Genomic DNA, 288,358 nt, shown 5'->3' with positions numbered 1-288,358 from the left:
GGGATAAGTTTCGATGGGGCCTTCACGTTTGCCCCCCCATCCTGCACTGCAGTTGCCCTCGGAAATGTATACCATCAACTCGGGATCTTTCACTTTTCCAAAGAGTACCGTGTTACTCATTTGCGCCCTCAGCACCTCTTGCTGACACCAGTTGAGCGCCGTCCCATCCAACACACTTATCAGGCTCAAGTGTGTCACGGAGTTGCGGTAAGCCGTCACTAGAGGATCTGGAAACGCGTATGTTACAGCTGGTCCGTAAGTGCAGTTTACGACCTCCTCCAGCCCCCGGATTATCCCCATTGGGTCCGATCTGATCGCCAGGCACAGGTCTGTCAACAGAGGCATGCCACTATTCACTTGCCTCCATTCATCTTTCGTTTTCGGATTCTTTTCCTCGACAGTCATATGTCGATTCTGCATCAGGAGATACTCCACCAGCAGCGTCTTTAGTCCCGCATCACATTTATATGAGTAGGTGTCTATGCTCGAGTGGGTTTTCCCCATCGACAGGGGTTCCCCATATTTCGTCAGTCGATGAAATGACAGCAGCTCACCATGGGTCAGGAGCACCAGTGCCAGATATCCGTCAATCCGTAGTGTTTCCACACGTCGACTGAGCATATACGCTGGACCCATGTTGAATAGGTACTAGGTACAACAGGCTGATGGGCATGCTCAGTATTTCTTGTACAAAGGCTCCAAAAATGGTTTCCTTTGCACCAAACACTCCAGCCATGAATTCTTTCTCCCAACAAGGACTCAAGAACTTGAGAATCTCGTGATCTTTTCTTGTCCTCAGCTCGCCCTTTGCGTGCTCCCTCCAGAATCCCCCGATTGTGACCTCGTTTGCAGCCGTGACGAAACTGGTCACCGTCATCTCCCTACTCTCGGCCACTTCCAACTGCTCCTCAAGAAAACTCCAGATTTGCTTCACAAGAGGTGGGGCGTTCTCCTTTGTCTTCTCTGTGGCGTTTTCTAGCCTTGGTGTTAGAAACGGCCACCTGCCTCTTTCTTGCGTCAGTCGGTACACCATCGACTCCAGTTGCTTCTCTGTTGCAGCCACATTTTTTCTCTGATTACTTGGTACCTTGACTTACTGGCGGAGCTCGTGATGGTCAAATCCATACTTCGAAACCACAAGCTGGCCGTCAAGTAATTTATTATTGGGTGATGATCCCCTATAGCCGGACTGAACTTGAGTTGTCTGGCGAAGTTCGATATCTCTAGCAAGAGGACTTCATCCAATACAATGAGGATATCTGCTAACTCATAGAAGCCCCTCAACGCGTGGGACACATCCGCCCACGCCGCCGCCAGTTCTGACTTCCGAAGCCTCAAGATCGTTGGTTCCAACTCTCGATTGGGAGCTGCCATCAGGATCCGCCATGTATTCCCCTCGGCTATTAAGATCAGAACCGCATACACAAACTGCAGAGCGCGAGGCATGCTCGCGTACCCGGGGGACGTCGTGAACACCACTCTTGTCTTAGATCCAAATCGTGAGGCGACGTTCTTCTGCACCTCATTCACTGCTGCAAACAACTTCTGGATAGCTTCCCAGATTTTCGTTGGCGCCGGCTCATCGCCCTTGAGCTGCTCAAGAAACCCAGTCGCGTGCAGGTGGTCATTCATTCCTGCGAACAGTAGTAGCTCGGGCTCGCAAGGCATCTCCGATTGTATCGCGACCACCAGGGTTAACATTTGGTTCAACTCAGCCCCTGGCAGCGAGTATATCAAAGTCTCCGGCTAGAACAACTTGGGAGACGTTCCCTCGAAGTCCGATCCCGCCACGATGATCACCCTCGCGGCAGCTGGATCTGCTCTGTCGTAAACTGCCAAGGTCTTGGCCAATTGCGCGTTCCCGCAGGGTTTCCCATATCTAGGGTCGTCCGCCAATCTCGCACCCTCATAAGCGGCATCTGGCAGTTCCATTTCTCTTGGGTCCAATAGTTTGTCCACCACCCTCAACTGCGCTAGAGTTGCCAACCTGATTCTGGCAATGCTCGTTCGGTGCTTAGGGGGCTCCACTATGAGTCCTGGACTCCCCAGCAACTTGAGAGGTCTGTAGTTGATAGGTCCCATGACTGATCTTGTGGGAATCCCAGTCAGATCCGCTGTCTCCATCATTCTCGCTCTTGAGAAATGCGTTTCGTGAGCCTTCAACCAGTCCACGCACTGGTGTCTACTTAAGTCCTCGTGTGACACGCGCTCGAGGCCCAGAGCTTCCGCCAACTCTTGTCTACAATCCAGGTCCTCCAAGTCCAGCTCCTTTACCTTCTCGAGATATCTCGACCGGCTTGTCTCCGCCGGTCTCTCCACCCTCTTGCTCTCTACCACTACCACCGAGGACAATACCGATCTCTGGGGTGTTGATGACGTTGCTTCTTCGGCCTCCATCGGTGCGGCACCCGGTAATCTGGTCCGGCTACTTCTCGAGCTGTCTCTAGAATCGACCCTCGCCCCCAGGCGACTGGATAGAGTTCTTGAGGCGAGGAAAGGGGGATTTGGAGGTGGTCCGAATGTGAATTGGGCCGTCTCCAGCAAGTCTGCCTCCAACGCGCTTATATGCCTTTGGAAAACGTCATTCAACCACTCCACTCCCCTAGGCCTGTCAAAATGGATTCCGTCTGTCTGAGGATGCATCGTCGGGGAAGGCAGCTCGCTCCATTTGCTCGGCTACATCCAGCAATCCAATGGGAAGGACACTCCTCTGATATATTTGCCTGACTACTTCGTTCAGGTTTCGTACCTTCGTATTCATTTCCATCGCGTGTTGGTCAGCCTTCAAATTGTAAGGGACGGTACACACTGTGAGTATGGCCGGATCCATTTGAATCCGTAACTCCTCAAGGATGCAGCTCATCTTGTCATGTAGCCTCATAACCTTCCTTGACTCCCCCCTGGACACGCCATTAGTCCCGATCTTTAGAGTTACCGTGTATACTCTTGCCATCCCTAGCATCTCAAGTGATGCTAATATCTGTGGCGTTGCAGTTCCAGCAAAACTCAAGATCCCAGTCTGCCAATGCGACTGAATCCGAAATCCGAGTCAGCACCCGCAGCAGGCTTCCCCTATGATTACGTGGACCGTACCCTCCGGCACACGTGGCTGCGTATGGTATTCCACCCAAGCCGCGTTATGGAAGCAATCCCTCCTGACTCTTTTTGCTGTGCTCCAATCCATGCGATTGTGCCTGTGGTACCTGCCCTCCGTGTTCTTCTTGTAACTTGAGATTACCACACTCCTGATCGGTTGCTCCCTCCAAGTCGGGGGTAACTCCACTCTTGCTGGACTCTCACGATTTCTTAGCTGTAGTCTCTCATTCAATTCTTTCAGACGTGACGAGCTCCCGCTCACCTGACTGCCGCTCGGCGTTGAACTCGGAGTACACCCCGGTAGTGCGACGTCCATCAATGGGCGTATCGGTTGTGTCTCTAAACCATGCAGGGAGGACGTTGACTCAGTCGGTATCCATACCTCCAACCCCTCGTTCATGTGTTCCTGAGCCGCGCGGTCTTGGTTAAACCGTCCCTTCGATCTGGGAGCCTCATCCACTTCCATACGTGACTCTGGTATTGAACCGGCGGCCGTTCGCTCCTTGGGCCTGGCTCTCTTTTGCATGTCGAGCTCGCGCTGTCGCCGCTGGATTCTCTCAAGTTCCGACTTCAGCTGTTCACAATTCGCCGCATTCTCTCGCACCCTTTGTTCTTGCTGGTGCCCGGACTTCAGCATATCGAGTTCCCGCCGCGCTTGGTCCTTTTCAATGACTGCCTGATCTCTCTCCAGAATCGCTTGTTTTCTCTTGAGCTTCGCTTGATCCCGGTCGAGATTTGCCTTGTTCCTTTCCCTCTGTGTCCTCTCAAGCTCTCTTTTCAGACTACTGAGGTCAGGATAGGCCTCTTCCGTTGCTACTGAGGTCAGGATACGCCTCTTCCGTTGTCTTACTCGTGTTTTGGCCCGCTGACTTTGCTGATGGTCTGGTTGGTAGTGGGAACTCCCCTGCGCCATACTCGGTGTTATTGCTCAAGCCAGGATTCCTCGCCAAGTCGAATCCCCTCACCCCTCCATCCACATTCCAGGACAGCCATAAGGTTTGTTCTTGGTTGGATATGCCATCAGTGGTGTAGCCGACCATTAAAACCGCTTCTGTTGCAGACTCCCTGCATTCACCCTGCTCTTCCAATTGGAGGATGGCGTTCAGCATCACCGCCATTCTCTCATCCACTTGGGTGTAATCCAGATCCCTCAAGCGTCTGTATAATTCATCAAGCATGGGCCTTTTCAGAGCCACGGGCATGGACTTCCAAAATCGATCTGTCATTTTTTAAATATCTGGATGATCTTGCGCACGTACCAACTTGAGAATTACCGTACCAACTTGAGAATTACCGTACCAACTTGAGTACTTGAGAAATAACTTCTTCAAATGTTGCTTGACTGTGGGTTCGTTCAAGACCTTCTTTTTTCTTTCACTTGAGTATAGTTGGGTAGTCGATTTGACTTTACCAAATCAATCTGAAAATAAAACTTGATCTTTAGACTAAAAAGCTATGTTCCTAACCTAACCCCCTGCCATTATAGTTAAAACCTCATCCTTTTCGTTCTACTAAAACAATTCAATTGGAAGTTTTCTAAGAGCATGCAGATTCATTTTATGTTTTAGCACCATCAATCATTTAAAAATTAATTGTCATGCCAATCACTTCTAAGATCCTTTTACCTGTTCCGTACCCCAACACCTAACTTGAGATCCCTTCATGCCCAACTCAAGACCCCCATGTACCCGACTTAGGCGATACTCAGGTAGTATTTTTTGTGCAGATGTACCAGTATCTCCGTTTCTGCGAAGACCACGTGTAGGATAGCATATAGTTCCCTTGGGCTCAGCTTGCCCCTGTTCGGGTCATAGACCGGCATTGAGACCTCCGTTATTCTTCTTTCGATCATGAAGTCCCGCAGTCTCGTTAGTGCCAACATCACGTGGCTCAGGATCGATCGTGTTCCTCTCACTGACCCTCGTCACTAAGAAGCACAGGTATTTGCCTGGGACTTGTGCTACTGATGGTGGAAGCGCAGCCATTACCCCCAGCCTCGGTCTCTGTCTCCACGTTCTGGTACTCTCTCTTGAAGTCGGCCTCCAGTCATGTCCGCCGTGATACAGTTGCGCTAGTCCTGTCCGACAGAATGAAGTCGCTATCCGTTATCAGGATGTTCTGCTAGTATTCATTGGGTATTTCAAACTTCGTTTTGAAATTCCGTCCTATGGTAGGCTCAGCCTCCTCCCCATCCAGTTCCAGTCCGCTCGTTTCTCTCACTTTCCTGAGTTTCTTTATCATCAAATCGGTGTGGGTAAGTCCTACCCCCGCTCCCCGGACAAAAATATTTATCGACGTCCCCGTCGATGGTGCTGGGTCTGAATTATTTGGTGGAATCTCGAGCGGCCTGTCTGTTGCTATCCAGCCGAAGAGTGGGTCCTCCGGTTTCATGTGCTTTCCCGCTGATACGTCAACATGTTGGATGCTTTGTCCTTCGCCTCTTCCGTTCTTAACATCGCGCATCCATTCTAATAACCTCAAGTTCGTATTCTCCCTCTTCTCTATCTCGCTCTGTTCCAAATCTGTCTCTCGTTCTGGTGTCGAGTAGTCTTCCTGCGGGTAGTGTTCTTTATCATTGATAATTTGCCATTCATCATCTGCTGCCAGTTCGCCCACACCTAGTAGTTCTTTGCCTAGGTCGTCGGGCTGTATCTTATCAATCAAGAAATCATCTCCGTACCTGTTCTACCTCATGCCTGTCCGTTTGAGATTACCGCTCCTAGTCCTCGCTGGTATTGGTAAGTCTGGTTCTGTCCACTTCGGCACCTCACCCTGCTCCGGATCGTTGCAGTCTTCTTCCACAAAGGATTCCGCCTCAGAGTCCGCTTCTATCTTTTCATTGTCATCAAAACTCAAGTTCTCGTTGCCATCATTTTTCTCTCTGGTGCCTTTTTTGTTCACTTCACACGCTGGCTCCATCAGTAGGTACTCAAGTCCCTCCATGTCCTGTGGTATACACCAGTCCTCTGGGGATGGGACGTGAGGCTTCAGATTTTCATAATGTGCTGCTGGCCCCGTACTCAAGCGGTAGAACCGTCCTTGTTGGGGTACTTCCGTTATCATGAATGGTCCTCTCCATTTCTTAAGTAATTTTTTTGTCCCTTTGGGCGGTACGACATTCTGGAAGACCCACACGTACTGGCTCACTTCATATGGCTTCGCCTGTAATATCTTTTCATCATATTTCTTGCGCTGTCTCATTTGTGCTTGCGCAGTGTTCCTCCTGCAGAGCTCATTTAGTTCCTGCTGTCTCCTGATCGCTTCTTTCACGTAAGCTTGATGCGACGTCCTCTTCCCTTCGTATTCCGGGTAAACGAATGTCAGGGGCATTGCCTTCTCCCTGCGCTTCAACATCATGAAAGTACTGATGCCCGTTGTTGAGTGTTGCGTACTGTTGTATGCCCCTACGCCTTGCGGCAGATATTTATCCCAGTCCGTCATGTATCTTGAGCTGTATACCCTCAGCATGTTCACCAATGTTCTATTCTATCTATCTACCAGCCCGTTGGTCTGAGGATGGTAGATTGTCGAGTGTGCTTGAGCAATGTGTGACATCTTCATCAATTCTTTTGTCAAGTCCCCCACACAGGTTTTGCTGTTGTCTGACTGAAAAGTCATTGGACAACCATCATATCGTGATATCCAATGCGTTATCAGGTGGTCACAAGTCTCCTCTGCTGAGGCTGTCTGACACGGGACCGCTTCTGCCAACTTTGTGAAGTGTTCTATTATAACCAGTATGTGGTTATATCCCGACTCTGTCATGCAGATTTTTTGATGGTGTATCTGCACCACCTCGTTAAATTCGGAGCTTTCAACGGACTTGAGTGGGAACTTCATCTTCCTTGGGTATTTTACTTGCAGGCATGCCAGGAATGCATTCACCTATCTCTCGCAAGCTTTCCTTAATCCTGGCCAATCAAACCTGTGAAGTAATCTCTGTTGCACTTTGTCTATCCCCTGGTGCCCCATCTGATCGTGCGATCTGAATAACATCTCCGCCTGATACAATTGTGGTAATATGATGAGGTTGTGCTTGTGTAGTATCTTCTCCTCATCTTTTCTCTTGCACGCTACCACCCCATCAGCTGGGTGATAGAGTTAATCTTTTCTTTCTTTGTAGAACTGGCTCAAGATCTTGTAGCTGTCTTCCTCGAGTTCCCCTTTCTCCTTGGACCCCGTCTGGATCCATTTGGAGAGGTTACTTGTCATCTTGTCATTCTTTTGGGCCCTTATCAGGTCCGACAGCCTATATCTCGCTTTGACATGTTCCTTTAGTGCCATGATCTGTCCATTCATTTCCCCAGGGTTGTCGATGTCATCCTTCAGCTTTACGCATATTATCCTCTTCATGATCCTCATATCATCTTCTGGCACCAGATTTGTTCTGACATTTGAGTTGCATGATAGTTCCCTGAATAGTTTCCTCGATACCGCAATTTTCTCAAGTTCTTCACCTCCTTGTACTTTTTGTTCATCCCAGTTGTACGTTCCTGAGGAGGGATCTGTTTGTAGCTCCCTGTCGCGGTGTCTCATCTTCTCCTCTGCCAGTATCATGCATAGACTATCCTGATTATCGCTGCTCTTTTCCGAATCTTCATCCCATGCTTCACGCTCCCCGGACAATTTCTCTTCTCCGGTTTCTTCTTCCTCCGTGGACACTCTTGACCTAGTCCCAGGTGTTCAGCTTCTTCCTTAAGCGCCACTTTCTTCTTCCTAACCTGAGTCTGCTCAAGTATGTTATCAGGGATTTTGTCAACCAGTGACCGCACGACTTCTGTGGAATCAGTAACGCTTCCTCTTAGAGAGTCTGCATTGCCAACTGTTTCACTCCTTCGCAGTATCGTGACTTCATGTTCCTCCCTACCCTTTCCTACGTTCACGGGTTTATCATCTGCAAGTAATCTCCACAAGTCTTCATCTACCTGAGTATCTCCCGTTTCCACCTGGTTGAGATCATAGCCTTTTGCTTTGAGCGTCTCTCTCACAATTTTCGATTTGAGCATAATCTCTATCGGCATCCCTCGGCTCTTCTTCAAGATTGTTTTCTTTGGAGGCTCTTCTGGTAATTCGGGATGATCTTCTATCAGTTTACCTGACTTGTCTAGCCGTCTCGTGAGTGGAAGACTGTCATACGTTTCTTTGTCCATGAAGGAGAAGCCATCTTTAATTTCGGGCCTGTCCGCCTCCCTCTGTTCCTGTCTTTCGTAGAATTCCGTCTTTTTACTCAAGCTATCGGCATTCTGATGTTTGTCCCTTGTTCTATGCTCAATCATCATGTTGTACCCATCCAAGCGAACTATCCATCTCCCAATGTAGCTCTGGTCCATCGAGTACGTCTTTAGCCAGCTGAGTGCCCTGTTGTCGACCCGCAGCTTAAATGGCTCACTGCCTAAGTATGCTCTGTTTTTCTCCACAAAAGTAACCACCACGAACATCTCTGCTTTCGGCGCCCCGTACTTCATTTCTGTATCACTCAAGACTTTGCTCCCGTATGCTATCGGTCTTAAGACTGTCTTCCCGTTCCATTCTTGTTCTTGATGGAGAATTCCAGAAATCGCGACTACCGGCGCGTCCGTATCCAACACGTACATCACTTTTTCCGTTGGCATCCCTAACACCGGTGCCTCGCACAACTCTTTCTTTATTCTCTGGAATGATTCTTCTGCTGCGTTGATCCATGTGAACTTTTTGCCTTTGTGTCTCATTAAATGTTGCATCGGGTATACCTTGTCCGCATAGCCCTTGATGAATTCCCTGTAGTAGTTCGCAAAACCCAGGAAGCTCATCAACTGGTGTTCCGTTTTTGGCGATTTCCAAGTTAGAACTGCTTCCATTGCATCTGGATCCGGTCTGATGCCGTGCCTGTCCACCATTCTGCCCAAGTATTTTATCGAATCCTTGAGTATCTCGCACTTTGACGGTTTACACTTTAGCCCCGACCTCTTCATACATGCAAACACCTCGTCCAGTCGCTCGATGTGGTATTCTAGTGTGGGCGTCGCTATTACGACGTCATCCACATAGCACATCACCAGATTGCCGTACTTCTTTGTCACACCTATAAGCGCATGTGCCATCAACCGTTGAAACGTGGCTGTGGCATTGCAAAGACCAAACGGCATCCGTTTCCATTGAAACAGCCCCAACTCGCAAGCGAACCCTGTTTTGTCCCTGTCTTGCTTCCTCAGCGGGACCTGCCAGAATGCCGAACCTAAATCAAGAGTTGTAAAAAATTTTGCGTCACCTAACTTCGAGAGGCGCTCGTCAATCCTAGGTATGGGATAGGCATCCTTCACCGTGACGGAGTTCAGATACCGAAAGTCACAGCAAAACCTCAATTAGTCGCCTTTCTTTTTGGCCATCACTACTCCACATGCCCACGGTGACTTGGATGGTTCTATCATGTCTTACTCTAGTAATGTCTCTATTTCTTTCTACATGCCTCTGATTTGTGAGGGGTCATGCGCCTCGCCCCCTCCCTGTGTGGTACCGCACTCTCTTCAAATTCTATTTCATGCTCAACAGAATGACAACACCCGATATCTGCCTCATGTCTCGAAAAAACTTCCTCGTTCCGCTCTAGTACGTCCTTGATGGCTTCGAGCTGTTAGTCCGTCAACTTGCCCCTCAAATGTTCGATCTCCGGCAGGACCGGTTTATCACTCTGATTTCATCTAGTGTGGGCCGTTCCGGAAATTTCGAACAGCTCGATAGCCCATCGTCTGTCTCTGACTTAAGTGATTTCACAAGACCTGATGAAATTTTTATTTTCTTCAATCGTCTAGAGATACAAATTTTGTCCCTATGAATGGGACAACCAACAACTTCATTGTGTTTTGAATTTTCAGTCATTTCATATCGAGTTTTAACGGGTAAAGCATATCCCAGCTTCCTCCCCCTCTGTATCGTGATGGGTATAACAAGAGTATTCAACAAGGCACTGACGCAGAGACCGCTCGTGGTTATCGAGAAGGATCTTCCTAAAACACAGCACTTTGACTATTAGGATTCGGGACGATGCATACTTGCTTGTTGTCACTTAGTTCATTGTAATTTTTCATTTGCAAGCCTACGATTGTCGCTTCGTTCGCCTTTAGCCTCACCCTCCTACTCAAGAATACCGGTGCTTTGTTTTCATTCGCTATTAATAAATTTACCGGTTTAATTACGTACCTTCTATCCGGGTTCCTTATCCTGAACATCGCATTGTTTAAATCCATTGTTACGTCGAAGTTCTTGATGAAGTCCCTGCCTAAAATGAACTGGTCAGACTCATCTAGGTTTTCTACCACAAGAAAGCTCATCCACAGATTGCGTTCCCCCAGATTTAGGGCTATTATTGGTGTTCTGCCTAGCACCCGCAGCGCCCCTTTCTTACCTGCTGACAACCGTATTCTCGAGTCTATCAAGTCATCTTTGTTGGAGCCCATCCGCTCCCAAATTTCGATTGGTATCACTCTCAAGACCGCTCCAGTATCGAGTAACCCACGCAACTGAGTCTTCTTGCCACTTATGTCGAGCACATGTGCTGATACGTCTGCCTCTGTTCTGATGTGCATTGCATCTTCTTCCAGCATGGCACAGTGTCCAATCGATCTCACCTTTAGTTCTTCTTTGCCCACGTAGATCTGCCCCACTAGATCTTCATCACAGGTTATCATTGTTTTCGTGTAGATGTTTATCCCAGCTATATTCAACATCACCTCATGCGGACCATAAGCTTCTGTATATCTGTTGTCCACGCGGACCGACTTGCTGACACCTCTCGTGAGTAGCACCCTCAAGGCTCTAGAAGTCGTCTGTGGGCTTATCGCACTCAAGTAATCTGCGTATACGTCGATGTGCATTATTGTCTGGCCGCTGGGTTCGCTTAAGTTCCTTGTCACTTCATGGCCACCTACAGTGATTATCGACATTATCCTGGCTCCGATTTTCGTTATGCCAAATGGCTTTCCCATCACCATTTTCAGAGTGTTGCAATTTCCACTCTCTGTCGACCCTGCTACAGCTTCCGGCACTGGCACCGAGCAACTTAACATCTCATTCAATTTCTGTCTGTCGATCTCTTGCTTCAACCGTTGCTCAATTTCCTTCGTCGCTAGGTCTTGTGTCACCTTGTTGATCGCTTCTGACGCCGCTTTCTCATAATTTATCTCTAGGGCGTTCCTGGCCGTGGCCTCTATCGCACTATTAACTTGCGTTACCGCCTTCACTGTCTTCGTTGGCAGTTCCGTACTCGGTGCTTCCAAGTTTTTTGTTTCAAACTCGGTTTGTCTATTTCTCTGATTCTGCACCGCCGCTAGCGCCAATTTATGTTTGGGGTGACTCTGGTTCTTGACTGCATCCCAAAACAAAGGACAGTCCATCCTGAAGTGCCCCTCCTGATTGCAGAAGAAGCATCTTGCACCTAGTTTGATGATTAAGCCACTATAGTACTCGTTTTCTTCCATCTGGCTCATATCTTCCTCATCTGGTGCGTATCCCAGACTCTTCATACCCTGCTTGTATGTTGTGCAATCCGCCACGTGATGATCAGCTGACCCGCAGTTCGCGCATGATCTACGTTTGTCCATGTCATCTCTAGGCTTGTACCATGACGACCTTTGTGGTTGGCTCCCCCCTTGCATGTTCCTGTTATCCGAATATGGGTAATTCTTGGGCTTCATTAGCATGTACTCCCTTGACTTCTGTCTCATCTCTTCTGGAGTCGGTGCATTGTCTTTCGACAATGTATAGTACGTTGCTAACAATGTTCTCAAGTCATCACTTTTTACCCCATCAATGAACTTTGAGGCGATGCTAAAGTTTCTTCTGTTTGTTGACTCTTCAGGATCACTTCTTCGTCTCAAGCTCTCAAGATCATCTAGGAACCGATCAATCGATTCATCGTCCCTTTGCCTTCTCGTTTCAAATCGCATCATCGCTTGATGACCCTTCATGCCTGACCCGAATCGATTCAACAATATCTCGAAGATTTTATCCGCAGTGCCGCGTTCCTCTTCCTTCTTCGCAATCACGCATTTCAACGCCGTGCCTTCTAAGTTTCCTAGTATCGCAATGCATGCTTGTCTCTCATCGTTCAAGTTGTCTTGTTCCAAGTGTAATCTCATGACTTCTACCCAAGTATCAATGCATCCATCTGAATCATCCTTGAATGAATTCTTTCGGTTTTTTGAAAGTTTTCCTGGATTTGTTACCTCCTCTGTCACTCGAGTCGGTGTTCCTTGAGGCGAAGGCTTCCAGTGTCTTGTTCATCATTTCCCAGGTGCTTGCCCACGTCATGGCATCCGGTCTCACGTTATTGTGAGTCGTGGAATCCCCTGGACCACTCGTCGTATTTGCTGTTCCACTTTTCATAATTGCTTTGGCCCCCCCCTGGTGCTGTGCTCGCGGCATCCCGGGGTAATGGTAACGGTGTTGATTGCCGTTTGCTCCGTTGTGGTTCCACGAAGTCAACTCTGTTGCCTTGCGTTCGGTCCGCTGCCCTTGTCGATGTCATCCTTCAGCTTTACGCATATTATCCTCTTCATGATCCTCATATCATCTTCTGGCACCAGATTTGTTCTGACATTTGAGTTGCATGATAGTTCCCTGAATAGTTTCCTCGATACCGCAATTTTCTCAAGTTCTTCACCTCCTTGTACTTTTTGTTCATCCCAGTTGTACGTTCCTGAGGAGGGATCTGTTTGTAGCTCCCTGTCGCGGTGTCTCATCTTCTCCTCTGCCAGTATCATGCATAGACTATCCTGATTATCGCTGCTCTTTTCCGAATCTTCATCCCATGCTTCACGCTCCCCGGACAATTTCTCTTCTCCGGTTTCTTCTTCCTCCGTGGACACTCTTGACCTAGTCCCAGGTGTTCAGCTTCTTCCTTAAGCGCCACTTTCTTCTTCCTAACCTGAGTCTGCTCAAGTATGTTATCAGGGATTTTGTCAACCAGTGACCGCACGACTTCTGTGGAATCAGTAACGCTTCCTCTTAGAGAGTCTGCATTGCCAACTGTTTCACTCCTTCGCAGTATCGTGACTTCATGTTCCTCCCTACCCTTTCCTACGTTCACGGGTTTATCATCTGCAAGTAATCTCCACAAGTCTTCATCTACCTGAGTATCTCCCGTTTCCACCCGGTTGAGATCATAGCCTTTTGCTTTGAGCGTCTCTCTCACAATTTTCGATTTGAGCATAATCTCTATCGGCATCCCTCGGCTCTTCTTCAAGATTGTTTTCTTTGGAGGCTCTTCTGGTAATTCGGGATGATCTTCTATCAGTTTACCTGACTTGTCTAGCCGTCTCGTGAGTGGAAGACTGTCATACGTTTCTTTGTCCATGAAGGAGAAGCCATCTTTAATTTCGGGCCTGTCCGCCTCCCTCTGTTCCTGTCTTTCGTAGAATTCCGTCTTTTTACTCAAGCTATCGGCATTCTGATGTTTGTCCCTTGTTCTATGCTCAATCATCATGTTGTACCCATCCAAGCGAACTATCCATCTCCCAATGTAGCTCTGGTCCATCGAGTACGTCTTTAGCCAGCTGAGTGCCCTGTTGTCGACCCGCAGCTTAAATGGCTCACTGCCTAAGTATGCTCTGTTTTTCTCCACAAAAGTAACCACCACGAACATCTCTGCTTTCGGCGCCCCGTACTTCATTTCTGTATCACTCAAGACTTTGCTCCCGTATGCTATCGGTCTTAAGACTGTCTTCCCGTTCCATTCTTGTTCTTGATGGAGAATTCCAGAAATCGCGACTACCGGCGCGTCCGTATCCAACACGTACATCACTTTTTCCGTTGGCATCCCTAACACCGGTGCCTCGCACAACTCTTTCTTTATTCTCTGGAATGATTCTTCTGCTGCGTTGATCCATGTGAACTTTTTGCCTTTGTGTCTCATTAAATGTTGCATCGGGTATACCTTGTCCGCATAGCCCTTGATGAATTCCCTGTAGTAGTTCGCAAAACCCAGGAAGCTCATCAACTGGTGTTCCGTTTTTGGCGATTTCCAAGTTAGAACTGCTTCCATTGCATCTGGATCCGGTCTGATGCCGTGCCTGTCCACCATTCTGCCCAAGTATTTTATCGAATCCTTGAGTATCTCGCACTTTGACGGTTTACACTTTAGCCCCGACCTCTTCATACATGCAAACACCTCTTCCAGTCGCTCGATGTGGTATTCTAGTGTGGGCGTCGCTATTACGACGTCATCCACATAGCACATCACCAGATTGCCGTACTTCTTTGTCACACCTATAAGCGCATGTGCCATCAACCGTTGAAACGTGGCTGTGGCATTGCAAAGACCAAACGGCATCCGTTTCCATTGAAACAGCCCCAACTCGCAAGCGAACCCTGTTTTGTCCCTGTCTTGCTTCCTCAGCGGGACCTGCCAGAATGCCGAACCTAAATCAAGAGTTGTAAAAAATTTTGCGTCACCTAACTTCGAGAGGCTCTCGTCAATCCTAGGTATGGGATAGGCATCCTTCACCGTGACGGAGTTCAGATACCGAAAGTCACAGCAAAACCTCAATTAGTCGCCTTTCTTTTTGGCCATCACTACTCCACATGCCCACGGTGACTTGGATGGTTCTATCATGTCTTACTCTAGTAATGTCTCTATTTCTTTCTACATGCCTCTGATTTGTGAGGGGTCATGCGCCTCGCCCCCTCCCTGTGTGGTACCGCACTCTCTTCAAATTCTATTTCATGCTCAACAGAATGACAACACCCGATATCTGCCTCATGTCTCGAAAAAACTTCCTCGTTCCGCTCTAGTACGTCCTTGATGGCTTCGAGCTGTTAGTCCGTCAACTTGCCCCTCAAATGTTCGATCTCCGGCAGGACCGGTTTATCACTCTGATTTCATCTAGTGTGGGCCGTTCCGGAAATTTCGAACAGCTCGATAGCCCATCGTCTGTCTCTGACTTAAGTGATTTCACAAGACCTGATGAAATTTTTATTTTCTTCAATCGTCTAGAGATACAAATTTTGTCCCTATGAATGGGACAACCAACAACTTCATTGTGTTTTGAATTTTCAGTCATTTCATATCGAGTTTTAACGGGTAAAGCATATCCCAGCTTCCTCCCCCTCTGTATCGTGATGGGTATAACAAGAGTATTCAACAAGGCACTGACGCAGAGACCGCTCGTGGTTATCGAGAAGGATCTTCCTAAAACACAGCACTTTGACTATTAGGATTCGGGACGATGCATACTTGCTTGTTGTCACTTAGTTCATTGTAATTTTTCATTTGCAAGCCTACGATTGTCGCTTCGTTCGCCTTTAGCCTCACCCTCCTACTCAAGAATACCGGTGCTTTGTTTTCATTCGCTATTAATAAATTTACCGGTTTAATTACGTACCTTCTATCCGGGTTCCTTATCCTGAACATCGCATTGTTTAAATCCATTGTTACGTCGAATTTCTTGATGAAGTCCCTGCCTAAAATGAACTGGTCAGACTCATCTAGGTTTTCTACCACAAGAAAGCTCATCCACAGATTGCGTTCCCCCAGATTTAGGGCTATTATTGGTGTTCTGCCTAGCACCCGCAGCGCCCCTTTCTTACCTGCTGACAACCGTATTCTCGAGTCTATCAAGTCATCTTTGTTGGAGCCCATCCGCTCCCAAATTTCGATTGGTATCACTCTCAAGACCGCTCCAGTATCGAGTAACCCACGCAACTGAGTCTTCTTGCCACTTATGTCGAGCACATGTGCTGATACGTCTGCCTCTGTTCTGATGTGCATTGCATCTTCTTCCAGCATGGCACAGTGTCCAATCGATCTCACCTTTAGTTCTTCTTTGCCCACGTAGATCTGCCCCACTAGATCTTCATCACAGGTTATCATTGTTTTCGTGTAGATGTTTATCCCAGCTATATTCAACATCACCTCATGCGGACCATAAGCTTCTGTATATCTGTTGTCCACGCGGACCGACTTGCTGACACCTCTCGTGAGTAGCACCCTCAAGGCTCTAGAAGTCGTCTGTGGGCTTATCGCACTCAAGTAATCTGCGTATACGTCGATGTGCATTATTGTCTGGCCGCTGGGTTCGCTTAAGTTCCTTGTCACTTCATGGCCACCTACAGTGATTATCGACATTATCCTGGCTCCGATTTTCGTTATGCCAAATGGCTTTCCCATCACCATTTTCAGAGTGTTGCAATTTCCACTCTCTGTCGACCCTGCTACAGCTTCCGGCACTGGCACCGAGCAACTTAACATCTCATTCAATTTCTGTCTGTCGATCTCTTGCTTCAACCGTTGCTCAATTTCCTTCGTCGCTAGGTCTTGTGTCACCTTGTTGATCGCTTCTGACGCCGCTTTCTCATAATTTATCTCTAGGGCGTTCCTGGCCGTGGCCTCTATCGCACTATTAACTTGCGTTACCGCCTTCACTGTCTTCGTTGGCAGTTCCGTACTCGGTGCTTCCAAGTTTTTTGTTTCAAACTCGGTTTGTCTATTTCTCTGATTCTGCACCGCCGCTAGCGCCAATTTATGTTTGGGGTGACTCTGGTTCTTGACTGCATCCCAAAACAAAGGACAGTCCATCCTGAAGTGCCCCTCCTGATTGCAGAAGAAGCATCTTGCACCTAGTTTGATGATTAAGCCACTATAGTACTCGTTTTCTTCCATCTGGCTCATATCTTCCTCATCTGGTGCGTATCCCAGACTCTTCATACCCTGCTTGTATGTTGTGCAATCCGCCACGTGATGATCAGCTGACCCGCAGTTCGCGCATGATCTACGTTTGTCCATGTCATCTCTAGGCTTGTACCATGGCGACCTTTGTGGTTGGCTCCCCCCTTGCATGTTCCTGTTATCCGAATATGTGTAATTCTTGGGCTTCATTAGCATGTACTCCCTTGACTTCTGTCTCATCTCTTCTGGAGTCGGTGCATTGTCTTTCGACAATGTATAGTACGTTGCTAACAATGTTCTCAAGTCATCACTTTTTACCCCATCAATGAACTTTGAGGCGATGCTAAAGTTTCTTCTGTTTGTTGACTCTTCAGGATCACTTCTTCGTCTCAAGCTCTCAAGATCATCTAGGAACCGATCAATCGATTCATCGTCCCTTTGCCTTCTCGTTTCAAATCGCATCATCGCTTGATGACCCTTCATGCCTGACCCGAATCGATTCAACAATATCTCGAAGATTTTATCCGCAGTGCCGCGTTCCTCTTCCTTCTTCGCAATCACGCATTTCAACGCCGTGCCTTCTAAGTTTCCTAGTATCGCAATGCATGCTTGTCTCTCATCGTTCAAGTTGTCTTGTTCCAAGTGTAATCTCATGACTTCTACCCAAGTATCAATGCATCCATCTGAATCATCCTTGAATGAATTCTTTCGGTTTTTTGAAAGTTTTCCTGGATTTGTTACCTCCTCTGTCACTCGAGTCGGTGTTCCTTGAGGCGAAGGCTTCCAGTGTCTTGTTCATCATTTCCCAGGTGCTTGCCCACGTCATGGCATCCGGTCTCACGTTATTGTGAGTCGTGGAATCCCCTGGACCACTCGTCGTATTTGCTGTTCCACTTTTCATAATTGCTTTGGCCCCCCCTGGTGCTGTGCTCGCGGCATCCCGGGGTAATGGTAACGGTGTTGATTGCCGTTTGCTCCGTTGTGGTTCCACGAAGTCAACTCTGTTGCCTTGCGTTCGGTCCGCTGCCGGCCTGTCCTGTGACGTAGAGTTTCTGAAGATGGCGTCTAGTTTTGCCTGTATTGCGCATGAGCTCTCAGCCTGGTCCCTTTTCATTGTGTCCATTCTCGTTTCCAGACTCCCCAACTGGCTGTTCACTGCGTCATACCGTTGCTTCATCTCTTGCATGTCTTTTTTGATGTTCTTGCCTCGCTCTCCATCAGTAGCATCTACCTTGTCTGACATCTGCTGAAGCTTTTCCTCTGTCGCTTTCTCCAGATTGAAATAGTTGTTCAAATGTTTGTTGTATCTTAATTCTTTCTTTATCGCCTCTCTATCCTCCTCGCTGTGCTTTAGTCTCTTGTCGATCTGATCTAGCTTCGCCATCAGATCGCCCAGATCGAGAGAAGTTGTTGTTTCATGGTCAGCTGTTGCCCTGTTGTTGGCTGCTGCTCCCGGTCGGACCTGGTCTTCGTCTTGGTTGGTGTCTGTCGTTTTCGTGGAAACTGTTCCGAATGTTTTGCCTTTCTCGGCTTTCGGTTCCTCCGTCACTATGTCTCTTGATTTCATCCCGACCATCATTGCCAGCCTTTCAGTAAATGACGTTCTTTTTGCTTGAGACTCGTCCTTTACCGTCTGGCGTGTTGCCCGTTGTGTCATCCACAGTGTCTTGGATTTGGTTCCTCTGCATTCGGCATCGGTGTCGACTCCGTCGTCTTCTCCTCCACCTCTTCCACACTCTGGTCTGGTGTTTCTAGGTCAATCTCGTTGGCGGGTTCCGCTTGTTTCCCTTCCGCGCCATCTTTTGTCTTGTTCTCTCTATTACTCCTCTTGTTGACCATGCTAACTGAAAAGTTCTTCTTTGTTACTCTTGGGCCAACCGATGTCATTTTACGTAATGACGAGTTATATTTTGCCTTTGATTCTGTTGATCTTTTTTCAGCTACCGGTACCCTGCTCCGTTTCATGATTTTTATTTACAATTAATTCTATTTACAATTTTGCTATTTACAAAATCCTATTCCAAGAATATTAAAAAAATTTGATAATAAAAAGAAAAATTACTTTCTTATTCCTTATAAGATTTATTAAAATTTTACTAGTTCGTGATTCCAACAGTATCCGACCTATCGCGATTTAACCTTCCGACTAGTCCTATTGCTTTTGATTCAGTTATTTTGACCTGTCTTAAGACCCTTTAGTACCGTCACACCACTTCTTCGTGCTGTCTCAAGCTTTCTCTCTACTGTCCCAAGACTACTCGGTGCTGTCCCAGTGTTTCTTGTTAGTGTCCCAAGACCACTGTCCCAAGACCCTTGCCCCAAGACTACTGTCCCAAGACTACTGTCCCAAGACTACTGTCCCAAGACTAGTGTTCCAAGACTACTGTCCCAAGACTACTGTCCCAAGACTACTGTCCCAAGACTACTGTCCCAAGACTACTGTCCCAAGACTACTGTCCCAAGACTACTGTCCCAAGACTAGTGTCCCAAGATTATTGTCCCAAGACTACTGTCCCAAGACTACTGTCCCAAGACTACTGTCCCAAGACTACTGTCCCAAGACTACTGTCCCAAGACTACTGTCCCAAGACCACTGTCCCAAGACCAATGTCCCAAGACCACTGTCCCAAGACCAATGTCCCAAGACTACTGTCCCAAGACCACTGTCCCAAGACCACTGTCCCAGGACCAGTGTCCCAGGACCGTACCATCCCAAGACTGTACTGTCCCAAGACCGTAACAAGACAAGACTGCTCTGGCCCAAGACTGTCCCAAGACTGCACCGTCCCAAGACTGTCCCAAGACTGCACTGTCCCAAGACTGTCCCAGAACTGCACTGCTCCAAGACTTCTTCGGTACTATCCCAAGACTTGTCACCAAGTGTCTGGATCGTAGGATCTCTTCCTCTTCGTTGTGGGGACTCTTGAACCACTGTACCGTGTACCACCACTTGAACTCTAGAAAAGTTTTCCCAAAAACCCTATCTTAATGGCCAAAAGCTTCAAATACTGACCCCCCTGTATTTATCTCCCTTTCGTTGTTCCAGGCAATTTGAAACCCCAACTTTTTCGTAGGTATCTTGTGATCACCTGTTCGTTCAAATACCAATAACAAATTCTCACCAAAACGTAAAAACTTAAACAGGAAAAATTATAAAAAAAAACAGAGAGATGAACCCACTTGGTTGGTGTTCGTCTTGGTTGGTGTCTGTCGTTTTCGTGGAAACTGTTCCGAATGTTTTGCCTTTCTCGGCTTTCGGTTCCTCCGTCACTATGTCTCTTGATTTCATCCCGACCATCATTGCCAGCCTTTCAGTAAATGACGTTCTTTTTGCTTGAGACTCGTCCTTTACCGTTTCTGGCGTGTTGCCCGTTGTGTCCTCCACAGTGTCTTGGATTTGGTTCCTCTGCATTCGGCATCGGTGTCGACTCCGTCGTCTTCTCCTCCACCTCTTCCACACTCTGGTCTGGTGTTTCTAGGTCAATCTCGTTGGCGGGTTCCGCTTGTTTCCCTTCCGCGCCATCTTTTGTCTTGTTCTCTCTATTACTCCTCTTGTTGACCATGCTAACTGAAAAGTTCTTCTTTGTTACTCTTGGGCCAACCGATGTCATTTTACGTAATGACGAGTTATATTTTGCCTTTGATTCTGTTGATCTTTTTTCAGCTACCGGTACCCTGCTCCGTTTCATGATTTTTATTTACAATTAATTCTATTTACAATTTTGCTATTTACAAAATCCTATTCCAAGAATATAAAAAAAATTTGATAATAAAAAGAAAAATTACTTTCTTATTCCTTATAAGATTTATTAAAATTTTACTAGTTCGTGATTCCAACAGTATCCGACCTATCGCGATTTAACCTTCCGACTAGTCCTATTGCTTTTGATTCAGTTATTTTGACCTGTCTTAAGACCCTTTAGTACCGTCACACCACTTCTTCGTGCTGTCTCAAGCTTTCTCTCTACTGTCCCAAGACTACTCGGTGCTGTCCCAGTGTTTCTTGTTAGTGTCCCAAGACCACTGTCCCAAGACCCTTGCCCCAAGAATACTGTCCCAAGACTACTGTCCCAAGACTACAGTCCCAAGACTAGTGTTCCAAGACTACTGTCCCAAGACTACTGTCCCAAGACTACTGTCCCAAGACTACTGTCCCAAGACTACTGTCCCAAGACTACTGTCCCAAGACTACTGTCCCAAGACTAGTGTCCCAAGATTATTGTCCCAAGACTACTGTCCCAAGACTACTGTCCCAAGACTACTGTCCCAAGACTACTGTCCCAAGACTACTGTCCCAAGACTACTGTCCCAAGACCACTGTCCCAAGACCAATGTCCCAAGACCACTGTCCCAAGACCAATGTCCCAAGACTACTGTCCCAAGACCACTGTCCCAAGACCACTGTCCCAGGACCAGTGTCCCAGGACCGTACCATCCCAAGACTGTACTGTTCCAAGACCGTAACAAGACAAGACTGCTCTGGCCCAACACTGTCCCAAGACTGCACCGTCCCAAGACTGTCCCAAGACTGCACTGTCACAAGACTGTCCCAGAACTGCACTGCTCCAAGACTTCTTCGGTACTATCCCAAGACTTGTCACCAAGTGTCTGGATCGTAGGATCTCTTCCTCTTCGTTGTGGGGACTCTTGAACCACTGTACCGTGTACCACCACTTGAATTCTAGAAAAATTTTCCCAAAAACCCTATCTTAATGGCCAAAAGCTTCAAATACTGACCCCCTGTATTTATCTCCCTTTGGTTGTTCCAGGCAATTTGAAACCCCAACTTTTTCGCAGGTATCTTGTGATCACCTGTTCGTTCAAATACCAATAACAAATTCTCACCAAAACGTAAAAACTTAAACAGGAAAAATTATTTAAAAAAAACAGAGAGATGAACCCACCTAAAATTCAAAGCTGAAAGATGTCAACCTTTGAAACCCCAAGACTAGTGTCCCAAGACTACTGTCCCAAGACTACTGTCCCAAGACTACTGTCCCAAGACTACTGTCCCAAGACTACTGTCCCAAGACCACTGTCCCAAGACCACTGTCCCAAGACCACTGTCCCAAGACCACTGTCCCAAGACCACTGTCCCAAGACTACTGTCCCTAGACCACTGTCTCAAGACCACTTTCCCAAGACCACTGTCCCAAGACCAGTGTCCCAATACCGTACAGTCCCAAGACTGTACTGTCCCAAGACCGTACCAAGACTGCTCTGGCCCAAAACTGTCCCAAGACTGCACCGTCCCAAGACTGTCCCAAGACTGCACTGTCCCAAGACTGCACTGCTCCAAGAGTTCTGTCCCAAGACTACTGTCCCAAGACTACTGTCTCAATACTAGTGTCCCAAGACTACTGTCCCAAGACTACTGTCCTGTTTTTTTAGTGAAAAAAATTTTTTTTGTAAAAATTTGTAATTTTTACTAAAAAAAACGTCTGGTACCCGATTGCCACGCGTTCTCCTCCCCCCTGCTAGCGATCTTATGGGGTATCACAAAAACTGTCTATGTCCGTTCCCCCCTACCGATCCGACCAGGGTACCTACCTTAATTCGATGTTAAGTTTTTGGATATCCGCTTCTTATAACCGACGCGTGTAAGAGTCTAATGTAACTAAATTGACGATGCCGATCAATTAGTTACTCTAATGTGTCCCCCCTTTTTACACTTTACAACCACCAACCTTTAACCTAAACAGCCCCCCGTCTAACCTCCCCTCTCTTTAGCCCCCCTCTTAAGCCGAAAATTCCCTTAAGCGCCGAGTGCTAAACCTCTCGAGAGAAAACCGGAGACCTGTTTCCAGGCCTGCTTGAGTAAAAACTTCCTCAAAACAATGGAGCTCCGCTTATCCAATTTTACACTTATTTCCTATAATGTAAGGTGGATTTTAACGATAACCGTTTGTCCAACTTGAGAACACCCCTGTGCGTCCTCCTCTTGTTGTACCGATCCCGTGCTGGTTGTCCCCTTGACGTGCACTGCACTTGACACCATCACCACCTTCCCATTTGGCTGGTCACCTCTTCCAGTCAAGTCTCCTAGCGGTTCAGCTCAATCCTTGTGAACCACTTACCCACGCGACTGGTCACCTCTTCCAGTCAAGTCACCTAGTGGTTCGGCTCAATCCTTGTGAACCACTCTCCCACTTGGCTGGTCACCTCTTCCAGTCAAGTCTCCTAGTTGTCCAGCTAAGTTGCAAGCTATCTGAAAACCCTTAACAACGCCCCCCACTTGGGCACCTTTTTGAGGTTGCTGGATTAGATTGCTAGGTTGATCGAAACCCTCGGTCTTATAAAACAGTATGGGTATACTATTTAATTAAAATAAAGGTTTGATCCAACTAATCTGGTGTCAAAGTCACTGTCTTTTTTGTTTTATGGTTTTTTGTTCCTTTTTCTATGATTTTTTCTTGTTTTTGTTTCGCTTTTTGTCTTTTTGCTCGTGTTTCTGTCCCCCTAGTTACCCCCCCCCCCCCCTTACTCGGTTAGCTAAGCCTCGTTCGGAGAGCGTACCAGGAAATTTTCTCGAGTTTTCTTAAAAACCTATCACGGTACAACCGGAAGGTTTACACGTTCCCGCTGAACCGTACCACCGGTACTCTAGAATGGGCATGTAGCCCGGAGCTGTGTCAAGTGGGTTCGACTCCGTAGTCATGATGTCGTAAAACACCCAGGAGCGCCATAAAAACACTATGTAACAGTCGCCTACTTCGGTCACATATGAGGCTTAAGAAAAATAGGCCCTATAACCATTGGCTCAAGAGTCAGGGACACTATCTCTTGTGTTTTTCTACCTCAAAAACGGTCGGAGCCAACTCGGTTCACTTGCGACATGAGACTAGAACACGTTACAGCTTAAAGGCCACTACCAAAATACCCCCCCCCCCCACTCTAGAAAATAAGAACGTCCCCATACTTAGGTCTCAAAATACCCAAAATACACGATCGCAAAAAACACGAATTAAGGACTCACATAGCAGCACACTTGAGAATCAGAGTAATTAAGCTAATTAGTAACTCTAGCATAAATATAATTGAATATAACTCGAGAAGTTTTCTATCAATGAATTCCAATCAAAGGAAATGAGTTTTAACTTGAGAATCTAGTTTTGGGTCCGAACCATTGGGAGACTTCAGTTATCTACCTTTCCATTGAAGGTTCACTCTGGTTCAGCTGAATTTCGATCTTCTTCCAAGACTACTGTCCCAAGACTACTGTCCCAAGACTACTGTCCCAAGACTACTGTCCCAAGACTACTGTCCCAAGACTACTGTCCCAAGACTACTGTCCCAAGACCACTGTCCCAAGACCAATGTCCCAAGACCACTGTCCCAAGACCAATGTCCCAAGACTACTGTCCCAAGACCACTGTCCCAAGACCACTGTCCCAGGACCAGTGTCCCAGGACCGTACCATCCCAAGACTGTACTGTCCCAAGACCGTAACAAGACAAGACTGCTCTGGCCCAAGACTGTCCCAAGACTGCACCGTCCCAAGACTGTCCCAAGACTGCACTGTCCCAAGACTGTCCCAGAACTGCACTGCTCCAAGACTTCTTCGGTACTATCCCAAGACTTGTCACCAAGTGTCTGGATCGTAGGATCTCTTCCTCTTCGTTGTGGGGACTCTTGAACCACTGTACCGTGTACCACCACTTGAACTCTAGAAAAATTTTCCCAAAAACCCTATCTTAATGGCCAAAAGCTTCAAATACTGACCCCCCTGTATTTATCTCCCTTTCGTTGTTCCAGGCAATTTGAAACCCCAACTTTTTCGCAGGTATCTTGTGATCACCTGTTCGTTCAAATACCAATAACAAATTCTCACCAAAACGTAAAAACTTAAACAGGAAAAATTATTAAAAAAAAACAGAGAGATGAACCCACTTGGTTGGTGTTCGTCTTGGTTCGTGTCTGTCGTTTTCGTGGAAACTGTTCCGAATGTTTTGCCTTTCTCGGCTTTCGGTTCCTCCGTCACTATGTCTCTTGATTTCATCCCGACCATCATTGCCAGCCTTTCAGTAAATGACGTTCTTTTTGCTTGAGATTCGTCCTTTACCGTTTCTGGCGTGTTGCCCGTTGTGTCCTCCACAGTGTCTTGGATTTGGTTCCTCTGCATTCGGCATCGGTGTCGACTCCGTCGTCTTCTCCTCCACCTCTTCCACACTCTGGTCTGGTGTTTCTAGGTCAATCTCGTTGGCGGGTTCCGCTTGTTTCCCTTCCGCGCCATCTTTTGTCTTGTTCTCTCTATTACTCCTCTTGTTGACCATGCTAACTGAAAAGTTCTTCTTTGTTACTCTTGGGCCAACCGATGTCATTTTACGTAATGACGAGTTATATTTTGCCTTTGATTCTGTTGATCTTTTTTCGATTACCGGTACCCTGCTCCGTTTCATGATTTTTATTTACAATTAATTCTATTTACAATTTTGCTATTTACAAAATCCTATTCCAAGAATATAAAAAAATTTTGATAATAAAAAGAAAAATTATTTTCTTATTCCTTATAAGATTTATTAAAATTTTACTAGTTCGTGATTCCAACAGTATCCGACCTATCGCGATTTAACCTTCCGACTAGTCCTATTGCTTTTGATTCAGTTATTTTGACCTGTCTTAAGACCCTTTAGTACCGTCACACCACTTCTTCGTGCTGTCTCAAGCTTTCTCTCTACTGTCCCAAGACTACTCGGTGCTGTCCCAGTGTTTCTTGTTAGTGTCCCAAGACCACTGTCCCAAGACCCTTGCCCCAAGACTACTGTCCCAAGACTACTGTCCCAAGACTACTGTCCCAAGACTAGTGTTCCAAGACTACTGTCCCAAGACTACTGTCCCAAGACTACTGTCCCAAGACTACTGTCCCAAGACTACTGTCCCAAGACTACTGTCCCAAGACTACTGTCCCAAGACTACTGTCCCAAGACTAGTGTCCCAAGATTATTGTCCCAAGACTACTGTCCCAAGACTACTGTCCCAAGACTACTGTCCCAAGACTACTGTCCCAAGACCACTGTCCCAAGACCAATGTCCCAAGACCACTGTCCCAAGACCAATGTCCCAAGACTACTGTCCCAAGACCACTGTCCCAAGACCACTGTCCCAGGACCAGTGTCCCAGGACCGTACCATCCCAAGACTGTACTGTCCCAAGACCGTAACAAGACAAGACTGCTCTGGCCCAAGACTGTCCCAAGACTGCACCGTCCCAAGACTGTCCCAAGACTGCACTGTCCCAAGACTGTCCCAGAACTGCACTGCTCCAAGACTTCTTCGGTACTATCCCAAGACTTGTCACCAAGTGTCTGGATCGTAGGATCTCTTCCTCTTCGTTGTGGGGACTCTTGAACCACTGTACCGTGTACCACCACTTGAACTCTAGAAAAATTTTCCCAAAAACCCTATCTTAATGGCCAAAAGCTTCAAATACTGACCCCCCTGTATTTATCTCCCTTTCGTTGTTCCAGGCAATTTGAAACCCCAACTTTTTCGCAGGTATCTTGTGATCACCTGTTCGTTCAAATACCAATAACAAATTCTCACCAAAACGTAAAAACTTAAACAGGAAAAATTATTTAAAAAAAAACAGAGAGATGAACCCACCTAAAATTCAAAGCTGAAAGATGTCAACCTTTGAAACCCCAAGACTAGTGTCCCAAGACTACTGTCCCAAGACTACTGTCCCAAGACTACTGTCCCAAGACTACTGTCCCAAGACTACTGTCCCAAGACCACTGTCCCAAGACCACTGTCCCAAGACCACTGTCCCAAGACCACTGTCCCAAGACCAATGTCCCAAGACTACTGTCCCTAGACCACTGTCCCTAGACCACTGTCCCAAGACCACTTTCCCAAGACCACTGTCCCAAGACCAGTGTCCCAATACCGTACAGTCCCAAGACTGTACTGTCCCAAGACCGTACCAAGACTGCTCTGGCCCAAAACTGTCCCAAGACTGCACCGTCCCAAGACTGTCCCAAGACTGCACTGTCCCAAGACTGCACTGCTCCAAGAGTTCTGTCCCAAGACTACTGTCCCAAGACTACTGTCTCAAGACTAGTGTCCCAAGACTACTGTCCCAAGACTACTCTCCTGTTTTTTTAGTGAAAAAATTTTTTTTTGTAAAAATTTGTAATTTTTACCAAAAAAAAACGTCTGGTACCCGATTGCCACGCGTTCTCCTCCCCCTGCTAGCGATCTTATGGGGTATCACAAAAACTGTCTATGTCCGTTCCCCCCTACCGATCCGACCAGGGTACCTACCTTAATTCGATGTTAAATTTTTGGATATCCGCTTCTTATAACCGACGCGTGTAAGAATCTAATGTAACTAAATTGACGATGCCGATCAATTAGTTACTCTAATGTGTCCCCCCTTTTTACACTTTACAACCACCAACCTTTAACCTAACCAGCCCCCCGTCTAACCTCCCCTCTCTTTAGCCCCCCTCTTAAGCCAAAAATTCCCTTAAGCGCCGAGTGCTAAACCTCTCGAGAGAAAACCGGAGACCTGTTTCCAGGCCTGCTTGAGTAAAAACTTCCTCAAAACAATGGAGCTCCGCTTATCCAATTTTAACTTATTTCCTATAATGTAAGGTGGATTTTAACGATAACCGTTTGTCCAACTTGAGAACACCCCTGTGCGTCCTCCTCTTGTTGTACCGATCCCGTGCTGGTTGTCCCCTTGACGTGCACTGCACTTGACACCATCACCACCTTCCCACTTGGCTGGTCACCTCTTCCAGTCAAGTCTCCTAGCGGTTCAGCTCAATCCTTGTGAACCACTTTCCCACGCGACTGGTCACCTCTTCCAGTCAAGTCACCTAGTGGTTCGGCTCAATCCTTGTGAACCACTCTCCCACTTGGCTGGTCACCTCTTCCAGTCAAGTCTCCTAGTTGTCCAGCTAAGTTGCAAGCTATCTGAAAACCCTTAACAACGCCCCCCACTTGGGCACCTTTTTGAGGTTGCTGGATTAGATTGCTAGGTTGATCGAAACCCTCGGTCTTATAAAACAGTATGGGTATACTATTTAATTAAAATAAAGGTTTGATCCAACTAATCTGGTGTCAAAGTCACTGTCTTTTTTGTTTTATGGTTTTTTGCTCCTTTTTCTATTATTTTTTCTTGTTTTTGTTTCGCTTTTTGTCTTTTTGCTCGTGTTTCTGTCCCCCTAGTTACCCCCCCCCCCCCCCCCCTACTCGGTTAGCTAAGCCTCGTTCGGAGAGCGTACCAGGAAATTTTCTCGAGTTTTCTTAAAAACCTATCACGGTACAACCGGAAGGTTTACACGTTCCCGCTGAACCGTACCACCGGTACTCTAGAATGGGCATGTAGCCCGGAGCTGTGTCAAGTGGGTTCGACTCCGTAGTCATGATGTCGTAAAACACCCAGGAGCGCCATAAAAACACTATGTAACAGTCGCCTACTTCGGTCACATATGAGGCTTAAGAAAAATAGGCCCTATAACCATTGGCTCAAGAGTCAGGGACACTATCTCTTGTGTTTTTCTACCTCAAAAACGGTCGGAGCCAACTCGGTTCACTTGCGACATGAGACTAGAACACGTTACAGCTTAAAGGCCACTACCAAAATACCCCCCCCACTCTAGAAAATAAGAACGTCCCCATACTTAGGTCTCAAAATACCCAAAATACACGATCGCAAAAAACACGAATTAAGGACTCACATAGCAGCACACTTGAGAATCAGAGTAATTAAGCTAATTAGTAACTCTAGCATAAATATAATTGAATATAATTCGAGAAGTTTTCTATCAATGAATTCCAATCAAAGGAAATGAGTTTTAACTTGAGAATATAGTTTTGGGTCCGAACCATTGGGAGACTTCAGTTATCTACCTTTCCATTGAAGGTTCACTCTGGTTCAGCTGAATTTCGATCTTCTTCCATTATCACTCTGTCTTCTATATCAAGATAGGACAGCTCTACTCTCGTGTTTTTATTATAATCTCGGAAATTGCGAATAGCAATTTCCCGCTGTTTTTTCTGTCACTTTCCCGCAATTGCGATTCGGTCGTTCTGATTTTACTTTTGATGTTTTTAGTTGTCGCGAGAAAACCGAGCATGACAGGCTCAATTCAAATTTTTGAAAAATTAAACTTCATCCCAAAACCACGTATTTCGTATTCCTTAAGGTCAAACTTCCAGATATGACCGACTAGCACAAAATTACGTTGTCTGTATTTCTCAAGGTCAAATTTCCAAATATGGCCGACTGGCACATACATCCCGGACTCAAGATCTATGTCCTCATCGCGTGATTGCCCGGAAAATTGAGTGCGTGTCAAGATACAGTGCCCGTGGACATTTACAGAATTTTGCAGCAGATTTAACTTTATCTACACCCCAAAATTCACAACCATGCAGAATTGTCACGATATCGCTAAACAGCAATCAAAATCTGCATACAACTGCACCCTGAATCTCCGCTTTAAAAACTGTTGATTAAAATTTCTTTCGTTTTACCCATTCAGAAAATTTTCATGCAGCATTTTAATTTCTATAGTAGATACAGTATACTAATAACAATATATTTTTTTAAATTTCTTTTCCGTGCCTTCACGCTCAGTTCACACTCAATTACCTTTTTCTTTCCCCCGCTTACGCCTCAAGAAACAATCCATGAACACCCTCTTCAGTTCGTGCTCCTTGTCTTCGAGGTACTGGGTCCTGGCACCTTCGACATCGTAATCTGCATTGCCAGTTCTTCTTCGTCATCGGAACTGATTACGATCTCTTCCCATGCCTTCAACTGTTTGTAGACCCGCATCCACTCTTGTTGCTTTTTCGCCTGATTCGCAGACCCTTCACCTTAGATTCCCTATTCAAGCAAAAGGAATTGTGCAAACTCAAGCTCACGTTTGTCGCCAATTCCTCCTCCAATATCGATTCCCTCGCTTTGCTGTTATCTCGAGATACTCTATCAACTCTTTTCCAACCAGTGGTTATCGCCTTGCGATGGGTTAGCAAGGGTCTCTTGAAAACTTCCGGCTCTATCTCGGCCAGGAACTGTCGATACTCTTTCTGATGCTTCTTCGTGTGATCCTTCGTCACCGTGTACAACCAAGACATCAACGTCGCTCGAAACCATGGGAAGAATCTTATGCGACTCCACACGTGCGTCACCTCCATGGGTATAGAGAATACTTTGCACGCAGTCTCAAACAACTCAAGCCTCCGGTTGTAATCAATGGCATGTATTGATTCCGCTGTTGGTGCCGTTGACTTTCGATATTTCGTCACGTTTTCCTCGATCCACCGCAACGCCAGCATTGAGCTCACCACGAAAAAAGTGACCTTCGGCTGATGGTCGGGTAACCCGACTGACCGAGTTTTTTCCACGTCCCACATCAAACAGATGTTCGAATGCTCCGGATAGCACAATGTCTAAGCCAGGCAGTGGCATGGGCATTCACCATGTTTCAGGTTGATTTTCCGGAGGTTGCGTTTTCCCGAAGCTTCCAACAGAGGTTCAAACTCCATCATATTCTCATGTGTCACGTCATTTTCTTCCATGGCTGGGGCACTATTCATCGCTTTCCCGATCGTGTTCTGTCTCTCTCTCGGAATCACTCGTGATCGCTTGTAGCATAAACTTCAAAAAAATTTAATTATTTTGGAAGACAATTAGCAAAAAGAATTATAATGGGAATCAGTCATTCTTAAAATTCCTACATATACAGTAAACATACAGCAAATAAGATAACTAAAAACAAATGATTCGATTTCAAGTTACTTTTAGGTCCATAGAAATAGCTGGTAAATAGACTTTCTCCTCCCCCCAGATCTCACTCAAGTTCTCTCTTTGATCCCCTGGCACAGCTCCCAGGATCTTCTTCAACAGTCTATGTGAGTGATGCGACATTTGAGCCAGGTTCACACATTTGGGTATCGAGAAGGCTTTGTCAATTAATACCCTCTGACTAGACGCCTCCACCATCACCATGTGTAATGGGTAGTGGCTTCCACACAGATTGGCCATTACCGATCCCACCAGAGATTTCGCATTCGTTGGCAAACTGTAGGCTTCACTCACGGGAAACCCCATCTCCGCCTCAAGACCAATCTTCCATCCTCTGATGTGTTTCTGAACCATTTGTAACACTCCAGGCCATCACTCCACGCTCAACGCCGTCAACAAGTGCTGTTCGGATTCTAGCATCTACAGTGATTGCAAGCTGCACATCCTCGAGAAGAAACCCAATGCCGTCGCTATGTGCACAGTGGTGCTCGCATAGCATTCAGCCACTATCTGCACCTCGTTTTTTTCTTTCTCTGTGATGTCACCAAACCACGTGGCTAATTCCTCCTTCTGAAAAGATTGTATTCTGACGCAGGATCGTCCGTCACAAGAATGCTCTCCATCTCCACACACTAGGTCCAGATAACTACCCGGTTCCATTTTCTTCACTGACTTGTCCAGCTTGCTGGTTGTTTACTCCGATTCCTTTCGATGAGGTAGGTGCACCACATCCAAATTTCCCATGTCTTCATCCTTCTCTGGTGACAGTCTCACTCGCTCCGTGACTTCCTCAATCGAACTCGCGAAAAATTACTTTCTTATTCCTTATAAGATTTATTAAAATTTTACTAGTTCGTGATTCCAACAGTATCCGACCTATCGCGATTTAACCTTCCGACTAGTCCTATTGCTTTTGATTCAGTTATTTTGACCTGTCTTAAGACCCTTTAGTACCGTCACACCACTTCTTCGTGCTGTCTCAAGCTTTCTCTCTACTGTCCCAAGACTACTCGGTGCTGTCCCAGTGTTTCTAGTTAGTGTCCCAAGACCACTGTCCCAAGACCCTTGCCCCAAGACTACTGCCCCAAGACTACTGTCCCAAGACTACTGTCCCAAGACTAGTGTTCCAAGACTACTGTCCCAAGACTACTGTCCCAAGACTACTGTCCCAAGAGTACTGTCCCAAGACTACTGTCCCAAGACTACTGTCCCAAGACTACTGTCCCAAGACTAGTGTCCCAAGATTATTGTCCCAAGACTACTGTCCCAAGACTACTGTCCCAAGACTACTGTCCCAAGACTACTGTCCCAAGACTACTGTCCCAAGACCACTGTCCCAAGACCAATGTCCCAAGACCACTGTCCCAAGACCAATGTCCCAAGACTACTGTCCCAAGACCACTGTCCCAAGACCACTGTCCCAGGACCAGTGTCCCAGGACCGCACCATCCCAAGACTGTACTGTCCCAAGACCGTAACAAGACAAGACTGCTCTGGCCCAAGACTGTCCCAAGACTGCACCGTCCCAAGACTGTCCCAAGACTGCACTGTCCCAAGACTGTCCCAGAACTGCACTGCTCCAAGACTTCTTCGGTACTATCCCAAGACTTGTCACCAAGTGTCTGGATCGTAGGATCTCTTCCTCTTCGTTGTGGGGACTCTTGAACCACTGTACCGTGTACCACCACTTGAACTCTAGAAAAATTTTCCCAAAAACCCTATCTTAATGGCCAAAAGCTTCAAATACTGACCCCCCTGTATTTATCTCCCTTTCGTTGTTCCAGGCAATTTGAAACCCCAACTTTTTCGTAGGTATCTTGTGATCACCTGTTCGTTCAAATACCAATAACAAATTCTCACCAAAACGTAAAAACTTAAACAGGAAAAATTATAAAAAAAAAACAGAGAGATGAACCCACTTGGTTGGTGTTCGTCTTGGTTGGTGTCTGTCGTTTTCGTGGAAACTGTTCCGAATGTTTTGCTTTTCTCGGCTTTCGGTTCCTCCGTCACTATGTCTCTTGATTTCATCCCGACCATCATTGCCAGCCTTTCAGTAAATGACGTTCTTTTTGCTTGAGACTCGTCCTTTACCGTTTCTGGCGTGTTGCCCGTTGTGTCCTCCACAGTGTCTTGGATTTGGTTCCTCTGCATTCGGCATCGGTGTCGACTCCGTCGTCTTCTCCTCCACCTCTTCCACACTCTGGTCTGGTGTTTCTAGGTCAATCTGGTTGGCGGGTTCCGCTTGTTTCCCTTCCGCGCCATCTTTTGTCTTGTTCTCTCTATTACTCCTCTTGTTGACCATGCTAACTGAAAAGTTCTTCTTTGTTACTCTTGGGCCAACCGATGTCATTTTACGTAATGACGAGTTATATTTTGCCTTTGATTCTGTTGATCTTTTTTCAGCTACCGGTACCCTGCTCCGTTTCATGATTTTTATTTACAATTAATTCTATTTACAATTTTGCTATTTACAAAATCCTATTCCAAGAATATAAAAAAATTTTGATAATAAAAAGAAAAATTACTTTCTTATTCCTTATAAGATTTATTAAAATTTTACTAGTTCGTGATTCCAACAGTATCCGACCTATCGCGATTTAACCTTCCGACTAGTCCTATTGCTTTTGATTCAGTTATTTTGACCTGTCTTAAGACCCTTTAGTACCGTCACACAACTTCTTCGTGCTGTCTCAAGCTTTCTCTCTACTGTCCCAAGACTACTCGGTGCTGTCCCAGTGTTTCTTGTTAGTGTCCCAAGACCACTGTCCCAAGACCCTTGCCCCAAGACTACTGTCCCAAGACTACTGTCCCAAGACTACTGTCCCAAGACTAGTGTTCCAAGACTACTGTCCCAAGACTACTGTCCCAAGACTACTGTCCCAAGACTACTGTCCCAAGACTACTGTCCCAAGACTACTGTCCCAAGACTAGTGTCCCAAGATTATTGTCCCAAGACTACTGTCCCAAGACTACTGTCCCAAGACTACTGTCCCAAGACTACTGTCCCAAGACTACTGTCCCAAGACTACTGTCCCAAGACCACTGTCCCAAGACCAATGTCCCAAGACCACTGTCCCAAGACCAATGTCCCAAGACTACTGTCCCAAGACCACTGTCCCAAGACCACTGTCCCAGGACCAGTGTCCCAGGACCGTACCATCCCAAGACTGTACTGTCCCAAGACTGTCCCAAGACTGCACTGTCCCAAGACTGTCCCAGAACTGCACTGCTCCAAGACTTCTTCGGTACTATCCCAAGACTTGTCACCAAGTGTCTGGATCGTAGGATCTCTTCCTCTTCGTTGTGGGGACTCTTGAACCACTGTACCGTGTACCACCACTTGAACTCTAGAAAACTTTTCCCAAAAACCCTATCTTAATGGCCAAAAGCTTCAAATACTGACCCCCCTGTATTTATCTCCCTTTCGTTGTTTCAGGCATTTTGAAACCCCAACTTTTTCGCAGGTATCTTGTGATCACCTGTTCGTTCAAATACCAATAACAAATTCTCACCAAAACGTAAAAACTTAAACAGGAAAAATTATAAAAAAAAACAGAGAGATGAACCCACTTGGTTGGTGTTCGTCTTGGTTGGTGTCTGTCGTTTTCGTGGAAACTGTTCCGAATGTTTTGCCTTTCTCGGCTTTCGGTTCCTCCGTCACTATGTCTCTTGATTTCATCCCGACCATCATTGCCAGCCTTTCAGTAAATGACGTTGTTTTTGCTTGAGATTCGTCCTTTACCGTTTCTGGCGTGTTGCCCGTTGTGTCCTCCACAGTGTCTTGGATTTGGTTCCTCTGCATTCGGCATCGGTGTCGACTCCGTCGTCTTCTCCTCCACCTCTTCCACACTCTGGTCTGGTGTTTCTAGGTCAATCTCGTTGGCGGGTTCCGCTTGTTTCCCTTCCGCGCCATCTTTTGTCTTGTTCTCTCTATTACTCCTCTTGTTGACCATGCTAACTGAAAAGTTCTTCTTTGTTACTCTTGGGACAACCGATGTCATTTTACGTAATGACGAGTTATATTTTGCCTTTGATTCTGTTGATCTTTTTTCAATTACCGGTACCCTGCTCCGTTTCATGATTTTTATTTACAATTAATTCTATTTATAATTTTGCTATTTACAAAATCCTATTCCAAGAATATAAAAAAATTTTGATAATAAAAAGAAAAATTACTTTCTTATTCCTTATAAGATTTATTAAAATTTTACTAGTTCGTGATTCCAACAGTATCCGACCTATCGCGATTTAACCTTCCGACTAGTCCTATTGCTTTTGATTCAGTTATTTTGACCTGTCTTAAGACCCTTTAGTACCGTCACACCACTTCTTCGTGCTGTCTCAAGCTTTCTCTCTACTGTCCCAAGACTACTCGGTGCTGTCCCAGTGTTTCTTGTTAGTGTCCCAAGACCACTGTCCCAAGACCCTTGCCCCAAGACTACTGTCCCAAGACTACTGTCCCAAGACTACTGTCCCAAGACTAGTGTTCCAAGACTACTGTCCCAAGACTACTGTCCCAAGACTACTGTCCCAAGACTACTGTCCCAAGACTACTGTCCCAAGACTACTGTCCCAAGACTACTGTCCCAAGACTAGTGTCCCAAGATTATTGTCCCGAGACTACTGTCCCAAGACTACTGTCCCAAGACTACTGTCCCAAGACTACTGTCCCAAGACTACTGTCCCAAGACCACTGTCCCAAGACCAATGTCCCAAGACCACTGTCCCAAGACCAATGTCCCAAGACTACTGTCCCAAGACCACTGTCCCAAGACCACTGTCCCAGGACCAGTGTCCCAGGACCGTACCATCCCAAGACTGTACTGTCCCAAGACCGTAACAAGACAAGACTGCTCTGGCCCAAGACTGTCCCAAGACTGCACCGTCCCAAGACTGTCCCAAGACTGCACTGTCCCAAGACTGTCCCAGAACTGCACTGCTCCAAGACTTCTTCGGTACTATCCCAAGACTTGTCACCAAGTGTCTGGATCGTAGGATCTCTTCCTCTTCGTTGTGGGGACTCTTGAACCACTGTACCGTGTACCACCACTTGAACTCTAGAAAAATTTTCCCAAAAACCCTATCTTAATGGCCAAAAGCTTCAAATACTGACCCCCCTGTATTTATCTCCCTTTCGTTGTTCCAGGCAATTTGAAACCCCAACTTTTTCGCAGGTATCTTGTGATCACCTGTTCGTTCAAATACCAATAACAAATTCTCACCAAAACGTAAAAACTTAAACAGGAAAAATTATTTAAAAAAAAACAGAGAGATGAACCCACCTAAAATTCAAAGCTGAAAGATGTCAACCTTTGAAACCCCAAGACTAGTGTCCCAAGACTACTGTCCCAAGACTACTGTCCCAAGACTACTGTCCCAAGACTACTGTCCCAAGACTACTGTCCCAAGACTACTGTCCCAAGACCACTGTCCCAAGACCACTGTCCCAAGACCACTGTCCCAAGACCACTGTCCCAAGACCAATGTCCCAAGACTACTGTCCCTAGACCACTGTCCCAAGACCACTTTCCCAAGACCACTGTCCCAAGACCAGTGTCCCAATACCGTACAGTCCCAAGACTGTACTGTCCCAAGACCGTACCAAGACTGCTCTGGCCCAAAACTGTCCCAAGACTGCACCGTCCCAAGACTGTCCCAAGACTGCACTGTCCCAAGACTGCACTGCTCCAAGAGTTCTGTCCCAAGACTACTGTCCCAAGACTACTGTCTCAAGACTAGTGTCCCAAGACTACTGTCCCAAGACTACTGTCCTGTTTTTTTAGTGAAAAAAATTTTTTTTGTAAAAATTTGTAATTTTTACCAAAAAAAAACGTCTGGTACCCGATTGCCACGCGTTCTCCTCCCCCCTGCTAGCGATCTTATGGGGTATCATAAAAACTGTCTATGTCCGTCCCCCCTACCGATCCGACCAGGGTACCTACCTTAATTCGATGTTAAATTTTTGGATATCCGCTTCTTATAACCGACGCGTGTAAGAATCTAATGTAACTAAATTGACGATGCCGATCAATTAGTTACTCTAATGTGTCCCCCCTTTTTACACTTTACAACCACCAACCTTTAACCTAACCAGCCCCCCGTCTAACCTCCCCTCTCTTTAGCCCCCCTCTTATGCCGAAAATTCCCTTAAGCGCCGAGTGCTAAACCTCTCGAGAGAAAACCGGAGACCTGTTTCCAGGCCTGCTTGAGTAAAAACTTCCTCAAAACAATGGAGCTCCGCTTATCCAATTTTACACTTATTTCCTATAATGTAAGGTGGATTTTAACGATAACCGTTTGTCCAACTTGAGAACACCCCTGTGCGTCCTCCTCTTGTTGTACCGATCCCGTGCTGGTTGTCCCCTTGACGTGCACTGCACTTGACACCATCACCACCTTCCCACTTGGCTGGTCACCTCTTCCAGTCAAGTCTCCTAGCGGTTCAGCTCAATCCTTGTGAACCACTTTCCCACGCGACTGGTCACCTCTTCCAGTCAAGTCACCTAGTGGTTCGGCTCAATCCTTGTGAACCACTCTCCCACTTGGCTGGTCACCTCTTCCAGTCAAGTCTCCTAGTTGTCCAGCTAAGTTGCAAGCTATCTGAAAACCCTTAACAACGCCCCCCACTTGGGCACCTTTTTGAGGTTGCTGGATTAGATTGCTAGGTTGATCGAAACCCTCGGTCTTATAAAACAGTATGGGTATACTATTTAATTAAAATAAAGGTTTGATCCAACTAATCTGGTGTCAAAGTCACTGTCTTTTTTGTTTTATGGTTTTTTGTTCCTTTTTCTATTATTTTTTCTTGTTTTTGTTTCGCTTTTTGTCTTTTTGCTCGTGTTTCTGTCCTCCTAGTTACCCCCCCCCCCCTTAATCGGTTAGCTAAGCCTCGTTCGGAGAGCGTACCAGGAAATTTTCTCGAGTTTTCTTAAAAACCTATCACGGTACAACCGGAAGGTTTACACGTTCCCGCTGAACCGTACCACCGGTAGTCTAGAATGGGCATGTAGCCCGGAGCTGTGTCAAGTGGGTTCGACTCCGTAGTCATGATGTCGTAAAACACCCAGGAGCGCCATAAAAACACTATGTAACAGTCGCCTACTTCGGTCACATATGAGGCTTAAGAAAAATAGGCCCTATAACCATTGGCTCAAGAGTCAGGGACACTATCTCTTGTGTTTTTCTACCTCAAAAACGGTCGGAGCCAACTCGGTTCACTTGCGACATGAGACTAGAACACGTTACAGCTTAAAGGCCACTACCAAAATACCCCCCCCCACTCTAGAAAATAAGAACGTCCCCATACTTAGGTCTCAAAATACCCAAAATACACGATCGCAAAAAACACGAATTAAGGACTCACATAGCAGCACACTTGAGAATCAGAGTAATTAAGCTAATTAGTAACTCTAGCATAAATATAATTGAATATAATTCGAGAAGTTTTCTATCAATGAATTCCAATCAAAGGAAATGAGTTTTAACTTGAGAATATAGTTTTGGGTCCGAACCATTGGGAGACTTCAGTTATCTACCTTTCCATTGAAGGTTCACTCTGGTTCAGCTGAATTTCGATCTTCTTCCATTATCACTCTGTCTTCTATATCAAGATAGGACAGCTCTACTCTCGTGTTTTTATTATAATCTCGGAAATTGCGAATAGCAATTTCCCGCTGTTTTTTCTGTCACTTTCCCGCAATTGCGATTCGGTCGTTCTGATTTTACTTTTGATGTTTTTAGTTGTCGCGAGAAAACCGAGCATGACAGGCTCAATTCAAATTTTTGAAAAATTAAACTTCATCCCAAAACCACGTATTTCGTATTCCTTAAGGTCAAACTTCCAGATATGACCGACTAGCACAAAATTACGTTGTCTGTATTTCTCAAGGTCAAATTTCCAAATATGGCCGACTGGCACATACATCCCGGACTCAAGATCTATGTCCTCATCGCGTGATTGCCCGGAAAATTGAGTGCGTGTCAAGATACAGTGCCCGTGGTCATTTACAGAATTTTGCAGCAGATTTAACTTTATCTACACCCCAAAATTCACAACCATGCAGAATTGTCACGATATCGCTAAACAGCAATCAAAATCTGCATACAACTGCACCCTGAATCTCCGCTTTAAAAACTGTTGATTAAAATTTCTTTCGTTTTACCCATTCAGAAAATTTTCATGCAGCATTTTAATTTCTATAGTAGATACAGTATACTAATAACAATATATTTTTTTAAATTTCTTTTCCGTGCCTTCACGCTCAGTTCACACTCAATTACCTTTTTCTTTCCCCCGCTTACGCCTCAAGAAACAATCCATGAACACCCTCTTCAGTTCGTGCTCCTTGTCTTCGAGGTACTGGGTCCTGGCACCTTCGACATCGTAATCTGCATTGCCAGTTCTTCTTCGTCATCGGAACTGATTACGATCTCTTCCCATGCCTTCAACTGTTTGTAGACCCGCATCCACTCTTGTTGCTTTTTCGCCTGATTCGCAGACCCTTCACCTTAGATTCCCTATTCAAGCAAAAGGAATTGTGCAAACTCAAGCTCACGTTTGTCGCCAATTCCTCCTCCAATATCGATTCCCTCGCTTTGCTGTTATCTCGAGATACTCTATCAACTCTTTTCCAACCAGTGGTTATCGCCTTGCGATGGGTTAGCAAGGGTCTCTTGAAAACTTCCGGCTCTATCTCGGCCAGGAACTGTCGATACTCTTTCTGATGCTTCTTCGTGTGATCCTTCGTCACCGTGTACAACCAAGACATCAACGTCGCTCGAAACCATGGGAAGAATCTTATGCGACTCCACACGTGCGTCACCTCCATGGGTATAGAGAATACTTTGCACGCAGTCTCAAACAACTCAAGCCTCCGGTTGTAATCAATGGCATGTATTGATTCCGCTGTTGGTGCCGTTGACTTTCGATATTTCGTCACGTTTTCCTCGATCCACCGCAACGCCAGCATTGAGCTCACCACGAAAAAAGTGACCTTCGGCTGATGGTCGGGTAACCCGACTGACCGAGTTTTTTCCACGTCCCACATCAAACAGATGTTCGAATGCTCCGGATAGCACAATGTCTGAGCCAGGCAGTGGCATGGGCATTCACCATGTTTCAGGTTGATTTTCCGGAGGTTGCGTTTTCCCGAAGCTTCCAACAGAGGTTCAAACTCCATCATATTATCATGTGTCACGTCATTTTCTTCCATGGCTGGGGTACTATTCATCGCTTTCCCGATCGTGTTCTGTCTCTCTCTCGGAATCACTCGTGATCGCTTGTAGCATAAACTTCAAAAAAATTTAATTATTTTGGAAGACAATTAGCAAAAAGAATTATAATGGGAATCAGTCATTCTTAAAATTCTTACATATACAGTAAACATACAGCAAATAAGATAACTAAAAACAAATGATTCGATTTCAAGTTACTTTTAGGTCCATAGAAATAGCTGGTAAATAGACTTTCTCCTCCCTCCAGATCTCACTCAAGTTCTCTCTTTGATCCCCTGGCACAGCTCCCAGGATCTTCTTCAACAGTCTATGTGAGTGATGCGACATTTGAGCCAGGTTCACACATTTGGGTATCGAGAAGGCTTTGTCAATTAATACCCTCTGACTAGACGCCTCCACCATCACCATGTAAAATGGGTAGTGGCTTCCACACAGATTGGCCATTACCGATCCCACCAGAGATTTCGCATTCGTTGGCAAACTGTAGGCTTCACTCACGGGAAACCCCATCTCCGCCTCAAGACCAATCTTCCATCCTCTGATGTGTTTCTGAACCATTTGTAACACTCCAGGCCATCACTCCACGCTCAACGCCGTCAACAAGTGCTGTTCGGATTCTAGCATCTACAGTGATTGCAAGCTGCACATCCTCGAGAAGAAACCCAATGCCGTCGCTATGTGCACAGTGGTGCTCGCATAGCATTCAGCCACTATCTGCACCTCGTTTTTTTCTTTCTCTGTGATGTCACCAAACCACGTGGCTAATTCCTCCTTCTGAAAAGATTGTATTCTGACGCAGGATCGTCCGTCACAAGAATGCTCTCCATCTCCACACACTAGGTCCAGACAACTACCCGGTTCCATTTTCTTCACTGACTTGTCCAGCTTGCTGGTTGTTTACTCCGATTCCTTTCGATGAGGTAGGTGCACCACATCCAAATTTCCCATGTCTTCATCCTTCTCTGGTGACAGTCTCACTCGCTCCGTGACTTCCTCAATCGAACTCGCGTGGGGATGTGGGCACCAGGAGGGTCTCATCAACTTCCATACAGTCCCCAAACTCAATATCAACATGTCGTTTCCATTCCCCATCGTTAGCTCCATCCTCTTGTTCGAGCGCGGCATGCTGATCACTTCTGGCATCTTCTCAAATAACAGACCTAGGCTTGGCCTTTCCCTTTCCGTCGGGTCAAACTCAATGATCTTCTCCGTCCAGAACTTTAACAATTCCGCCACCCCAAAGTTCATGTAGGCGTTTCCGGCCTCCGAATCCAAGAAAGGGTTATAAGCTATTCCCATCACTCCAAACCCATATTGATATTCTCCCCGTTTTGTGGGCTTCGAATAGTCTTCTGCTCGGGCCAAGTTACGATGCACGTCATGCCCCTCCTCGAATTTCTTGTTGTAGAACCTTCGTATTTCATCAAGCTTCCCCTGGCTCTCTAGAGACTGCCTTGAGCTCTCTTCTTTTTCGATTCCAGTACACTGGTATACGTTCAGGATAACAGTGGAGACTCTACTTTCCATAATTTTACTTCCCATCGCTTTTTGATGGCACATTTGAACAGTAGTGTCGGTTATCACTGACATGATCCATCTCAAGAAACAAGTGGCATCTTTCCTCCTCGCTAGGCTCAATCCCGAGCTGTCTCGAGCAATATGCTGCACCAGCATTTGGTACACACGCAGACTCTTGTCGCCCAGCTTAAGTCTGTCGTGCGAGGTCAACACCTCTAACAACACACCCGCAAAACTCCATGTGAACATCAACTTCCTGCCGTTCTGACAAAAGGATTCGCCATCAATGGTAACGCCGACGAGATTGCTCTCATCGCATCTTCAAAGAACTCTAGCATCAGGTTCTCCCAAGACCGCCCCAGCTGGTTTACCAACTCTAGCTTATTAACTTCGTCCTTCTGCTGGGTAGCCCAATGCCGCCGCTTGCGAAACACCCCGCGATCAAGCTTCCTCAGGCAACTCTCCAGTTTTTTAGTGGTCTCCAGAGCTATCCACCAAGGTCGAGCGTGATTCTTGTCGCATTTCTCTCAAGAGGATCGCACATCACTTGCTTCCCAATGGCCTGGTGTGCGTCGAAAGCCATTCCTTGCCTATGTCCACTTCCCACGTTTGTCCACTACTCGAACCCCTTCTCGCGTTTGCCTTTTGGGGTTTGAAGTCTTCCTCCGTTCCCGGAGTCGTCGAGGCCACCATTTCCCGCAGCTCCTCGGCCAACTTCCTGGGTGCTGAGCTGCTCTTGTAGGCCGCTGTTTTCCATCGCGCTAAAATCATGGGACCCGTCTCTTTTAGATTTTTCTCTGAAACCGCATCCGCCGAAGGACTCGCCTCTTCTGTCTCCCGTTTCCTTTTCCTAGACCTTATTCCTTTACTCGGAGGCGTTGCCACTACCATCACTGACTCAAACTCTTTATCCAGATCGTGTTTCTCCGACTCTTGCATCCCCCTTCTCGAGCTTTCAGGATAATAATATTTTTTGTCATATTACAAGTCTTATTTTTATCATCCATCCCAATCTTAATTCCATTATCATCAGTGTTTTCATTCAGAGAAGAGTTGTCTTTACAAGGTTGGCCTCAGTCTTCTGCTTCGGTTTCCTTAGAGTAATCATCCTCTCATGCACACTCCATTGCTGCCCCAGGACTTTTCTGAACCCTCCTAGGACCCTTCGCACAAGGTTTTGGTGCACTCTTTGTTGCTGTCCCAGGACTTTTCTGAACCCTCCTAGGATCCTTTGCTCAAGTTTTGGCACATTTCATTGCTGTCCCAGGGCTCTTCTGAACTCTCCTAGGACCCTTAGCTAAAGTGTTGGGATACTTAGATCACTTTCCCAAGTCCCAAGTGTTGGGACACCTAAATCACTATCCCAAGACTGAGTGATGGGACACTTAGGTCACTATCCCAAGACTGCCGGCAAGACTCTTGTAGCTCAAGTGTTTCTTCGCTTGATTGAAAAATTTCCCCGAACCTTATGTCTAGTATTGGGATACTTGATCCACGATCCTAGTACCACCTCTGGAGCTCTAGTATAAAAAAGACACCAAAACCCAATTCTGTTCAACAAAATTTTCTTTACTAGGTCCCCTAAAAATTGCCTTTCCTGTTTCAATCCGATGCAAGTCGAAACAAGACTTGTTTGTTGGTCTATAATTTTAGCCGATTAAAATTCCAATAAAAATGAAACTTATAAAAGCCAGAAAGATAAGTATACATAAAATTCATAGGCGACCTTTGCCGTTTTTTGTAAAAAATATCTGGTAGCTGACTGTCACGCGTTTTTACTCCCCCCTACAAGCGGTCTTATGGGGTATTCTCATTTTGGGTTCCAAAAACTGTCTATTTCCGATCCCCTCACCCAATCTGACCAGGTTACCTACCATAGTTCGATCTTAAAGTTGGATCTCTTCGCAATGCAACTCTTGTTCTGAGTCTATAGATAGATCGTTTTAGACTCTGGGTCTACTAATCTAACTAAATTGACGATATCGATTGTATAGTTACTATAGTTACTATAATGTGTCCCCTTTTTAAAATTTTGTACCGCCAACCTCTCTCTTAACCAGCCCCTCCTTCTAACCTCCCCGCTGTCTAGCCCCTCACTTAAGCCGAAATTTACCCCTAAGCGCAATGGGTGCTAAACTTCTCGAGAAAAAAACCGTAGAATCTGTTTCCAAGCTCTGCTCAAGTAAAAACGTTTCGTCAAAACGGTGGGTATCCGCTCATCTAATTTTATAATTATTTCCTATAATGTAAAATGGATTTTAACGATACCCAGTTGACCAAACAGAACACCTCTGAGTATCTTCCTCCTTTTGCTCTGTTCTGCTTTGATCCCCCTGAGCTGGTCACCTGTTCCAGTCAAGTCTCCCAGTTGTCCAGTTTCCCACTTCGCTGGTCACCTCTCCCAATTGTCCGCTGATGTCTCAAGCTATCTGAAAACCTTACAAAGCCCCACAGTTGGGCACCTGTACAACGTTGCTGATTTGATCGAGGATGATCGGTTTTATTGGAAAACAGTATGGGTATACTATTTTAAATAATATAACGGTTTGATCCACCTAATTTGGAAGTCAAAGCCACTGTCCTTTTTGAGGTTTATCGTTTTTTGTTCCTTTTTCCAATCTTTTTTGGTGTTTGTTTTGCTTTTCGTCTTTTACTCGTTTTTTTTTGTCCCCCTAGTTGCCCCTTTACTCGGTTAGCTAGGCCTCCTTTCGGAAAGCGCAACGGGAAGTTTTCTCAAGTTTTCTTAAAAAGCTAACTTGGTACAACCAGAAGGTGGACACGTTCCCGTTGAACCGTACCACCGGTACTCTAGAATGGGCATGTAGCCCAGAGCTGTGTCAAGTGGGTTTGATCCCGTAAACTTGATGTCGTAAAGACACCCAGGACCGCCATAAAAACACTATGTAACAGTCGCCTACTTAAGTCACATATGAGGTTAAAGAAAAATAGGCCCTATAACCATTGGCTCAAGAGTCAGGGACACTATATCTTGTGTTTTTCTACCTCAAACACTGTCGGAGCCAATTTGGTTCACTTGCGACATGAGACTAGAACCCGTTACAACTTAACGGCCACTACCAAGATACGTCCCCACTCGAGAATAAGAATGCCCCCATACTAAGGTCTCAACATACTCAAAAAACGCACATGCTGTTAAAAACAGGGTCGGAACCTTATGTATAGTACTTTTTTATTAGACAGTGGACCTTTCATCCATTTCAAGTGGATCAACCTAAAAACTCTCCCTAACTCAATATAACAACATAAAACACACAACAAACACATAACAACATTAAATTAGGTACTCACATACCGACACAACCACTAGAAATGAGTAACTAAACTATAAAGCAACTTTAGAATTGTTTGGGTAATTAAGTTTAACTCGTTTAACTTCTTCAGGTAAATCACTGCTGCTGGGATCGTTTTGAGCTACGGGATAACGTTTGGGTACCAAGACTAGCTTGGGAAGATAAACTCCTCGTTTGCTGGCTAACCTTTTGAATCAACTTGAACCGTTGAAAGTAGATGTATTGGTCAATCACCGGGAAAAACCTGCTCAAAGTAGTTAATACTTCTTCAGATAAAAAAAATTTGATTTTTTAGCTGCACCACTTAACTTCGGTAAGCGGTTCGTTCTAATCTTGTTAATGATATTTTGATGTCACTCTCTGAATTTATCCAAGCACATAACACTGATTTTGGAGATATGTACGTCTCCAACTTCGCTAGTCTCTCGCTGTTGCTCATTCTTCAACCAATCAAAAAAAACCTTGCTTTTTTTCAGGTCCCAGTGATTCCTGGAGTAGTTATTAAGTAAATGTCTATTGCAAGCTGGATAGTTGTTGAAATGTAAATTTTCAATTCTCGGTCGGGCAACCCAATTCATCAAGGTTCACAACTTTTTGATCCAGATACTTTGCCAGAAGATCAGTCTTTTCTTTTCTTTTAGCATAAAATACGGCGTTAGGATTTCTCAAAGCAAAAATTTTGAATAATCTGATTGAGGTTCAAATATAAATAACCACCGCTTTCCCAGTGAATTCCGGGCAAGTAATTTGTCAACCAGTTGTAAGTTTTTTGTTGAGATTTAGGAAGTAAATTGAAACTGGCTGGAGGTAGAAAATTAAGAGATTCACTGTAATCAGAACTTGTAATGGCTAGTTCTTGAACTAAAAAACTATTTTTACTACAATGGAACCCTTCTAAGTCTAGCACGACTGATTTTTCCTTCAACAATCTTACAATTGATAGAAAATTGGTTTTGTCAGTTTAACATAGCAACAGAAAGTATTACCACTCAAGTGACCAATCAGGCTGTTGTTACACTTCCAGGGTAGCATATAACAGTAGGTGGGACCAGTGTTATAAACTTCTTGAACAAATCCCGCGGCATCGTAAAACTGCATGCAATCGTAAAACTTTTGAATCATTCAAGTATTTGTCCAATGAAGATCAATAAGACCTCCATATGGTCTAAGTTTAATGACAACAACATAATGGATATCATTTTCGCTAGAAAAGAAAAACAGAGAACACGTAGCTAGAAAATGATGTTTTTTCCGGGATTTTTCCGGGTATGTTTTTTTCCCAGTCAAATAAATCCCGTGAATGATTTCCAAATCCATTGAAGTAACTTAACGTTTTTCCAATTTCATTTAGTTTTTTTTTCCAACACCTCGCCGACCTGCTGAATTTCAAGGCAGTGGAAATTAAAGTGACCTTGCAGATACCACTTACTCAGTCCTTTATCTTGGTGGTAGATGTTTAGATAGATCACTGGAAATGTTTGATATTTTGAAAATGTGTCAAAACAAAGTCGAGTCATTCGCTCCACCCCTTTCTCAATCATCATAGAGTAATCAAATCGGTTTTTATAAGTAGCAATGGTTAGATGAGTACCCTTACCAGTTTTCCTTTTTGCATAAACGCACCATGTTATTTGTAAAAGCTCATTCAAATACAACAGCTGCTTACAACTTTGAGAATATTCTTTTTTTGCTATTTCAACAAACCTCGAAACGAGAAATTTATGGAGGTGAATATTACTATTTTTTGATCTGACAAGAGTTAAAAAACCGAGAAAGTTAAACTTTCTTGATCAATATCCTCAATAAGTCAATTTCCTATTAAACTCATTTTATCTAGTTTATTTTTCAACATTTCAAAAAAAGGTTGTCAATGACGACGGTGATTGAAAATGAACATGCATTTCAATTCCATTACGTACGTTTACAGTGACGGGAGAATATTTTTCGAGACAAACGAAAAACTCTCAGGATCCAAAAAATTAATTTCCGCCAGGGAACAAGCATTTTGCGACTATGTTTGGTAAAATCTTAGTTGGGAGGCCAAAAAAAATTTTAGATTCTAATATTAGGATTCCAGCGCTTTTTCAGGGACAGTGGGCAAAGCGCTGGGAAAATGCAAAATCTTTACCTGTGGATCCGAGGAGCCAAAAGTAAGGATCTTAGGCGCCCACGAGAAGCCTCCCCCCTCAAAAAGCCGCCCCCCTAAGGATCCCTGGCGGACCCCTATACTACTAATGTCACAATTTGACGGTGAAATTTCGCGAGGTTTTCCCATTATAATATCATCTTTTGGCTCTTGAGATTTTCGGTTGGTCAGATAGTTATTGATTGGTAATTGAAAACAATAAGCAGGTTCACTTCTTTTATCTTCAATTTCATTAGCCGCGTTAATTTCTGTCCGCAGACCAAAACTCCCAATAAGAGTTTCTGGAGACCAGCAACTGTCTGATCTTATCAAAACAATGACGAATGTAATAGAGAGAATAAATGTATCAAATAAAATCTCCCACGCTTTTTTCCTGCAATTTTATAGTTACTTAGTAAAGTTGATGTTATGAACTTTTCAAGCGACATTCTATCAACCATCAAATTTCTGGTCAAGCAAAAATACCTTCATAGCTGGGCGACATTCAAGAAACCGTCTTATTATGAGACAAGTAGAGTTCCACCCAGTGTCCTTCTCTAGGAATAATCGATACTCTGTACCTTTGAGGTTTTCTTGATGGATTACGAGTTTTTTCAACTGCCGACTTAACTTGGTTTATATTTCACTTAGTGATGAATAATTACTATCAGCTTCTTCCTTCTGCCCAAGTATCGCTGTCGTCGTCATTTATGAGCAAAACAGAACCTAGAAAAAATTTCACAACTAAAATCAGACGCAAGACAAAAAATTTTGCGCGAGACAAAAAACTGGTTTATCCATCAAACGAGCAAATTTGACAATATCTGATTCCCGATTGCTCATCATACATAAAATACAAACAGGTTCAATGGTCAATTTCTCTAATATTTCTTTTACATTGATTTTCATGTCGTAGACAGTACATGATTCCGTGTAGTGCTTAAGTCTAAAAAGACCTTTTCAAGGCAAAGAGCTAACTTGCCTGCAGTGGTAGTCAAAAATGACACATCTTTGACTCTTTTGGTGTACAATGCAGTGAGATTTAAACCTAACAATCTTTTCGCAAACTGGAATTTTTGGTGAATTGCAGACCTGATTAATAGAATTACTATCCACATAGATTAACTGGCTAGCCAATTGGTCTTTGCTGGTCTTTATCGACATTTATTCAAAGTATTCGGTTTGGTTATTATCTACCTGATCAAATAGAACAGTCTTACATGTTTTCAAATAAATTTAAAGTGCTTTAATGGTAGAGTTTCTGAAATCTAATGTCGCCGAACACTTCATGCACTTTCTTAAGTTCGTTTTCTTTTTATCAATAAAATCGCATGAAAAATTTTTTCTCCTTTCTTTGTTTTTCTTTTCAAAATTAACCCACTGTTTCTTCATCAGACGTAGAAAAACAGTTGTTTCAACAGCGGTTTCGATCAACGAATTGGAGAAAAAAAGCAGCACTCCAAGTTGTTACGATTTTGCAGCAACAGTCAATACCAGCCCTTTTTCATAGATCGGAAAGGCCGACAACAGGACTAGCAACAGTTCCTGGTAGTGAAGAAAGCGCTTCTTCAGTGAAATTGAAGAAAATGAGAGGGGCTGGTGTTGAACGCCAAAAATGTTTTATCAACAATTTCTCGCTTCCTGGAATGGTCTGAATTTAACTTAACAACATCCAATCTATTTTCTATAAGCAAGGGTTTAGGGATTGGTTCGATGCATTTCCGATGGATGGGGTGATTTTTTTTGACCAAAACAATAGCATTATAGTAACTTAATATAGATGCCAGCCCTGTTTTTGGAAAAGACCTCGTGGTCTCGGAATGCTGAGAGCCAGCCATGAGTTCACTAATTTCAGATCTAGTTAAAATAGTTTGCTCGAAGTTATGAGAATGACGTTTAACCGGCTATGGTAGAGACGGTCAAATCAAAAGAATGTAGAGCCTATTTAGACGTTAACCAATGTTTTTAGGGTTTAGCTTTACTTTCCCTCGGTATGTATTTCCGGGAAAATATTAAGACAGTGCATCTACTGTGGATTCTCTATTTCTCTAGAAGCCATTGTAGAGACAAAATGTCACGTTTTTCTCCCAGTCTTCCTTCAACCCATCTTCCTCCTCTCTCGCATCACTGTAAATCGTCTGCGTTTTTCTTTTCACTGCTACCGTTACTGCATTCCGATGGGGTTAGGAAACTCACTGGAAACTTTCCGAGCATAAACGCAGCTGTGCTTCGACCTGTGCTTCTTAGCATATTTGTACAACCAAACAGTCAAATTTGCTCTGAACCATGGCATTAGATTTTTTCTGTCATAAATCTTCTTCAATTTCATCGGAATGTTTAATATCATAGACAATTTTTCCAAAAAATCTAAACTTTTCAGACAGTTTAACTTTTCCGGCTGTTTTTTCGTTGGCGCTTCTTGTCTTTTGTTCTCTCTTACATCACTTTCCAGTCATTTAATCGCCAGCATCACTCCTACCACTATGATCGTTAATGGTTGCGATGAGCCTGGTAAACCCATGGAGAGCAATTTTGTATCGTGCCAGATTCGCACCAGATTATATCGCGCCGGGTACCGCCATGTCTGCATTAAACAGTGGCAAGGAAACTCATTGCGTGTTAGTATGATGCTTCTCCCATTACGATACTGATCCTTTTACAATATTTTGACTTCTGTTCTTTTGTGCTTCTGCAATTTAATGTCACTGAAGTGTCCACGATCATATCGCACTAAATATTTCCCAAATATTGACTCTAGTTCATTCTTGGTCATTTCAGGAACTGCGGCTAATATCTTACAGAGCAACTCGCAAACTTTTTTAACACAGTTTCTAGTTCTCACACTTCTCACATTTCTTGAAAATGAGAAGGGTTGAACGATCAAAGGTCGTCGGCTTCTCGCATCCACTGCTTATAAGTGTTTTGGGTTTCGCGTCTGGCATAGGTTAGTCACTCTCGAACCACCAAGTATCGTACTACGGCTGGCCTGTGAGCTGCCTCACTTTGCCTGAATTTTATTTCCTCCTCAACCGCTTCCTTTCATCTTCCAATATGTTTCTGCTCAATTTGCATCACTCCCGGAAATAATTCTACACTGACGGCTGTCACCATCTCATATCTTTGTTCTAGTTTCAATAAGGACTCTAGAAAATCAAACATGCTGTAGAGTTCAAGTGTTTGGTGATGTTAACTCAATATGAGAAAACTAGATCAAAAGATAAAATTTTTAATCCGCAGAAAAGCCTGAAAACTTTTGAGACCTTCACATTTTTGCTGCTCACAAAAAAAATTGGATTCAAAAAGAAATTCAAAGGCAAACCTCCAATAAACAAATTTGAGTGGGGTTAAACTTAGACATTTCCTGGAACAAAAGTTCTGTTAAAGTTTTTACCACATACACTAACTCCTTGGAACTCGAAAAAAAATCAACAAAGAGGTGAAGCAGAGCTTCGTCTAACTTGCGAGAAACTGAAAATGCAGCATTGCAACCAAGCTAATAGACAAGGAATTTCAATGCATTTAAAAACAATTTTTTGGAAAAAAAACTGAAAGTTTCAGTTTCCGAAAACAAACAGTCGCGAAATACAACCATTAGCATTTAAAAAGCTGTTTTCTACCAAGCGGTTGCTGAGCTGAGTGGTTACACGCCCACTGAGACCAAAACAAAAAAACTGTCGGGAGAATTTTTTGTTAAAAAAAAACATTTTGAAGTCTTACACAGCAACCGCCCTGAATTACTTTGAGAAATAGTATAGTAATCAAATTTTATCTTTGAAGTACCACAAAATAAGTTGACTTAGACAAGGAAACATAAAACTGGGATTCAAACACAGATCGTAGTGTGCAAAAACAACCGTGTTACTTCTAGACCGTGTAGGAAGGACCCTAGAGTTAATAAGGTTTCAATTACAAAACAAGTTTTTCACAGGTCTGTATTCAAAAATATTTCTGGAAAAAAATCTAGCTCCCGATTACATGACATTTTTAGGCCTTTTAAAGTTGTCTATATGTATTGATTTCGCATAATCCAGACTGAGATTTTTGTTCGACGAAAGTGTTTTTGCGACTCTAGTCGCTTTTGGAATGCATTTAAAATTTTCACTTGGTATGATTTTGTAGCCAAAACCGGTCACGCTGTGGTAGCCCTGAAGCCAGAACTCAAAAAGAGTTCGTCCTCACACGCCATCATTACCGTGAAAGTTAGAGTTATTACATATTTAGAAATTTTAGATAGAAATTGTCTAATTTGAGACATAGGAATGTATAGCAACATATCAAGAACTTTCACTGATTGACGAGAGTTTTTGAAAAAAAAAAAAAAATTTTTTCTTGGGGAAAACCGAATTCAAGAAAAGACTTTGTCATGATATAGTTTCTGCGAAGCAATTTATTTTGTGTATTTTAAAAAAAAAAAGGATTTTGATTTTCTTCAATAAGAAAAGGATCATCAAATGCGTAGATATAATAATTTCAAAATTTGCGTCAAGTGTCAATGGATCGCTAATTTTTGAAAAAATCAACAGTGGCATCTTCTCTAGCTACATTAATTATATTTGAGCCAATGATCGTTTCAGTTTTTTCTCCAACTATTAAAACAATTGAAACTTTTTTAAGTTTCTTTTAAAATTTATATTTGTTTTTGAAATTACTCAGAACATTACACTTGGTAAAATCTAATGTGAATTCATGATAAAAAAGTTGCCTTTTTCAGTTATTTTTGAAATTCAAAGCTTAGCTATGACCCATTGACAATTTGTTGCAAACACTTCTGGGGATCAGTTAGAGCAAAATCTGAAAATCAGAGCAGAGTTTAAAACAATTGAACTAAGAAATTAGAATTATGATGATGAACCTACACAAGAAATGGCTCTTTCCCCCGTCTGTCACACGCATCAGTTTTTTCATGTAACGAGTGGTTTTACGAAGTTTGGTTATGAAGAACAAATATGCTTGTCAAGGTCTAAATAGTATGCATGTCAATTTTCACATAGAAGCAAAGCTAAGCTTCGCATCACTTGTGATACCACAAAAAAAGCGTTGCAAGGTAGCAGACAGGAAAAGAAACAAGAGCCACTAAGTCCAAAAAAAAACAGAAAACATTTCGAAAAAAGCACAACAAAATATTGTCTGCAATGACTTTCTATTTGATTACAAAATGTCCAAAAAGATTATTAAGCGAAAATAAAACTTTTGCCAGCAAAAAATTGTTAACAACAAAAATTTTGCAGACCAAATCCATTCTGAGATTTTTGACATCTTTTGCGATTCGGAGGAGAGCATACAAGCTATGATTCTCTCGAAAGACCCAAAATTAGGTTAGTAAGATTATAAAATATTAGCCAAAATCAGTTGGCCAAAAATTTTTTAGAGCGAAAAAAAAGTGGAAATTATACGAAAACAAGGCTAGTAGAATTACAAATTGCAGCAGTAAAAGAAAACATAAAAAGCAACTACAATGAAAGCTGCATACAGCAAAAAAAAATCTAAGATGTCTTACTCAATAAGCAGACAAATCTTAAGCCGACATTATTTTAAAACAGATTTTTTCCCGTTAAAAAAACAGGCCCTGGTCAGATTCAAAATCATGTTTTTTTTGCCGTTCCACGCATGTTCGTTACCTCTAGACTAAGTATGCCAGAGACGCTTAGAAATTTGAAAAGAATCTGTTTAACAGTTGTTAACGAGAGCAAAAATAGTCTTTAATCCGATGTCATAATGCTTGCTAATTGCAAGCGTAATAACAATTGGATAATGTGAACAATAAATTTACTCTTAAAATATTTCAGGCGCGGAGGGAAAATGAAAAAGAGCCGACTATATTGAGCCCATGCGACAAACAAATCACCCTTTTTATACTTTGAACTGAATAACCGATCAACGCTGATAAATAACCGTCATTCAGTTTTTCCCTAGCTCCCTAAACTTGCATTTTTGAATAGCAAAATGGGAGGACCGGTTCCAACTGGGCAAAATTGTCTGAAAAAATCCGTTTCACGTCACAATTTCTCAAACTAAAATTATTGGTGGGAAAAAAATGATTATTTTTAAGACATAGAAACAGCTCCATTTTGAAAAAAAAAAACAAGCGAGAAAGCGGCAACAAGTAGCTCTATAAAGTAAAGTGCGAGAAAAAACGTGAAAGTAAGCCTTTGAAAATCATTTAAAACTTGGCTGTGGCTGATTCGAGCCTTTGTTCAGGAGATTTTCATTCCCCTGTCCTCGCATCTGCTACACGGGTTCATGATAACAATGTCTTTGACTACAATAGCCACAAATAAAGCAGCTACATAGGCTATGAAATATGCAGCAAAAGTGGCACCAGACACAAACAGACGCAATTTTGCTAGTAATAATTTAGAATATAATAAATTGAAGGCACCCACACTAAATTTGCATGTAATCATTTGAAAAGCATAGAGCCAAATTAGGTGTATGTTGTCAATTTTAAGAAATTTCAAGATATATTGAAATGCTCTGAAATCGATTGTACTGTTGTTTGAAACAAATCGCTTTTTTCGGTTCATTTCATGAATTAAAAATGCACTATCTTGATAGCTTATTCTAAATCGAAAGTCAAAGCAAATGCTATCAAAAAATCGTAAATGTACCTTCAAAAATGGCACTAAAAATTGCGACTGATGTTAGGAAAAAAACGTTCGTACTATAACACTACGCTAGTTAAAGCATTACGCGTAAAAAACGGCGAAATTTTCCAAAATTTGATTTTCCGAAATTAATATTTTTGCCTGCAAAATTAGAGCGTGGCTACTTATTTACAGTAAAAATTCCCAAACACAAGTTTCTCGATTGAACTTTTAACCTAAGAATTATAGAATAGCAAAAAAAAAATCCAAAAGAAAGGTCAACCAATCAAATAATTGACTTTCAGAAATTAAAAAAATCTATAAAAATTGGCTCAACCATTTGTGCAGAAGAGATTTACACAAACTGTTATTTCGATTGAAACCAAAAACTCAGATTTGAGAAGTTAGTTTTGGAGAAAGATCAAATAGTTTCATAAATCAAAAAAACGAAAATTTTTGAGGGCCAACATTGTTGTGCCGAAAACATTGCGCGTAGCGAACCGTGCAGGGCAACTTCACACAAGGCGTTAGTTCGGTCGAACTCAAAATCTTAGAGTTGTGAGAATAGTTTTTGATAAAAGCTTCAAAAAAGAGTCAAACAATCAAAAAAATTGACTTCTCCAAAGGCCATAAATCTTCGTAAAAAAATAGTACCTAGTCGTTCACGCAGTAGAGCCTCCTAAATTACGTTTTATCCAATGTACCCAAAATCGTAGACTTCAGAGTGCGTTTTGTTAAAAAGAAAAAACATTGGTCAAATACTACCCCACGGACATTTTCGAAGGCTGTAGACAGTGGTAAAATGAAAGGGATTAGGGAATTATGGAATTATGCAGGCACACAGGAGAAAAGCCAAATTTCCAAGAATAACCGTTTTTATGAAAATCGGTAAATTATTTTTGAAGAAATTTCAAAGCGTCTCAAAAAGATAAATTGAAATAAAACACCCAAATCTATAATGTTTTATAGTACCTGTTTTTATCAATAAAAAATTCTCAAAAAACATGCACGAAAAGTGATATTTATTTTAAAAATAGAGCTAAACTTACGAAATGGAGACGAAGCCTTTAATCTTTGAGCAGAAACCAGCTGAGCAGATTTTAAAAAAATTATACTGAAACCATTCTAAAAAAAACAAAGTCTTATCGGGACTTGAACCCCAAAGCGCAGCGTGCAAAAGCGACCGCGTTACCTGTAGGCTAAGTGAGACGGAACCAGGGAAATTTTTGAAGTTCAGTATTAGAGCAATGGCAATATTTTGTAAGAAAAGTTGTTTACGGGGAAAAAGTGTAGTTCTTGATTACAAAACACTTGCTATCGCCAATGCAAAAAGACTTGAATCAAAAATTCTGCTTTCTGTCTGGAGATTTTTATTATCTTGTACTCGCATATATTCCACAGTCGCTCGTAAATTAACTAACACTACCCACCAACAAAACAGCAGCAGATGCTATTAAAATTCCCTATGATTAGAACAAACAAAAAAGACACCAAATGTGCATTTATATGTGCGACTTATACTGAAAAAAGCTGTGTATGATTAAAATACGCAACGCTTCTGTAAAGGAGAAAAAAGAAGAATTTTTCTAAATAGAGGCTACTCGAAAACTAGCAACTAAAAACCTAAGCAAAACGGTATAACCTAAGGTGATAAATCTAAGGATTCGACATAAAATGATTCTTGAACGTCTGTGTAATAGTGTCATTTTTGGAAAGATGACGCACTTGATAATGACAGAAAATTTGGTTTTTGGTACTAACTTCAGCACCATTTGTTTTTGAATGAGTTCCCATAATATCCATGGATTTTTCGCTCTGAATTCTTACCTCCTACTCAAGCTAGCACGCAAAGCATCTTTTTCACACACAGGCGAAGCTGCGCTTCGCAAACACTTGCGAGAACACGACCAAATGCAGCTCTATCAAGAGACATAAGAAAAAGAAGAAATAAGCCTCGAATTTGCAAAAACTCGAAGCTTAGCAAAAACTAGAATTAGCAATAATCTGCGACCTAGCAAATTTGAGTCTCACGCACTAACCACTCAGCCACGGATGCTTAAAATCCCCAAAAACTAGCCACCAATAATGCAGCTACATATGCTAATAAATTGCTTATTCGATGCAGCAAAAGTAGCACCAAACACAAATAGATACAATTTTGCATGTCATAAATTGGAAATCAGAAAGCCACATTCTGTATAAATTATGCATTCGAAAAAAATTGCGAGATATATTGAGTTGGAAAGTTTCTGAAACCGAGATTTTAATACTGTAAAGTTGTTTGAAACAAATAGCTTTTTTTGCGGTTCACTTGATGATTTAAAAATGCATCAACTGTGTAAACTTATAACTATTCGAATTTCCAAGCAAATGTTGTCAATAAGCTGTAAAGGTGCAACAAATAAGCTGTCTGCCAAATCGATGCAGCAAATATTGTTGCTTTAAGTCGCAACAATATTTGCAACTTAAGCTGAAAAAAAAGTTTGCGCTATAAAACTTTGCTTCGCAAGTGTACAAAATGCAAATAATTTTTGTGAGATTTTGAGTATTCCAAAATTCCACAATATGATAATTTTCAATCCGTTTGTAAAGGAAAAACTCTTCGCAACAACGTAGAAAAAAAGTCAATTTCAAATTAGAAACATTTATCATTTAACTCTGTCTACTTTACAATTTACGTTGCTATATAAATTGGTACAGTGAGTGTTTGTAACTGCAAACTTGAGTCTAGTGTTAAAATTGAAAAATTAAGTCTCCCTGGTGGACTTGCACAGAAACGACATCATTCTGTTCTGATTTGATAGTCAGTTCTCTCGCAGGTGTGTCGTCGCTGGTTGTTCAGCTGTTGTGCTCCTGGTCATGTGACAGCTGGGATGTGAGAGACTGAATCTGAGTGGACAGCATGGAGATATCTTGCACTGACTCTGCTGTGAATGCCGCATCCTCGTCCTCCCCCACGAACATGCCCCCCATTCCTACTCCCATCGCCCCTCCTGTCCCAGCCCCTGCCCCAACTAAGTCCTCCAGACTGCCTGCCGCCGACTGTCTGCCCAGAGTGGACATGGAGTCCAGAGTGGATCGAGAGGGAGATCTGAAACAGGAGAGAGACACACATAATCGGAAGATGAGGAGGACACACCACACGTGACATTTGTCTAACTTTTCAATGCGCACTTTCATTTCTTTTTAGACAGTTCTCGAAGCGAAGACATTTTACATGTGGCCGCCATATGTTATTTATCAGAATCAGTTGGAGTTTTTTCAGACGATTTTTTGTTAATTCTAAATGCTGAACACATTTTACGCCAGATAGTCCTGTAAGATTTTAAAATAAAGCCGATGTTCAAGGAAAACGACGCGGTAATTGATTCATTCATTTTAAAAGCGTTTTGATGATTAGTCGGTTAGAGAAGTAGGAAGTGATGAAGAGAGTGTAAGAATGAAAGAATGATGGTCACCTGTGGGGTTGGAGGAGTAGAAGTGAGGAGGGCGAGAGGGGGATGTTGGTGAAGTGTTCACTCCTGATCAGGTAGCCCTGGGGCAATATATTGGGAGAGATGAAGTTGGGCACCTCGAACTCCAGTGGACAGACCAGGTCGTCCAGGGTCCCCCCTTTGTCACGTGACCGTCTACCCCTTGCCCTGCGAGGGGGACACTTCACCTTCATGCTGGGGGAAAGGAGTTGGAAGTGGCCTAGTAAGTAACCAGAGTATGAACATCATTTTTATTCAATAAAAAATAGGCCACAGATGCGGGGCTGAGCTTTGCACCACTTGCGATACAGAAACCCACAAATCGCCAAACAACAGCACCGAAATTTTAAAATATTTGTCTCAAAATGAAACTCATTTTGATGAAAACCTGTGGCGGAACACAACAGCCAGTATTGAGCTAGTTTGAAAAACTTTGAATTGCGATATACATTGCGCTACAAGATGACAGTGAATGGAAAAAAAACAGAATTCTGGAAAATTAAATTGAAAGTTACAAAAAAAATCATTCACCGAGCGGCAACAGAGGTGACAAACTTTAGGTCGAAACCTGCTGAGCCGAAAACAAAACTGTTGTCATAAAACATTTCATGAAGTTTTAAAAGTTTTTACGGCCCATTCATACCGAAACATATAATTCTATCCGAAAATATTTTGCCTTCAAAATTACGCAAAGCCGAGAAAACATTTAAATATTAAAAAAATGAAAAAACATACAAAATCAGACTTGAAAAAATTTATAAAATACTGAACATTCAATTAAAGTAAAAAACTGTTTAAAATGGAAAAATGTTTTAGAAAATAAGACAATAAAAAAACCCCAGTACATGAAAAAGGGGGCGTTACAAAAAAAACGGAAAATGAACCGACCGAAACTAGGACGAAACCACGAACTCGAAAAAAATATGAGAAGTTTTTTGAAATAATAACATACTGAAACAATCTTTACCTAATTACTACTTAAATGATGGTAGAATTTGAAAGTAACTCAAAAATGAATCGAAAATCAAAATTGAGCGTTTACAACTTCGGAAACTTTTTCCTGAAAAAAAACATGAAATTACACGATCTAAACTAGAGCATCTTCACTGCGTTTATGGATACTTAATAAATTTCAACTGTCGATTTAGTAAACTCATATGCCTAGAAGCAAGATTGTTTTGGATAATGGGAGAAAAAAGTGATTAAAATGAGCTGAAATGATTGATTAAGATGGCAGTTGATGTGACCTGACATTTCGACCATTCGCTTCAGTTCCTCGCAGGGGGCGCCCACTAGTCTGTTGAACTGGGTGATGAGGTGTCTCCTGAGGAGAGTCTTGCTGTTGGGGATGCACAACACATCTGCCAGTGTCTCCCCCACAAACCTCGGCTCCAGACTCATCAGACCCCCGTGCACTCCACTGCCTCTCAGGTTGGGGGCATACTCGGACAGGTCTATGCTCCTACACAAGGATACCCTTCTTTAATTCAGGCGAACAGATAAACCCGATCAGAGTTAAATTTTGGCAAGGGCTTCAAAAGCTGCCGAATAAAGTATACACGCTAGCTTTCAGCCATTCATTTTTTGAAGTAATTAATATTTTCAATCTCATTGAATTAAAGCATAACTACCATGCATATGAATGAAATGCACCTGAGCCAGTCCATAATTCGATGATTGGTCCATAACATCAGGTCTTCCTGGAACCCACTCCCATGGCCACTCGGCTGCCCACTCTGGTCCATGGGCAAGGGGTGCATCTGGAGGCCGTGGTCCATACCACCATCCTCTCCTACCCCACTTCCCATTATCCCGGGCGAGGGAGAGGGCGGAGGGTGTGGGGGTTGGGATTGCTGTGGGTGTGGCCGCCTGACTAGACAGTGTGGGTTCCACTGTTGGGTTCTGAGACACTGGACTGCCCTGCCGATGCTGATCTGATGGAGGGCGCTGAACACCTTCAGACTGACCAGGTCATCGAAGGTCAAGTAGTACAACACTCGCCCGTCTATTTTGGCCTCTGAAACCACGCAACACTACACTACTCACACAAATAGCCTTTCTTTGGTCTGCAATAAACTTGTGATATATTTTCAATTTACACAAAAAAACTGAAAGAACTCGGAACCACTGGCCGACTGTTTGAACACCTAAGTCAATCAGTAATAAATGACGATACCCAGTTAAGAGGTAGATTTATCTCGAGCAGTACCGTGCGCAGAAATCTTCTTAGGGGGCGGTTTTTTAATTTTGCCGACCTTTTCTTTAGGTCGAACAATTTACTTTTCCGAGCATTCTATATGGACCCTATATTGTCAAAATTTTTCTGGGACGCAAACAAATTTTTAAACAAAACAGGTTTAAAAAGGCGTTTTTAGGCACTATTTGGAAAATTTTGACCTAAGAAATGCGTTTTCTCGGCGCGCGCTCCCCCTCAAAATTATTAATATTGGTGGCGCCTAAGGCGCCCTGAAAAAATTTTGAGATTCGTCAGCAAAAAACGGATGTCGTAAGACTATATCAAAGGGGGACCCTTTGGAAGAGTATGGTAACCAGAATTGAGCCACCCCCCCCCCCCCCCCCGGTACGCTACTGATCTCGAGTCTAGTTTGGCGCCTCGCTGTTTCCCACATTGGTTGTTTTCATTTGCTCTCACCAGCGAATGCCTCCTTGTGCTGGGGAAGTCCGATGTCATCTAGCCATCTGATCACCCACTGGTGGTCTATGTGGTCGACTGGGTTGGGTCTGGGACTCAGTTGGGACCTCATGGCCAACATCAACTTCTTCCTGTGCAGGTGGTTCTTCATGCCCAGTAGCTTCTCGAAGTGGTGGGGTCCAGCGGAGACCAGGGAGGCTCCGGTGGCACTGGACGACAAGGATCCCACGTACTGGCCCAGACCCAGTCGCTCTAGCCACGATGCGACCATCAGACGATCCCATTGCTGGAAGGGAACTGAAACAGACACCGAATTTGACAAGCGAACTCAGAGTCAGATTCAGTTACAACATGTATGACCGTTTTGTATGACTTTTTTGTTTTGATGGAACTTGTTGAAAATTTGAGGTTCTTTTAATGAAGTGCAACTTAAACGTATGCAAATGCTGTTTGAGATCTTATAAAAAATTGTTATGAAGAATTTCGCATTTTCACCTTGATGGCTGTCAGCTAAGGATGTGTGCGAGGATATTGAATTGTGCCTGCTGGAGTTTAGATTGGGGGTGCTCGTTTCACTGCCTCCCCCTCCCCCTCCCCCGTACATGCCCCCACCCAAGCTGTTCTGTCTAGGCTGGCCTCTCTTCATGGGGGACCCTGGATCCTTATTCTTGTTGGAGAACTGTTGGCCTGTGCTGCTCTTGCGACTAAACAACCTGATGAGGCTGTTGTTTCTCTTCAGAGGCCCTGGCTTCGTCTGGCTCTCCAGACTGTCTTTATTGCGACTGTGGTTGTAGCCCTGATTCTGTGACTGTAGCTGAGTCTGTTGTCTCTGATCTGAGGAATTTACATACACATTCAAATTTGGCACACTGCAGCACTTGTCGTTTCTGTTGTCCAGTTTGCTCAGTGCACTTGTGCGTGGGGGAGGTCCCGGCGCCACTTTCCGCTCATTGCATGAGCTGGCTCTGCTGTTCAGAGTGGCAGAGGAACTGATCGGATGTTGTGGTGTCATGGGTGTACCTGTGGCCACATGTCCGCCCCCCAATGAGTTCATTCTCGCGTTGCCAGCATTCGACAAGGATCGGAATGGCGCATCGGATGGTGGTCGTGCTCCCCCTACACTGAACTGCACATCATCTGCTTCGTCGTTATTATGGGACCCTCCTCTCGGATATCCCCCCACTAAAGGACTGGATGGACGGCCAGACTGTTTGATGGTGTTGTTTTGGCTGCCTCCCACAATGGGCGAGTTTGAGTGACAGTATTGTAGGGATCTCTGCCGCGTGTGGTGTGAGAGGGGACTCGGTCTCTCCGAGGGAAGCGGTCGGTGGTCGGTGGGGGCGAAAGAGAACTCGGGGGGTCTATAGTCCCACTCTCCTACTCCTCCCACTACTGGGGATCTCTTTGGATCAACTGCACCTGAAACAGAAACAATGCCTTTTCAGACTTTATCGTATACCTCTATGGTATATCTCCATCCAATTGGTTGCTTTAAAGTGCCACAGAGAGTTCCAAGCACAGCTGTCGCTCCTAAATTAGTCAGGCGGAATTAGACGGGAGGCGTCAAGCTAAACTTGAGGAAGTAGTCCTTAAACTTTCAATTAATGAAGACAACAACTTTGTAGTTTCTCTTTGTAAATGCCGGCGTGCGGCCGTGAAGCATTCCATTCACCGCGAAGAGTTACGTTTTTTTTAAATGTTCAGACCAAATTATTCTGACCGCTTTTGACACTTTTTGAAACTTTTTAATATCAAATTAAGCAGGAAGGTCTTTGATATAACTTAACCCTCAACAAATCTAAGAAAATGGAACACACCTGACACATTCGTTCCTTCCCACTTGTTGATCGGAATGAAAAAAGGAGCCTCATTTGCTCATTTAGTGGCATGTATTTACCTGTGGTCTGCCGGTTGCAGTTGTTTGACGTGAGAGTGGAGGATGGAATCTGTAGGTTGGGGTGTTGCTGTTGTTGTTGATGTGTGGGGTGGGGGTGGGATGAGTGGTGGGGCTGTATGGACTTCGCACTGTCTGACTCTGTGCCGGTGGATGAGGTCGGAGTCAGCGCCTTCTCACTCATGTTGTCATCGTCACTCGTCAGACTAACAGACAAACAATACAATACAAAACAATATCAACCCCCTCACAGTCTATTGTACTTCCGTAAACATCGAACTATTTGACAAAAAACCTGCACAATGTTCCCCACTTTCTTAACTATTGAGTGGCACTTAAAACTTACAGAAAAGTTTTGACCTGCGCAATTTTGCTTTCAATTGCACAAGTGTCATCAGCGTTGTTTCTTTTGCGTACCAATTTCGCATCAATTTTGCGTACCAAATCCTCAGTGAAACCAGACAAATAAATTGGGCGATTGATGGGTGTAATGATACAATAAGTACCTCTGGCTTTGGTTCTGGAACATGACATTGGCGTTGGTCTTGCTTTTGTCGAGGTTGTTGAAGCCAGCCGCCGTGATCTGCTCATAAGACGTCAGAATGTTCTAAAAGCACAAAGAACAGACATCAGTAGCTTTAATTTGAATCTGGTCATAAAGCAAATCCAGCTACCAGAAGAAATGCCAGATGAGCTCGAGTAAAATACACAGAGGTGAAGTAGAGCTTCACTTGCAATACATCACAAGCTAAGCATGGCAAGCTAGCTGATAAAAAAAAAGTAGATAAAGACACTAAACAAAATGTTTGAAAAAAATTCGAAAACTAGATGTACTAAAGCGTCTCTCCACTTGTCTCGAGAGATGTTTACATGGAAGATAAAATGTTTAGAACAACAATTGCCAGTGTTAAGTTAGCATAAAATCATTTTTACGAAGCAGTGACAAAGTCGAAAATACTTGGGCAGAAACGCGTTGAGCCGAAAAAAAATGATGAGCAGTTAAACTTTTTACCCCTCTTCCGCCCATCCCGAAGCATACACACGCTACACACCTTTTTCTGCTCTTCAAACGATGAAATATTAACATAATGGCCAAGCTTTCGCTTCGCAAAAACTAGCGCGAGCACGTCAAAAAGCAGCTCTATAAAGTGCAATAGAAAAAGTAGAAATAAGCCTCGAATTAGTAAAAACTTGGCTAAGTTTCGGATTCGATGTGCGACCAAGAGATTATGCGTCTCACGCCCCAACCAATCAGCCATGAACGCTTAATAAATCACAAACACTAGCCACAAATAAAGCAGAGAACAGATGCTATGAAATTTCTAATGCTATAGATCGTGATTATAGCAAAAAGGCCACCAAGTAAACGAACACTTTTAATGAACACTTTTCGTTGAGAGTTAGATTAGAAAAAAGAAGGTTTGTACAAATACACTACGCTGCTTGCTAGTGCAAACAGGTGATTATTGCATCGAGGACTGTAACATAAGCGAAAAACTAACATAAGCGAAAAACTTAAGAGGAAAATTTCCAGTTAATGTGAAAAAAAATCTGAAATCCGAGTTATCAAATTTGCAAAAAACGTTAAAAAAAGAATAGAACAGGTATTTTAAATACAAACATGATCAAAGTATGTCTGCTGGTTGACAAAAACAGCGACGCTGAAAAAATTTAAGCAAGGATTCAGTGGTTCGGTGAGAAAAGTTGTTCTCCTGAAAAATCTCTGTTACGATTGATAACAATCGCTAATCGCAAACGTGATCCGATTGAAGCCCTTTTAGTTGTGATTCGAGCTGCAAAAAATTTTGGAAACATTTTCCTTGTCGAAAAAAAAATGATTTTGAGTTTTGTTTGGTTTTCGAAATGGATAAATTGGCAATTTGTAACTCTTTACGATCGCCAGTCAAGCTATCTTTTACTTAAACGTTACTTGAGGTCTCGTAACCCGTTTTTTACATTGAAGTTTGATCATATATTTTTTAAAATGAAAGCTGAAGAATATCTGCGCAATGACCTGCTATTCTTGTTCTTTTTTAAAAACAGTTCATAGGGAGTAGACAAAAAAAATTTCAGCGATCTTACTAGAAGTTCTGACAGGCTTCTGAAAACCCTGGATTTTTCTCCTAAGAAAATCTCTTGATTGTTATTTTTCACTGCACGAACCCTGTTCAGAAAACCCAAGTTATCCAGGAACTCCCTCGTAAAATTTCACGTTGCTGTGAACAAACATAGCCAACAAACAGAAGCAAAAGAGTCAATGAACTCTCGGAAACCGAACTGAATGATTAAAAATTTTTGTAAGAAAACTTCAGCTTTCGACTCTCAAAAAGTATATATCACCTTAAACCCCTTTGAATTTGCAGAATCTTTTATGAAGTCAATTCTAAATAAAATTGCCCCAATTTGAGAAAACTTGATCATATCTTTTTCCGCCATTTGACTTTAAGTAATCGCAGAGCGTAATTTTCCTTCTTTTTAGCATAATAATTCAATTTAAAATCAAAAGCAGTCAAAAGTCAAACTGCAAAAAGTCAAATTCGGATTGTGATCAAATTTTGAGACTTCTTCCTTAAAAAAAAGATCAAGATGGCCTATATAGGTGTCTTCAATACGTTCATAGAGACTTGCAAATCTAAAATTGTTTAGGATATATGGAGTATTGAGCGTTGCTGTCGGTTTATTTAGAGAGAGAGAGAAAGAGAGAGAGAGAGAGAGAGAGAGAGAAAGAAAGAGAGAGAGAGAGAGAGAGAGAGAGAGACTGACTGAGCGACTGACCTGGTATCTGATGTTTCTCTTCCTCAAGTCAGCCACTGTAGTGTGCAGTTCAGCTATCTGCTTCTTGTGGCTCTCCAATTCCTCCTAAACACAAAATCACACCACAAATACACACACACTCTCACAAGCGAACACATACAAAAAAGTCCAGTAGTACATGGTCACAGTAGCATACAGTCTGTGCTCCAGGTATTTCGGCTGAAGAACTCAAAATAGCCTCTCATTCCACTGTGACCCAATCAATCTACATACCATAGATAGTTCATTCCTCTATGTCACATGCATCTACTTCATATACTGAATAGCTGGAGATATCAATTACCAGAACTGATTTTAAGCACAATTGTATACAGATAAGATAGCACATCTCGCTGTTTGTTCTGACAGAAAATATACAAAGCAGCTTCATCAACTTTGTTATAGTGTAAACTTAAATGTTAAGACCAATTTTTTTTAAAAAAATTTGAACTTTTGCAGCACAAACTACCTGAATTTTTTAATCAATCATTTTTTTTCGAGAAGCGACACAAATCAGGGCAGCTAAGTTAATAAAACAAGCTGAATACATTTCAAGCTTTCTAACGAAAAAAAATGTATATACACAGCCAGGCTATTAATTTTAAAAAGTACAGAAACACAACAAAAACACTTGCTACTACGACGGCAATTGCTGAACGCGCAAGAAAGTTCCACACGGTGGCAGCTAAGTCAACAAAACATAAGCAGACAAACAAAAGACTGACATTTCTAATTTCCCGGATCATTTTTTATAACTTTATAAATACTGAAAAAAAACAAGTTCCGGCCGGGACTCAAATCCCAGACCTTAAGGTACAGAGATATCGGTGTTACCTCTAGGCCAAGTGGGAAGCAATCTGCAAGTTATAATGTTCACTAATAAAATAGCTTCAATATCAACTTCAGATGTAAGAAAAGTTGTTTACGGGAAAAACTCGACCTGATTAGAAGACACTTACTTTCGCAAGTGTAATCACTTTGTATTTAAAATAGCATATGGGGTAAAAATTCAGCTTAAAAAATTAAAATATTTTCAATTTTTTCAAGCATTTTGAAGCATTCTTTCAAATTACGACGGGCGGCGTGTATATCCAAATAAACAATGCGATCCGTCTCAAATTCAAACTCAAGGTGCTATGTATTTTAGCAGACCGCTTATAGCAGACTCAAAACAAATAGCAGGTCAGAACAGTAACTTGAAACGCGGCACTGGCGAGTAGCAACTGCTCGCTCCACTGCGCTAGCATTTAGCGCGAGTTTTATTGTGCGCTCACAACTTTTTTTTAACGTTTATTTAGACTACTATGCTTTTGGAGTTGATCGTTTTGTTGACAAATTGTTAGATAATTGTCTTGAGTTTTTTTGATATGCGGTCCAAAACTTATCTTTTTGATGATCTCACGAAGATGCTCAAAACCGATAGGTTGAAAAGAGTTCCAGCAAATTGAAAGTTCATACTGTAATTTGGTAATGTTGGGCCAAGAACGGAAACGACACATTGCCTTAATTAAGGAAGCTTGATCGAAGAGTTAGCGTCTTTTTACGTCTGTCAACCAATTATGTGTCATTTCTATTACGTTGATCAGCTAAAAAATTAATATTTCACTTTTAGCTAAAAGATTGGTCGGCTGAAAGATCCATCCCCCAAACTCAATACTGCTTTCAATACTAAAAAACGAACTTTCAATCGACGTTAGAGGTAAGTCAGAACCTTCTGGGCTTCGTCCTGACAAGAGCAGTCTTGGTGTAGTTTTCGCTATGCAATTACTAAATTAATGTTCCATTTGCCTCGAGGACATCACTAAAACGGACTCTAAGACTATTTTTATATCTCATTTGATAACCCAGCCTGACAAATGACAGTTAATTCGTTGCAGAACGAACAAACGAGCAGAACGGGAAGTAATGAGAATGCCAGTAAAAAGATAACAGAAGATTGATAACAGCGTCCCATCAGATGAAGAAACGACTTCAGCAACGTCTCATCCACCTTCAATCTTACTTTCGTTCAAAAGACACTAATGAGATTACACTATCAGACCAATAATCCACACTTGGGAAAAAAACAGGTTTTATCAGTTTATGATAGTAGGAATTAAAACCTTGAGGAATTGGTTGTGATATTGAAGCACTTTCTTCTCCCGCTCTAACAAGTCTATCCTCTCCTGCATGTCATCCGCCCCATAGCCCCCCTCTCCGCCTCCCCCACCCCCACTCCCATTGCTCTGAGGATTGCCCTCCGTCTGGAACCCGTTCAGGTGCTGTGCTCCCATTGTGTCGGCCTGTGATTGGCTGTAGCAGCGCACCAATGGAGATGTAGAGTGACTGTTACTGCTGCTGTTGTTGTTGTTCATGTTGCGCTGGGAGGAATGGAGAGAGGAGGGGGGTTCAGGGGTTGCACTGGTTGGGGGGAATGAGAAGCCCCCCAGTCTATTGTTGGTGTTGTTGCCCAGCAAATCAGCAGAGCCGCCACATGAGCTAGACTGCAGTTCATCACAAGACTGGCCTGTTAAACACAACACAGATTAGCAGGAAATGAGACTAATCAGTCAAAGAGAGATGATGATTCTACCTGAGGATAAGTTGCCTTTTCATGTTCAGGAACTATTAAAGCCACAGTTGGATAAACAACAAAGTGGATGGAATGCTAACAGGGCTAAATGCAAATTCAAGGCTCTTAACTCTTCCATCATTTTTGTGCATTTATTCAATTTGACTACCAGTTTTTCCAAAATCTCTCTAGTCTGAGTGGCTGCAGTAGGCCTACAGTAGAAAAGAGTGGCTGCTGCTGCAAAGGGGAAGAAAAGAGGGATCAAAATGCAATATATTCAAGGGAGACAGAAGCAAACCAATATATCCAATATGCGGCCTACGAGTGAACAGACCTGTTTTGAAGAGTGCGCAAATGCATACAAAGCAAATACACTTTGCAGCATTCACCGATATGAACAAACATGTTTTGTCAGAAGATTCAACTATCTGATTCACTTTCAAGTGTCACCAGACCGTCCCCCCCCTTACACACCCCCCTCACCTAAAGAGCACTTCGTATTTGTAAACCAGGTAATGGGGGATCGTTTTTGGACAGTATGTGTGTGTTAATTGTGGGCTGAGCTGACTGACCTCTGGAGGCAGAAGAGAGCAGGAGGTTGTTTGGTCTCTCTTGCAAGTCCAGAGGGCGGGTGATGTTGTTGCTGTTGGAAACACTACTGCTACTGTTGTAACTGTTACTATTGTTGTTGATTGAACTGTAGGTGTGGTGGTCTCCGTTTGAGCTGTTGTTGTTGTTGTTGTTGTTTGTGGTCTCTTCAGTGGGACTGTTCTGGATGTTCTGAGGTTGGGGAAGGTGGTGCTGGATAAATGAGACACCCCCCAAAGGACCCCCTATCTGTTCCACCATTCTCACTCGCCCACTTCAGAGTCAGTGTCTCTAATGTATGAATGTGGCACCACCAGTCCGAACACTCTTCACCCACTTCGCTTATCTGCTAAACAGCAAATGACAAAATAACATTGGGCCACAGGACGGCACAGACAAAAAGTAGAACAAAAGAGAACCTATTCCAAATCAAATCGAAACAGAAAGAAGTGTGTGGGGATGGAATGGAAGGGAATGGAAGGGAATAGAGGTATATAATTATGAACAATAACTATTATATGATTGTTATTATGCCTGACTATGTGTTTGTCAGGATATGGCAGCCCTGCAATTTGTTCCGCATTCGGACCCCTGACTCTAATCACTACCAAAGAGAGACACCAACAGTCAATTCCCAACTGAACACAAGCAGCACAATATACTCACAACTATACAAACAACTGTAGCCAACACACAGTTGGTAAGTCCAACCCCCACAATTAGTTAAAAGCAGTCCAGGAAATGAAAAGAAAACTGGGAGAGGAGGATGAAAGGGAGAAAGCCAAAATGAGGCGGCCTGTTTCTGATCGGTAATAGAACTCGAGCAGCACTTCTTTGTTCGTTCAATCCTGCTCCTTTATTCGTTCACGCTCTGTGAACAAAACTGGATTTTATGCTGCATTGGATTTGCTGATCTGCAAATTGATGTCGCATAATGTGTGTATGCATGTATAATAATGGTTGAGTGGTGTTGAATTGTTGTTTGGTGATTTGATTTGTGCGCAAGAAGAAGAAGAAGAAGAAGAAGAAGAAAAGAGATGCGCCATTGTTTAAACAGTTGCATAAAAATAGGTGACAAAAATGGAAATGAAAATAAATTAAATTAAATTAAATGGCGAGAAAAAGAGAAGGAAAAATGGAAGCAAAGTAGAGAATGGTAAGAGTTGTTCATGGCCCTAGTGTGGCTAGTGGTCTATTCTATAGAGCATGGCCACTTCCCACAAAGGTAAAGAGCGATCATTGAAAATTGAATGTTTTATTGAATAAGTGTCATAAATGGATATTGGTGTGTTCGTGTGGCCGAATGCTTAGTACATAAACAGCACAACACAACTAACAGGTACAGGGCAATAGCAGCACAATAGCAGGAGAATAACAACTGCTGCAAGGGCTATTGCTGAACAGTTTTGTTCTGCCCATATGTGCTCGGGGCCACTAACAAACTGTGTTTTGAGAGTTGGACCAAATGAAACGTGAATTGAAAGTGACAATAGTGGAATGGAGAAATATTTGAGACAGACGACAGGCTAACAATTATGGACTAAAGTGTTCAGCATAAAGTGAATAAAAGTGGGAAATCATAAACTAAAGGGTAGTAATTGGTTGTAGGGGGAAGCAGAATAGGAATGGAATTGAAGGCTAGTTTGGGACTCGCTGGACTGCAGTAGTAGTGTTTAATGAGTGTGTTTTGTTGTTGAATGTGGCCCTGCGGAGGTACATTGGACACGTCTGTGGCCTCAAGCACACACACACACACACACAACACACACACACACATGCACATGCACAATCAGAGATAGACACGTAATAAATAACACAAACAGAGTACTGAAGGGAAAGCTAACTGCACTCCACTCAGCTGAACTGAACTGGACTGGACCGGTAAGAGAGTTGAGTTGATTGGTAAGAGAGTGGTAAGAGAGAGAGAGAGAGAGCGCACAGGTGAAGTGCAGTAGTTGCAATATAGAGGGGACCAGGAATAAGCTACTGTTAAATACTATGCAAGTTAGTTTGGGGCTGTTTACACTTGAGCTTAGCCGTCACACCAACCCAATCTAGACCATGTTCCCACCCCACCCCACTCCTCATACGAACATGAACAGTTCTAGCCACGAGCACAGCACAACTCAACTACCCCCACCCTCCCGTCTTCCGCCTCTGCAAAAAAACTGTTTTGAACCCTGGCACACACTCTGTGATGTTGTTGTTGTTGTTTTCAGGGTACTACTGTCAGTTCCAATCAAGCCAAACAACACGTGAGCACAATTCAGACTTGAAACACAAATGTTTTGTTTTCGACCGAAGTTGTTAAATGGCCAGATAGGCCGACCGGCACTTAAAAAATATCTTGGTCGAAAGGAAAAGAGGAGTTCAAGCAGAACAGTTGGTTGCTATTCGCAAATACAAATCAGAAACCGAATAAATTTTAACTCATATGTCTTCAAATCTATGATGAAAGTGAAAAGTTCAGAAAGAACTTGTTTTGATGTATGATTCAATTGACAGTATGAGTAGATAAAAAAATATTCTGCTACTTGTAAAATGTCTCTGCAATTTGGGTGGATCATCATTCTCTGTTGTATCATTCTCACTATGACGGCATTTCTATGTCTTAGTTGTGCTAATCTGTCACTGTGGACATGCGGGGTGGGGAGGGGAGGGGCAGGGTAGGGGTGGAGTGCACACATGGTTTGCTCGTAGTGAGGCAACTTCAATTCAGTCAGTTGCAGTGTAGTTCAGTTCAGATCAGGTGTGAGATTTGAGTGGTGGCGGTGGTGGTGTGGGTTTGCAGTTGGGATTAAGTGGACCTGCAGTTGATTATTTCTGGACCGCATAATTAACATGATCAACCAACAAGACCATGCGCTCTTTATTAGCAATAACCACACAACACAACTCCAAACACTCTCGTATCAGTTGTCAATCCACATAAATTCTGATAGATGTTTAATCCCTCACAACACAACACAACACAAGACAACACGTTCTAGTGCACCCAAAACAGTCCCGTTTAGCCCATTAAACACACTGTACTTGCACTGTTAACCAGTCCACGGATCTCCCGCAAGCCCTCCCGGTTGTACAATAATAAACTAGAGTTCACTTCAATCATGAATATTTTCTACATATCTATGAAGCCGACAATCTGTGCCAATCTCATAGCGATTATTTCTCTTTGATCGCCGTGATTTGACGGGGGATAATAGTGACCAATTGCATAAAATAGAATCTATTTTTATAAGACCGGCTCTTTCCCTGACCAATTTACCCTAAAATGAGCCAGCCTTCAAGTTCTTTGTTTCAGTAGGCAACTGCAGTGAGACGCAATGCAAATATGGTCAAATTTTTCTAGAGCACGCGAAATTTTGAATCATGAAGTAATTCCGGTATTAGCTCAGAAATGCAAATTAGAGTACTCGCTAATTAAGGTTTAAGGTAGGCAAAAAGGATCAACACAGGAATCCTCCTCAAATAAGACAGATTACGATGGCTAAGCCCTAAGAAACAACTTTGAGATCACTAGTATACATTCATCTCTTTCTAAATATTAAAGTAGATCCACAAAAACTCGCTTCAAATAAAACTGACAGAAGAGAATTCAATTTGCGCTTCCTGCATTCACGAAAGAATAAATTGAGTAACAAGACTGCTCGCATCAGGGCGAAGCCCTGAATGTTCCGACTACCTTTTAAGGTTTATGGAGCAGTAATAACTTTAAAAAATTAATTGAAATAAAAAAAATGAAATTTTTTTTTTAATTTAAAATTTTTTATGAAAATCATCCCCCCACACGCCATATACAGTACAAAAGGATAGATTTCGTTCCTTGAAACAAACCAATTATGGCAAATAAGCTTCTTTCAACCAATTTGGAACAATTTCTAAGACGGATTAAATCTCCGCTTACGCGTTAATAGCTCGAGTATATCGCGCGTTAATTGTCCCAAATTGGTCAAAATGGCAACCTTTAAACCCTCATAACTTTCTGAAAAATGATCACAGGTGAAATATCTTTTCAAATTTAAGCTCAGGACAACAATACATTTTGAATGATATAAAAAAATTCCGTCAAAAATGGCTAGTTAAAAAGTCGAAATTTGTCTGAAGAAAAAAAAACCCACCCCGAGCACAAATATTCCGTTACTTTCGTATCGAAAGTCGGAACAATAAGAGCAGTCGGTTGTTGCACAAGCAGTTAGGCTAGTTCCATCAGCCGTTATAGTTGCAAATAAAACGAATTAAAAACTATACGCAATTTAGAACACCTCCTACTCCTAATTAACATCAAAAATTTCTTTTAGTTATTACTGTCAGAAAAAAACTTATATAAACAAAAAAATAAAAACTTTTTTTTGAATTTCGAAATTGTTATTTTTGTTGTTCCAACAATTTCACGAAGGAAAGGTAAGACACTATGGATTCGCTAGTACTTTTTGGCCCAAATTTAGGTCCAAAATCACAGAAAGCTCATACGTAGTGAAGTTTGTTATCATAATACAGCCCGATCGGCCGTGATTTTGTTTCGACGCAAAATCTTAAAAATGGTTCAATTTTCGAGAAAAATTGATCTGGAGATTTTCGGCTTTCAAAAACATAAAATGAAACTAGATAGGCTATCATCCCCAAAAATATCAACATTACTTCACAACAACAATTCTAACCTTAATTTAGCTATTATTACCGGGGGTTGAGAAATTAGACGATAAGCAAATTAGACGGAGGTACTTAAAAGGAATATAGACGATTTTGCAAAACTGCAATTGTGAGAAAATAGACGAAAGTGAGAGAGATTAAAATTGTTTGCAGACAAATTGCGCAAGAAAAATATAATTGTTTGTAGACAGACAACAGATAAAATTTCGGTAGCCAAAAGTTTTACAAGTCAATCATGCATAATTTATTCAATTCAAAACTCTTTTGTAATATTCGGATTTGACATTTTTTGTTCATTTAGACTAATTGTTTTGATAGGTATTGACATTTTATGATCTTTTTGTATTTGTGAAACTTGACTTTTAATAAAAAAATTTTGTTGGCCCTTTCCTTTTCATAGCTTTTTCGTCTAAAATGCCAGATCTGTAAAAAATAAATTCCGTCTAATTTCGTTTTTGTAGCATCCGTCTAATTTGCTTATCGTCTAATTTCCTATGCCCCATTATTACCTCTCATTCTTTTAATTTTCATCTGATTGAATTAAGCTAATTGCTGTGATCAACATATTATTTATAACCATATTTGACATGATTCGACCAGTTGAGTAAACTATTGGATAGCCGCTGTCTACAGAAAAATATTAATGAGCCAGCTCATGATAGTAGATTACAGGAAAATTTCGGATCAACAAATCGTGAAGCGCGCTAAAATGTAAACTGGACAGGCGGATTTTGTTTAAAGTAAGCATCACTGACAACATGAACGTGTACGAGTTGCACCGAACGGTGGGAACTTATAAAAATGGGCTAGTGTGGCAACAAGGACACAAAGATTGGCTCGATCCGCAACAAGAAATCACAAATCGGCTTGTTAGAAGAAGAACTGAGCAATCTCAAGAAGGTCCAAAAAGCCCCAACAACCGTTATAACGAGTTCGAAAAAGATTCCATAGGAAGCATTAAAATTTAAAGAGATGAATCTGCTGACTAAACAGCTTTGCAACCAATGCTTAACAGACACCAAAATGAATGAAGCGGGGGAGAAAGGAGAAATTCAGTACGAGGCCTCCTATTTCCTATTAAAGTAGATGGCTGTTGAGCTCGAAAATGTAGCTGCTTAAGACAAAATTAATAGTGCTCTAGTATGTCGATTTCGTAAATGTCACAATAAAAAGATCTCTGATCTGAACTCTTGCCCAGATCATACCATTATTACTAGATTTAATCTACATACGGCAACATATGATTGGCTGAAGACACTTCAAATGCCAGAAGAATATGGAAAATTTTGAGGATTTCATAGAATTTCTTCTAGCATCAAGGTTACCATTAGTTATAGAACTTGAAATTATAATACTTTTAGCTTTAAAGTACATTTTAAAAATTGACGACATTATTATGAATCAAGCATGGGACACAAACATAAAAAACAAAAAAGTCGAAAAAAAGAAAAAAGTGAAAAAAATAGGTCTATCAAAATTAAAATTTAAAGAAGTCGAAAAAAAAGCAAAAAAAGTAGAAAAAACTAGGTCTATCAAAATTAAAATTTCTCGATCTCCCGAGAGAACTTAGTTTTAGAAAAAACAAGCCAGACATTTCAATATCAAGCTAGCAACGGAACAAAAATTACGAAGAGAAAACAAAGCCGACAACCTTTGAGCAGGCACATTTTTCTTCGGCTTAGCTGGTGACTGCTCAAAGAATTCCGGCTTGTTTGCTACATCACTGACTTTTCTTGAACTTGAAGCAATTTTTATTGCAGTTGCTATTGTATGTGTTGTTCATTGTAGTTTCTTGCTTCAAGTTCAAGAAAATTGCTTCAAGTTCAAGAAAAGTCAGTGATGTAGCAAACAAGCCGGTATTCTTTGAGTAGTCACCAGCTAAGCCGAAGAAAAATGTGATTTTATAAGAAAAAATATGTAACTTTAAAATCTTTCAAGTCCCCCTGAAACTAGAATGAACAACACTGTCACTTGAAACTACAATGAAAGTTGCTTACAGCGCAAGAAAAATCCCCGTGATGTTTTGGCAACGTGGCAGACAAAACTTGAGCAGACAAACGAAAGTCCGACAATTCAATTTTAAACAAATTTTTCTTTTGCCCAGAAAAAACGTGCCAAATAAAATAAACAGCCAGCTTGCAAGCAAGTAAAAAGATGAAAAATGAGCCGACAAAAACTAGTGCGAAAATCAAGAATATAAAAAAAACGTTCTTTTTTCAAGAATTTTATTTAAAAAAAGGTATTACTTGAAACGAACGTCCACTAACTACTGCCTAAAACCTAAAAGATGGCAGTTTATTTACGTTTTCAAGAAATTGAGCATGCCAGCAGTCTGCGTGTCAGCAGTCGTGGAATTTACATTTCCTAGTAAATTGACCATTCTGTACCGGAAAAAAGTCTAGTACCCGCTCCCAATGAACTTGCTTACCGCAAGGTTAAAAAATCGGCTCAGAGCATCTTAAAGATCCTTGGCACAAAAGACAAATCCTACTTTGGATTAGGTTATCACCAGATGTGAGGTGAAAACTTGCAACTCTAAATTAAAAATCTGACGCTCTGATCACCATCTGATTTCATTCTCATTTTCAGAAAAAAATAAGATATGAATATCTGTTTTTTTTTCTCTCATTTTCAGAAAAAAAAGAGCAAAACGAACACGATAAGGATATAGTTAATTTTATATGGCCGCTCTCAGGCCTCTACAAAAAACATTTAGAACATAAAATGGCCGCATCAACTCTTTCTAATCAAGAGCTACATAACATAACAATTCGTAATATGATTTTTTTTAGGTGAAGATTTCCGTGGCGGCGAGCAAATGGATGCTATCAGGCCTTTGCACGAAGATTATAAACATAGCCAACAGACAGTTGGAAAACAGTCAATGAATGCAATTAAACAGAAAACAACTGACATGTTATTTTTTTTTTTTGAAAAAATCTCAACTTTTGAATTTGAAAAAATAATGCCCTTGAAGCTCGAATTTCTAGAACAGTTTTTGATTGGCACTTTTTTGAAATAAAAAAATCTTATTTGAGAAAACTGGGTCTATATGAATTAAATTCCATTTTCGAAACAAAGGTCGATCACGTTTTCGTGACCTTTTAACTTTCGCTGATCGATCGTAGAGTTTGCCTTCCTTTCCTTGCCCCGAAAAATAAATTTGAGCCTGAACAAACTTTAGGACTTTTCCTAAAAACAAAAAAACCACCACGACCTATATAAGATTCTGACAAATCGTTCATCGTCTCTCAAACACTTCCCTATAATCAAAATCAGAAGATGAGTTTTACAAACGAGCCATGACAAAAACAGAATACTCTACCGTCGAACTCAAGAAAAACTACGTGATAATGATGAGAATGCCCTTGAAAAGTCGAAAACTTTCATTTTGAATTTTGTTAACTCAATGTCGCCGAGAAAAACTGTCCTAGAGAGAGAACACGTTCAGCTTCCAAAATATAAACATTGGCTTAATATGGAATGAAAGTTGATTTGAAAGTCAGAGAAACCTATTTCAAAAAGCTGACTAAATATGCCAAATTCAACCTAGCAGTTACAACACTGATTCAACATAAAAAATTTTGAACTCAGCTTTTGAAAAGTTAAAACTATGATGCTGAACTTGATTACATGCGAACTTTCTTCGAGATGTTCGAAATGGCGGATGTAAAAACATCCGTATGCCAGTTATTACTCAACAGGAATATGAAGTCATTTGTAGGATCCTTCCAGCGGGAAAATTTTTGCAAAACACTCTAGATTCAGGGCTTCAGATACGAAACAATGAATTTATCTTTTATTGAGTATGATTTTCATTTTTGCAAACGGTCTTTGAATCACCAACAGGTTTTCAAAAAATCTCATACTTTAAGCGTTCAAGTTTTTGCTGTTGTTCCTGCTGTTTTTACACCCGCCATAGGCCACAGTTAGGTCTCAACATGAACAACTGCAAGAACTTGAAAGCTTAAAGTATGCGTTTTTTAGAAACACGGGTTGAAATTACAAGTGATCCACAGACCGTTTTCCGAACAATGAACATCAGACAAAATCAGGGGCGGACGCCCCCCTCTCCTCAGGGATTTGATCCCCTGCCGACCCAAAGGGTCCCCCCTTTGGTACTTTTAAGAAATCCAGTTTTGGGCGACCAACCTTAAAATTTTTCTAAAGGCGCCAATATATACTAATTTTGAGGGGGGAGCGCGCGCCGAAAAAACGCAACTTTCGGTCAAAATTTTCCAAAAAGTGCCTAAAAACGCCTTTTTTGGCCTATTTTTTTATTAAAATTTTGCGTGCGGCGCAGAAACTTTGGCCAAAATAGGGACAAAACAGTGCTTTGGGAGAGCTCGAAAAATCAATTTTGTCGACTTAAAAAAAATCGACAAAATTTTCGAAAACTTTTTGAAAATCCGCCCACCCTCGAGAAAATCCTAGATCCGCCCCTGGACAAAATAAAAGATAAATTCATTGTTTGTTATGTGAAGCCCTGGATCTGGAGTGTTTTGAAAAAAAAACTGTCAACTGAATATTATCAAGAATTCTAGAAAAACACAGTTTTTGATTCATTGATCTACAGAAGCTTGGAAATACAACACTGCCGTAAGTTTCGAAGTGAAGTCACTGCCAACTTTTTTCAGATGCTTTACTGTACGTAAAGCCGGGACGGACGCTTCCCCCTCAGGGATTCGACCCCCTGCCTACCCAAAGGGTCCCCCTTTGTAGTATTTTGGAAATACCCATTTTTGGTTAACCGACCCAAAAATTTTTCTAAAGGCGCCGTTTACTAATTTTTAGGGCGGAGCATGCGCCAACGAAAGGTGACTTTCTGGTCAAAATTTTTCAAAAAAACGCCTAAAAATACTTTTTTTTGGCCTGTTTTTTCAGAATTTTGCCTGTGGCGCAAAAAGTTTGACCAAAACAGGGTCAAAACAGAAAATCAATTTGGTCGAAATTTTTTTGAAAATCCGCCCCCTCGAGAAAATCCTAGATCCGCCCCTGACGTAAAGTATACAAGTTCTCCAACAAAAAGTTGCCTAAAGCATCGTAAACATATCAACAGAGTTGGAAAATAGTCAATGTATATAATTTTTTTGTTTACTATCAGAACTTACCGCTAGGGAATGGAGCGGTTAAACTTTTTAAAAAGTAATCTATGCAGTCCAATTACGAAAGTAGAAATAAGCTGTAGTTTCAAAAGTAGAATCTATGTTCAGATACCCATGGAATGAAAAAAATATTTATTGATCTTGTTTTCTAAAATTTGGTCAGCTTTATTAAAAATACCATTCAAAATATGCTAAATATCAATAAAATTTGGTCAGCTGTAGTAAAATTGTCATTAAGAATATGCTAAAAATTTTCAAAAAAAAAACAAGTTGCAACATTTTGAGTTTCCAAAATATTATTTGTCCGACCAAACTTTGCAACACTGGATCATATCATTTTATCATTCTGCCGAAACCTGAAAATTGAAGTCCACTTTCAAACTGCGACAGAACAAATTTGAGTGTGATCAAATTTACTGAATGTTTCCTTCAAAAAATACACATGACCTAAATAAGTGATAAATCACTTCATTTATTAACACTTACACGTGCAGAAAATAAATAACAGAAAATTGGCCGCTGACTACTGGCATTTATTTAAACAAATGAATGGACTTTTTAGATACCTAATTTGAGAAAACTAGATCAAAAGGTATTTTTACTGGTGATTGTTAACCTTAAAATCCATTTTGAAACTTGAAATCAGAAACATTTTTTGCGCCATTTCGCTTTCATTTAGTGAACATCTAGTAGAAAATAATGTAGAAAATTAGAAAAAAAGATCTCTATAACTTACACACGTTCTTGCTAGATTTGTTTATTTTTGAGCTCAGATACGACGCTTCAAATGAGGCTAATATGTCCTAGACGGAAGCAAACAGGAAGACAGGAGGCACTCTTACCTGCAACTCTGCCATGAATTTATTCAATTTTGCTCAGACTTACCGTTTTGAGGAAGTATTATCGCTTTTGATGTCGGATAATAAAATGTGAAACTGTCTATTGCTGCTCGGTAGAATATACAATCATCGCGTGGGTGGCTAACGAGAAGAAGAACAAGAAGAGTCCTTCAGCAGCAGCAGCAGCAGCAGCAGCAGCAGCAGACGACAACCATGTGTGCTGTTTTGTTTATTGCCTATCATAGAGCAGTTTTGTTTTTGTTCTGCTCCTTTGAAATAAACAATGGCTTCCGCATGGTAATGCAATCGAAGAGATTAGTGGGAATTATTCACAAGGAGATAAGGCATCGGAAAGAGGCAATGAGAGAGAGAGAGCAGCATTAACATTGTGAGATTGATTCGGCAGATTTCTATTTAAGTGTGTATTTCGACAACAACATTTGAATGGTCGGCAGGGATCTGATCAGCAACTTGTTTGGCGTGGCGTGTGGGGTGTTGTGCTCTGTTGTTGTTGTGAGTGTAAGTTGGGGGCCAGTGGAGACGACAGGGGGGCGATAGGAAGGAGAAAGATAGTGGAAATAGCAGCAGCAGCAGCAGATACAATTCTACTCTGCCCTATTTTATCTTTCTCTTTTGCACCTCATCGTACAACGCACGCAACACACAACAATGTATTCTGTATGATATATATTCATAGCTACAGTATTCCTTCCACGTATATCCATCTATCTTTTTCTCCCTCACTTCTCTTCTCTCGCTGCTGTGCCAAGGGGAGCAGTGTGAGGCATGGATGGTAAAATAGTGGAACAGGGGAAATTACGTGAGCTTACCTTGCACGCATTAAACATACATACGTATTCATGCTACGTGCCTGCAGCTAAATTGCACGTAAGCCATGAATGAATACAGAATAAAGTATGGATTGATGGAAGCGAGGAGAAAAAGTAAGCTGCTTTGTACAACTAATTAAAACGCAGAAGTAGTCCCACACATACAGTGCGCAAAGCAGACTGAACATTTGACATCTTTGTTCCAGTTTGCACCTCTTAGTAACCCAGACAATTTAAAATCTTGGATACTCGATTAATGAATTTGCACGTTTCATTGGTTTCAATTCCATTTTATACAGACAGAAGACAAGTTTGTACTTTTGGCTAACAAGAGGCAAATTGTCCAGTCTGTTGAATGGGAGGCTGTTCTGGTAGAGAAGCTTCAGCCGAGGAGGCAGAGAGTCCTTTTCTTCCCTTCCCTTCCCTTTCCTACTGTTTGTAATGATGCGTCAGCGGCAGAGCGCCTGTTTGCTTTGCTGTGAAATGCTGCCTTTTGAATCTCTTTTGCGGCGCTCATTCCTCCTCGATACCGCATCATAAAGCACCATACAAAAAAGATATGCTAATATTTGAAGCATTGCGAGAGGGAGAGCAGGGATAAAAGTTAAAGAGAGGTGGAGATATGCGACGATAAGGTGCTCGCCCCAGGAACCCATATCCCCGAAATGATCGTCGATAGAACTGATAACAGCCTTAATATTTCCCAGGGGCCACCATAAAAATCACGCAGCCATGTTTTATTACCATCTCTTAATTAGCGAAAAAAGCAGAAATTTATGAATATTTTATTTTATTTAACGATTGAGTTCTAATGATATTTTGATGCTAATTCATACATACACAGCAACAGAACGCTAAACTAGAGGCTCAGTTGAACAAGAATCTGAAAGAGTAATCAGTTATTCTATAGATACTTTTTCGATTCATTCATTGCTTTGCTTCGCTATCTCCAAGTCAATGCGCGACTCGAAAATCGATATTGGCCATCAGTCTTGACTGATTAATATCAAGTACTCGTCCTCTGTGTACTATGGCTGCTGCAACATATTAGCCCGCTTCAACTTCACTGCATGTTCATAGGGCGGGTTTATGGGCGGCTGCACTGGCTCTCTGTACTGGTAGGGGGCGTGTCCTTGCATGTTGAGAGGGTAGCTACAATCAGAGTCGAAGCCACTCAAGTCCCCACAGGACACGTAGGGCAGCACCACCCGCTCCTCCTCCGTCAGACTGTCCCACTGCAGACAACTGTCTGGGTTGAGTAGGGGGTTGAACAGAGAGGGTCTGCAGTTGGGGGGCATGTGGAACCCATTGCACACCACAAACGCCTCCAGAGAACTGGTGCGACTGCTGCGTGGCTTCGCCAGACACAGCTTGTCAAAGTAGAGCTCCAACTGCTTGCATAAAATGTCGATGTCTTTGCCACGGAACACTTTAGCCACGAAAGTGCCCCCCTCCTTCAAGATGTGGGTAGTTATATTGAGAGCAGCAAGAACTAAACAAAACAGTCGCCGGCTGCTTTCATTTATCATCAACTAATTTTAGTTGAATTTTTCTCAAGGACAAAAAACTCAAAACTACATAAAGCAAGGAAAACTAATGTGAGCTCAGCGCCCTGGCAAAAATTTTCAGGACTTCTCGAAATTCGTTCAACAGGCCGCGAGAGTAAGAATAAGCTTTTTAAAAATTATTCAAGAGAAGTGAAGCAGAGCTTCGAACCCCTTACGATGCAACTCAAACGTAAAAAGTGAGTAGAATGACTGCCACTAGGTCGGAAAAAACTACTAAATCTTTCTTTTAAAAACTTTTAGTCTTGAATTTCAAACTTCGAACGTAAAAGAAAAACGTTTATGGCCTTATAGCTCGAAACTTTAGAACTATTTTAATTGACACTTTATATTTTTAAATTTGAAAATGAAACAGCCAACTGACAGTTGGTAAAGAGTAATGAAAGCAAGGAAACTGAAAAAAAACTGACTTGTTTTTTCACAAACCTTCAACAAAAGTCGAAGAAAAAAATAGATGGCATTGAAGCTCTCTGAATTTGTAAGAACAATTTATGATGAACATTTAAAAAAAAATTAACCCAATTTGAGAAAACTGGATCAATAAGCAAAACTTTTATTGCGCTGGGAAATCTGATTATTAATTTTCAATTTCGAAATTAGAAGTCGATCACTTTACAATTTTGCAGTTCGATAGTGGAGTTTGCCTTCCTTTTAACAATGGAAAAGCACTGAACTCAAAAAAAAATCACAAGTCAAACCGCGAAAAATCAAAATTGAGCATGAACAAATTTTAAGCTTTTTCCTGAAAAAAAACCTAAAAATACTCACCAAGACGTATATAAGAGTGTGAACTACGTTCATTTCAAAGTAGATTGAATTTGACTAGGGATAATTTGGCTGCCATTTCAGTTGAATTTTGGTTTTGAATTGAAGAGGAAGTGGTTACATGAAAATATTGAAAAAGATGAGCAACAAGTGAGTCACTGTGTCGAAAGCCGCAATCAGATCTTAAGCAACTGGGAGTGTCTTTTGCGGAGGATTTGATTGATTATATGATCAGTCAGAAAAAAACTATGAGTTAGTTTTGCTAAAATAATTCAACCAGGCTGTCATCTTTAATCGGCAGCTTTTAACTACGACTCGTAAAAACACTTCAACGACAGACCTATATCAGTGAGACAAAAAATACAGATTTGACTTAGCGCAAGGAATTCCTCTAAGTTTTCGTCAAAACGGACGGAAGGTACTTGACAAAAAATTGAAAATGAATTCGATATCCACATTCCAGGGTAAACTCATTAGAAGAGTGTAGCAACAGTAACCACTAGTTAGCCCACTAGAGTTAGTTCCGTGTGGCACTTTATGTGCGGGCAGATTCGAGTGGATAGTTGGTTTCGCGCAATTTATTAAACAAAGCCACTATCAGAGCAGCAAAAAGCGCACGGTCCAATGGTGCCGCCTTCGTGGACCCCACGCGCGACCAGTCGCCGCAAATGGTACCGAAAGCCCCTCCCGTGTTTGGGCGCACAGAATTATAAAACTTTCATTACGCAGTTGCTCGTGCAAGACAATGCAATTGTTATGGGAAATGCAAATGCCCACTCTCCTGATACTCAAACATAGCGGAGGAAAACAGAGGCACCTCTTTAGGTGCAGAAATTACTGACTCAGACTTCACCCCTCTAAACAACCAAACTCAAACTATTCTACCGTTCGGAAACTCAAGCTCCTCAACTCCAGACTTAACCTTAGCATCATCCTCCCTCTTACTCTTTATAAATTGAAAAACACTTTTAACTTTAGGGTCAGACCATCTATCTATTTTATTTAATAAGTCTCCCTCTAACAGAGGATATCTCTTTCAAGGCTAAGACTTTCAGAAACTTCAACAAAGCCAACTGGGACGAGCTCACTGAAGAAAGACGTTAACATCGCGGAAAAAATTTTAAGAAACAATTTTGACGGCGGCCCGGCGCCATATTCCGGCAGGACGCCATTGTTTTTAAACACCTGCCTTAACAGCCGAAACTTAAATACTCGCACAAGAGCACGATAAAATCAGAGTAGAGAACCACTCAAACCCCATTTTAAAAAACTAAACCAAGATTTGATAAAAAAAAAACGGAAAAACCGAAATGGCAAGAATTCCTCCGGACGTTTAATTACCACACGTCGTCCAGTAACTTCTGGAAAGTGGTTCGCTCCTTTAATGGAACCGAATCCGGAACTCCATCTCTTTTAATGGCAAAAAAAACTCTGAGAGGCTAAATAAATACAATACACGAAACTAAGAACCCACAAATCTAACAAACAGCAGAGGAAAACCAAAAGAAAAACTCTGAAACTAATGCTTAGCGTTCCATTTATTTTTTTCTCATGTTAAAGAGAAGAGGCAATCAAAGCAGCTAAGCCGTCAAAAGCGTTGGGCCCAGACGGGTTTTGCACCGTACGCCTGAAACATCTGGTAACAACTGCCATTAATTTTGAACACCTACTTTCAACTTGTCCTTATTGTATAACCAGATACCTCAAATATGGATGAACTCAAAAGTAGTCCCACTACCAAAATCAACCGAAGACGTTAAACTATCGGACTCTTACCGCTCTGTCTCGATTTTGAGACCAGCAGTAAAAATTTTAGAAATTTTTATCTATGTTACTCTTACAAAGAATCTCCCTAACGCTGACAATCAGCACGGCTGTCATTCATTCCACAAACTTTTTATTAGCAATGGTTTTAATCAAAAACGACCACCTGAAAGAACCATACTAGCCACCTTAGATCTATCCAATGCCTTTGACATGGTCTGCCATCGCACATTAGTGAAAACTATTGAAGTCACCACTGTACCAGATAGTTTAGCTAAATGGATTGCAATTTATATGAGCGGCAGGCAAGCCAAAACGCAATTAAGAGGCGCCTTGTTTTCATCAAGGATCGTACGCACAGGCGTCGCCCAAGGTTCTGTTTTCTCGCCCACACTTTTTATTTTTTTTAAGCAGGATGCAGCTAACTCCCCTCCAGAAGTCAATTTTCAGGCATATGCCGATGATTTTCACCCCTTCGTCCAATCACTCGACATAAAACATGCCTCTGAAATTTTAAGTAATTATCTTAACACACTGAACGACTAATGGCCGGTCTTAAAGCACACGAAAATTCTTGGTGTCTTTTTTGATCCTTCACTAAGTTTTGCCGAACACTGCAAACGCACAGCAAGCAAAGCCATGCGCAGGATATCGGTCTTGAAGACGCTATCTGGTTCAAATTGGGGTCAGTCGAAAGAGACTTCAAATATTACCTACAAAAGTTTTATCGGACCAATCTAGGACTACGACTGTCCAGCTTGTTCTCACGCCGCGAGTGATACATCCATAAGTAAAATGCAACTAGTACAGAATGCAGCTCTGCGGATAGTGACATAGTGACTGGGTGTACTAAGATGAGCCTAATTGACCACCTACATTCAGAGTGCAAATTACTTAGCGTCAAAAATAACCATAAACTCCTTGCCTCACAATTCGTCCTCAGGACCTACTTGCCAATTAGTACCCTCCATTTCTACCATACTCACCTCCAACCACCCCGTCAGCGACGAGGGAACATATTGAACTCTTTTAAAGAGGTTTTTGAACAAATTTTACTTAAAGCAAACGAGTCTGGATTTTTTACTGAACCACCTTAAAGCATTCAAAAATAGCAATTTTAAAACACTTATAAAGAACATACACACAAACCGAGTGCAGAAAGCCATAGACGAAGCCCTCCCGACGAAAGTTCTACCCTTAAGACCCCCAAGAAGTTTCAAAAACTGAAGAGACCCTCCCACGCTCGTTTAGGCGCACCCTCGCCCAAATAAGATCAGGATACAGCTTACTTAAATACTTATTGAATAGTATAGACCCAAATGTCCCTCCAAACTGTCCCTTCTGCGTTGCTCTCCAAACTGCGCTACCTTTCTTGAACTGTCCCCAAAACAGAACAAACTTGACCCCTATAGACTTGTGGCTTCGGCCGACGGAGGTCGCAACGTTCCTCGAATTTGGCGAGAGCATGCCAGACGCGTCCCAAACAACGGCTAAAAACAACAACAAAAAACGTTTTGTGCAGCTGATCCAAGCGAACAGCCGTCAAAGGAAATCAGTTATTACACGCGATTGTAATCACTGCAAACCAGATATATGCGACTCATTTGATTAGACGCATAACGCCACAATCAGTTGAGAGGAAGCACTGCAATGTTCGCCTGTCAGGATAGGAAACAACATGATCAGGTTATTCAACTAGATGCACCCACAAAGGAAGACCTCCATTGAAATGGAATTGAGAACCATTTACAGAAACGACCTTAATTCTAATTACTCTCAAACGCGCCCACAGCTGAGCGGCAGTTAATTGTACCACGATAGGTTGTAGAGAAAGTCAAATCAAATGAACAGCAGGGAAGTGCTGTGACTCGGAAGCGGGATAATAGAGTGTCACAACTCAATCAGTAGGATGAAAGCAAACAGGGTTGCGGAAGGAACAGCACAAGTGTGTATTGTATGTTGAGTGACGGACCTAGTTGTGCCTGGATGTACTCGTCCATATCGTGCAGTCCAGTCACATCTGGAGCCCCATCACACACCACCAGCTCCGCCTTCTTCCCATCCATCAACTCGATCACCTGCACACAAAAACACACACAATTAGTGAGAGTGTCTCATCATTTTTAGTCACCTGCCTTTGTTGCCAATAGGTGGAATACTTTTTATAGAACACCAGTTCTTTCATTTTTGAAAAGAAACTGAGCTCATTCAAATATGCCGTCAAAACGCCAACTTCCAGAAACCGATCAATATTTTTTTTAAATTTCGCAGCGGATTCCATAGATTAAATAATTGAAAAAAAATCAAGCATCAACAACAAAAGAAAGAAAGAATTGCCAAAAAAATATGCAAAATACAGTGCTAAAAAATATGCAATTAAATTTAAAAAAAAACTAAAAAAAAAATAGGCAAAAATACTATGACCACGAAGGCCTCTAGAACCTTCAATAATGAGTACCACTTATGTGATGGAACACTATCCGAATGGAAAAAATTTACAACAATAATAATTTTAGAACTAAAAACCATACATTCTATGAAATTGTACGTTTGCAATTTAGTTCGGCTTGGGAGAATACCTTAAAGGCATCAGCCTGTCGAGTGGCATCTCCATGAGCAAAATCTATTCGCCTACTTTTTCTAAACTTAGATCATATAGAAAAATGGACCGCAAAACTTCTTCAAAAATCAAAAGACTAGAAAAAATCTTCTTTATTTAACAATCAAAATAAGATGACCAAAAAATCTTTGTAACAAAGGGATGGAAAATTACCATAACATACTTAATATGTTATATCTTATTCCCTTGTGTTTTCATGATGTTTTTTATTTCAACGAAATCGTCGGAAAATTTTAACCTTGAGATTAAAAAGTTCATATGCATGTAACTCTCGAACGAAAAAGAGTTTGTTTGTCCCGAAGATGCCTCAGACTTTTCCAGTTTTAATTTTGAAATAAATCTTCTACAGGAGTCTTTCCTGTCTTTTTTAAGTCCGTCTTATTAGCTATGCGACAGATCAGTACATTATATTGATAAATTGGTTGAATATACGTTTTGTATATCTTGAGCAGTGTAGATGTGTTAAAATAATATCTGAGTTGATAGATCATCGATAAAGATTAGGCTGCTTTTTTCAAACTATATATGTGAGTTATGAAATTTAATTTTCCAATAATTGCTAAACCTAAGTACTTATGGGATCTATTGTTAGAAAATTTCTTCCGGTTAAATTCTAAGGTGGCTGTTTTATCCTTTTTTATGGGAAGCTTATTCACCAAAACCAACTATCAAAATTGCTTGTAACAGAGTACACCTTCTGCTGATAACCTGTGTTGGTTGCTGTTAACAATGCGCAATCATCAGCAAAAAAGTACAACTTTATTACGCCGACGGAAGTTTGGCAAATCATTTATATACAACAAAAGACCCAGGACTGAACCTTATGGCACATCATTGTAGATTGTTTAGGTTTCCGATAATGAATTGTTAGACCTAACCTATTGTATACGATTTTCGAGGTATGACCTCAAAAAATATACAACTTTACCTCGTAAACCATATAGTTCGCATTTTTCCAGTAAGATTTTGTGATTAACTGCATCGAACGCTTTTGCAAGATCTATTAACGTACACACTGAGCCAACATTATCTTCTAAGTTCTCCACTATTTGTTCAGTGAGCTCGAAGATAGCATCAACTGTCCTTTTTTTATTTCGGAATCCGTACTGAAGTGCTGTTATTACAACAAATTCATTCAGAAATCTTCTTAAGCAATTCTTAATCAATTTTTCAAAAACTTACCCGTAACTGGTAAAATAGATATAGGTATGATGTTACTACAATCTGACACTGTCCCATTTTTAAGAAATGCTTGAACTTGAACCAACAGAAAAATTGAAGGATAATATGATAACTCCAAACATTGATTAAAAAGGCAACTCAGTAGCTCACATATGAGCGTCCTAATTTTTTTTTGATTGGGTTGTTACTTTGGTTGTATGTATCAAGTCCCTTATTTTTCTTCAGGTTCCTGATTGCTTCATAAACTTGTTGGGGTCAAATGCTTCCAAAAAACAATGTTTTTTCATTCTCTACAACATTTTTTAGATTTTGTGGTAATGTACTACTTTCGACTAGCTTCTGAGCAATTTCAGTAGAAAAAAAGTTAAATTCTTCTGCACTCGGAATGCTGTGCTTTGATCTCACTTGTTCTCTCTTTTTTCTTATCTCACCTATGACTTTACAGAAAAAATTTTTGGAACATTTATGGCTATTGCTTTCCAGTCTTCTCTCAAATAAAAACTTTTTTGATTTTCGACAGGCTTTTCAACTTTTTTCATTGTTCCTGAAAATTATCAAGCTACAATAACTTCAAATGTTGCAGTATTTTTTGTAAAAATTCTTTTCATTACTCTCATTTTTTTGTTAGCTGTTGTTCAGTTTGTCCTATTTTTATTGATTGGGAGCTTAGGAATGAACTTTTCACAAGTAGATTGGATAGGTATTAGGAGCTGTGAAAAGCAATCATTCACATCTTCAATGTCCTTTTTCGACTTGATTTTTTTCAGTGGTCTGCGAGCGCGCAAAACTGAACTTGAGCAAATCTCATGGTTATCCGAAACGTTCCAGTTATCCCAAAATTCAAAAATTTGTTTTTTAAGCTAAGTTTTGTCTTCAATTGAAATGATGCTTTAATTTTTACCGCCTTGTGATCCGATATAGAATTGTGTTTGACCATGACTATCGGAAAAAATTGATGAAAAACACATATATTGTTGACTCGCTGCTTTTCGTTATTCGAGTACTTTTCAATAAAATTAACTCAAACAAAAGTAGGCTGTTTTAAAGATTTATAGAGTCACTTGTCGACTTTGACACATCAACATTCATGTATCCATATATAGTGTGCATATCTCCAGGCTGCATTTTCAACTCAAGTAAATAAGCTTGTAATCGATCAAGAAATTTTCAATTGTTCATTTGAGCAACTTTATAGACAACAGTTAGAATACTTTTCTCCGCTTTTTTCGCATAAATGATCAAAATTTGCATTTCGTCTGAAGTCAGTTCTTAAGTTTTATTAAATGAAATACCTTCGCTTACGCAAAAAGGAACACCTCCACCGCGTCTGTTCCTATTAACTGTTTCTACAGATTGGAAACCTGCCATGTTTGAGTAAGAGCTATGATTTGCGGCTTATTAATTTTAAAATCAAGAACGCATTCATGATTTGGCGTTACTGAGCGAATGTTTTGCAAAAGAATGGACATTCAGCTGTAGATATTACTCCTTTTTCCGACCTTTTTACTATTGCTTATACGATCAATATACTTCAACATTGATTTTTCATACTATCGGCTATTTTGTACCTTTTGTAATTAATCTTTAGTAACCTTAAATAGAAAAGAAAGAAAACTAACCTTTTCTAAACTAAACCTTTTGTAAAGATAATTAACCTTTTGTAACCTGAAATAGAACAGGAAGAAAATTAAGCTTTAATATATGATTGTACTACTCCGGTGATTGAAATTGATGCGTCCAATTGTGTGGATCGGGAAATAAAATAAAACGCCACGCTGAGCCAGTAAAAAACACATTTGATTAACGACGCACAGCTACATTGAGCAAACATAATCAACAAGCGTAAAAATCGAGGCGAAGCTGCACACAAGCGAGAAAGCGGCACAAAGTAGCTCCAAACGAAAAAGGCTAACTTAAGCTTTGGAAAATTCAACACATTTCGCGGAACTAAACCTCCGACATGGAGATTACGAGTCTAACGTCCTCCCATCTCAACAATGTGCGCTTGAGATTTGAAAACACTAGCCTCCAATAATTTATCAACGCTACGCAGCAATAGTATTCACTAACAACTATCAATCACCCTGAGGTAGCTCATACACTCTTAGCTAGCAATAAACCCACTTTAAAAATATTGATATAATACCCCCCAAATGTTTCGATTTGATTTTTGAATTTCTGTTGGATAACATCATTTTAGTTCTTTCATCGAAATCTCCCATTAATCTGCTCATTATTCGAGTTTCAAAAAACTGAAAAAGATTTCAATAGAAAAACGGAGCGGAGCTTCGCACCTTATTGCATTACAACACAAACATAAAAAAACAAAGGACGTCGAAAAAATGTTGCAAAGTGATTGATAGTGAAAAATAGTGAAATTAATTAAGTGAACCAAAATTTTCCTATATCTCGATCAACTTTAACTAGCGGCCAGCTAAAGCTAGAGGTACGTACTTGATATTTTTTGAATTTTTCATATCGATGCGGGATGAACTGGTTAATTTCGAAAATTGGACTTTGCCCAAAACCTTAGTTATTTTTTCTACTAAATTGAGAAAACTGAAAATTTTTGTGGAGCTACATAAAATTGAAGAGTCGCCGCTTTTGTAGGAAAAATTGTCGCAACATTTTCTCTCGATTGAACCCTTCAACTCAGATTTCTCAGAGTTTTTAAGAAATGTCAAAAAGTTTTTTAAAAAACAGTCAAAAGTTACAAAACTTCCGAAATCAAAAATTTTTTTCTGCAAAAAGTGCCATGACCTCTTAAGCAGAGAAACTTCTCACAACCAGTTTTCTCGATTGAACCCTAAACCACAAAAATTGCAGGATAGTTGAGATAGGCCAGTTTCCAAGAAAGATCAAAATTTCAAAAAACTGACTTTTTTGAAGGTCATAACTTTATTGCTATAAAAAACTGGTCGATGCCAAATAAGGTTAGGCTTTCAACAACCTGTGGCTTCAATTAAACCACTAATATCGGATTTAGCAGGATAGTTAACAAGAAGAAAAATGAGAAAACAATCATCAAACACAGAGGCCAAGTTGCACTTCGCATATACAAGCAAAAATATGACCGATAATGCCACTGAGAAAAACTGAATCATTAAATCTTTGAGTCTACAAAAATTCTTAAGTGCGGCATGCCAATTATGAGTCTACCCACAAAATTGCTAAGCGACGCAAGCCAATTATGACGCATTAGCAGTACCAGTCAATTTGAAAAAAAAAGAAATTTACCAACTAACATGCCTCAATTTATAGAGCGGATGCATTTTAAGCAGTATACGAAAAAGTTCATTAAAAACATCCGACTCTGTCCAGAGACGAACCCTCTTATTTTGTTGCGGGTCTCCTTCCCTACCTCTACGCTACAGATCCATGATACCTTGAAGCTCAAGTGCTATTTGTAATATAATTAGTCTGTGTTAATATCCTTAGCATTGGCTGTCTTAATAGCTGGTTATTGATCAAAATGAACACTTTCAAAATGAACACATTTTGTCACAGCAATATTTGCGTCCCAACAAAATTTGCGACTAAGGTGGAAAAAATTAGAGGTCATACTATCACACAAGCTTTGCCTTGTGTAATAAGTGAATACGTTCATCACATAGTCCGTTGTTTTGAAAATTGACATGCAGAATAACTAGGTCATGCAAGCATATTTGGTCTTCATAACCAACCTCGTAAAACCACTCGCTACACCACAAAATTGATGCTCGTGAGAGGTGGGGTAAAAGGAAAAAGAGTCAAAGTTTTCAGTAATATTTCTGATTTTCGCACAGTTACTTGTTATGTATGCTATTAAATCACGATGTTATAGACGTGTAATCTTGACAAAAAGTACTCAGCTATTTAAATTTTTCGTTTTCGATGCGACGTTTTTCGAAGCATTTTCAAAATTTTGGTGATAAAAATTTAGACTGTCAACCTTTGTCTTTAACAGAGTTGGCATTGCGAATTTAGACTGAAAAACATTTCGACATTTGGCCGTTATAGCTTTCGACAAATTTATTGGACACCGTTTTACATTTTTGAAATAATTCTGACCTTGAGACTGCAATCGATTTTTCAGAACTGCATATGAACTCACAAAAGAGCAATGCAAAAAGACTGCACTTTTCGAAGAATTTCATTTTTGCCTTGTTTAAAGAGCAAATTGAAAAAACTTTGTCATTCGACAACGATTTGCCATGCAATTTTTCAGAGCAACAAAAATTATAAAACGCCGAAAAAAGGCAAACGCAAAACTTCGAAGAAGCATTACGATTTAGTTCAAACTTGAAGGTCAGATTTATTTCAGAAATTTGAATGGTCGTCCGATAAATTTGTTAAAAGCTATATAGCATTTAACAAATTATCGGGCGTCGTAAATTTTAGAAAAAATTCTGACCTTGAGACAGTGAAATGGCGTTAAAATTGCAATCAAATTTTCAAAACTGTTGAACTGACAAAAAAGCAATGCAAAATGATTGCGCTTTTTCAAAGAATTTCATTTATGCCTTATTTCAAGAGTACAATTGAAAAAACTTTTTGATTCAACAACGAATTGGCAAGTAACTTTTCAGAGCAAAAAAAAACACGTAAAACGCCGACGAAAAGGCAAACGCGAAACTTCAAAGAAGTATTTCCATGTAGTTCAAATTTGAAGGTCAGAAAATTTCAAAAATTTAAAACGCTGTCCGATTTTGTTAAAAGCTTTACTTTATGAAGTTATTCCGTAACATTTGGATTCTCATTTTTTGTATTTTAGAGTGTTGATTCTGATTACAAGACCACTGCATTATTGAGCTGCGGGTAATGAATTAAATATAGAGCAACCAGAGTTTCACGATATGGATAACCGTTTCTCTTATTTGAGGTTTATTGGAGGATCCTAACTTCCTAAGAGTGGCGTAGGTTAAGTCATCGTTCAGAAGCATCATCAGTAGCCGTGAGGCTGGACTGAGAGGAGAAACTGCACCTTGCAAACACAAGCAAACGCTTAAATTTCAAAATATGCAAATAAACTTTTGAAAATGAAAACTGATCGCTTTCTGGATTCGAATGGCCCATCATCAGGATTACCTTGGGGTGCACATGTCACATTAAGCATTATGCCCTCGCTTTGAAGCATTGTTCCCAACACCAGCCAATAAAAGGCGAATAAAACATGCGCAGTACGCAGATATTCAAATTGAGCACCAATTTTGCTGTGAACTAATTTATGCAATTTAGGCTGGAAAAATTAAACTGGTTATATAATAAAAACATTTACTTGCGCAGATATTAGGGCATAAAAAGTAAGATATATCTGACAAGATTCCAGTTTGTATCTTGTACACAGAAGCGAAGCTGACCTTCGCACCACTTGCGATACAAAAAATTAAACGATTAAAACAACATGACGCTTCAAAGCTTCAAACAACGTTACAATAACGTTAAATTATCAGAACTTCGACTAAAGTTCCAATTGACGCTGGAAATGGAAAAACTAAAAAAAAATTATATTTTTTGAGCTACAATTTCTTTAAATTTTTCAAAGAAGTCCTAGTGGGGTTGACTATGGGCATTCACAAATTGGTGACAGAGCCTTATCGATATCAAAAGTACTGCCGGACATTTAGAGGAGTAAAATGTGTAGAGTGAACTTCAGAATTTGGAAACTAAACCGACAGAGGTTGAGTCGACAACTATGAAGCCAAAAACTCATTAGCAGAAACTTAGTATCGAAACTGTTTAATTATACACATAATGGTTGGAGTTCTAGCTATAGCAAATACCAGTAGTAACTAGTACCCACTCAGTTCAATTTGAACATTCATGAAGTTGAGCATGTCAGCAGCATAGCAGCATCATAAGTGATTCAACTGATTTTGTTTAACTTGTTGTTAGCCCGAAAAAAGCCTATATTCCGAATTGATAAGGCTTGCTAATCGCAAGCGTAAGCATTTAACCTTGTTCGCAGTTGTCTCTTTTGTTATGTCTCCTTGTAACTGCATTACTCCGGGTATGTGAGCCATCGACTGTAAGTCAACACTGATGATTTTACCATCCTGCTCAAAACATCATTTTAGTTAATTACAATTACTATCTCTGCTGTTGCTATAAGGCATTAAATACATCAAGCTCTTCATTTAAAATCAATCCCTTGGCTCAATTTCTTACGAGCCAGCTTAAGAATAAGCACCCCTTCTCAAAATTCGGTAGATTCACAAAGAGTCATTTGACAAATCGAACAAGGTGCAGAAATCAGTCATGAAGAAATGGAAACATTTTCCTTAAAAACACAACAATCGACTGAAACTATATTTTCAGATAATTTCTTTTAATAACAGCACCTTATAATTATTTATTAACCGAGCCGACAGAGAAATTTAAATGAGATCATAAAGAACAAAAAAATCCGAAAACTTCCAACGGATGAAACAGAACGCTCGATTAACTATTCAACACAGTGGCGGAGCAGAGATTCCCCCCAGTTGCAATACAACACAAACATAGCATGTCAAACATGCAGATATAATTGGCGACGAAAGCCGCTAAGTCGAGTTTTTTTCGACAAAAACCAGATCTACCAAACTTTTCATTTATTTGTCTCAAATTGTCTTGAATAAGAAAATGGATTAAAAAAATTAGCATCAAAACAAAACTTCAAAAAGACTCAAACGCATTGGAAACTTGTTCTCCAATCCAACGGCATAATATGTGGCCTCTAAGTCCGTCAGGTATATACTGAGAAACGAAAAGCCCTGCAAACAAAAAAAAACAAAAAATGGAAATTATTCCAAGCCGGAGTTGGTAAACAGAATAAATATTGCATAGAACGGGAATCTGATATACAGAAATGGTCAAAATATGTCTGTTGGTTGACGAAAGTGCAGATTTGGGAAAATGATTTTATGATTCCGTTGGACAAATTGTTGGCAAAAAATATGTTCCAAATCATTAAGTCGTGCTAATCGTGAGCATAATAATCGCAAGCATTGAAAACTTTTCAACAAAAATTACAAAAAAATCAGTAAATTTCAAAATAAAAATTGAAACTAAAACTCGTCAAAAAATCTTGCAACTCGATTACCTTCACCAACTGTTCTTTAGAAAAGACAATAAGAAAATTAGAAAAAGGTATGAAAATCTGGCTACAGGAATTAGGCCGACAAAAAAACGGACAGACAATAGTCCAAAAAAGAGCAAACGTCTAACTTGCAAAAAACACGTCCCAGTCTGATTCGAACCACAGCCATTTGTCGTCGTATGCAGGTAAGCAACTTCTACGCCAGATGCACAGGGTTAATATTTCCAAGTGCGTAATCAAGAACAAAGTTGTTAACGGGAACATAAACTTTAGTACCCAGTTGCATCACCCTTGCTAATCGCAAGTGTAATAAAATATAGTACACCTGTTTTTACACAGATGATAAGCTGCAATACGCAAACAAAATCGAGAAAACGACAGAAAGTTGCTCTAAATACAACAAAAAGAAATAAGGAAAGTAAAAGGTAAAAATAAGCCTTGAATAAAAAAAACTTGAGCCGGAATCGATGATCAGACTTGGAGATTAGGAGGCATGTCCTCGCCACGATCGCTTGAAATTTTAGAAACACTAGCACCCAAAAAAGCAGCTACAGTTGCCAATAAATTGGTCATTCTATGCAGCAAAAAAAAACACCAAACAAAAAAATGTTTCGAGGTTCTGGGTTTTAATGTTCCACCTAAACATTAGGAGTCTCACGCCCTCTCGAAATTAAGTAATTTTCTTACCCTTCGAGAAATCGTTGTTCACATTTCATAGTTTTCACGCTCTTGTGGTGTTTTAAAGCAACAGATTCGAGTTTCGACAAGATTTGGCGTGGAAAATTGCTACATTCCAATTGAACCAATCGGTTTTCAAACATGACATAAATTTGACATACTTTTCCGAGTAGTTAAAACTCCCCGTCGAGCGCTTGTAGTCTCTTTACATGTATGCAAAATAGGGTTGTCCCCATTATAGCCCTCCAGCAAAATATCAAACATACTAATATCACAGTGAGGAGGCGCTATCAAAGTGTTTCTTTTTCTTACTAGACTTTCATGACGGCTAAGACCCCAAAACTCAGCACTTACGCTTGCTTCCAATTTGCTACTTAGAACTTGACTCCAGCTCCCAGGTGCAGCGCATAAATCAACTGCATTATGAACTCCTTCAAAAAAATGAAACGTTTCGTCGAGCTGCAGCAATTTATATGCCGAGCGAGCTCTCCATCCTTCTTCCTTGGCATTTCGATAGTAAATATCTCTCTTATCCTTTGAGCTCCGGCCCATTGTCGAAACTAAAATGAATGGATATAACAAGAGGCGAAGTAGTGATGCTCAAGCGTCAGAAAATAAGCAGCGTCAGAACAACCAAAAGCTACAGCATTTGCCGGAAAATCTATTTTCAGATACTTGCAAAATGTGTACGGGAATGAAAAAGGCCACACCTTTCAGCTCAAAGCATGTTCTCAGCTGAACACTTGCCTAATAATCAAATGGCGTACAAAACTTCATCTTGGGGATGTAACTATACACTTGTGGGCCAAACAGTTCGACATTTTTCTACTAAGATAGAAAATCTCCGAAATAAGGACTGATCCGCTCGACAGTATTTTAACATAGCCAACTGACAGCTGGAAAACAGTTATGAACGCACGGAAACTGAAAAAAAACTATTTGTTTTTTCAAAAATTTCCAACTTTTGAATTTCGAATAAAAGAATATCTCGAAAACTACAAAGATTTGAGCAGTCATTATTGGGGGCGAGGTTCGGAACCCTAAAAGTACTCGGATAACCCCCAACTACAGGGATAGGAAAGTCAAATTTTAAAGAAAAAACATTCGTTGTATTTCTGAAATTTTTTTTTGAAAATCACAAAAAAACGTCATATCTCGAAAACTACAACGACTTGAGCAGTCATATTTGGAGAAAAGATTCACAACTCATGAGAGTACCCTGACAGTACCCAACTAAAGGGTGAGGCATTTCAAATTTTGAAAACAAAAATTACATCAAGTTTTTTGAAAATTTAAGTTTTAATTTAGAAAATTTAAGTTTTAATTTAGAAAAAGATATTAGAAAAAATTTGAAAAAGATCGAAAAGAAGGATTAAAAAAGAAATCGAAAAAAAATTGAAGAAATTTAAGCAAAAGAATCAAAAAAATATTTAAAAAAAGATCGAAAAGAAGGATAGAAAAAGAAGGATCCAAAAAAAGACAGAAAAAGAAATAGAAAAACAAGATTGAAAAAGAAGGATCGAAAAAGAAGGATCGAAAAGAAGGATCGAAGGATGACAGTAATACTAAATTGAGCTGAATCGTCGAACCGCAATTGAAAGTTAAACAGTTAGGAGACGGGTGGACAGACATAATCAAATAAATGAAAAAGCAGGTATACAGACAGACAGACTCAAATTGGCCTCGAAAAAAAATTACTGAAAAATTATTGACCTTGCGGAAAACTAATTGAAAATATTTCTTAAGCATTGCAAAATATGATATAGCTTAAACGTGAAAAAATTCTTTCGTTAAACTTGCAAAAGTTTTATGCTTAAACATGGGAGATAGCTGTCACTCGCATTTAAATATAGTACAGATAGATAGATTTCGCTGGTAAATCTGATCATTAATTTCCATTTTCAAAATTAGAAGTCGATCACCTTTTTCGTGACTTTTACAATTTTGCTGTTCGATATTGAAGTTTGCCTTTCTTTGACCAGAAGAAATGAAACGAACTTATAAAAAAAATCAAAAACCAAACAGCAAAAAAAAATAATTTCGAGCCTGAAAAAATTTAAGAATTTTCCTTAAAAACAGAGAAAAAAAGTTGCCTGGACCTATATAAGGATCTGAACTGGGTTCATCGACTCCTAATTATACGCCGGCCTCTCTAACACACGCAGTGAAACTAAGTTTTTAATTAAAAAAACTCGAAACTGGGTCCAATGAGAACAAAATGGCCCAGTCAGTCACATATTAAGCCGGTTTTATCTGCTTTGATTGAAAACAATTTGAGTTGAAGCCAGAGTTAGCTTTCTCATAGAGTAATTTCAGATAAGGTACGCCGTCTGTTTTTCACGCTATCTTACTCTCGGCCGGATAGATTCGTGCAACTTCTTAGTCTAATACCAACCTTAATCTTACTCTTAAATCTCCTAGTCTCAATAGATCTAGTATATGCTGGTATTTGCTAGTTAGGTTTCTGGAACTTGTTCCAAAGGAGAACAACTGTCTCCTAAAATTTATTCAAATTGTTCTGGTGCTGAAACTACATGTAGTTTCAGCATTACAAATAAATGTCAGTGTTAGTTATGGATCATGATTGGTTAGTAAGAAATACTTTATAGAGATAGTTTTACCAAGAACATAATAGGTTATAAAAACTAGTTTTAAACTAGTTCCACTTTCCCTGATGTAGCAAACTCGTAATTCAAAATTTTTCAAAAGCACCTCCAAATTTTTCAAAAAGTTCCCGGTCTTTTTTTGTATTTCCTAGCTTGAAGTTTATCTTTCACCGGTCATATTTTAAGATCTACAAAAAACCGTGTTCACGAAGTCTCAGAACGCTTTCCAAGAAATAGCAAAATAAAGAAACTGGTGTTTTTCTGAATCAAGACACCTTTGCCGTTTTCCCTTAGGGCGGGCTATATGAAGTAGCGCAATTTTTTATCCACCTCTCTTCTTCGCATCTGAAGACTTTTTCAAGGTTGATGCGTTTATTCGACTGTGTAGTTAGATCAAAAGGAAGGGTAGGCATTCCCCACGCACGCTCGATTCATTTGACTGCGCTACAACAAAACGTTGTAATGCTAATTCTAGATCTGTAAATGAATGTTAACAGTAGGTAAAAGAATGAAAAGAATAAGTTAAAATAATTGAATTGAATTAAAATGTCAGGGAAATTGTTGGGTCAACTCAGCAACTTTATCCCACTCTGGCATATGGGGAGATAGCTAAACTCATAGCCATGGTTAGAGACGCTAGAACTAGTGTAACATTCGCCCAAATACTACACAGTGACGGAGCGTAGTTCCAAGCTATCTGAAAACCCTTGACGACGCCCCACTTCGGGCACTTTATTCAGTTTACTGGTTTAAATTGCTAGGTTGATCGAAACGATCGAACTTGTAAAACAGTATGGGTATACTATTTAATTAATATAAAGGTTTGATCCAACTAATCTGGTGTCAAAGTCACTGTCTTTTTTCGTTTTATGGTTTTTGTTCCTTTTTCTATTCTTTTTTGGTTTTTGTTTTGCTTTTTGTCTTTTTGCTCGTGTTTTTGTCCCCCTAGTTGCCCCCCTTTACTCGGTTAGCTAAGCCTCGTTCGGAGAACGTACCAGGAAATTTTCTCGAGTTTTCTTAAAAAGCTATCACGGTACAACCGGAAGGTTTGCACGTTCCTCTCGAACCGTACCGCCGGTACTCTAGAATGGGCATTCAGCCCGAAGCTGTCTCAAGTGGGTTCGACTCCGTAGTCTTGATGTCGTAAACACCCAGGAGCGCCATAAAAACACTATGTAACATTCGTCTACTGCAGTCACACATGAGGCTTAAGAAAAATAGGCCCTATAACCACTGGCTCAAGGGTCAGGGACACTATCTCTTGTGTTTTTCTACCTCAAGAACGGTCGGAGCCAGTTCGGTTCGCTTGTGACATGAGACTACGACCCGTTACAGCTTAAAGGCTACTACTAAAATATCCCCCCACTCTAGAATTAGAAACGTCCCCATACTTAGGTCTCTAGATACCCAAAATACATGAACGCCGTTAAAAACCGGGTTGGAACAATCCGTTAAGTTACTTTTTATTAGACAGTGTAACTTTGATCCATTTCAGATGGATCAACCTAAAACTCGCCTTACCTCAACATCACAATTATAAAACACACTCTAGGAATTTAAATTAAGTACTCACATTATAGCACGCTCAAGAACCAGGAAGTAAATAAGTCGGTAAGCAACTCAAGAATTAATAAAGTAACTAAAATGAGTTTAATGTTAGTCAGTTTTAATAATAAGAATAAGTTTCTTCTCTAGACTGTAAGTTCTCGTGAACCATTGGGACACTCTAGCTGTCCACCTTTCAACCGAAGGTTCACTCTAGTCCAGTTCCGAATAATACTCCAGTCGTTATGATCCAATTCGAGGGAATGCTCTCGTCTCTGTCACAGATGGGACAGCTCTACTCTCGATTATTATAGTGATGGAAATTGCGAATAGCAATTTCCGACTGCTTTTTCTTGCGACTTTCCCGCGTTTTCGACTCAATTGTTCTGAATGTTCTAACTTCTTTTTCTGATTTTCAGTTCTCGCGAGAAAATCGTGCATGACAGGTTCCATTCGAAATTTTGAAAAATTAAATTTCACTCCAAAATCAAGTGTTTTTTTTGCTTCTCTCAAGGTCAAACTTCCAAATATGACCGACTGGCACAAAAAAGCACCTATTGACGTCTGGCAGGCGTCAGTTACCTTAATCCTACTCGTTTTTCACCGTCTAGACCTAGCCAGTTAGTTTTCCGGTCTGTTTAGGGAAGTAAAAAGATTCAACGCGTTCCAAGATAGATTTGGCTACCAATGGTTGAACGTCATCCCGTGCAAAAATTTAAGGTTAAAACTGTAGTAGTAGTAGTAAACGCCAATTTCACAAGTAACTCGGTAACAAGTTTCCTGTTTTGGCAGCCGCAGCAACATGATTAGAAAGGAGTTTCCAATTTTCTCTGACGATAGCAACGTTTCGGAGTTTCTGGAGGTCACTGAGGTTCTCGAGTTTCTTGATGTCGTTGACTCGCCAGAAAGTCGTTTTCTTGTCCAGATTCTTGAGGTCTTCGCTGATAGTGGCAACGATTGTGGTTCTAGGTCGGCCAGGAAAACTACCGGTTGTCTTTGGAGACATGTAGAAGTTCATCGCTTGGCAAGGGGGCGTGTTGACTTGGCGAAGCACATGCCCCAAGTATCTCCAGTGACATTCAACGATGACTTCACTTATCGGACGTTCACCTGTGAGTATATAGAGGGGTCCATTGCTGATTCGGTGCGGATAACGTATGTTGGCAACATGTCTAAGGTTTTGTGACTTTCGACCAGAATGGACCAAAATGCAGATTCAGCAGATTCGAGTTATTAGCAGCGCACCTACCGAATTGGCGATTTTGAAGGAATAAGAGCGTTATTTGAACGATTGGACTAATCGTGAAGGCTGCAGGATGCGGAAATTCCTAAATTTTAAAAATTCGATTTGATGACGTAACAATTCTAGGAAACGTCAGAAACGGCCATTTTGGCAGAAAACCGGAAGAAAAACACAACATTGGTTGCGATAGCGTTAACAACGAAAATTGTGATTGAGAAACAACAACAAATTGCAGAAGTAGCAGAGACCTCTCCGAGTTGCAACTATTGTGTCGCTACAATAGTTGCAAGGCCGTTGCGAACAACGGTGAAGGGTGGGAGACAGCCTTCCGGGAGGAAGATAAAGGTCTTATTTCCCCGGATTCGAGAATCCGGAGGTGTCTCGTGACTGGAACTGATAGTGTTTTACATAAACTTTTAGCTTCCCTGTCATGTCCTGAGTTGAATTTAATTAACATCTGAATTCGTTTTGCTAGGATGAGAAGCTAGGAGTTGGGGGAAAGGGTTGATCCATCTTCGATGGAGATGATGATTTTTATCTACTGAACGAAAACAATAATAATTCAATAAATAGTTGTAGTGTAACAGTCGCCTACTTCGGTCACATATGAGGCTTAAGAAAAATAGGCCCTATAACCATTGGCTCAAGAGTCAGGGACACTATCTCTTGTGTTTTTCTACCTCAAAAACGGTCAGAGCCAATTCGGTTCGCTTGCGACATGAGACTAGAACCCGTTACAGCTTAAAGGCTACTACCAAAATATCCCCCCACTCTAGAAAATAAGAACGTTCCCATACTTAGGTCTCGAAATACCCAAAATACATGAACGCCGTTAAAAACAGGATCGGAACAATCCGTTTAGTGTGACATTCGACCAGAATGGCCAAAATGCAATTTATGCAGACTTCGAATTTTTAGCAGTAGGCCTTCCGAGTTGATGATTTCGAAGGATTAACGACGTTATTCGGATGATTGGCAGAACGGTGAAGGTCAGGATATTCCCGTATTTTAAAATTTTAAATTTTCGAAGAGATGACGTAACATTTCTGAGAAACGTCAGAAACGGCCATTTTAGAAAAAGAACTAAGAAAAACAGAACAACTTTATCTGTGATTGCGAACAGAACGAAAATCGAGATTAAAGAAAAACGACAACGAACTACAATAGCAGAGAACGTTCCAAGTTGCAACTATTGTGCTGCTACAATAGTTGCAAGGCCGTTGCCAACAACGGTGAAGGGTGAGAACCGGCCTTCCGGATTGGCGTGAAATTGAACTTGAGGAGCTTGATTCACTGGATTCAAGAATCCGGAAGGGTTTCGGGACTGGAACTTTTAGCCTTTTATATAAACTTTTAGCTTCTTGTCATGTCCTGAATTGAATTTAATTAACAACTGGATTCATTTTGATAAGGATGAGAAGCTAGGAGTTGGGGGGAAAGGGTTGATCCATCTTCGATGGAGATGATGGTTTTTATCTACTGAACAAAAACAATAGTAATATAATAAGTAGTAGCCCTGTTTTTAGGAGTGACCTCGTGGTCTGGGGATACTGAGACCCAGCCATGAGCTCACTATTTTTGCATGTAATTCAGTTAATTTGAGCGTTCTGGTCGAAGCCGGAGAACAGTAACGTTTTTGTCGACCTGATGTAAGAAAGACCACCGAAAAGTACTGGCTTGGTAGAGACGGTGAAAAACATGCAAAGCTCTGTTTAGACGCTAGCCAGTCGTCTTAAGACTTAGTTTTGTTATCCGTCGATATGTATCTTCCGGGCGAATGTTACATGTATGTTTTTATGGCGCTCCTGGGTGTTATTCTTTCATAACATCATGACCGGCGGAACCGTTAACGAGCACTCCGCGTCGAGCGGATGCTCACATTAACGCCCTTAATAGGCCTAAACAGCCGGGGCGGAAGGGTAGTTCGGAACGCGGAAGCCTTCCGGATTACCGTGAATAGTTTTTTAACCTAGTTAAGACCGAAAATTCACGAACCAGGAAGGGTGGGGGGAATCATGAACCCCTCATCCCCTGAGTGGTTTGTGACCAAAAACACTTAAAGATATAAGCAAAACCAAACAAAAAGTAGTATAGTACCCAAGAAAAACCAAAAACATAAAAAATAACCGAAAAAACCAAAAACAGTAAAAAAAAGTAAAAAATCAGTAGAAATCATCCCCCCAGACAAGATGTGATTCAACCCCCCCGTTTGTTGTTGATAGATATATTGTTATTACAGGCATTTATATCAGTCAGGATCGTTACGATCAGTTTTGTAGCCCGTTTGTGAGGCTTGTACTGTAGGGTTATTTGAGCATTTAAGCACGTTAATGATAAATTGCGCCCAATCCGGAAGGGTCAGCTGATTTGCGCTCAATTCGGAAGGGTCCTGGGTGAAAACCGATCCGGCAAGCAGTACAAGGAGCAACAAGAAGGGGCTCAACGACAACAACAATCGACTGTTGGGTATCGTTAACAAGTTTTGTATCCCTTTTGGTACAAAAAGTAAGATAGTAATCTGTGGGGGGCTCGACAGTGCTGCACTGTAGTGACCCTTCACCGAACTGCGAATATCCGAGTTAAGCACCTTAATTCGGATAATAAACAAACCCGGAGGGGTATAGTATTACTAATATTATTATTTATATAGCCTATATTAATAGTCTTATATCGTTTTTCAGTGAAAAACAACGAAAACAGACCGGTTTTTAGGGTCAAAATAGCGATATTTTGATCCCCCCACAAGTCGCGATTTTTGAGATATCGATATTTTTTGAAACGGAAAAAAGCGCTACGTTAGTGTGTTACATCGTAACTGCACTACTGTAATAAGTAGAACCGGTTAACTTTAGTTCGGAAGTGGTTGGAACTAGTTTGGTACCAAAAACCAAATTTTCCCAATTTTTGATAGTAAGAAACACTATAAAATCAGAAAATTTTTTGAAATCTTTGAGTTAGGACAGTAAAAATAGTTGTTCGGACAACGTCCACTAGTGAATCTACGAGTTTTAAAACCCGCTACCCGAAAGCCTTCCGGGTTGCAGAGAAATCGAACATAACGTGTTTGATTTGGTGGATTCATCAATCCGGAGGGGTCCAGGTAGCATAGTTTTTCGCAAATTTTTTCTACAAAAGCGTTTTAGATCGGGTCTTTTGCATTGAACTAGAAGAGTATAGGCCTTCTGAGCTCAGATCAATAATTTTTAGGTCGAAAGGACCAGATTTGCGGAAAAAGTTAGGCGGAACCTATAAGAGAGAAAATTTTTGAGTTTGGAAAAAAGACGTTTTGGTCAATAACTTTGGAACTACAGAGCATATCGAGTCAATCTTGGTACCATTAGATCAGAAATTAGCTGAACTTACTAGTAGGAAAGAGAATTACTCGAAAAAGCGAGCGAGAAAAATTTTTGAGATTGTTTTTAGCAAATTACACAAATCCGGAGGGGTACACCCTTCACGTTTTATAAATTTTTCTGAAAAACCCTTATACCTCTACCAAAAGTTGATATCGATTGATCTAAGTAACTTAGGACAGTTCTAGACAAAAAGAGAGGGCTGAAGGCACACGACAACCATAATAGAGTCGAAATTAGGCAAGTGATAAGACCCTTCACCGTTAGTGTGAATTGTCAAATAAGTGCCTTAACTTCAATCCGGAGGGGTCTAGGAAAGGACCCTATACCCTTCCCAGTTAATTCAAACAGCATAAAAGCAACGCAGAACGTATCCGGAGGGGTATAAGCTGAAATTAAGAAAACTACGGAAAGCTACTTTGACAGAGCTAAGGGCTCCAAATCCGGAGGGGTCTACTATTAACTAACTCGGAGGGGTCCAAATCCGGAGGGGTCCATATTCTGACAGTCCGGAAGGGTCCTATTTGTGCCAATCCGGAGGGGTATTATTTTATTAAGGACTTAGGTAAACGAAAGAAAGACTAAAAAGCGAGAGGTATTAGGTTATTAATACACAGGCTAGGTATCAGTGACTGCACTGGTAACTTGCCTTTCAAAAAGAACCAGACTAATACAAAACAGGTCCGAACTCGGATATTCGCGACACTAAGTCTAAATTAAAAAGAGCGTGACTCATTGGTGTGGATTGAAACATAATACGTTTTTGGGAAAAGTGACTGCCCTGAGGATTTTAGAAGGTCTAGCTCGGGCAGTCCGAAGGCAGATAGGTAACACAATACTCGGTGGGTGCAATAGACGCCCACTTGAGCAAATAACTGCCTTCAAAGTTTTGTCTGTTTGGTGCAGCACAAAGCAGGGAAAGCTTTTTCTTTAAAAGACAGGTTCGACTATTGTACTGCGACCGACTAAGAGTACAAGACACATACGTTTTTTTATATATACATTCATATTGTGTCAATATATATTTTTTGTTTTTTGATTTTAAATCAAACTAAACTGTGCTTGATTGGGTAGTGAGTACACTATCTTTTAAAATTGACTGATAACATCATATTGTGCTAGTTTCCAGATCTTTGGACCGATAATCGGTCAGTGTGAATAAATTTTATACAAACTGTACTCTGACAACATACAGGGATTCGTGGTCACTATTTAGTAGAATCTGGTGAAATTTATTGTGTTGTGTCATTATTATTGTTAATAAAACTATAAGGTCTCTAGCAATTGAGTCAAGAGTGGGCATAGGAAAGTGACAAATAAATAATGAGTTTAGACAAGTCAAGGATACCAAAACGAGGTAATAGCTCTAGGAAATTCATACCTGAAAAGCAGAGAAAAACGATGACCGATCCTTTTGTGGATTGGATCAAGCGATCCCGGTCCGATAAAGAGGAGACGGTTTCAGGCAGAATGGTTGAAACGAGAAGTCAGAAGACCTCAGAAGAGCGAAGAGAACTGTTAGAAGTGGAGGTCAATACGGACCATACCATGAACGACAACCAGGGAGTAAATGGACTGGAAGGGAGAAGCAGAAGGCTGGCGAGTGAATCTACTCCGGTAGAACAAGGCCATGATTTTGCCACTTCCACCGGGACATTGGATCGGGAAGAGATGTCGGAACTGTCCGACATCTCAACTGAAGTAGCGACAACTAGAAGATCTCCGACAGACAACACTATGATGGCAAGCGGAAATGGGAAGCAAACAACGTCGTCATCGTTCTCAGAAAGAATGAAGAACACCTTAGGAAACTTCTTTCCATTCAGCATGGGAGGAGGAGCAGGAAACGATGGTGAGTCCCAGGAGGATGAGGAAGATGAAGAAGAGCAAGGGGACTTTGGATCTCAGGTCAGCCTCAACAGTTCGATCCAGGAGAACGAGGCATACGTCGGAAGAGAGACTGGAACCATGGACAAATTTGGTGTAGTGACAACGATAAGCAAAGAGGCAAACACACCAGGCCAGTCAAAAGACTTCGCGATTAGGACAAGTTCAGAGCCACAAACTGGAGAGAGTAGAACCAGAGGGCTAGGCAACGCGTTAGCGGATCCCGAAATAGATGTTGAAAAGACGTCAAGACAGAGAGTCAAGGCCAGGATCTCGACCAGCACGAAGCTACCTGGGACCGACAGAGTTACACCACCACTAGTGACGCCACTCATGGATAACGGGGCAGCACTAGAGGAAGCCTTAAACAACATAGTGGGCAGTTTAGGAGAACAAAATGAACAGATGTCGATAAGGATGAGTGAACTGGAAAGAGCAGTTCACATTGAAAGAGAAGGTCTGCGGGAAGAAATAAACCGCAACAGACAAGAAGTTGGCAGAAGCGAAAAACGCTTGAAAGAAAGAACGGACGAACATATGACGAGGAACTTGTCGCGAATGACAAGAGAGGCGGAACAGAGGGAGTTACGCTTAAGAGCCGACATGGAGAAGTTAAGAATTCAGCAAGAGCAGTCTCTTGGGTCTCTTGACACAAAGATAGACGCGATGATGGAGAGGCGAACGCAGGCTATCATGGATAGGTTGGACGGGCTACTAAGCAGCAAGAGTGGACCAAAAGAAGGAGAGCCGAACTCGGGAGGTCCCAGCAGGGAACCGAGGGTGAACTTCAATGAACATCAAAGGAGGAAGACATATGGATCCACTAGAGGCAGGGGCAGTTCATCAGGCTATGCCACAAGGGGTAATACAGCATGGGGCCCAAACAGTAGAGCAAATTCAACGGGGAACAGACAGACCTCTGACGAACGACCAACGCAAGGCACACATGCGACTGGGAGAAGTGATTCCGGCAACAGGGGGCATGCAAGCCCGAAGAGGAGTCATGCAGGTCAAGCAGGAAACGCTCATGGTGATTCGGATTGCAGGGATGCACCGCACACAGAGCCTTCGACAAGGTGTGAGGACACTCAAGCGGGACACTCAAGGGATGCTACGGCAATGGCAACAGCATTTGAACCCCTGAACAGGTCTTTAGAGACATTCCTGACGAGGTTATCAAGAACCAATGAACGCAGTGAGAAGTCCAGAAGAGTCTTTAAGAAACCAAGATGCTACAAAGACGAATCTGATGGCTGTATTGATACCTGGATAGAGGTAATGAAGCTGCATTTCGAGGAAGAGGACTTGTCGGAGAGACAGGAATGCAGCGCGCTCACCAGCAACTTAGAAGGGACAGCCCTGAACTGTGTCATGGCCAAGAAACAGTATCAACGTGACACTGCAGAGAAAATCTTCGAAATCTTGTTAAACCGTTTCGGATCAGGGGTGCAGGGGCACCAGGCGATGATGCGCTTCGAGAAACGGAGGCAACGAGAAGATGAAACGTTAGACAAGTTTCTTGATGATTTGGAAATGCTGAGAAGACGCAGCCAACCGGATGAGTCAAACCGAAGGATGAACCTGACCGTAGCCTCAAAATTCATCGATGGTGTGAAAAATGAAAAACGCATTACACACCACTATCAACTAATGCGCCAACACCGGAGGAATTGAGGCTCAAATCAAAAGAGTATCTTTTGTTGAAACCTCCTTCGAGATCTGGATATTACAAGAACAATTATGGAAATTTTAACAACGGACCAGCAAACCAAGGGAACAATTGGTACAAACCGAGGGATGATATGGACAAGAGACGTTCTTGTGCTAATTGCAGTTCAACAGACCATCATGTGTCAGCATGCCCAGCTTACAAACAAGGCATGAAAGCAATAGGCTTTAGCCTCGAGGACGAAGATGCGTCAGAGTTGGATCATGAGGATTTCATGAGAGGAGTAATTGCGAAATTCGGCCCGAGGTGTTTCTTTTGTAACTTGGAAGGTCATTTTAAATCAGATTGTCCGCAATTCTGGGATGCAGTGGCAGACATCAAGCATCCAAGACATGAAGAAGCTTTGTCAGGAGTGAAAGCCAGCAGGGCTCGACTTTTGAGTGAAGCGGAGGCACGCAGAAAGGATAAACCTCAAGAGCTGGTGGCAAAGAAGATGCAAGCGGTAACAGAAGAAGCACGTGAACCGGAACCAGCAACTGCGGCCGATGACTTCAAGATCGATTATAGGGCAGCTGCGAGGGATGCTATAAATAGAGTACAACAGGAACTAGTGACGAAAGAGATTGAGCAAAAGGTGAAACTCGAGCTGGAGAATGAAAAATTACAGGAGCAACTGAACGCCTTTGAAGCAACGGAAGTTGAAGAGGCAAAAGCACCAAGCAGCTTGAGCATGAAACTTAATGTTATCTCTGGTCAGAGGTTTGGTATGGCACCGCAAGGAAGTAAAATACAATCGATAATCTCGGTGGCAGGGCATCAGGTAATCAGAAATCTGAGTGAACCATCTGAGTTCACTTTGATGCATTTGGACACATATGCAGACTATCTGAGGCAGATGGAGCCACGCACCGAGTCGAGGGCTGTGAGGGCACTACTAACCACGGGTGGCCCTCGCATGAAGAAACTTCATGGACGCTACCTAGAAGTCTATGGGCCAAATCAAGTGATGCTGAACGTGGATGGGATCAGCATCTACACCAGGACTTATGTAACAACAGATGATGACCAAATAGGGCAGATCTATTTGGGAGAAGAGGAACTCAAGGTCCGCAGGATAGGCCATGACGCCATGATGGAACAAGACGCGGTACACATTGGATATGAAGCAGATGTGACAGCACACCTGCTCGATACCAACGGAACAAAAATCGGAGTCACAGGGCTTCTGGACACAGGAGCGGTGGTGAGTGTGATGCCGATAAAAACTTGGGAAAGAATGGGATTCACACGGGAAGATCTGACTCCTACGAACCTACGACTGGCCGCCGCAAATCGAGGAGCCATCTACGTAGCTGGAAGAACACCGATAACGGTCCTTCACATGGGAGGACGAGACCTTTGGATGAGCTTCCTGGTGGTAGAGAATCTGGACGACGCCGACCAATTCATCTTGGGCAGAGATTTTGTCAGGAATTTTGACGTGATGATTGACTTGAACAACGGTCTGATACGGATTAGAAACCCGGACCGAAAGTATGTTAAGAGACCAATTAATAGGATAATAACAGACGAAAATAAGGTACCAGTTTTTTTGGATAGAAAAGTAAAATTACAACCAGGACAAGCTGTAGTAGCAATTTTTAGAATGAGAAATTTAAATTCGTTAAGTGATAGCAAACAGGTTTGCTTAGTACCGAATCCAAATAGTCAGAGTTCGGTGATTTTAGGCCGGAGCTTCTCGGTAACGCGAAACGGACTGTGTGTCAGTGTGTTGTTGAACACACTGGACACCACAGTTTCAATCCAGCGTGGAAAGAAGCTTGGCTACGCCTTGCCGATGAGGACCGACTATGAGGAGACAGAAAACTCGAAGAAATATAGTGTGAAAGACTGTCCTTATCATGCAAATAAAGATAAAATCTTAAAGAGAATTAATGAATTAAAATCTATTCATAAATATTTTTCAATGAAATCCGAAACGGACGACGGCTTATCAAGCTGCTCGAATTTTCCGGAACGCCCCTCGTCATATGAACTAGATTTTGACAAACCGGTTTTGCCAGAAATAGAACATTTGAAAGGAAAAATAGGTGAGGGAGATTTCGAGAAATTGCGGAACCTCCTAAATCGGAACGCTGATGTATTTTCAAAACACAAGGCGGATATCGGGTGCTGTAATTTCGTCGAACACGAAATCGAACTGGAAGAGGGCGCCGTTCCCCATAGGGAAGGCGCAAGGCGAATGACGCCACATAAATCGGAAGCGTGCCGAGCGGAAATAGAAATGTTGCTTGAATACGACATGATAGAACCCTCGAAATCGCCGTGGGCTTGCGGGGTAGTCATGGCGAAAAAGAAAGGGGGGCAGCTTAGATTTTGTTGCGACTTTCGTTACTTGAACGCGGTAACGATAAAAGATGCGTACCCGATACCGCGAATAGACGAGAGCCTATCTAAACTTGGTGATGCCAAGTTCTTCACCACATTGGACTTAGGTTCTGCCTTCTGGCAGGTTCCTTTGCGGAAAAAGGATAGAGAAAAAACCGGTTTCGCGTGCGAATTGGGGTTGTACCAGTGGAAGAGGATGCCCTTCGGCTTGTGCAATGCAACAGCAACCTTTCAAAGGCTGATGGCTCAGGCTTTGACAGGAGTGACCAAAAAGTACGGGAATCTCTTGATGTGCTACGTGGATGACGTAGTCATAGCGACACCGACCCTGGAGGATCACATTGACCGGCTCGATGAGGTCTTCGGATGTATGAAAAGAGCAGGCTTGAAATGCAAACCATCGAAATGTGAAATCCTTAGGGATTCGATCAAGTACCTGGGAAGAATGCTGGACAGGCATGGTGTGAGGCCAGATCCAGAAGCAGTAGAGGCCAGATCCAGGAGCAGTAGATCCAGAAGCGCCAGTGCTGGGCATGCCTACAGAAAAGGGCATGTATGTTCTCGACACAGACGCATCGGTGGTGGCCATCTCAGGAATATTGCATCAAGAGCAAGAATGGAACGGAAGAACAGTTCTCCGTCCCATTGCATACGGCAGCAAAGTCTTGAGTGACACAGAGATGAAATATGGCGCACCAAAAGCAGAAATGTTTGCAGTAGTCACCTTCGTGGAGAAGTACCGTGCATACTTGGGGAGCGCTCCCTTCAAGTTACGCGTAGACAACAGAGCGTTATCCTGGTTGAAGACCTACTCGATGGATCAGAGTTATATTGGTAGATGGATAGTAAGACTGGATGGCTACCATATGATAATCGAACATAGGATGCGTGATAAACACCAGAATGCTGACAGCCTCAGTAAGAAAACTGAGTTCTATGAAAGATTGGAGCAGAAGCAGGCCAATCAGGCGGAAGTAAAGGAGGGATTCTCGTTTCTGGACAAAGAAACTTATGAAGAGCTTCCCTTAACGAGATGGTTGGATAAATCAGGGCATCCAATTCCAGGGCACCCTGAGCTACCTGTAGAGAAAGCAGCCGAGATAAAGATCCTGTCCAAGGAGGACCCGGTCCCCTTGGATTTGTTGCTGCGCTCGAACCTGGTCCAGCAAGAACTCTCTCGCATGAATATAAACAGCCTCTCATTATTGGATAAAACGGTGCAAGTCACACCACAAGTAATGCGGATGCTGGGTGGATTGTTAGAAAGAGAAGTGACCAGAGATGACCCCGAGTGGACAGCAGCAGTGGCATCGCTGACAGTCAGTGAGAAGGTGAAGATCATGCCGTCCAGACGACAGCACGAAGAGAACAAGAGGGATTGTAGGACAATAGTTCAGCAACTAGTATCCTCAATACCCCAAGAGATTTTAACCAGTACTTCTTACGGACGGAAAGAACAGGGGAGCAGCAAGCGAAAGAAAACCGTCACCTTTGTAGACCGGGAAAAAGAGGGTGAAGAGGTAGAACAAAATCTGCTGCAAGACTATTTGTCCGGGGAGAAGGATGAGGAGAAAAACCAGCGATCACAAGATCAACACCCGGGACAAGGAAATTTGTCCGGGGAGTCTGAGATAAACGAGGAAATTCCTGATGAGAAACAGGACCGAGAGAACAAGGTTTTGTCCGGGGAGTTCAGATGGATGCGAAGAAAGCACAGACATGATCTGGAGGAGCGTGCAGTCTCCAGCACAACCTCTTCGACAGATGATGATTCCCGAAACTCAGGAATGGACACCTATTCAGACAGGAACTCGAGTTCGGGATCCGAGCTGTCAGAACTGGCGATACACACGCTACTAGTGGAAACTCGGGCGAGAGACCTGGACAGAGAGGTGTATCAGGATCCTGACAGCGATCGCTACCTTATACCAAGCGAAAGAGTCTTTGACAACGCAGCGGATGACTTAGAAACAATAGCGGTATCGAAACGTTCGATAAGCCTGTTGCCGCAGAAAGAGGTAGTCAGGACTGACCTTCAGCCATTTGAACAAGAAACACAACCGTTGGCGAAGATTTGGTGCGTTAAGATGGAAGAAGACACACATCAGCCCAATGAGATGAATTGTCAAATGAGGGTCATGAAGACATATTTGAAGGCGAGGTACAGACTCTCGGACCTACTAAGGGCGCAAAGAAATGACCGCATGACAAGTAACCTAAAAAGGTGGATAGAAAACGGTGCACCAGACAAAGGTGACCTAGAAGAAGACAGCTATAGGATCCTGAGACAATACTTCATGCAGAAAGAGGGGAGATTGTATCTGAACAAGGACGGGATCGTGGCTTGCAAGAGAAGAGAAGAAGACAAGGTCTTATACAAATATAACGCGATAGTGTTGCCACAACTCTATCAGACAGAACTACTATTCAGGTCGCATGATCAGATGGGCCATCAAGGAATCGACAAAGTGTATCAGAGGATCCTGAAGCGCTTTGAGTGGCCTGGAATGAAAAAAGCATGTGAGAAATGGGTAACAGCGTGCCTGTCATGCCAACAGGTCAAGGATCCAAGGAAATTACGATTTCCTCTACAATCGATTGAGTCGTCTGAATTCAACGAGGTCGTGCAGATAGATCACCAGAAGATATGCATGACAGGCAGCGGTTATAACCAAGTCTTGGTCATGATAGATCACTTCACGAAGTATGCAGAGGCCGTGCCCTGCATAACTGCCTCGGCGGAAGAGACATGCGACCACCTGATAAATACATGGATAGCAAGACATGGTTGTCCAATGACGTTTCAATCGGACAATGGAACAGCTTTCGTAGGCGAGCTTACGAAAGAGCTTATGAGACGGTCACAGGTCGCTCAGGCTCACTCCACGACATACCACCCTCAGACGAATGGCTTAGTGGAAAGACAGAATAGGACGTTAGTATCGATGCTGAGAGTATACTGTTCCAGGTATATGACCGATTGGGACAGATACCTTCCACAGGTGATGGGAGCTTATAATAGCACGCAACACTCCACCACTGGGGTCAGTCCACACATGATGCTGACGGGACACGAGAAGTCTTTACCCTTGACATTCTTCTACCCAGAATATGAGGGGAAGAAAACATCTCCACAGGTTTACGTGAGGGATGTGATCAGACGTCAACAGGAGTTGAACGATCTGTGTAGACGAAATACTCAGCAAGCACAGGCAAGGCAGAGGAAAAGATTCGACAAGAAAGCAGCTGGTGCAAAAGCCTACTCGGTGGGAGACTACGTATGGGTATTTCAGAACGTTATACCACCGAAAGGAACAAAGAAGCTTCTAAAAAAGTGGAGGGGACCCTTCATGATTACAGAGGTGCACCAAGAGGGACGCTTTTATAGACTGAGTACTGGCCGAGCCGCCCACTACGAGAACATCAAGCCACACAATCCATCGACAGAAGACTGGTGTATACCTGCAGACATGGAAGAAGGGGATTATTTAATGATGGATCCTGCTTGTGAGGTCAATGAAAAGGGCACCAGGGAGAAGAACGATGGAAACGAGGTCGTAGAGGAAGGTACGGATACACCATTGGACCTGGATCCAAACGAACAGATCGAAGCGGAAGATGAAACCTTACCCTACGCAGAAGAGGATTGGCGGGATCCCGAACAGACAGAGGTTCCCAAGAACTTGGAACCAGATCTTCCGTTCACGATGCAGACTCGTCGGAAGGACGGGACGAGATCAAGAAAGAAGTACAATCCTTACGGTGACGACTTTGTAGTGGATAGGATAGATCTGAAGAAAGTAGTGGAAGAAGTAGTGGGTTTAGAAGAAATAACTGTGTCACAAGACATTGACATAGTCGATGATCATAACGATGAGTGGGTTGACGACTGGTCAAAACCCGAGGTAGAATTTGACGATGAGCAACAGCAGTCATATGAACAAGACCAGACGAACCTGCGTGTCTTAGAGTGGCTGAATGAAATGACATCAGACCCTAAAGAGACCAGCGTTACGATTCAAGACGTAGATCGTGAAAGCGCGAAATACATTAAGACCGAACGAGATGATCCTTCCTGGGCTGCCCAGGAAGGACAACTTCTCATTCCAGCTTCTAACCTTGACTTAATACCCGGTATGCGATCGACGGGGACGCCGATGGATATTTTTGTCCGGGGAGTGGGGGTAGGACTAACCCACACTGAAAACCTGATAATAAAAAAAATTGAGAATAGCAAGAGAAACAGGAGAGTTAGAAGCAGAAACAGGTGAAGAACCTAAGAAACCTGACATAGGCAGGGTAGTTGAGTCATATTTTAATTTACCAAATGAATATTCTAGTAACATAATACTAACAGACAGTGATTTCATACTCACAAACAGAACATGTGCGGTAGCTATCACCGCAGACATGACTTTTAGGACGGCGCTAGCGGCAGATTTTAAGAGGGAATATAAAAACGTGGAATTCCTTTGGAAGCAAAGACCAGGGATAGGGGGCGTAGCAGCCTTACCTCCGGCGGTGTCGCAGATACCGGGAAAGTACTTGTGCTTCTTGGTAACGAGGGCGACGGAGAAGCAGCACGTGGACCCAGAAAATCTAGTCTTGTCTTTGACGAGGCTGAGGGACTTCCTTGTGGAAATGGACGTGAAGGAACTCTCGCTTCCAGTGTACGATCCAAATAGAGGAAGACTGCATCCTCGGGAATTGTACGCGCTTGTACACGTGATATTCTCTGATACGAACATACAAGTATATCTACATAAGAAATATTATTTAAGTATAGGCTGAGTGATGTGCGAAAGAGTGTTAGGCCAAAGACCAAGTTGCAGGTAATATGTGATATGTGTGTTATGTTATGTTATGTTATGTGTTAGGTTATTAAGATCATGGGTAAGTAAGCGTTAGTGACCATGAACAACTAAATGACGATCTTGGGAATAGATCCAAAGTTTAGACTGTCCAATCTTAGGTCGAATTCCAAAATTTTAGAAACCAATTGATTTAAATAAATTTTAGGATAAATATCTTTTTATCTGAACTGTTTTAAGCAAATTTTAACGATATATGTTAAGGTGAAACTGACAAGTGTGGCAGTCGTGATTCCTTTTCTAGATCCTGATTGATCATTTAATTGCTCACTTGAGTCAAAACTTGAAATCGAAATCAAATCAAACTTGGAAAGAACAGTATGGACAATTTCAACCTGGATGAATTGATGGACCTGGCAGAGGCATATGTGGGACCGATGGTAGATGCGATCTATCGTCGGCTGATCGAACGAGACTTCGCTCTGGAGGACCCAGAGGTGGTCATGTTGCTGACCGCCCTGATCAACATCTTGGGGCACGACAACCGTGGGGACCGCCCCACGGAAGTCCTGTTGATGGCAGCATAGGGAGAAAGAGGAGTACTAGACCGCCCGAACATGAGAGTGATGAGGTGGAGAAACGGGGCTCTCTCAGGGAGTGACTTGGCGAATGAGCCTGGGTTGGGAAGTTCTAGGACTTACCAACCAGGTGAGATGCCAATGCCCTCCAAGCCCAAACCTGGGCTGACGAGAATGCATCGGGAGATGAACAGCGAAGCGACCTCGTCTGGTTCACCACTGAGAGCAGCTGTGCCACCAAAAAGGGCGAAAGTAACACAGAAGGTTCAGACGAACCAAACCATACAAGATCTGGACGAGATGAACGATCAACTGAGGAGTACGAAGAAGGAGTTAGACGATATGACGAAGACCATGCTGGCGATGGAGGAAGACCGGGACATGTGGAGAAAGTTGTTTGAAGACTGCAACAAAAAACAGGGTCAAGAGATCGAACGCTTAAGGCAAGAATACAAAGAGCGATCGGAACAGGCGGCGTTGACGACGTCCATTGAGAAAGTGATACCTGCAAGGGATATTCCTCGTGGGCAGTCCCCGATGGAGCTCTTGACACCTCGAGAAATGAGTCAAACAACGGAGACACGGCTTCCAGCAGAGACGAACCGAGTAACAATCCCGGATCCTAGTGACACCTTGGGTGATCCCGTCGTAGAACAGACAGTGAGAAAACTGATAGAGACAGCTGGACGATTGGTTGCTAACAAGAATGCACCAGGTTCCGGGGTGACTGCACCCTATGGAACGATTGACGATACGGGCAGAGTACAACTCTCCCAGACAGTAATCAGACAAGGGATGAGTAACGTGACACCACTCATGGGGAACTCGAGAATCCCAGAGAGGAAAGTAAGGAAGATGCCAGCAAAGAAAGTGTCTCGTCTAATAGACGTGCAGAAGAATAATCAATTGAAGTATAATTTCACGGGAGTTCCGGAGACAGATCCGAGGGCCTGCTTCAATCGAGCTACCTGGAGCCCGGCTGTGAACCTGCAGCAACCACCACTCGGGACATCTCACCTGATATTGGGAGACAGCTTAGTCAGAGTGCTGTCGAATTTGAGGACCTCATGGGTCACCACGGTGATGGCCTTTGGAGGCGCGACGATTGCCCAATTATATCGCATGGTGGAGCTGATGAATCCAGGGAAGATACCCAATGTGATGATCTTAGTTGGGACGAATGATATCTCCAGAGGATCAGATGAGCAGGAAGCACTGTGGGAATCAATGATGGTGTGTTTGTTCACTACTCTCTGGCAGAAGTTCAGTTGCGCGGTACTGACCGTTTGCACGGTGCTAATGAACGCAAGAAGCCTGACAGCATCAGGAAGGAGGCACCAACGAGAGAACAATTGCGGAAATTAGATTGTCTGAAAGATTTAGATCTTTTTGAGACAATGTGCAAAGTTCTAAACATTCCGATGGAAGTGAAAAAGATATGGGCAAGAAAACGATTGATGCCATGGTTCAGAGCTAACATGACTGCATGGTTGTACGAGTATGCGAAAAAGCATATGTCGAAGCATGGCAGAGTATACAGTGAATATCAGCTGGACATTGGGGCAGGAGCTTTCAAGCGAGCTTTCGTGACCCATCGGAATGCAGTGACCACCGCTGTGAAAAGAATTTCCAGGACGAGCGAGCGTAGTGGAAATGAGAAGGCAGAGATGCTGAAAGAAGATTTGGAGAGAAACGTGACGTTGTGTCTCCACAACAGCTTCTGTAGAAACAGAGAATCAAACGTGGATCCCCTACCTTGCTGTAAGCAGAGGGTGGAAGAGCAGAAGTGTTGGAGGACGGCTTCCAACAGCGTCAGGATAGTCAATGACGTGCTACAAGACACGGAAACCGAAAGTGCGGAGTCAGTGTCACAGGAGGAGGAAATGGAGCATTGACGAATGGTCGAGGAAACAAGAGGCGGCAAGAAAGAAAATTAGAAGAATTTAGAAGTTTTAGAACTTCTAAACGACGAAAAAAGAGGAGAACAAAGGAATGATGAAGAAAAGTCAAAACTCAGAATTGTTTTATGTGTGTGAAAAACTCAAGTGAGAAACCAAGCAACCAAGTTGTAATTGAGAACTGAAACAATTTTGTTGAGTTTTGAAATTGTTGCATTTATAAATTTGCATTTTGGTTTTAGTTGAAGTGGCTTTAGAGACACTCACTTATTATTTACTTAGAAAGGCTTAAGAGGAGAGTATATTTAAATATTCCAGCCTGCATGATTGTTTTTAATCACTTAGGAAGACTGATCACTTTGTGGTGACATGAAAGACTTGAGTAATCTCTTGAAGAGGGAGGTTGTTACATTGTTCTTTCTAACCACAAAGTTTCTTGGTTTTAATATTCAGGACAATAAACAAGCAAGATTTCCAAAGGGAAGGAGCATAGTAGGATAATTTTAGCTTGTTGGTTGGCAGGACTGTCCTGCAAGCCAACACCTTTTAAATCTAGGAGAAAAAGCTTTAATCGGGACATTGACACTGGAAGTCAGAAAATATGTTTTATCTTAAGTCATATCCTCAATGTGCAGATTAATGAAAGAATTTGAAGGCGATAGTGATGTAGTATGATGCCATTTATATTCTGCAGTGAGTCGATGTGACGTAGATAAAGGTAATTTCGTGCATTTTGTAAATTCTGTTCGATGACACTGTAACCATTTTACGAACATAGTGCGATTCAATGAGGACATTGACCGGACTGTCCGGGGAGTATGTGACATTCGACCAGAATGGCCAAAATGCAATTTATGCAGACTTCGAATTTTTAGCAGTAGGCCTTCCGAGTTGATGATTTCGAAGGATTAACGACGTTATTCGGATGATTGGCAGAACGGTGAAGGTCAGGATATTCCCGTATTTTGAAATTTTAAATTTTCGAAGAGATGACGTAACATTTCTGAGAAACGTCAGAAACGGCCATTTTAGAAAAAGAACTAAGAAAAACAGAACAACTTTATCTGTGATTGCGAACAGAACGAAAATCGAGATTAAAGAAAAACGACAACGAACTACAATAGCAGAGAACGTTCCAAGTTGCAACTATTGTGCTGCTACAATAGTTGCAAGGCCGTTGCCAACAACGGTGAAGGGTGAGAACCGGCCTTCCGGATTGGCGTGAAATTGAACTTGAGGAGCTTGATTCACTGGATTCAAGAATCCGGAAGGGTTTCGGGACTGGAACTTTTAGCCTTTTATATAAACTTTTAGCTTCTTGTCATGTCCTGAATTGAATTTAATTAACAACTGGATTCATTTTGATAAGGATGAGAAGCTAGGAGTTGGGGGGAAAGGGTTGATCCATCTTCGATGGAGATGATGGTTTTTATCTACTGAACAAAAACAATAGTAATATAATAAGTAGTAGCCCTGTTTTTAGGAGTGACCTCGTGGTCTGGGGATACTGAGACCCAGCCATGAGCTCATTATTTTTGCATGTAATTCAGTTAATTTGAGCGTTCTGGTCGAAGCCGGAGAACAGTAACGTTTTTGTCGACCTGATGTAAGAAAGACCACCGAAAAGTACTGGCTTGGTAGAGACGGTGAAAAACATGCAAAGCTCTGCTTAGACGCTAGCCAGTCGTCTTAAGACTTAGTTTTGTTATCCGTCGATATGTATCTTCCGGGCGAATGTTACATGTATGTTTTTATGGCGCTCCTGGGTGTTATTCTTTCATAACATCATGACCAAAATCACGTATATTCGTGTCCCTCAAGGTCAAACTTCTAGATATGACCGACTGGCACAAACTCCCCGTGCTGCCGTCTGTCAGTGAATCCCCCGAAACCCGAGTGTTACTCAAGATACAGTGCCAGTGATCATTTACAGAAGTTTGCAGCAGACTTAAGTTTATCTACATCCCAAAATACACAACCATGTAAAATTTTCACGCTATCGCTAAACAGCAATCAAAATCTGCACACACCTGCACCTGTGAATTTTCTCTTTTTAAGCTAGTAATTTAAAAAATTTTTGTCCTTGTCAATCAGGAAATTGTCATGCAGCATTTTTATTTATATAATAGATATAACATATTAATAACAATATCTCATTTGTTAAAATTTCTTTTTGGTGAACCCAGATTTCATCCGAGTTCACCCTCGAGCCGCCTTCCCTCTCAAGACTCAAGACTCTAGAATTCCCTTTTGAGCCACCGGCTCACCTCGCGTTCTTCGCCTTCGAGGTACCAGACCCAGATGTATTTGACACCGTGATCTGTTTCAATAGTGCCTCTTCATCATCGGAGCTGATCACGATCTCCTCCCAAGCCTTCAGCTGTTCATAGGATCGCATTCACTCCCTTTGCTCCTGCAATCTCTTCGGTTGATTGGGTAAACTCTTCACCCTCGACTCTCGGTTCAAACAGAAGGAATTGTGAAGACTCAGGCTCACATTCTTCGCCAGGTCTTCCTCTAGTATCGACTCCTTCGCTCTGGTGTTGTTTCTGGATACTCTACCAACTCTTTTCCACCCCGTCGTGATCGCATTTCGATGGGTAAGCAGAAGTCTCTTGAAGGCCTCCGGTCCTATCTCGGCCTGGAACTCTCGATATTCCTTTTGATAATTCCTCATATGATCCTTCGTTACCATGTATAACCAGGACGTTAACGTCGCTCGAAACCAAGGAAAGAACCTTAAGCGGCTCCATACGTGTCTGACTTCCATTGGTATGGCGAACACCTTGCATGCGGTCTCAAACAAATCAAGTCTCCTGCTCTAATCTATCGCGTAAATCGACTCTGCCGTTGGCGTCTTCGATTCCCGATACTTTGCTACATTTTCTTCAATCCATCGTAGAGCCAGCATCGTGCTCACCACCAAGATGGTCACCTTTTGCTGATGATCGGGCAGTCCCAACGACCTGATTTCCTCCACATCCCAGATCAAGCAGAGGATCGCGTGATCCGGGTACCACACCGTTTGTGCCAGACAGTGGCATGGACAATCCCCATGTGTGAGGTCGATGCTCCTAAGATTTCGTTCTCCCGAGGCTTCTAGGAGAGGCTCAAGTTCCATCATTTTCTCGTGTATCGCGTCAATCTCTTCCAGGTTTGGAGCACCAACCGTAGGTTTCCCGATCACGTTTTGTCTCTCGTGGTCACTTGTGTTTTCACCGTCCAAACCCAGAAGTTCTTCCCCCTAGATTTCACTCAAGTCGTCCCTCTGTTCTTTCGGCACTGTCCCTCGGATTTTCCTCAACAGCTTGTGTGAGTGATGCGACATCCGAGCCAGTCTTACGCATTTGGGCACTGAGAAGGCTTTGTCTATCAATACCCTTTGGCTGGATACCTCCACCATCGCCATGTGTAATGGATAGTGGCTGCCACATAGGTTGGCCATCACTGACCCCACTAAGGACTTCGCATTTAGAGGCAGACCATAGGCTTCGCTCATGGGAAATCCCATTTCCGCTTCAAGTCCAACCTTCCAGCTCTTGATGTGTTTCTGGGTTACTTGCAACACCCCGGGCCATGACTCCACGCTCAACGCGGTCACCAAGTGGTATTCTGACTCTAGCCTCTCCAGTGACTGGAGACTGCACATTCTCGAGAAGAATCCCAGAGCTGTTGCTAGGTTCACCGTGGTACTCGCGTAACACTCAGCCACTATCTGTGTTTCACTCTTCTCCCTTTCGGTAATGTCTTCAAACCAGGTGACTAGGTCTACTGTATCCTGACGCATGACCGTCCATCGCAGGTGTGCTCGCCATTTCCACACGTCGAATCAAGACAACTGCCCGGCTCCATTTTCTTCACCGACCCTAGTCTACTCGTCACTTCACTTGACTCCTTCACTCGAGGCAGGATCAGTCTATGCCTTATACTCAATGTCGCCAGATCTTCATCGTCTGCTGGTGCTAATCTCACTCGCTCCGTGACTTCCTCGATCAGGCTCGCATGGGGATGTGGACACCAGGAGGGCCTCAGCAATTTCCACACCACTCCCAGATTCGTGACCAACATGGCATTCCCGTTACCCATCTTCAGTTCGACTCTTTTACTTGAGCGCACTTATTACTTCTGGTGCCTTCTCTCTCTACAGTGTCTATCTCCACTATTTTCTCTGTCCAGAACTTTAGAAACTCCACCACCTCGTAGTTCCTGTGAGCGCCTCCGGCTTCCCAGTCCAGGAAAGGGTTGTATGCTATCCCCATCACTCCAGACACATACTGGTACTCTCCCTTTTTATTGGGTTTCAAGTTCTCTCCTGACGAGGCCAAGTTACGGTGCACGTCGTGTTTCTCCTCGAACTTCTTGTTGTAGAATCTCCGTATCTCATATAACTTCCTGTGGCTCTCTAGAGACTGCCTGGAACCATCCTCCTTTTCTATCCCAGTACTTTGGTATACGTTCAAGATGACTGCTGAGACTCTCCTTTCCACCGTCTTGCTTCCTATTGCTCTTTGGTGACATGCTAGGATGGTACTATCAGTCATCATCGACATTATCCACCTCAAGAAACAGGTAGCATCCTTCCTCCTCGCCAGACTCAAGCCTGAGTTATCCCTAGCAACGTGTTGCATCAGCACTTGATACAACTCTAGATTCTTGCCTCCCAATTTCAACTTATCATACGACGTCAGTGTCTCTAACTCTATTCCCACCAGGCTCCACGCGAACATCAGTTGTCCTGCGGTTCTAATGAAGGGATTCGCCATCAACGGCGATGCCGATGAGGATGTTCTCATCGCTTCTTCAAAATGATCCCTCAACAAGTTCTGCCAAGTTCTCTTCAGTTGGCTCCCCAATTCCAATTTGTTGATGTCAGCTTTCTGCTGGGTAGCCCAGTTGCGTCGTTTGCGTGACACTCCACTTTCGAGCTTCTTTAGACAATCTTCCAATTCCTTCAATGTTTCCAGGGCCACCCATCACGGTCGGGAGGTGTTCCTCGTTTTATTCTTCTCAAGAGGATCGCTAGTCACTTGCTTCCCAGTGGCCTGAAGTTCATTTGAGACCCATTCTTTGCCGACGTCCACTTCCCATGTCTGCCTGCTCGTCGAACCTCGTTTCATTTTTGTCCCCTGAGGCTTGAAGTCTTCTTCCGTTGTTGAGCTGGTGGGGATCTCCAACTCTCTTTCTACCTCGAGCAGTTTCCTTGGTTCGTAGCTACTCTTGTAGGCTGCTGTCTTCCATCGTGCCAGAACCATGGTGGCCGTCTCTCTCAAGTTTTTCTCCGAGACCGCATCCGCTGAAGGACTACCCAATCCCTCCACCTCTCTCTTCCACTTGCGAGACCTCACGTCTTTACTTGGGGGCGTTGCCGTTATCATCACTGATTCGACTTCTTTGTCTCCATCCAACCCTTCCAACTCTTGCCTCCCCCTGCTCGAGCCTTAAGGATATTAGTACTTTTAATTGTATTACTAGTTTTGAACTTATCCCCCCTTACACTTTCAATTATTTTATTGACAGTTTTTTGTTTCAGAGTAGAGCTGTCTTTACATTCGTCCTCTTTGGTCTTCCGTGATGCCTTTCTCAGCAGTTCTCCTCTAGCTTTCTCCTCCAGACCTGTCCCCATCAGGACAGGTTCTCCAAACTTCATACCCGTGTCCCAGAGCTCTTCCTTGAAATCATCCAATGTGATCTCGTCATTCACTTCTTGATTGAAATCGCTCAAGAATTCTCGCCAAGCGTCCTCATCCAGGGTGCCTAGGAACGCATCCCTGTTTCCCTCAAAGGTGTTCTTCTCCCTTCCTTCTGCGCTCAGGAATATCATGCCCATATTAGGAGTCTCGCTCGTCAGTGGTAACTCTAGATTCTTGCGGGGAGATGAGGTCAGAGGTGGCGTGGCAGTGTCTGCCCAATTTTCTCCGCTCAGATCCTTCAACAGTTCTTGAGTGGTGAATTCCTCCTCTGATGGTTTTGGCTCTGGTGTGTTTCCCACTTCCATATCCTCTCCTGCCTCGCTGAGAGTCTCGTCCATGCTTTCCTCTCCTGATTCTACTCTTCTTCTCTCAAGAATCCTCCTGAATCGATCTTCTACAGGGCCGCTCCTTTTATCACCAGGGGTGCCCACCGACAGGGGTGATGGTGTTGTCGGACCCGGTTTCTTGTACTCTGTCAGAGCCACATACAATGGGCCTGCTGCATCCAGCTCCTCCCCTCCTGTCTCATCTCCACTTGCTCCAGTCCGTAAGGTGCCCGGTATCTTCTCGTGGCAAACTTCATATCGTCCTTTAGTGCAATGTGTCCTTCCTCCACGATCATCCTGCCATCATCCCACACCGGCATTATGTTCTCCAGACCCGCCCGCTCAAGTGTTCTCAATCTTCTCGCACATCGAATTTCGGGGGCATCGAGCCTCTCATCTTCTTTGCTTGAGTCGTCCATGAGTTTATTTTTATATCGCTAGTGTGAAAATAAACTGCTGCAGTGTAGCCGATGAATAGGGGATCCCAGCCATCGGTGATTTCCCTCTGTTGCTCTTCAGCCGCTGCTCTCGTGAACAGGGACGGGACCACCAGGGAACTGTTCATCCCCAGGGTCATTCTCCTCACTGTTGGGAACTCTGGAATGCTTGTTGGTAGGACTTCCTTCTCCAGTATTGCCTCTAGCTCCCTCTTCACCAACTCGAAGCTCTTCTTCCATGCGGGAATTCTCAAGGACTCTTGCCCACTCGCCGTCAGAGGATTTAGGTTCGAGAACTTGGGGTAAGTTTCGATGGGGCCTTCGCGTTTACCTCCCATCCTACACTGCAGTTGTCCTCGGAAACTGTATACCATCAACTCTGGGTCCTTCACTTTTCCGAAGAGCACCGTGTTGCTCATTTGTGCCCTCAGCACCTCTTGCTGACACCAATTGAGTGTCGTCCTATCCAGTATACTTATGAGGCTCAAGTGGGTCACTGAGTAGCGATAAGCTGTCACCAGAGGATCTGGAAACGCGTATGTCACGGCCGGTCCATAAATGCAGGTTACGACCTCCTCCTGTCCCCGGACTATCCCCATGGGGTCCGATCTCATGGCCAGGCACAGGTCTGTCAACAGAGGCATGCCCCCATTCATTTTCCTCCATTCATCTCGCGTCTTTGGGTTCTTCTCTTCACCAGTCAGGTGTCGGTTCTGCATCAGGAGGTACTGCACTAGCAGCGTCTTCAGTCCGGCAGCACACTTGTATGAATAAGTGTCAATGCTCGAGTGGGTTTTTCCCATCGACAGGGGCTCCCCATATTTCATTAGCCGATGAAATGACACCAGTTCACCATGGGTCAGGAGCACCAGTGCCAGATATCCGTCAATCCGTATTGTTTCCACACGCCGACTGAGCATATACGCTGGACCCATGTTGAATAGGTACTAGGTACAACAGGCTGATGGGCATGCTCAGTATTTCTTGTACAAAGGCTCCAAAAATGGTTTCCTTTGCACCAAACACTCCAGCCATGAATTCTTTCTCCCAACAAGGACTCAAGAACTCAAGAATCTCGTGATCCCTCCTCGTCTTCAGCTCACCCTTCGCGTGCTCCCTCCAAACTCCTCCAATCGTGACCTCGTTGGCCGCTGTGACGAACCTGGACACCGTCATTTCCCTTTTCTCGGCCACTTCCAGCTGCTCCTCAAGAAAATCCCAGATTTGCTTCACAAGAGGATAGTTGTGATAGTTAACTCCATGCTTCGAAACCACAGGCTGAACGTCAGGTGAGTTACTATTGGATGATCATCCCCTATAGCCGGACTGAGCTTGAGTTGCCTGGCGAAGTTTGATATCTCCAGCAAGAGGACCTCCTCCAATACAATGAGGATATCTGCCAACTCGTAGAAGCCCCTCAACGCGTGGGACACATCCTCCCACGCCGCCGCCAGTTCTGACTTGCGAAGTCTTAAGTTCGTCGGTTCCAACTCCCGATTGGGAGCTGCCATCAGGATGCGCCACCCATTCCCTTCAGCTATCAAGATCAAGACCGCATATACAAATTGCAGAGCGGGAGGAATGCTCGCGTACCCGGGGGACGTCGTGAACACCACTCTTGTCTTGGAACCAAATCGTGAGGCAACGTTCTCTTGTACCTCATTCATCGCTGCAAATAACGTCTGGATAGCTTCCCAGATTCTCTTCGGCGCTGGTTCATCACCCTTGAGCTGCTCAAGAAACCCTGTCGCATGCAGGTGGTCATTCATTCCCGCAAACAGTAGTAGCTCGGGCTCGCAAGGCATCTCCGATTTTATTGCTACCACCAAGGTTAACATTTGGTTCAGCTCCGCTCCCGGTAGTGAGTATATCAAAGTTTCCGGCCAAAACAACTTGGGAGACGTTCCCTCGAAGTCCGATCCCGCTATGATGACCACCCTCGCAGCGGCTGGATCTGCTCTGTCATAAACTGCCAAAGTCTTGGCCAATTGGGTGTTCCCGCAGGGTTTTCCGTATCTAGGATCGTCTGCCAACCTCGTACCTTCATAGGCGGCGTCCGGCAGTTCCATCTCCCTTGGGTCCAACAGTTTGTCCACCATCTCAACTATGCTGGAGTTGCCAACCTAATTCTGGCAATGCTTGTTCGATGCTTGGGAGGCTCCACCACGAGTCCCGGACTCCCCAGCAACTTGAGAGGCCTGTAACTGATGGGTCCCATGACCGATTTTGTGGGAATCCCAGTCAGATCCGCCGTCTCCATCATTCTCGCTCTTGAGAAATGCGTTTCGTGAGCCTTCAACCAGTCCACGCACTGGTGTCTACTTAAGTCCTCGTGTGACACTCGCTCAAGACCCAAAGCTTCCGCCAACTCTTGCCTGCACTCCAGATCTTCCAAGTCCAGCTCTTTCACCTTCTCCACATATCTCGACCTACTGGTCTCCGCTAGCCTCTCCACCCTCTTGCTCTCCACCACCACCACCGAGGATATTACCGAACTCTGAGGTGTTGATGACGTTGCCTCCTCGGCCTCCATGGGTGCTGCGCCTGATAATCTGGTCCGGCTGCTCCTCGAGCTGTCTGTAGAATCGACCCTCGCCCCCAGGCGACTGGATAGAGTTCTTGAGGCGAGGAAAGGGGGATTTGGAGGTGGTCCGAATGTGAATTGGGCCGTCTCCAGCAAGTCTGCCTCCAACGCGCTTATATGCCTTTGGAAAACGTCATTCAACCACTCCACTCCCCTAGGCCTGTCAAAGTGGATCCCGTCTGAGGATGCGTCGTCGGGGAAAACAGATCGCTCCATCTGCTCGGCTACGTCCTGTAATCCAACGGGGAGGACACTCCTTTGATGTATTTGCCTGAAAATTTCGTTCAGGTTTCGCACCTTCGTGTTCATCTCCATCGCGTATTGGTCCTCCTTCATGTTGTAAGGAATGGTGCACACCGTGAGAATGGCAGGATCCATTTGGATCCGCAATTCCTCAAGGATGCAGTTCATCTTGTCATGTAGCCTCGTCACCATCCTGGCCTCCCCCCTGGACACGTCATTCGTCCCGATCATTAGAGTTACCGTGTACACTCTTGCCATCCCTAGCATCTCAAGTGTTGCCAACATCTGTGGCGTCGCAGCTCCAGCGAAACTCAAGATCCCCGTTTGCCAATGTGATTGAATCAGGGTCAGCACCCGCAGCAGGCTGTCCCCTACGATCAGGTGGACCGCCCCCTCTGGCACACGTGGCTGCGTGAGGTATTCCACCCAAGCCGCGTCATGGAAGCAATCCCTCCTGACTCTCTGTGCCGTGCTCCAATCCATACGATTGTGCCTGTGTTATCTGCCTTCTGTGTTCTTCTTGTAGCTTGAGATCACCACACTCCTGATAGGTTGCTTCCTCCACGTCGGGGGTAGCTCCACTCTTGCTGGACTCTCACGATTCCTTAGCTGTAGCCTCTCGTTCAATTCTTTCAGTCGTGACGAGCTACCGCTCACCTGACTACCACTCGAGGTTGAACTTGGGGTATACCCACGCAGCGCGACGTCCATCAATGGCGTATTGTTTGTGTCTCTAGGCCACGCAGGGAGGACGTTGATTCAGTTGGTATCTACACCTCCAACCCCTCATTCATATGCTCCCGAGCCGCGCGGTCAAGGTTAAATCGTCCCTTCAATCTGGAAGCTTCGTCCACCTCCATACGCGACTCTGGCCTTGAGCCGGTAACCATTCGCTCCTTAGGCCTAGCCCCTTTCTGCATATCGAGCTCGCGTTGTCGTTGCTGGATTCTCTCAAGTTCCGACTTCAGCTGCTCACAATTCGCGCCATTCTCTCGCACTCTTTGTTCTTGTAGATGCTCGGCTTTCAGCATATCAAGTTCCCTCCGCGCTTGGTCCTTTTCGACGACCGCTTGATCTCTCTCCAGTTATGCCTGATCTCTCTCAAGCTTCGCTTGATCCCGGTCGAGGTTCGCCTTGTTCCTCTCCCGCTGAGTCCTCTCAAGCTCTCTCTCTCTTCATAGTACTGAGGTCCGGATACGCTTCCCTCGTTTGTTGCGCTCGCGTCATTGAAGGCATCTTACTCGTGCTCTGGCCTGTAGATCTTGCTGATGGTCTGATCGGTAGAGGGGAACTCCCATGCGCCATACTCGATGTTGTTGCTCAAGCCAGGGTTCCTTGCCAAGTCGAATCCCCTTATTCCTCCAGGACAGCCATCTGGTTTGCTCTTGGTTGGATATTCCATCAGTGATGTAGCCGACCATTAGAACCGCTTCTGTTGCAGACTGCCGACATTCGCCCTGTTCTTCCAATTGGAGGATGGCGTTCAGCATCACCGCCATTCTCTCATCCACTTGAGTGTAATCCAGATCCCTCAGGCGTCTTATTAACTCATCAAGTGTGGGCCTTTTCAGAGCCGATGGCCTGGTTTTCCAGAATCGATCTGCCATTTCTATAATTTCTAGATGATCATGAGGATTAGCAACTTGTGAATTACCTTAGCAACTTGTGAATTACCTTAGCAACTTGAGTACTTGAGAATTAACTTCTTGAAGCGTTGTTCAACTTGTGTGTTCGTTCAAGAACTTTCTTTCTTTCAATTGAATGTAGTTGGGTAGTCAATTTGACTTTACCAAATCAATCTGAAAATAACACTCAATTTTTAGACTAACATGCTATGTTCCTAACCTAAAACCCCCCTTGCCACTATAGTTAAAACCCTTTCCTTTTCGTTCTACTAAAACAGTTCAATTGGAAATTTTCTAAAAGCATGCAGATTCATTTTATGTTTTAGCACCAACAATCATTTAAAATTTAATTGTCTGCCAATCACCTTTAAGAACCTTTTACCTGTTCTGTACCCCAACACCTAACTCGATATCCCTTCATACCCAACTCGAGACCCCCGTGTACCCGACTCAAGCGATGCTCAAGAAGTATTTCTTATGAAGATGTACCATTATCTCCGTTTCCGCGAAGACCACGTGTAGGATAGCGTACAATTCCCTTGGGCTCAATTTGCCCCTGTTTGGGTCATACACCGGCATTGAGACCTCCGTTATCCTTCTTTCAATCATGAAGTCTCGTAGTCTTGTTAGTGCCAACATCACGTGTTCAGGTTCGATCGTGTTCCTATCCTTGACCCTCGTCACTAGGAAGCACAGGTATTTGCCCGGGAATTGTGCCACTGACGGTGGAAGCGCTGCCATCCCTCCCAGTCCTGGTCTCTGTCTGAACAGAAACTCTACATTCTGGTACTCTCTTTTGAAGTCAGCTTCCAATCTTGATTTGAAACTCATGTCCGCCGTGATACAGATTGCGCTAGTCCTGTCTGACAGAATGAAGTCACTATCCGTTATCAGGATATTTTCCGAGTATTCGTTTGGTATTTCAAACTTCGTCTTGAAATTCCGTCCTATGGTAGGCTCGGCCTCCTCCCCGTCCAGTTCCAGTCCGCTCGTTTCTCTCACTTCTCTGAGTTTCTTTATCATTAAATTTTCGGTGTGGGTAAGTCCTACCCCCACTCCCCGGACAAAATTATTTATCGACGTCCCCGTCGATGATGCTGGGTCTGAATTATCTGGCGGAATGTCGAGTGGCCTGTCTGTTGCCGTCCAGCCAAAGAGAGGATTTTCCGTTTTCATGTGCTTTCCCGCCGATATGTCAACTTGTTGTATGCTTTGTCCTTCGTCACTTCCGTTCTTGACATCGCGCATCCATTCTAATATCCTCAGGTTCATATTCTCCCTCCTCTCGATCTCGCTCTGTTCCAAATCCGTCTCCCGCTCCGGTGTCGAGTAATCTCCCTGTGGGTAGTGTTCAATATCGTTGATGATTTGCCATTCATCATCTGCCGCCAGTTCGCCCACACACTTGTAGTTCTTTGCTTAGGCCATCGGGCTGTATCTTATCAATCAGGAAATCGTCCCCGTACCTGTTGTACCTCATGCCTGTTCGTTTGCGATTACCACTCCTTGTCCCCGCTGGTATTGATAAGTCTGGTTCTGTCCACTTCGGCACCTCACCTTGCTCCGGATCGTTCCAGTCCTCTTCCACAAAAGATTCCGCTTCAGAGTCCGCTTCTATTTTTTCATTGTCATCCAAACTCAAGTTCTCATTGCCATCATTTTTCTCTCTGATGCCTTTTTCGTTCACTTCACGTGCTGGCTCCACCAGTAGGTACTCGAGTCCCTCCATGTCCTTTGGTATACACCAGTCCTCTGGGGATGGGACATGAGGCTTCAGATTTTCATAATGTGCTGCTCGCCCAGTACTCAAGCGGTAGAACCGTCCTTGTTGATGTACTTCCGTTATCATGAATGGTCCTCTCCATTTCTTGAGTAGTTTTTTCGTCCCTTTGGGCGGTATAACATTCTGGAAAACCCACACGTACTGGCCCACTTCATATGGCTTCGCCTGTAATATCCTTTCATCATATTTCTTGCGCTGTCTCATTTGTGCTTGCGCACTGTTCCTCCTGCAGAGCTCGTTTAGTTCCTGCTGTCTCCTGATCGCTTCTTTCACGTAAGCTTGAGGCGACGTCCTTTTCCCTTCGTAATCCGGGTAAACGAATGTCAGGGGCATTGCTCTCTCCCTGCCCGTCAACATCATGAAAGGACTGATGCCCGTTGTTGAGTGTTGCGTACTGTTGTATGCCCCTACGACTTGCGGCAGATATTTATCCCAGTCTGTCATGTATCTTGAGCAGTATACCCTCAGCATGTTCAACAACGTTCTATTCTGTCTCTCTACCAGCCCGTTGGTCTGAGGATGGTAAGTCGTTGAGTGTGCTTGAGCAAGGTGTGACCTCTTTATTAATTCTTTAGTCAAATCACCCACAAAGGCCTTGCCGTTGTCTGACTGAAAAGTCATTGGACAACCATACCTCGATATCCAATGGGTTATCAAGTGGTCACAAGTCTCCTCTGCCGAGGCTGTTTGACACGGCACCGCTTCTGCCAGCTTTATGAAGTGATATATTATAACCAGTATCTGGTTATACCCCGACTCCGTCATGCAGATTTTCTGCGGATAAAGAGTATTCTTTGTTGCACCTTGTCTATCCCCTGGTGCCCCATCTGATCGTGCGATCTGAACAGCACCTCTGTCTGATACAATTGTGGTAATATGATGAGGTTGTGCTTGTGTAATATCTTCTCCTCGTCTTTTCTCTTGCATGCTACCACCCCGTCAGCTGTGTGATAGAGTAAATCTTTCCTTTCTTTGTAGAACTGGCTCAGGATCTTGTAGCTGTCTTCTTCAAGTTCCCCTTTCTCCTCGGACTCCGTTCGGATCCATTTGGAGAGGTTACGTGTCATCTTGTCATTCTTTTGGGCTCTTATCAGGTCCGACAGCCTATATCTCGCCTTGACATGTTCCTTTAGTGCCATGATCTGCCCATTCATTTCCCCAGGGTTGTGGATGTCGTCATTCAGTTTCACGCATATTATCCTCTTTACGATCTTCATATCATCTTCTGGCACCAGATTTGTTCTGACATTTGAGTTGCATGATAGTTCCCTGAATGGTTTCCTCGAAACTGCAACTCTTTCAAGTTCTTCACCTCCTCGTACTTCCTGTACGTCCAAGTTGTACGTTCCTGAGGATGGATCTGTTTGTAATTCCCTGTCGCGACGTCTTCTTTTGCCCTGTTCTCTGTAACACTCCTCGTGTTGACCATGCTAACTGAAAAGTTCTTCTTTGTTATCTTTGAGCCCATTGATGTCGTTTTACGTAGCGACGAGTTATATTTTGTCTTTGCTTCAGTAGAGCTTTTTTCAGCCACCGGTACCCTGCTCCGCCTCATTATTTTTATTTACAATTGTTCCTATTTACAGTATTACTATATACAAAATTCTACTCTAAGGTTAAAACCTATTTTGACAAAATCAATAAAATGAAATTTACAATTTAATAAAAACAACGTTTCCTAAGCTTTTTGAAAATTCTATATGTTCTTGATCCCTGCAGTACCGGATCTTTAGGACTGTAGGAAAAATTAATTTTGCGATTGGTTACTTCAACCTGTCTTAGTACTCTTTAGTACCGTCACCCCCCTTCTTTGTATTGTTCCAAGACTTCCTCTCTACTGTCCCAAGACTATTCAGTGCTGTCCCAGTACTTCTTGTTAGTGTCCCAAGACCACTGTCCCAAGACCCTTGCCCTAAGACGACTGTCCCAAGACTACTGTCCCAAGACTAGTGTCCCAAGACCAGTGTCCCAAGACTACTGTCCCAAACCCTTGCCCTAAGATTACTGTCCCAAGACTACTGTCCCAAAACCACTGTCCCAAGACTACTGTCCCAAGACCAGTGTCCCAAGACCACTGGCCCAAGACCAGTGTCCCAAGACCACTGTCCCAAGACTACTGTCCCAAGACTACTGTCCCAAGACTACTGTCCCAAGACCAGTGTCCCAAGACCACTGTCCCAAGACCACTGTCCCAAGACCACTGTCCCAAGACCACTGTCCCAAGACCACTGTCCCAAGACTACTGTCCCAAGACCAGTGTCCCAAGACCACTGTCCCAAGACCACTGTCCCAAGACCACTGTCCCAAGACCACTGTCCCAAGACCACTGTCCCAAAACCACTGTCCCAAGACCACTGTCTCAAGACCACTGTCCCAAGACCAGTGTCCCAAGACCACTGTCCCAAGACTACTGTCCCAAGACAACTGTCCCAAGACCAGTGTCCCAAGACTGTGTCGTACCAAGACTGCTCTGGTCCAAGACTGTCCCAAGACTGCACCGTCCCAAGACTGTCCCAAGACTGTCCAAAGACCGTACTGCTCCAAGACCGTCCCCAGACTGCAATGTCCCAAGACTTCTTCGGTACTGTCCCAAGACTTGTCACTAAGTGTCTGGATAGTAGGATCTCTTCTTCTTCGTTGTGGGGACTCTTGAACCACTGTACCGTGTACCACCACTTGAGCTCTAGTAAAAAAAAATCCCAAAATCTCTATCTTAATGGCCAAAATCCAAATACTGACCCACCTGTATTTATCTCCCTCTCGTTGTTTCAGGCTATTTGAACACCCAACTTCTTCGCAGGTATTTTGTGATCACCTGTTCGTTCAAATACCAACAACAAATGTTCACCAAAACGTAAAAATTTAAACAGGAAAAATTACAAAAACAGAGAGATGAACCCACCTAAAATTCAAAGCTGACAGATGTCAACCTTTGACCGAAAAAATGTCTGGTAATCGATTGCCACTCGTTTTCTTTCCCCCTGCTAGCGATCTTATGGGGTATCACAAAAACTGTCTATGTCCGTTCCCCCCTACCGATCCGACCAGGGTACCCACCTTAACTCGATGTTAAATTTGGATATCCGCTTCTTATAACCAACGCGTGTAAGTATCTAATGTAACTAAATCGACGATGCCGAACAATTAGTTACTCTAATGTGTCCCCCCTTATTACAATTTACAACCGCCAACCTCTAACCTAACCAGCCCCCCTTCTAACCTCCCCCCTCTTCAGCCCCCCTCTTAAGCCGAAAAATCCCTTAAGCGCCGGGTGCTTAACCTCTCGAGAGAAAACCGTAGACCTGTTTCCAGGCCTGCTTGTGTACAAACTTCCTCAAAACAATGGGGCTCCGCTTATCCAATTTTACAATTATTTCCTATAATGTAATGTAGATTTTAACGATACCCGTTTGCCCAACTTGAGAACACCCCTGTGCGTCCTCTTCTTGTTGTAGCGATCCCCTGCTGGTTGTCCCCTTGACGTGCACTGCACTTGACACCAGCACCACCTTCCCACTTGGCTGGTCACCTCTTCCAGTCAAGTTTCCTAGCGGTTCAGCTCAGTCCTTGTGAACCACTTTCCCACTCGGCTGGTCACCTCTCCCAGTCAAGTCTCCTAGTGGTCCGGTTCTTTCCTTGTGAACCATTTTCCCACTCGGCTGGTCATCTCTTCCAGTCAAGTCTCCTAGAGGTCCGGCTAGGTTGCAAGCTATCTGAAAACCCTTAACAACGCCCCCCACTTGGGCACCTTACTGAAGTCACTGGTTTAGATTGCTAGATTGATCGAAACGATCGGTCTTATAAAACAGTATCGGTATACTATTTAATTAATATAAAGGTTTGATCCAACTAATCTGGTATCAAAGTCACTGTCTTTTTTGTTTTATGGTTTTTTGTTCCTTTTTCTATACTTTTTTCTTGTTTTGTTTCGCTTTTTGTCTTTTTGCTCTTTTTTTTGTCCCCCTAGTTACCCCCCCTTACTCGGTTAGCTAGGCCTCGTTACCAGGAAGATTCCTCAAGTTTTCTTAAAAAGCTATCACGGTAAAACCGGAAGGCTTACACATTCCCGCTGAACCGTACCACCGGTACTCTAGAATGGGCATGCAGCCCGGAGCTGTGTCAAGTGGGTTCGGTTCCGTAGTCATGATGTCGTAAAAACACCCAGGAGCGCCATAAAAACACTATGTAACAGTCGCCTATTTCGGTCACATATGAGGCTTAAGAAAAATAGGCCCTATAACCATAGGCTCAAGAGTCAGGGACACTATCTCTTGTGTTTTTCTACCTCAAAAACGGTCGGAGCCAATTCGGTTTGCTTGCGACATGAGACTAGAACCCGTTACAGCTTAAAGGCTACTACCAAAATATCCCCCCACTCTAGAAAATAAGAATGTTCCCATACGTAGGTCTCGAAATACCCAAAATACATGAACGCCGTTAAAAACAGGGTCGGAACAATCCGTTAAGTTATTTTTTATTAGACAGTGGAACTTTGATCCATTTCAGATTCATCAACCTAAAACTCGCCTTATCTCAACATAACAATCATAAAACACACTCGAGAAAATTAAATTTGGTACTTACATAGCAGCACGCTTAAAAACAGAGTAATTAAACTAATTAACGACTCTGGCATAAATATAATCAAATATAACTCAAGAAGTTTTCTAACGATGAGTTCCAATCAAAGGAAGTAAGTTTTAACTCAAGAATATATTTTTGGATCTGGACCATTGGGAGACTTCACTTGTCCGCTTTTCCATTGAAGGTTCACACTGGTCTTGTTGATTTTAGCTCTGCTCTCGTATTTGTTCGGTCTCCTATATCAGATAGGACAGCTCTACTCTAGTTTTCTACGATGGAAATTGCGAATAGCAATTTCCCACTGTATATATTTGACAACTTTCCCGCAATTGTTAATTCGGTCGTTCTGATTTCTTATTTTATGCTTTCAGTTGTCGCGAGAAAACTTAGCATGACAGGCTCCATTCGAATTTTTGAAAAATAAAACTTCACTCCAAAATCACGTATATTCGTGTCCCTCAAGGTCAAACTTCTAGATATGACCGACTGGCACATAGCCTTGATTTTAGGAGTGACCTCGTGGTCTGGGGATACTGAGACCCAGCCATGAGCTCACTATTTCTGCATGTAATCTAGTTAATTTGAGTGTTTTGCCCGAAGCCGAAAGCAGTAACGTTTTGTCGACCCGATGTTAGAAAGACCACCGAAAGTACTGGCTTGGTAGAGACGGTTAAAAGCATTTAAAGATCTGTTTAGACGTTGGCCAGTCGTCTCAGGACTTAGTTTTATTTTCCGTCGATATGTATCTTCCGGGTGAATGTCACATAGATGTTTTTATGGCGCTCCTGGGTGTTATTCTTTTTTAACATCATGACCGGCAGAACCGTTAACGAGCATTCCGCGCCGAGCGGATGCTCACATTAACGCCCTTAATATGCCAAAACCGCAAGGGCGGAAGGGTAGTTCGGAACGCGGAAGCCTTCCGGATTACCGTGAATAGCTTTTTAACCTAGTTAAGACCGAAAACTCACGAACCAGGAAGGTTGGGGGGATCGGCCATCCCCTCGTTCCCTGAGAGGTTTGTGACCAAAAACACTTAAAGATATATATAAAATCAAACAAAAAAAGTATAGTACCCAAGAAAAACAATAAACATAAAAAATAACCAAAAAAACAAAAAACAGTAAAAAAAAAAAGTAGAAAAATCAGTAGAAATCATCCCCCCAGACAAGATATGATCCGACCCTCCCGTTTGTTGTTGATAGATATATTGTTGTTACAGGCATTTATATCAGTCAGGATCGTTACGATCAATTTTGTAGCCCGTTTGTGAGGCTTGTACTGTAGGGTTATTTGAGCATTTGAGCACGTTAATGATAAATTGAGATCAATCCGGAAGGGTCAGCTGAGTTGCGCTCAATCCGGAAGGGTCAGCTGAGTTGCGCTCAATTCGGAAGGGTCTTGGGAGAAGACTGATCCGGCAAGCAGTACAAGGAGCAACAAGAAGGGGCTCAATGACAACATCAATCGACTGTTGGGTATCGTTAACAAGTTTTGTATCCCTTTTGGTACAAAAAGTAAGATGGTAATCTGTGGGGGCTCGACAGTGCTGCACTGTAGTGACCCTTCACCGAACTGCGAATATCCGAGTTCAGCACCTTAATTCGAATATTAAACAAACCCGTAGGGGTATACTATTACTAATATTATTACTTATATAGCCTACATTAATACTCCTATACCGTTTTTCAGTGAAAAACACAGAAGCAGACCGGTTTTTAGGGTCAAAATAGCGATATTTTGATCTCCCCACAAGTCGCGATTTTTGAGATATCAATTTTTTTGAAACGGAAAAAAGCGCTAAAGTAGTGTGTTACATCGTAACTGCTCTACTAAACTAGATAGAACCGGTTAAATTTAGTTCGGAAGTGGTTGGTACTATTTTGGAACCAAAAACCGAATTTTCGTGATTTTTGAGAAAACGGAACATTATAAATTCGGAAAATTTTTTGAAATTTTTGAGTTAGGACAGTAAAAATAGTTGTTCTGACAACGTCCACTAGTGAATCTACAAGTTTTAAAACCCACTTCCCAAAAACCTTCCGGGTTGCAGAGAAATCGAACTTAACGTGTTTGATTTGGTGGATTCATCAATCCGGAGTGGTACAGATAGCATAGTTTTTCGCAAATTTGTTCAACTAAAGCGTTTTAGATCGGGTCTTTTGCATTGAACTAGAAGAGTATAGGCCCTCTGAGCTCGGAGCAATAATTTTTAGGTCGAAAAGAACAGAATTGCGGAAAAAGTTAGGCGGAACCTATAAGAGAGAAATTTCTTGACTTTAGAAAAAAGACGTTTTGGTTAATAACTTTGGAACTACTGGGCAGATCCAGTTGATCTTGGTACCAATAGATCAGCAATTAGCTGAGCTTACTGATAGAGACAAAAACTTTGCGAAAAAGTAATCGTGAAAATTTTTTGAGATTGTTTTTAGCAAATTCAATAGAAAAGGGAAGTCTAAAGGCACAAGAAAACCTTAATCGAGCCGAAGTTAGGCTAGCGATAAGACCCTTCACCGTTAGCGTGAATTGTCAAATAAGAGGCTTCACTTCAATCCGGAAGGGTCTAGGAAAGGATCACATACCCTTCCTAGTTAATTTAAAAAGCATAATAGCATCGGAGAACGTATCCGGAGGGGTATAGGTTGAAGATAAAGGAAATCTCCGAAAAGCTACTTTCACAAAACCAGAGGGTTCCCAATCCGGAGGGGTCCAAATTTTTTCAAATTTGGAGGGGTCCCCATCCGGAGGGGTCTTCTTTTCACAAAACCGGAGGGTTCCCAATCCGAAGGGGTCTTATATTTACTAGCTCAGAAGGGTCCCAATCCGGAGGGGTCTAAATTTTGCCATTCCGGAGGGGTCCTATTTTTTTGCCAATCCGGAAGGGTCCTATTTTGCCAATCCGGAGGGGTATTGTTTTATTAAAGGACTTAGATAAACAGAAGAAAGACTACAGTGAGAAGTGTTAGGTTATTAGCAGACAGGCTAGGAGTCAGTGACTGCACTGGTAACTTGCCTTTCAATAAAAACCAGACCAAAACAAAACGGGTCCGAACTCGGATATTCGCGACACTAAGTCTAAACTAAAAAGAGCGTAACTCATTGGTGTGGATTGAAACCCAATACGTTTTTGTGAAAAGTGACAGCCCTGAGGATTTTAGTAGGTCTAGCTCGGGCAGTCCGAAGGCAGATAGGTAACACAGTACTCGGTGGGTGCAATAGACGCCCACTTGAGAAAATTACTGCCTTCAAAGTTTTGTCTGTTTGGTGCAGCACCAAGCAGGGAACGCTTTTTCTTTAAAATATAAGTTCGACTGTTGTACTGCGACCGACTAAAAGTACAAAACACATACGTTTTTCATAGAGGTATTCTTAATCTGTAAAAAAAAAATATTTTTTTTGTTTTTGATTTTAAATCAACATAATTTATGCTTGATTAGGTCGTGAGTACACTATCTTTTAAATTGACTGATATCATCACATTGTAATAGTTCTCAAATCTTACGACCGATAATCGGTTAGTGTGATGAAATTATATACAAACTGTACTCTGATAACAAACAGGGATTCGTGGTCACTATTTAATAGAATCTTGTGGAACTTATTGCGTTGTGTCATTATTTTTGATAGTCAAATTATAAAGTCACTAGCAATCGAATTGAGTGTATAGGCATTAAGAAGTGACACATTGAGAATGAGTCTAGACAAGTCAAGGATACCTAAACGAGGTAATAGCTCTTGGAAATTCATACCTAAAAAGCAAAGAAAAACAATGACCGACCCTTTTGTGGATCGGATCAAACGAGCCCGGACCGACAAAGGGGAGACGGTTTCAGGCAGAATGGTTGAAACGAGGAGTCAGAAGACCTAAGAAGAGAGAAAAGAAATGTTAGAAGTGGAGGTCAATACGGACCAGGTCATGAATGACAACCAGGAAGTACATGGACTGGAAGGGAGAGGCAGAAGGCTGGCGAGTGAATCTACTCCGGTAGAACAACGCCATGATTTTGCCACTTCCACCGGGACATTGGATCGAGAGGAGATGTCGGAACTGTCCGACATCTCAACTGAAATAGTGGCAACTAGAAGATCTCCAACAGACAACACCATGATGGCAGGCGGGACTGAGAAACCAACAACGTCCTCATCGTTCTCAGAAAGAATGAGGAACACCTTAGGAAACATCTTTCCATTCACCATGGGAGTGGGCACAGGAAATGAAGGTGAATCCCAGGAGGAAGAAGAGGACGAAGAAGAGCAAGTGCACTTTGGGTCTCAAGTCAGCCTCAGGAGAATGAGGCATACGTCGAAAGAGAGACTGGAACCATGGACAAATTTGGTGTGGTGAGAACGATAAGCAACCGGGCCAGTCGAGAGCCTTCGCGATTATGATAAATTCAGAGCCGCAAACTGGGGAGAGTAGAAACAAAGGGCTTAGGCAACGCATTGGCGGATCCTGAAGTGGATAATGAAAAGACGTCGAGACAGAGAGTAAAAGCCCGAATCTCGACCAGCACGAAGCTACCTGGGACCGACAGGGTGACACCGCCACTAGTGACGCCACTCGTGGATAACGGGGCATCATTAGAAAAAGCCTTGAACAACATAGTGGGCAGTATAGGAGAACAAAACGAACAGATGTCCTTAAGAATGAGTGAACTAGAAAGAGAGAGAAAGTCTACGGGAAGAAATAAACCGCAATAGACAAGAAGTTGGTAGGAGCGAAAAACGCTTGAAAGAAAGAACGGACGAGCACATAGCGAAGACCTCTTCGCGAATGACAAGAGAAGCGGAACAGAGAGAGTTACGCTTAAGAGACGACATGGAGAAGTTAAGAATTCAGCAAGAGCAGTCTTATGGGACTCTTGACACAAAGATAGATGCGATGATGGAGAGGCGAACTCAGGCTATCATGGATAGGTTGGACGGGCTACTAGGCAGCAAGAGTGGACCAAAAGAAGGGGAACCGAACTCGGGAGGTCTCAGCAGGGAGCCGAAGGTGAACTTCAATGACCATCAAAGGAGGAGGACATATGGATTCACTAGAGGTAGGGGCAGTTCATCAGGCTATGCCACAAAGGATAATAGAACATGGGGCCCGAACAGTAGAGCAAGTTCAACGGGTAACAGACAGACCTCGCCAGGCACACATACGGCTGGGAGAAGTGATTCCGGTAACAGGAGATATGCGAGCCCAGGGAGGAGTCATGTGGGCCAAGGGGGAAACACTCACGGCGATTCGGATTGCAGGGATGCACCGAATACAGAGCCTTTGACAAGGTGTGAGGACATTCAGTCGGGACACTCAAGGGATGCTACGGCAATGGCCACAGCCTTTGAACCCCTAAACAGGTCTTTGGAGACATTCTTTACAAGGTTATCCAGAACCAATGAACGCAGTGAGAATTCCAGAAGAGTCTTTAAGAAACCAACATGCTATAAAGACGAATCTGATGGCTGTATTGATACCTGGATAGAGGTAATGAAACTGCATTTCGAGGAAGAGGACTTGTCGGAAAGACAAGAATGCAGTGCGCTCATCAGTAACTTGGAAGGGACAGCCCTGAACTGTGTCATGGCCGAGAAGCAATATCAGCGTGACACAGCCGAGAAAATCTTTGAAATCTTGTTAAACCGTTTTGGATCAGGGGTGCAGTGGCACCAGGCGATGATGCATTTCGAGAAACGGAGGCAACGAGATGATGAAACGATAGACAAGTTTCTAGACGACTTGGAAATGCTGAAAAGACGCAGCCAACCGGATGAGTCAAACCGAAGGATGAACCTGGCAGTAGCCTCAAAATTCATCGATGGTGTGAAGAATGATGAACTTCGGTCAATGCTGGCAACGCATTACACACCACTATCAACCAATGCGCCAACACCAGAGGAGTTGAGGCTCAAGTCAAAAGAATATCTTTTGTTGAAACCTCCTTCGAGATCTGGATACTATAAGAACAATTATGGCAATTTTAACAGCGGAACAGCAAACCAAGGGAACAACTGGTACAGACCGAGGGATGGTATGGACAAGAGACGCTCTTGTGCCAATTGCAGTTCAACGGACCATCATGTGTCAGCATGCCCAACTAACAAACAAGGCATGAAAGCAATAGGCTTTAGCCTCGAGGGAGAAGATGCCTCAGAATTGGACCATGAGAATTTCATAAGAGGAGTAATTGCAAAATTTGGCCCGAGGTGTTTCTTTTGCAGAGGCAAAAGCACCAAGCAGCTTGAGCATGAAACTTAATGTTATCTCTGGTCAGAGGTTCGGTATGGCACCGCAAGGAAGTAAAATACAGTCGATAATCTCGGTGGCAGGGCATCAGGTAATCAGAAATCTGAGTGAACCGTCTGAGTTCACTTTTGAGTTAGGACCGAAGTGTAACTCATAGAGTAATTTCGGATAGGGTACACCGTCTGCTCGTCACGCTATCTTATTTTCGGCCGGATAGATTCGTGCAACTTCTTAGTCTAATACCGATCCTAATCTTACTCTTATACTATCTAGTCTCAGGTTGTTTAACTAGTCTCTGCTAGGCTCAATAGATCTAGGGTATACTGGTTTATTGCGGCTGCTGAAGTGCTCGGGAGAGTCCAACTAATTTCTAAGTTAAATTCAAATCTCTCTGGTGCTGAAATTACAAGTAACTTCAGCACTTACAAATAAGTGGGTTGTTAGTTAGATGGATCATGATTGGTTAATATTAAATACTTTACATTGGTAAAACATTTAATTTATCCAATCATAAAATGTAGTTTAGATCAGGTTCCACCCATCCGGGTTTTACAGAGTTTTTTAGAATAGTTCTTCTGCAATTCGAAGGATGGATGATGGACGTTTGTTTTTGGCGAACATCATAATTTTCTTCCGTTTCCTCTTTTGTTAGGGAAGTTCCAGGAAGCTGGAGTTAGAGACATAAGACGTTGTGTCTTCTAGTGACAACGACTACGTCTTTGCAACAAACTCAAATCTGATTTCAGAATGGTTTGCTATGTCAGGTTTTTCTGTTCTGCGTGGAGAACTTCTTTTGTGTATGATCTAGTTTGGGAATGGCGTGGAGATTGTGCGTGGAGGGGATGCCTGGTTACTCGGATCTGTGCGTATACTGGAACATCGAGGTGGTCATTGGTCTAGTTCAATGAAGTCCTTTTCTGCGAGGTCAAGTCGTACTCTAAATCCTTTGAGTTGTGATTGTGAGCGGCATATCGATTGTAGTTGGTCATTCTCTCTCGAGTGTAGTGGGGTCGTCTTGTCTTTTGATGTTCGTCCTTGGTGTTGTATTCTGATCTATATATTGCATCATGTGATTTTACATTTTTTAAAATTTTTATTAGTTTAATATTTTTTAATAATGATTTTAGTTAGTTGTTTTCACAAAAGCTTTTTGTTTTAGTTCGGTTATTTTGAAGAGTTACTCACACTTGAGTAGCTCTTATTAAAAATAGTGGTGTGGTCACAAAGCGTGGATGTAGCGCGGTGGGTTAGGCCGGCTATAGAGCATGCTCAGGACGTCCTTCCTGGTGGGTTAGGCCAGGAGTGGGAGTATGATTTCATGCGGTTTTTGTGAGGGGTCCTGTTATGTGACAACGTTTTATGTTGAGTTTGTTGTGGTCTTACTTATGTTTTGTTGGTTGTGTCCTTTTTTCAAAAATCAAATTGTTTGTGGTATGGGTTTGTCTTTCGACTTTTTTGTGTTTTATTATTTCTTTCTTAGACTTTATAATAGTCTTTAAAAGAATAAATTATCCAGTTTTAAACTGGTTTAATCCGGTTTGGGTACCGTTGGTTTCTTTTTCTAAGTCATGCTGTTATTCTATGATTTGTGGTATTTAGTAAGCTGCGTTGGTTAGTTTTGTTTAGTATATGATTCCTTTCCAACCGGGTTAAAGGAAAGTTTGAAACATGTTATTATATGTTAGAGTTGTTGAGTGTGAAAACTTGAAACTGAAATTCATTATTTTAAACAATTCTTCGTGGGCGAGCTGTGCGAGTTTGGATAGAATTTCTGTGCGAATGAATGAAAATATCAAAAGGTTAGTACTGCATTTGCATTTATTTAATTTACTACATAGAATTTAGAAATTTACTGCTAGTCATGGGGGAATATTAAGATACAAATTTTCATCATAATTAGATTTACTGCTTGTGGGGGAAAATTTTAGAAATGAATTTACTGCATTGGTATTAAATTTATAAATTTATAAGTGTAAGAGATTAATAGAATTTTTGAAATCTGTTTGATGAAATTTGCGATTTTTATTTGTCTTTTGTGGTTTTTGTAGGTGATCGTCGGATGAAGGCTAAAAATCTAAAGAAAACATGAATAAAGTATGGTGAGTTTTTTAATATTTTAATTAGTTAGTAATATTCATTTAATTCATACTTACCTGTTAGTCGTCGGGGAAAAAACCGTGGGGGAAGATGTCGTGAATTAGTTCTGAAGTTGTTAGTAGTTTAGCTAAGATGCGGATGATATTTTTAGTTTGAAGCAGTGGCCAAAGCAATTGAAGTGCCTTGATAGTGGTTAGTTCTTCAGTGCCAACTGCAAACTCATAAGGTGTGTTTTGGATTAAGTTATATAATTTGTGATTGAATTTAGTGTTGTGGATGAATTCTAAAATTGGGATTTCTATGGGTTGTACAAACTCGTGCGGGATAAGGAAGGGTCGGGATTCTTCGGCGTTGAAGGTCTTGGTAATGGGACAGAAGATGTACATTTGGGTTATGGGGTCATAATTACGAAGAATACCATGGAGGTTAGTGTCTTTAATACAATATGTGAAATTTAGGAAAAATGGTGAAGTGTATTTGGAATTAATGAATTGAAAACGATGGTGTGGTTGTCTAGAGGGTGTGTGTAGGTCAAAGTGATTTTGGATGAAACGATAATAACTATATGTGTGGGTTTGTTTAGTGCGCAACATAATATCGTGTGAGCAGTGTAAATCTCTTTCGTGTGGTGCAAGGAAATGAAAGGTTAGTGAAAATATTTGGAAGCGTTCTTTAAAACTTTCGTATGCTTGTGTGTCTGTTAGTGCTTCTGAAATAATGTGATCAAACTTTCGGTCGAAGATGTTTAGTGTGAATGTATATGGTGTCTTGATGAAAAATTTCTCGGTAATTTGTGGATTAGCGAAGCGATCGTCGTCTAAGAATTGATCTTGGTTAGCTCTGATGATGTTGTGATCATAGTATTCGAGTGTATATTCGTTAGCTCTAGGTGCAGTGTGTGTTTTTAGTGATTTTTTATATCCAACGTAAGTAAATTGTCTAGGTGTTAGTGGTGTAGTGAGTCGATATAGTATGTCCGTATTTCGCTCTATATCGATGTGAGTGTTAGATAAAGGTAAGCAAAGAGGGTTAGTGAAATGATAATATGAGGTCCAAGAGAGAGTAGGCATTAAAACGTATTCATCTACGAAGTTGCGTGTTTCGTTAGTGTCGTGGGGGGTGTTTAAGGTGTATTGTGGGAATGAGGGTAAGGTGATGGCTAAAAATTCTTTTGTGTTAGTATGCTTGGGGTGGTTGATGTATTCACGGGCTGTTCCTGGTTTTGCTGGGAAAGGATGGTTGGGGAACTTTCTTTTAAAAGTGCGGTAAGCTCTATTAGTGTTGAGTGAAGATTCAGTTGATGTGGATGATGGTGCTAGTGATTCAGTATAAGTTGAAGAGGGTGTAGGGGTAGGGGGGTTGGATGAATTTATTGTGGAGGAGATTTGATTTATGGTTGGGGTATTAAGGTGGTAGGGTTGTTGTTGAAGGGTAATAAAATGATCTAGCTCTGGGGAGATTCGGGGGGTGTCTGGAGAATGAGATGATTGGTCAGAATGGTATGAGGAATAGGTTGGGGTAACTTGGGAAGCATAAGAGGGTGTGGGAGTAATTGGGTCAGGGTTATTGGATAATATGGGTTGAAAAGGGGGTTGAGAAAAATTTAAAGAGTTATGAAAATTATTGGATGGGGATGGTTCTGAGTCGGCGAATTCATCGGGGGTTTCAATATTCGGGTTATTTAGCTGTGAGATGGAGTATAAAACTGAGATGTGTGAATTAGTGTCGGAATTCATGCCTGATGTTACATTACTAGATGGAAAATCGGGTGGCGGAAAAGCAAAAAGTGGTATTATTGGGATTGGAGAGGTAAGATTGGTTGGGTGGGAATTTGATCGGTGTAGTGATCCAAGTTGGCGGCTCATCGTGGGCTAAAAAAATGATTGTTTTGAGACTGAAAAGCGGTGGTATGGGGTTGTTCAATAATTTGTTCATAAGTATTATCATCTTGTGACTGGTGTGTCATTATATGTTGAATGGGACTTTGTGATGTGGTGAGTCGAAAATTTGGATTATGTGTGATGGCTAAGTTTCGAAAATTTCGTGGGACTAGGGATAGTGGATGGTTATTTGGTAGGGCTGGTAATTGTGGTGCCGTTGGCGTTATGTCTACATTGTTATGTTCTTCGTCGTATGTATTTTGTCGTGTTGTTATTTTTGTGTTATATTCTTTTATTTGTGCGTCTAAAAGAATTTTGTTTATAGATGTAGAAAAGATTCCAAAAAATCCTGCAAATAGTATGCGTGCTACACTTGCTTGTCTGTTTACTTGTGTGTGTATAGCACATGTGTTGTAGATTCCTTTTAAAAGTGAGAAAAGAAATCCAATAAAGTTAAACATTGCGTATAAAATAGTCAATTTTTCTAAGATGTAGTAGGGCCATCCTAGAAAATCGAGGATCTCATTTTTGAGTGTAACAAAGCTAAAAATGTTAATTGGTGATATATCTTGGGGACGGTATTTTTCACCGTTTAGATATATGTAATCTTTAATGTCCTTAAAATATCCGCTATAGTCTTGCGTGTAGATATCGGCAAATCCTGCGGTTTCTGCAAGTTTGCGTAAATTTTGGTCTATTGATTGTCTTTGTATAGTGTCCATTTGTGTTAATAATTCTTGGAATTGTTGTGTTCTAATGTGATGTTGAATATCTGATTTTGAATAGATTCCTATTGATTGTAAGTCTATATTTGGGTTTCGAGCAATAGCGCGAATGCTTTCTGGTGAAAATTTTTTGAGTGATTGCATTAATGTGGGATATGGTGTGAGAAGATAATATTTATTTTCATCAGGGTTTAGTTGTACTACATTGTGGCTGTTTTCTGATCCACATGGGACTGCGGTATCCCAGAAATAGGTTCTTCGTGAAAGTGTATCCACGAAATGTACTTTATTCTTATAAAAGATAGGGATTCTTTTATAACATCGTTTATCTTCAAAAACGTATAGTGGTGATACTTTTTTAGTACAAGTATAAAACCATAAGATGTTTCCTTCATAGTCTAAAAAATTTGATCTATTTCCAGATAATAAGTATCCTGCATAGGGTATTTTTAATACTGCTAGTGCAAGTGATTGTAATATTTGTGTTCGTTCTAATTCGCATAATTGGTGTAGTGTTTCTAATTCGGAGAGTGACATTTCTTGAAAAATTCGGCTAATTGTATAATCTAGTTTCATATCTAAATGAATATCATAGTGGATATTACCGAAATATGTAGTGTTCATTAGTGATAATTCTTGTAAGCGTGTGCTTCTGGTGTCCTGAGGTTTTAGATGTCCACCAGGTTGTCCGTTGCTTTTTTGAAAATTAACTGGTATATAGGATGTTCCTTCGTTTAAAGGATGACCTGTGGCATATGGGTCGATTTTTATTTTTCCAGTGGTCATGTCGAATCCTTTTTCGTATTCAACTAATATTTCAGAGTATTGTGTTCTGTGAAGTGGATTCCTGTATTTACATGCAAGTTCTGTTTCTTGATATATTTGAAAACGTGTCAATTTGTTTTCTATATTGTCTATGTTTCTAAAATTAGAACTTAGTTTTCGTGATGGATGGACTTGTTCATATGGAATTGATTGTATAAAATATTTTTCGTGAAATTTTATCATACGAGCGTGTATTTTTGCTACTTGAAATGTTGTACATGTATCTTCGGGGAACCAAACAATTGTTGCTTGTGTTCTCGTTGTAGGGTCGCAATAACCTTGATCATTTTTACAAGGTAATCGGATTCCTTGATAGATCATTGTATTATCTGATAAATCTCGTGTTAGTTGTATTTTTTCGAGTTGTATTTTCCAATCGAAAAACATTATTTCTTGGTATCCTTTATTTTTTGTGTCTGCTTTGCAGTTTGATGGGTCATTTATACCAATGTGTGGTATCCAATGTTTATCGTGTAGGTCATAGGTTAATCGTCCGTGTGCGCCGTTATACGGGTATTTTTCGTCTAGTTTTATATGTCCTTGGTGTCTTTCAAGTTGTGATTGATGTACAGAGTCTGAAAAAACTTGAAAATTAACTAATCTTCTTTGGGAGTTTTTATTTTGTGTGATGTTTAGTCTTAGTAATTCATTTTTACAATCGTCGGGATTGAGATGTAAAAGACGTTCTATATTACTTTGATAGAATGATTCATGGTCAAGTCGGTTTTTGTTTCCATTCGAGACTTGTGAACAATGTACTTTCTTTTCGGAAAATGTTGCTGTGAATTTATAACCTGTAACTGTTGTTGCTCGGGCTTTTGAATAGAGTGTTGCTATTACATCTGTGGTTTCTATAGCTTGTGGTTCTGTTTCACATTGTGATACTTGATTTATTGCATATTTATGTAGTGTTTTTTGTTCATTTTCTTCACAATCGTAATGTGTTACTAGTAAATCTTGTGGTCCTGTACGAGGAGAAGGGTTTATGTTTTGATTTGAGATTACTAGAAAAGGGAGTTGGAGAAAAATTAATAATTTTAGAATATACATGTGTATGATAATCCTGAGTATGGATTATAAAATGTAATGTAGCCAATTGTGTTTTTGGTATATCTGTCGTATTTGTATATTACTTCAGTAGTTATAAAAGGTGGTGGTAGTGATTGAGCTGTTATGTTAGGTGGATTTAATGGGTAGGGATGTTGGGTAATATTATTTAACTTAACTGTGATTTCAAACTTTAATTGTAAACTGTTTTGTTGGAGTATTTGAATATTGTGATGACGGATATCGTTGTGAATATCTTGGCGATATTGTAATCTATTAAGTGCCCAGTTATGAAGGCGGTTACTTTCTTGATGTTGTCCAAATAGTGGTGGAGGTGCTGTGAATGTATTCCAATCTAGTCTTAAAGGAATATTTATTGATGATTGTTCTCGATATCTGGCGTCGAGATTATTTGGAAAGTTTAAGTTAAAGGGTGGTGGTGAAAACTGGCTTATTGATGGTGTTGATGGTAGTGATAATGTTTCTGGTAGTGATGAGGATGTTGTTGTATCCGTAGAAATATCTATGGGGTCATTGACTAAATTTGGTTCACCTTGTGTAAATGAATGTGTAGTCCAATATGGTAGTCGCGATGCCTGGTTTGGGGGGTTAAAGGGATTTTCACGTATTTGCTCAGATGTTGGTGTTGAACCTAAGTAATCTGATGGTAGGCTTGAGGTGCTACGTTGTGAAAGAAGCGTAGGGGTTTCTGGTAATATACCAATGGGGTTTTCTGGAGTGTTTTGTGATGGGGATTGAGGTATATCAAAATGAACTCGGGGAGTTTGAAGATTTCTGTTTCGTCGAGGATGTATAATTTGTCTATTTATTTCGACTGTATTTTGGCTTTGACTAGAATTTCTTATTCTACTTAGTTCTTGTGGTAGTGTTGGGTATAGGTTATATGTTGGTTCGCTTAAAGGTGCTTGTCGTTGGACTGGTTCTAGTGGTTCTGATAAACGAGTATGTCGTTCTTCAAAAGTGTATGGATTGTCTTGAAAAGAAATTCGTGTAGACGTTTGAGGATTTTGAGTAGTTGAAGGTGGTGTTTGGTTATCTTGGGATGATGTCGGTGAAGACTGATGCTGTGACTGTTGGGTAGCAATTTTTGATGGTTTTTTGAATTATTACTTTAGTGAGAAATTTTGTGTTTATTATAATATTCTTCCAAAAAAAGAATTAGAAGGACTGTTGCTAGGACAAATGTGAGGATTGCTTTCTTTATACATTTACAGATGGTTAAAATGAGGGATGATAAAAATGTTATGAAAATTACAAACAATAAAAAAATATCGGTTCTACTGAAAATTGTTCGTATCATTTAGACAAGTTGTTAAAATCGTACCTGTGGATATATTCAAGGGTTTTGGAAAGTTGGAGGAATAGTTCGAGAATAGTGTAGAAAATTAAAAAAATGTTACAAAAAATGATTAGGATTATTAGAAAAGATTCAAGTATATCAAAAAGAAATATTATAAAGGCTTCAAGTATTGAAAAAAAATGTTTAAAATTTATAAGTATTTGAGCAACTGTTTGAGAGAAGAGCATTTAAGAAATGATCTCTTGGTCGAATATTTTTTGCTGTTTGAGGCGATTTTCTAGTGTGGTCGAATTATTTATTATTTTTTTTTGACAAGTGGGTTGAGTTTTGTAAAAAATTGTTGGGGGCAATTTTCATGGTGACTGTGAGGTCGTCTTTTTCTTTATTTTTGTTTGTCAAATGATCCGGGGTATGGTGAGATTTTTATACTTTAGGCTAATTAAAATCTTCATTTTGTTACTTTAGGCTAAGTTATCAAATTTGTTTTGGGGGTATTCGTGGTCTGAGTTGGGGAAATATTGTTGATCTTTGGGTTATTAGATAAGGGAGGGGTACGGTATTATGGTGATATTTATTTTAGCTGTCAAGTTGGAGTGATTTGCTTATTTTTGACCTGGAGGTTGTAAAGTTATAGTTAGAGATGTGCCTGGAGTTCTAGATTATTCGTCTAATTGATCTTAGTTTGAGTTAGAGAAAGTGGCGGATTGGATGAATCCTATTGGTCTATTTTGAACTAGAATTATTGCGTACTTGTGAGCATGTTATTTTGAAAAATTGAAATGAAAAATGTTACGGAGGTTTCAAGATTGTGAAGTATGAAATCTTAAAATTACTTTTTAAATTCTACTTTCTTTAATATTTTAGATTGGGGGATGAACATTTTGTAGTTTTTACGTGGTTGATTTCGGAGTCTTGTTGTTTTTCTATGTTCAGATTTGTCTATTTCTTCTTGGGGTATTATTTGTTCTGTCATTTTTCTATTTTTTCTTTGTTTTGGAGATTCTTTATGGTTTTGTGTATTGTTTTTGGTGGCGGTTGGTTTTGTGTTTTGATTTTCGGTGGGGTTATCATTTTGTTCTGTGTTTTTCAGATGTGGTTCATTTTGAATGATTTTTAATCCTGTGAAAGAATATAATTGAGTTAATTCGCGGAGTGCGTATTCTTTTGGGTAATAAGGTAATAGGTTGTTTCGATGTTGAACGATTTCTTTTGTGTTTGAGTCGGTAATTTTATATGTGACATCAGTGGGTTTTGCAATTATTTGGTATGGTCCTTTTCGAAGGGGTTGTAATTTTTTAGAAATTCCTTTTTGAGTATTAAAATTAGGTATTAAAACAAATGTTCCAATTTTTAAATCGGAGGCTGGTGTAAAACGTGAATTGATTTGTTCATTGATGTTTTGTCTTTGTAATAACTTTTTTGTTATTTTTTGATAAATTTCATTGTGTTTTTTATCTCTATTTAGAATCCATTCGGTGTGTGTACCGGAGGCTAGTTTAAGAATTTGTGGGTGATGAAAATGATCTTCATCATGTGTATGTAAAGGTAGGTTATAACAAATTGAGTCTTTATTTGGTTGACAATAACCTTGTGCGTTTTTATGAGAATTTGCTGTAAACATTATTGGTTTGCGTGGCTTTTGGTTAAAAACCATTTCGTATGGTGACATTCCTAAAGTTGTCGTTATTTGTGAATTATATGCTAAGGGAAATAATTTTACATCTGCTGACCATTCGGTATATTTTGTATCATTTCCGTTGATGATACATCTAAGATATTCTTGTAATGAACGGTTCATACCTTCGACTAAGCCGTTTGTCCAAGGTGCATGAGATGTACGTGGTTTGTGTTTAATGTTATATAAATGACATAGTGTGATAATTTCATTATTTATGAATTCTGTACCGTTGTCTGTAACTAAAATTTCTGGTAGTCCGAATTTTGCTATCCAGTGTTCATAGAGTGTTGTGTAAGCGTAATAAGCGTTACAATGTGGTACTGGGTTAAGTGCTACATAATGTGTAAATGCGTCAACAATTACCATAATGTAGGAGTTTCCTTCTGATGAGGGTGAAATTGGTCCCTTAGTATCAAATGAGATACGATGGTTAAAGTACAAACTTTGTCCTTTAAAATCTTGTTTTTGTGCTATTTGTTTTTGATTTGGGTAAGGTTTATTTAGTTGACATACTATACAATCATTGCATAGTACTTTTATCCAAATTGGTGCATTTGGGAAGTAAAAATTTTGTATAAAATTTGAATATGTTTTTTCTGATCCAGAGTGTCCTTTAATATTTTGTGTATGTGAAATATTAAAAGCTATAAGAATCATACTTAAAGGGAGACATGGAACTGTAGATTCATTCAGGTTATACTCTAAAAGGTCTGTATTTTCGTTAATTGTTGTGTTGTTAAATTTGCGAAAGTATCGGAGGAGTGTTTTGTTTCCTAGAATGGTTGAATCTGCTTTGATAGGTTTAGTTTTATATTTGTGCCATGATTTCAGTTGTCGAATTACTGGGTCAAGGTTTTGATATTGTTTCAGTGTTGAAATTGTAATTGTTTCTGTTGGGGGGAGAAAAATGTTTTCGATTTCTAATTTAGATAAGGGTATTGTGTCAAGTGGGTCGTGAAGGTCAAAAACTTGATTTATTGTGTATTTTGAATCATTTGTTTGTGGTCCTGATAAATTTATTTTATCAGTTAAATCTTCTTTTTCAATTAGTGGAAAATGGTCTTTTTTAGGCGGGTGTTGTTTTGTTCGTTTTTGTTGGGTGTTATTTTTGATCCATTGAGAATATGGGATTGGTTTGAAAGTTGATGTTCCAAGTAGATCAACTTCATAATGATTATTTTGACAATCTAAATAAAGTGGGAAATGTTGTAAATTATTTATTTGTGATTGTTCAATATCAGTTTTTACTGCATATTTGCATTCCAATCGGGGTGATGTTTCGTTTTCTGCAAGGTAGAATTTTATGTTTTTGGGTATTTCAACTGTTGTTTTTCGTGTAAGTAATTCAGGTGGTGTATTTCGACTTAAGGTGTCTGGTAATGCAAGATTTTTTCCTGCAGTCCAAACTATATGTAAGTTTGGAAATTTCATTAGAATTAGTTGAAATCTGTAAACTCGGTGGTTTGGATTAGACTTTTGTGTAAAAAGAAAAATGATTGGTTTATGGTCTGTGAATAGAACTGTTGGATGTTTTGATCCAAGTATCAGAAATTCATATTCTGTCAGTGTATATATTATGGCTGTGCATTCTCTCATTAGAGTTGAGAGTCGTAGCTCTGCTTGAGTGAATAGTCGAGAATTTGCTGATATGAGGTTCATTTTATTTGTACCATTATGTGATTGTAATAGTGCTGCACCGATGCCAAAGTTCGAAGCATCGCACATTGCACAAAATGGTTGATTTGAGTCTGGAATTGTGTTTGAAATTTGTTCAGTTAAAAGTTTCTTTATTTCTTCAAATCGTGTTTGATGTTCTGTGTTCCATTCAAAATTATTTTGTTGTCTAAGGATGTTATAAAATGGTCGTAGATATAATTGCATTTTATAAACATATTTACTTAAAAAGTTTAACATTCCAAGAAATTCTTGGATTTTCTTTTTATTTGTTGGTGGTTGAAGTTTTTGAATAGCGTCAATGCGTGATTTCAATGGAGTGATTGTTTTTCTTTCTATATTATGTCCTAAGAATTTAACTCTTGTCAAAAAAAAGTGTGATTTATCGGGGGCGGCCTTCAGATTTTCGTTCTGAAGTATTTGGTGATATTTTTCTAAAACATTGAACATCTCGTCTTTTGTTTGTGATTGCATAAAAACATCGTCTAAATAGGTGATTGCGTTTTTCTTGAGTATTAGTGGTCTAAAAATTTTGCTCATAAAAGCTGAAAATGCTGCTGGTCCTATGGATATTCCATAGAATAAGCGGTTGAATTCATATTGTTGGTTTCCTATAACAAATTGTGTTAAACGTCGTGATTGTTCATCTAGTGGCATTTGATTGTATGCACTATTCATATCGGCGGTTGTAAAGTATTTGCCGTTTATTTTTGTTAAAATAACTTGTATTGGTTCAATGGGCCAATTACATTTTGATTCATCTATGAGTGAATTGAGGTATCTAGCGTCGAGAACGATTTTTAATGATTCTCCTTTAGCTAGAATGATAACAGGGTTGATGAATGTGTTGCCTTTTGGTTGTTCTTCGTTGTTTACTGGTGATATAATGTTGTATTGTTCTAAAATATCGAGTAATCTGTTCACTTTATCATGTAAGTGAATTGGTACTTTACTTGCTCTCTGTTTTTTGAAAACTGCGTCTGGTTTTAACGGGAGATGTAGTGATGAACTGATTTTGCCAACATCGAATTTTGATGTTGCATAGACTGATGAATATTTAATGAGCTGTTTGGCTAATTTTTCGAATTCGTCTTGTGTTATTTGTGAATGTTGGAAATTAAACATTGTTAAAAATTTCTGTTGGTCCTCTGTGTAGTTACTTATGTTGAATGTAGGTTTGAAATATGGAGTTTTTGTGAAATAATCCGTATTTCTGTTTTCGTTACTTATTATATTATTTATAGATAATTCTTCATTAAGAATTGTAGATTGGCAAATATCTAGTAATTGGAGTATATTATTTACGCGATAGGCTTTTTCGTGTATTGGTGATATTGTAGCGTTGGTTTCACAGTATCCTAAAAGTCCTAAAGGTAATGTTACTTGGTAAGGTGTGTTGTTATAGACATGTAAGGAAATAATATCTGAATTCGAATTTTTCAAATATTTTATGGATGAGATTGTGATTTTGAAAAATTTATGAATAGGTTTGAATTCAAATTCTGACATATAAAATTTTTGTTTGTTTTGTTCTTTATCATATTGGTGAACTTGTTTGATTGAAAAATTATAGATATTTCCTGATAGTGGTTTTAGGTGTTTTCTTTGTTTGTTAAATATCGGGTAGAATTTTGAAAAGAATGGTGGTTGTTTATTTAATCTTTGAAAAAATGTTAAGGATGTTTCTTTTGTTTTTGTATATTTATCTTTGATTAATATTTTACTATTTAGTATGTTAATTGTTGGTATATACTTCGAAATAAATGGTATTCCAATGATATTATATTTAATGTCAGTGATATGGAATATTTGTTTAAATGGCTTATTTAAAATTTTGCTTTGTTCCATTGTTCTGGTGGGGAGGAGAAATAATTGGATTTTTCCGTAGTTTATCAATGTTGATCCTTGTGCTGTTGCTAACTTACTGGAGGTTTCAAGAGGTATTAACTTTGGGTGTAAAGTTTTTATTTCATTCCATGTGGGGATGTTTATTATGTTTGATTCTGCTCCTGAATCAATTAAAAAATCTATTTCAAGGTCTGGTGGTTGAAATTCTTTATTTCTTGGGCTTTCTAAGAGAAATGGTATTGTCCAAATTTTTTCTTTGGGTTGCTCTTTTTGTATATTTTGATAAATGTGGTTTGTATTCAAGCATTTTGTTTTGGTATTTTTATTGGTTTGATCTGTAGTGTTAATCTCGTTTGTTTCTTGCGTCGTTGGTGTGGAATTTATGGGTGTAGTGTAATAATTTTGAAGAAATTCTGATTGATTTTCATATATGTGTGATGAAAAGGGTTGTTCATATATGACAGATTCATAGTCATTTTCGACTTTTATCATATTGATAGAAAGAGTGTTTTCAGTATCACTTTCTGAATTTGATGATGTACAGTTTATTTGATTGAGTTGTAACGTATCAGTTACTGTGTCATCAATACCTGGAGGGTCTGATGTTGTTTCTGGGTTAGATTGTACTTGATTGATTTGTCTTTGATGTTTAGGTGTACTACTTCTGTGGCGATTATTAGAATTATTATAGTTATTATTATTCCGGTGTGGTGATTGGGAATAATTTCTATAACGGTTATTATAACTTGGGTGTCGATTTTGTGAATTATTTCGCGATCTGTTTTGGTAATTATTGTTTGGTCTGTTATAGTTCGATCTATTATATGAGTTATTCCTTGATCGATTGTTCGGGTAATTCTGGTTTCGGTTGTTTGAATAACTTCTATTTCGATTATAGGAGTAGTTTCTATTCCTATTGTATGATGAATTTCGTGATTGGTTGTTTGGATAGTAGTTATTTCTTGATTGGGAATTAGATCTAGAAACAAATCGTTGTGTGTTTGAATTTGATCTGGAGTAGTTATTTCGACTATTTGGTCTATTGTAGTGATTTTGTGATGAATTATACGTGTTTCTTCGTTCTGGTGATCTTCCTCTATAACTTGAGTTATATGGTGATTGATTTCTTGTATAATTTGTATTGTTCGGGAGTGGTTTTCCTGAACTGTTGTTGCTGTGGACTGTTTTGTTCGGTAGATTTTGATCTTTTTTCATGTATTGATAGAATGATTTATTTGGTTCTTTATATTTTTGAGGTTTATTTTGATTATCTTGCTGTTTTTGTCTACATTCGGAAATACTATGTCCGTATCGTCGGCAATAATTACACCAATTTTTGAAAGATGGTTTGCCTTTAAAGTTTGGGTTCTTTTCGTAGATATTGAGTATTTCAGTGATTTTTTCAACGAGGTCTGTCTCTGATTCCTGTATATTATTAATATTAGTGGGAGTCGTTTCAATTCTGTTAACGTATTGTAATTTCAGATTTTCCGTTTCTTCTAGTTTCATCGTGATTTCTGCTTGTTCTAATTTGTCTATTAGTTTTCGAAAATCTAAATCGGGTTCTCGAATTGAAGAAGGATGTGATGCTCTCTTTTTTATTGCTATTTTCCTTAATTGTGGTGTTAAGGTCATCATTAAGATTTCTGTCATCTTTGTGTTTTTATAGTCATGTGTATTTAATGAATATGCTTTTCGAACTAGTGTTTCGATTCGTACTGCTATTTGCTTGATGGTTTCGTTTGGTAATCTGCAAATTTCATTACATAAAACTCTTTGTTGTTGTTTGTTTCTTTCGGAGTCAAACATTTTTGAAAATTCTTGTGTAAATCTTTTCCAGTTTGATTTTATTTCTAGAGGTAGTACTGAAAACCATTTTTGGGCTGCGCCATCTAAGGTTGTTTGTATTAACGCTGTGCGTCGATGTATCCAATTTTGATGTAGTGGCGTATTAATTGGTTCAGGTCCAATATTTAAAATCAGGTTTGCTGTTACTGCATTTAAATAATCTTCTACAGAGTATTCAGGGTCTGTTCCTGTGAAAACCATTAAAGGTTTGTTTGATGTTATTGATGATCCACCCATAAGGTATGGATTCATTGTCATTTGTAATGATTCTGCTGCATTTGGCATTTGAGAAAAATTTGAAAGTTGGTTTCTTGTTATCTCATGTTGTTGGAGATAATATGGGAGTGGTATTTCATTTTGCATTTGTGATGGTTGATACGAGTGTGCAGTCATTGGATTTTGTTGTTGAATTGGTTGAAAAGATTGTGTATTAATTGGATTTTGTTGTTGAATTGGTTGTTGATTTTGTGCATCTATTGGTTGTGGAGAAAAATTTCTATGATTTGTACGTGTTCTCTGTATTCCTTGTCTACGATATTCTTGAGTATTTTGTGCAAATATATCTGGTTGTAAGAAATCATCATCTGAGGATAAATAATCCATTTGATAAGATGTCTGTTTTTTATTTTTATTTTGTTGAAAAAATGGGTAATTTTCACTGTGATCCTGTGGAGGATTTGTTTGGAAATTTATTGAATTAGGTTGGGTCATTGGGTTATCCCAATTTCGAGATCTTGTATATTGGTTAAAATTTCTTTGTGGTTGATTATATGTTTTTGATGGATGTGTATAATTATAATTATGGTCTGCAAAGTTGTTTCTAGTGAATGTTTTGCGTGTTTTTGGTGGTATTGTCATGGGTCTGTATGTTTGGTAATCCATATGTGAATATTTAGGGGCAACCGAAGGTTTAACGGTTGATTGTAAGGTTACCTGTGTTTGTGAAGGATTTGTATTTCTTGGTGTTGTTAAATTTGGGCGTATTGGTGAAATACTTTGTTGTGTAGTTGTTGTGTGTACAATTTCTTCATTTATGAAGTGTGATGGTGTCTGGATATCTTGTTGAGTAAGATTCCTAGTTCCATTGAGGTTTTCATTGTGTATAACTGTAGAGTTTAAACTATTATTTTGTGTATCGGGTAAAAATGTATTATAGTTTAATGGTGTTGCATCAATTGTTAATGGTATTACTCTTACATAATCTCTTATGTAAGATATTGTACCTATTGCTTGACTTGAGATTGATTGTGGAAAGCTTATAAATGCGGGATGAGACCATTCGGGGTCCCAAACATAATCTGATTGTTCTGTGATAGCGGTATCATCGTTCGAATTTTGGGGTCTAAAATTTTTTCTTGCTTGTGCAATTAAATCAATATTGTGTGTGAAGTAATCTATTATGAACCATGCCAAAATTTTTTGTAGATCGTGTTTTGTATGTTGTGAAACGTCGTCTTTCGTGAAATTTTCTTTAATGATGTTTAAATAACTAGAGAGTAGTGTGATTTCATGTCGTACTTTCAAATGTTTAGATGTTTCTGTCGGTGAGACATTTGTTATTGGGATTTCGTTTTCTAATATCGAAATATAACTATATATTATTGCGAAAACTTCATTGGTGAATATGGAGTTTGCTCTTTGTGAGTTATGGTATTGGATGCTTTTTATATATTCTGAAAAAACTTTTGAAAATTCTAAATCAAGATCGTCTGTTTGAATTGTATATTTTCTATTATTATGGTTTGGTGAGGTAAATTCTATGGAGTAGATTCCATACTGTTGTGTTATGTTGCATATATCTTTTAGATAGTGATCTATGATTTGTCTTTTGATTTTTACATCGGGGAACTCTGTTTTACATGGACTGATTCCGGGTTCAAATAAATTTACGAGTAAATTTTGACAAAATATGTGTTGTCCTCTATCAGTATCTGCGTCTACTATAAAAGGAAAGATTTCATCATCATCTGGAGTTTCTTCACCTGGGGTGTGCGTTGAACTCATTTTTTCGTTCGATTACTGTTAATATGTATTTATTAATGTGTCGAATTGGTTGATTCCAATTGTATAAATGTACTGGTTTGTGTTTGTACTGCTTTTTTATTCTTCTTTTTCCTCTTTGTGATGAATTTGAAGTTGTTTCTGAGTCAGAGAAATATAATTGATCGTGAATTGGGCAATTTTTATCTATTGATTCTTTTAGTTTGTAAAGTTCGTCTAAACTGTTGGTTTCTGATTCTGAAAATGCGTTTCGATTTTTTGAAAATCTTTTTCGTGTTATTTGTCTTTGTTTCGTTATTATTTTTCTTTTTAGTGTTTGTCGTTTTGTTCGAATGTATCCAACTGTTTGTGTATGAGGTGTGATTACAAGGTCGTATTTTTTGTTATCTATTTCACAATTGTGTAAAACGATTGTTTGTTTATTTCCTAGGTTTTTAAATGACATAAGGTTTAGAATGACGGATGCAAAAGGTTGTTAAATGATTTCTATTTTCCTAAACTGTTAGTTCTTACGATTTTTTGGTTAGCTTAACCTGGGTCTGTTTGTTCAGGGTTGGAGAGAAAAGTATATCGATTCCGAAGAATGATTTTTTACTTTCTCGTGGCTAGTATAAGTTAAGGTGTTAACTTACTTAATCTTACTTAGGGGTAGTGATTGTGTTCAAGGGTTGGAGAATAGTAAATCGATCCACAAGGTTCAGGTATAATTAGAACGCGAGTAGTTCGTTAGATACTATTTTAAACTTACTAAGTCTAAGATTTATCCTGGGTCTGGTAAGAGGGGGGGTCAAGTGAAGGATGAATAACCGAAGTTCTTCACTGTTTATCCTAATTTGAATGATTAGGTTTGTTTAAAAATTTCTATTAGTCTTAGGTCTTTAGAAAGGGTTGGGTAGTGAATCGACGTTTGAGGTCGTTAGACACTAATTAAGTGGGTGGGGGAGAACAAAGTTGTTCTGTTTGATCCAAGGATAAGCCTTGATGATCAAATTTGAAATTTAATTAAGTAGAAAATGATTTAAGATCCAAGGATAAGCCTTGATGATCTGGTTTTAAAATTAAGTGAATTTAAGTTTTAATAAAATTTTAAATGTGTGTAAAGGAAAGATTTAGTGTTTTGATGATATTAGTGTGTTTATGATTGCTGTTATGTTTTAGATGATGAAGCTGGAACAACAGGATGTTTTATGATTACTAACCATTTATTGTCATGCTACTAATTTTTATTTTTATTTTCCAATAAATATTTTTCAAACATGTTTTGTATAATACTGCAGAGTTTTAGGAAAACGATCTTAGATCTTTTTATCAATCGTTATTGTATATTAATAAATTTGTTTAGCGCCTGAAATGATTTTGAAGAGTAACTTCAAGGTTTTATGTTTGCAAATGGAAATCTAAATTCATTGCAAGTAGTATTCGAAATATAAAAGTTTGTTCTGGCTTTTGCCGAACTATCATATAACTATACGGCAAGTTTCTACTTTGTCGTATGTCGTCTTTGGTTCGAGGTCTTCTTCCAATTCCGGGTAGTTCTGTTATGGTTCGGAATATTGGCTCTGATCTATTGAGTCGTAGAGACATTTTGATTAAATTATTGTCGTATAACATTTTTGTAAATGTTTTTGTCTAATTTCTAATCTATTTTGGTTAATTCTAATCTATTAAGGTCTTGTTCGAGACTTATGGTCGCACCAGATGAGTTAGGACCGAAGTGTAACTCATAGAGTAATTTCGGATAGGGTACACCGTCTGCTCGTCACGCTATCTTATTTTCGGCCGGATAGATTCGTGCAACTTCTTAGTCTAATACCGATCCTAATCTTACTCTTATACTATCTAGTCTCAGGTTGTTTAACTAGTCTCTGCTAGGCTCAATAGATCTAGGGTATACTGGTTTATTGCGGCTGCTGAAGTGCTCGGGAGAGTCCAACTAATTTCTAAGTTAAATTCAAATCTCTCTGGTGCTGAAATTACAAGTAACTTCAGCACTTACAAATAAGTGGGTTGTTAGTTAGATGGATCATGATTGGTTAATATTAAATACTTTACATTGGTAAAACATTTAATTTATCCAATCATAAAATGTAGTTTAGATCAGGTTCCACTTTGATGCATTTGGACACATATGCAGACTATCTGAGGCAGATGGAGCCACGCACCGAGTCGAGGGCTGTGAGGGCACTACTAACCACGGGTGGCCCTCGCACGAAGAAACTTCATGGACGCTACCTAGAAGTCTATGGGCCGTATCAAGTGATGCTGAACGTGGATGGGATCAGTATCTACACCAGGACTTATGTAACAACAGATGATGACCAAATAGGGCAGATCTATTTGGGTGAAGAGGAACTCAAAGTCCGCAGGATAGGCCATGACGCCATGATGGAACAAGACGCGGTACACATTGGATATGAAGCAGATGTGACAGCACACCTGCTCGACACCAACGGAACAAAAATCGGAGTCACAGGGCTTCTGGACACAGGAGCGGTGGTGAGTGTGATGCCGATAAAAACTTGGGAAAGAATGGGCTTCACACGGGAAGATCTGATTCCTACGAACCTCCGACTGGCCGCCGCAAATCGAGGAGCCATCTACGTAGCCGGAAGAACGCCGATAACAGTTCTCCACATGGGAGGAAGAGATCTATGGATGACCATCCTGGTAGTAGAGAATTTAGACGACGTCGAGCAATTCATCTTGGGCAGAGATTTTGTCAGGAATTTTGACGTGATGATTGACTTGAACAACGGTCTGATACGGATTAGAATACCGGACCGGAAGTATGTTAAGAAACCAATTAATAGGATAATAACAGACGAAAACAAGGTGCCAATTTGTTTAGATAGAAAAGTAAAACTACAGCCAGGACAAGCTGTGGTGGCAATTTTTTGAATGAGAAATTTGAATTCGTTAAGTGATAGTAAACAGGTTTGGTTAGTACCGAATCCAAATAGTCAGAGTTCGGTGATTTTAGGCCGGCGCTTCTCGGTAACGCGAAACGGACTGTGTGTCAGTGTGTTATTGAACACACTGGACACCACGGTTTCAATCCAGCGTGGAAAGAAGCTTGCTTACGCTTTGCCGATGAGGACCGACTATGAGAAGACACAAAAATTGAAGAAACATAATGTGAAAGACTGTCCTTATCATGCCAACAAAGATAAAATTTTAAAGAGGATCAATGAATTAAAATCTATTCATAAATTGTTTTCAATGAAATCCGAAACGGACGACGGCTTATCGAGCTGCTCGAATTTTCCTGAACGCCCCTCGTCAAACAAACTAGAATCTGACAAACCGGTTTTGCCAGAGATAGAACATTTAAAAGAAAAAATAGGTGAGGGAGATTTCGAAAAATTGCGGGACGTTTTAAATCGGAATGCAGATGTATTTTCAAAACATAAAGCGGATATCGGTTGCTGTAACTTCGTCGGACACGAAATTGAACTGAAAGAAGGTGCCGTTCCGCACAGAGAAGGCGCGAGACGAATGACGCCACACAAATCAGAAGCGTGCCGAGCGGAAATTGAAATGCTGCTCGAATACGACATGATAGAAACCTCGAAATTGCCGTGGGCTTGCAGGGTGGTAATGGCGAAAAAGAGAGGGGGCAGCTAAGATTTTTTTTCGACTTTCGCTATTTGAACGCGGTAACGATAAAAGATGCGTACCCGATACCGCGAATAGACGAGAGCCTCTCTAAGCTTGGTGATGCCAAGTTCTTCACCACATTAAACTTGGGTTCTGCCTTCTGGCAGGTCCCTCTGCGGAAGAAGGATAGAGAGAAAACCGGATTCGCGTGCGAATTGGGATTGTACCAGTGGAAGAGGATGCACTTCGGCTTGTGCAATGCAACGGCCACTTTTCAAAAACTGATGGCTCAGGCTTTGACCAGAGTGACCAAGAAGTACGGGAATCTCGTGATGTGTTACGTGGATGACGTAGTCATAGCGACACCAACCCTGGAAGACCATATTGATCGGCTCGATGAGGTCTTTGGATGCATGAAAAGAGCAGGCTTCAAGTGCAAACCATCGAATTGTGAAATCCTTAGGGATTCAATCAAGTACCTGGGAAGAATGGTGTACAGGCATGGTGTGAGGCCGGACCCGAAGCAGTGTTGACATGGAAGGCTCCCAGAACGGACACACAGCTCCTGAGCTTCCTAGGGTTTGCCAATTACTACCGGGAGTTCATAAAAGGATATGCGGAGAAGGTGTATCCGATGCCGAAGCTGATGCGCAACAAAGGAAAAAAGTTCGAATGGAGCGATGAAGCACAAGTTGCCTTCGAGAACATAAAGCGGGAATTGTGCGAAGCGCCAGTGCTAGGCATGCCTACATAAAAGGGCATGTATGTTCTTGACACAGACGCATCGGTAGTGGCCATCTCAGGAATTTTGCATCAGGAGCAGGAATAGAATGGAAGAACGGTTGTCCGTCCCATTGCATTCGGCAGCAAGGTCTTGAGTAACACTGAGATGAAATATGGCGCACCAAAAGCAGAAATGTTTGCAGTAGTCACTTTTGTGGAAAAGTACCGTGCATACTTGGGGAGCGCTGCCTTCAAGTTACGCGTGGACAACAGAGCGTTATCCTGGTTGAAGATCTACTCGATGGATCAGAGTTATATTGGTAGATGGATAGTGAGATTGGATGGCTACCACATGATAATCGAGCACAGGATGCGTGACAAACACCAGAATACTGACAGCCTCAGTAGGAAAACTGAGTTCTATGAAAGATTGGAGCAGAAGCAAGCCAATCAAGCAGAAATAAAGGAGGGATTCTCGTTTCTGGACAAAGAAACTTAACGAGATGGTTAGATAAATCTGGACATCCAATTCCAGGGCATCCTGAGTTACCTGTCGAAAAAGCAGCTGAGATAAAAAAAAAACCTATCCAAAAGGGACCCGGTGCCCTTGGATCTGTTGCTGCGTTCGAACCTGGTCCAGCAGGAACTCTCTCGCATGAACATAAACAGCCTCTCATTACTGGACAAAACGGTGCAGGTCGCACAGCAAGTGATGCAGATGCTGGGTGGATTGTTAGAGAGAGAAGTGACCAGAGATGACCCCGAGTGGACAGCAGCAGTGGCATCACTAACAATCAGGGAGAAGGTGAAGATCATGCCGTCCAGACGACAACACGAAGAGAACGAGAGGGATTGTAGGACAATAGTTCAGCAACTAGTATCCTCAATACCACACGAGGTTTTAACCAGTACTTCTTACGGGCGGAAAGAACAGGGGAGCAGTACGCGAAGGAAAACCGTCACCTTTGTAGACCAGGATAAAGAAGGTGAAAAGGTAGAGCAAAACCTGCTGCGAGATTGTTTGTCCGGGGAGACGAACGATGAGAAAAACCGGCGAGTTCAAGATCGACACCCGGGACAAGAAAGTTTGTCCGGGGAGTCTGAGATAGATGAAAAAGTTCCTGATGAGAGACAGGACCTGGGGAACAAGGTTATGTCCGGTGAGTTCCGATGGATGTGAAGAAGGCACAGACATGATCTGGAGGAGCGTGCCGACTCCGTCACAACCTCATCAACAAATGAAAATTCCAGAAACTCAGGAATTGACACCTATTCAGACAGGAACTCGAACTCGGGATCAGAACTGTCCGAACTAGCGATCCACACACTACTAGTGGAAACTCGTGCAAGGGATCTGGGCAGAGAGGTGTACCAGGATCCTGACAGTGATCGCAGATTTCCTAATACCAAGCGAAAGAGTCTTTGACAACGCAGCGGATGATTTGGAGACAAAAGCGGTATCGAAACGTTCGATAAGTCTGTTGCCACAAAAAGAGGTAGTCAGGACTGATCTTCAGCAGTTCAAGCAAGAAACACAGCCGCTGGCGAACATTTGGTGCGTTAAGATGGAAGAAGACACACACCAGCCCAATGAGCTAAATAGTCAGATGAGGGTCATGAAGACGTACTTGAAGGCGAGATACAGACTCTCGGATCTTCTCAGGGCGCAGAGAAATGATCGCATGACAAGCAACCCGAAAAGGTGGATCGGGAATGGTTCTCCGGATAAAGGGGACCTCGAGGAAGATAGTTATCGTACCCTGAGACAGTACTTCATGCAGAAGGAAGGGAGGTTATATTTGAACAAGGACGGGATTGTGGCTTGCAAAAGAAGAGAAGAAGACAGAGTCCTATACAAGTATAACGCGATAGTGTTGCCGCAACTCTATCAGACAGAACTATTATTCAGGTCGCATGATCAGATGGGCCATCAGGGGATCGATAAAGAATATCAGAGAATCCTGAAGCGCTTCGAGTGGCCTGGAATGAAAAAGGCATGCGAGAAGTGGGTAACAGCGTGCCTGTCATGCCAACAGGTCAAGGATCCAAGGAAATTGCCATTTCCTTTACAATCAATCGATTCTTCTGAATTCAACGAGGTGGTGCAGATAGATCACCAAAAGATATGCTTGACAGACAGCGGTTATGACCAAGTCCTAGTCATGATATATCACTTCACGAAGTATGCAGAGGCCGTGCCCTGCATAACTGCCTCGGCGGAAGAGACATGCGACCACCTGATCAATACGTGGATAGCGAGACATGGTTGTCCGATGACGTTTCAATCATATAATGGATTAGTTTTCGTAGGAGATCTTACGAAAGAGCTTATGAGACGCTCACAGGTTGCTCAAGCTCACTCCACGACATACCACCCTCAGACGAATGGCTTAGTGGAAAGACAGAATAGAACGTTAGTGTCGATGCTGAGAGTATATTGTTCCAGGTACATGACCGATTGGGACAGATACCTTCCACAGGTGATGGGAGCCTATAACAGCACGCAGCACTCCACCACCGGAGTCAGTCCACACATGATGCTAACTGGACACGAAAAGTCTTTACCCTTAACCTTTTTCTACCCAGAATATATGGGAAAGAAAACGTCTCCACAGGTCTACGTGAGGGATGTGATCAGACGTCAACAGGAGTTGAACGATCTGTGTAGACGAAATACTCAGCAAGCACAGGCAAGGCAGAGGAAAAAATTTGACAAGAAAGCAGCTGGTGCAAAAGCTTACTCGGTGGGAGACTACTTATGGGTATTTCAGAACGTTATACCACCGAAAAGGACGAAAAAGCTGCTAAAAAAGTGGAGGGGACCCTTCATGATTACAGAGGTGCACCAGGAGGGACGCTTTTATAGACTAAGTACTGGCCGAGCCGCCCACTACGAGAACATTAAGCCACACAATTCATCGACAGAAGGCTGGTGTATACCTGCAGACATGGAAGAATGGATCCTGCTTGGATCCTGCTTGTGAGGTCAACGAGAAGGGCACCAGGGAGAAGAACGATGGAAACGAAGTCGTGGAGGAAGGAACGGATACAACGCTGGACATGGATCCAAACGAGGTGATCGAAGTGGACGATGAAACGTTACCCTACGCAGAGGAGGATTGGCAGGATCCCGAACAGATAGAGTTTCCCAAGAATTCGGAACCGGATCTTCCGTTCACGATGCAGACTCGTCAGAAGGACGGGACAAGACCCAGAAAGAAATATAATCCTTACGGTGACGACTTTGTAGTGGATAGGATAGTCTGAAGAAGATAGTGGAAGAAGTAGTGGGACTAGAAGAATTAACTGTGTCACAAGACATTGACATAGTCGATGATCACGACGATGAGTGGGTCGACGACCGGTCGAAACCCGAGGTAGAATTCGACGACGAGCAACAGCATTCACATGAACAAGACTTGACGAACCTGCGTATCTTAGAATGGCTGAACGTCGGACCCAGAGGAGACCAGCGTCACGATTCAAGACGTAGATCGTGAAAGCATGAAATACATCATGACCGAACGAGATGATCCTTCCTGGGCTGCCCAGGAAGGACAACTACTCATTCCAGCTTCTAACCTCGACTTGATACCCGGTATGCGATCGACGGGGACGTCGATGGATATTTTTGTCCGGGGAGTGGGGGTAGGGCTTACCCACACTGAAAACTTGATAATAAAAAAATTGAGAATAGCAAGAGAGACAGGAGATTTAGAAGCAGAGATAGGCGAAGAACCTAAGAAACCTGACATAGGGAGGGTAGTTGAGTCATATTTTAACCTACCAAATGAATATTCAAGTAACATAACATTAACAGACAGTGATTTCATACTCACAAATAGAACATGTGCGATAGCAATCACAGCAGACATGAGTTTTAGGACAGCGTTAGCGACAGATTTTAAGAGAGAATACAAAAACGTGGAATTCCTTCGGAAGCAACGACCAGGAGTAGGGGGCGTAGCAGCCTTACCTCCGGCGGCGTCACAAATTTCGGGAAAATACCTATGCTTCTTGGGCGACGGAGAAGCAGCACGTGGACCCAGAGAACCTAGTCTTGTCCTTGACGAGGTTGAGGGACTTCCTCGTGGAAATGGACGTGAAGGAGCTTTCGCTTCCAGTGTACGACCCGAACAGAGGACGACTGCATCCTCGGGAATTGTACGCGCTTGTACACGTGGTATTCTCTGATACTATTATACAAGTATATTTACATAAGAAATATTACTTAAGTATAGGCTGAGTGACTTGCAAGGGGGTGTTAGGCTAAAGACTAAGTTGTGTGTAGTGTGTGATATGTGTGATATGTGTGTTATGTTATGTTATGTGTTATGTTATTAAGATCGTGGGTAAGAAGGGGTTAGTGACCATGAACAACTGAATGAAGATCTTAAGAATAGATCCAAAGTTTGGACTGTCCAATCTTACGTGGAATTCCAAAATTTTAGAGACCGATTGATACTAATAAATTTTTGGAACAGAATCTTTTTATCTGACTGTTTTTAATTGAATTTTAACGAGAAGTTAAGGCGAAACTGACAAGTCTGATATTTGTGAACCTTTTTCTAGATCCTGATTGATCGTTTAATTACTCTTTTGAGTCAAACCTTTGAATCAAACCGAATCGAGCTTGAAGAACAGAATGGATAATTTCAACTTGGATGAATTGATGGACCTGGCAGAGGCACATGTAGGACCGATGATAGATGCGATCTATCGTCGGCTAATGGATCGAGATTTTGCTCTGGAGGACCCAGAGGTAGTCATGTTGCTGACCGCCCTGATCAACATCTTGGGGCATGACAACCGTGGGGACCGCCCCACGGAAGTCCTGTTGATGGCAGCATATGGGGAGAGGGGTGTACTAGACCGCCCGAACATGAGAGTGATGAGGTGGAGAAAAGGGGCTCTCTCAGGGAGTGACTTGGCGAATGAGCCTGGAATGGGAAGTTCTAGGACTTACCAACCAGGTGAAATGCCTATGCCCTCCAAGCCCAAACCTGGGCTGACGAGAATGCATCAGGAGATGAACAGCGAGGCTGCCTCGTCTAGTTCACCACTGAGAGCAGCTGTGCCACCAAAGAGGGCGAAAGTAGAACAGAAGGTTCAGACGAACCAAACCATGCAAGATCTGGATGGGATAAAGGACGAACTGGAAAGAACGAAAAAGGAGCTGGACGAGGTGACTAAGACCATGCTCATTGCGGAGGACGACAGAGACATGTGGAAAAGATTGTTCGAAGACTGTAACAAAAAGCAGGGTGAAAAAATTGAGCGCTTAAGGCAGTAATACAAGGAGCGATCGGAACGGAGCGCGCTGACCACGGCCATGGAGAAGGTGATACCTGCAAGGAGTATTCCTCGTGGGCAGTCCCCGATGGAGCTCTTGACGCCTCGAGAAATGAGTCAGACAACGGAGACACTGTTCCCGACAGCGACAGATCGAGTGACAATCCCGGACCCTAGTGACACCTTGGGTGACCCCGTCGTGGAACAAACGGTGAGGAAGCTGATAGAGACAGCTGGACGACTGGTCGCCAACAAGAATGCGCCAGGTTCCGGGGTGACTGCATTCTATGGAACGATCGATGACACGGGCAGAGTACGACTCTCCCAGACCGTGATCAGACAGGGAATAAGCGACGTGACGCCACTAATGGGGAGATCTAAGGCCCCAGAAAGAAGAATACAGAAGATGCCAGCGAAGAAAGTGTCACGTGTAATAGACATACAAAAGAAGAAATCAATTGAGATATAACTTTACGGGAGTTCCGGAGACAGATCCGAGAGCTTGCTTCAATCGAGCGACTGGAACCCGGCAGTAAACCTGCAGCAACCGCCACTGGGGACATCACATCTGATACTGGGAGACAGCTTGGTCAGAGTACTGTCGAATTTGAGGACCTCTTGGGTCACCACAGTGATGGCCTTCGGAGGAGCCCAGTTATATCGGATGGTGGAACTAATGAATCCAGGGAGGATCCCCAGTGTGATGATCTAGATTGGAACGAACAACATCTCGAGAAGTTCGGATGAGGAGTAAGCACTATGGGAATCAATGATGGTGTGCTTGCTTACTACCCTCTGGCAGAAATTCAATTGCGCGGTACTGACCGTTTGCACTGTGCCAATGAACACGAGGAGCTTGACAGCAGCAGGAAGAAGGCAAAACAAAGGAGTCGCAGCAGGAGTCTATTTTGAGGAATCTCGCAAGTCGGAATGCCGGAAGAATGATCCTCCTGGACATCGAACATGAAATGAGAGCTATGGATCAGGCTAGACTGACCACAGACGGCATCCACTTCGATGGTATAGAAGGACAGGCTTGGCTGAACAGAGTCTTCCAGGAGCGATTGGATGAGTTAGAAGCAGAACTCTTTGATACAGGAGTGCTGAAGGAAGAAGAAACATCGAATGACGCAGTGATTAACACCTTTGTGCCTCCTAGCCTGGTAACACGCTTGGGGACGGTCCCGGCCGTCACGAATTATAGACAACAGAGCTCCAGCGAACCAGGTCAAAGGACAGACGTTCAGGATCGATTGGGAGAAGCGCCGATGAGGAAGACCATCCATCCTAGGAGAAGAATAGGACCTGTCAATCCACTCAAAGAGACAGCCAGCACGTCTAGATCGGACGCGAGATCGGAGACGACAAGTACCACTCGAGAGGAGAGACCCCCGGGCAGAGGCTCGTTGATGTGGTCAAGACCCATACCATCTCCCTGGCATGTATACAAAGACGAACTAATGAAGCTGGATCTCCAGAGGGTGAGCTTCATCGAAGATGCAAGGAGGATGCTGAAAGGAGCGAGGCTATCCGTCAGCAGACTGTACTCGATAACCGGCGTAGACTGGTTGATAGCCGCTAGCATAAACTTCAGTTCCACGACAGCCTTGAGACTTGCTGACCTAGAGCGACTGCCCTCTAATAACACAATGGGATCAGTGAACGCGAGACCATTGCAGGATGTGAGATTGAATCATGATGAGGGGAATCGGGAAGAGAGACCAGGAAGATTTCTGACGACGAGAGCGCCGATTGGAAACATGTGAAGATGTTCAGGCAGCTGACGACACCCCCTGGTCATGTAAAGGAAAGAATATACCCGAAACTAGTGAATCAAGATGGTGATGTCCAAAGATACGGCGGATTGAAAGCGATAAAGAAAGATGAGACCATCTTCGCTGCCTATAACAAAGCAGAAATGAGGAAGGCCAAGATCATGATAGTAGCGAATTCAGAGTTCGTGTATACTTCCAAGTCTCTGTTTTGGCCGGACGTCATAATGTTGGCAGCGGTCGATCTGGACCTACTGCAATCGGTATCTCTGGCTATAGGGGTACAAAGGCAGACGGACATGAACCCAATTACGATCGTGTTTGCTGGCATCAATGACCATCTACACAGTAAAGGTTTTCTGAGCAGACTCAGAGATCCTGCAACGGCAGAGAATGATGTGTGGCCAGCGATAAAAGATATCCTTAAGTCGATGGGTGAAGTGGTGGATGCGACGAAGGAGGGGTCGTTCACCAAGGTGACACTGAGAGTAGTATTCGCGTTGTCTCCGGGGTATGCATATCTCCCGGATGGACTAAAATTAGTGTATGCGATCGTGACATTGCTTTCGGAAGGGAAATATGATGTGATCATATCAGCCCCATATCGCATGATAGAGATGGAGAACCTGAGGCCACTCAGGGCTGAACAACTCCAAGTGTGGTCAGATATCTCGAACGCGATGAGAGGATTCAAGGACCATGCGCTGCACATGTTAGTGTTGGACGAGGTGCTGGGGTTAGAACTGTCCAATTTCAGTCGACAACTCAAGCTTAAGCCGGGAATAGACGACGACCATCGAGTGGTCACAGCGATGTCAAACGACTTATGGTTCCGAGCAATGGAAGTGACTGGTGAAAGCACGAGAAGGAAAAACTCCAAAGAGACTAGAGCTCATTTGGAGGCGATGGTTTTGAGAACCAAGCCGGAAGCCAACCAGTGGCTACACCTAAGTCCTCGAGTAGCGGAATTGGGTGCAGATGCTTTTGAGCAAGGCCCTGTGATGATCACGAAGATCCATGCCTACTTGTTAAAGGAGGTGAACCTGGCGGAAAATGCTGAAAAAAAAGACAGCTGAATTTGTAAACAGAATGTGTCAGAATACCCTGGAAACCTTCTGGACCCAGGAAGTGAAGGAAAAGGAAGGCTTTGAACGGACGGACAGCATGCTGGAAGGGTTGGGAGCCGGATGGACCGCGTCCTTCTTGGCAAAAGTCTACCCAAAAGTCTCTCATTACTTGATAAAAGAATTCCTCCAAGCAGTAGTGGAAGTGTCAATAGTGGAACTACTAGCCTTGTTCGTGACGTTTGGAGCAGAGAGTTTCGTCAAAGGACCGGCGATGCTGCTCACCGAAGGAATCCAGAACCTGCAGTTAGATGGGCTTCTAACACTGATTGCGATTACCCACGGAAACTTGGGAGGACTAATGAAATTGACACGTTGTCCAGAGCAGATGAGAGAGAGAGTGAAGAATTTAGATATGAAGAAATCCACGGACTCGTGGAATAAGATAAGAGATCTGAGACATACTCTTATCCAATATCTCTTACAACAAAATCGCTTTGGAACGGGAGAAGATGATACTATCGAAAGAGAAGAAGATATTAGACGACATGTTGGGGGCATGCCCCTATTAACTGATCTGACCTTGACTATGAGAACCGATCCCTTAGCATTGATCAGAGGAGCCACGGAGTTTGTGACAGTGATCTATGGACCAGCAGTCACGTTTGCGTTCCCTGACGTTAAGGTGGAGGAGTGTAGGAGGTCGGTGCTGCACCTGAACCTCATATCAGCAGTGGACGGTAGTGTACTGAACTGGTGTGAGCAGCACACATTGCGGGAGCTCATGAGTGAAGACCTGATATTTGCGAAAATATCAGAGCCAGAGATGACAGTCATCAATTTTGACGATCACTTCCGTGATCGCATGGGAGAAGTAGAAAGAGGACACATCGAGGTGTTTCCGAAGCTTTGGAATCTGAGACCCTATGATAAAACGAATGGTGAGATAACCAGAGTGCCTCGTCTCACAGCAGCATATCACAAGGTGAGAGAAGAGACGAAGGATTGGGGTGATTACGAGAAGCTGCCGGAAGAAATCCCCGAATTCCCTCTGATAAGAAGGATGTTGCTCGGAGCAGTCTCCGTGGTACAAACTCCTAGGTTGACAGCATTCGAAACCAATGAAAGGAGAATAGGGAATTTCGTGGCAACGATGGATACATACTTTGTGGGAAGAAATGCCGCCGTGTTACAATACACACGGTTTGCCTATACGGATCAAGCGACGAGAAGGCGAATAAGCAACTCCGCGACTCCCAAGCCTGGAAGATTTGACGAGGAATGGGCGGGATTGGGCTTGGCGCCTATGAAGATGAGAGGCAGGACCGAACTGCCTGAGGCCTCCTTGATCCTGACTAGTGTGAAACCGGAGTTGACGGTAGTAGGAACGCTGCGGACGAGAATCTTCCTGGCACCCTTCGGTTGTGAGGAAATCAAAGTGGTCCATGGAGAAGAGGAAGATAGATTGGCCGGTATATTGATTATACCGAAATTTCCGGAAGGAACCGACAATGATAAGCAAGGACCCTCGAGCTCAAAGAAGGATATGTCAGAAGGAGATGACGGACAGGGAGGAAGCCGTCAAACCGAAGAAACCATGCAACAAGATGCAAATCAAGCTGGTGGGGAAGACGACAGGGCATCGACAGGAGGAGTATCCAGCCTGGATTTCAACATCTTCAGTGATCTTGAGAACAACGCGGATACGTTGGAGACGAATGAGCCAGCGGATGAAGGCATCTCGACACTGGAACCTCCGTCAGCCTTTATGGAAATGAAACGGAATTTGCCGGAGAGCAGCTCTCCTGGCAATTCAAGAAACAACGAACAAAGAGTCCTCAGCCAGAGTACCTTTCTTGGGAACGTTGCCCGAAGAAGAGTGGGAAGTACATCACCGAGACCATGACAATAGGACGGGATGTAGATTGGACAGAGTGGCGTTCATGGAAGAAATCTGGACAGTAGTTCAGAGCTATGGGATTCAGTCCATTTTGAAAACAGGTCTCAACCGACCGTTGATGCGGGAAGTCCTTGATAAGATGGATGAGTGTGAAGGTAGATTGAGTGAGTTGTTGATTGACTCAGCTACTGATGAAAGTGAAGCAAACTCTCCCATCAAGATGACACCGCAGGACGATAAAGGAGAGGTGGTGTATATGTGAAGAACCAGGAAAGGAACGATGCGATCGAAATTGGTGATTGATAAGATCAACGAGATGAAAATGAAGTTAGGCAGCAGAGTGATGCCTAGGAGAGTAAGAAAGACGAAGGTGAATTCGGAGATATCGATAAAAGCTGTCAATTCAGCGAAAAGGAAACGAGTCGAAGAGGTCATGGATTTGGGACAAGGTGATTATCAATTGCCTGGCATGGATAAAATGTTGACTGATATAGCGATGGTGCCACCCATTCTCATGGCGGGAATAAAGTCGACAGGTTACAAATCCAAAAGGAGTGACCGCACTCTGACCGGAGCGACCTTAGAAATGGAAATACTCAGCCAATGTAGAGAGAGCACAATGAAAGACTTTAAGCCAGCTCCCATGAATCACGAAAAGGGAAGTGTCGCAGGACAACTAGTACCAGTGGAGTATAACCGACTAACAGTATCGGAGGCTGTGTCGATAGATGAACCCGCCGGTGGATACATGGAGATGTTGGAGTACCAAAACTCGGCTAGAGGGTATGTGATGGCTCTGGAAGAGAAGAGTGCCATGGAGGGTTATCTGGAGACAATGTTGCAAGGCACCACCCTCAAGCAGAAGGTGTACGGGACTTTAGCGTCGTCTGAGATACCGGCAGAAACGATGGAGCAGTTGGTGAGCCTTCCATGGAAAGCAGTGGTGTTGAAGTACGTCGAAGAGGAAATGAGGACTGCGCCAAGAATACACGCTCTCATGGCAGTACCTTACGTGAGAACCGAGTTACAACTGAGGTTTGCCTGGTGCATGATGGGACTGACTCGCGAAGAATATGATTCAGAAGAAAGGAAGAGGTCAAAAGAAGAGAAGGTTTTCCTTATGACGAACCTGAGGGATCTGATAATCCAAGAGGGAGCAGCAGTAGCGTGTGTGAAGCCGAGAGACGCTCTCTGTTTCATTCGATTCATGATAGAGCAGATTTCAGTACCTGCATTGAACACCTGTGTCAAAATGCTGAGGGAGGGCGATGAGCGAGTGAAAGCCTTACTCTTGCTAGCACTGCTGGATATGAAGCAAAGCAAACCGATGAGGGTGAATATGAAAGAACCCGAGGAGTTAGAGCCCATGAGAAAGATAGACGAAATCAGGAGATTTTCAAACAAAGAGCTGAGACTCATTAAAGAATCTATGGGGGCACTGCCAACATCCTGTGAATACTGTGGACCTATCAAGAAGAAGTCGTACAGCTACGTATCCGGAATCATAGGGATAGCGTACAACCTTTTCCTGAGTGAATACATACGCGATTGCTTCTTCGATTACGAGCAGGCAGTGTTGCTAAGATTCTGGACGTCGAGAATTGTAACGATTAAGAGCGCTACCAATCCTCAGATCAAATTGGGACTGGTCTTGGAAGAAAAGGTGACTGCAAAATCCGACAAAAGAGTGGAGTTTGGGTTGGGATTCTCAGATGAATTACTGAGAACGAGCTTGATGGTAGTGTGGGAATCAATGAGGCCATTATGGTGTCCTAGTCCCAACGCTGACTCAAAATTACGGGCGAAACAAGACGTGCAGAGGGAACTGAACGCAGAGTGTAACCTGCGTGACATTAACATCATATATAATGTGATGATAACGGCCTCTAGGAGCAACGGTGAAGATAAAGTGGAGTTGCCTGGCTGACGACCAGAAGACTGGGTCAAACCTGGTAGCTGTCTGGTGGAAGTCTGTGAACTGGAAGGTCACGTTTGTGGAGGTCTGGACAGTTGTGAAGACCCTAGAGAGACAACACACGCAATTGACGGTATTGTTTGGGAAGGTCGTGATGAAAGCAAGAACGGAAACGGAACTGATCGCAGATTGCCATGGAGGAACCGAGGTGAATCTAGTGACTGCACTAGGATTCTACAGCATGTTTAGTTCTTTAGAGTCACTATTGAATCTAGAACAAAGAAATGAGATGGTCACTGCCATCAGTGTAGAAGTATTCCCAGGAGTTCTGCAAACCGAGCAGAAACACATAGGAAAATGGAGGGAAATGATTGAGGCGGAAATGAACATCAGACACAGTGAGACTTATTGTAGACCATCAGGAGCACGATATTTGGAGGGATCGACGTTGGCTCCAATGTGCAAGAGCAGATACCCGATGCATTTCGTAGCTGTGGATGTAAAGAGTACGAGAACAATCGTGGATCAGCCTCCTCAGTGCCAAAGTGTGTTAGACTAACGAGAATGTCCGAAAAATCTTACGAGTTGCTATGTAAGATGTTCTCAGCAGTTCCAGAGAGAACAAAAGAGGAGTTGGAATCGATACTGGGAAGGAAGTTCATGGGATACGTGAGTGGGAACTTCAGTGAGTTTGAGAGACAGAAACAGAGAGGATCAACTGTTACAGATTACAATACAGTAGACGAGAATGATGAAGTCCACCGAGTGATGATGGAAGTGGAACCATTACTGGAAGCTTCGGGAAAACGTAATTGGAGGAGCATCATGTTGACGCATGACGAGTTTCCCTGCCACTGCTTGCTGCAGACTTGGTGGTATCCCGAGCGTAGTAAACTGGTATTGATCTGGGATTCTGGAGAGCTGCTCTCCATGGGTTTACCAGACTCATCACAGCCCATAACAATAGTGATAGTGGGAGTTATGATGGCGATACGATGGCTGGAAGCTCATGTGAAAAAAAACAATAGACAGGAGGCACCGACGAGAGAACAGTTGCAGAAATTGGATTGTCTGAAAGATTTAGATCTTTTTGAGACAATGTGCAAGATTTTAAACATTCCGATGGAAGTGAAGAAGATATGGGCAAGAAAACGATTGATGCCATGGTTCAGAGCTAACATGACTGCATGGTTGTACGAATATGCTAAGAAGCATATGTCGAATCACGGCAGAGTGTACAGTGAATATCAGCTGGACATTGGAGCAGGAGCTTTCAAGCGAGCTCTTGTGACTCATCGGAATGCAGTGACCAACGCTGTGAAAAGAATTTCCAGGACAAGTGAACGTAGTGGAAAGGAGAAGGCAGAGATGTTGAAGGAAGATTTGGAGAGAAATGTGACGTTGTGTCTCCACAACAGCTTCTGCAGGAACAGAGAATCTAAATTGGATCCCCTACCTTGTTGCAAACAGTGGGTAGAAGAGCAGAAGTGTTGGAGGACTGCTTCCAACAGCGTCAGGATAGCTAACGATGTGTTGCAGGACACAGAAACTTATAAGTGCAGAGTCAGTATCACAGGAGGAAGAGATGGAACATTGACGAAAGGTCGAAAGAACAAGATGCAAAAAGAAGGAAAATTAGAAGAATTTAGAAGTTTTAGAACTTCTAAACGACGAAAAGAGAAAAAAACAAAGAAACGCGGAAAAAGAAGAAGTTAAAACTCAGAATTGTTTTTTGTGTGTGAAAAAACTCAAGTGAGAAACCAAGCAACCAAATTGTAATCGAAAACTGGAACATTTAGTTGAGTTTTGAATTTGTTGCATTTATAAATTTGCATTTTGATTTTAGTTAAGTGGCTTTAGAGACACTAACTTACTATTTATTTAGAAAGGCTTGAGTAAAGAGTATATTTAAATATTCCAGCCTGCATGACTGTTTTTAATCAACTAGGAGAACTGATCACTTTGTGGTGATATGAAAGGCTTGGGTGATCTCTCGAAGAGGGAGATTGTTTCATTGTTCTTCCTAACCACAGAGTTTTTTAGTTGTAATATTCAGGACAATAACAAGCAAGATTTCCGAAGGGAAGAAGCAGAGTAGGATAATTTTAGCTTGTTGGTTGGCAGGACTGTCCTGCAAACCAACACCTTTTAAAAATCTAGGAGAAAAGTTTTAATCAAGACATTGACATTGGAAGTCAGAAAAAATGTTTTTATCTTAGGTCATATCCTCAATGTGCAGATTATTGAAAGAATTTGAAGGCTATAGTGATGTAGTATGATGCCATTTATATTATGCGGTGAGTCGATATGGCGTGGATAAAAGTAATTTCGTGCATTTTGTAAATTCTGTTCGATGACACTGTTTCTATTTTACGAACATTGCGAAATTCAATGAGGAAATTGACCGGACTGTCCGGGGAGTATGTGACATTCGACCAGAATGGACCCAAATGCAGATTCAGCAGATTCGAGTTTTTAGCAGCGAACCAACCGAATTGGCGATTTTGAAGGAATAAGAGCGTTATTTGAACGATTGGACTAATCGTGAAGGCGGAAGGATGCGGAAACTCCTAAACTTTAAACATAAAAATTCGATTTGATGACGTAACAATTCTAGGAAACGTCAGAAACGGCCATTTTGGCAGAAAACCGGAAGAAAAACACAACAACATTGGTTGCGATAGCGTTAACAACGAAAATTGTGATTGAGAAACAACAACAAATTGCAGAAGTAGCAGAGACAGCTCCGAGTTGCAACTATTGTTTCGCTACAATAGTTGCAAGGCCGTTGCGAACAACAGTGAAGGGTGGGAGACAGCCTTCCGGGAGGAAGATAAAGGTCTTATTTCCCCGGATTTTATAATCCGGAGGGGTCTCGGGACTGAAACTGATAGTGTTTTACATAAACTTTTAGCTTCCCTGTCATGTCCTGAGTTGAATTTAACTAACATCTGAATTCATTTTGCTAGGATGAGAAGCTAGGAGTTGGGGGAAAGGGTTGATCCATCTTCGATGGAGATGATGATTTTTATCTACTGAACAAAAGCAATAATAATTCAATAAATAGTAGTAGCCCTAATTTTAGGAGTGACCTCGTGGTCTGGGGATACTGAGACCCAGCCATGAGCTCACTATTTCTGCATGTAATCTAGTTAAATTGAGTGTTTTGACCGAAGCCGAAAGCAGTAACGTTTTTGTCGACCCGATGTTAGAAAGACCACCGAAAGTACTGGCTTGGTAGAGAAGGTTAAAAGCATGTAAAGCTCTGTTCAGACGTTGGCCAGTCGTCTTAGGACTTAGTTTTATTTTCCGTCGATATGTATCTTCCGGGCGAATGTTACATTTTGCCGATGGAAGGTATCCAGTTTTTCACTTTCCGTCTTAGACAGAGCCCATGTCTCACAATTGTAGAGAAGGATCGGCTTCACCACTGAGTTGTAAAGTTGGAGCCTTTTTCGGAGAGAGATTTTGGTCTTCCGAACCCAAACATTGTCTATCTCTCTCAAGGCGTTTCTAGCAAGAGTTTTTCTTCGGAGAATTTCTTCTTCGTCTCCGAGAAGTAATCCCAACTTCTTGTTCTTGCGCCAGAAATCCTCGAGACGTTCGTCACGTTTGATAACGATTTTTTCGGTCTTATCTACATTCACGGTAAGGTTATACACCTTGAGTCTCTTCAATTTTCTGGACTGAATCGTTGTTTTTCTCCAGAGACAAGAAGTCACTATCGTCGGCGTATACGCATTCTTCGGGCTCGTCGTCCACAATTTGAGACTATTATCGGATCCCCACAAGGCGATGGTTTGAGCGGAATGTTAATCAACATATATTTCGGAGATGCCCTGAGACATGTTCGTCGGCTCCTTGAAGAAGGTTAAAACTGTCGAACCAACAAATCAGAATTGCGATAGGACTTCGATTAGGCTCAAAAATATGCGAACGGCATAAATGCGTGTGCGGAAAAGACGTTGCCCAGGATGGTTGGCATGATCTTTCATGCCTCAAAAGTGCAGGGAGATTCTCTAGGCATTCAAACCTGAATGCCCTTATAAAGCAGAGTTTATCTTCTACTCACATTCCGTCTGTTTTACAACCACGACACCTCTACAGGACCGATCAGAAGCGACCAGATGGTTTGACGCTCGTTCCATGGGCTGTTGGTAAGCAGCTCTTGTGGGATGTAACGGTAGTAGACTCCTTAGCTCCTTGTAGGATTATTGTCGGGTCTGTTTGTAACCCTGGTACGGCTGCCGCTGAAGCGGAAGAGCGAAAATAAGACCAGTAAAAAAAATCTTGTGGATGACGGATACCTTTTTCAACCGCTAGCGTTTGAAATTCAGGTCGCGGCCGGCCCCAGCACAGAAATTTTTTTGAGCAAGCTTTGTAAGAACCTAAGCATATGCAACGAGGAACCCAGAGCCGGCAGCTTTTTAAAACAGAGAATCTCCCTGGCAATACAGATTACGAACGCCGCTTGCGTACTCGGAACAAATAATGACAAAATAACTTTCGACTAAATTCTTTATCTCTAACACTTGTATATGATATTTTCTCGTGTCGAGTTGCGTGTTCTTATTAAAGAAACTCAACCCGTATCGACTTTAATTGAAGAGGACTTAAACACTTGTCATCTTCTTTTATCATTATCACTTCCATATCTAGAAAATTTCAGGTATTATGACTGAAATACGTGATGAAGGGACTCCTGACTGTAACCTCGGTTACTATAATACTTTTGACGTTCTGATTACCGTTTAGGGCTAAGTAAAAAAATACCATTTTTAGGCCATCATTCAAAACGACTTTTGATCAGCTTTCGTTTACATGCAAAAAAACCACATAACTTGGTCTCGGATCCCCAAACTACATGATCACTATTAAAAACAAGGCTCGCAAACCATTGTTTTTTTTAGTGACCGTGATATTCTAAATCAATTGTGGTTGGACTAAGTTTTCCTCTTTCTAGCTACTCATGCTCTGAAATACAATATAAGGTTGAAGCAAATTCAGCTATTCAGGGCTTCACAGCAGCTAAAAAGTATACGTTACAGTCTACTGATTCTCTGGGCAACCGGCCTCCATTTCCAATCTCCCCTTGAGATAACACTCTTATCTCCTCAATCCCGTCGCTTGGGAGAGTACGGATCCGCTCCGGCTGTCCCACTGAAGCCTCCTTTCTGCTTCAGTTACGTGTCTTATCGTGCGTGATCTTCACGATAAGTGACTCCGTTCTTTATCTTGTTTTTCGCGACTTGTTTGCTCGAAGTTTTCGTTCGTTGTGTTTCTCTTCTTTTTCAGTCAAAATGGCCGTTTTCCACATTTCTGGGAATTAATCTGTCGACAATCAAAATTTTAAAATTTAAGATTTCCAGAACATTCTGACGCTCTTTTTTATCACGAATTCGTCTTTAACGCCGTTCTGTTCTCATCGGAGGAATAGACAAAACAAGAAGAGCAAATCCTAATTAAAATAAGGTTCTCTAGTAACAAAACGACTAGAGTTAAAATGTGACAACAAGCACCTATTTAAAAACAGTTTTTTGAATTATTCCGTACAAATCTTCGGCAGCACGTATGGAGTTCGTCCACGAGTGGGACGAAAGTTTTTTATACTTTCTCGTGGCGCAGGCAGCAGACCGTTTAGGAGGTCTGACCCATTTTCTCGATCTTCAGGAATAAAATATCGTCTCTTCGTAAAATTATGTTGCGTACTGTTAGTTCTTCTTTTGAATAATTCGATCTGTGAGTATTTTTTTTTACTCTGTCGATTTTGAATACTTCAGTGCTTGATGTATCCCATAGACTGTGGAACAATACGTTAGGCGACTTGTAATCCAGGAGTCAAAAAGCAATTGCAAGCCACTTGTCTGCATACCGTACTTTCTGAGCTGTCGTAGCAGGTACAATTTGCGGGCTATTTCTTTCCAAATCATCTCTAAGTGGGCTTTGGATTTCAAGTCATATTGAAATATATAGCCAAGTATGTGAAACTTGACCAGAATGCACGAAAATGTAGTTTCGCAATCGAATCTTTATCGATTAGAAAAATGAACATCTGACCGATGGTTTTAATGAATTAGCGACGTTATTTGAACGATTGGAAAAATCGGGAAGGGCAAGTTTTAACTGACATGCTAATTTTTAAAATTTCGATTTGGACATGAATGACACGTAACCTTTTATTAATTCGCACACTCTGAAACGGCGAAAACACAACAACAATAGTCGCAGTGGAAACAACAACGAGAAAACGACAACAGATTGAAACTGTATTTGGAGATTGTCAGGAACCATTCCGAATTTGTAACGGCTGTGCTGCTACAATTGTTACAACGTAGAACCCGAGGAAAAGGAAGGGTGTTAGGATGACGTGCCCAGCCCCCCAGAAAGAAGTAGGAGTACTATTTCCCCGGATTCCAGAATCCGGAGGGGTTTCGGGCTCAGAACTCAATCTATTTTATGAAAACTTTTAGCTTCCTTGTCATACCCTGAGTTGAATTTACTTTGCATCCAGATTCATTTTCAGAGAATGAGAAGCTAGGAAAGAGGGAAAGGGTTGATCCATCTTTGATGGAGATGATTATTTTTATCTACTGAACAAAAACAATCAAAATATGATAAGTAGTAGCAGCCCTGTTTTTAGGAGTGACCTCGTGGTCTGTGAATACTGAGACACAGCCATGAGCTCACTATTTTTGCTTATAATCGATTTAATTTGAGCGTTAATTTGAGCGTCGGTGTATGCTTCATTCTCCTGAGTCGAACTTTTGAGGCTGACTCGAGATCCAAAGTCAACTTGCTGGTCAACATCCTCTTCTTCTTCCTGGGTTTCTGCTTCATTGCCTGTACCCGTTCCCATGGTAAATGAAAAGAAGTTTCCGAAAGTGTTCTTCACTCTTTCTGAAAACGATGAGGACGTTGCCGGTTTCTCCGTCACGCCAAGCATCATGGTGTTGTCTGTGGGTGATCTTCTAGTTACCACAACTTCAGTAGAGATGTCGGACAGTTCCCACATCCCTTCTCTATCCAGTGTCCCGGTGCAAGTGGTAAAATCTTGGCCTGGTTCTACCGGAGTAGATTCACTCGCCAGCCTTCTGTTTCGTCTACCCTCCGGTCCATGTCTCCCCTGGTTCTCATCCATGGCCTGGTCCGGATGGACCTCCACTTCTAGCAATGCTTTTCGCTCTTCTGAAGACTTTTGACTCCTGGTCTCAACCATTCTGCCTGAAACCGTCTCCCCTTTGTCGGTCCGGGTTCGTGTGATCCTTTCCACAAATTGATCATCCATTGCTTTTCTCTGTTTCTCCGGTATAAATTTCCTTGAGCTATCACTCAGTTTAGGTATCCTTGACTTGTCTTGAATCCTTCCTTGTCTTGACTCATTTTTAATTTATCACTTCTTACTGTCTATACACTCAATTCGATTGCTAGTGTCCTTTTAGCCTGACTACTGCTACCAATAACACAACACAATAAATTGCAAAAGTTTCACTTAAATAGTGATCACGAATCCTTGTATGTTATCACAGTACGGCGTGTATACAAATTATTTACAATAATCGATTATTACTTGTAAAATGTGAAGCTAGCACAGTACATTGATATCAGTCTAACTAAGAGATAGTCTTCTCACTACCCAATCAAGCACAAATTTTAATAATTTAAAACCAAAAATGACAAAAGTAAGAACATTTCCTATGAAAAACGTATGTGTTTTGTAGTTTTAGTCAGTTGCAATACAATATTCAAGCTTAATTCTAAAGACAGAGCTTTCCCTGCTTATTGCTGCACCAAACAGACAAAACTTGAAGGCAGTAATTTTCTCAAGTGGGCGTCTATTGCACCCACCGAGTCCTGTGTTACCTATCTGCCTTCGGGCTGCCCGAGCTAGACCTACTAAAATCCTCGGGGCAATCACTTTTCTCAAAAACGTTTTGGATTTCAATCCACACCAATGAGTTATACACTCTTGTTCAATTTAGACTTAGTGTCGCGAATATCCGAGTTTAGAGCTGTTTTGTTTTGGTTTGGTTTTTATAAAAGGCAAGTTACCAATGCAGTCACTGGTTCCCAGCCAATCTTTTAATAAACTAATACCTTTAACAACTTTCTTTTCTGTTGTCCCCTTAAGTCTTGACAAAATAATACCCCTCCGGATTGACAAAAATAGGACTCTCCGGATTGGCAAAAACAGGAGCCCCTCCGGATTGGCAAAAATAGGACCCCCCGGATTGGCAAATACAGGACCCCTCCTCCGGATTGGCAAAAACAGGACCCCTCCGGATCGGCAAAATTGGGACCCCTCCGGATTGGCAAAATTAGGACCCCTCCGTTTTGGCAAAATTGGTACCCCTCCGGATTGGCAAAAGTAGGACACCTCCGGATTGGCAAAAACAGCTTCCCAGAGACTTTCTAAATGTTCACCCGATACCCTTCTGGATACGTTCTCCGATGCTATTATGCTGTTTGAACTAACTAGGAATGGTGTATCGTCTTTCCTTAGACCCTTCCGGAATGAAGTTAAGCCTCTTATTTGACAATTCACCCCAACGGTGAAGGGTCTTTTCACTAGGCTAGTTTCGACTTGACTATGGTTTTCTGGTCCCCTTAGCCTTCCCTTTTTGTCTTGAACAGCGTAAAATTGCCTTATTTAACCGTTACTACCCTTTGGTAGGGGTGTATGGGCTTTCCAAAACAATTTTTAAAAAACCTGAAGGTTCTACCTTCCCTAATTAGTGAATTTGCTAAAAACAATCTTAAAAAATTTTCACGCTTACTTTTTTGAATATTTGATGTTTCTATGAGTAAGCGCACCTAATTTTTGATCTAATGGTACCAAGTTCAACTGGATCTGTCCAGTAACTCCAAAGTTAATAACTAAAACGTCTTTTTTCTAAAATCAAAAAAAGTTTTCTCTCTTATAGGTTCCGCCTGACTTTTTCCGCAATTCTAATCTATTCGACCTAAAAAATTTTGATCCGAGCTCAAAAGGCCTATAATAATCTAGTTCGATGCAAAAAAAACCCAATCTAAAACGCTCTAGATGAAAAAAGTTTCCAAAAACTACGCTATTTGGACCCCTCCGGATTGATGAGTCCACTAAATCAAACACGTTAAGTTCGATTTCTCTGTAAACCGGAAAGTTATCGGCAAACGGGTCTTAAAACCTGTTCATTCACTAGTGGACGTTGTTCGAACAACAATTTTTACTGTGCTAACTCAAAAATTTCAAAAATTTTTTTTTTCTTGTGTTTCGTTTTTTCAAAAATCACTAAAATGTGGTTTTTGGTACCCAAATAGTTCCAACCAATTCTGAACTAAACTCAACCGGTTCTACCTATTATACTAGTACAGTTACGATGTAATTCACTAATTTAGCTTTTTTTCCGTTTCGAAAAAAAAATATAGATATCTCAAAAACCTTGATTTGTGGGGGGATCAAAATATCGCTATTTTGACCCTAAAAACCGGTCCGCTTTTTGTGTTTTTCACTGAAAAAAAAACGATATAGCAGTAGTAATACAGGCTGTATAAACAATAGAGCTAGTAATACTATACCCCTCCGGGTTTGTTCAATATTCGAAATAAGGTGCTTAACTCGGAAATTCGCAGTTCGGTGAAGGGTCACTACAGTGCAGCACTGTCGAGCCCCCCACAGATTAATATCTTACTTTTTGTACCAAAAGGGATACAAAATTTGTTAATTATACCCAAGTGTCGATTGGATTGTTGTTGTCCTTGAGCCCCTTCTTGTCGCTCCGTGGACTGCTTGCCGGATGAGTCTTCTTCACTAATCCCAAGACTCCTCCGGATTGAGCACAAATTAAATTTAACGTGCTTAAATACTCAAATAACCCTACAGTACAAACACCACAAATGGGCCACAAAATTGATCGTAACGATCCTGACTGATATAAATGCCTGTAACAACAATATATCTAACAACAACAAATGGGAGGGTCGGGTCACATCTCGTCTGGGGAGATGATTTCTACGGAATTTATACTTTTTTACTGTTTTTCGTTTCTTCGGTTGTTTTTATGTTTTTTGTTTTTCATGGGTACTATACTACTTTTTGTTTGGTTTCTTGTATATCTTTAAGTGTTTTTGGCCACAAACTTCTCAGAGAACGAGGGGACGGTCGGTCCCCCCACCCTTCCTGGAACGTGAATTGTCGGTCTTAACTAGGTTAAAAAGCTATTCACGGGAATCCGGAAGGCTTCCGCGTTCCGATTTACCTTTCGGCCCCGGCGGCTAGGGCTTATTAAGGGCATTATTACGAGCATCCGCTCGGCGCGGAGTGCTCGTTAACGGTGCTGCCGGTCATGATGTTAAAAAAGAATAACACCCAGGAGCGCCAACAAAAACATCTATGTAACATTCGCCCGGAAATTCATATCGACGGAAAATAAAGCTAAGCTATAAGACGACTGGCCAGCGTCTAAACTAGTTTCTACGTGCTTTTTACCGTCTCTACCAAAACCAGTTCTTTTGGTGGTCTTTCTAACATCGGCTCGACAAAACCGTTACTGCTTTCTGCTTCGGTCAAAGCACACAAATTAACTTAACTATATGCAAGAATAGTGAGCTCATGGCTGGGTCTCAGTATCCCCAGATCACGAGGTCACTCCTAAAAACAGGGCTACTACTATTTATTATATTACTATTGTTTTTGCTTAGTAGATAAAAATAATCATCTCCATCGAAGATGGATCAACCCTTTCTCTCCACTCCTAGCTTCTCATTATCTGAAAATGAATCGAGATGTTAATTAAATTCAATTCAGGGCATGACCAGGAAGCTAAACGTGCGTATGAAACAGTTTAAGTTCAAGTCTCGAGATCCCTCCGGATTCTTGAATCCGGGGAAATAACGTCCTTATTTCCTTTCCGGAAGGCTGGACACACTGTCCCAACGCCCCCTTAACCGTTGGCGTGAATGGCTCTATAACGATTGTAGCGACACAATCGTTACAACTCGGAGCGGTCTCTGATAATATTCTGTCGTCGGTCTTTATTTCTTTCGTACTAGTTTTTACTATTACTTTTGTTGTTCTTTCTACGGCAACTATTGCTGTTGCGTTTTTCTTCTGTTTTTTCTCCAGAATGGCTGTTTCAGCATTTCTCAGAAATGTGACGTCATCATTCGAAATTTTAAAAGTTTAGAATACCAGAATATTCAGACCTTTTGTCTGATCATTCAAATAATGTCGCTAATCTGGTAAAAGTGCCAATTTTCCAGGTCAGCGGCTACCAATTTGAAATTGCACTTCTGTCCATTCTGTTCGAATGTCACAGTATTTTAATCGTAATGGTAATTTAGAGGTCAACTGTTGTATTATTCGCCCAAATACTACACAGTGACGGAGCGTAGAAAAAGTACCTATTAACGACTGGCAGGCGTCAGTTACCTTAATTCTACTCGTTTTTCACCGTCTCGACCTTGTCAGTTGATTTTCTGGTCTGTCTCGGGTTAAGTAAAAGTTACCCTTTTCAGGCCATCATTCGAACGACTTTTAATCAGCTTTCGTTTACATGCTAACAAAACCACATAGCTGGGTCTCGGACCCTCAGACTACGTGATTGCTATTGAAAACACGGCTCGAGTACCCTATTTTATTATGTTTTTGGTGACAGTTCTATATTAAATCCATTGGAAATGGATTGACCCTTTACTCTTTCTAGCTACTCATTTTCTAAAACATCAAACAATACCGGTGTTAATTCAAAGTTTTGTGGCATCAGAGTAGCTAAAAAGTAAGTTCTTTATAGTCTTTCACCATATACTGTCTCGTCTAGTGTTTTCACTGTAATAACGTCGTTATTACTCCCAATTCGTGGCACGGGAGGGTACTGCTCTCTACTCCTTCCCCACTGAAGCCTCCCTTCTCGCTAATTCCTTCCGCTAAGTGTCTTATCGTGCATGATTGTCACGATAAGAGGCTTCGTTTTGATATTGTTATCGTCCGACTGTCTTTCACTAATTTCGCTGTTGTTCTGATTTTTGTCACTTTTTGGCTCAAAATGGCCGTTTTTTTTTGTATTTCTCAGAAATATTCGTTCGACAATCGAAACTTCAAAAATTTAAAATTCCTGAATATTCTGACGCTCCTTCGCAATATTTTTCAACCATTAAGGCCTCTATTTCTATTTGTGTGTTGCGTCGGAAGGTTGCGCTGTGCCAGTCTGGCAGAATGGCACAAACTCCCCGGACAGTCCCCATCAATGTCCCTATTGATCGCATAACACCGAGTTATCGTCAAGTAGTGTTCCAGTTCTCTATAATCAACCTTACAAATCGCATTAGAAAATGAAATTTCTCTACTCCACCTCAACTCACTACGTGTCACAAATGGCATCATACCACATCTCACTGCCTTTCAACATTTTCACAAAACTTGCACCATGCGAAGTGTCCTAGATTTAAAAAAATTCTGACTACTTACGTCATCTCGCCATAAAACTTCTTTTCGCTCTTGCTGATTAAAAAGTTGGGGCGTGGCACGGCCACGCACCCGTGAAAATTAACTTAACGTCACTCGCCAAGTATAATCAGATGCTGTCATCCTCAATTTTGAAACTAAGAAACTCTGTGGCCAGGAAAGTTATTGAGGTACTTACCCTCTTCGAGCGAGCTTACCTAAACTTACCAGGTCGCCACACAGTGAACACGTGTCTTACACAGGTTAGAAACTTCAGTCGTGTTTAACTAGGTAAATATACTCACCCATGCTCTCCATATATCGTGTTAGAGCAGGAGAGTTGGGGGACGGCCCGCAACTCCATGGACATGTTGGAGAAGGTTCTAGAAAACAGTGAAACTGAAGAACAAGAACAAGAAGCAATGCAATGACGCACAGGTGACGAGGAAGAAAAGTGAAAAATGAAGAGAGAAGGAGAAAAAACTTGATTGTCTTTGTGTGCTTACACTTATACCAATCAACCAAGTTTGATTATTGAGACTGTTAAAATTTTTGTTTTGAATTGGTTTGGTCAGACGAAGCACTGAAAATTTTTGAAATTGTTGCAATTGTTAAATGGCAATGAAAGCTTTAGTTGTGCTATTTTTATATATATAGCATAACTAAAGTTTTCATTGCCATTTAACAATTGCAACAGTTTCAAAAATTTTCAGTGCTTCGTCTGACCAAACTAATTCAAAACAAAAATTTTAACAGTCTCAATAATCAAACTTGGTTGATTGGTATAAGTGTTAGCACACAAAGACAATCAAGTTTTTTCTCCTTCTCTCTTCATTTTTCACTTTTCTTCCTCGTCACCTGTGCTTCATTGCATTGCTTCATATTCTTGTTCTTCCCTTTCACTGTTTTCTAGAACCTTCTCCAACATGTCCATGGAGTTGCGGGCCGTCCCCCAACTCTCCTGCACTAACAGCCTCGGTCTGCAACAAGGTAGCAAGTCCACATTCACCTTTTGTTCCCGAAATGTGCAAAAGCTGTTGTAAAGACACAAGCTCACATTCCGTTCTAGGTCAGCTCGTTAGACCTCTCTCTTTTCAACTTCAGTAACACAGGGCGCTCTGGCTACTCGCTTCACCGCCGTGGTAAAAGCGTTTCTGTGCGTCAGGAATGCTCTCTTATAGGCTCCCGGTCCTATATCTAGCTGGAAGGATTGATATGCTTCCGTGTTCCTAGACATATGATGCTTCGCGCGTTAATACATCCATGACGTCATCACTGCACGGAACCAAGGCATCAACCTTTGCCTTGACCATATCCTCTCAATGGCTTTGGGTATTCTCAGAACCTTGCAGGTAGTTCTGATGAAAAGATCTAAGTCGTCGTTCATTTTCACGTTGCTTAATTGCTCAGGTGTCGGCACGGCTGTCTCCTGCTCACTTGTGCCCGCGCTAGCTTCCAACAATCTCACTGCCAGCATGGCACTAACCACCACGATTGACACTTGTTGATTTTGGTCGGGCAACCCCGTGGAGTACAACTCCTCCACGTCCCACACTAACAACAGATTCCCGCGTTTGGGGTACCAAAACGTCTGCACCAGGCAGTGGCAAGGATACTCCTCATGGGTCATCAGTATGTTCCTTCGGGTCCGATTCCCTGAGGCTCCCAGCAACGGTTCCACTTCCATAATGATCCTGTGTACATTGTCCTTTTCGTCTATGGTGGGGAATTCGGTGAGTAACGCTCCACTCATTTTCTGCCTCTGGAATTCGCTCACATTACCCTCGTTCAATCTCATGAACTCTTCACCCACTACGTCCCGCAACTCGCCTTCAGATCTCTTCGGGAGGGCAGTAATCTGGTTAGGCGTTTCGACACCGCTATCAGTTCAAGCTCATCTGCGGCGTTTTCCACTACAGTGCCCTCTTCATCAGAGGTACAGCTGTCTCTGTCCGGGTCCTGATGCATTTCCCGATCCAGCTCGCGCTGTTTCCATTCCACCAGCAAGGAATGAATCGCAATCTCCGAAACATCAGAATTGGAAGTAGTCTCCGATGTGTTCTCCCAGGACTGGGGCCTCGAGTCATCACTCGAGCGGATGGGTTCCACTTCATTATGTTCCGGTCTGTCTGTGATGTTTCTCGACTCCCCGGACAAAACTTTGTCCCTTGGTCGCTTTGAACCCGGCTCCCCGGACAACATTCTGTCCTTTGGTTGCCCCAACATTGTCTCCCCGGACAAGTCGTTCTGTAAGGGCTCGAAAGTGCCTGACTCTCCGGACATCCCCGGATGAACGATCCAAGCTCGGTTCGTACTCTTCCCTTGCATCTGTAAATTGTACTTTTCTCGTGAAGCTGGATTTCGACTTGAACCTGACTTCTTTAGTGGCTTGGACCTGGGTCGGTGTCCCACGTTCTGAGAACGAAGTCCTCAACAAGACATCCTTCGGCATTGAATTCACGAGCTGTTTCACTATCGACCGGCAATCCCGTTCAACATCGCGATTGCGAATGGTCACTTGCCTCTTCTCCGTTCTCTCAGTGACGGTCAACCGTTGGATGGTCTCCATCCACTCACGATCATGTCTGTCGACTTCTCTATCCAGCAATTCACGGAGCTTCCCCATGACGTCCGGCGCCACGTTCACTGTCCTATTTAGCAGTGCTATGCTGTTTAATCCCATCCTGGTAAGCTTTTGCTGCACCAGGTTGGATCGGACTAGCAGATCCAATGGGACAGGATCACCCCTGGCCAATACCTTTATTTCAGCGGCCGTCTCCACCGGAAATTCAGGGTGTCCTGGTATGGGGTGCCCTGACTTGTCCAGCCACCTGGTTGTGATAGTTTATCGTAGGTTTCCTTATCTAGAAATGAAAATCCGTCTTTGATTTCTGCCTGATTGGCCTGCTTCCCTTCTAAGCGCTCATAGAATTTTGTCTTTTTACTGAGGCAATCAGCATTTTGGTGCTTGTCACGGGAAAGGTTCTCTATGATCATGTGCTATCCATCCAAGCGCACGATCCAACGACCAATATAACTTTGGTCCATCGAACAGGTTTTCAGCCAGACAAGGGCACAATTATCCACACGCAACTTGAAGGGAGCACTCCCCAAGTAGGCCTTGTGTTTTTCCCAAGTAGGCCTTGTGTTTTTCCGCTTTTGGTGCTTCTCAGTATTGCTCAGGACCTTTCTTCGCTAGGCTATTCTCCCGTTCCACTCTTGCTCCTGGTGAAGTTTGCCTGATATTGCAACTACTGATGCTTCCGTGTCTAACACGAACATCCCCTTCTCTGTTGGCGTGCCGAGGACTGGTGCCTCGCAAAGTTCACGTTTAATGTTTTCAAATGAAACTTGGGCCTCATCAGTCCAAGTGGATATTTTATGGAGTCTCTGAGGATTTCACACTTTGAGGGTTTACACTTCAGGCCCGCCTGCTTCATGCAAGTAAACACCTCATCCAACCTCTCTATGTGATCCTCTAGGGTTGGTGTTGCTATCACGACGTTATCGACATAACACAAGATGAGTGTCTCGTATTTCTTTGTCACACTCGTGAGTGCCTGGGCCATCAGTCGCTGAAATGTGACCGTCGCGTTCCCTATGAGGTACCGAGCCCTCTTCTATCTCAATCTCGTGTTCTGCAAAATTGCAGCAACCTATGTTGGCCTTATGCTTTGAAAAAACGTCTGCATTCCCATTTAGCACCGCCCTAAGCGAATCTAGTTCCTTGTCTGGTATTTTAATCTTCAAATGTTCTATCTCGGGTAGGACCAGTTTATTCGCTGCTAACTCTGTTTCTGTCGGTCTCTCGGGTAAAATCGAACAACTAGACAACCCATCATCTGTTTCCGACTTCATTGAAAACAATTTCCTAGAAGATTTCAATTCATTTACTCTCTTCAGTATACATTCCTGGTTCGCGTGTAAGGGACATTTAGTTACATCAAACTTTTTCAAGTTCTCCACACTCTGAAATTCTGTGTTCACAGGCAGTGCGTAGTCAAGTTTCTTACCCCTCTGTATTGTCACTGAGGTTGCTTCTGTGTTCAACAACACACTCACACACATTCCGCTCTGAGTGAGTGAGAAATTTCTTCCTAAAATAGCCGAGCTCTTACTGTTTAGATTTGGTACCAAACACACCTGTCTGTCATTACTGAGTTCATTTAGATTCCTCATCCTAAACGTCGCTACCACGCCTGGGTTTGGTTTCAATCTACTTTTTCGATCCAGAGAAATCGCCACCTTAGCCTGGTTAATTAAGATCTTATTAAGAGGTTTCTTTTCATACTTCCTCTCTGGATCTTTGATCATGGTTAACCCGTCATTGAGGTCGATCGTGACATCAAAGTTGCGTACGAAGTCCCTTCCCAGGATGAATTGATCGGATTCGTCCAAATTTTCCACCACCAGGAAGCTCATCCAAAGATGTCTTACTCCAAGATGCAGTGATATAATTGGGGTCCGTCCTGACACATAGATTGCTCCCTGATTGGCAGCTGCCAGTCTGATGTTTGTCGGTATCAGATCCGACCTGTCAAAGCCCATATCAGTCCAGGTGCTGACTGGTATGACGCTGACCACTGCACCCGTGTCTAACAGTCCTTTTACTGAAAGTTGTCTGCCCTGCACATCTAGCGCATGTGCTGAAAGATCGGCTTCGCAACCTATGTGGATCGCATCCTGTTCAAGCATGGCATTATGTCCGATTCGTCGCACCTTCAGGTCTTCTTGGCCAATAAATATCCGGGTTACCTGATCACTCGCATCAGTCACGTGAGCCTTCGTGTAGAATCGGATATGGCCCATGGACTTCGATGTAATGTCCATCCACTCTCATTAGCCTTGGACCTCCTGTCTTCAGCAGCGCTCGCACTGCCCTGGAGTCCAACATGGGATCCTTCTCCCTCAGGTAGTCCGCCGTATAAATGTCCAGGTGTACCAGCGTAATCTCGGACGGTTCACTCAAGTTCTTGACCACCTGGTGTCCTGCGACCGAGATAACTGACATTATCTTCGTTCCTTCTTTCGTCATGCCAAAGGTTTTACCCGATATAACATTTAGCTTTAGTCCAGGCTTTCTAGGTCCCTACTTGTCTTCTTCTTTCGTTGTTTTCCCCAGGAAGTCGAATTTTTCCCGAAGAACTGTGCTTTCCAGTTCCGACCTCACCCATTGCTCAACTTCCTTCGTGGCCAGCTCCTGTTGGACATTCTGTACCACCACCAGGAAGCTCATCCAATGATGTCTTCCTCCAAGCTGCAGTGATATAATCGGGGTCCGTCCTGACACATAGATTGCTCCCTGATTGGCAGCTGCCAGTCTGATGTTTGTCGGTATCAGATCCGACCTGTCAAAGCCCATATCAGTCCAGGTGCTGACTGGCATGACGCTGACCACTGCACCCGTGTCTAACAGTCCTTTTACTGAAAGTTGTCTGCCCTGCACATCTAGCACATGTGCTGCCAGATCGGCTTCGCAACTTATGTGGACCGCATCCTGTTCAAGCGTGGCATTATGTCCCATTCGTCGCACCTTCAGCTCTTCTTGGCCAATGTATATCCGGGTTACTTGATCACTCGCATCAGTCACGTGAGCCTTCGTGTAGAATCGGATATGGGCCATGGACTTCGATGTAATGTCTATCCACTCTCATTAGCCTTGGACCTCCTCTCGTCAGCAGCGCTCGCACTGCCCTGGAGTCCAACTTCGGATCCTTCTCCCTCAGATAGTCCGTATAAATGTTCAGGTGTACCAGCGTAATCTCGGACGGTTCACTCAATTTCTTGACCACCTGGTGTCCTGCGACCGAGATAACTGACATTATCTTCGTTGCTTCTTTCGTCATGCCAAAGGTTTTACCCCACATAACATTTAGCTTTAGACCAGGCTTTCTAGGTCCCTACTTGTCTTCTTTTTTCGTTGTTTTCCCCAGGATGTCGAATTTTTCCCAAAGATCTGTGCTTTCCAGTTCCGACCTCACCCATTGCTCAACTTCTTTCGTGACCAGCTCCTGTTGAAAATTCTGTAACGCTGTCCTCGTCGCTAAGCCATAATCCACCTTGAGCGGCCGGTCGACTCTTCCTCCAGACTCGAGGCTACCACCTCATTAGGCAAGGTCTTCACCTTCTTAGACGTAAAGGGGCTTGGCGTCGTTTCTTTTCTCCGAAACTCAGCCTCGTTCATCAGACGTGCTCGACTGGCTTTGACGCCTGAAAGCGCCTCTTCATGATGGGGATGTTTTACGTCCGCCACTGCATCCCAAAATTGAGTGCAATCCGACTTGAAATGTCCGTCCAAATTACAGAAGAAGCACCTCGGTCCATACTTCATTATGAGTCCTCTAACGTACTCCTCGTGGTCCTCGTCGGTCGCATCAACGTCATCGAGAAAGTGGCCTATCGGCTTCATGTTCTGTTTGTAAGCAGAACAGGCGGAAACATGGTGGTCCATCGAGACACAATTCGCACATGACCTCCTCTTATCCATGTCGTCACGAGTTCTGTACCAACTAGAGTGTTTGTTCCGCTGTAGTTGCCATAATTGCTGTAACGGTTTTGTGCCCTCGGTTTCATGAGCAATCACTCACGCGACTTCATACGCAAATCATCGGGCGTGGGTACCTGGTCAAGCGACATGGTGTAGTGTGTGGCTAGCATGGTTTTCAGCTCGTCACTCTTTACTCCATCCATGAACTTTGAGGCAATCGCTAAGTTCCGCTCCGGTATTCTCTCATCGGGATTGCTTCTCCTTCTGAGTAACTCAAGGTCGTCCAAAAACTTGTCTATGGACGCCTCTTTGACGCCTCATTTCGAACTTCACCATAGCGTGATGCCCTTGTACTCCGGAGCCGAAACGGTTCAACAGGATGTCGAATATCTTGCGAGCGCTGTCTCATTCATTGGCCTTTTTCGTCATCACACAATTTAGGGCGATTCCCTCCAGGTTGCTTGTCAATGCGCTGCATTCCTGTTTCTTTGAGAGATTCTCTTCTTCAAAGTGCAACTTCATTACCTCTGTCCAAGTGTCAATGCAGCCATCTGACTCGTCCTTGTATGACTTCGGCTTCTTAAGTGTCCTTTTTGACTTCTCTCCTCTCTCTGTTGACATCGAGAGCTTGGTGATGAACGTTTCAAGCGATCTATTCAGAGGCTCAAACATCGAAGCATACATCGTTGTGTCCTGCGAGACCGTAGTCAGATCTGGCACTGATCTGACTTGTGGAACAGTGGGCAATCTTGTCTCCGGGGTGGCATCCGCCTCCGGCTGGACCGTGTTTGTCCAACCTGGCCTCGATGGGGCTGTCCTGGGCCGCTCCCTGTGCTTAGATTCTTAATTCGTTCTCGAACTTTGCTGGGCCCCGGCATAGCTGCGTGCTCAATCTCCATCATTTGCCTGGCGTGAGCGCTCCCTTGGGGCGGGACGCTCCTCCCGAATGCTCCCGTTTAAGATCTTGTCAAGCTTCCGCATCATCAGGTCAGATTAGGCTTCTAACCTTTTTTCCAGGCTAGTCATCGTATGAGCAAAGGTATTGTCGTGATCGTTCAGTAATTGCAAGATCAGATCTCTCTTGTTATCCTAACTTCTCTTTCCTCTGACCCTTGTTTGCCTGAGCCAAGCTTTCCGCCAAGCATTGATCGATGTTGCGAATCAATTGAGCCTGATCGACTCTCGCCTGCGGCTTCACGTGTGTCAGTTCATCTCGCAATTTCTCTTGACCCTGGTGAGCTCTCTCCTCGATTCGATCTATTCTCTAATTCATTCCCGTCGCAGTTCTTCCAAGCCTGTCATTACGCCAGAAAACATGTCACCTATATCGCCAGCCGCCCTTGATTCCGGGGTTAGACCCAGAGAAGACGAGGTCAACTGCGGTTGCAGCCTGGTACTCGATGACGCACCTGGTCGCTGAGGTGGACAACGCCTTCCTGCTCATGTCGTTCCTTGGGCACGCGTGAAGTCCACATCCGGATGGGTTATCTCCGGATGGTCATAACTGGAAGATAGATCTTCAGTTTGTAGTCCTTCAGGAAGATAGACCTTCAGTTTGTGGTAATGTCCATCCACTCTCATTAGCCTTGGACCTCCTGTCGTGAGCAGCGCTCGCACTGCCCTGGAGTCCAAATTGGGATCCTTCTCCCTCAGGTAGTCCGTATGAAAGTCCAGGTGTACCAGCGTAATCTCGAACAGTTCACTCAAGTTCTTGACCACCTGGTGTCCTGCGACCGAGATAACTGACATTATCTTCGTTCCTTCTTTCGTCATGCTAAAGGTTTTACCCGATATAACATTTAGCTTTAGTCCAGGCTTTCTAGGTCCCTACTTGTCTTCTGCTTTCGTTGTTTTCCCCAGGAAGTCGAATTTTTCCCGAAGATCTGTGCTTTCCAATTCCGACCTCACCCATTGCTCAACTTCCTTCGTGGCCAGCTCCTGTTGGACATTCTGTACCACCACCAGGAAGCTCATCCAATGATGTCTTCCTCCAAGCTGCAGTGATATAATCGGGGTCCGTCCTGACACATAGATTGCTCCCTGATTGGCAGCTGCCAGTCTGATGTTTGTCGGTATCAGATCCGACCTGTCAAAGCCCATATCAGTCCAGGTGCTGACTGGCATGACGCTGACCACTGCACCCGTGTCTAACAGTCCTTTTACTGAAAGTTGTCTGCCCTGCACATCTAGCGCATGTGCTGAAAGATCGGCTTCGCAACCTATGTGGATCGCATCCTGTTCAAGCATGGCATTATGTCCGATTCGTCGCACCTTCAGGTCTTCTTGGCCAATAAATATCCGGGTTACCTGATCACTCGCATCAGTCACGTGAGCCTTCGTGTAGAATCGGATATGGCCCATGGACTTCGATGTAATGTCCATCCACTCTCATTAGCCTTGGACCTCCTGTCGTCAGCAGCGCTCGCACTGCCCTGGAGTCCAACATGGGATCCTTCTCCCTCAGGTAGTCCGCCGTATAAATGTCCAGGTGTACCAGCGTAATCTCGGACGGTTCACTCAAGGTTTTGACCACCTGGTGTCCTGCGACCGAGATAACTGACATTATCTTTGTTCCTTCTTTGTCATGCCAAAGGTTTTACCCGATATAACATTTAGCTTTAGTCCAGGCTTTTTAGGTCCCACCTTGTCTTCTTTTTTCGTTTTTTTCCCCGGGATGTCGAATTTTTCCCGAAGATCTGTGCTTTCCAGTTCCGACCTCACCCATTGTTCAACTTCTTCCGTGACCAGCTCCTGTTGGACATTCTGTAACGCTGTCCTCATTAGGCAAGGTCTTCACCTTCTTAGACGTAAAGGGGTTTGGCGTCGTTTCTTTTCTCCGAGACTCAGCCTCGTTCATCAGACGTGCTCGACTGGCTGTGACGCCTGAAAGCGCTTCTTCATGATTGAGATGTTTTACGTCCGCCACTGCCTCCCAAAATTGAGTGCAATCGGACTTGAAACGTCCGTCCAAATTACAGAAGAAGCACCTCGATCCATACTTTTTATGAGTCCTCAAACGTACTCCTCGTGGTCCTCGTCGGTCGCATCAACGTCATCGAGAAAGTGGCCTTTCGGCTTCATGTTCTGTTTGTAAGCAGAACAGGTGGAAACATTGTGGTCCATCGAGACACATTTCGCACATGACCTCCTGTTATCCATGTCGTCACGAGGTCTGTACCAACTGGAGTTCGCGCCAGTGTTTGTTCCGCTGTAGTTGCCATAATTGCTGTAACGGTTTTGTGCCCTCGGTTTTATGAGCAATCACTCACGCGACCTCATGAGCAAATCATCGGCCTGGGTACCTGGTCAAGCGACAGGGTATAGTGTGTGGCTAGCATGGTTTTCAGCTCGTCACTCTTTACTCCATCCATGAACATTGAGGCAATCGCTAAGTTCCGCTACGATATTCTCTCATCGGGATTGCTTCTCCTTCTGAGTAACTCAAGGTCGTCCAAAAATTTGTCTATGGGCGCCTCTTTGACGCCTCTTTTCGAACTTCGCCATAGCCTGATGCCCTTGTACTCCAGAGCCGAAACGGTTCAGCAGGATGTCGAATATCTTGCGAGCGCTGTCTCATTCATTGGTATTTTTCATCATCACACAATTTAGGGCGGTACCCTCCAGGTTGCTTGTCAATGCGCTGCATTCCTGTTTCTTTGAGAGATTCTCTTCTTCAAAGTGCATCTTCATTACCTCTGTACAAGTGTCAATGCAGTCATCTGACTTGTCCTTGTATGACTTCGGCTTCTTAAGTGTCCTTTTTGACCTCTCTCCTCTCTCGGTTGACATCGAGAGCTTGGTGATGAACGTTTAAAGCGATCTATTCAGAGGCTCAAACATCGAAGCATACATCGTTGTGTCCTGCGAGACCGTAGTCAGATCTGGCACTGATCTGACTTGTGGCACAGTGGGCAATCTTGTCTCCGGGGTTGCATCCGCCTCCGGCGGGACCGGGTTTGTCCAACCTGGCCTCGATGGGGCTGTCCTGGGCCGCTCCCTGTGCTTAGATTCTTAATTCGTTCTCGAACTTTGCTGGGCCCCGGCATAGCTGCGTGCTCAATCTCCATCATTTGCCTGGCGTGAGCGCTCCCTTGGGGCGGGACGCTCCTCTCGAATGCTCCCGTTTAAGATCTCGTCAATCTTCCGCATCATCAGGTCAGATTTGGCTTCTAACTTTTTTTCCAGGCTAGTCATCGTTTGAGCATACGTATTGTCGTGATCGTTCAATATTCGCAAGATCTCTCTTGTCAACCTAACTTCTCTTTCCTCTGACTCCTTGTTTGCCTGAGCCAAGCTTTCCGTCAAGCATTGATCGATGTTGAGAATCAATTGAGCCTGATCGACTCTCGCCTGCGGCTTCACGTGTGTCAGTTCATCTCGCAATTTCTCTTGACCCTGGTGAGCTCTCTCCTCGATTCGATCTTTTCTCTAAGTCATGACCCGTCGCAGTTCTTCCAGGCCTGTCATTACGCCAGCAAACATGTCACTTATATCGCCAGCCGCCCTTGTTTCCGGGGTTAGATCCAGAGAAGACGAGTTCAACTGCGGTTGCAGCCTGGTACTCGATGACGCACCTGGTCGGTGAGGTGGAAACGCCTTCCTGCTCATGTCGTTCCTTGGGCACGGCGTGAAGTCCACATCCGGATGGGTTATCTCCGGATGGTCATAACTGGAAGATAGACCTTCAGTTTGTAGTGACGCCATGCGCTCATCGTACAAAGACTTCCAGCTTTTCTTGGCATTCGAATCCGTTTGTTCTTCACTCGGACTTATACTCGACATCATCGCATTCTTGCTCTGCTTGACATGAGATGATTGTCTTTTTCTCCACTTATGAGTCTTAGTCTCTGATTTGGACCTTCCCCTGAACAACACTTCTTCTCGCGGTTCGACCTCGGAACGCTCCGAGGCCTCTTCCGTCCTTTCGACTTCCTCCCGTTCGAGGTCCTCACCTGGCTCAAAGTCGGGTCGGATGAGCGTTTGTTCCCTTTCGTCGAAGGGGTCCACAAGCGCCTCGCTCGCCGGTCCGACCTCAGCACTTCGCCCTTGATTGCCATCGAGGTTCTTATAGCTTCTTAGTTTCATTCCTCTCACTGAAAGATCAGCTTGACCTTTAGTCGGTTCGTTGTCAGCAAAAACGTCGGAAGCGCTTCTAAACGAAGGTTGGCTACGCCTAGTTTTAAACTTTCGCGTGCTTCCCTTGTTCAGCCTGGAAATCTAAGTAGTCAATCCTAAGGAGTCTCTACACTGCATATTTTGTAATAAATAGTAATATTCCTACAATCTAATGGCAATGCACACGTACGGCAAATAAGTTCAAATTAATTTACTCAACGCTGCCTACTCGACTTCTTCAATATCAAAAATGTTCCCTAGATTTTTTGGTGATGATTTTAGTGACTCAGCTAAGGTTACACACAGGGCTTGCTTAGTATTAAGATAATGCTAACTCCACCCAGTTGTCTAGTATAACAGTATCACAAAATTTTCACAAGAAATAGTCAATACACAAAACACAATTGATAATCAGATAAGAATATCCTACAGGTGACAGCGACCTTTCGTCAGTATCAATTTTACCGCCACACTCGTATCAAATCACTGCTTTGTTAAAATCACACAATTTTTTGTAAAAAAGCAGTGATGATTCAGGAATAGATAAATAAAACTTAGTCTTAAAGAAAAAAACTTCCTGCAATCGGAACACTTCAAAAGAACGAAGCCCAGGACACTGTCTTCGCAAGTGAGTGTGTATTTGCCTAAGACACTCACCGAGGTCTTCTTTTACGTGTTCCCGGATTTCCCGAGCTTTCCTCTTAAGTAACTCAAGGCAACCACACAACCAAAATTATAATCAAAAAACTTTTTGGTTCGGGTACTTCTGACAGACCCGACCTAGAATCCAAAGTTGATCACGAATCTCCGGGTCAAATGCGCTCCCGTGATTTTCATATGCACGCCCGTTGGTAGTTGACCTTTTATTCCGATTCTCAATGGATATTCTAGTTGCTCAAATTGCCCCAGAAGATACCCCTAAATTTTCAATAAGGAGGGTTGCTAAGAGGCTTAAGTCACTCCGGAGGGTTACTCCAGAGGGTTGTTAATACACTTAGCTTACCTCGGAGGGTTACTTCGAAGGGTACCTTAATCACCCAAATTACTTCGGAGGGTCCCCCTAAACTCATTAAGGAGGATAAATAAGAGGCTTAATACGCTCCGGAGGGTTACTTCGGAGGGTTCCTTCAAAGTTTCAAATTCTTTGAATATCACTTGTAAGGATCTCCTACTAGTCTCAGAAGGTGTCAACACAAGCTAAATTCTCTGTGGGGGGTTGTTTTAACTTCTTCGGAGGGTCTCGTGGAAAATTTCTACTAAGGAGGGTTGCTATGGAGCTTAGCTGACTCCGGAGGGTTACTTCGGAGGGTTCCCCAAAAATCAAGAAAACGGGTTCTTCTACCGCGTTAAAGCCTTCGAATGCGGTCTAACTGACATAAAACCAGGTTGGCTGACACGATAAACCTTCCCAGCAGAATAAAAAGGTGATCTTATAAAATTTTCTGCCGCTCGGAGGGTTCCCTAAAATTTGGACCCTCCGAACCAACAAATTCTAAAAAAAACTTTCTTTTCCGAGATTATCAACCCAAAAACAGTTGCGGGCGGGAAAATGGTAGAAAAACGCCGACTTATGTTACCATAATTATCCCGATCGGCTCGCTAGTCTTTGAGAAATCGCCAAGAACGCGTTCGTCAAATGGCCTTTTTTCACCACTTATATAGATTCTGAAAGACTTTTTCCGCATTTCCTAGTGAAAGTGCCTAAAAAATTGAAACGAGCGTAGTAACCCCGTACGGCACTGGAAACATGCAAAAATTGGACCAAAATTGGTTTGGAAACAGAAATTTGGCCAATAACTATCAATTTTGGACCCTCCGATTCCTTCCTTTTCCAATCTTTAAGTCGTTAGCTCTATCTATGGAGCTTATCGGAGTGTTACTCAAAAATTCTCTGGCAACCGAGCACGTTATGCTAGCACGCTCCTAACGCAAATTTTTTTGTTGCTCTAACTCCAAAAAAAAATCAAAAACTCGATCCCCAAAACAGGTTGACAAAATTCGGAAAATTATCAAATTTTTGATCGAAAAATTTTGTTTTCGCTAACTTCTAGTAAGTCTTTTTCCGCGCGGTTTCTTTAGTTAGAGGGATCGAACTACATAGTAACTCCCTGTATAAAAGCCTTTTGCTGTTTGGAAAAGCCCGGATATCCAAAATCTTGGGGGTCAACAGTTAGGTCGAAAATCGGTAATTTTTGACAAAATTGGGGTGTTTCTCGGGTCTAAATTGGAGATAAGTAATATATAGTAAAGACAATATATTTGAAGTCGTTACTGAATTTTACTATGCCCTCTTTTGCACCAAAATACCCGAATTAAGACCCTTAACTCGGAAATTCGCGATGGATGGAGGGTACAATCGAACCGCGCCAATCGTGCCCCCCACCTCTTAAGTTTTAATGAAATAGTACCCGAACGATACTAAAATTGTTTCGACGATACCCAACAGTTGTTTTGGATGTTGTCTCTGATGCCCCTGTTGAGTGTGGAACACGTCGGTCAGCTTGCCACTCTACCCTCCGGTCACCGGCAAAATCACCATTAATGTGCTTAAATACTCAAATTAAACTCAAGGGAGGGTACCTAACCCTCCACCAAAACACACAATCTTTCCATCAGAAATGATATAAATCAATCTGAAACAACAACAAATAGGAAGGTCAGATCGCATCTCGTCCGGAAATAACATATAAACTGTCACTTTATGTTTTTTTTTAAACTGTTTTTGGTCTTTTTTTGGATTTTTTACTGTTCTTTTTGTACTTTTTTGTGTTCAAATAATTTTTTTTGGATTTTTCTTGGTTATACACTATTTCTGTTTGGTTTTACGCTTTCTCTTTTATTGTTCTTGGTCCCGGGACCTTGGGACAAGCGGGCTCATGACTTCCCACCTAACCCTCCGGCCCCCGAAACTTTCGGTTATAACTAGGTTAAAAAGCTAAATAGTACTAGGCGGAGGGTACGAACTTTCCCCCTAGTACAAAAAAGGTCACTAAGGCCACTAACTCGGGCATACGTCCTGAGCGGATTGTTCGTCGCTGAAACGTTTGCTGATCATGATGGTCTCATGCCTTTAACAGGCCCACCCAGGAGCGCCATAAAAACGTCTATGTAATATTCGCGCAAATACTACACAGTGACGGAGCGTAGAAAAAGTACCTATCAACGACTGGCAGGCTTCAATTACCTTAATTCTACTCGTTTTTCACCGCCTCGACCTTGCCAGTTGATTTTCTGGTCTGTCTCGGGCTAAGTAAAAGTTACTATTTTCAGGCCATCAGTCAAACGACTTTTAATCAGCTTTCGTTTACATGCGAACACAACCTTATATCTGGGTCTCGGATCCTCAGATATGCCAGTCGGTCATATCTGGAAGTTTGACCTTGAGGAACACGAATATACGTGATTTTGGAGTGAAGTTTTGTTTTTCAAAAATTCGAATGGAGTCTGTCATGCTCAGTTTTCTCGCGACAACTGAAAACATAAAAAGAGAAATCAGAACGACCGAATTAACAATTGCGGGAAAGTTGTCAAATATATACAGTGGGAAATTGCTATTCGCAATTTCCATCGTAGAAAACTAGAGTAGAGCTGTCCTATCTGATGTAGGAGACCAAACGAACACGAGAGCAGAGCTAAAATCAACTGGACCAGTGTGAACCTTCAACGGAAAGGCGGTCAAGTGAAGTCTCCCAATGGTCCAGGGTCAAAACTATATTCTTGAGTTAAAACTTACTTCCCTTGATTGGGACTCATCGTTAGAAAACTTCTTGAGTTACATTTGATTATATTTATGCCAGAGTCGTTAATTAGTTTAATTACTCTGTGTCTCAAGCGTGCTGCTATGTAAGTACAAAATTTCGTTTTCTCGAGTGTGTTTTATGATTGTTATGTTGAGGTAAAGCAAGTTTTAGGTTGATCCATCTGAAATGGATCAAGGTTCCACTGTCTAATAAAAAATAACTTAACGGATTGTTCCAACCCTGTTTTTAACGGCGTTCGTGTATTTTGGGTATTTCGAGACCTAAGTATGGGAACGTTCTTATTTTCTAGAGTGGGGGGATATTTTGGTAGTAGCCTTTAAGCTGTAACGGGTTCTAGTCTCATGTCGCAAGCGAACCGAATTGGCTCCGACCGTTTTTGAGGTAGAAAAACACAAGAGATAGTGTCCCTGACTCTTGAGCCAATGGTTATAGGGCCTATTTTTCTTAAGCCTCATATGTGACCGAAGTAGGCGACTGTTACAAGACTACGTGATTGCTATTAAAAACCAGGCTCGAATACCCTATTGTGACATTCGACCAGAATGGACGAAAATGCAATTTCGGATTATTAGCAGCTAACCTTCCGAATTAGCAGTTTTAGAGGATTAACGGTGTTATTCAGACGATTGGACGAATCGTGAAGACTAGAATATTCTGGTATTTTAACTTTTTACAATTTCGAATGAAGACGTCATTTTTCTGAGAAACGTCAAAAACGACCATTTTGGAAAAAACCCAAAATAAAAACAGAACAAAGAGATACGTTGCGAAAACAACTACGAGAATTGAAAGAAAAACAACAATACGACAGAGTGTTACCAGAGACCCCTCCGAGCTGCAACGATTTTGTCGCTACAATCGTTGCAAGGCCATTCACAACAACGGTGAAGGGTAGAAATCAGCCTTCCGGAGAGGAAATAAGGGTGCTATTTCCCCAGGTTCAAGATTCAAGGACTTAAATCATTTTATACAAATTTTAGCTTCCCTATTATGTCCTGAATCGAATTTATCTAACATCTGCATTCATTTTCTGACGATAAAAAGCTAGGGGTTAAGGGAAAGTGTTAATTCATCTTCGATAGAGATGATGATTTTTATCTACTGGACAAAAACAATAATAATTCAAAAAATAGTAGTAGTGTAACAGTCGCCTACTTCGGTCACATATGAGGCTTAAGAAAAATAGGCCCTATAACAATTTTACATGCATGTAGCCTGGGCATGTGAAGCACCAAACACCTCCGCCTCGCAGGCTGCTTTTACAAATAAGTCAGTGTGTTTGAGTAGCCATTTTAGGAAGGACGGCGGTGTCAAGTTAGCGAGAGAATTTCTAGATTAAATTTGCAAGAAAATTTTTAAAGAAATCATTACCGTAGAACGAGAAATGGATGCCATCACGGCAGAACATTTGAGGGGTTAGATTTAGGTTGAGGTTAGGCGAAACAATAAGTGTATGGGGGTGTACAAATCTATTTATCAAACTAAACAGCACATGATTATGAATATAAATTTTGCGGTTTACTTCGGAATTATTACAGTTCTGAATTGTTTTGGGGATGATCAGTGTCTTGGGCTGAAACTTGTTAGTGACGAGGTTAATCAAGTTTTTCCACTGCTGTTCTAATTCTTGTGGATGCAGCCTGTAGTCATTGTATCCAGCAACTATTGTTACTGTATTTAGGCGCTTTGGTCTGTATTGTAAAACTGTTTCAAACAGATCATGAAGCGTTGCGCCGCGGTAGGAGTGAATTGTTGATTTTACTAGAGATGGTTTGATATATTTGGTCCTTGAAGTCCCGATAACTAGTTTCTGTGAGAACTCAGGGATGCGTCTTGCCTGGAATCGCGGCATCAACCTGTAACACAGACAACTGGGGCGAGAAAGGAAGCTCCTTGGGTTGATTTATGAATACTTTCACTTAGGGTTTAAAATTGCTGAGGCAAAGGCGATGAAAAAAAAAGAAAAAAAAAGAAAAAAAAAGAAAGGAGTGGTACAACCTGACGTCGAATTGGAGGTCGATTCACCAGCTCACTCCTTCTTGCGTCTAGTTACGCCAGGGAAACTTCACTCGCCTACGGCTGGGACGGCGAGATTTTGTAAGATAACCAGAAGAGGAAAGCCCAGCGCGCATATGATATGAAAACACACAAGCGGTAAATTTGAACAAATAAATCTATTTAATAAGTTTATCACAACAATTAGGATACTGAGACCCAGCCATGAGCTCACTAGTTTTGCATTTAAACAAGTTAATTTGAGTGTTTTGACCGAAGCCGAAAGCAGTAACGTTTTTGTCGACCCGATGTTAGAAAGACCACCAAAAGAACTGGCTTTGGTAGAGACGGTGAAAAGCATGTAGAGCTTAGTTGAGACGCTGTCCAGTCGTTTTGTAGCTTAGCTTTATTTTTCGTCGATATGTACTTCAGGGCGAATGTTACATATTTTTTTATGGTTTTGGTGACAAGTCTATATTAAATCCATTGGAGATGGATTGACCCTTTTCTCTTTCTAGCTACGCATATTCTAAAATATCAAACAATACTAGTGTTAATTCAAAATTTTATGGCATCAGAGTAGCTAAAAAGTAAGTTCTTCATAGTCCTTCACCATGTACTGTCTCTGGGGGGCCGAGTCCCCGCTTCCGTTTTTTCACTGTAATAACGTCGTTATTACTCCCAACTCGTGGCACGAGAGGGTACTGCTCTCTACTCCTTCCCCACTGAAGCCTCCCTTCTCGCTAATTCCTTCCGCTAAGTGTCTTATCGTGCGTGATTGTCACGATAAGAGGCTTCCTTTTTATATCGTTATCGTCTGATTTTCTTTCACTACTTTCGCTGTTGTTCTGATTTTTGTCACTTTTTGGCTCAAAATGGCCGTTTTTTGTATTTCTCAGAAATATTCGTTCGACAATCGAATTTTTGAAAATTTAAAATTCCTGAATATTCTGAACCTCCTTTGCAGTAATTTTCAACCATTAAGGCTTCTACTTCTATTTCTGTGTTGCGTCGGAAGGTTGCGATGTGCCAGTCTGGCAGAATGGCACATGTGATTGGCTAATTTTTTAACATGATGGCTTAGAACCAAATTGTATGTGAACTATTGTAAATAACATTTGTAAATTGATGTTTTATCGTCATTTAGATTAGTTTGTTGTAAAAATCCTGACGATGCACATAGTTGCTAAAACGTTTGAAAATTACTTTTTAGCAAAAATTTCTTCGAAATTCTAGATTATTCTGACCCTCATTTTCATAACGAGTTTGCAACTAACGCCACTAATGTTCTTTTCTTGCTCGTCGGAGCGTTCGGCTGTGTCAATCCGGCGGAAATAAATCAGTGACTAGTTTCTAAAAAATGATAAAAAAAAAGAAGCTATGTAAGAAAATTTTCTTGAGTGTAATCTGTTGTTTTTCAGGAAAAATAATGATCGATATGATAGCTTGGATGACCCCGAGATGCTGAGATGGGTCTTGCCTACTGTTTTTGCGGCCGATCTTTTCTTGCTGCTGTGGAACATCTCGCGCTTCAGACAGTTCAGGCGCTACCTAACCAAAAGGACGTTTGTAGAAGTCCTTATGTTTCCTGATCCAATCGTTTACTGCAAAGCATTTCACTTTTTACCTTCTGGATGTAGACTGGGGAAAAATGCAAAAACAATCATGAACTCGGCTCAATTAAAAAAAAAAGTAAATTACAAAAGGGGTTACGGTAAGTGCACAAGCTGGATAGGGCCATACCAGCGATATAAAAATGCATATATATCAGCAATGAAGTCATAAATCAGCATCAAATGCATCGTCATAAGGTTAATTTATCTTAGCCGTCCTTCCTCTACAATAGCGCTTATGGAGTTGTCGATAAATTGAACTTTGCGTAGCGATCTGCACCCCCTTATACAAAATATAGAGCTCCTCAGGAGCGCGAAGCTTATTTTAGTTCTTATGTAGTTTATAGATTCTGGATAGCTGTCTTGTCTTTTTTCACTTAGTTTTTCGGCCAATCGCTGCATCGTCCGCGTGGCTGTTGGAGCAGCGCCACCGGTGCATCCAAAAATTAGCGGACAGAAGCTACTCTGCTCTACGTTTAAAATTCTTTGCTGATATTTGGAGTTCTTCAGCGTTTCGTGGTATTTGTATGCATCCTTCTGCAGTTTTTGCGATGTTTTGGCATGGGGGTTGAAAATTTTCACATCAAAGAAAGCGCGGCTGAATCGTGAACCCCAGAGTCCGTTTGCCTTAATGTCAAGTCGTGCCTTCAGTTGTATCTTCAGTTGTAGTTGAATTGTTGACAAAGCTTTCGCCTTGCAACGGCTGAAGTTTCGGCTCAATCTCGACGTCATGGCAAACCTCGTTCATGAGGTTGGCGAATGTGTCTCTGATTTAATTATGTCTTATGTGTGTGTAACCACCTTCTGACCCTCATTTTCATAACGAGTTTGCAACTAACGCCACTAATGTTCTTTTCTTGCTCGTCGGAGCGTTCGGCTGTGTCAATCCGGCGGAAATAAATCAGTGACTAGTTTCTAAAAAATGATAAAAAAAAAGAAGCTATGTAAGAAAATTTTCTTGAGTGTAATCTGTTGTTTTTCAGGAAAAATAATGATCGATATGATAGCTTGGATGACCCCGAGATGCTGAGATGGGTCTTGCCTACTGTTTTTGCGGCCGATCTTTTCTTGCTGCTGTGGAACATCTCGCGCTTCAGACAGTTCAGGCGCTACCTAACCAAAAGGACGTTTGTAGAAGTCCTTATGTTTCCTGATCCAATCGTTTACTGCAAAGCATTTCACTTTTTACCTTCTGGATGTAGACTGGGGAAAAATGCAAAAACAATCATGAACTCGGCTCAATTAAAAAAAAAAGTAAATTACAAAAGGGGTTACGGTAAGTGCACAAGCTGGATAGGGCCATACCAGCGATATAAAAATGCATATATATCAGCAATGAAGTCATAAATCAGCATCAAATGCATCGTCATAAGGTTAATTTATCTTAGCCGTCCTTCCTCTACAATAGCGCTTATGGAGTTGTCGATAAATTGAACTTTGCGTAGCGATCTGCACCCCCTTATACAAAATATAGAGCTCCTCAGGAGCGCGAAGCTTATTTTAGTTCTTATGTAGTTTATAGATTCTGGATAGCTGTCTTGTCTTTTTTCACTTAGTTTTTCGGCCAATCGCTGCATCGTCCGCGTGGCTGTTGGAGCAGCGCCACCGGTGCATCCAAAAATTAGCGGACAGAAGCTACTCTGCTCTACGTTTAAAATTCTTTGCTGATATTTGGAGTTCTTCAGCGTTTCGTGGTATTTGTATGCATCCTTCTGCAGTTTTTGCGATGTTTTGGCATGGGGGTTGAAAATTTTCACATCAAAGAAAGCGCGGCTGAATCGTGAACCCCAGAGTCCGTTTGCCTTAATGTCAAGTCGTGCCTTCAGTTGTATCTTCAGTTGTAGTTGAATTGTTGACAAAGCTTTCGCCTTGCAACGGCTGAAGTTTCGGCTCAATCTCGACGTCATGGCAAACCTCGTTCATGAGGTTGGCGAATGTGTCTCTGATTTAATTATGTCTTATGTGTGTGTAACCACCTTTTGCACAGTGAAGCGCATGTGCCAAGTTAAAATCAGCACCACATGCACATGTGAGTGGGGTTTTGGTTGGTTCCCATCCGTATCTTAAGTAAATACCATCTCTGAACTCTGATTTATTCAGGTTGAAGTTGTATCTGCTCAGTGGTAGAGCATTGAGCCAGTTAGAGGCTCCCTTTTCAGAGGCCAGGTCGATTGCGTATTTATCTGTTTCATTTAAGGATTTAATGAGGTTTGTCTTTTTTCGATTTGTTCTATCAGTTTTCAATTTTTTGATTTTCGTACATATTTTTTCTTGCTGTGTTACTGCTGTAATAGGATCTTGAGATTCCAGTACCAGTGATGTTTCCTTAGACCATTCTAGGTAGCTTTCATGATCGGATGGCAGCTTGATGTTAAGTCCGCCCATTTTAAGGGGTAAGGAAGATATCTCACGGAACTGGGGGTTTAAAGTGTCTTTACCGACTAGGTTGGGTAATAATTGTTCTTTGATAATATTTTCACATATTTCTAAGTTTTCCATAGTGTTAGGCGTTGTCCTGGCAAGAAATGAAAGCTTTTCTTGAACTCCTTTATTATAGCAGGCATAAACGTTTTGAGGGGAGGTTTTAGCAATTTTCGTTAGTTTTTTCAAAATTTTGATTTGCTCATTCTGTTGAAATTCGAGGAACTTTTTACATTCAGATTCTGTTCCTATAACTAAACCAAGCACTCGGGCTCGTGCCTTTATAGTGATTCCTGTATTTGCGAAGATTTTCTGAGCTTCACCGAGTTTTTCATCTTTGACAATGAGTTGGCATTTGGATGCTTTCACCTGGTAGCCGAAAAATTTACCCAGTGATACAATTTTATCGAGGACGGTTCGTAGATTGCTTAATTTACCGACTGCGTTTCCGTCGTCTGCGTACCATTTCTGGGTTACATCGTCTACTGATAAAAATTTTATGAGGGGTATTATGGCTAGACCGTACATGGCCATTGCTAGTGAATCCCCCTGGGTTGTCCCTTCTTGAGAGTAGATTGTTTTTTTGTTAACGAATAGTTTAGATGGATTGGAGTAGGAGTTCCTAATCGCTGTTAAAAGGGAAGGGCAGGTATTTTCGATGTTTTTTAATGCCAGCTTTCGGTTCAGCGAGTTGAAAGCGTTTTCGGCATCTATCAGTAAAACAGCATCGGCGGAAGTTTTGCTGTATTGATCTCTTAGCGTGCGGATCGCATATTCAATGCCACATTTTTGTCCTAAGCAGAGTTGGTAGTTTGAACCGAGCGACTTGAGTTCGTTTTTTAGACATTTAGTTATTGTTCGTCCTATTATCCTACGCATAACTTCTCCTATGCCTATGGGTCTTACCCCTGGATTCTTATCTAAGGGTATTAATCTGCATGCGTTATATGGTTCCATTAGTTCTGGATTTAGTTCTCTGTGGCCAATTTTTTGGCAATTTTAGCAATTGTTTTTGAAATTTCAACTGATTGTTGCCCGAAGTGTGTTAGAATACGTCTCCATTCATTCGCATCGAGGCCAAATGGTCCATGCGATCCGTGCGTTCTCATGGCTGCCTTCTTGATATGTTGACTGTTTATCTGATCAAATATCGATGGATGGAAAGGAATTGTTTCGTTTGAGACTGGTGTAATATAGTTCTCATTAATTGGTTCAGATGGTGGGTGTTTCTCTATGAGAGTCTGTTCAACTGTCTTACTTTTGACAATCTCGTCGAGCGAAAGAACGCCTTTAGATGTGTCTGTTAGTTTTGCAATTGCGCTTGATATTTTTCCAGTGTTCATTAGTTTGTTGAACTGTTGTGCTTCAGTTTCAATTTTTCTTCTACTTCCTTTCAACAAAAGCATTTGCAGCGCCTTTCCTTCGTTATATAGTCCATCCAGGTCTCCGTCTTGCCATTGCTTAAGTCGCCTTGCTATTGCTTTGGATAAAGATCCATCAATTTCGGACTTCGTTTTGCACAGTAATAAGTGTGGAAAAATCATTGCTGCGTGCATTGCGAAGGTATTTTTGTTGTTTTACATTAGGCTGTTCAAAGTTCTATTGAGGGTTTCACTAAAGTTATAACCAACTTTATTTTTTGACAAGATCATAAAGACTGGTTTCCAGTGGACCACTTCGGTGTATATTTTCCTGGTGGTTTCTATGAGTTCTGGACAGGGGTTTGACCATGGGTCTTGTATGTTCTGGGTTCTATAGTGGAAGACTCTCCTGAGTTTTGTGAGTGTGGGGCAGTGGAAGGGTGAGGGTGCATTTGGGGGAGCGTGGTTGTAGCTAGGGTTGGGGGATTGCATTCATGCTTGTCGTTAGCTAAGTGAAATTGGGAGGTGCAGCGATGACAACTGAAATCGTCATAGTGATCACTGCTGCGGGCTAGGCCGCTGCATTTTACATTCATGTAGCCTGGGCATGTGAAGCACCAAACACCTCCGCCTCGCAGGCTGCTTTTACAAATAAGGCAGTGTGTTTGAGTAGCCATTTTAGGAAGGACGGCGGTGTCAAGTTAGCGAGAGAATTTATAGATTAAATTTGCAAGAAAATTTGAAAAGAAATCATTACCGCAGAACGAGAAATGGATGCCATCACGGCAGAACATTTGAGGGGTTAGATTTAGGTTGAGGTTAGGCGAAACAATAAGTGTATGGGGGTGTACAAATCTATCAAATTAAACAGTACATGATTATGAATATAAATTTGGCGGTTTACTTCGGAATTATTACAGTTCTGAATTGTTTTAGGGATGATCAGTGTCTTGGGCTGAAACTTGTTAGTGACGAGGTTAATCAAGTTTTTCCACTGCTGTTCTAATTCTTGTGGATGCAGCCTGTAGTCATTGTATCCAGCAACTATTGTTACTGTATTTAGGCGCTTTGGTCTGTATTGTAAAACTGTTTCAAACAGATCATGAAGCGTTGCGCCGCGTTAGGAGTGAATTGTTGATTTTACTAGAGCTGGTTTGATATATTTGGTCCTTGAAGTCCCGATAACTAGTTTCTGTGAGAACTCAGGGATGCGTCTTGCCTGGAATCGCGGCATCAACCTGAAACACAGACAACTGGGGCGAGAAAGGAAGCTCCTTGGAGTGATTTATGAATACTTTCACTTAGGGTTTAAAATTGCTGAGGCAAAGGCGATGAAAAAAAAAGAAAAAAAAGAAGAAAAAAAAGCAAGGAGTGGTACAACCTGACATCGATTTGGAGGTCGATTCACCAGCTCACTCCTTCTTGCGTCTAGTTACGCCAGGGAAACTTCACTCGCCTACAGCTGGGACGGCGAGATTTAGTAAGATAACCAGAAGAGGAAAGCCCAGCGCGCATATGATATGAAAACACACAAGCGGTAAATTTGAACAAAGAAATCTATTTAATAAGTTTATCACAACAATTAGGATACTGAGACCCAGCCATGATCTCACTAGTTTTGCATTTAAACAAGTTAATTTGAGTGTTTTGACCGAAGCCGAAAGCAGTAACTTTTTTGTCGACCCGATGTTAGAAAGACCACCAAAAGAACTGGCTTTGGTAGAGACGGTGAAAAGCATGTAGAGCTTAGTTGAGACGCTGTCCAGTCGTTTTGTAGCTTAGCTTTATTTTCCGTCGATATGTACTTTAGGGCGAATGTTACATATTTTATTATGGTTTTGGCGACAAGTCTATATTAAATCCATTGGAGATGGATTGACCCTTTTCTCTTTCTAGCTACTCATATTTCAAAATATCAAACAATACCGGTGTTAATTCAAAGTTTTATGGCATCAGAGTAGCTAAAAAGTAAGTTCTTCATAGTCCTTCACCATGTACTGTCTCTGGGGGGCCGAGCCTCCGCTTCCGTTTTTTCACTGTAATAACGTCGTTATTACTCCCAACTCGTGGCACGGGAGGGTACTGCTCTCTACTCCTTCCCAACTGAAGCCTCCCTTCTCGCTAATTCCTTCCGCTAAGTGTCTTATCGTGCGTGATTGTCACGATAAGACGCTTCCTTTTTATATCGTTATCGTCCGATTGTCTTTCACTACTTTCGCTGTTGTTCTGATTTTCGTCACTTTTTGGCTCAAAATGGCCGTTTTTTGTATTTCTCAGAAATATTCGTTCGACAATCGAATTTTTGAAAATTTAAAATTCCTGAATATTCTGACCCTCCTTTGCAGTAATTTTCAACCATTAAGGCTTCTACTTCTATTTCTGTGTTGCGTCGGAAGGTTGCGATGTGCCAGTCTGGCACATGTGATTGGCTAATTTTTTAACATGATGGCTTAGAACCAAATTGTATGTGAACTATTGTAAATAACATTTGTAAATTGATGTTTTATCGTCATTTAGATTAGTTTGTTGTAAAAACCCTGACGATGCACATAGTTGCTAAAACGTTTGAAAATTACTTTTTAGCAAAAATTTCTTCGAAATTCTAGATTATTCTGACCCTCATTTTCATAACGAGTTTGCAACTAACGCCACTAATGTTCTTTTCTTGCTCGTCGGAGCGTTCGGCTGTGTCAATCCGGCGGAAATAAATCACTGATTAGTTTCTAAAAAATGATAAAAAAGAAGCTTTAAGAAAATTTTTGTAACATTCGTCTACTGCACACATGAGGCTTAAGAAAAATAGGCCCTATAACTTTTGGCTCAAGAGTCAGGGACACTATCTCTTGTGTTTTTCTACCTCAAATCAGTCGGAGCCAATTCGGTTCGTTGGTGACATGAGACTACGACCCGTTACAGCTTAAAGGCTACTACTAAAATATCCCCCCACTCTAGAATTAAGAACGTCCCCATACTTAGGTCTCTAGATACCCAAAATACATGAACGCCGTTAAAAACCGGGTTGGAACAATCCGTTACGTTACTTTTTATTAGACAGTGGAACTTTGATCCATTTCAGATGGATCAACCTAAAACTCGCCTTACCTCAACATAACAATTATAAAACACACTCTAGAAATTTAAATTATAACTCACATTGTAGCACGCTCAAGAACCAGGAAGTAAATAAGTCGGTGAGCAACTCAAGAATCAATAAAGTAACTAAAATGAGTTTAATGTTTGTCAGTTTTAATAACAAGAACAAGTTTGTACTCTAGAATGTAAGTTCTCGTGAACCATTGGGACACTCTAGCTGTCCACCTTTCCACCGAAGGTTCACTCTAGTCCAGTTTAGAATAATACTCCAATCACAACAATCCAGTTCGTGGGAATGCGCTCGTCTCTGTTCTAGATGGGAAAGCTCTACTCTAGATTATTATTGCTACTGAAATTGCGAATAGCAATTTCCCACTGATTTTTCTAGCAACTTTCCCGCTATTGTTACTCGATTGTTCTGACTTCTCTTTTCTGATTTTCAGTTATCGCGAGAAAATCGTGCATGACAGGTTCCATTCGAAATTTTGAAAAATTAAATTTCACTCCAAAATTAAGTGTTTTTTGCTTCTCTCAAGGTCAAACTTCCAAATATGACCGACTGGCACATACTCCCCGGACTCGAGATCGATGTCCTCATCGCGTGCTGTCTTCTGCCAGTGAGTCCCAGAAACCGAGTGTTACTCAAGATACAGTGCCAGTGGTCATTTACAGAAGTTTGCAGCAGACTTAAGCTTATCTACACCCCAAAATTCACAGCCATGTAAAATTTTCACACTATCGCTAAACAGCAATCAAAATCTGCACACACCTGCACCCTTGAATTCTCGCTTTCCAAGCCAATCATTTAAAATTTCTTTTGTCCTATTCAATCAGGAAATTGTCATGCAGCATTTTGATTTATATAGTAAATATAGTATATTAATAACAATATTTGCTTTGTTAAAACTTCTTTTTCGTGAATCCAAGTTTCACCCGGATCCACGCTCAAGCCCCCTTTCCCTCTCAAGACTCAAGATCCTTTCGAGCCACCCACTCATCTCGCACTCTTCGCCTTGGAGGTACTGCACCCTGAAGTACTAGATACGGCAAACTGTCTCAACAGTTCCTCTTCATCATCGGAGCTAATCACAATCTCCTCCCAAGCCTTCAGCTGTTCATAGGATCGCATCCATTCTCTTTGCTCTTGCAACCTCTTTGCCTGGTTGGGTAGTGCCTTCACCCTAGATTCCCGGTTCAAACAAAAGGAGTTGTGCAGGCTCAAGCTCACGTTCTTCGCCAGGTCCTCCTCTAGTATCGATTCCCTCGCCTTGGTATTGTCTCTAGACATTTTACCCACTCTCTTCCATCCTGTCGTGATTGCATTACGATGGGTTAACAGGGGTCTCTTGAAAGCTTCCGGCCCAATCTCGGCCTGGAACTGTCGATACTCCTTTTGATGTTTTCTCATGTGATCTTTCGTTGTCATGTACAACCAAGACGTCAGCGTCGCCCGAAACCATGGGAAGTACCTCAAACGGCTCCAGACATGTCTGACTTCCGTTGGTATGGCGAATACCTTGCACGCAGTCTCAAACAACTCGAGTCTCCTACTGTAGTCTATCGCGTATATTGACTCAGCCGTTGGCGTCGTCGCTTCCCGATACTTCGTTATATTCTCTTCTATCCATCTCAGAGCCAACATCGTACTCACTACCAAGAGCGTCACCTTCTGTCGGTGATCCGGTAGTCCGATCGACCGGATTTCTTCCATATCCCACACCAGGCAAAGGTTCTTGTGATCTGGATACCACACCGTTTGCGCCAAACAGTGGCATGGGCTTTCTCCATGGGTGATCTCAATGCTCCTGAGGTTACGCTCCCCCGAGGCTTCCAAGAGAGGCTCAAGCTCCATCATTTTCTCATGCATCGTGTCGTTATCTTCCAGGTTTGGAGCACTTCCCACAGGTTTTCCGATCACGTTTTGTCTCTCGTGATCGCTCGTGTTCTCTCTCTCCAACTTCAAAAGTTCTTCTCCCCAGATTTCACTCAAGTCATCTCTCAATTCTTTTGGTACTGTCCCTCTGATTTTTCTCAACAACTTGTGCGAGTGATGCGATATCCTAGCCAACCTCACGCACTTGGGCACTGAGAAGGTCTTGTCCACCAGTACTCTCTGGCTGGATGCTTCCACCATCGCCATGTGCAGTGGGTAGTGACTTCCGCACAAGTTGGCCATCATTGACCCTATCAGGGATTTTGCGTTCAATGGCAGGCCATAAGCTTCGCTCATGGGAAACCCCATTTCTGCCTCAAGACCAACTTTCCAGCTCCGGATGTGTTTTTGAGTCACCTGCAACACCCCAGGCCATGATTCTACGCTCAACGCCGTCACCAAATGGTGTTCAGACTCTAGTCTTTCCAATGACTGCAAACTACACATTCTCGAGAAGAATCCGAGAGCTGTCGCTATATTCACCGTGGTTCTCGCGTAACACTCCGCTACTATTTGCACTTCACTTCTCTCCCTTTCTGTGATGTCTTCGAACCAAGTGACCAGGTCTTCTTTTTGAAAGGACAGTATTCTGACGCATGACCGTCCATCGCAGGTGTGCTCTTCGTTTCCACACGTCGAATCCAGACAGCTACCCGGCTCCAATTTCTTTGCTGATCCGGGATTGTTCGTCTTTTCGCTTGGCTCTTGCATCTGAGGTGAGATTAGCTTATGCAGCACACTCAACTTTGCCAGATCTTCATCTTCCGTTGGTGTTAACCTCACTCGCTCGGTGGTTTCCTCGATCAGACTCGCGTGGGGATGTGGACACCAGGAGGGTCTTAGTAGCTTCCATACCACTCCCAAGTTCGTGGTTAATAAGCCATTTCCATCGCCCATGTTCACTTCAACTCTCTTGTTTGAGCGCGGTATGCTTACCACCTCTGGTGTTTTCTCAAGAATCAGGCCCAAGCTCGGTCCCTCTTTTTCCACCGCGTCTATTTCCATTATTCTTTCTGTCCAAAACTTCAGTAGCTCCGCTACCTCATGGTTTCTGTGGGCGCCTCCAGTTTCCGAGTCTAAGAAGGGATTGTAGGCTATTCCCATTACTCCCGACACTTATTGGTATTCCTCCTTCTCGCTGAGTCTCGAGTACTGCTCTGACGAGGCCAGGTTACGGTGAACATCCTGTTCTTCTTCGAACTTCTTATTATAAAACCTCCGCACCTCGTCTAGCTTTCTGTGGTTCTCTAGGGATAGTCTGGAACCATCTTCCTTTTCTATTCCTGTACTCTGATACACGTTCAAGATGATCGTTGAGACTCTTTTTTCCATGGTTTTACTTCCGCTTGCTCTCTGCTGGCATGCCAGGATGGTGCTATCAGACATCATCGACATTATCCATCTCAAGAAACACGTGGCATCCTTTCTTCTAGCCAGGCTCAAGCCTGAATTGTCCCTGGCTACGTGTTGCATCAGTGCCTGATACACATCTAGCTTCTTGCTTCCCAACTTCAGCCTGTCATACGAGGTCAATGTCTCCAACTCTATTCCCACCAGACTCCAGGTGAACATTAATTGTCCTGCAGTTCTAACGAAGGGATTCGCCATTAATGGTGGTGCTGATGAGGGTGTCCTCATTGCTTCTTCAAAATGATCCTTCAACAAACTCTGCCAGGACCTCTTCAGATGATTTACCATTTCTATTTTATTGACCTCGGCCTTTTGCTGGGTGGCCCAATTGCGTCGCTTGCGAGCTACTCCACTGTCCAACTTCTTCCAGCAGTCCTCCATTTCTTTCAATGTTTCAAGGGCCACCCACCATGTCCGGGAAGTGTTCCTCGTCTTGTTCCTCTCCAATGGATCACTCGTCGCTTGCTTGCCCATGTCCTGATGTGCCTTCGAGATCCATTCTTTGCCGATATCCACTTCCCATGTCTGTCCGTTCGTTGAACCTCTTTTTACGTTTATCTTCTGAGGCTTGAAGTCTTCCTCCGATGTCGAACTGGTGGAAGTCTCTATTTCCCTCTCTACTTCAAGTGGTCTTCTGAGCTCTGAGCTGTTCTTGTATGCCGCCGTCTTGCATCGAGCCAAAACCATGGGTGCCGTCTCTCTCAAGTTTCCTTCCGAAACAGCATCCACTGAAGGACTACCCAATCCTTCTACTTCTCTCTTCCTCTTGCGAGTCTTCACATCTCTGCTTGAGGGTGTTGTAGCTACCATCACTGATTCGACCTCTCTGTCCAATCCTTCCAACTCTTGCCTCCCCCCTGCTCGAGCCTTAAGGATATTAGTACTTTTAATTATATTACTAGTCCCAACCTTATCCCTTTTTATATCATCAACTCTTTTATCTACAGTTTTTTGTTTCAGAGTAGAGCTGTCCTCACATTTTTCTTCTCTAGTCTTCGATCGTGAATTCCTCAGCTCTACCAGCTTGCTCAGCAGCTCTTTTCTCGCCTTCTCATCCAGGCCCGTTCCTATCAGAAGCGGTTCTCCAAATCTTACGACTGTGTCCCACAGTTCCTCCTTGAATTTGTCCAGCGTCGTCTCGCTGCCCACTTCTTGATTGAATTCTTCCAAGAACTCCTGCCAAGCATCGTCCTTCAGAGATCCCAGGAACATGTCCCTGTTCCCTTCGAACGTGTTCCTTTCCCTTTCCTCCGAGCTCAAGAGTAACATCCCCATATTGAAAGTCTCACCTGCCAATGGCAATTCCAGGTTCTTCCGGGGGGACGGATTCAGAGGTGGGGTGGCAGTATCTGCCCAATTCTCCTCGCTCAAGTCTTTCAACAGCTCTTGAGTGGTGAGCTCCTCCCCTGATGGCCCTGGTTCAGGCGTATTCCCCACTTTCATGTCTTCACCGGCTTCACTGAGAGTTTCATCCATACTCTCTTCTTCTGATTCATTTCTCCTTCTCTCGAGAATTCTTTTGAATCGGTCCTCAACGGGTCCACTCCTCTTGTCTCCAGGCGTGTCCACTGACAGTGGTGATGGTGTCGTAGGGTCCAGTTTCTTGTATTCCGTCAGAGCTACATGCAGTTGACCTGCGGCATCTAGTTCTTTTCCCTCCTGTCTCATTTCTACCTGTTCTAAGCCATAGGGTGCCTTATATTTTCTCGTTGCAAATTTCATATCGTCCACCAATGCGACGTGCCCCTCCATCATGATCATTCTGCCATCATCCCATATGGGTAGCATGTTCTCAAGTCCCTCCTGCTCAAGAGCTCTCAAGACCTTTCGCACCTCATATCCGGGGGGTTGCGAACCTCTCCTCTTTTTCGCTTGCGTCGTCCACGAATTTACCTTCGCCTCGCTAGTATGGAAGTAGACCGCCGCTGTGTAGCCGATGATCAGGGGGTCCCAGCCATCAGTGAAATACTTCTGCATTTCCTCCGTCGTCATCCTCGCCATTATGGAGGGAACTACCAAGGGACTGTTCATTCCTAAGGTCATCCTCCTGACTATTGGGAACTCAGGCATGGTGGCTGGGAGGATTTCTTTCTCCATTATGGTCTCCAGCTCCCTCTTCACCAGTGCAAAGCACTCCTTCCAGGCAGGAATTCTCAAGATCCCTCGTCCGTCTGCCGTCAATGGGTTCAAGTTCCAGAACTTGGGATACATTTCGATGGGACCCTCTCGCTTGCCTCCCATTCTACATTGCATTTGCCCCCTGAAGTTGTACACTATTAGCTCGGCATCTTTCACCTTTCCAAAGAGTACCGTGTTGCTCATTCGCGCTCTGAGCACCTCCTGCTGACACCAATTTAACGCCGTCCCATCCAGTATACTGATAAGACTCAAGTGCGTTACAGAGTGACGATACGTTGTCACCAGGGGATCTGGGAACGCGTACGTCACTGCTGGACCATAAATGCAGGTCACCACCTCCTCTAGGCCCCGGATTATCGCCATTGGGTCCGACCTCATTGCCAGGCATAGGTCCGTCAGCAGAGGCATCCCTCTATTCGTCTTCTTCCATTCTTCTCTCGAGGTTGGATTCTCATCTTCACCCGTCATGTGCCGATTCTGCATCATGAGGTATTGCACTAACAACGTCTTCAACCCTGCGGCACACTTGTAGGAGCTGGTTTCAATGCTCGAGTGGACTCTCCCCATAGACAGAGGCTCTCCATATTCCATTAATCGATGAAACGACACCAATTCCCCATGGGTCAAGAGTAATAGTGCCAGGTACCCATCAACTCGAAGTGTCTCCACTCCTCGACTAAACATGTATGCTGGGCCCATGTTGAACAAGTATCTGGGGTAAACCAAATACAAAGCCAAGAGCAGGCTGATGGGCATGCCCAGTATCTCCTGCACGAAGGCTCCAAAGATAGTCGCCGTGGTGCCGAACATTCCTGCCATGAATTCCTTCTCCCAGCAAGGACTCAAGAACTTGAGAATCTCATAATCCCTCCTAGTCCTCAATTCACCCTTGGCGTGCTCTCTCCAGAACCCTCCAATCGTCACTTCATTGGCGGCCGAGACAAATCTAGCCACCGTCATGTCTCTTGTTTCGGCCAGCTCCAGTTGTTTCTCCAGAAAACTCCAGACTTGTTTCACGAGGGGTGGTGCTTCCTCCCTCGTCTTGTTCGTGGCGTTCTCCAGCCTTGGTGTCAAAAATGGCCACCAGCCATTCTCTTGAGTCAATCGATATTTCATCGATTCTAATTGCTTTTCCGTCTCGGCCACATTTCTTCTCTCGTTACTGGGACCTCTAGACTTGCTGGTGGAGTTTGTGATCTTCACATCCATACTCCGAAACCACAAGCTGGCCGTCAATTGGCTTATCGCCGGGTGATCGTCCCCGATGACTGGGCTGAACTTGAGTTGCCTGGCAAAGTTCGATATCTCTAGCAAGAGCACCTCGTCTAATACGATCAGGATGTCGGCTAGTCCATAAAAGCCCCTCAGTGCATGAGATATGTCCGCCCATGCCGCCGCCAATTCTGACTTGCGAAGCCTCAGGTTCGATGGCTCCAACTCCCGATTGGGGGCTGCCATTAGAATCCGCCATTCATTACCTTCTGCTATCAGGATCAAGACCGCGTACACGAATTGTAGGGCGGGTGGCATATTCGCGTATCCAGGGGATGTGGTAAACACCACCTTCGTCTTGGACCCAAATCTCGAGACAACATTCTCTTGCACTTCATTCATCACCGCAAACAACGCCTGAATGGCTTCCCATATCTTCCTCGATGTCGGATTTTCATCGCCCTTCAGTTGCTCAAGAAGTCCCATCGCGTGCAGGTGATCATTCATTCCTGCAAACAATAGCAGCTCAGGTTCACAGGGCATCTCCGACTTTATTGCCACCACCAGAGTTAACATCTGATTTAATTCAGCTCCTGGCAAAGAGTATATCAGAGTCTCCGGCCAGAACAACTTGGGAGACGTTCCTTCGAAGTCCGATCCCGCCACAATGACTACTCTCGCAGCAGCTGGATCTGCTCTATCATAAACTGCCAGGGTTTTGGCTAGCTGGGTGCTGCCACAGGGCTTCCCGTACCTGGGATCTTCCGCCAATTTCGAGCCTTCGTAAGCGGCATCCGGCAATTCCATCGACCCTGGATTGAGTAGCTTGTCTACCACTTTCAACTGTGCCGGGGTCGCCAACCTGATCCTGGCGATGCTCGTTCGGTGCTTGGGAGGTTCTGCTATAAGTCCAGGACTCCCCAGCAGCTTGAGAGGTCGGTAGTTAATGGGTCCCATGATCGCTTTTGTGGGAATTCCAGTCAGGTCTGTGGTCTCCATCAATTTCGTTCTCGAGAAGTGCGCCTCATGAGCTTTCAACCAGTCCACGCAATGATGTCTATTCAAATCCTCGTGCGACACTCGGTCAATCCCCAGGGTTTCCGCCAATTCTCGCCTGCATCCCAAACTCTCTAGGTCCAGTTCTTTCACCTTCTCAGGATATCTCAAGCGAGCGGTCTCCATAGACCTCTTTTCCCGCTTGCTCTCTGCCACTACCACTGAGGATATCGCCGAGCCTGGAGGTGTTGATGACGTCACCTCCTCAGACTCCATTGGCGTGGCACTCTGCAATCGGGTCTGGTTGCTCCTCGAACCGTCTCTAGTGTCAACTCTCGTTCCCAAGCGACCAGACAAGGCACTTGAGGCAAGGAATGGTGGGTTCGGAGATGGTTCTAATGTGAATTGGGCTGTCTCTAGCAGATCCGACTCTAGCGTGTTTATGTGTTCCTGGAAGACGTCGTTCAGCCACTCCGCTCCCCTTGGCCTATCGAAATGGATTCCATCATTGGAGGTGTCTTCAGGGAATCCCTTTTTCTCCATGTGCTCCGCTACGTCCAACAGTCTGACAGGAAGCACACTCTTCCGGTGTATGTCTCGGATCACCTTGTTTAGGTTCCGCACCTTCTCGTTCATCTCCAAGGCGTGCTGATCAAAAATCATGTTGTAGGGGACTGTACATACCGTCAGCAGGATGGGGTCCATCTGGATCCTCAGCTCCTCAAGAAGGCAGCTCATCTTGTCGTACAGCCTCGTTATTTTCCTCGCTTCTCCCCTTGACACATCGTTAGTCCCGATCATCAGGGTCACCGTGTATACTTTAGTCATCCCTAGCATGTCCAGGGTTGCCAACATCTGTGGCGTGGCAGCTCCAGCGAAACTCAAGATTCCTGTCTGCCAATGCGACTGGATTCGGGTCAACACCCGCACCAGGCTGTCCCCTATGATTAGGTGAACTGCACCCTCTGGCACACGAGGTGGCGCGAGATACTCCACCCAGGCTGCATCATGGAAGCAGTCCCTCCTGGCTCCCTGTTCCGCGCTCCAATCCAGTCGATTGTGCCTGTGGTACCTCCCCTCTGTATTTTTCTTATAACTCGAGATCACGACGCTCCTGACCGGCTGTTCCCTCCAAGTTGGGGGAAGCTCCGGTCTTGCCGATCTTTCACGGTTTTTCTGCTGTAATTTCTCGCCTAGCTCTTTCAGGCGCGATGAGCCGCCACTCACCTGACTGTCGCTCGAGGTCGAGGTTGGGGTATATCCCGGCAGCACCACATCCATTAGTGGACGTACAGGTTGTGTCTCTAGGCTACGCAAGGAAGGCGTTGCGTCATTCGGTATCCAGACTTCCAACCCTTCACTCATGTGTTCTCTGGCCTCGCGGTCAAGGTTGAACCGTCCTCTTGCCCTGGGAGCTTCATCCACCTCCATGCGCGACTCTGGCCTCGAGCTGGTCACCACTCGCTCCTTTGGCCTGGCTCCCTTCTGTGCGTCAAGCTCACGTTGTCGCTGTTCTATTCTCTCCAACTCCGACTTCAGTTGATCACGATTCGCGGCGTTCTCCCGCACCCTTAGTTCCTGCTGATGTTCAACTTTTAGCATCTCAAGTAACCTCAGAGTCTGATCTCGCTCGTTGACTGCCTGGTCTCTCTCCAGCTGAATCTTCTCCCGATCCAGCTTCGCCTGATCCCGATCGAGGTTCGCCTTGTTCCTTTCCTTCTGCGCCTTCTCGAGTTCTTTCTTTAGAACACCCAGATCCGGATATGCCTCGGTCGTCTGTTGCGCTCGCGTCATCGACGGCACCCTACTCGAGCCCTGGCTTGTAGATCTTGCTGTTGGCCTAGCCGGTAGTGGGAACTCCCCTGCGCCATATTCAGTGTTGTTACTCAGGCCAGGATTCCTTGCCAAGTCAAAGCCCCTTACTCCTCCATCCACGTTCCAAGACAACCATCTGGTCTGTTCTTGGTTTGATATACCCTCGGTGGTGTACCCGATCATCAAGACAGCCTCCGTTGCAGACTCCCTGCACTCACCCTGGTCTTCCAATTGGAGGATGGCATTCAGCATTACTGCCATTCTCTCGTCTATCTGGGTGTAGTCCAGGTCCCTCAGGCGTCTGTACAGCTCATCAAGAGTGGGCTTCTTCAGGGCCGCGGGCATGGAATTCCAGAATCGGTCTGCCATTCTTCGTGACTTCGGGATGTATATAGGTATGTGTTAACCAGCTCAAGAATTACCTAACCGACTTAAGTATTACCCAACTCGAGAATTCTCTAGAAATGTTCCCTTGCAAATACTTGCTGTAGGTGCGGATTATCGCGAGTTCAATCAAGATTTCTCTTTCTGTTTCTCGTTTGAGTATAGTTGGATTTTCAACTTTGTTTTTCAAACTTGATCTGAAAACAGAAAGCATGTTAAAACTTAACATGTCACGTTCCTAATCTAGAGACCCCCCTTCTACCAGTATGGTTAAAATCTTATCATTCTCATATCACTTAAAACAATTCAATTGGAATTTCCTTAAAAGCATGCAGATTCATTTTATGTTTTAGCACCGTTAATTCTTTTTTAAAATTCAATTGTCATGCCAATCACATCTTAAGATCCCTTTACCTGCGCCGCACCCCAGTACCTAACTCAAGACTCCTCCCTCACACCCGACTCGATACCCCCGTGTACCCGACTCAGGCGATGCTCAAGTAGTACTTCTTATGAAGATAGACCATTATCTCAGTTTCTGCAAAGACCACATGTAGGATAGCGTACAACTCCCTTGGGCTCAGTTTGCCCCTGTTTGGGTCATACACCGGCATTGAGACCTCTGTTATCCCTCTTTCAATCATGAAGTCTCGTAATCTTGTTAGTGCCAATATCACGTGTTCGGGATCAATTGTGTTCCTGTCGTTGACCCTCGTTACTAGGAAGCACAGATATTTGCCCGGGAATTGTGCCACTGACGGTGGAAGCGCTGCCATCCCTCCCAGTCCTGGTCTCTGTCTGAACAGAAACTCTACATTCTGGTACTCTCTTTTGAAGTCAGCTTCCAATCTTGATTTGAAACTCATGTCCGCCGTGATGCAGATCGCGCTGGTCCTGTTTGACAGGATGAAGTCGCTATCCGTTATCATGAGGTTCTCCGAGTATTCATTGGGTATTTCGAATTTCGTTTTGAAATTCCGACCTACAGTAGGCTCTGGCTCTTCTTCCTCCAGTTCCAATTCGCTCGTTTCTCTTACTTCCTTGAGCTTCTTTATCATCAAATTTTCGGTGTGGGTAAGTCCTACCCCCACTCCCCGGACAAAAATATTTATCGACGTCCCCGTCGATGTTGTCGGGTCTGAATTGTCCTGAGGAATGTCCAGTGGCTTGTCTGTTGCCGTCCATCCGAAAAGAGGGTCCTCTGTCTTCATGTAATTTGCCGCTGATACATCGACTTGTTGAATGCTTTGTCCTTCGTGGCTCTCGTCTTTGACATCGCGCATCCACTCTAGTATCCTCAAGTTCGTGTTCTCCCTCCTCTCTATCTCACTCTGCTCGAGATCCGTCTCTAATTCTGGCGTCGAGTGGTCTTCCTGCGGATAGTGTCCACCATCGTCAATGACCTGCCATTCCTCTCCGGCTTCCAGTTCGCCTGCACTCAGTAGTTTCTCGCCCAATTTGTCTGGCTGTATCTTATCGATCAAGAAGTCATCCCAATACCTGTTGTACCTCATGCCGGTGCGTTTACGATTGCCAGTCCTGGTTTCCGGTGGTGTCGGTCGATCCGGCTTCATCCACTTCGGCACCTCATCTTGCTCCGGGTCGTTCCAGTCTTCTTCTACAAATGATCCTGCATCAGACTCCCCTCCTATCTTTTCGTTGTCGTCCAAACTCAAGTTCTCATTACCATCATTTTTCTCTCTGGTGCCTTTTTCATTCACTTCACACGCTGGCTCTACCACCAGATACTCAAGACCCTCCATGTCTTTTGGTAGGCACTAGTCCTCCGGGGACGGGACATGAGGCTTCAGATTTTCGTAATGTGCTGCTCGCCCAGTATTCAAGCGGTAGAACCGTCCTTGTTGATGTACTTCCGTTATCATGAACGGTCCTCTCCACTTCTTGAGTAGTTTCTTTGTTCCCTTGGGCGGTATGACATTTTGGAAGACCCACACGTACTGGCCCACTTCGTATGGCTTTGCTTGTAATATTTTTTCGTCATATTTCTTGCGTTGCCTCATTTGCGCTTGCGCCGTATTCCTCCTACATAGCTCGTTTAGCTCTTGTTGTCTTTTGATCGCTTCCTTCACATATGCTTGAGGCGACGTCCTCTTCCCCTCGTATTCCGGGTAGAAGAATGTCAGAGGCATTGCTCTCTCCCTGCCCGTCAACATCATGAAAGGACTGATGTCCGTCGTTGAGTGCTGAGTACTGTTATAGGCTCCTACTACCTGTGGCAGGTATTTGTCCCAGTCTGTCATGTATCTTGAGCAGTACACCCTTAACATGTTGACCAGTGTCCTGTTCTGTCTCTCCACCAACCCATTGGTCTGTGGATGATAGGTCGTCGAGTGTGCTTGAGCAATATGCGATCTCTTCATCAATTCTTTTGTCAAGTCCCCCACAAAAGCTTTGCCGTTGTCCGACTGGAAAGTCATTGGACAACCATACCGCGATATCCAATGCGTTATCAGATGATCACATGTCTCCTCGGCCGAGGCTGTTTGGCACGGGACCGCTTCCGCCAACTTTGTGACGTGATCTATTATAACCAGTATTTGGTTATAACCCGACTCCGTCATGCAGATTTTCTGATGGTCTATCTGCACCACTTCATTGAATTCGGAACTCTCGACAGACTTGAGGGGAAACTTCATCTTCCTTGGGTCTTTTACCTGAAGGCATGCTAGGCAGGCATTCACCCATCTCTCGCAAGCTTTTCTCATTCCCGGCCAATCAAACCTATGAAGTATCCTTTGTTGTACTTTATCTATCCCCTGATGGCCCATCTGGTCGTGTGATCTGAAAAGCACCTCCGTTTGGTACAATTGTGGTAGTATGATGAGGTTATGTTTGTGTAATACCTTTTCCTCATCTCTCCTTTTGCACGCTACCACCCCATCAGCTGTGTGATAAAGTAAGTCTTTCCTTTCTTTGTAGAACTGGCTCAAGATCTTGTAGCTGTCTTCCTCAAGTTCCCCCTTCTCCTTGACCCCCGACTGGATCCATTTGGAGATATTACTCGTCATTTTGTCATTCTTCTGGGCTCTTATTAAGTCTGACAGCCTATATCTCGCCTTGACATGCTCCTTCAGCGCCATGATCTGTCCATTCATCTCACCAGGGTTGTGGATGTCATCACTCAGTTTCACGCATATCATCCTTTTCACGATTTTCATGTCGTCTTCTGGTACCTGATTCGTTCTGACGTTTGAGTTGCACGATAGTTCCCTGAATGGCTTTCTTGAAACCGCAATTTTCTCAAGTTCTTCACCACCTCGTACCTCTTGTGTGTCCAGATTGTACGTTCCTGGAGATGGATCCGTCTGTAACTCCCTGTCGTGTTGTCTTATCTTCTCTTCCGCCAATATCATGCATAGACTGTCCTGGTCTTCGCTGCTCTCATCCGAGTCTTCATCCCATTCTTCACGCTCCCCGGACAATTTTCCTTCTCCGGTTCCTTCTACCGTGAACCTGGAACACTCCCCGGACTCTTGACCTAGTCCCAGGTGTTCAGTATCTTCATTGAACGTCACTTTCTTTTTCCTAACCTTGTCTGCTCCAGAATGTTCTCGGGGATTTTGTCAACTAGTGACCGCACGACATCTTTGCTGTCAGTGACGCCTCCTCTTGATGAGTCAGTGTCGTTCACTGTCTCTTTTCTCCGAAGTATAGTGACTTCCAGTTCCTCTTGATCCTTCTTTTGGATCACAGGCTTATCATCTGATAGTTTCTCGAGTAACCTCATTAAGTCATCATCTATCTGTGCAGTTCCTGCTCCTACCTGGTTGAGATCATAGCCTTTTGCCTTAAGTGTTTCCCTCACGATCTTCGACTTGAGTATTATCTCTATCGGGATCCTTCTGTTCTTCTTCAAGATCGTTTTTTCGAGAGGCTCTTTTGGTAATTCTGGATGATCTTCAATCGGTTTGCCTGATTTGACCAGCCATCTTGTGAGTGGAAGACTGTCGTATGTTTCCTTGTCCATGAAGGAGAAGCCCTCTTTGATTTCGGGCCTGTCTGCTTCTCTTTGTTCTTGTCTCTCGTAGAATTCCGTCTTCTTACTCAAGCTGTCGGCGTTTTGATGTTTATCCCGTGTTCTGTGCTCAATTATCATGTTGTATCCGTCCAAGCGAACTATCCACCTCCCAATATAGCTTTGGTCCATTGAGTACGTTTTCAGCCAGCTTAGTGCTCGGTTGTCGACTCGCAGCTTGAAGGGCTCACTGCCTAGGTATGCTCTGTATTTCTCGACAAAGGTGACCACTGCGAACATCTCTGCTTTCGGTGCTCCGTACTTCATTTCTGTGTCACTCAGGACTTTGCTCCCGTATGCTATAGGTCTCAAGACTGTCTTCCCATTCCATTCTTGTTCTTGATGGAGAATCCCAGAAATCGCGACTACCGACGCATCCGTGTCCAGCACGTACATCCCCTTCTCAGTCGGCATACCCAGTACTGGTGCCTCACATAGCTCTTTCTTTATTCTCTCGAATGACTCTTCTGCCGCGTTGTTCCACGTGAACTTCTTGCCCTTGTGTCTCATTAATTGTTGCATCGGGTGTACCTTGTCCGCATAGCCTTTGATGAATTCCCTATAATAGTTAGCGAAACCCAGGAAGCTCATCAACTGGTGCTCTGTCTTCGGTGACTTCCAGGTTAGGACTGCTTCAACGGCGTCCGGATCAGGTCTGATGCCGTGCTTGTCTACCATCCTGCCCAAGTATTTTATTGAGTCCTTGAGTATCTCGCACTTTGATGGTTTACACTTTAGCCCCGATCTTTTCATGCACGCGAATACCTCGTCAAGTCTCTCAATGTGGTCTTCTAGTGTTGGCGTTGCTATTACCACGTCATCCACGTAGCACATTACCAGGTTGCCATACTTCTTCGTCACTCCTATCAGCGCGTGTGCCATCAACCGCTGAAACGTGGCTGTGGCATTGCAAAGTCCAAACGGCATCCGTTTCCATTGAAACAGACCCAACTCGCAGGCGAACCCTGTCTTGTCCCTGTCCTGCTTCCTTAATGGTACCTGCCAAAAGGCCGAACCTAAATCAAGAGTCGTAAAAAATTTTGCATCACCTAACTTTGAGAGGCTCTCATCAACTCTAGGTATGGGATAGGCATCCTTCACCGTGGCGGAGTTCAGGTATCGAAAGTCACAACAAAACCTCAACTGGTCGCCTTTCTTTTTGGCCATCACTACTCCACACGCCCACGGTGACTTGGATGGTTCTATCATGTCATACTCTAGTAACGTCTCGATTTCTTTTCTACACGCGTCCGATTTGTGTGGGGTCATGCGCCTCGCCCCCTCCCTGTGTGGTACCGCGTTTTCCTCTAGTTATATTTCATGCTCAACGAAATTACAACACCCGATATCCGCCTTATGCCTCGAAAAAACTTCCTCGTTCCGCTCTAGTACGTCCTTGATGGCTTCGAGCTGTTCATCTTTCAGTTTGCCCCTCAAATGTTCAATCTCCGGCAGAACCGGTTTATCAGTTTGCATTTCATCTAGTGTGGGTCGCTCTGGAAAGTTCGAACAGCTCGACAGCCCATCGTCCGTTTCTGACTTAAGTGATTTAATAAAACCTGAAGAATCTTTTATTTTCTGCAATCGTCTCAAGATACAAATTTTGTCCCTGTGATTGGGACAATCAACAACTTCATTTTGTTTTGAGTTCTCAATTGTTTCATATCGAGTTTTAAGCGGTAAAGCATATCCCAGTTTCCTCCCTCTCTGTATCGTGATCGGTATATCAAGGGTATTCAACAAGACACTGACGCAGAGGCCGCTCTTCGTTATCGAGAATGATCTTCCTAAAACAGCAGCACTTTGACTATTAGGATTTGGAACTATACACACTTGCTTGTTGTCATTTAGTTCATTGTAATTTTTCATCCTCAAGCTTACGATTGCCGCTTCATTAGCTTTTAGCCTCACCCTCCTACTCAAGAATACCGGTGCTTTGTTTTCATTTGCCATTATTAAATATACCGGTTTGATTGCGTACCTCCTATCCGGGTTCCGTATCCTGAACATTGCGTTATTTAGATCAATCGTTACGTCGAAAATCCTGATGAAGTCTCTGCCCAAAATGAATTGGTCAGATTCATCTAGGTTTTCTACCACGATAAAGCTCATCCACAGGTTACGTTCCCCCAAATTGAGGGCTATTATCGGCGTCCTGCCCAGCACCCGAAGGGCCCCTTTGTTTGCAGCTGACAGCCGTATTCTCGAGTCTATCAAGTCACCTTTGTCAAAGCCCATCCTTTCCCAAGTTTCGATTGGTATGACGCTCAAGACTGCTCCCGTGTCAAGCAACCCACGCAACTGAGTCTTTTTGCCACTTATATCCAGCACGTGCCCTGTCACATCTGCCTCCGTCCCGATGTGCATTGCATCTTCTTCAAGCATGGCGCAGTGTCCAATCGATCTCACTTTCAATTCTTCTTTCCCTACGTAGATTTGTCCAATTAGGTCTTCGTCACATGTTATCATCGTCTTGGTATAGATGTTAATCCCATCTATATTTAGCATCACCTCGTGTGGACCATAAGCTTCAGTATATCTGCTATCAACACGTACCGACTTGCTGCCCCCTCTCATGAGTAGTGCTCTCAGTGCTCTAGAAGTCGTTTGTGGGCTTATACCACTCAAGTAGTCTGCATACACGTCAATGTGCATTATTGTCTGGTCGCTCGGCTCGCTCAAGTTTCTGGTTACCTCGTGGCCGCCCACTGTGATTATCGACATTATTCTTGCCCCGATTTTCGATATGCCAAAAGGCTTACCTGTCACCATTTTTACAGCGTTACAATTCCCGGTCTTTGTTGAGCCTGGTACAGCCTCTGGTGTTGGGTTCGATCCGGTTAATGCTTCGTTAAAATTCTGTTTTTCGATCTCCAGCTTTAGTCGTTGCTCTATTTCTTTCGCAGCCAGATCCTGTTTCACTTTGGCAATTGCTTCCGTCGCCGCTTTCTCATAATTTATCTCTAGAGAGTTCCCGGCCGCGGATTCTATCGCACCATTAACATGTGTTACAGCTTTCACTGTCTTCGTCGGCAATTCCGTGCTTGGTGCTCCTAAGTTCCTAGATTCAAACTCGTTTTGCCTGTTCCGTTGGTTCTGCACCGCCGCTAATGCCAACTTATGTTTGGGATGACTCTGGTCCTTGACCGCTTCCCAGAACAAGGGACAATCCATTCTGAAGTGCCCCTCCTGGTTACAGAAGAAGCATCTCGCGCCTACCCTGACGATTAAGCCGTTATAGTACTCGTGTTCCTCCATTTGGCTCATGTCTTCCTCATCCGGTGCGTATCCTAGACTCTTCATGCCTTGTTTGTATGTTGTGCAGTCAGCCACGTGGTGATCCGCCGACCCGCAGTTCGCACATGATCTGCGTTTGTCCATGTCGTCTCTGGGCTTGTACCCTGATGACCTCTGGGGTTGGCTTCCCCATTGCGTGTTCCTGTTTTCTGAATATGAGTATTTCATGGGCTTCATCAGCATGTATTCCCTTGATTTCTGTCTCATTTCTTCTGGGGTTGGTGCGCTGTCTTTCGACAATGTGTAGTATGTTGCTAACATCGTCCTTAAGTCGTCACTTTTTACCCCATCAATGAACTTCGAGGCAATGCTAAAGTTTCTTCTGTTTGTCGACTCCTCTGGGTCACTCCTTCTTCTCAAGCTCTCGAGATCATCTAGGAACCGATCTATTGACTCGTCGTCCCTCTGCCTTCTCTTTTCAAATCGCATCATCGCTTGGTGACCCTTCATGCCTGACCCGAATCGATTCAGCAGTATCTCGAAGATCTTATCCGCGGTGTCGCGTTCTTCTTCTTTCTTTGCGACCACGCATTTTAATGCCGTGCCTTCTAAGTTGCTGAGTATGGCTGTGCATGCTTGTGTTTCATCATTTAAGTTATCTTGCTCTAGGTGTAATCTCATCACTTCCACCCAAGTGTCGATGAATCCATCGGAGTCGTCTTTGAATTCCTTTGGCTTCTTGAAAGTTTTTCTTGATTTTCCGTCTCTTCTATCGCTCGAGTCAGTGTTCCTCGTGGCGAAGGCCTCTAGAGTCCTGTTCTTCATCTCCCAAGTGCTTGCCCACGTCATGGCATCCGGACCTGCGTTGCTGCTAGCTGTTGAGTCCCCCGGACCACTCGTTGTGTTTGATGTCCCATTTTTCATGATTGTTTTAGCAACCGTTGGTGCTATGCTTACCGCATCCCGGTTTAAAGGCAACGGTGTCGATTGCCGTTTGTTCCTTTGTGGTTCCACAAAGTCCACTCTGGTGCCTTGCTTGCGATCCGCTGCCGGTCTTTCTTGTGAGGTAGAATTTCTCAAGATTGCATCCAACTTCGCCTGTATTGCACACGAACTTTCGGCCTGATTCCTGTTCATTATGTCCATTCTCTTTTCCAGGCTACCTAATTGGCTGTTGACATCATCATATCGGTTTTTCAACTGTTGCATATCTTTTTTGATGTTCTTATCTCGTTCTTCATTGGTGGCATCCACCTTGTCCGACATCTGCTGGAGTCTCTCGTCTGTCGCCTTAGCCAGGTTAAAATAACTATCCAGATACTCGTGTTTGTTGTACTTCAACTCTTTCTTTATTAAGTCTCTATCTTCCTCACTGTACTTCAGTTTCTTGTCGATCTGATTTAGTTTTGTCATCAGGTCTCCAAGCTCAAGGGTAGCTGTTTCATGATCAGCCGTTATCTTGTTTCCGGCTGTCGCTTCCTTTCTGGCTTGTTCTTCCTTTGGGTCGGCTTCTGTCGCCTTCGTGCTCACTGTCCCAAATGTTCGTGCTCTTCCAGTCTGTGATTCCTCGGCCGTGTTGTCTTTCGATTTCATTCCGACCATCATCGCCAACTTTTCTGTAAAAGATGTCCTCTTTACTTGAGAGTCATCTTTCACCGTTTCTCGGGTATTGCATGTTGTGTCTTCCAACGCGTCTATCGGCGAAAACTCCACGGTTTTTGGATTTTGATCTTCCATATGGGGCATCGGTGTGGATTCCGTTGTCTTTTTCTCCACTTCATCTACGCTCTGGTCTGGTGTCTCTAGGTCGATTTCGATTGTGGGCTCCACCTGTTTTTCCCTCGCATCTTCTCGCGTCTTGCTCTCGGTGCCACTCCTCGTGCTGACCATGCTAACTGAAAAGTTATTATTTGTTTTGCCTGGGCCCCTTGATGTCGTTCCACGCAGCGACGAGTTAGATTTCGTGTTTGATCCACTTGACCTTTTTTCAAGCACCGGTACCCTACTCCGTCTCATTATTTCTATTTACAATTGCTCTTATTTACAATATTATTATATACACAATCCTATTCTAAGAATAAAGAAATTTTGTGGAAACAAATTCTTAAAAGAAAATATACAACGTGATAAAAACCTTGTTCCAGTTCTCTAAAATCTTCGAGTAACTTTCTTTATTTGTGGTCCCAACCGTACCGGGTTCCAATTAGTCTTGTTCTGTCTTAATCCTGTCTTAAAACAACTTGTTGTAATTTTACTTCAATTTTTATACTGTCCTAAGACTTCCAGTTACCGTCCCTACTCTTCTTTGTACCGTCCCAGGCTTCCTTTTACTGTCCCAAGACTGTTCGGTAATGTCCCAGTACTCCGTCAGTGTCCCAAGACCCCTGACCTGAGAGTAGTGTCCCAAGGCTAGTGTCCCAAGACTACTGTCCCAAGACTACTGTCCCAAGGCTAGTGTCCCAAGGCTAGTGTCCCAAGGCTAGTGTCCCAAGACTACTGTCCCAAGGCTAGTGTCCCAAGACTACTGTCCCAAGGCTAGTGTCCCAAGGCTAGTGTCCCAAGACTACTGTCCCAAGGCTAGTGTCCCAAGGCTAGTGTCCCAAGACCACTGTCCCAAGGCTAGTGTCCCAAGACTACTGTCCCAAGACTACTATCCCAAGGCTAGTGTCCCAAGACTACTGTCCCAAGACCACTGTCCCAAGACCCTTGTCCCAAGACCCTGTCCCAAGACCCTTGTCCCAAGACCCTTGTCCCAAGACCACTGTCCCAAGACCACTGTCCCAAGACCCTGTCCCAAGACCCTTGTCCCAAGACCACTGTCTCAAGACCACTGTCCCAAGACCACTGTCCCAAGACCCTGTCCCAAGACCCTTGCCCCAAGACCACTGTCCCAAGACCACTGTCCCAAGACCCTGTCCCAAGACCACTGTCCCAAGACCACTGTCCCAAGACCCTGTCCCAAGACCACTGTCCCAAGACCACTGTCCCAAGACTGTATCAAGACTGTTCTGGTCCAACACTGTCCCAGGACTTCTTTGGCACTGTCCCAAGACTGTTGACAAGTGTCTGAGCGGTGGGACCTCTCTCTTCTTCGTTATGGGGACTTCTTGATTCACTGTACTTTGTACCACCACTCAGGCTCTAGTAAAATTTTCCCAAAAACCCTCTCTTAAAAGCCAAATGCTGACCCCCCTTTTTTCTTATTTCTTTTTAGTTACCTCTATTTCAATGTTCCAAGCAACTTGAGACCAAAACCTGTGCGCAGGTATCTTGTGATCACCTGTTCGTATAAAAACTAAACACGAATCCTCCCCAAAATGCAACAAAAAATCCAAGCTAGAAAAAGTAATAAAAACAGGAAAATGAGCCCACCTGAAATTCAAAGGTTACCAATGTCTACCTTCCGTCGAAAAAGGAATGTCTGGTACCTAATTGCCACGCGTTTTCCTCCCCCCACTAGCGATCTTATGGGGTATCGCAAAAGCTGTCTATATCCGGTCCCCCCTACCAATCCAACCAGCGTACCAGTCTTAACTCGAGTTAAATTTTGGATATCAACCTATTATTACCAACGCGTGTTTATGTCTAATGTAACTAAGTCAACGATGTCGACTAATTAGTTACTCTAATTTTCTCCCTTTTTTTACAATTTACAACCACCAACCTCTAACTTAACCAGCCCCCCTTCTAACCTCCCCCCTTTTTAGCCCCCCTTCTTAAGCCCAAAATTACCTCAAGCGCCGGGTGCTAAACCTCGCAAGAGAAAACCGTAGACCTGTCTCCAGGCCTGCTCAAGTAAAAACGTTTCTCAAAACCGGGGGATATCGCTTATCCAATTTTACACTTATTTCCTATAATGTAATGTGAATTGTAACGATACCCGTTCTGCCCAACTTGAGAACTCGAGAGCTGTCAAATCCTTCTTGGCTGCTTTCCCACTCGACTGATCACCTGTTCCAGTTCAGTCTCCTATTGGTTCAGCTCAAGTGTTCCTGAACCAGTTTCCCACTCGGCCGGTCACCTCTTCCAGTCAAGTCTCCTTGTTGTCCAGCTAAGTTCCAAGCTATCTGAAAACCCTTGACAACGCCCCACACTCGAGCACTTTATTAAGGTTACTGGGTTAAATTGCTAGGTTGATCGAAACGATCGAACTTGTAAAACAGTATGGGTATATTATTTAATTAATATAAAGGTTTGATCCAACTGATCTGGTAACTGTCTTTTTTCGTTTTATGGTTTTTGTTCCTTTTTCTATTCTTTTTTGGTTTTTGTTTTGCTTTTTGTCTTTTTGCTCGTGTTTTTTCCCCCTAGTTGCCCCCCTTTACTCGGTTAGCTAAGCCTCGTTCGGAGAGCGTACCAGGAAATTTTCTCGAGTTTTCTTAAAAAGCTATCACGGTACAACCGGAAGGTTTGCACGTTCCTGTCGAACCGTACCACCGGTACTCTAGAATGGGCATTCAGCCCGAAGCTGTCTCAAGTGGGTTTGACTCCGTCGTCTTGATGTCGTAAACACCCAGGAGCGCCATAAAAACACTATGTAACATTCGTCTACTGCAGTCACACATGAGGCTTAAGAAAAATAGGCCCTATAACTATTGGCTCAAGAGTCAGGGACACTATCTCTTGTGTTTTTCTACCTCAAATCAATCGGAGCCAATTCGGTTCGTTGGTGACATGAGACTACGACCCGTTACAGCTTAAAGGCTACTACTAAAATATCCCCCCACTCTAGAATTAAGAACTTCCCCATACTTAGGTCTCTAGATACCCAAAATACATGAACGCCGTTAAAAACCGGGTTGGAACAATCCGTTACGTTACTTTTTATTAGACAGTGGAACTTTGATCCATTTCAGATGGATCAACCTAAAACTCGCCTTACCTCAACATAACAATTATAAAACACACTCTAGAAATTTAAATTAGTACTCACATTGTAGCACGCTCAAGAACCAGGAAGTAAATAAGTCGGTGAGCAACTCAAGAATCAATAAAGTAACTAAAATGAGTTTAATGTTTGTCAGTTTTAATAACAAGAACAAGTTTGTACTCTAGAATGTAAGTTCTCGTGAACCATTGGGACACTCTAGCTGTCCACCTTTCCACCGAAGGTTCACTCTAGTCCAGTTTAGAATAATACTCCAATCACAACAATCCAGTTCGTGGGAATGCGCTCGTCTCTGTTCTAGATGGGACAGCTCTACTCTAGATTATTATTGCTACTGAAATTGCGAATAGCAATTTCCCACTGATTTTTCTAGCAACTTTCCCGCGATTGTTACTCGATTGTTCTGACTTCTCTTTTCTGATTTTCAGTTATCGCGAGAAAATCGTGCATGACAGGTTCCATTCGAAATTTTGAAAAATTAAATTTCACTCCAAAATTAAGTGTTTTTTGCTTCTCTCAAGGTCAAACTTTCAAATATGACCGACTGGCACATTTCTTGAGTGTAATCTGTTGTTTTTCAGGAAAAATAATGATCGATATGATAGCTTGGATGACCCCGAGATGCTGAGATGGGTCTTGCCTACTGTTTTTGCGGCCGATGTTTTCTTGCTGCTGTGGAACATCTCGCGCCTCAGACAGTTCAGGCGCTACCTAACCAAAAGGACGTTTGTAGAAGTCCTTATGTTTCCTGATCCAATCGTTTACTGCAAAGCATTTCACTTTTTACCTTCTGGATGTAGACTGGGGAAAAAATGCAAAAACAATCATGAACTCGGCTCAATGGTGAAGTTGCTTCAATTTCTTTTATCTGCCGAGTCTTCTGTTGACGTTTGTGTTTTCAACATCACTTCCTTTGATCTCGTGGATATGCTTATTGATCTGAGATCTCGTCGTGTAAAAATTAGAGTTATAACTGATGCTGCTGAACTAACTGGTACTCAAGTACCTAAGCTATTACAGCACGGTGTTCCGGTGCGGAGTGAGAAGAACTGCGGCAATTTAATGCATCATAAATTTGTACTTGTGGATAATAAAACAGTAGCGACTGGGTCGTTCAATTGGACTCAGCAGGCTGTTGTTGGCAATAACGAAAATATAATGATTACTAACCACAAAGGGTCAGTCGAGGTGTACAATAATGAGTTTAACAAAATATGGAACAAATACGAACCTTTGTCGAGTCATCAAATTTAACTTTTGTTTTGTTTTACTTTGTTTATTAGCGTTGATTGAGATGAGTTTTGTAGAGAACTTTCATTTGGGTTAGTTGAAAACGTTTATTCGAATTTATTTTTTTTATCGAATGAAGTTTGAAGAATTATTTAGTTCATCGTAAATTCCTATTTTGGAGTCAATTTTTCCTGCCTCTGCCACATCTAAGGTATAAAATTGCACTTGCGAAAAAAAACATTCCAACTACTGAAACTCATTGCATTCGATAGAAAGATAAAACAGTTTATTAATATATACAATTCCATTTCCAACTAAGAGTCAAACAAAGATTTGTCAAAAAAAAGGTTTTATTTAGATAAATTTTACTTCGAAATTAAATCGAAAGTTGAAAATTACAAATTCAGAGGGGAATTTTTATAATTACCCTTGCGACAAGCAATGGTACTGCAATTGGGTCCTACACTTTTTCCCGTAAATAACTTTTTTCAGAGGACTCCTCTTCTGGTCTCACTGTTGGAAATACTGCAATAGACATATTTTGAGCATGTTGGCAGTTTACTTATCCGTCCTATTCGAAGTTTGCTTTTTAGTTGGTTGTAATTTTACGAACTTGTTTTTTTTTAATTTCATTTTTTGTTTTTCCGATTTTTTTCTTGGTTTAATATAAGTCGGTCTATTATATCGGCTTATTGGCCTCATATTGCATCGTTTGATGAGTGAATTTTTTTTGTGTGCGTGTGTGTTTTGAGGGGGATGGGGCTCTAACAATTTTTTTTAGTTTTCTCTTTTTGAATTTTTTTGGCTTGAAGGGTTTCTGCTAGGGTGTTTTCGGCTTTGTTACCGCTCGGTAAGTTTTCTTTTGATGCTAATTTCATTTTTAGATTTAGCGAATTGTTTGTTGCGCATCGTAAGTGGTGCGAAACTTGGCTTCGCATCTGCGCTAGAAGCTCAGTCTTATTTAAAAGCATTTTTGTTAATGTTTCGAAGGAGAACACCATCATCCGCTTGGGTTATTGACCGGTTCTACATTAAAATTTTGCAAATTGAAATAATTGTATTGCAGTTTAGTGAGCCCTTCATTTTGTATTCCCAAGGAGTAATGACACTTTTCTCTGGGATAAAATGGAGTGGAGAAGACTCTTTCAGTAATTAAGGAGTCTTGTTGCGGTCTGAACTCTTTATTGGATCAATTTTACAGTAAGTGTTTTCACCTAAGATGATTAACCATCTACGCCAAGTGTTCCGTACTTCTTAAGGGATGCTTAAAGACACATCGAACCTCAAAATCAAAAGTTGTCTGGAGGAATTTGATCCGACAAAATTTGGTGGACTTGATGGCATATCAACTTTCTTTCAAAAACTAGGGTTTCAATGAGTTCTTGCCTCAGCAATTCTTTCTAATGTATCAAGTGCCAAAAGAAGTTAATACATAGATGGAAAAGTGGTGCAATACCTCGTATACAAAGTAAATGGATCAAAGAACCACTGTTCGAAATACTCTTGTCTAAAGCTTCAAAAATGCAGCATGGTTTTTATCAGAAACCGATCTGTTGACTAACGTGCTAGTTTTGTTAAACAATTTTTGAAAAACGAATTGAACTGCCCAGAAGTGTCCGTGATTTTATACGGACTTTGCTAAAGCTTTTGACAAATAACTAAGTTATGATCTGAGGAATGAAGGGAGCGATTTTGGTGCTGGGAGACAAAAAACTGGTGCCACACCGACAAAAACTTGGTGCTGGTGACACACCGACAAAAACTTAAAAGTGAACAAAAAAGTCTGTTACATTAGAAGAAATATATAACTCTAAGCACAAAAATTCGACTCATCGTATCTCAAAACACAAAATCTCAATCTTATCGTATGCAACAGGTTGGGTATCAATCTTAAGAGCCTCAATCCAAAAACTTAAGATTTTCCAACAACATTTCCCAACTTGGATTACGGCCGATCGTGTATCAAGCTACAAAGAATTGATGATAAAGGCAAAAGTTCTAATAACAACGTCCTTTTAACTCCTTATTTTTCCCCACAAGTTCATGACGTCGGGTAATCGTTCATTGTTTGAAATTGATCGCTCGATGCTTTCCTGTGCCGCGTTTTCTTCCGTCTCATCCCATCTTTCGTTGGTTTCTCCTTTGGATCTTTTTTTTCTCGTTGCTTCCTATCCTTTGCCTCTTCCTCAGTGTTAACGAGGTCCAGTACTTCTTCCTCAGCCAAATTGAGTCAGTGTTTCTCCATATTTTTGTTTTCCTCTCCACCAAGGTCCTCTAGCTTTTTCACCCATCCAACTCAGGCATCTTCCTCGCGTTCTTTAGTGATGCGCAGTACATATCCAAGCCTCAGCAAGCTCCTTTATTTTTCGGTGAGTCTAGTTATCACCCGTACTTCATTTTTTCCTACCGCTCGTTTAACAAAAATCCACCCTTAAATTTAAGTAACCGAGATGAAGTTTCTACCTTTGTTTTAATTACTTTAAAGCCCTTTTAAAACCAAACCACACAAGGCAAGTAGCCCAAAGCGAAGGTTATCAGAATAACTTCTAATAATATTAGCGTCGATTTTGCCTCAGCCGGTCCCATAATGAGGAGGCAGATGACACTGGGACACCTCCAACCGTAACCGAAGCGGGATTCAAACCCGCGACCTTTGCGTTACAGGACACGCGTCTTGCTCTCCCATTTCTGATCCGGTTACAGCGGGTTGATAAACACATACCTCTACCGCTGAAACAGCTCTGTTGTTCCCTCCAACTTGATCTGTTGCACCCCGCACTACTTAGCACCTGTTCAACTTGTCCAAAACCCTCTTCTACGTACCCCCTCGGGCTTGTGCTTCGACAATTGGATACCGTGATGTCCGAAAACTCTCAACTTCAAGGGCAGACGAGCCCAACTTTTGGTTAACAAACAAGTTATTATTGGTTCTAGACGGCGATTGTTCCCATGGAGTATGTAACGCTGTTCGATTTCAGGTTTGTGTTGACCCATTAGGCCAGTGTCGTCATATCATGGGCAGTACTAATGAGGAGAACGGGGATGTGTTGAGTAATGGGGAAGTGTTATCGGCGATGGATGAGGAGGAGCAGCTGCAAGATAGTTTGAGCAGGAGGGGCTTCTTCTGTGAAGTATGTCGCAGTGTCCCCTCCCTTATCCATTCCAGAACTACCCGAGAACAGAGCAAGACCGAACAGAAGGCCAGTGTTTATTCTGATTAAAATAAGCACAAAATGCCAATGTCTTGAACTGTCATTTTGATATAGAAGTTCAAATGGAGCTTCAGGAAAAAAAAAGACGATAGCGGAGCTCGTCTAATTTGAGAAGGTATTCTCAAAAGATCTTCGATTTTAGTGATCGATGATACGTGTTTTCTCAGTAAAGGCTGAGGGCTCCTTCAAGTTTGTGTGTTTAGTTTTGTTTTATTTGTTTGGTTTGTAGGTGGCGCGTATCTTCAACGACTTCATGTCTTCATCAGCCCTTAAAACTCTGAATTCTCCTTCCATTTTCTCGGCCGAGTGCACGATAGACTTTTTGAAGAAGGGACTCTTCCGCTCCCTGTCCTCCTCCTACTGCTCCCTGGACGCATCTAGGCCCTGGATCTGCTACTGGAGCCTCCACTGTCTCAGCATGTTGGGCTATCAGTGCAGTGAGGAGGAGGCCTCCAAAGTGGTCCACTTTCTGAACAAGTGCAAAGACAGCAAACGAGGCGGCTACGGAGGGGGACCATGTCAAGTTAGTCTAATTGAACCACTACACCACACATGCCACTAATCGTCAAGTACGCTTTTTTTCCACCAGTTTGTCGGATCATTTGCTCATTTTTCTCTGGATCTTTTCCACTTTCCCCACCTTTCAAATTTTCTATTTTTATAGTTCCTTTGAGTGTTTTTATGGCTGAACGCGTGATGTTATTATTTAAGGTATGAAGAACAAATCTGTTCACAATTGTTAGTTTGTTGAATAGGCCAAGCTTCATTGCATTACGACAATGTTTAAATAGTTTTTCAAAATTGATAGGTGAGGGGAGTGGGAGAAACCTTCTCTCTGGTCAGACGTATTTTGATCGTTGATAAAGCTAGCCATGGTTGCCACTGTGTGATGGAAATGTTATAAAGAGTAGTTTTTTTTCGATTGCGAGAGCAAGTGACTACTTGTAATCGGGTACTTGACTTTTCCAATAATTTTTACAAAGCTGTCAGAAATTGAACTTGCTATATTATTGAACCTAAACGTTTTGCAGGATCCTTCTCACTTGATTTAGAGCTATTGCGGGCGCCCTGAAGCCTAAGGTCTAGAATTAGAATCCTGGTCGCACATTTTTTCTGTTTTCAGTAAATACGAAATGGATTTTTTTCTGAGAAAAATTGAACTGCTCGACTTTTGTGAAGTGCCCGACTATCGTATTTTTTTAACCTTGCGATAAGCAAGGGTATTGCAGTCGGGTACTAGACTTTTTTCCCGTAAAAAATTTTTTTCCACAGGATTGTCTCCATTTTCTAGATTTCCTTTTTCAGCACGTTTAACACCTCGAGGTATAGTGCCTAGATTTAATGCGTTACTGAATCTAACATTTTCAGATGTAAAATTGTTTTTTTTGTAGGCTTAATTGATTTCGTCTTTGAGGTACCAAAGGCCTGTGGTTCGAATCCGACCGGGACCTGTTTTTTTGCAAACTTGATTTTTTCTGCTTTTTCGGGCTATCGTCCGTCTGCCTATTTTTGTCGGCTTGATTCCTGTAGCCCGATTGTTATGAAGTTTCAGCTTTCTTTCAAGTTGTTGTAACACCCATGCTTGAGACGAGAGAGCCCAGGAGTTCGATTCCTGGCGGGACCTGTTTCTTTGCAAATTGAAAACTTTCGGCTATTTTGGATATTTGGGTTCCCACCGAAAGAAGTTTTTTTGAAAGTTTGACTTTTCGCTAGCATGCAGAAAGGTCTTTGTAAAGTTTTAAATGGTGCGGGTAATTTTTTTGGTGGACCTGCAGCTGATTTTTTGGTGGACCTTTTTCCCCTAAACATGAAGTTCTTCGATTTAAACAATTTTTAGTATGATTGTCAGTCGCTCTTTTATTTCTAAATTACTAACTCGGATTTTGAGAGTCCGAGTTGGTAAGTTTCTTTTACATTTTCGTTTTAAACATTTTTCAATCTAATCGTTTCGGCTGACGACGTTTTAAATGCTTAGTCACCTTATTGTGCACTATTTTAAGGGCAAAGTTGATAAACTGAAAATTTAAACCAGTTTTAAAATTTTATGTAAAAACGTTTTTGACGTGTAGATGCTCTTGCAATGCTATGCTTGTATTATATCGCAATTTAAAAAAATCAGTTATTATATTTTTGTTGCTCGCTTGGAATAGCCTTGTTTGGAGCTCAATTATTTGTTCTCAAGGCCAAGGTCGAATAATTTTGGCATTTCATATGTATCACTGTATTCGAAGTCAACAAGATCGTTAATATCTGAAGCATTAGGAACAATCTCATGGCTGGTATGGAGGCCATGGGGAAGTTTCGTTCAAGTCCATGGTAAATCTGATAGCGTGTATTTGCAGTTATGGAACAAGGAAATGTGCTCTTAAATATCAAGTGAAATTTTAACCAGAAAACCGTTATTGAAGGATTTGAAATATTATTATTTTTTCAAAAGTTTGGTTTCTTTTGTCTGAGATGAACGTGCTGCTTGTAAAAATGTGCTGCAATTCGGAAAAAGCAGCGTCCGTAAAATGTTTTTCTTTGTTCTGTAGTTGTTGTACTATCAATGGAGAGAATGTAACTGTTTGGGGGCTGACGAAGGTGGATAGAGGCGAAGAGTAAGATAAGAGTAAGTGTGGTATGTAATGTACGTGCATTTAGGTCGCCCATGCTGCACCCACTTATGCGGCAGTGAATGCACTGTGTATTCTGGGCACAGAAGAGGCACTGTTGAGCATAGACAGACAGCAACTAGCAAACTTCTTCCTATCTCTACACCGTAAGACACTCCACACTGACTGCTACTACTCTCCATATACATGTTATTCAAGCTAACAAACAGTAACTCTATAGAAATTTGCTTTTAAGTTCTATTACTGTTAAGAGGTCAGTGTTTCATCCTAAAATTGATTTTTAAAGGATTTTTATGTGCATCGACTCTGTTTTCTTTGAGCCTCTGTTTGACTACACCAGCGAATATGCGGATGAACGCCAATCAAAGTCGCACATTTTAGTCGAAAGTTTCTGTTTTTTTTTGCACAGCTGAGTTAGGTTCGAGGTGTTACTCATAGAGTAATTTCGGATAGGTTACACCGTCTGCTCGTCACGCTATGCTCGGCCGGATAGGTTCGTGCAACTTCTTAGTCTAATACCGATCCTAATCTACTCTTATATCTACTAGTCTCAGGGTGTTTAACTAGTCTCTGCTAGGCTCAATAGATTTAGAGTATACTGGCTTATTGCGACTGCTAAAGTTCTCTTGGAGAGGTAACTAATTTCTAAGTTAAATTCAAATCTCTCTGGTGCTGAAATTACAAGTAATTTCAGCACTTACAAATAAGTGGGTTGTTAGTTAGATGGATCGTGATTGGTTAATATTAAATATTTTATAGAGATAAAATATCCAATTTATAACCAAATAATAAATGAAGTTTATATCTGGTTCCACCCATCCGGGGCTTACAGAGTTTTGAATCTTAGATCTGTAATGAAGGATGGATGTTGGTCGTTGTTGTTTGACGAGCATCATTTCCTGTTTTGTTCTTGAAGAAGAAAGCTCCAAGAAGCTGGAGTCATCGATAGAAAGTTGTTAGTTATCGTTTGACAAAGACTATGACTGTCAATGAAATCAATCTGATTTCAAGTTGGTTTGCTATGATCGTTTGTTCTTGATTGGTTGTGGAGAACTGTGTTTCGATCTGGTTTGGGAATGGCGTGAAGATCGTGTTTGGAGGGGATGCCTTGTAACTCGGATCTGTACGTATACTTGAACATCGAGATGGTCATTGGTCTGATTCAATGAAGTCCTTTTCTGCGAAGTCAAGTCGAACCCTAAATCCTTTATGAGTTGTGATTGTGAGCGGCATGTCAGTTGTATTTAGCCATCCTGTAGGTTGAGTGTGATGGGTTCGTCTAGTCTTTGGATGCTCGTTCTTGTGGTTGTTCGTGATCTATGTACTGCATATTATAATTTTTATTTTTTACAAAATTTTGGTAGTTCTTATTTTTTAGTTATGATTTTGGTTAATTGTTTTCGCAAAAGTGTTTTAGTTTTAGTTCAGTTATTTTTAAGAGTTACTCACACTTGAGTACCTCTTGTCAAAAATAGTGATGTTGTCACAAAGCGTGGATGTAGCACGGTGGGTTAGGCCGGCTATAGAGCATGCTCAGGACGTCCTCTCTGGTGGGTTAGGCCAGGAAGGGGAGTATGATTTCGTGCTGGTTTTTAAAGGGGTCCTGTTTTGTGTTTACTTTTGTGTTCTTTTATTTTTTGTTTCGTTGGTTGTGTCCTTTTCTCAAAAATCAAATTGTTTTTGGTATGGGTTTGTTTTGCGACTTTTTGGTGTTTTATTGTTTCTTTTTTAGACTTGGTAATAGTCTTCAAAAGAATAATTTATCCAGTTTTGAGCTGATTTAATCCGGTTTGGGTACCGTGGGTTTTCTTTTCTTAGTCATGCTGTTAGATTATGGTTTATGGTGTTTAGTAAGCTACGTTGGTTAGTTTGGTTATTTTATAATTCCATTCCAACCGGGTTAAAGGAAAAGTGGAAACTTGTTATTGCTTGTTTAAGTTGTTGTTAGTGCAAACTTAAAACTTGAATTCATTATTTAAAACAATTCTTCGTGGGCGAGCTGTGCGATTGTGGATAGAATTTCTGTGCATTTAAACAGAAGTTATAGAAAAGGTTAGTACTGCATTTCAATCGTATGAGTTTACTGCTTTTAAGGTGAAATTTTACTGCTTTTGGGGTTAAAAGGTTTGCATCGTATTTTAAATTTACTACATTTGGGGAATAATTTAGAAATGAATTTACTGCTTTGAATTAACTTTTACTGCATCATTTAGTGCTGTTGGTTTAATAGAGTTTAAAATGGACAGAGTTTATATTTTTATTTGTCTTTTCTTGTTTTGAAGGTGATCGTGATAAGAAGGCTAAAGAGAATACGAATTACTGAATAAAATGGTTAGTTCGATTTTGATTTAGTTAGTGTGAAAATTATTAAATTCATAAATACCTTTAGTCATCTGGGAAAAAGCCGTGTGGGAAAATATCGTGAATAGCGTCTGAGGTAGTTAGTAGTTTTGCTAGTATGCGTATTATGTTTTTAGTTTGTAACAGTGGCCAAAGCAATTGCAGTGCTTTGATGGTTTTCGGTGCCTACTGCAAATTCATGAGGTGTGTGTTCTGGATTAGATTATAAATTTTATTATTATATTTAGTATTATGAATGAATTCTAAAATGGGTACTTCTATGGGTTGAATGTATTCATGCGGAATGATCAGAGGTCGGGATTCTACGTCATTGAAGGTCTTCGTGAGGGGACAAAAAATATACATTTGAGTGATGGGATCATAATTTCGGAGGATGCCTTGAAAGTTAGTATTTTTAATGCAATACGTGAAGTTTAGAAAAAATGGTGAGCTGTATTTGGAATTAATGAACTGAAATCTGTGGTGGGGTTGGCGTGATGGTGTGTGTAAATGAAAATGATTTTGGATAAAGCGATAGTAAGTAAAAGTATGTGTTTGCTTAGTTCTCAACATGATGTCGTGTGAGCAGAGCAAATCGCGCTCTTTTGGTGTCAGGAAGTGAAAGGTTAGTGAAAATTTTTGAAATTTTTCGTGAAATGATTCATATGCTTGGATGTCCGATAGTGCTTCTGAAATAATGTGATCATGCTTTTTATCTAGTATGTTAAGTGTGAATATGTATGATGATTTAATAAAAAAAACTTTTCTGTGATTTGTGGATTTGCAAATTTATCGTCGTCAAGAAATTGGTCTTGATTAGATCTGATGATGTTATGATCGTAATATTCAATTGAATACTCGTTAGCGCGGGGTGCAGTGAATGTTTTTAGTAATTTTTTATATCCTACGTATGTAAATTGTCGTGGAGTGAGTGCTGTGGTTAATCTGAATAACTCGTCTTTATTCCTTTCAATATCGATAGTGGTGTTATAGAGTGGTAGCGTAAGGGGATTAGTGAAATTATAATAAGCTGTCCAATGAAGTGAGGGTAATAATACATTTTCATCTACAAAATGACGTGGTTCAGGGTTAGAGTCAGATTGATGTAGTGTATTTTGGGGAAATAAAGGTAGGGTTATTTGAAGAAAATTCGTAGTATTGGTGTGGTCTGGAAGATTGATATATTCTCGGGCGGTTCCGGGTTTGGGTGGGAATGGGTGATTGGGGAATTTACGTTTAAAAGTTCTATAAGCACGGTTAGTACTGTTGGATGATTCTGTGGAAGTGGATGAATGAGCTAATGATGGAGTATAATCTGAAATTGGTGTGGGTGTTGGTGGATTTGATGATGTTATTGTTGATGATAATTGGTGAATAGTGAGGGTGTGGGGAGATAGCAATTGTTGTTGGAGTGTTATGAAATTATCTAGTTCTTCGGAAAGTTGGATATTATCAGGGGAGTTGTTGGTGGAGCGTTCATTATTGAATGGGGAGTATGTTGGGGTTACTTGAGAAGGAGTGTAGGGAGGTGTATGTTGGCTATGGGATTGTATAGGTTGGAAAGGGGGTTTTGAAAAGCTTGTTGAGCTGATCGGGGTATGTGTAGAAGGGGATGGTTCTGAATCGGCGAATTCGTCGGGGGTTTCAATATCAGAATCATTGAATTGTGAAATCGTTGTATAAATTGTGATTTCTATGTCAGAATTCATGCCGGATGATGTGTTAGCTTGTGGTGAATCAGGTGGTGGAAAAGCAAAAAGTGGGATAATAGGGAGTGGATTCTGGAGGTTGGCAGGGTGGGAGTTTGATCGGTGGAGTGATCCAACTTGTCTGCTCATCGTGGGCTGAAAAAATGATTATTTTGAAACTGAAAAGGGTGGTATGGGGCTGTTCAATGATTTGTTCGTATGTATTGTCAATTGAAGGTTGTTGTGTCACTATGTGTTGGATGGGGCTTTGTGTGTGGCTGCGTCTTAAGTTTAGGGGGTTTGTGATTGCTAAGTTTCGAAAATTTCGTGAGACTAAAGATAATGGATGATTATTTGGCAAATGGGGTGCCGTAGGTAATGCGTTTGTATTATTATTTGAGTCATCGTATCTGTTGGGATTTGTTGATAGTTTTGTATTGTATTCTTTAATTTGTGCATCTAGGAGGATTTTATTTATTGATGATGAAAATATTCCAAAAAATCATGCAAATATGCGTGCTACGCTGGCTTGTCTGTTTACTTGTGTATGTATTGCGCATGTGTTATAGATTCCTTTTAGTAATGAGAAAAGAAATCCAATAAAATTAAACATTGCGTATAAGATAGTCAATCTTTCTAGGATGTAATTTGGCCATCCTAGAAAGGCTAAAACTTCGTTTTTCAAATTTACAAAACTAAAGATATTGATTGGTGATATATCTTGTGGTCGGTATTTTTCACCGTTTAAATATGTGTAATCTTTGATGTCTTTAAAATATCCGCTGTAATCTTGTGCGTAAATATCTGAAAATCCTGCTGTTTCTGCAAGTTTTCGTAAATTTTGGTCTATTGATTGTCGTTGTATAGTGTCCATTTGTGTTAGTAGTTCTCGAAACTGTTGTGTTCTAATGTGATGTAATCGGATTTAGAGTATATACCGATTGATTGTAAATCGATATTTGGGTTGCGAGCAATAGCTCGAATGCTTTCTGGTGAAAACTTTTTTAGTGGCTGCTTGAGTGTAGGGTATGGTGTAAGTAGATAGTATTTATCTTCGTCAGGGTTTAATTTTACGACGTTGTGGCTGTTTTCTGATCCACATGGGACTGCGGTATCCCAAAAATATGTTCGTCTTGAAAGTGTATCAACAAAATGTACTTTGTTTTTGTAGAACATGGGGATTCTTTTGTAACAACGTTTGTCCTCGAAAACATATAGTGGTGATACTTTTTTGGTGCAAGTATAAAACTATAAAATGTTTCCATCATAGTCAAGGAAACTTGATCTATTTCCGGATAACAAATATCCTGCGTATGGTATTTTGAGTACTGCTAATGCGAGTGACTAGAATTTGTGTTCTTTCTAATTCGCATAGTTGATGGAGTGTTTCTAATTCAGAAAGTGACATTTCTTGGAAAATTCTTCTAATTGTGTAGTCTAATTTCATATCTAAGTGAATGTCATAATTAATTGCGCCAAAATAGGTATTGTTCATTAATGATAGTTCTTGTAAACGTGTGCTTTCACTGTCGTATGGTTCTTGTCTTCCACCAGGATTTCCTGCGTTTTTGCGGAGGTTCACTGGGATGTATGATGTATCTTCGTTTATTAGGTGACGTGTTGCATAGCGGTCAAATTTTATTTTTTCGGTGGTCATGTCGAAACCTTCGTCGTGTTCAACAAGTATTTCGGAGTATTGTGTTTTGTAGAGTGGGTTCTTGTATTTACATGCAAATTCTGTTTCGTGAAATATTTGAAAACGTGTCAATTTATTTTCTATATTATGGATGTTTCTAAAGTTAGTACTTAGTCTTTCAATTGGGTTTACTTTTTCGAATGGGATTGATTCAATAAAATACTTTTGGTGAAGTTTAATCATTCTAGCGTGTATTTTTGCAACTTGGAAAACTGTGCAGGTTTCTTCAGGAAACCATACTATGGTTGCTTGTGTGCGTGTTGTAGGATCGAATATCCTTGATCATTTTTGCAAGGAAGTCTAATGCTTTGGTAAAGAATTGTGTCGTCTTTTAAATCTCGTGTTAGTTGTACTTTTTAAAGTTGTATTTTCCAATCAAAAAACATTATTTCTTGATATCCTTTATTTTTTGTATCTGCTTTGCAATTTGAGGGATCATTGATACCTCTGTGTGGTATCCAGTGTTTATCATGAAGATCATATGTCAGTCTTCCGTGTGTTCCATGAAAGGGGAAATTTCTGTCTAGTCTAATGTGACCTTGGTGTTTTCAAGTTCTGCTTGATGTGCTGAGTCTGGGAAAACTTGAAACTTTACAAGTTTTCTATTCATTCCATCGTTTTGTGTTAAGTTTAATTGTCTAAGTTCATTCTTACAATCTTGAGGGTTAAGATGTAGTAATCTTTCTATATTACTCTGATAGAAAGATTCGTGGTCTTGTCGGTTTTTATTTCCGTTTGAGACTTGCGAGCAATGTACTTTCTTTTCGGAAAATGTTGCTGTAAACTTGTATCCTGTTAATGTTGTTGAACGGGCTTTTGAGTATAGTGTTGCTATTGCATTTGTGCTTTCTATAGCTTGTGGTTCTGATTCGCATTGTGTTACTTGGTTTATAGCGTATTTGTGTAGTGTTTTTTGTTCGTTTTCTTCATAATCATAGTGTTTCTTCACAATCATAAATAATAAATGTTGCTAATAACTCCTGAGGTCCTGTACGAGGGGATGGATTTGTATGCTGTTCGGAAAAAATTAGAAAAAGAATGTGTTGAAATGTAAATATCTTTAAAATATACATGTGTGATAATCCGGAGTATGGGTTATAAAATGTGATATATCCAATTGTGTTTTTAGTGTTTCTATCGTATTTATATATTACTTAAGTTGTTATAAATGGAGTAGGTAGTGATTGAGCTGTTATGTTTGGTGGACTTAGAGAAAAAGGGTGTTGAACATTATTTTTAAGTTTGACTGTGATTTCAAACTTTAATTGGAGACTGTTTTGTTGAAGTATTTGAATGTTATGTTCTCGGATATCTTCGTGAATATCTTGTCTATATTGTAGTCTATTAAACTCCCAACTATGGAGTCGGTTACTTTCTTGATGTTGTCCAAATAGTGGGGGAGGTGCTACGAAAGTATTCCAATCTAATCGTAAAGGGATATTTGACGATGATTGTTCTCGGTATCTAGCGTCGAGGTTGTTTGGAAAACTTTAAGGGAAAAGTGTTGGTGAGACTTGACTTATTGATGGCGTTGACGGAAGTGAGATTGTTTCTGGTAATGATGATAGTGTCGTATCAGAAAAAATATCTATTGGTTCATTTACTATGTTCGGTTCACCTTGTGTATATGAGTGTGTTGTCCAATATGGTGGTCTTTCTTGGGCGTCTGGGGGATTAAAAGGGTTTTCTCGGATTTGTTGTGATGTGGGGGTTGAACCTAGGTAGTCAGAGGGTATATTTGAGATGCTATGTTGTGAAAGAAGTATGGGAGTTTCTGGTAGTGTGCTTTTTGAAACTTCTGAGGTAGTTGGTGTTGGTGATTGAGGTATATTAAAATGAACTCTGGGGGTTTGAAAATTTCTATTTCTTCGCGGATGTATAATTTGTCTGTATCTCAGGTGTATTTTGATTTTGGCTAATATGTCTAACTCGATTGAGGTCTTGTTGCAAGGTGGGGTATAAGTTATATGTTGGTTCACTTAAAGATGCTTGTCGATGAACTGGTTCTAGTGGTTCTGATAAGCGTGCGTGTCGTTCTTCAAAGGTGTATGGATTGTCTTGAAAATAAATGCGTGTTGATGTTTGAGGATTGTTTGTAGTTGTAGGTGATATTGGGCTTTCTTGGGATGTGGTTGGTGGGGGCTGGTAAATGGAGGTATCTTTGAAATATTTGTACTTTAGGCCAAATGATCATGGGTCTTTTTTTTACTTTAGGCTAATTTGCCATTTTTGGTTGGGGGACTTTTGAGGTCTGAATTGGGAAAATATTGTTGATTTTTGTATAATCTGATAGGGGAGGGTTATAATATTGAAGTAGTGTTTTTATTTTAGTTGTCAAGTTTTAGCGAGTTGCTTATTTTTGACCTGGAGGTTGGAAAGTTAGAGTTATAGATATGCCTGGAGATTAATTTCTATCGGCTAAATAAGTTTGTGTTAGCGAGAGCAAGGTGACAATTTGAACGGTTTCTATTGGTTGAATTTGAACTAGAATTAATCGATAATATTTTAGCATGTTTTTACAGAATTGTGAAGGTGTAAAGTGATTTAAAAGAATGTTTACCTTAATCTTAAATCAAGGTTGTTTCTGAAATTCAACTTTCTTCAATATTTTAGAGTGTGGGATGAATGTTTTATAGTTTTTCCGTGGTTGACTTCTAAGACGTGATGATTCTCTATGTTCGGATTTTTGTTTTTGGTTCTGTGGTAAAAATTTTTTTTGTTAATTTTCTATTTTTCCTTTCTTTTTGAGGTATTTTTGGTTCTGGTGTGTTTGATCTTTGAGGGTCTATATTCTGTTGTTGAATTGTTTTTTGTAATTTTGGTAGTATTAACATGTTGATTTTGTTCTATTTTTGAGTTATTTTGAACTATGTGTAAACCTGTGAAAGAACATAATTGAGTTAATTCGCGAAGAGCGTATTCCTTGGGATAATAAGGTAAAAGGTTATTACGATGTTGTATGACTTCTTTCTTGCTGGAGTCAGTAAGTTTGTATGTTACTTCAGTAGGTTTATCAATTAGTTGGTATGGTCCTTTTCGAAGTGGTTGTAATTTTTTGGATATTCCTTTTTGTGTAGTAAAATTAGGTATTAAAACAAATGTTCCAATTTTTAAGTCTGTGGCTGGCATGAAGCGTGAATTAATTTGGTTATTTATATTTTGCCTTTGTAACATTTTTTTTGTTACTTTTTGGTAGATTTCATTGTGTTTTTTATCTCTTTTTAAAATCCATTCGGTATTTGTACCGGAAGCTAATTTCAAAATTTGTGGATGATGAAAGTGGTCTTCATCATGTGTGTGTAACGGTAGGTTATAACAAAGTGAATCCTTGTTGGGTTGACAATAACCTTGTGCATTTTTATGAGCGTTTGCTGTAAACATGATTGGTTTTCGTGGCTTTGATTAAAAACCATTTCGTATGGTGACCTTTCTAAGGTTGTTGTAATTTGTGAATTATAGGATAATGGGATTAATTTTACATCTGTTGACCATTGAGTATATCGTGTATCATTTCCATTAATGATGCATCTGAGGTATTCTTGTGGTGAACGGTTCATACCTTCGACTAATCCATTTGTCCAAGGTGCATGAGATGTACGTGGTTTATGTTTGATATTATATAGGTGGCATAATGTGATGATTTCGTTGTTAATGAATTCTGTGCCGTTATCTGTGACTAGTATTTCTGGTAGTCCGAATTTAGCTATCCAATGTTCGTAAAGTGTTGTGTATGCGTAGTAAGCATTACAATGTGGTACTGGGTTGAGTGCTACGTAGTGTGTAATTGCATCAACAATTACCATAATATAAGAATTTCCTTCGGAGGATGGTGAAATTGGTCCTTTTGTGTCGAATGAAATTCTATGATTGAAATATAGACTTTGTCCTTTGAAATCTTGTTTTGTTGCTATCTGTTTTGATTTGGATAAGGTTTATTTAATTGACATATTTTTCAATCGTTGCATAATACTTTAATCCAAATTGGTGCATTTGGGAAGTAAAAATTTTGTGTAAAATTTGAATATGTCTTTTCTGATCCTGAGTGTCCTTCTGTATGTTGTGTATGGGATATGTCAAATGCTATCAGCATCATGCTGAGGGGGAGACAGGGTACTTTAAAATCGGGAGTTTGATATTCTAAAAGGTCTGTGATTTCATTGATAGTTGTATTATTGTTTTTCTAAAGTATCGGAGGAGTGTTTTATTTCCTAATATTGTTATATCAGCTTTTGTTGGTTTTGTTGTATACTTGTGCCATGATTTGAGTTGGCGAATTACGGGATCAAAATTTTGATATTTCTGTAATAACTGTAGTGTAATTTTTTCTGTTGGTGGTAGAAAAATATTTTCAACTTCTATTTTTGATAAAGGAATTGTGTCGATTGGGTCATGAAGATCAAAAACCTGATTTATCGTGTATTTTGAATTATTTATTGGTAGTCCTGATAAATTTATTTTACCAGTTAAACTTTCTTTTTCTATCAATGGAAAGGTGTCTTTTTTGTGTGGTTGTTGTTTGATTGTTTTTGTTAAGTATTATTTTCTATCCAATGTGAATAGGGAATTGGTTTGAATGTGGATGTTCCTAATAGATCTTCTTCATAGTGGTTATTTTGACAATCTAAATAGAGTGGGAAATGTTGTAAATTATTTATTTGTGACTGATCTATATCAGTTTTTAGTGCATATTTGCATTCCAATCTGGGTGATGTTTCTTTTTTTGCAAGATAGAATTTAATATTTTGTGTTATTTCAACTGTAGTTTTTCGTGTAAGTAGTTCAAGTGGTGTGTTTCTACTTAATGTATCTGGTAGTGCAAGATTTTTTCCTGCTGTCCAAACTATATGTAAGTTTGGGAATTTCATTTAAATTAATTGAAATCTATAAACTCTATGGTTTGGGTTTGATTTCTGTGTAAAAAGAAATATTATAGGTTTATGATCTGTAAATAGGACTGTTGGATGTTTAGATCCAAGTATTAGAGATTCATATTCGGTAAGTGTGTATATTATAGCTGTGCATTCTCTCATGAGAGTAGAGAGTCGTAGTTCAGCTTGTGTAAATAAGCGAGAATTTACTGATATAAGATTCATTTTGTTTGTGTGATTGTAGTAATGCTGCGACGATGCCAAAGTTTGAAGCATCGCACATTGCATAAAATGGTTGATTTGGATCAGGGATTGTATTTGATATTTGTTCTGTTAACAATTTTTTTATTTCGAATCTTGTTTGATGTTCGGTGGTCCATTCGAAGTTATTTTGCTGTCTAAGGATGTTATAGAAAGGTCTTAAGTATAATTGCATTTTTTATACATATTTACTTAAGAACTTTAACATTCCAAGGAATTCTTGGATTTTCTTTTTATTTGTGGGTGGTTGAAGTTTCTAAATCGCGTGTATTCGTGATTTCAATGGAGTTATAGTGTATTTTTCGATAATGTGGCCAAGAAATTTTACGCGTGTTAGAAAAAAAAATGTGATTTGTCTGGGGCTGCTTTCATGTTTTTGTTTTTGAGTATTTGATGATATTGTTCTAAAATTATAAACATTTCGTCTTTCGTTTGTGACTGCATGAAAACATCATCTAAGTATGTTATTGCATGTTTCCTGAGTATAAGTGGTCCAAAAATTTTACTCATAAAAGCTGAAAAAGCTGCTGGTCCTATGGAAATACCATAGAATAATCTATTAATTTCGTATTGTTGATTTCCAATAACAAATTGTGTTAATCGTCGTGACTGTTCATCTAGTAGCATTTGATTGTATGCACTATTCATATCTGCGGCTGTGAAGTATTTACCATTTATTTTTGTTAGAATTACTTGAATAGGTTCAATGGGTCAATTACATTTAGTTTCGTCAATTAGCGAAGATGATAACTGGGTTGATAAAGGTGTTGTTCCTCTTTGTTTACTGGTGATATAATTTCATATTGTTCTAAAATGTCAAGTAGTCTGTTTACTTTATCTTGTAAATGTATCGGTACTTTACTTGCTCGTTGTTTTTTGAAAACTGCGTCAGCTTTTAAAGGTAAATGTAGTGGTGAACTAATTTTTTCAACATCGAATTTTGATGTTGCATAAACTGTTTGTTGGAAATTTTAATAATAGTTCGGCTAATTTATCGAATTCTTTTTGTGTTATTTGAGAATGTTGAAAATTAAACATTGTTAGAAACTTTTGTTGTTCTTCCGTATAATGTGATATTTTAAACGTTGGTTTAAAATATGGTGTTTTTGTGAAGTTGTCAGTGTGTCTTTTTTCGTTGCTTATTATGTTGTTTATTGATACTTCTTCATCAAGAATTGTGGATTGACATATGTCTAGTAATTGTAGTATATTATTGACTCGATATGCTACTTCATTTGTGGGTGAATTTGTAGCATTTGTTTCGCAGTATCCTAAGAGTCCTAAGGGTAGTGTTATCTGGTATGGTGAATTGTTATAGACGTGTAATGAAATAATATCTGAGTTTGAATGTTTCATATATTTTATGTATGAAATTGTGATTCGAAAAAATTTATGGATGAGTTTAAATTCAAGGTCTGACATAAAGAGATGTTGTTTGTTTTGGTCTTTATCGTACTGGTGGACTTGTTTGATTGAAAAGTTATATAGATTTCCTGATAGTGGTTTCAGGTATTTTCGTTCCTGATTGTAAATAGGATAAAACTTGGAGAAAAGTGGTGGTTGTTTGTTTAATCTTGTTTAATCTGAAAGAATGTTAAGGATGTGTTTTTTGTCCTTGTGTATTTATCTTTTATATGGAGTTTGCTATTCAAAATGTTGATTGTGGGAATATACTTAGTTATAAATGGTATGCCAATGATATTGTGTTTTATGTCTGTAATGTGAAATGTTTGTTTAAATGGTTTATTGAGTGTTTTATTTTGTTCCATTGTTTTAGTGGGAACAAGGAAAAGTTGGATTCTTCCGTAATTTACTAATGTTGATCCTTGTGCTGTTGCTAATTTACTGGCGGTCTTTATAGGTGTTAGGATTGGGTGTAGCGATTTAATTTCATTCCAAGTAGGGATGTTAATAATATTTGATTCTGCTCCTGAATCAATTAAAAAATCTATTTCAAGATCGGGTGGTTAAAATTCTTTACTTTTTGGGCTTTCTAAGAGAAATGGGATTGTTGTTTTTCTCTTGGCTGTTCTTTTTGTATATTTTGATAAATGTGATTTGTACTTGAGCGTTGTTTTTCGTTATTGACTACTGTATTTATTTCGTTTACATTCTGTTCAATTGATACATCGTTTCTTATGGGTCTAGTATAGTAGTCTTGAAGAAGTTCCGATTGACTTTCGTAAATGTGTGAACTAAAGGGTTGTTCGTATATAATGGGTTCGTAGTCGTTTTCGACTGTGATAGTGTTATTTGAATCTATCTCGCTGTCTGTTGATTCACAATTAATGTGGTTTAATTGTAGTTCGGTAGTTTGTGTTGTCAATACCAGGGGTTCTGAAGTTGTTTCTTCAGTTGTTTGTACCTGATTAATTTGTCGCTGATGTTTTGGTGTGTTACTTCTATATTTGTGTTGGGAATCAGGGTAACGATTGTTGTTTCGATAAGGGGATTGAGAATAATTTCTTCGATTGTTATAGTTGGGATTCCTATTTTGTGAGTTGTTTCGTGACCTATTATAATAATTGTTATTGTTTCCTTGATAATTAGATCTGTTGTAGGAGTTGTTTCTTGATCTATTGTTTTGGTAACGTTGGTTTCTGTTATTTGAATAACTTCAATTTCTGTTATTTGAGTAGTTTCTATTTCTATTGTATGATGAATTACGTGATCTATCGTTTGAATAGTGTCTATTCCTAGAATGTGAATGGGAACTGGTATCAAAAAATTCTCTTCTGTTTGAATTTGATCGTGAGTAGTTGTTTCTATACTGGTTATTTTGGCTATTTGATCGACTATATCTATTTTGTGAGAAATTTCGTGAATTTCGTTGTTCTGGTGATCTACCTCTATAATTGAGATTATAGGGCGATTGGTTTCTTGAGTAATTTGAGTTATTTGGGAGTTGTTTACCAGAGCTGTTATTAATATTTATATTTTTGTTTGGTAAATTTTGATCCTTTTTCATGTATTGGTAGAATGATTTGTTTGGTTCTTTGTACTTTTGTGGTTTATTTTGGTTATCTTGTTGTTTTTGTCTACATTCGGCAATGCTATGTCCGTATCTTCGACAATAATTACACCATTTCTTGAAAGATGGTTAGCCTTTGAAATTGGGATTTTTCTCATATATGTTCAAAATTTCAGTGATTTTTTCAGTTAGGTCTACATCTGAATCGTGTAGGTTGTTTATTTGTGTGGTATTTGTTTCGATTCTATTGAGGTATTGTAGTTTAAGATTTTCTGTTTCTTCAAGTTTCATTGTGATGTGGCTTGTTCTAATTTGTCAACTAGTTCTCTGAAATCTAAATCTGGTTCTCGAATCGATGAGGGATGTGATGCTCTCTTTTTTATAGCTATTTTTCTTAATTGGGGTGTTAGAGTCATCATTAAAATTTCTGTCATTTTCGTGTTTTTATAATCATGAGTGTTTAGTGAATATGCTTTTCGAACTAGTGTTTCGATTCTAACTGCCAATTGTTTAATTGTTTCGTTGAGTAGTCTGCGAATTTCATTGCATAAAACTCTTTTGGTGTTGTTTATTTCTTTCAGAATCAAACATTTTTGAAAATTCTTGTGTAAATCTTTTCCAATTTGTTTTTATATCTATTGGTAAAACTGAAAACCATTTCTGAGCTGCGCAATCAAGTGTTGTTTGGATTAACGCTGTGCGTCTATGTATCCAATTTTGATGCAGTGGTGTATTAATTGGTTCAGGTCCGATATGTAAAATTAAGTTTGCTGTGACTGCATTTAAATAGTCTTCTACAGAATATTCAGGGTCTGTGCCTGTGAATACCATTAGTGGTTTATTTGATGTTATTGATGATCCACCCATGAGGTATGGACTCATAGTCATTTGTAGTGATTCTGCGGCATTTGGCATTTGTGAAAAATTTGTCAGTTGGTTTTTTGTTATCTCATGTTGTTGCAAATAATATGGTAGTGGTATTTCGTTTTGCATTTGTGTTGGTTGATAATAATCAGTTTTTGCTGGGTTTTGTGAATAAAAATTATTATGTTGGGATTCATAATTTGATCTAGGTTGTCGCATATGTTGTTCTCGTGTATATGGTTCAAAAATATCTGGTTGATTTACGTGTTAAGACTGGAGTCTTTGGTTTTGAAAATTTTGTTGATGGTTTTGGTCATGAAAATCGTCATCATCTGATGAATGATAATTATGTGTATAGTAAGGTGTTTTTTGTTTATATTGGTATGGTTTTTTACTATTTTTATTCTGTTGAAAAAATAGATAGTTTTCACTTGGGTCTGTTGGAATATGTGGGTTATCATTAACATTTACGAAATTTGATGTGTGTTGTTGGGGATTTTGTCGTTGTGAAAATGAACGATTATGCTGATTTGTAGAAGGAGGTTTAGATGTTTGCGATCTATTTACATAGTTATAATTGTGTTCTGCAAAATTACTTCTGGTGAATACTCTTTGTTTTTGTGTTGGTTTCGTCTTTGGTCTAAATGTTTGGTAATCCATATGTGAATATTTTGGAGCAACCGAGGGTTTAACTGTAGATTGTAATGTTACTTGGGGTAACATTGAAATCTTTGGTTTTGGCGTTGTAAGGTTTGGATGTATTGGTGAAATACTCTGTTGTGTGGTTGTTACAATTGTTTCAACTTTTTCTTCATTTATAAAATGTGATGGTGTTTGAATATCTTGTGTAAGATTTCTAGTTCCCTTTAAGTTTTCTTGTTGTACAAGAGTTGAATTTAAACTATTATTTTGTCGTCTATCAGGTAAAAATGAATTATAGTTTAAAGGTGTTGCATCTATTGTTAGTGGGATTACTTTTATATAATCTTTTTGAATAGTTTTTGTACTGATTGCTTGACTTGAGATGTCTATTGGAATGTTCAGAAATAATGGATGAGACCATTCAGGGTCCCAAACGTAATCTGATTGTTCGGCGATGACAGTGTCATCAATTTTACTCTGAGGTCTACAATTTTTTCTTGCTTGTGCAATTAAATCTATTTTGTGGGTAAAATAGTCTATTATAAACCATGCTAAGATTTTTTGTAAATCGTGTTTAACATTTGGTGAAGTTTCGTTATTCGAAAAATTTTCACGGATTGTGTTTAAAAATGCTGAGAATGCGGCAATTTAATTTCTTACATTTGTGTTTACATTTGTGTTACATTTGTGATGTTTGAACCGGTAATGTGCTTTCGGTTTCTGTTTTTTCTAGTATAGATAAATAATTATATATTATTGCAAAAACATCGTTAGTGAAAATTCAATTTGCTCTGTGAATTTTGATGTTGTATGTTTTTAATGTATTCTGTGGATACTTTTGAAAATTCTATATCGACATCATCTGTTTGGATAACATATTTGCCATGGAAGTTTCTTGTTGTACTGAGTTCTATGGTGTAAATTCCATATTGTTGTGTTAAGTTACATATTCTTTTTATGTAGTGATCGACATTTTGTCTTTTGATTTTTATTTCTGGGAATTTGCTTTACATGGGCTAATTCCTTGTTCAAATATATTTGCGATTAGGTTATGACAAAATTGTGTTTGTCCTCTGTCTTCAGTGAGTGAAATGATGATAAATGGGAAAACAGAGTCTTCGTCTGGACTTTCGTCACTTGGGCTTTGACTCATTTTTTCGTTTTATGACTGTCAGTGCGTATGTTCAATGTGTCTGATTGGTTGGTTCCAACTGTATAAACGTACTGGTTTATTTTTGTATATCTTTTTTACTCTTCTTTTTCCTTGTTTCGATGAATGTGATGTAGCTTCTGAATCGGAAAAGTATAATTGATCATGAACTGGGTGATTTTTATTTACTGTATCTTTTAGTTTGTAGAGTGCATCTAAATCGCTGACTTCTGATTCAGAGACTGCGTTTCTACGCTTTGAAAATCTTTTTCGTGTAATTTGTCTTTGCTTACTTGCAATTTTTCATTTTATTGTTTGAAGTTTTGTGCGAATATATCCGATTGTTTGTTTATGCGGTGTAATTACAAGATCGTATGTTTCGTTTTTTATTTTACAATTGTGTAGTACGATTGTTTGTTTATTTCCTAATTTGTTCAGTGACATAAGGTTTAGGATGAAGGATGCAAGGTTGTAATTAGTGATTTTAAAATCCTTACGATTTTTGGTTAGCCTAACTTGGGTCTTTTATGTACGGTTGGAGAAAAGTACATATCGATTCCGAAGAATGATTTTTACTTTCTCGTGGCTATTCTAAGTTAAGGTGTTATCTTACTTAGGGGTAGTGATTGTGTTCAAGGGTTGGAGAATAGTAAATCGATCCACAAGGTTCAGGTATATTTAGAACACAGGTAGTTCGTTAGAAATCATACTTACTAAGATTTAAGGTTTAGCCTGGGTCAGGTAAGAGGGGGGATTAAGTGAAGGATGAATAACCGAAGTTCTCACTGTTTAGCCTAATTTGAATGGTTAGTGTGGTTGAAAAATTTCTATTAGTCCTGGGTCTTTAAAAAGGGTTGGGTTGTGAATCGATGTTTGAGATCGTTAGACACTTTATTATGGGTGGGGGAGAACAAAATTGTTCTTTTTGATCCAAGGATAGGCCTTGATGATCAGTATATAATGTTTAATGATACAAAATGGATTTAATTTAATTTTTAATGGAGATCCAAGGGAAGCCTTGATGATCTAGTTTAAGATTGAATAAATTGAGATGAAAGAAAGATAAAAATTCAGATAAGGTTTTAAAGATAATTTGAATTTATTTGATAAAAAGCTCAGTGTTTGATTATTTTAGTGCTTTAAATGTTTGCTATTATGTTTAGGTGATGAAGCGGGGGATGCCAGGATGATTTGTATATACTAATAGTTGATGATCATTTCAACTAATTTTTCTTTTTTCTTTCAATAAATAAATTTTTCAGATATCTTTTTCAATTTTACTGCAGATTTAGAGGGAACGATTTGAGATGTTTTTATAAATCGTTATTGTACAATAAAAAAATAGGATTTAGCGCCTCTAGTAATCATTGAAGATTTTTCTTCAAGGGTTCTATGTTTATAAATGAAAATCTAAATTCTTTGTTAATAAAATCCTAAATATAAAAGTTTGGTCTGGCCTTTGCCGTGCGACCATGAAACTTAATGGCAAGTTCCTTCGTAGTCGTAGATCCTCTCTTGTCCGAGGTCTTCTTCCAATGCCTGGTAGTCTATTATTGTGCGGAATAGCGGTTCTGATCTATTGAGTCGTAGAGACATTTCAATTAGATTATTATCATGTAACATTTTTGATAATATTTTTGTCTAATTCTAATCTATCTGTTACTTCTAAACTAATTTGTTTTTTAAGGTCTTGATCGAGACTTATGGTCGCACCAGATGAGTTAGGTTCGAGGTGTAACTCATAGAGTAATTTCGGATAGGGTACACCGTCTGCTCGTCACGCTATCATATTTTTGACCGGATAGATTTGTGCAACTTCTTAGTCTAATACCGATCCTAATCTTACTCTTATATCTACTAGTCTCAGGGTTTTTAACTAGTCTCTGCTAGGCTCAATAGATCTAGAGTATAATGGCTTATTGCGATTGCCAAAGTTCTCTTGGAGAGGTAACTAATTTCTAAGTTAAATTCAAATCTCTCTGGTGCTGAAATTACAAGTAATTTCAGAACTTACAAATAAGTGGGTTGTTAGTTAGATGGATCGTGATTGGTTTATATTAAATTTTTTATAGAGATAAAATATCCAATTTATAACCAAATAATAAATATAGTTTATATCTGGTTCCACAGCATGTCATCTGAACTTCCTAGTTTCTACACATGCGAGCTAGCGTATTGTCATTTCGTGGTAATTTTGCTGGCAAAATATTAGCAATAAAATAGCATCTGGTTGTTTCTTTTATCAGTATCTTGGATAAATTTACAAGCTCTATTAAATATTTAAATGCGGGCTTCACTATCTCGCCATGTTTAAGTCTTATTTTTGCATGTTTAAGCTATATCGTATGTTGCAATGGTTAAGATTTTTTTTCGATTTTCCTGTTTGAATCTATCTATTATATATTTAAATGCGGGCTTCACTATCTAGCCATGTTTAAGTCTTTTCAACGTATTATTTTTGCATGTTTAACCTATATCGTATATTGCAATGTTAGGATTTTTTTTTTATTTTAGTGGTTATTCCTCCGAGTATAAAATAAGCAGCTCAATAGTGTGACGCTGTCAGGATTCCCCAAAAGGTTGCGCATTTGGCCTCCAATTACGGATGATCAAACCCTTTTAGTGTACGAAATACAACGATTTTCGTGATTACTCAAAAATTTTTCAGAAAACACAAATTACAAAATAATTTTAAAAAATTCTGTCTTTTTTTGGATCCTTCTTTTTCTATCCTTCTTTTCGATCTTTTTTTTTATATTTTTTTGATTCTTTTGCTTAAATTTCTTCAATATTTTTCGATTTCTTTTTAATCCTTCTTTTCGATTTTTTTCAAATTTTTTCTAATATCTTTTTCTAAATTAAAACTTAAATTTTCAAAAAAACTTGATGTAATTTTTGTTTTCAAAGTTTGAAATGCCTCACCCTTTAGTTGGGTTATGTCAGAGTACTCTCAAGGATTGCGAATCTTGTCTCCAAATGTGACGGCTCAAATCCTTATAGTTTTCGAGATATGACGTTTTTTGTAATTTTTTCCAAAAAATGTCGAAAACTTTGACACAATTTTTGGCAACCTTTGAAGTGGTCGAAACTTGGAAAAAATTGTTCAGTTTCTGTTGCTTCTCAAGCCTATTAAGTTCAGCTTTGTTTACACTTAAGTATATTTTTACGACATGGTAAATTGGCTGAATATTGGTTTCGGAAATATATAGCAGCTGTTTTTAGTATCCACCAGAATAGTTCTAGACAAAACGCAACTCGAAAAACTAAATTAGAACTGGGCCATAAAAGGTTTTTTAAATAGAACTGGACCATATTTAGTTAGAACTAAATTTAAAAAGGTAAATTAACAGCGATAGTTTTTAAACAGTTAATCTTGTAATTGAGCTCTAAACATATGCTTTTGTACGCTCAAAATTATCTTCCTTCACTCCGTGAACTTTGTTTCACAACTGAAACCGAAAATGACCAGAAAAATATGTTCAAAATTGTAGCACTCCCCAAAATTAGCACACCGTTGTCCTAGAGTTCTCAATCTTTGACATATAAAAGGTCGATTTTCTATAACTTCATTTTACACTTCCACCTCAGTAGAAACGCGGATGTTTAGTCTTCTGGGGTTATGAGAAAAACCGAATGTTCAAAATGTCATATTTGTGATTCGAACTCTCACCGAAATCAATTTCAATTCATTTTATTTACTGTCTCTGCCACGTGGCTTGTTGTTTTTTTTTGTGATGGAAGCGCTCTTTTGCATAAAGTCATGGGAACTGTTGAAGTTTCTGAATTTTCTCGACCAACTGGTGATACCTGAAATTTATTTGTATGGAAGGCAAATTATAATAACTTCAATGAAGATCCAAAAATTCATAAATCCCCTTATTAGAAGTCGATAAACGTAGAGCAAACTCTAACATAGGTCGCGATAACTTTTTAAGGAAAAGTCTCACAATTCGTTCAGGCTCAATTTACTTTTTTGCGGTTTGATTTTTGATTTAAGTTCAGTTCATTTCCTTAGGTAAAAGGAGGGCAAACTCCACTATTTATCAGCGAAAGTTGCAAAAAATATATTTTTTCATGGGAGGTTTTTGGCCTAGTGTGAGACCCCTTATGTATTGTGTGCGATTTGTATTTTCACATTGTGTTTGAAACATCACATGGTTTGAAATTTTATCAGTGCCGAGAAACAGCGTTTGATTTTTTTGTTCTTACCAAGATAGCTGAATGTTTAAATGCTTTATTTCAATTCACGAATAGCAATGAGTTAAATAGTATTGCAATAAGTCATATAAGTTATTGATAAGTAGCTCCTCTGACTTAATTTCAACCAAGCCACCACAAAAATCAAGAAAAAACGGTTTTTTTGAATTGTGATTGATTTTGAGCAGTGCATAATTAACTTTAAACTCGAAATGCTGGGTTTTTGCCAAGCACCTGGTTGTTCTTGTGATTAATTTTGATCAAGTGCCAATAAAATTGGTGAAGAAAGTTATATAGGTTGAGTTTATTTTTTTTGGAACTTGTTCGCGCAAAATTTGATCTTTTGATTTTTTAAAGTTCATTTCAATATTATTTGCTATAAGGGAGGTAAAATGTCCTCTTCAATTACGAAAGGGGAACTTGCGCGAAAGATTGTGATTGGTTTCAAGTTTCAAAAGTGGATTTCATTTTTTTTTCACAGCGAAATAAGAAAATTACATATTGATTCAGTTTTCTGTAAATCAAAAAAGTGTTAAATATAATTTGTTCCCGAAATTCAAAAAGCGTTAAGTTCATATATATTTTATGAAGTTCAAAAAAAATAATTAAGTCATTTTTTCGGTTTCCGTGCGTTCATTGACACTTTTCTAATTGTATGTTGGCTATGTTTACCCAAAAGAGCTAGCGAGTATATTGCCATATTTCTCCAACCTAACTCGCAAAAAAGTTTAATTTTAAGTATTCTTCAATTTTTTACTGACTAGGGTTCTGTAAGCGTGACTGACACACTTGTGTAGAGCAGTCCACTTGAAAACTGGGATTCCCGATGGGTGAAGTTCGATTTCCGTACAGGTCATTTGTTTTTCAAAACCCATTGCTACTGTTATTTCGTAGCTTGTTCTCTTTTTTGACATTTTTAAGCTACTTCTTGGCGTTTTTTGCTTGTTTGCTGAATGCAGCTTTGCCTCTGTGTTGACTGTATGCTGTTGCTGTTTGCAGAGCCTGATGGCAGTTATGTGATGCATGAGGATGGGGAGGTTGATGTGAGGGGGGTGTACTGCTGTGCCTCAGTGGCCACCCTGCTCAACCTCATGCACACACCCTCCTCCTCCCCCCTCTTCGCCAACAGTGCCTCGTGGGTGTCCTCGTGCCAGACGTACGAGGGGGGCTTCAGTGCAGTGCCCTTCAGTGAGGCCCACGGGGGATACACGTTCTGTGGATGGGCCAGTCTAAACCTACTGGACAGAGTTTATCTGTGTGAGATGGAGTCACTCGTCAAGTGGCTCTCATCCAGACAGATGGCATTCGAGGTCACTACTAAGATCATTCTGTTCTCTTTCTTCTCATTTCAAGCGATAAATAACCCACACAAAATTGAGTTTCCTTCAAAAGCAAAAAAAAAGTACGTGATTCGTAATATTTTGTGGTAATGAGTTTTGTAGGTTATTATATGATACAAGCATTCGGTTAACGAACAAATCCATCCTCTGTTTTCTTATTCTCATCGGTAGGGTCGTTTTTAAAATCTGGAATCCCTTTGATGTTTGTTTTAAGTCTGTTTTTGTATGTTTTGTAGGGAGGCTTCAGTGGGAGGCCGAACAAACTAGTGGACTCGTGTTACTCCTTCTGGCAATTAGCCCCACTCTACATCGCCCAGTGTATACTCCAGACTAGCCCCAAAGAGGGAGCAAAAGGAGAAGGGGGAGGAGAGTGGGACAGACAGGCAAGCGCGACTAGAGAGTCGCTGGAGGAATTGGGAGCGCCATTGTTCAACGCAGAAGCACTCACAGAATACGTGCTACTCTGTTGTCAGAACTACAATGGGGGCTTCCGGGACAAGCCAGGAGCGAACAGAGACTTCTACCACACTTGTTATGCACTCAGTGGTCTCTCACTCGCCCACAATTACCCCTCCCCCTCTGAACTGCATAGAGACATGGGTCCCCTCCAGTTGGAACCCATCAACCCTCTCTTTAATGTCACCCACTCCAGTGCAGACAGATGCAGACGCTTCTTCGCAAACATGCCAACAGTCTCAGTTTCCTCAGAATAGACCAAAATGTGCAAGCTAACAGCAGTAGAGTTAGTGGTTCAAAACTAGTCAAACTCCCACTTTGCCCCTCATTAGTTTCCTATTTTATTAGCTTCAGCTGAATTCCCTTCGACTTAGTTACTTTTTGTTTTGAGTAATGTTTTATTTTTATAAATTGAAATATTTGAAATTCGCGTATCATTTTCGACTACCGCAGCGCAAAATTGATTTGAAGCTAACTAAAGCATGTTGTTTTAGCACAAAATATCGACTTGTTAGTAATAGAGTGTGAAAGACTCCGATGCCCTCAGTTCAAAATAAAAAGTTATTCTATCAGCACTTATTTTTTCATAAACATATGGGAGTAGGAAAATTGTCTATTTGGGATCATGAAAGTACGGTATGTTTCGTTCGAAATTCATGCATGACAAATTAGGTATTATCTGAGCGCTACAAAATGCGAAACAGGTATAATGAAAATGCATAGGACCTTTTTTGTTATTTTTTCATTTCCTCAAAAAGTACCCTTCGAGATTTGAGCTTAATGGTTCTATCGAAAAAGTATTAGATGATCTCCTCTGTAAGTGCGACTTAAGTCCTAATTGCTTATAGAAAAAAGTAGAGTATTCGGAGTACGGCATTTTAAAGATTTTGAATAATGTGAAATTTTTTGACTTCTCCAAAACTAGACCTAATATGCGATTGAAAGTGCAGAAAAAAACTGGTATTGGATATCATCCCTGCATAAGCGTCTTCGCCCTAGTTTTTGTTGAAAAATAAGTTTGATTTCCATCGAAAAAAAAACAGGTTTTGCATATCTTCCTTGCATAAGCGTTTGCGCCCTAGTTGAAACTTTTGAGAAAGAACGTAAAACTTTATACTAAGGCTAAATATTTGCTCGGAATTTTGATCAGTTGTGCGGACCTTTGCACTTTTCGAAAATTTTCCTCCCAAAACTGGTAAAAAGGGTTCAATTGAAGGAACAAGTTGTAGAAAATAAATCATGTAAATATGGATGTGCGTTTTTGTACAAAAATTGTTGGCCTTTTTTAAACTTTAAACTGATTTTGTTTGATGCTTTCGATTTTCCTAAAACTACCTTCCGAAATCTAGGACTAAGTATTAAATCAAGAAACTGCTTGAAAAAAGTTTACTACTTGAGCGGCTACGCTGAAATTTTTGCAGAAAAATTTAACTGCCCTAGAAAAAAGACACTTTTGTAGGTAGACAACCTTTCCAAATCTTAGATTAAAAGTACAACCGAAAAATTAGATAATGGGTTTTTCTTGCATATGTGGCTATCAACCTTATGCACTTGTGTTGAGAGAAACAAGAAAAAATTCCCCTAAAAAATGCCATTATTTGACATGTAGACCGTTTTGCTGACACTTATAAAGCTAGTGTATTAGTAAGAACCTTCTTTTTTTTCCAAACTAAATTGCAAAGATTGGTGTAACTTTTGGGGCAACTTTACAGCTTTTTGATAACTTGTGCTTTGACATTCGAATAGTAATAAATTAACACAGTTGATACACTTTTAATTTATCAATTGAAACGAAAAAGGCGAAATGAAACGAAAATAATTTATTTCAAACATCACAATAAGAACTCGATTTCAGAAGTTTTTTAACAATGTTTTGAAATGCATAAGTCATCAATAAAGTGGACGTATATTTCGCAATGTTTTGCAATGCATAACTCATACATAATGTGGATTTATGCTTTGCGTCTTGTTACATGCAGAGTTAGTGTGGATGCCTTCAGTTTGTTATATTCCAAATCATTACTTGCAAAATTGAGTCTATTCGTATTTGGTGCCTTTTCTGCTGAACTCAATTGGCAATTTATGAGTATATGTAGCTGATTTATTTGTGACTAGTGTTTGTCGGTTGTGAAGCTTGCGTGGCTGAGGGGATAGTGCGTGAGACTCGAAATCTGTCATGTTAGACTCATGTTCGAATCCCTAGCCGAGTTTTTGCTACTTCGAGGCTTTTTATATTTTTGCTTATTTCACTTGAGAGAGCTTCTTTTTGGTCGTGTTTTCGCAAGTGTTTGCGAAGCGCAACTTCGCCTCTGTGTAAATTTTTATTCCTTTTTTGAAACCTACCCTACCAAATCTGGGATTGAGGGCTGAATCAAAACAACTGGTTGTGAGAATTTTCCCTGCATAAGTGGCTACACCCTAATTTTTGTTAAAAAATGTTAGAGCTTAGGTCAAAACTTATTTTCAAATTTTGACCCTTGAAAAACTTGATTTTGGTTTTTCCCAAAATATACCCTCTTAAATTGGAATAAAGGGTTTAATTGAAAAAATTGGGTAACTAAATCTTCTATGCATAGGGTTTACTCTGCTATAGACTCAAGAAAATTTCATTTACTTGAAATTTTGGTCGTTTTTCGAAAAGTTTTTTTTTGTCAAACAATATAATTTCTTAATGTAATTTGGCTCGAACTTTTTTTTGTTCTTTTTCGTCTTTCATGCGCAAAGTACGCTTTTTTTCAACGGCCCTTCAAAATTATGGCCCTTCAAAATTATCTTTACGGTAAACAGACTCCTTCCGTCAGCTTTTGTAGCTTCACGGCAAGTCTTATGAGATCCAAAAATACAGTTTTGACTTCAGCATCCTTAAGTCGTCTTTCTTAACCCGGAGTTCTGCCAGGTCAAGATTTCATAGATAGTTTGTAACAAGACCTGATAGAACTGCAGGTAAAAAGCAAACATGGTTTATCATATCTCATTGTCACTGATTAACCTTCACCTTCGTATCTTTTCAAAATATTTGTTATTTTTTTATCAGAAAAGTATCTCGAGATTTAGATAGGCCACTGGCGTAGAGTGGGGTTTTGGTCAAACTTCAAAGTCAATAAGAGACCACATGAAGGCTGAGTTTGCGCTAGCTTAATCTGTGATATATTTGCTCGAGCAAACGAAGCAGCACTTCGCGTCTGTGTAAAAAAAGATTAAAAATCAACAAGCTGTGAGATGATTCAGTGTCAAGGGCCCTAGTGAAGACAATAATACGTGATTTTTTTGTTTCGTTTTTTATTTGTTATTGCCAACATAATTCCTTTGCGAGTTTAAATCAAATTCATTTGCTGGAGGAGATAAGCACTGCGCTATTCATTTACGAAAACGGAAATGGCTCAAAAAACTTGATAGAATCCTAGTTTCGAACTTGAATGTCAGTTTTAAGATTCACCAGGGGAAAAACAAATTCACCCAATGATGCAGCTCTTTATAATTGGGTTCGATTTGTCAAAAAGCCAACCATTTTTACTTTGAAAAGAAGGCCTTTTGTTCTATTTCCTTCCGTTCGTTGATTCTTTTAAACTTGTCTGCCTGCTATGCTATGTTGAATTTGACCATTGAAAGTGAGTAGACTTTTGTATTTAGGTTTGTTTCAGTTTTTTTCTTACTTTTCCTCGCAAAATCAGGTATCAGGCATGTCAGCCTCAAGCATGTCAGAATGTGTAAGAAAAGTTATTTACGGGAAAAAAGTCTAGCTCGCGATTACAAAACACTTGCTTTCACCAGTGAAATTATCGATCGAATCACAGTTAAATTGGCTATAAAATGATATATCGCTAGGGTCTATCTGAAGTTTATGTAATCGCGAACTAGACTTTTTTCCCGTAAATAACTTTTTTTACACATTCTGACATGCTTGAAAGCTGACCTGCCCAACTTGAAAAATTATTTAGAACTATTTTTTGGTTCATGTGGGGTACTAGTTATTTTTTTAAAAATAAAATAATGAAAATTAAGTTTTTTTTTGGTTTGTGGTTCTCGTTCTAATTTCTCTCGGCTGATTTTAAGTTTCTTAAATGCAATTTCTTAAATCTTTTAGGTTAACTCAGTGTTTTGTTTTTGAAAACTAGGATTCCTACATTTTTGATTCAAGCTGTGTTCACTATAATTGAGATTCGATAATTTACCAACTTTGATTTTGACTAAATTTATATGTTTTGCCTTTTTTTCGGTTGAACAAAATCGGCGTATGTTATTTTGGATTAGTCAAAAATGTAGTGCAGTTTGAAGGGTGAATTATAATTTTTGGTTTTTGTCTGTTTGAAGGGATGCCTATTAAAAGTATTTTAATAGCTAGAATATGTTTTATGTCTACAATTTCGTTTTCAACTTAACGAGGGCTGGCCCAAGTTTTTTGCCTTTGTTGCCTCTCAGTCATTGATTCTGATGCTTGGTAAGGCTGTTTAAGATCATCGTCTATGAGAAAGGTATGACAGTTTTGACGAAAGAGTTGTTTGGAGTTTTGTTCAGCCATTTTTTTCAAAAACGATTTTCTTCTTTTAATCTTTTCATTGTTCGCAATGCAATGTTATAGATGTATCGCAAGGGTTGTAAATAAAATCCCATAAAATTTTCATATCGAGAAAAACCTATTTTTAATACGCTTTTAAAGTGCTTATAATCGATAAAAATTTATATTTATGTACTGGTAATAGTAAAAAAAGTTAAAATTTAAAAATTGATTTCCCTTGAAACTCTTTTAGCTTATTAGCTTATCCAATCCCCTACCGCTTTGTAGAAAAAATTCAAAATGTGCACATTTCCTGAAGTAATTTTTATACTTCGTTTAATATTGTTAGAACATTCTGTATTACTTGTAATTGCACAGCAATTGGCTATCCCTCCTTGTTGTTGAGACAAGCACTGAAAATTGGGAAATTTTTGTCATTGGTTGTGATTCAGTTTTTGCAATTTGTTTGTTTTAAAAAATTCTCGCGCCTTATCAGGTAGCACAAATAACCATCAGAATGGGTCGAGTGATACATTAGATTCAAGCCCTTTAAGTTGCAAAACGAAAGTTTTTTCGGTATGGAGAAAAACCAGTTTAAATTAGTTGATTTTCGTTTTAACTTTGAGCGAATAGAGCGAGCGTTGAGGCTTATATTCAGGGGGAAAAATTTTAAGTCACTAAAATTGGTTTAAGAAGTTTCTAAGCGCTATTAAGGATTTACAATTTTTGGTGGTTTTCGAAATAAACTTTTTTGGTTATGATTAGAAAAACTGTTGTCGAGTGTGCCTAAATTACAATTACTAAAAAGCCCTAATTCTAGCCTTTAGTTGAAGTTCTCATATCACAAAACGAAAAAACAACGACATAGTTCCGCAACCAAAAATCAATGAAGACACGTAAAAAGGCAATCGGAACAAAACGATTAGTCTTGTTACTGTTACTGTTAGTTGTTAGAGACTGGAGAAGTAAGTATTATCCAAACAGCAGTGGATTAAAGATGAGGGTCCCACTTTTTAACCACACGTTACTTAACACCCAATTTTTACACCCTTTACTTTATAACCCCGTACCAAGATAACCCCACACCAATTTTACCCCCTTTAAAGCCTATAAATTGTTTCAAATTAAGTCCTTTTTATAAGTACAGGAATATTCCAATTAAGTGTACGAATTGAGGCTTGAAAAGCCAGTCTTAATTCACTTGATGCCTCTAGCATCTTAAAAGTAATTGCATTTCGATAAGTTAGAGAAATAATCCCTCATTCACGCGTTTAAAACAGAGATAACCGACATGGTGCTAATTGAAAGCAACACAGGAATTTTATTTAAAAAATGTACGTAAAATCTTACTGCCTTACACTTGAACGATTGTTTTACCATTCTATTAGCTAAAATGTTTGAAGCCTCCTTCCGTTTTACTTACCATGCAAAGACAGACAAATATTAGTGGTATCAGGTCACGAGTATTATCTTGAACGTACTAACTTTCGGTTGGCTGACGGAAATTTCTTGTTCTTCATATATATTTTAAAACTAAAATAATGTTCGTCAATTTTTTTTTGAGAAAAAAACGTCTCCTTGCAGCCTTCCGAAGACGTAAAAAAACGCATTGACTTGACTCGCATTTGAAAATACTGCCTCTAGCAATTTGATCCCGGAACAATCGCTCCTTTGGTGGGATGCTAGGCTGTGACTAGGGGCTGGCAAACCCTTCAGACATTGCGTTGTATGCCGACAGTTCAAAAAAAATAACAAACATTAAATGGTTTGAAAAATTAGTTAAGTTTTAATTTAAAATGAGGAACACTTTTTCTACAATTGATTGAAAATTAGTCAATCCTTTGAAGGTGATTTCAAATACAAAATTTGAGCATGTATCCGGCGCTTCGGATATTCCTTCTTTTCAAATTTATTTTTTTTTGTTGGAGATCAATTGCGACTAACCAAGTTTCGTCGGTTTGTTGACCATTTCAGAAGGTTTGTTCCAATGCTGATCTCCTGTTAGCATTTGTTTTTTGGTTTGAATTTTTTCGATAGACCTATTTTTGAGTTTTGCTTGTGCTTAGTTTCAACAGCTTCTTTTAAAATCAAGATTGCCTCGATCAATGCATCAATAATTAATCCGCTTGCTCCGCCAGTTATTCTCAACTATGTTTTAGGATGTTTTGCTCTAGAAGTTACTGACCATTAATATTCCGTTCTTATTGTTCCGACTTTCGTAATGAAAATAACGGAATAATTGTGCTCAGGGTGGTAAATTTAGACATGTGCCGAAAGGGAACTTGAAAATCATATATTGTTTTTTATGTTCTAAGCTGATCAGTGGTGATAGTTATTTCTTTTTCTTGTGCAACTTTTTATTTTTTTTTGGATTTTTTTCCGTAAATCTAATAGTCACTTAATGTCAAAGAGGTTTTTGTTGCTAAGATTTTTGCCTCATTTTTCAAAATTTAGTCATCGAATCAAAATTGCGTCGATTATGGAAAGCCGTAATGCCCTAAGCTTTTCAAGTGAAATTACATGGTTATTTGTTATGCTGTCAATGAAACTGCTAAGCACTAAAGCAAATTTTTGTTCCGACCGTCTGAAAATGGGGAAAAACTCTGTATTTGGGAGTGTTTCAATTTTTTATTTTTGTTTTCCCCGCACAATCAGGTGCCTTAATTAATTATCGGAAGGGATCTAGTGATATATAATATTTTGCAGTCATTTCATACAATATTTTTTTTTAAGACTATGGTCGGAAAATTCTGTCTACTTGCGCAGTAACCGGCTATCCTTATTTTGCTTTTGTATTTGGTTTCCATTCAATGTTATTTTGCCAGTTTTGTCTTAAGTTTTGTCTTAAACTTAACCGTTTCATACTGAACGAGTAGCATATGTGAAACTAGCAAAACTGAAAGATAGAAGGTTTTTAATTGAGCACTTGCTAAATCAGATATGGCTTCCTTAGAGAAGAGTGGAATAATAAGATTAGGTAAGATAGGTTGGCACCACCAGTTCAGCGATGTTTTTCACACAGGCGAGTGCTGATTGTCGAACACTCCCCACTGTATGTAGTTCTCTGCGTAGTTGATGGAGGCTCTGAAGTGGGAGTTGTCGAAGAAAGGAGCGGTGTAGTCGCCTACTAGAGAGCAGATGGTGTCTGTGCTCTCTGTCATGTACAGTCTTTTGCTCCTCTTTTTGTAGCTGTAGCAGAAGCGACTGTTGAGCAGCCAAGTGGGAGCCAAGTCAGGTCTGTCCAGTCCCAGCTTCCAGGCTATGTTGCATCCCCCTTTGGTCCTGGAATCAGTGTGATCATAGAGTGGCGCAGAGTACTGGTTAACCACAGTACAAACTTCTCCATTTTTATGGTCTGCCAACCCGCACTGGAATGTCTGGCCGACAGAGCTGAAATTGAAGCAGAGCTTGACTGTCTCTTCGAACCACGCCTCCGTTTCTGCTGGGACAAACAGTCCCCACATCATCTGACAACCCCCCTGTTTTCTGCTCCAGTCCTGATACATTTCCGTGAACTGATTCAAAGGCGCACAAGTAGGCTTAGCTCCGCTGCAGTACTTTCCAGGCACGTCGTTTGCATACTTGAAACAAATCTCAGCTTCTTGCCACCATTTAGGAGCAGCCAGGCTGTATTTGAGGGCATTAACCCAGTGATTGGCCAAAGTGTGCTCAATTGACTTTTTCTGTCTCAGCAGTATCACTTCCTTCTCGATACTCTTTAAGTCACTGGCCCTCCCTGAATTCTGATACTTCCCAATAGCCACTTTCAGTCGACTCTCGATATCCTCTACTGATGCTCTGTCCAAATGAGCTTCAACTGCTTTCCGCACTGATTCCTTTTGCCTCTCGTCAGATATTAGATCGTAAATGGGAACCAGCTGACCTCCATATACCCACGGACTATCCAGGGCAGTTGTGAACCACTCATTCGTCTCTCCTCTGGCTAGCAGCTCTGTTCGACCCCCGAACACTTCATAAGTACGAGTAGACAGGGTATCAAACTGATCACCTGCTGCAGTCACTTCTGGGTGTCTTTTAAGAAGAGTCTCGTCGAACCATCTACTGAAGCTTTCCACACTGAAGGTCTCAATTTGGGATCTGTCGTACATGTTCTGGAGACTCCTGTCAATTGTGAACATGTTCTGTACAAGGGGTCCGAATCTGACTGATGAGAAGAAATGGGTTCCGAAGGTGGCAATGAAGCGCTTGTATCCTTCAGTATCCGAGTCGAAGTCTTTGTCGATGTTGTCAAGATACTTTTGCACAATGGCACTCAACTGCAGCTCCTGTTTAGGCAGCAGGGTTGCTTCTGAGGACAAAACGGGAGAGTGGACCATCGCAATTAAGTTGGTGGCTGTCTGCAACTGGTCACTGATTGAGCTGTAAGTGTGAGTGCGAGCAAACATCCCGTTCTCGTGTGTCACTCCAACAGTGGCAGCCAAGAACTGTTGCAGTTCAGAGTGTGAAGTGAACGAGTGCACCTCTTCTTTTGTCATCTGCACCCTCTTGTTGTCCACATTCCACACCTGGTCAGCCACCTGTCAAAACACAATCACCACAAACTAAAAGCCAACTACATCTTCTTGATAAAACGTTTCATGGTCTCATTTTCAAAATGGGCCATTGAACATTTTTGCAATTTTGTGCAATTTATCAGAGATACCAAATTTTTTGTACTCTTTTTGATTTTTTGTTACTCTTTTCCAGTATGGTTGCCTAACATGAACTTTGGTTCTTTTCTTACAATTTACACTTTTAATCTAGTCTACATTGAGCACACCTTGTAAGTTTTGGAGTTGAAAGAGTTGGTCCACTCATATCCAAATGTGCAAGTCAGGTTAACCACTGGGCCCTTGATGGCGGCAGAATTCATGCCAACATCAGAAGAAGAAGAAGAAGACTGTGCAAATGAGCTGAACAGATCCAGTCGTGTGATATCCACCCCTCTACCGAGGAAAGCCAGACCGCCAGAGGGGAGAGTGTAACAGGGACGAGGAGGATCGATTGAGTGCACAGGAGCAGAAGAATGGCCGCTCGGGGGGAGTTGTTGGGAAGACATGAAATCGACTGCCGGTTGTCTTGGATCTGGGTCTTGACTGGACTCCCTGTCTGGAATATGCGTGAGCCATTTGGACTCTGTAACGCCCCATTTCAACGCAGCTAAAGTAACACAAAATCTAACTCGTTAAAACTGGTTCGAATGTTTTTTTTTTAAATTTTTGCAAAATAATTTAATATACATTCACCTAGAAGAACGCTAAAATTTACAAGCTTCATATCCACTGGTAGAAATTAAAATGACCTGCCTCAAATAGTTGAGATTACGGAATAGTTTCTAGCATTCTTGATAAATATCGGAAAGAGTTGATCATTAAACAGCATTAAGAAGATAAATATAAGTATTAACTAATTGCTTGGTAACTAATGCTGACATTTTTGTTAAGTTTATATTTTGAACTTTGAAGTTCGAAATTTGAAGTTATCTCGAAAACTCGGATTCAAAATGAAAGTTTTTAGTAGTAGTGTAAAAGTGGCTAGTAAAATGACCACTTTTAACCCCCTTTTTTTCGTGTGCCTTTGCAATGACCATTTTTGAACCCCAAAGGGGTTAAATCTCCTACTTTTTCGGGCACCCATGTTTTGAGGGGTGTTGAAATTGGTCATTTGTCGGGCACTCTATGGAAAAAAGTATAAAACAAAATTTTGGTTGCTGCATGTTTTCCCTTCTAAAATTTGGGGGTATTGGCTTGCTTACATGTAAATGAGGTTATATACTTATCATATGCAGCCCATTGAACCTAATGCAATCAAAATATGTTGTATATAAGAAAGCACCTGGTACTTTGATGCTAAAACTTGGTCATTTTTTCTCAATATCTTGTAGTTAATGTCAAATTGGTTTCAGCGAGAGCGTTCTATTTAAAAGTTTGGAGCGCTATCAGTTATTATCATAGACTAACCCTTTGCTCAACAAATTAAACTTTGAGTTTTGTCACATAAGTCTATTCTTTTGATTGTTTCCCTGGTCATGCTGTTGCCTCTCTATCTACGGTGGCCTTTTTGACCCAAATATATGATTCCTCGTGTACAACTAATTGTGCTTTTAATAAATCGATTTTCTTTCAAAATATGTTTGAGGTGAACCAAGCTTTGTTATTCACGCTCTGATCACTAGCAGGATCAAAACAGTTAGCATCATACTATATCCTCTCATTTTTGTATCGATATTTCTCTTCTCCATTAACAAGACTTGTTTTCGAAAAACCGGTAGTTGTTTGAAATTGTTACATGAAAAATCAAACCTACCATCAACATTCGACCTGTCTCTTTGGATTCATCGCGATGACAGCTGTTTCACACTAAACAATGCTCTCGCACCAATTTGGCTACAGCAGTTTCCGAAATGATGTAAGTGCCTTTTTGTAGGTTCAATGCCATAAACGTCAATCGTAAGTGTTATCGTAAGCTGGAATGACTAATATCAATTTATCTCAGGTTTGTTTGTCTATATGATTGATGAATTAATTTATAAACCATTTAGAATACACGTAGATTGCATTAAGATTAAGTTTATTAAGTTTTTGAGCATTTTCGGAACATCTGATGAAAGTATAAAACTGTTAACAAGATGTTTAATCTATGTTTAAATTGTCTAAATTATTTGCTTATACTAACCGATTTGATCGGAGAACGTTTCCTTTTTTGGTATTTACTAGTTATAATAATAATGAGTCAAATTTTTCATGACATAAATTTAGCAGAAACCTGTTATGGAATGATGAGCGATAGTGAAGATATTATTAACCTCGACTCTATCGAGGACGATCTAGCAAAAAGGCGATCAATGAGATTGCGGGCCCTAAAGTTAGATAACATCTGTCTCTAGCGTTTTGAAGTTGGAAACAACTTAACAGAAACTCACTTTCCTAATAATTTGAAAAATCAAAAACCATTTTTTTTCGATTACATACATTTTAAGGGGTAGTTATCTGCTAATTAGCAACCACAACTTTTTTCTCGGTTAATTCATATCATAAATTATAGTCGATCTGGTCCTAGAGTTAAAATAATAATAGAAAAGAATAAACGTTATGCACAACTGTTGATCTATTGTTGACTTTTATCAATTGGAGGGTATTTGTAGTTTATTAACTTATTATTTTCCTGTCTTACAAAATTTAGCTGGGAGGTAGTGGAGAGAAGATGAAGAGAATTTAATGACCGCTGCTCGTGGACAAAAAGGGTACAATGTCCAATTGCCGCTGTCTGTTGAGAATTTGTCCGACACCAGGGTGGTTGCTCTTCGAGTCCGTTTTAGATTAGTTTATTTAATTTAATATATTGTCCTAGTTAAACTTATCAAATTTTGACTGACACTACTAAAATGCAAAATTACCAAAAAGAATTTTTAAGTTTTTTTTGGCCTAATTAGAATTATGAAAATTTTCCAATGGAAGTTAAACTTGTTTCATTGGACTAATTTTGACTGACATTGGGTTAATATTGTTGAAATAGAAGCTCTTCTGTTTTACCCGGAGTGATTTTGACCGTAATTGGACAAAATTTTGTTAAAATTGAAATTCATCTGGCTGAATTGAAATTTTGAGTGAAATTGGGGAATTTTACTTACTTTTTTTCCTTATTCAGCTTATTTTAATGTTTTTTTTTAAGTTTCAACCTAAAGTTATAATATGTCCAATTTTTTTTTCTTATAAGTTATTACAAGTTAAACTAATTAAGTGTTGAGTGACACTCCTAAAAGGGAAAATAGGGAAAAAGGGATAAAACTTAAAATTTTATCTTATAGAAAAACAAATAGGAGACGGATAAGAATGTTTCAGCCCTCTGTTTAAGCGTAAGAAATCATGCAGAGTCACTGAAAAATGCACGTAGGCTCATCCGAAACATTTTAAGTCTGATTTTACACTTCAGTCCAATTTTAATGATATTCAGGCCACTGCACCTGCTATTAGACTTCAACCTGCTTTTATTTTTATCCTCCGATTGATTAAATAGGCATTTGCGTTTTTATTGATTTTTTATATAAAAAAAATCAGCATGTAGTTTAACTGGAGGAAACTCATAATATTTTTTTCTGCCTTAATTAATTTAAGTTTCAGAGCAGTGGGGCATTTGTCTATTTTCAAAGCCAAAGCAAGAGACACATTCTGCCTGACTGGCGACGTGCATAATTACTCAGTTCCCTCGCTTATCCGTTGAACTTCAATAAAAATCGTTACCTTTTCCGAGGCTAATAAAACTGAAAGAATAAAAAAAGTCCGTTCAGAATTCTAGGAATTAGTTATTTGGATTTGATTTTTAACGTTTTAAGTTAAGTTGTTCAGTTAAAATCTGAATCAAATAATAAATTTAAGAAATGCATTCTTAATTTTAGGTGTGAACGAATTTAAAATCGAAAAGAGTCCACTTGGATCTTATATAAACCATTAAAACAATAGCGTTTTATTTTAGTCTAGCATTTCCAATACACCAACTCACCCCCTTGATTAGATGAAAGGTGTGAATACAATCCCCCAAATAGGCATTGCTTAAAGCATGAATCTAATTATAAAATAACATGTTTAAGATTAAAGAGAGCTTCAAAACAAAAGTAAAACGTTCAAGATGTTAGTCAGACAAGGTTTCAAGTTTCCTCTCTAAGGCCACATTAAGTCTCTTAAGATTTTTATCTTTTTTTCTGCTGCCTCTAATTGTTTATGCAGTTCATTTTTCGCTCTTCTGTCCTTTCCCGGAAACGCTATGATCCCGCTGAATGGTTTTCCAAGGTTAATAAAACTGAAAGAAAAAAAAATCCGTTCAGAAATCGGAAAATTAGATATATATTTTTTTGACTTTCAACGTTTTAGATTAAGTTGTTCTGTTGAAATCTGAATCAAATGTTAAGTAAAAAAGGCATTCTTGTCTTAAATTGTGAATGACTTTAAATTAGAAAATAGTCCACTCGGATCCTATGAAAGCAATTGAAACAAAAGCCTTTTATTTTAGTGTAGCATTTCCAATACTACAGCTCTACAGCTAATTAGAAAAAACGGTGCCTAATTAAGTTGCATACAGTTAAAATGATAGAAATTTGGTGCATTTTATACCAGTAAAAGTTTGAGTTACTCATTTTTCATGGCAGCTAGAGAATTATGTCTTCTTTTTGGATTTTTAAGAGAAAAGGTTCGATCGTGGCAAAAATAAATGAGTCTTTTCCTTCCTCCGGCACGATTACTGCTCATAAGCCCCTCGGATTTAAAAGCACTTAAATTCTTTCCAAAATTGCTGATTTTTTTATTTTAAAAATAAGAGTGTAACTGACCTGTCGATGTTTTTTTCAGCATGTTTGACTTTTGCAGTTTTCTCGTAAAAAACCTTCAAAATTAGAAACTCTTGATTTCAGTTTTCTATAAAAAAAATAAGGCCAACAGTCTGTGTAAAAGAACAAGGAATAAAAAGTTGATTGGAAACTTTTGAAACTTTCTTCTTTCGAAATTCGAAAATTTTATCAAGTTGAAGGATTTCGAAGGATTTCGGCACCTTTTCTGTGATATTATCTAAATTATAGAAAACTTGAATAATAGGAAGTTTTTTTCATTTCGCTGAGAATTCAGAAAAAGAACGTCGATTATTGAAATTAGAAATCATTCACTTTTTTCGTGACTTTCAACATTTTTGCTGTTCGGTAGTGGAGTTTGCCTTTCTTGTAACAAAGGAAATGATGTGAACTTAAAAAGAAATCAAAAGTCAACCGCGAAAATTTATACTTGAGCGTTAACAAACTTATGAAAGTCACTTCGTTCTTTTACAGTTTAAAACTGCATTGCAAATGAGCGGCTTGATTGGCTGCTTTGAGACAAGTGATCATTGCGTGCCTGCTAACTTTTTCTAGTTTTTATGAAAATTTGCTGTTTCCATAACCCATTGGTCGCTTGCCAAAAAACCAAAGCAGGGCAGTTTTATTAAACAAATGCTTTGTTTTGAAAATGGTAATGTAAAATTTTTGAGAAAAGTTCCAAACTGCATTGTAATCAAACAATGTTCTCAAGGTCAATCATTGGACGTTTTTTGATACGAAAACAATATAAATTCGACTTAATATTAACATTGTTCCAATTTTGATGGTAATCATACTTTAATCAAGAGCTTTGAAACTTATTGAAATATGAGATTATTAGTGCTCGAGGTTAATTATAAGATTATGGCTAAATCCAGAATCAGATCTTGTTGACTTGTTCCATTTTTTGCAAAAAGTGAATTAGTCCTTTTGGAACCTGATCTAAACTATATTTTATGATTGGATAAATTAAATGTTTTACCAATGTAAAGTATTTAATATTAACCAATCATGATCCATCTAACTAACAACCCACTTATTTGTAAGTGCTGAAGTTACTTGTAATTTCAGCACCAGAGAGATTTGAATTTAACTTAGAAATTAGTTGGACTCTCCCGAGCACTTCAGCAGCCGCAATAAACCAGTATACCCTAGATCTATTGAGCCTAGCAGAGACTAGTTAAACAACCTGAGACTAGATAGTATAAGAGTAAGATTAGGATCGGTATTAGACTAAGAAGTTGCACGAATCTATCCGGCCGAAAATAAGATAGCGTGACGAGCAGACGGTGTACCCTATCCGAAATTACTCTATGAGTTATACACCCCAGTCCTAACTCATCTGGTGCGACCATAAGTCTCGAACAAGACCTTACTAGATTAGAATTAACCAAAAATAGATTAGAAATTAGACAAAAACATTTACAAAATGTTATACGACAATAATTTAATTGAAATGTCTCTCCGACTCAATAGATCAGAGCCAATATTCCGAACCATAATAGAACTACCCGGAATTGGAAGAAGACATCGAACCAAAGACGACATACGACAAAGTAGAAACTTGCCGTATAGTTATATGATAGTTCGGCAAAAGCCAGAACAAACTTTTATATTTCGAATACTACTTGCAATGAATTTAGATTTCCAATTGCAAACATAAAACCTTGAAGTTAATCTTCAAAATCATTTCAGGCGCTAAACAAAATTAATATTATACAATAACGATTGATAAAAAGATCTAAGATCGTTTTCCTAAAACTCTGCAGTATTATACAAAACATGTTTGAAAAATATTTATTGGAAAATAAAAATAAAAATTAGTAGCATGACAATAAATGGTTAGTAATCATAAATCATCTTGTTGTTCCAGCTTCATCACCTAAAACATAACAGCAATCATCAACTCACTAACATCATAAAACACTAAATCTTTCCTTTACACACATTTAAAAATTTATCAAAACTCAAATTCACTTAATTTTAAAACCAGATCATCAAGGCTTATCCTTGGATCTTAAATCATTTTCTACTTAATTAAATTTCAAAATTGATCATCAAGGCTTATCCTTGGATCAAACAGAACAACTTTGTTCTCCCCCACCCACTTAATTAGTGTCTAACGACCTCAAACGTCGATTCACTACCCAACCCTCTCTAAAAACCCAGGACTAATAGAAATTTTTACACAAAACTAATCATTCAAATTAGGATAAACAGTGAAGAACTTCGGTTATTCATCCTTCACTTGACCCCCCCTCTTACCAGACCCAGGATAAATCTTAGACTTAGTAAGTTTAAAATAGTATCTAACGAACTACTCGCGTTCTAATTATACCTGAACCTTGTGGATCGATTTACTATTCTCCAACCCTTGAACACAATCACTACCCCTAAGTAAGATTAAGTAAGTTAACACCTTAGCTTATACTAGTCACGAGAAAGTAAAAATCATTCTTCGGAATCGATATACTTTTCTCTCCAACCCTGAACAAAAGACCCAGGTTAAGCTAACCAAAAAATCGTAAGGACTAATAGTTTAGGTAATTAGAATTCACTTAACAACTTTTTGCATCCGTCATCCTAAACCTTATGTCATTTAAAAACCTAGGAAATAAACAAACAATCATTTTACACAATTGTGAAATAGATAACAAAAAATACGACCTTGTAATCACACCTCATACACAAACAGTTGGATACATTCGAACAAAACGACAAACACTAAAGAGAAAAATAATGACTAAACAAAGACAAATAACACGAAAAAGATTTTCAAAAAATCGAAACGCATTTTCAGAATCAGAAACCAACAGTTTAGACGAACTTTACAAACTAAAAGAATCAGTAGATAAAAATTACCCACTTCACGATCAATTATATTTTTCTGACTCAGAAACAACTTCAAATTCATCACAAAGAGGAAAAAGAAGAATAAAAAAGCAGTATAAACACAAACCAGTACATCTATACAATTGGAATCAACCAATTCGACACATTAATAATTACATATTAACAGTCATCGAACGAAAAAATGAGTTCAACGCACACCCCAGGTGACGAAACTCCAGATGATGATGAAATCTTTCCTTTTATAGTAGACGCAGATACTGATAGAGGACAACACATATTTTGTCAAAATTTACTCGTAAACTTATTTGAACCCGGAATCAGCCCATGTAAAACAGAGTTCCCCGATGTAAAAATCAAAAGACAAATCATAGATCACTACTTAAAAGATATATGCAACATAACACAACAGTATGGAATCTACTCTATAGAATTCATCTCACCAAACCATAATAATAGAACATATACAATTCAAACAGACGATCTTGATTTAGAATTTTCAAAAGTTTTTTCAGAATATATAAAAAGCATCCAATACCATAACTCACAAAGAGCAAACTCCATTTTCACCAATGAAGTTTTCGCAATAATATATAGTTATATTTCAATATTAGAAAATGAACTCCCATTAACAAATGTCTCACCGACAGAAACATCTAAACATTTAAGAGTACGACATGAAATCACACTACTCTCTAGTTATTTAAACATCATTAAAGAAAATTTCACGAAAGACGACGTTTCACAACATACCAAACACGATTTACAAAAAATTTTGGCATGGTTCATAATAGATTATTTCACACACAATATTGATTTAATTGCACAAGCAAGAAAAAATTTTAGACCCCAAAATTCGAACGATGATACCGCTATCACAGAACAATCAGATTATGTTTGGGACCCCGAATGGTCTCATCCCGCATTTATAAGCTTTCCACAATCAATCTCAAGTCAAGCAATAGGTACAATATCTTACATAAGAGATTATGTAAGAGTAATACCATTAACAATTGATGCAACACCATTAAACTATAATACATTTTTACCCGATACACAAAATAATAGTTTAAACTCGACAGTCATACACAACGAAAACCTCAATGGAACTAGGAATCTTACTCAACAAGATATCCAGACACCATCACACTTCATAAATGAAGAAATTGTACACACAACAACTACACAACAAAGTATTTCACCAATACGCCCAAATTTAACAACACCAAGAAATACAAATCCTTCACAAACACAGGTAACCTTACAATCAACCGTTAAACCTTCGGTTGCTCCAAAATATTCCCATATGGATTACCAAACATACAGACCCATGACAATACCATCAAAAACACGCAAAACATTCACTAGAAACAACTTTGCAGACCATAATTATAATTATACACATCCATCAAAAACAAATTATCAACCACAAAGGAATTTTAATCAATATACAAAACCTCGAAACTGGGATAACCCAACGGCCCAATATAATTCCAAAAATTTTCAACCAAATCCTCCACAGGATCGCAGTGAAAATTACCCATTTTTTCAACAGAATAAAAATAAAAAACAAACATCTTATCAAATGGATTATTTATCCTCAGATGACGATTTTTTACAACCAGATATATTTGCACAAAATACTCAAGAATATCGTAGACAAGGAATACAGAAAACATGTACAAACCATAGAAATTTTTCTCCACAAACAATAGATGCACAACATCAACAACCAATTCAACAACAAAATCTAATTAATACACAATCTTTTCAACCAATTCAACAACAAAATCCAATGACTGCACACTCGTATCAACCATCACAAATGCAAAATGAAATACCACTCCCATATTATCTCCAACAACATGAAATAACAAGAAACCAACTTTCAAATTTTTCTCAAATGCCAAATGCAGCAGAATCACTACAAATGACAATGAATCCATACCTAATGGGTGGATCATCAATAACATCAAACAAACCTTTAATGGTTTTCACAGGAACAGACCCTGAATACTCTGTAGAAGATTATTTAAATGCAGTAACAGCAAACCTGATTTTAAATATTGGACCTGAACCAATTAATACGCCACTACATCAAAACTGGATACATCGACGCACAGCGTTAATACAAACAACCTTAGATGGCGCAGCCCAAAAATGGTTTTCAGTACTACCTCTAGAAATAAAATCAAACTGGAAAAGATTTACACAAGAATTTTCAAAAATGTTTGACTCCGAAAGAAACAAACAACAACAAAGAGTTTTATGTAATGAAATTCGTAGATTACCAAACGAAACCATCAAGCAAATAGCAGTACGAATCGAAACACTAGTTCGAAAAGCATACTCACTAAATAGACATGACTATAAAAACACAAAAATGACAGAAATCTTAATGATGACCTTAACACCACAATTAAGGAAAATAGCAATAAAAAAGAGAGCATCCCATCCTTCTTCAATTCGAGAACCCGATTTAGATTTTCGAAAACTAGTAGACAAATTAGAACAAGCAGAAATCACGATGAAACTAGAAGAAACGGAAAATCTGAAATTACAATACGTTAACAGAATTGAAACGACTCCCACTAATATTAATAATATACAGGAATCAGAAACAGACCTCGTTGAAAAAATCACTGAAATACTCAATATTTACGAAAAGAACCCGAACTTTAAAGGCAAACCATCTTTCAAAAAATGGTGTAATTATTGCCGACGATACGGACATAGTATTTCCGAATGTAGACAAAAACAGCAAGATAGTCAAAATAAACCTCAAAAATACAAAGAACCAAATAAATCATTCTATCAATACATGAAAAAAGATCAAAATCTACCGAACAAAACAGTCCACAGCAACAACAGTTCAGGAAAACCACTCCCGAACAATACAAATTATACAAGAAATCAATCCCCATATAACTCAAGTTATAGAGGAAGATCACCAGAACGAAGAAACACGTATAATTCATCACAAAATCACTACAATAGACCAAATAGTAGAAATAACTACTCCAGATCAAATTCAAATACACAACGATTTGTTTCTAGATCTAATTCCCAATCAAGAAATAACTACTATCCAAACAATCAATCACGAAATTCATCATACAATAGGAATAGAAACTACTCCTATAATCGAAATAGAAGTTATTCAAACAACCGAAACCAGAATTACCCGAACAATCGATCAAGGAATAACTCATATAATAGATCGAACTATAACAGACCAAACAATAATTACCAAAACAGATCGCGAAATAATTCACAAAACCGACACCCAAGTTATAATAATCGTTATAGAAATTATTCCCAATCACCACACCGGAATAATAATAACTATAATAATTCTAATAATCGCCACAGAAGTAGTACACCTAAACATCAAAGGCAAATCAATCAAGTACAATCTAACCCAGAAACAACATCAGACCCTCCAGGTATTGATAACACAGTAACTGATGCGTTACAACTCAATCAAATAAACTGTACATCATCAGATTCAGAAAGTGATACTGAAAACACTCTTGCTATCAATATGATAAAAGTCGAAAATGACTATGAATCTGTCATATATGAACAACCCTTTCCATCACATATATATGAAAATCAATCAGAATTTCTTCAAAATTATTACACTACACCCATAAATTCCACACCAACGACGCAAGAAACAAACGAGATTAACACTACAAATCAAACCAATAAAAATACCAAAACAAAATGCTTGAATACAAACCATATTTATCAAAATATACAAAAAGAACAACCCAAAGAAAAAATTTGGACAATACCATTTCTCTTAGAAAGCCCAAGAAATAAAGAATTTCAACCACCAGACCTTGAAATAGATTTTTTAATTGATTCAGGAGCAGAATCAAACATAATAAACATTCCCACATGGAATGAAATAAAAACTTTACATCCAAAGCTAACACCTCTCGAAACCTCCAGTAAGTTAGCAACAGCACAAGGATCAACATTGATAAACTACGGAAAAATCCAATTATTTCTCCTCCCTACCAGAACAATGGAGCAAAGCAAAATTTTAAATAAGCCATTTAAACAAATATTTCATATCACTGATATTAAATATAATATCATTGGAATACCATTTATTTCGAAGTATATACCAACAATTAACATACTAAATAGTAAAATATTAATCAAAGATAAATATACAAAAACAAAAGAAACATCCTTAACATTTTTTCAAAGATTAAATAAACAACCACCATTCTTTTCAAAATTTTATCCGATATTTAACCAACAAAGAAAACACCTGAAACCACTATCAGGAAACATCTATAATTTTTCAATCAAACAAGTTCACCAATATGATAAAGAACAAAACAAACAAAAATTTTATATGTCAGATTTTGAATTCAAACCTATTCATAAATTTTTCAAAATCACAATCTCTTCAATAAAATATTTGAAAAATTCGAATTCCGATATCATTTCCTTACATGTCTATAATAATACACCTTACCAAGTAACATTACCTTTAGGACTTTTAGGGTATTGTGAAACCAACGCTACAATATCACCAATTCACAAAAAAGCCTATCGCGTAAATAATATACTCCAATTACTAGATATTTGCCAATCTACAATTCTTAATGAAGAATTATCTATAAATAATATAATAAGTAACGAAAACAGAAATACGGATTATTTCACAAAAACTCCATATTTCAAACCTACATTCAACATCAGTAACTACACAGAGGACCAACAAAAATTTTTAACAATGTTTAATTTCCAACATTCACAAATAACACAAGACGAATTCGAAAAGTTAGCCAAACAGCTAATTAAATATTCATCAGTCTATGCAACATCAAAATTCGATGTTGGAAAAATCAGTTCATCACTACATCTCCCGTTAAAACCAGACGCAGTTTTCAAAAAACAGAGAGCAAGTAAAGTACCAATTCACTTACATGATAAAGTGAACAGATTACTCGATATTTTAGAACAATACAACATTATATCACCAGTTAATAAAGAAGAACAACCAAAAGGCAACACATTTATCAACCCCGTTATCATTCTAGCTAAAGGAGAATCATTAAAAATCGTTCTCGACGCTAGATACCTCAATTCACTCATAGATGAATCAAAATGTAATTGGCCCATTGAACCAATACAAGTTATTTTAACAAAAATAAACGGCAAATACTTTACAACCGCCGATATGAATAGTGCATACAATCAAATGCCACTAGATGAACAATCACGACGTTTAACACAATTTGTTATCGGAAACCAACAATATGAATTCAACCGCTTATTCTATGGAATATCCATAGGACCAGCAGCATTTTCAGCTTTTATGAGCAAAATTTTTAGACCACTAATACTCAAGAAAAACGCAATCACCTATCTAGACGATGTTTTTATGCAATCACAAACAAAAGACGAAATGTTCGACGTTTTAGAAAAATATCACCAAATACTTCAGAACGAAAATCTGAAGGCCGCCCCCGATAAATCACACTTCTTTTTGACAAGAGTTAAATTCTTAGGACATAATATAGAAAGAAAAACAATCACTCCATTGAAATCACGCATTGACGCTATTCAAAAACTTCAACCACCAACAAATAAAAAGAAAATCCAAGAATTCCTTGGAATGTTAAACTTTTTAAGTAAATATGTTTATAAAATGCAATTATATCTACGACCATTTTACAACATCCTTAGACAACAAAATAATTTTGAATGGAATACAGAACATCAAACACGATTTGAAGAAATAAAGAAACTTTTAACTGAACAAATTTCAAACACAATTCCAGATTCAAATCAACCATTTTATGCAATGTGCGATGCTTCCAACTTTGGCATCGGTGCAGCACTATTACAATCACATAATGGTACAAATAAAATGAACCTCATATCAGCAAATTCTCGATTATTCACTCAAGCAGAGCTACGACTCTCAACTCTAATGAGAGAATGTACAGCCATAATATATACACTGACAGAATATGAATTTCTGATACTTGGATCAAAACATCCAACAGTTTTATTCACAGACCACAAACCAATCATTTTTCTTTTCACACAGAAATCTAACCCAAACCACCGAGTTTACAGATTTCAACTAATTCTAATGAAATTTCCAAACTTACATATAGTTTGGACTGCAGGAAAAAATCTTGCATTACCAGACACCTTAAGTCGAAATACACCACCTGAATTACTTACACGAAAAACAACAGTTGAAATACCCAAAAACATAAAATTCTACCTTGCAGAAAACGAAACATCACCCCGATTGGAATGCAAATATGCAGTAAAAACTGATATTGAACAATCACAAATAAATAATTTACAACATTTCCCACTTTATCTAGATTGTCAAAATAATCATTATGAAGTTGATTTACTTGGAACATCAACTTTCAAACCAATCCCATATTCTCAATGGATAAAAAATAACACCCAACAAAAACGAACAAAACAACACCCACCTAAAAAAGACCATTTTCCACTAATTGAAAAAGAAAATTTAACTGATAAAATAAATTTATCAGGACCACAAACAAATGATTCAAAATACACAATAAATCAAGTTTTTGACCTTCACGACCCACTTGATACAATACCCTTATCTAAATTCGAAATTGAAAACATTTTTCTCCCCCCAACAGATACGATTACAATTTCAACACTGAAACAATATCAAAATCTTGACCCGATAATTAGACAACTGAAATCATGGCACAAATATAAAACTAAACCTATCAAAGCAGATTCAACCATTCTAGGAAACAAAACACTCCTCCGATACTTTCGCAAATTTAATTACACAACAATTAATGAAACTACAGACCTTTTAGAATACAACTTAAACGAATCCATAGTCCCCTGTCTCCCTGTAAGTATGATTCTTATAGCTTTTAATATTTCACATACACAAAATATTAAAGGACACTCTGGATCAGAAAAAACATATTCAAATTTTATACAAAATTTTTACTTCCCAAATGCACCAATTTGGATAAAAGTACTATGCAATGATTGTATAGTATGTCAACTGAATAAACCTTACCCAAATCAAAAACAAATAGCACAAAAACAAGATTTTAAAGGACAAAGTTTGTACTTTAATCACCGTATCTCATTTGATACTAAAGGCCCAATTTCACCCTCATCAGAAGGAAACTCCTACATTATGGTAATTGTTGACGCATTTACACATTATGTAGCACTTAACCCAGTACCACATTGTAACGCTTATTACGCTTACACAACACTCTATGAACACTGGATAGCAAAATTCGGACTACCAGAAATTTTAGTTACAGACAATGGTACAGAATTCATAAATAATGAAATAATAACACTATGTCATTTATACAACATTAAACACAAACCACGTACATCTCATGCACCTTGGACAAACGGCTTAGTCGAAGGTATGAACCGTTCACTACAAGAATATCTTAGATGTATCATCAACGGAAATGATACAAAATATACCGAATGGTCAGCAGATGTAAAATTATTTCCCTTAGCATATAATTCACAAATTACGACAACTTTAGGAATGTCACCATACGAAATGGTTTTTAACCAAAAGCCACGCAAACCAATAATGTTTACAGCAAATTCCCATAAAAACGCACAAGGTTATTGTCAACCAACTAAAGACTCAATTTGTTATAACCTCCCATTACATACGCACGATGAAGATCATTTTCATCACCCACAAATTCTTAAATTAGCCTCCGGTACACACACCGAATGGATTCTAAATAGAGATAAGAAACACAATGAAATTTACCAAAAAATAACGAAAAAGTTATTACAAAGACAAAACATAAATGACCAAATCAATTCACGTTTTACACCAGCTTCCGATTTAAAAATTGGAACATTTGTTTTAATACCTAATTTTAATACTCAAAAAGGAATTTCTAAAAAATTACAACCCCTCCGAAAAGGACCCTACCAAATAATTGCAAAACCCACTGATGTCACATATAAAATTACCGACTCAAACAAAAAAGAAATCGTTCAACATCGAAACAACCTATTACCTTATTACCCAAAAGAATACGCACTCCGCGAATTAACTCAATTATATTCTTTCACAGGATTAAAAATCATTCAAGACGAACCACATCTGAAAAACACAGAACAAAATGATAACCCCACCGAAAATCAAAACACAAAACCAACCGCCACCAAAAACAATACACAAAACCATAAAGAATCTCCAAAACTAAGAAAAAATAGAAAAATGACAGAACAAATAATACCCCAAGAAGAAATAGACAAATCAGAACATAGAAAAACAACAAGACTCCGAAATCAACCACGTAAAAACTACAAAATGTTCATCCCCCAATCTAAAATACTAAAGAAAGTAGAATTTAAAAAGTAATTTTAAGATTTTATACTTCATAATCTTGAAACCTCCGTAACATTTTTCATTTCAATTTTTCAAAATAACATGCTCACAAGTACGCAATAATTCTAGTTCAAAATATACCAATAGGATTCATCCAATCCGCCACCTTCTCTAACTCAAACTAAGACCAATTAGACGAATAATCTAGAACTCCAGGCACATCTCTAACTATAACTTTACAACCTCCAGGTCAAAAATAAGCAAACCACTCCAACTTGACAGTTAAAATAAATATCACCATAATACCGTACCCCTCCCTTATCTAATAACCCAAAGATCAACAATATTTCCCCAACTCAGACCACGAATACCCCCAAAACAAATTTGATAACTTAGCCTAAAGTAACAAAATGAAGATTTTAATTAGCCTAAAGTATAAAAATCTCACCATACCCCGGATCATTTGACAAACAAAAATAAAGAAAAAG

The 288,358-nt window shown here is 41.2% G+C and overlaps 4 protein-coding genes across 12 annotated transcripts; 1 reads left to right on the top strand and 3 right to left on the bottom strand.

Moving 5' to 3' along the window:
- Positions 1–55,876: 55,876 nt before the first annotated feature.
- On the bottom strand, positions 55,877–78,589 carry LOC134847709 (liprin-beta homolog). Of its 6 annotated transcripts, XM_063864884.1 has the most exons (13): positions 69,930–69,979; positions 67,887–69,206; positions 67,205–67,569; positions 66,184–66,587; positions 64,064–64,147; positions 61,795–61,895; positions 61,292–61,494; positions 59,890–60,813; positions 59,395–59,691; positions 58,395–58,758; positions 57,989–58,203; positions 56,727–56,961; positions 55,877–56,359 (listed from the first exon to the last, which is right to left on the bottom strand). In XM_063864884.1, the coding sequence occupies exons 3-13, from the start codon at positions 67,479–67,481 to the stop codon at positions 56,107–56,109; spliced, it is 3,357 nt and encodes a 1,118-aa protein (XP_063720954.1). In that variant the 5' UTR covers positions 67,482–67,569; positions 67,887–69,206; positions 69,930–69,979; the 3' UTR covers positions 55,877–56,106. The 6 variants fall into 6 exon arrangements, with proteins under 6 accessions (XP_063720954.1, XP_063720956.1, XP_063720955.1 ...); XM_063864886.1 differs by lacking the exons at positions 67,887–69,206; positions 69,930–69,979 and adding an exon at positions 77,864–78,589; XM_063864885.1 differs by lacking the exon at positions 69,930–69,979 and having other exon boundaries at positions 67,205–67,566; positions 67,887–69,859.
- Positions 78,590–79,416: 827 nt separating this feature from the next.
- On the bottom strand, positions 79,417–202,948 carry LOC134847712 (tRNA (cytidine(32)/guanosine(34)-2'-O)-methyltransferase-like). Of its 3 annotated transcripts, none has more exons than XM_063864893.1 (5): positions 202,929–202,948; positions 94,633–94,841; positions 92,480–92,581; positions 84,714–84,819; positions 79,417–80,139 (listed from the first exon to the last, which is right to left on the bottom strand). In XM_063864893.1, the coding sequence occupies exons 2-5, from the start codon at positions 94,828–94,830 to the stop codon at positions 79,676–79,678; spliced, it is 870 nt and encodes a 289-aa protein (XP_063720963.1). In that variant the 5' UTR covers positions 94,831–94,841; positions 202,929–202,948; the 3' UTR covers positions 79,417–79,675. The 3 variants fall into 3 exon arrangements, with proteins under 3 accessions (XP_063720963.1, XP_063720964.1, XP_063720965.1); XM_063864894.1 differs by having other exon boundaries at positions 92,480–92,578; XM_063864895.1 differs by lacking the exon at positions 92,480–92,581.
- A 32,428-nt stretch (positions 202,949–235,376) lies between these two features.
- On the top strand, positions 235,377–263,199 carry LOC134847711 (protein farnesyltransferase subunit beta-like). 2 transcript variants are annotated; one of them, XM_063864892.1, is made up of 6 exons: positions 235,377–235,714; positions 237,493–237,714; positions 237,956–238,249; positions 240,370–240,487; positions 262,018–262,328; positions 262,595–263,199. In XM_063864892.1, exons 2-6 carry the CDS (start codon positions 237,529–237,531, stop codon positions 263,069–263,071), a joined length of 1,386 nt encoding a protein of 461 aa, XP_063720962.1. In that variant the 5' UTR covers positions 235,377–235,714; positions 237,493–237,528; the 3' UTR covers positions 263,072–263,199. The 2 variants fall into 2 exon arrangements, with proteins under 2 accessions (XP_063720962.1, XP_063720960.1); XM_063864890.1 differs by lacking the exon at positions 235,377–235,714 and adding an exon at positions 237,322–237,419.
- A 7,007-nt stretch (positions 263,200–270,206) lies between these two features.
- Positions 270,207–272,681, bottom strand: LOC134847663 (perivitellin-2 67 kDa subunit-like). Its single transcript, XM_063864826.1, has 3 exons — positions 272,556–272,681; positions 272,090–272,469; positions 270,207–271,847 (listed from the first exon to the last, which is right to left on the bottom strand). Exons 1-3 carry the CDS (start codon positions 272,584–272,586, stop codon positions 270,324–270,326), a joined length of 1,935 nt encoding a protein of 644 aa, XP_063720896.1. The 5' UTR covers positions 272,587–272,681; the 3' UTR covers positions 270,207–270,323.
- Positions 272,682–288,358: the final 15,677 nt, after the last annotated feature.

The sequence above is a fragment of the Symsagittifera roscoffensis genome, chromosome 6 (genome assembly GCF_963678635.1).
Source record: "Symsagittifera roscoffensis chromosome 6, txSymRosc1.1, whole genome shotgun sequence".
NCBI classification, from domain to species: domain Eukaryota; kingdom Metazoa; phylum Xenacoelomorpha; order Acoela; family Convolutidae; genus Symsagittifera; species Symsagittifera roscoffensis.
This window is presented reverse-complemented; position numbering and strand designations above follow the sequence as displayed.

Bases quoted from the DNA above. Each gene is read 5' to 3' on its own strand.
- LOC134847712 (XM_063864893.1), bottom strand. From the start codon at position 94,830: ATGGGCCGGAGCTCAAAGGATAAGAGAGATATTTACTATCGAAATGCC. The intron at 92,582-94,632 runs GTAAGTGCTGAG...TGATGTTTTGAG, and splicing joins GTAGCAAATTGGAAGCAAGC to CAGGATGGTAAAATCATCAG. The intron at 84,820-92,479 runs GTTAAATGCTTA...TTTTGTGTGCAG, and splicing joins AAGAGACAACTGCGAACAAG to GTGATCGAGTTGATGGATGG.
- LOC134847709 (XM_063864886.1), bottom strand. From the start codon at position 67,481: ATGGTGGAACAGATAGGGGGTCCTTTGGGGGGTGTCTCATTTATCCAG. The intron at 59,692-59,889 runs GTGAAAATGCGA...TGTCTGTTTCAG, and splicing joins CTTAGCTGACAGCCATCAAG to TTCCCTTCCAGCAATGGGAT. The intron at 56,360-56,726 runs GTGACCATCATT...CTCCTGTTTCAG, and splicing joins CTACTCCTCCAACCCCACAG to ATCTCCCTCTCGATCCACTC.
- LOC134847711 (XM_063864892.1), top strand. From the start codon at position 237,529: ATGGGCAGTACTAATGAGGAGAACGGGGATGTGTTGAGTAATGGGGAA. The intron at 238,250-240,369 runs GTTAGTCTAATT...ACGTGCATTTAG, and splicing joins ACGGAGGGGGACCATGTCAA to GTCGCCCATGCTGCACCCAC. The intron at 240,488-262,017 runs GTAAGACACTCC...TGCTGTTTGCAG, and splicing joins CTTCTTCCTATCTCTACACC to AGCCTGATGGCAGTTATGTG.
- LOC134847663 (XM_063864826.1), bottom strand. From the start codon at position 272,586: ATGAAGCTTGTAAATTTTAGCGTTCTTCTAG. The intron at 272,470-272,555 runs GTGAATGTATAT...GTGTTACTTTAG, and splicing joins AAATTTTAGCGTTCTTCTAG to CTGCGTTGAAATGGGGCGTT. The intron at 271,848-272,089 runs GTGTGCTCAATG...GTGTTTTGACAG, and splicing joins TCAACTCCAAAACTTACAAG to GTGGCTGACCAGGTGTGGAA.